The sequence below is a fragment of the Falco punctatus genome (assembly GCF_963210335.1).
Source record: "Falco punctatus genome assembly, chromosome: 4".
In the NCBI taxonomy this organism is placed as follows: domain Eukaryota; kingdom Metazoa; phylum Chordata; class Aves; order Falconiformes; family Falconidae; genus Falco; species Falco punctatus.
The window spans coordinates 6,180,794-6,392,758 of NC_137583.1; the positions used below are offsets into that span (position 1 = coordinate 6,180,794).

At 41.2% G+C, this 211,965-nt stretch overlaps 4 protein-coding genes and 1 long non-coding RNA gene across 16 annotated transcripts; 2 read left to right on the plus strand and 3 right to left on the minus strand.

Annotated features, from left to right (window-relative positions):
• Positions 1-4,313: 4,313 nt before the first annotated feature.
• Positions 4,314-16,820, minus strand: LOC308063372 (T-cell surface glycoprotein CD1b-3-like). 4 transcript variants are annotated; one of them, XM_080386266.1, is made up of 6 exons: positions 16,668-16,820; positions 15,146-15,406; positions 14,305-14,583; positions 13,914-14,198; positions 13,696-13,792; positions 13,379-13,562 (listed from the first exon to the last, which is right to left on the minus strand). In XM_080386266.1, exons 1-6 carry the CDS (start codon positions 16,738-16,740, stop codon positions 13,517-13,519), a joined length of 1,041 nt encoding a protein of 346 aa, XP_080242392.1. In that variant the 5' UTR covers positions 16,741-16,820; the 3' UTR covers positions 13,379-13,516. The 4 variants fall into 4 exon arrangements, with proteins under 4 accessions (XP_080242390.1, XP_080242391.1, XP_080242393.1 ...); XM_080386264.1 differs by lacking the exon at positions 13,696-13,792 and having other exon boundaries at positions 4,314-13,562; XM_080386265.1 differs by lacking the exons at positions 13,696-13,792; positions 13,914-14,198 and having other exon boundaries at positions 4,314-13,562.
• Positions 16,821-16,915: 95 nt separating this feature from the next.
• LOC308063380 lies at positions 16,916-30,809 on the plus strand. 3 transcript variants are annotated; one of them, XR_013927948.1, is made up of 6 exons: positions 16,916-21,236; positions 21,756-21,878; positions 23,184-23,318; positions 29,485-29,615; positions 30,102-30,444; positions 30,548-30,809. It is a non-coding gene; the product is annotated as an uncharacterized lncRNA (long non-coding RNA). The 3 variants fall into 3 exon arrangements; XR_013927947.1 differs by having other exon boundaries at positions 29,485-30,444; XR_013927949.1 differs by lacking the exons at positions 16,916-21,236; positions 21,756-21,878; positions 23,184-23,318 and adding an exon at positions 27,765-28,883 and having other exon boundaries at positions 29,485-30,444.
• Positions 21,515-23,186, minus strand: LOC308063376 (antigen-presenting glycoprotein CD1d-like). 2 transcript variants are annotated; one of them, XM_080386279.1, is made up of 3 exons: positions 22,763-23,186; positions 22,196-22,453; positions 21,515-22,024 (listed from the first exon to the last, which is right to left on the minus strand). In XM_080386279.1, exons 1-3 carry the CDS (start codon positions 22,833-22,835, stop codon positions 21,651-21,653), a joined length of 705 nt encoding a protein of 234 aa, XP_080242405.1. In that variant the 5' UTR covers positions 22,836-23,186; the 3' UTR covers positions 21,515-21,650. The 2 variants fall into 2 exon arrangements, with proteins under 2 accessions (XP_080242405.1, XP_080242404.1); XM_080386278.1 differs by having other exon boundaries at positions 22,196-22,854.
• Positions 30,810-34,592: 3,783 nt separating the features above from the next.
• PRKCD (protein kinase C delta) lies at positions 34,593-102,475 on the minus strand. Of its 3 annotated transcripts, XM_080386258.1 has the most exons (19): positions 102,342-102,475; positions 71,179-71,259; positions 65,826-65,960; positions 61,839-62,038; positions 58,749-58,809; positions 49,682-49,838; positions 48,924-48,955; positions 48,153-48,238; positions 47,659-47,788; positions 46,953-47,053; positions 45,687-45,783; positions 44,084-44,217; positions 42,707-42,880; positions 42,051-42,142; positions 40,450-40,512; positions 37,787-37,925; positions 36,763-36,951; positions 36,357-36,485; positions 34,593-35,140 (listed from the first exon to the last, which is right to left on the minus strand). In XM_080386258.1, the coding sequence occupies exons 3-19, from the start codon at positions 65,938-65,940 to the stop codon at positions 34,982-34,984; spliced, it is 2,058 nt and encodes a 685-aa protein (XP_080242384.1). In that variant the 5' UTR covers positions 65,941-65,960; positions 71,179-71,259; positions 102,342-102,475; the 3' UTR covers positions 34,593-34,981. The 3 variants fall into 3 exon arrangements, with proteins under 3 accessions (XP_080242384.1, XP_080242385.1, XP_080242383.1); XM_080386259.1 differs by lacking the exon at positions 71,179-71,259 and having other exon boundaries at positions 44,084-44,214; positions 102,342-102,470; XM_080386257.1 differs by lacking the exon at positions 71,179-71,259 and having other exon boundaries at positions 102,342-102,470.
• Positions 102,331-184,948, plus strand: RFT1 (RFT1 glycolipid translocator homolog). Of its 4 annotated transcripts, none has more exons than XM_080386263.1 (15): positions 102,331-102,455; positions 160,778-160,940; positions 164,015-168,923; positions 169,042-169,127; positions 169,726-169,842; positions 171,691-171,880; positions 172,466-172,567; positions 173,923-174,057; positions 174,973-175,051; positions 175,298-175,348; positions 176,696-176,826; positions 178,030-178,174; positions 179,930-180,035; positions 180,901-181,150; positions 182,028-184,948. In XM_080386263.1, the coding sequence occupies exons 3-15, from the start codon at positions 168,861-168,863 to the stop codon at positions 182,190-182,192; spliced, it is 1,620 nt and encodes a 539-aa protein (XP_080242389.1). In that variant the 5' UTR covers positions 102,331-102,455; positions 160,778-160,940; positions 164,015-168,860; the 3' UTR covers positions 182,193-184,948. The 4 variants fall into 4 exon arrangements, with proteins under 4 accessions (XP_080242389.1, XP_080242388.1, XP_080242386.1 ...); XM_080386262.1 differs by lacking the exon at positions 102,331-102,455 and having other exon boundaries at positions 164,015-167,096; positions 167,924-168,923; XM_080386260.1 differs by lacking the exon at positions 102,331-102,455 and having other exon boundaries at positions 164,015-164,090; positions 164,456-168,923.
• Positions 184,949-211,965: the final 27,017 nt, after the last annotated feature.

Below are 211,965 nucleotides of genomic sequence, written 5' to 3' on the forward strand. Positions count from 1 at the left end.
CAGCAGTGAGTGGGTAGCAAAGGTGAAACTGAAATAAGCTGTAAATGCAGACTTGCTTCTGAGCAAGCCGTATGGACCATGTTTATTGGTGAGCAGGCAGAAGGCAATGTAGTGCATGGGGCTGAGCAGTTCCAGCTGCCAGATTGCTACAAGCTAAAATAAACATACCAGTGTTTCAGACAGGTGGGCTGGTACCATCTAGGGATTAAACCAAAAAAGGTCTAATCTTGAGGTAAATAGCAATGGCAAAGGATTAATAGGCACTGCGTGGATTCCTGATCCTTCTTTCTCTGGTAAGTATCAGGATTGCCCTGAAAGTTGCTGTGTCCTTGAACACAGAGTTTTAGGAGCATCTTGTTCTACCCTCAACACAAGCCAAGAAAGCCCAAGGGGATCATGCTGGCTGGAATAACTTGCTGGGTGTTTTGAGCATGTTTACCCCCGTTTCTATGCTGGTGGGAGAAATAGGAATAGTGTGTATTTATCTTTAACAGAGAAACTCTCTCATCAAATTTTGAGTTGATTATTAAAATTTGAATGCTGTTTAGAAAAGCAAAAGTCTATAACAAGTCATTTTAAAGCATGATTGAAACAGTCTTTGCATCCCTTTCCAGCACTTCAGCTCCTGGACCGTGCTTCAGACAGCCCATGCAAGCAAGGAGTGTCAGCTCAGCAGCTCTCAGAGATTTCAAGAAGACCAGAAAGTAATGAAATAGAGAAGGCAATAAAAAAAAATAATGTGATTTGGCCAGCATGGATAAGCTTCCAAAATCCAGGCCAGAATTAACCACATTTAGCTCATTTGTAGGAGTCAAATGACACAAAGATAGCTCTCCTCCTTCTCTATGTACATTTGCTCCAGACAGTAAGTAGCTCAGAGAGATGCAATTTATGCATCTCTGTCATTAATTGTGGAGGCAAACAGCACTTCCCACTCTGATGAGCGACTGTGGTAAGCGTAGGAAGGAGGCTGATTACTTGTTTTTGCAGACCAGGAATAAGCCAGGCACTGCAGAAGAGATGTTGCAGAAATTGCCTAAGACAGAAAAGTTTAATGAAGGTCTGCAGAAGCTGGCACCAGGTGAAAAGCTTAAGACCCTGCTCACAGAGGTGCATGGGGCATCCCCCCCTATATGAGGAGCAATGGGAGGGTCACCTACATCCCACTACATGTTCTGAAAAGTCTGCTCAGAGATTGTTTGACCTGGGCACCCAAAGTGAGGAAGGATTAAAATCTCCCTCTTTGCTTTAGCTCCTTCTCTCTAAAATGGGTGTCAAAAGACCCCTTCCTTCCACAGGGATGAAAATAAGCTGTTGAGAAACACCAGTGCATTTACTGCGTGCCTTAGCCAGAAGGATTTGGTAGTTGTCCACAGTCACAATGGATGCAGGTATCACTCGAGTCACCCACTGCTCCTGCAGAGAAAAAAAAATACTAACTGCTTAGTCAGGGTTGTTCATTGCTGCTCTGGTTGGTTCAGTGATAGCCACCATTCTCACAAATCCTGTAAAGTCATATGATGCACAACAGCTGAAGGAAGTCCTGGGAAAATGTATATGGCAAGAAAAGTTACAATCTGGAATGCATACACAGTCCTGGGATCAGCCGGTTATTAACAGCTAATGCATTTCCTGCAGCTGCACAACATGTCATCTGAGATATCCATATTTCACAGGGATTTTTTCCCTGTTAATTGCAGTGTCATTGAAAGGCTACAGTCTGCTGTGCCTCTTGAAAAGCATATACGTTGATTGAGAAGTATCAGGGTCTTCTATACATTTCAGGGGGAACAGGAAACCTGTAGCTATTGCATGGGGTGTTGCCATTATGGGGTTAATTGGGCATTAACAACTGAGGCACAGCAGCATTTTCTGGGGATTAATGACCATCTGGGAGAAACTGATGGCCTAGAAAACCTACGTTTAGGACTTGTTCTTTCTCAAGGTCATTAATATGGCTGCAAGGTAGAGCTGGATCAGAGCCCAAATGCCCCTTCAAAAGCCTCCTCTGACCCCCAAGGAGTCAGTGCTTGGCTCTGTGGCTTGTGGTTTGCAGCCATCTGCTGATAAACTGATACTGGTGAGAAAGTTCCAAAACCATTCAGAAGCCATTGTTTGACTAAGGGGTAAAGGGTTCATGCATCAGGTACATTTTAATCTTTTCAATTTATTACATCCATCAGTTAATTTGTTTTACAATAAAGGTTTTTCCCTTGAGGTCATAGGCAGCTATGTTGCTGGTGTCAGTCCTCAAATGTGCCGGTACCATGGTGTCTCAGAGTTCTGTCTGCTGTACCTGCCAGCAAGAGATGCTTCACAAAAAAAGTGGAAGTTGCAGGATAACTTACCCAAACAGAAATATTTTCTTGCTTTGGTATGAAATTAGAAGGTTTATGTTTTCAATATTTTTATACACATGCTTTATATACACACATACATATATGCATACAGAAAGAAAGAGGAAGAAAGAAATGATGCAATGATGATGAGGTCCACAGATGTCTGATCATTCTGTACCTTACAAAGTGTTTAGATTACGTTATCATGTCTCTACAGCTTCCCAAGACAGGTGATGCAGCATGGCTCTGTTTTCAAATAGGCTTGACAGTTACAAACACCTTCTTGCTTCCTTGGCTTATCTTGAAACAAAATTCCACCACTTCCTTTCTGAAGTTACTTCTGTCATGCATGTATTTCTAAGCTTACCTATAAATCATTTTGCCTCTCCATCTCTGGAGGTCTTCTACACATTTGGCTGTAGGAAGCAAAGGGTTTCATGGGGGTATGGAAGCGAAGGCCCATGCCTTTTCCTATGGGCCTGTTGGCACAGAAACTCAACAGGCACATCAGTATTGTCCTCCTAACCTACACTAAGAACTATTCATCAGATGGAAGCACTCTGCCACCAAGTGCCCGGTTAACATAGCTCTGTCTCTCTTCCATTCTTATCTCAGCTTTACATCATTTTGCGTCTCCATCCTCAGCTCTTGTCTGATCCATGTGAGAGGACCTCTGCTCAGCACACAGACACATGGTGCAAAGCTGCTGATGCTTTCCTTCTGGTCCTGAGTGCCTCTGCTACATTAGGCTGCCCCAAAAAAGTTCTGGAGGTGTTTATAGGGGCAGAGGAGTTCCCCTAGCTGCCCTCCCTGTCCTGCTGGAGATTAGGCCTCTTGTTCACCTTTCTGTAATAGTATTAGCTGAAATGAATACACTTTAGCTTTTCAGCTGCCTCTGTTCATCGCCTGCTGCATTAACCGAGACAGTGAATTAGTTTATCCCAGCAGGACTCTCCAGAGATTACCTGAAATTGCTTTTTACTTGACTACTTTATGACTCTCAGTTGCTTCCAGTCAGGCAATTTTCCAAGCTCTTTTTTTTTAAAATCAGAACACACTTTATTATTCCTTTGCCCTTTATCTCCTATTTTGTCATTCAGAATTTTATTTCTGAAGTGTTTCACCTTGTTCTCCTGACAGGCAGGGCTGCTGTTGGACACTGCCATCCATGCTGCACAGTGGAGTCCTAAACCAGTAAGAAGTCCTGAACTGGGGGTAAGAAACTTGATAGTTGCCACGATGGTTATCAGCATTTAAACACTATTAATTCCTGTCTGCTAGTAGCCTGACAAAAACTGCATGTGTAGATTGAACAAATCCACTTCCCAAACCAGTGAAGAAAGCACAGTTGAGCAAAGTGAATAATAAGGCTTCCCAAAATTTTAAACTTAGTTTTGTTCAAGTTATAAGCAGCTGGGTAGTATGACACATTTAGAGCCCATTTCTGCTTGATCAGAAGCAGCAGTTGTTTGGAAGATAATAATGGATCACATCAAAAGCAATCCCCCTAAACCAATTTTTTTCCCCAGAAGTGATCAGTTGGGTTTGAATAGCTCCAGACTTTAGAAAAGTGTGTATTTGTCCATTATTTGGCTTTAGCCTCTAGGTACAGGCAAGTCTGGCCTTAAGCCCAAGTGATGTGTTCAGCTAGCACCCTGCTCCATCATTATTCACTCTAGCTTCTCCCTTGCTCACCAGCATTCGCCCAGACATCGAAAAATTCTATGATTACTGAGCAAAAATACATGACTTCAATCATTTTAAACCTGGGACCTTTTAGTATATTCCAGCTACTGACAATACTGTTGAACACAACTATCTTCTGCACGGTAACTCCCAGTGTGGGCAAGCTGTGCTTTGAGAGTGAGGACCAGCATCTTTTGCTGATAACAAGTTTTGTTATCAAATAATCTGAGTGTTTGCCATACACTATACATTACAGGAGACAATACTTAAATTGCCCTATGGGTGTATGTCCTAAGACCCTTATAGGCTTAACCAAAACCCTACGTGCTCATGCTCTGTTCCTCTGAAGCTGAACAGAGATAGCATTGTTATTAATTACAAATCTGTTAAACCAAGTAAACCAGTATTTTCAGTATTATATTAAATCTTTTCTTACATTTATTTTGATTGTTTGCTAAAAATCTTTAGAAGTAAAAACAGGAGGAGAAAGTGGAAACAGCAATGCAAATAACCAAAACATCTCCCCATCCCTCCAACCCAGGGAAGCATCCTGGCCCCCGTGAAACACACATCAAAAATTCTCATTTTTCAAGTGGATGCTTTTCCAGCCTTAGACTTAATGGGCTGAATTCAATTTTAACTATTCAACTAAGCAGAGAATATTACAGCATGTTCTGACTATTTTTGAATGTCTGATACTAAATTTTGTTGTCTCTTTTTAAAAGAAAAATCAAAAAATAGATTTAAGAACATAAGCTAACACATATTTCTTAGATACTGGGAAAATAAAAATTTTATACCTTGTCTCTTTATACCTTGTCTACTATGTCAAGGTCTTGGTCATCCCTGCCAGCCTACATGTTTTCTAGAGAGCCCTGTTTTCCTATAATGTCCTAAATTGCATTGACAATCTGTTTAGAGCAACCAAATTAATTTGTGACAAATGCAATTCCTCCAAGTGAAAAAAACAACTTAATGTTCTGGAGCTTATTTATGTTATTTCTTTATACTGAGCACATTCAAATAATAGCAAAAGTCTTTGTGTTATCATAACATAACTAAGAATAGTAAACAATCTCTCTTTTTCTACCCATTTAGTCCTCGCTGTCCATTTGTGGTCAAAGCATCTACCTGTAGGCATAGCTGTCAAAACATACAGCAACTTGCCTTTGCTCAGATGGATGGCTGGAGTAAAGGGGGGGAGGACTGGATTAATCCTAAACAGCACTAGTTACAGAGCAGATGTGCTGCTGTGCCAGGGCACAGGATGGAGCAGCTCGAGCCCCCGATTTTAGCTTTGTGCTGTTAGCTATTCTCAAGTTGGGCAGGCATAACTAAGCAAGAATATTCAAGATGACAGTTACAGATGACCCATCATGATTAACTCGATGGCTTTTAACCATCACTTGAATTAACATGATTAGCCACAAAAGCTTGAATAGAAGTAGTCTAAACCACTCCTTTAGGATATGCAAAGCTGATATTTAAGCCTTGCTGTTGCTTTGCAAGGTTATTTGCAAGTTTTATAGAGACTGTGACTCACAAAGGGCAACAGCACTTTATAATAAGCACGTGCCCTTTGACAAGCTTATTCTGTGGCTGTTGTGTTGTTCTAATTAGATTTTGTTGAGGTTAGTAGTCCAGGAACTGTGGTCAAAGGGGAGCATCAGTGATTTAACTACACAGTGCAGAAGATTCTCTTTGTAATCATCATGTGGCACGCACCTTTCTTTAGCTAGCTGGCCACCAGTTCTGTTCAAAGCCATGCATGCATAAACACGAGTAACAAAATAGTTACCCCTTTTACCAGTTGCAAAACTGCCTATCCATTAAATTTGCTGGGTTTATATTAAGGATTTGGTATTTTGAGAGAGAGCATCTTATCAAGGACAGGTAAGCAAGGAACTGAAACATCTAGCAGATATGCCTAGTTACATCTGCCTGACAGAGCCACAGTCCTGTCAAATTGACTAGTGCCTGCTGAATAGCACACTATCTGTGGCCCTTCACTCAGTTTTCATGTAACACGTGTGTTACTGTTTCCCCTTGGGTATTTCAGGCCTCTCTCCTGAAGCATAAGGAGGTGACGAACAAGCCACTTCCCTGCTGCAGATCTCCACTTCAGGATCTGTGCTGCGTTTGCTTGCATGTACACTTTTAATAGCAGATGAGGGGAACCCCTGCATATGCTGATTTATGTTTCTGTCTTTGGTAAGACATTATTGCAGAGGAGATCGGAACCCAGCTCTAGCCCCATCAGTGTGTCGCTTATGCCCTCTTAAAGCTCATGTTTCTCTCAACTCAGTTGCAATTTGATCGTTTTGACCTTTTCCAACCCTAAAATGCAGCGCTCCACAAAAAAACCAGAAGTTACAGACATTGAGAAAAACAGAACAAGGGACAGATTATTTGGGCTCCTGTTTCAGCCACACTGATTTGCCTTATAGTAGTTGAAAAAATTGAAGTCTGTGTTGAAGCAAAAATAGCTTTTTATAGTTCCTATTATCATCCCATTTTTAATAAATGGTCTGAACAAGGATTCACAGCTGCACCCAGTGCTTTGACACAGCAGCAGCCTGCAGCTCTTTTCTCAGGTCTCCACTAGCCCTGCTGGCATCAGTGCTTTGCCTGGGGGAAGGTTACAGCCTCACCCCAGGGCTGTGTGAAAAGACAGGCAGAAACGCACAGAATTATCCAATAATTTTGTTTGGAAGGGACCTTTAACGGTCATCTGGTCCAACTCTTCCTAGGAGCATACCACCATACCACCTCTCTGGGCAACCTGTTCCAACATTTCACCACCCTCAGCATAAAAAGTTTTGTCCTTGTATCTAGTCAAAATCTACTGTCTTTTAGTTTAAAGCCATCACCCCTTGTCCTATCACTACAGGCCCCACTAAAAAAAAAAAGTATCTCCCCATCTTTCTATAAGCCCCCTTTAAGTACTGAAAGGCCACAATAAGGTCTCCCTAGAGTCTGCTCTTCTCCAGGCTGAACAGCCCCAACCTTCTAAGCCTGTACTCATAGGAGAGTGTTCCATCCCTCTGATCATTTTTGTGGCCTTCTTTTGGACCTGCTTTAGCAGGTCCATGTCTTTCCTGTACTGGGGGCTCCAGAGCTGGATGCAGAACTGGTGGGGCTCACCAGAGCCGAGTAGAGGGAATCACCTCTCTTGACCTGCCAAGCACACCACTTTTGATGCAGCCCAGGACATGGTTGGCTTTCTGGGCTGCGAGCGCACATTGCTGGTTCATGCCCAGCTGTTCATCCACCAGTACCCCCAAGTCCTTCCTGGCAGGGCGGCTCTTTATGCCTTCCTCCCCCAGCCTGTATTGATACTGGGCATTGCCCTGACCCTGATGCAGGACCTTGCACTTGGCCTTCTCAAACCTCATGAGGTTCACATGGGCTGCTTCTCCAGCTTGACCAGGTCCCTCTGGATAGCACTCAGTCCCTCAGGCACATCAGCTGCACCACTCAGTTTAATGTTGTCTGCAAACCTGCTGAGAGTGCACTCGATTCCACTGTCTTAGGTTATTGATGAAGCTATTAAGCAGTACTGCTCCCAAGAGGGGCCCCTGAGGGACACCACTTGTCACTGATCTCCATCCAAACAGAGCTGTTGACCACTGCCCTCTGGATACAGCCATCTGACCAATTCCCTGTCTAACAGTCCACCCATCAGATCCATATCTGTCTAATGTAGAGAGAAGGATGTTGTGTCAAAGGCCTTACAGAAGGCCAGATATGTAACATCTGTAGCTCTTCCCTTGTCTACTGACGTAGTCACTCTGCTATAGAAGGCCACTAGGTTGGTCATGCAAGACTTGCCCTTGGTGAAGCCATGCTGGCAGTCTTGAGTCACCTCCCTGTCCCCACATGCCTTAGAATCGCTTCTAGGAGCTTTCCAGGCACAGAGGAAAGGCTAAAAGATCAGTAGCTCCCAAGATCCTCCTACCTACACCTTTTAAAAATTTAGTGACCTCCACACCTAAAAAGGTGTGACAGATTGATTCATTACAACTGCAGCTGCAGAGACTCTGTATCTTAAGGACCTATTACTGATTAGGTGATAAGGAGCATAATAGGTTACAACATCTCTAAACAAGGACATGTAACACTGTAATACTTTCAAAATTACAAAGTTGAATGATATTAGAGCATCTTACCGAGTGATGTGATCCATGTTGAACAACCAAGTTATACTGGTCCCATTGTGTCACAGCCCTCTCAAAACCAGCCGGCTGCAACAAGGCTTTTACCATCAGCTTACCAGGTTAACTTCAGTAAGTAGCTGTCACACTTTGCTCCACCACAGCCATCAATTCCCCACAAGGTTTCAACAGTTTGTCTACTGTTTGTGCTGTTTCTTCATACTCTTCAGGCCAGTCCCTCTGTTTATTGCCTCTGTTGCATCTTCCTCCTTGTCTCCTACATCCAGGGCACACACTCTCTCTCCTCCCTCTACTTTTTCCAGGTCTCTCTTCCTTGAGGGCTTTTCTTCCATCCCCCTTAGAGCTATTTAACTACTTAGCAGGAACCAGCCACAGCTGCACATTATCCACATCAGCCAGCCCACCGCCCCTGAAGCCAGGTCACAGCTGTGTAATATCAATGTTAATTAACCCAGCTTCATTTCTCTGCAATTCCCCCCCTCCCTTTTTTTTTTTAACATTTCATACCTTATGTTTTTAACAATCATCACAACGTTTTCACAAATAAACTTTTCATACAGTTCGGACAACTTGTTCCTGAACTCTTTTTTTTCTTCTTAACATTTCATGCCTTATGTATTTAACAATCGGCACAACCTTTTCACAAATAAACTTCTCATACAGTCCAGACAATTTGTCCCTGAACTCATACACATATTTCTTCTTCACTTTTATCTTGGGCTTTTCAGCTTCTGTGGGCTGATCACCTTTCTTCTCATCTGCTTTCTTGACATCTGAGATTTTGTTTTCTTCAGAGGGAAGTTCTAATGAGCTTATAGTATGTCGTCCTTTCACCTCCTGGGTCACACCGGACAGTAACCTGGATGAGCTTTCAACAGCAGCAGATCTAGAATACAACACTAATACATTATTCTGTGTCCTGAAGAACTTTTCAACATCCTTGTGGTCACCCATTTCTTCTACAAGTGGAGACACCTTCAACAAGCACATAAACGCCGGCAAGAGTACCACCAGGCCAAGGAGCAGCAGCAGCAATGGCAGGAGCCGCCCGCGGCACCGTGCTGCTTCCACGCCTTCCCCCAGCACAGCCACCACCGCTGTCTGGCCGGACCCGCCTCTGGACTCACTGCTGCTGTGGGCCGCTGCCATGTCTGGCCGTGTACCCTGCCGCTATCGCCCGTTACCCTCAGTCTCCTAACTCCACGGCAGTCAGGCTTCCTTCTCCTTGATCCCAACGGCTCGCCTTTACCGGCGTCTGATCCAGATCCCCAGGCTCTTCCCGCCTATCTCAACGTGATCTGGATCGCAGGCTATCCCCGCCTGTCTCCGCTACGTTGGGCACCGCCGTCACGGTTCAAAACTTCAGATGTCCCCCGGCACAGCCGTCACCACTGTCATCGCTCGTTACACTCAGTCTCATAATCTGATGGTCCCGAGGTCGATCCTCACACGGGGCACCAATTGTTGCAGCGCTCTCAAAACCAGCTGGCTGCAACAAGGCTTTTACCATCCCATCCCAGGTTAACTGCAGTAAGTAGCTGTCACGCCTTGCCCCGGCACAGCCATCATCATTGTATAAGCTGGTAAAAGCAAATGCAGGAAGCATTTTTAAAAAGCCAAACCCCTGAATGTTACTTGGCAGCTGTCACGGACTAATCTCACCAGCATGTTTTAATGGACACAGCGACTGACAAACCACTGCGTGCAGTTGGATGGATCCCAGCACAAACATCCCCGATGTATAACCCCGTGCAAGAGGGGTCATAAGAACTGAGGAAGGATTCTCCCCAAAGCTGGTTTAATCTTGATGATTTGTATACGTGGTTGATAGTGGCACAGCATTGAGGGAAGGGGGGGGAGAAAAAACAACAGATAACAGGGCTCACGCTTGCTTTCCTCATAGAATTAGAAGGCTTGCTGTGATTTACCATGGTATTGGCAGATCCAAGCGACAGGACCCCTGAGCTGACTCGGTGGATGGTATACAAGAGCAGTGTCGCGAGGCAGAGGAGATACAGTCTGGCAACTCCTCTGCTCCTTTGTAATTTCTATTAACTGAAACAGCTCTCGTCAGCAGGCCATTACCAATAGGGCCAAAATAGAAAAGTCTAGCTCTAACGGGACAAAACTTAGATACATGGTCTAAGCACACGCAGGGTGAAATAGACAACACTAGAAAGTATTTAGGGGCCATAATACTTTGTTGTTTTACTGTGCTGCACTAGGTACCACAAAGTTAAGAGGTGTCTGAGGTAAGCCTTGGCAAATCACAATTTGATTAATGTGTACAGAGAAAGGAAGAGCCCACCAAAGATATTCCCTGTGACAGTTTCTTATAAAAGGTTTATGTCTCTTGCAGAAGATTTCCTGAGAGAGGGAAAATTGCCTGCAGAAAGTAGAGCTTTATCAGATCTTTCTTTTCAGTACACCCAACTTACACAGGGCTTCCAATCAAGGCTTGATTAATGCAGCACATCCCACTTTCTACTTAAGGACACAAAAAGATAAGAGGCTTATTTTTATTTTTAGTCAATAACTCATTCTTACCTTGCATCTATTTAGAAATATAGAAAGAGAAACAAACTGCTCAGATGTCTTTTTGGAGTTTTCAAAACCAGAAATAAATTATATTGAACCATCATACTGATTCACACTTGGTCTTACTTTGGTTCCCTTTGATGGGTCTGATGAACTGCATTTCACATACCCTGAGAGCATCTGTGCTTTTTTTCCATTTGATTTGATTTGTTTATCTGGAAATAAACACTTTAGTGCTTTGTGTGTTTGCTAACTGGGGTTTGTGCTGCTTCTTCTCCGCCCTAGAACTTGGTGCGCTGGAGGGGAGGCTCCAACTCTACAACATTGCAGTAAATCCATGTTAGGGAACAAGATACAGTCAGCCGAGAGCAAAAATGGACTCCTAAAATCCTCCCACGGAGAAAACAAAACAGCACACATTTTGCCACTTCAAGAACATCCCGTTCTTGGGTTAGATTAGCACTGCTAGCTCTGTTTTCACTGCACTATTCCTAAAATGCCTCTTGGCTCATTGCAGAATCAGTGCAAACAGGGGAGCAAGGAGGGGCAGGGGCAATTGCCCACACCAAAAGCCCCCAAAGTGTTGGTAATTGCAGATTCCTTGCTGAGGGGCACTGAAGCACCCTTTGGCTGTCTAGAAAGTTTTTGCAGAGAAATTTGCTGCCCACCAGCTCTCATTGGCAATGCCAAGCCTGGTGAACCCTACGGATTATCCTACTATTCCATGTAAGGTTTAATGACACTGCAACAAGGCAACTTAGAACCATCAAAAGAAACTTTATGTCCATGTAGTGGTGCTCTCCCCCACCCTGCTATCCCGACCTAACCATCAATGACTGTGTTCAGCTCTAAGTGGAGTCAGGAGTTTGTCTTGAGCAGCACGTCTGTCTCACAAAACAGATAATAGATGCAGTGTAACAAGCAAACCAACTGAGTGATGCCCAGGGTGAAGTGGGAGTCTCGTAGCCTGGTGTTGCTTCAGCGGAGGCAGGAAGACTCCCGCACATCTGTGCCCCTAAATCTGTATCTGTACCGAATCCTCCCCACTCTGTGCTGAACAGTCGGGCCCAACTGATCTTCCTGAATGGACACCTTGTTAAGTGCCGATTGACACACAATAATTGACTTAGTTCCACCTCACCGCATGTGTAAAATCAGAGGAGGCACAGGTGGGGCTAGGGAAGGGGAGCAGGGAATGGGGCCAGCAGCAGGGCTGGGGATGTGCGAGGAGAGGGAGGGACATTGAAGGTGGGGGAAGGGGCCGGGGATGGGACAGGGACACAGTGGGAAGGGGGATGAAGAAGGGTGTGAGGGCACACACCTGGGTGGGCAGGTAAAGGAGAGCCCCTTGCCTGTGGGGTCACACAGGAGGACAGGAAGGTTGTGCTGCGGCACCATGGCTTGTGGCCTCAAGTGCTGGGAGAGTTTGGGCAGGAGCAAGGCCATACCCTGGCTGCAGGTGGGGTTGCCCATGGTCACGATGGCACCTTGACACCTGGGGCGGTGCCACCCCTCTTTTCTACCCCTGATGCAGGGGGGAGTGCTGCCTGGCTGTGGGCTGCACCCGCTATCCCTGATGGGAATATCCTTTGCTGTCACTTGTGCCCATTCCTGAAGGACTGCGCTCCATGGGAAGGACCCACACTGGAGAAGTTAATGAAGGACTGTCTCCCATGGGTGGGCCCCCATGTCAGAGCAGGGTGAGGAGGAAGGAGTGACAGAGAAAATGTGTAATAAACTGATGGCAATCCCCATTCCGCATCCTACTGTGCTACTTGGGAGGAGAAGGTATAGAAGTCAAAATGAAGTTAAGCTTGGGAAGAAGGGAGGGGTGGGGGGAAGGTGTTTTTAATATTTGTTCTTATTTCTTATTATCCTATTTTGATTTTGATTGGCGATAGATGATTTCCCCAAGCTGGGTGACCTCCCTGTCCTTACCCCAACCCACGAGTCTTTTGTTGTATTTTCTCCCCCTTGTCCATTTGAGGAGGGGGAGAGATGGAGTGGCTTGGTGGGCACTTGGTAGCTAGCCAAGGTCAACCCACCACACCACCCTTCCTGGGAGCATGTTTCTCAAAGACACAGTCCTCCCAGAACCTCAGTGTAGCTCTTCTATGGCTGCCAGATATATTGGGAGGGTGACTGTCCCCAACCCCTCCAGCTTTTGCAGGGTCAGGAGTCAGGAGTGGAGGAGATCCTGACCCAAAACAATCCCAAGAGTGAGGTCAGCACTGGAGCCAGAGTGACTTCACACCCACTTGAAACACCTCCCCATGTCAGGGGATCAGAGGTGTCACTTGGGTCCTTCCTTTCCCTTCTCTCCCTAGCAAAACAGCTCAGATCCCTCCATTTCTCCCTGGTTTGTGGCGTGCTCCATCCTTCATCCCACTCAGCAGCCCCATGCTGGTCTGTCCCAGGCTGTCACTGCCCTTCTGCCAGGGACAGACCCTGGCCACAGACATGCTGACACGTGGGAGAGGTTGGTGAAGGAATTGCTTCTCCTGACACGCCAGGAGAGATTGGCCAGTGCCCAGGAAAAGGGATAGTCTTCTTGGACACAATGTGGGGTCTTTGCAGTGCATTGGGGTGTCTCCTGGGAGGACCTCGTGATGAGGAAGGAAGGTGAGAGCCACATGCAGCTGGGAAAGTTTGTAGCTATTTAATGTAGTGGTTTTCCAGAGTAAACCCTTGTTGGTGCTGATAGGTCCAGGATGGGACATGAGATGAGCAGGGAGACTTGGCAGCGATGGATCTTGTTGCTGTGTGGGCAGCCAGGCCTCAAATGATGAATTCCTGGGTCTCCCATGTGGCTTCGTTACCTTTCCTGTAACGGGGGGCTGCCATGAGCCACACTAGGGGCTGGGGAGTTCATCTTTGCAGAGCTGCTGCTGCTGCGACCCCTGGGCTGACCCATCTGCCCATAAAGCTCAGAACTGTTGGTGGGAGGGAGACCTCACCTGCGCTTCCACCACCAAAACCCCACAGCAGAGGCTGTGGCCACAAGAACCAGCACTACGATGGCAATGCCGACAGTTGGAGCTGCGCTGTGATTCTCTGGGACAGGGAGAGAACAGGGCAGCTGTGTGAGTGCGGCAGCACCAGGCAGGAGCTATCCCTTGCAGGGCCAGTGGCTGTTACCTGCACCCTGTGCCCTGTCCCCATGGGTGGCACCTACCCCATGGGATAAGGAGGCTGCGGCTGCCCAGGCTGCGGTGGCGCACGCGGCAGGCATAGCTGTGCCCGTCATGGGGGGTCACAGCCAGGATGCTGCGGAGCTGGTAGGTGAGGTCAGCGTTGGGCAGGATGGCGCTGGTGTTGAGTGCTGGGCCTGGTGGCACCTCCTGGCCATCCCGCAGCCAGGCCACACTGATGGGCCGTGGATAAAAGCCGGTGACGCGGCAAACCAGAAGGAGCTGGGCTGGGCTGGGCGTGCGGGCGAAGACCACGGCCACGGGTTGCACTGGTGGGTGAGAGTCAAATGATGGGGGGAGCCCCAGTGGGGCACCACTTGTCCCCAGTGTGCAGGGGGCTTTGGGGTGGCCATGCCAGGGTCAGGGGTGTCTCACCTTGTCTCTCCAGATCAGCTCTCCCATACCTGCACAAGCTGAGGATATGGCTCTGGCAGGAAATGGAGAGGAGGTGCTCCAGGAGCCCTATGATGGCCTTGTTGGTGAGGGACTTGCTGACCAGCTCTGCTAGCAGGGATGACTGCTGGGGCTTCCAGCGCTGCCTCTCCATCTCGAAAGTTATAAGGTCTCTGCCGCTCTCCCCGACATCCATGAAGCTCCAGCTTGTCCTATTGGGGTACAGCACACAGCCCACACGGACCTGGACCACAAATGGATCTGCCAAGAGTAGAGCCAGTGGAGAGGTCCCATGAATGTGTGGAACATGCGTGGCATGAGGTCGGGTGTGGCTGGAGACACATGCAGGAGTGCAATGGGCAGCAAGGTGCAGCGGGAAGCAGGACATGGGGCCATGCTTCAGGAAGCCCTGGGACACCCTGCAAGCCCTTAGTCCCCCTGAAAGGCTGGAGTGAATATGGGGCCAGTTAGCACAGGCTGGCTCAAACAGAATGTTGTCCCCCAAAATATTTGCCCCAGACTTTCTCTTCCCTAGATTTGTGCTATGTGGGTCCCGCAGTCCCAGTAAATGTAGTGGCAGGTCCCCAGTGTGCAGAGGGGGTGTCCTGTGGCAAATGTCAGGAGTCTTGAGGGGTGTTTTTAGTGTGTTACCCCCGCCCCCCTGCTCGCCGTGTGCCCTGGCAGCTGCAGCGTTTCCCAACACCCATTCAGGAGCTGTTGCACCCTCTGAGACCCTGCAAAGGCCCCCCCAGTGGGGAGGAGGGCACAACCAGAATCCTGGGAAAAGGGCTGAAGCTCTGGCTGGGGTCATCCCTGTACTTACAGTCCAGTTGCGCCTGCTGGGCTGTTTCATGCACGAATCGGACCATACTGCGCAGAAAGAGTTTGGAGTGGGATTTGATCTTCCCTATGTCACCTTCAGCTGCAGCCTGGCTGGCCCAGGGCCGGTGGAAATGGATGCTCCAGTTGGCAGGATCCAGTGTATAGATGGGCACGTCCCCCAGGAAGGCCACCCCGGACACCTCAGCAGAGCTGATGTTGGTGAAGGAGCTGGTCTGGAGCAGCTGGAAAACTTGTGTCTGCGCTGGGAAAGAGGATTGAGGTGGGAAAGGCTGCAGGAAAGATGATATGGGGGTGGGAGGGTACTGGAGGGGAAATGGGATTCAAACTACATATAAGGCAGTAATTTTTTACAGTGTGGGTGGTGAAACACTGGCACAGGTTGCCCAAAGATGTGGTAGATGCCCCATCCTTGGAAACATTCAAGGTCAGGTTGGATGGGGCTCTGAGCAACCTGATCTAGTTGAAGATGTCCCTGCCCATTGCAAGGGTATTGGACTAGGTGACCTTTAAAGGTCCCTTCCAACTCAAACCGTTCTCTGATTCTGTGCCCTTCAGCCCGCTCAGGGTTGCTTTGCTGTTTGAATTTCCTCTCCCTCTGCTGCTCTTTTTCCTTCTCTTTTACTTTCAAGATGTTTATCTCCCTTACAGTAGTTCAGGCACCTCATCCCCTCACTGCCTCCTTCCTGCCCAGCACCTGCTGTCTGGCCGTGCAGAGCAGCTGGGGGGGCACCTCAGTGCTCGTTTGGGGTGATGCTTCCCCCAGAAGAAGCACCCACGCCAGGACCTGAATCTGCTAGAGACCTGCACGTGGGCACAGAGGATGTGGAGGCTGGAGGAGGGGAAAGGGCATTTCATCCAGGTTTGAGGGCTCCTGGGCATCAGGAGCTCAAGGAGACTGGACCTGGCCAGAGGCAGCAGAGTAGCGCAGCCCAGAGATCAGTCCTGTGTTCCTATGTTATCTGCTTCTGCCCAACCCTGCCCCTCTACTCCCCCCCCCCGGAAATGTGAGGTCTTATGGGGTTGTGGTGAAATGTTCTGTGTGACAGCAGCACCCGAAACACACTCTCACAGGTGCAGCTCCTCAACGAACAAGGAGCTGCTGGAAGGGGCCTACAGTACCACGTGGGGCTCAGACACCCCTGGCACCCATGGGCTCCCTGCAGCAGGAAGGAACCTTTGGGGTTCCCCCAACACCCCAGGCCTGGCTGGGGACCCCTGGCCTCACTTATGCTTGGGTACGCGAGCCCCTGTGCTGGAGCTGGTGGGGCATGAAGCCCCAAGCTGGAGGCAGGAACAGAGAGGGTGAGCAGGGCAGGACACCTTTGGGTGCTGTGTGGCGAGGGGTGACCCTTTGATGCTAGGGATCACACATCACCCGCCCCTCCCCCTCCCCCCGCCCGGCTCCCAGCAGGTGACAGTGGCCTGGCTGTTTCTCCCCTGAGGAACCTGTGGGGTCCTCTAATGGGGGGGAGAGGTTGGGGTGCATCAGGGCTCCCACTTACCCTCTGGGTCTCCCCGCATCCCAGGGAGGAGGAGAGGGAGAAAGAGGAAGAGGAGGAGATGAGGGGGCTGCATGGTGCATGTGGCAAGGCTGAAGCAGAAGCAGCAGTGACTGTGGGGGAGGAGGAACCTCAAGCGTCCCACGCTTCAGCCCAGCCCAGCAGTCGTGACGGTGGCTCTCCACCAATGGGACTGGTGCAGATGTGTTGGGGAGGGACCCAGAGGTCCTGAGCTGGGGGCACGTGGGATGGAGGAAAGCTGAAATAAGGTCTTGAGCATGAAGTGCCATGACAGGCTAGGGCTGGAGAGAGCCTGGCCAGGAGGAGAGGCAGGTAAAGGGAGGCCCAGGAGATTAAACTAGGAGAAAATGGGTGCTCAAGGACCCGAGCTGGGTCCACCTGCTCCCTCTCCCCACTGATGGTACCTTGCCCCTATCCCTTTTCTTGTGGCATGCATCAGCTCTGATTGACGTGATGATGGCTTTTGAGTTTCAGCCCTGACTGGAGAAAGATGGCTGATGTCCTTACAGACCTTGCACAGGGAGAAAGGCTACTTTGGATCCTCCACAGCACCTCCAGCTCAGGTTCCTCCTGCACCACCTGCCTAACCCTGGGGACGGGGCTTCCCAGGGAGGGGGTGATAAGCAGGTCCCATCGGGCCATGGCTGCAGGAACAGTGCTGGAGAGTTCCAGCTCACCCATAAATGCCCCCAGGAGAGGGCCTGGGGCTGGGCTGTAGCCTGGCACGTCCCTTTTCTTCCCACCATCTTTGATAGGGAGCCATGTCCCCCTCCCCAAGTGCCCCGTGGGTGTGGGAACAGGAACGGTGAGGGCCACCCCCCTGCTCTGTCCCCATTGTCACCAGTGCCCGGTGCTGCTGGAGGGACCATGGGGTGACCAGAGCCAGCCTGACACCCACAATATCTCCTACCCACTGCTCGTGCCCGGCTGTCCCCTGGGGCCTCCCCTCACCCTGCAGTTTCTCTTCTCCTTTCCAGGGGATGTCCATGTTGGGGGTGAAGGCAGAACTGAAACAACAGCTGAGGGGAAGTTTGAGGGGATGTGATCTGGTACCTTCCAAACACTGAACCCCTTCCCTTCCATGGAGCCGTCTCATGGAGAAGTAGGGATGCTGTGGTGTCCTGGCAGGCCCAGAAATAGCACCAACGGTCCCAGTTCCCTGGCAGCTCTACTCAGCGTCACCCAGGGGATGCCCAGCCGTGCCGTTACAATACCCACACTCCTGCCGGCAGGACCACCAACGCTGGGGTCAGAGGAGAGTGGCTGGTGGGATGGCAAAGTGCAGCCATGGGGTGGCCAGTGAGGGAAGGGGCAGGGGCGCTTTTGTCCACACAGTCCTAGGAGGTGACCATTTGTCCTCTTGGGCCCCTCTGAGGTGACTGTTGGCCACTTCTTGCTGAGGAGCTGGTAGGCCATTAGCAGGCCTTTGGCTTGTGCAGGTGCATGTGAGGTCACCGGTGGCTGAGTAGCTGGTGGGACTGGTGCAGGAACCTGGCTGTGTGGGTGCCATGATGTGTTAAGCCCTCTCTGAGTTTTCTCCAGATGTCTCCCACTCTTGCAGTGGACCAGAAGTTCTGCTTTAGCTCTTCCTCATTGTCTTGGTTTCATCTGGGATAGATTTAGTTTTCTTCTTAGAGCTAGTACCGTGCGGTGGTTTGGCGCTGATGTGAGAACTATGTTGATAGGACACTGATGTTTTTAGTTGTTGCTGGGTCATGTTTATACTAAGTCAAGGACTTTTTGGTTTCTTGGGCCCTGCTAGAGAGAAGGCTGGAGGGGCATGGGTAAACGGGGAGGGGACGCAGCCAGGACAGCTGACCCAAACTAGCCAAAGGGATATGCCATACCATATGATGTCATGCTGAGTACATAAACTGGGGGAAGGAGAAAGAAGTGGGGGACATTCAGCATTACGACTTTTGCCTTCCCGAGTAACCGTTACACATGATGGAGCCCTGCTGTCCTGGGGATGGCTGAGCAGCTGCCTGCCGATGGGAAGTAGTGAATGAATTCCTTGTTTTGCTTTGCTTGCATATGCAGCTTTTGCTTTACCTATTAAATTGTTCTTATCTCAATCCCTGAGTTTTACATTCCTTTCTGATTCTTCTCCCCATCCCTCTGGGTGAGGGGGAGTGAGCAAGTGGCTGCGTGGGGCTGGGTTGTCAGCCAGGGTTAAACCGCGACACTCAACTCTATTAAATGTACTTGTCCTCATGTTTTTCTTGTTTTATTTTCATTTTCTTAGTTGCTGTAGAAGTCATAACGTCTTCCTCCTCAATATTGTTACTTCCTTTGGTCAGCAAGAGACCAAAGAGGTCTGGGGGCTGTTTGTCCATACAGACCATTGGTCTCTACAGTCCCCTCATGTGCCTCTTGGTCCTCAGAGTCTGCCCCCAGGTCACCATTGGGCCCCACAGTTCCCTCAGGTGACATTGGTTCTTACAGTCCTCCCAGGTGACCACTGATTCTCACTGTCCACCCCCCAGGTGACTGTATGACTTTGCAGTTCTACTACATGTGATCATTGGTCCTCCCAGACCATGCAGGTAATACTGGTCCTTGCAGTCCCCCCTCAGGTGAGGGCTGTAACCCCCTTGAGCCCAGAGCTGCACCTGGGTGGGTTGGAGTGGTATGGGCAGGGCTGCAGTGCCTCTGGGTGCTGCGCTGGGTGTGTGGGCATCAGCACCCACTGGGCTGGGCTGAAATGCCTGAAAAGACCTCTTGAAATGTCTGTTTGTGTGTGTGTTATTGTAGGGTCTCAGGGGCTGTGAACAAACACTTGCAGACACCTCCCTGGTACTGGGTGTTTGGGTGTGTGCAATTTTAGTGTCTCTTAGGAGGTCATGCACTTGACCACCTTTTCTTACCAAATTTGCCCACCAGTGGCATCTGTTCTCCAGATTTAGTGGATGAGCTTCATCCTGCCATATCCTATGAATGCTGCAGGGTGTTTCACTCCGTTTGGGAGATGAATTGCCCCCTGTGCCCCGTTGGTGCTGAGGCTGTGGGCTCCCAGCCCTGCCCACAGCTGAGTTTCATCTGTCTGTCCTAGCTCAGCCAAGGGCTGGGAGAGACTCAGCATCACTCCTCCTGCAGCAAGATCCTTGAGCCCCACAGAGGTGGCTGGTGACTGGCTGTCAGGGAAATTCAGTTCTGCCCACAGCGCTGTGGTTCACAGGGTTTGGCCAGCGGAGAGCAAACCCTGGTGGAGTTATAGTGGATGTGGCCACAGGCCAAGTGGGTTTCCTTCTGACTCATCTGATAGTTGGCTCGCACATGGCTGCCACAGACTAAGCTGATGAAACTTTGCCAGGAAGTTGTTCTGAGAAACCAAATCTTTTGAAGCCGTGGGTTCAAGTGTGGGGTTGGTTGGGAGCACAAACTAAATCCCTTCCTGTGCCGGTCTGAACTCCACTGTCTCCAAAGGGAGCTGGCTTTCTTCTCCTTAATCAGGAGGCTTGGGGCCACTTTGCCCCTTTGTGCACAGTTGCTTATTTCTACAAAATATGTAAGAACATGTTTGCACATACGCAAACTCACTTTTACTTTTTTTTTTCTTGCTTTGGTGTTTCATGCAATTAGCACCAATATTTCAGTGGTGCTCCAGATTCATTTGCAGCTGGTAAAAACCTCCCCAAGCCCATGCAAATCCCAAGAAAAGACGTGTGTTCTTAGTGAAAACATGAACATTTTAATTTCATTTTATACACATCTTCAGCTCCCATAGATTACATCAGCGTTTCAGTGTTACTCAGCACTTTGTAAAATGGTTTGTGGCCAGGTGCTGTTAGTCTGGGTGGAACAGTCTATCTATGCACACGTTTCTGGAATATGGTTAATAAAGGCAGCTTTTAGGAAAAATTACTAGAAAGCGACAATAGAAGGGCACAGCTTACCGCTTACTGATAAATGTGTTATTGTACCAGAACTGGAAGAAACTGCCACTGGACATTGGGGTGCCCTAAAGATCCTCAGCGGGTGCGTGAGGCAGTGCCATGAGGTAAAAAGAGGTGATCGTGTGTAACGAGCGAGGAGGTCTCAGACTTGCATCCTCGTCTGCTTAGCAAATTGAAGTGGATCAGAAGCGCCCCCAGGTTTCCCTGCTGCATCTCCATGTTGAGTTGATCTCACTCTCGTCTTTGCCCAGAATTTTGTCAAAGCAAAAAAAGGCAGAGTTTTTGTCGCCGTGGAGGTGGTGGAAGGAACCGGGGACTGTCGGCTCCCTACCGAGCTAAGCTTCCTTGTTCAGGATGGAGTTCCTGGACTCTGATTCTGCCATCTGCCGGTGCTTTCTGAAACGAGATGGGGACGGCTCACGGGTATTCCATGGGAAAGACTTTGTAGGGATGCAGACAGCAGCCGGCAGGGCCGGAGGAGGAGCTTTGCTGCTAAAGTGCATCAATACCCTGGGGCATCTCCTTCCCCCCTCTCCCAGTGTTGCTTTGGAGAAGAAGAGGTCTCACCTGCATCTCCTCACCCAAAGCACCGTGATGACAGCCACAGCCAGGGCTGCCAGCAACCCGGCTCCAAGCCCTGCAATCAGCACCACCTGTGAGTTACCTGAGAAACAAGAGCAGAGGCTGCCGTGAGCTTTCCTGGCTTTGTTCCATCCTGTGAGGCAGAGTGGCTCAGGACCCCCATCCCTGTCCCCATGGGTGGCACCTACCCCATGGGATAAGGAGGCTGCGGCTGCCCAGGCTGCGGTGGCGCACGCGGCAGGCATAGCTGTGCCCGTCATGGGGGGTCACAGCCAGGATGCTGCGGAGCTGGTAGGTGAGGTCAGCGTTGGGCAGGATGGCGCTGGTGTTGAGTGCTGGGCCTGGTGGCACCTCCTGGCCATCCCGCAGCCAGGCCACACTGATGGGCCGTGGATAAAAGCCGGTGACGCGGCAAACCAGAAGGAGCTGGGCTGGGCTGGGCGTGCGGGCGAAGACCACGGCCACAGGTTGCACTGGTGGGTGAGAGTCAAACGATGGGGGGAGCCCCAGTGGGGCACCACTTGTCCCCAGTGTGCAGGGGGCTTTGGCGTGGCCATGCCAGGGTCAGGGTTGTCTCACCTTGTCTCTCCAGAGCTGCCTTCCCATACTGCACTAACATCTCCATGTCGTCGACACAAGTATCGTTGAAGAGGACTTCCAGCAGCTCACTGAAGGCGGTGTAGTTCTGGAGAATGGCCAGGACGTATCGTGACAGGTCAGTGTCTTGGGAGAGGACCCAGGTGCCATTGTCTGTGTCGAAGCTGAGGAAGTCCTGGCCGTTGTAACCCACATAGGTGAAGGCCTGGGAGGTCCTGTTTGGGTAGAGCTTGCAGCCCGCCATGCATTGGGCCACAAACGGGTCTGGAGGGGCAGAGGAGAGAAAGGTTGCATGAACCGAAAGGGCTAGAACTGCTGCCCTGTGGATGTGGTCAGCGTATCCTATGCAGCACCAGCACTCCTGGGTCCTTCCCCACTTCCCAGATGCTGCTGGGGCGGGGGGGGCGGGGAGCACAGAGAAAGCCGGCTACTCACAGGGCACGTCCTTCTGCATAGCACCTTCATTGATCAGGTGGCTGAACCGCTGCAAATAGATCTTGATCATGTTCTGAATGGTGTCCCAGTCACTGCGGCGCAGGGCTGGGCGCACCCAGGGCTGGTAGAAGCGGATGGCCCAAGTGTGCTTATCCAGAGAACCAAGCTCGATGTCTTCCAGGAAGCCCAGCCCCTCTGTGTCCACAAAGGAGGTATTTTGGAAGGTGGAGGTCTGGAGCAGCCGGACAGTGAAAGTCCCTAAATAAGACAGGGGAGATGGGAGTGGGAGGAGAGGACTGGGGAAAACGGAGGGGCTGAGGGATGGGCCCTCAGGGCTGCAGTGACCTGTAAGCCCCCCATAAGCACCCTGCATCCTTAGAAGCTGCAGCTCCCACCCCCTGCACTCACCTGGGGTGGCTGCATCCCTGCCAGGGAGATGTGGAGCCAAGGGACAAGGAGGGGTGAGGAGTCAAGTGCCCAAGGCGAGTGGGTGGCAGGAAGCTCCTCAGCCATGGGGTCCCCTGGGGGCTTGGGAGCAGGTGTGGATGAGTCAGGGCTCCCACTTACCCTCCAGGTCTGCCCATGTCCCAGAGAGGAGAAGGAGGTATAGGAGAAGGATGCCGTGGTGAAGGGGCTGCATGGTGCCAGCAGCGAAGTCCTGAGTGTGCAGTAGTGGGTGCAGTGGCAGGACGAAGGTGCTGTGGCAGACGTGGCTGCACACTTTTCAGGGTGGCTCTGGCTGGGCAGTTCTGCTCGTGCCCCTTGCAGCCAATGGGGCTGGCACTGAGGTTTTGGGCAGGGCCCTGAGGTTCCCACTCGGAGTGGGCTGCTCTGGAGCATCCTGAATATGGCTGTGAGTGCTGGGGGAATTTGGGTGTGAGTGAGGCCATCCCGCTGGCGGCAGGAGGGGTCCCTCGTGGCTGCAGCAGCACCTTGACGATCACGGCACTGCAGGTGACCCAACCCCTCTTTTCTATCCCCATTACAGGTGGAGGTGCCACCTGGCAGTGGGCTGCATCCACTGTCCCTGACAGGAATGTCCCTCACTGCCACTTTTGCCCAGCATGTCAGACCCTGCGTAGCACAGACATCTCCATCTGCTCTGTGCTGCCTACTTAAGTGGGTAGGTTTGCCCAGCATGGCTGTCTTCCCTGCCTTCCTTGCAACAAGCCAAACCCTGTTACCACAGCCCAGCCTGGCCGCATGCCTGAGTTCCCCATGCCACCAGGCTGTGCACTGGCCCCATGCTTCTCTATCACCTGGTCATCCCAGCCAGGCCATGCTGATGGGCCACAAGTAGTAGCCCGTGATGTGGCAAACCAACAGGAGCAGAGCTGGGCCAGGCATGCCGGTGAAGACCACGACAACGGACAGCTCTAGAGGCCAAGAGTGAGGAGAGCTGGTGATATCTGGCCCCTCAGGACTGATGTCCTGATCCTGGGGAAGGGGATTCCTAGGGAGGAGGTGATGAGCAGTTCCAGTGTGGCCCACAGCTGTGGGGTCAGGGATGGGTGCAGGCAGGGCTGGAGGAAGCAGCTCCTCCAGGAGCTCCTTTCAGGGTGCAGGAAGCGGGTGGTTTGGAGCAGCTGTAGTGTGATGGTCCCCACGGGGAGACATGGGCTGTGGGGCCTCGAAGGGATGGTTTCCCACAGACGTCATCAGACACTTGGAACTGTGGCATTTGGCCAGGCAGGATTCTCAAGCTGGAATAGGGATGAGACGATGGCCCCCACCCCAAGGCTCATTCCAGCAGGGTGTAGTGGATGAATAGCTTCTCTATTTCCATGGAACTCCATCCATACCATGTGTCCTGGGATCTGCTCCTCTGCTTCCCTGCACCCCACAGTGCTGGAGAGTTCCTCCCCCAGGAGAGGGCCTGGGGCTGGGCTGTAGCCTGGCACGTCCCTTTTCTTCCCACCATCTTTGATGGGGAACCATGTCCCCCTCCCCAAGTGCCCCGTGGGTGTGGGAACAGGAACGGTGAGGGCCACCCCCCTGCTCTGTCCCCATTGTCACCAGTGCCCGGTGCCGCAGGAGGGACCATGGGGTGACCAGAGCCAGCCTGACACCCACAATATCTCCTACCCACTGCTCGTGCCTGGCTGTCCCCTGGGGCCTCCCCTCACCCTGCAGTTTCTCTTCTCCTTTCCAGGGGATGTCCATGTTGGGGGTGAAGGCAGAACTGAAACAACAGCTGAGAGGAAATCTGAGCTGGGGTGCCCTGATAACCTCCAAACATAACCAGGGTGGCCGTGTCCCCTCTGCAATGCGACAGGGTGCCATGTGAGCCCTCCAAGCATAAATGGAACCAGGTGTCCCCGCTCCATGTCTCCATATTGGCTGTCCTGATCTCTGGTGGGGACATGGCCCATATGGAGCTGCTATGGGCTGAGCTCCAATACCCCATGACACTGGGTTAAGTATGGGGAGACAAGGACACTGAACCCCTTCCCTTCCATGGAGCCGTCTCATGGAGAAGTAGGGATGCTGTGGTGTCCTGGCAGGCCCAGAAATAGCACCAACGGTCCCAGTTCCCTGGCAGCTCTACTCAGCGTCACCCAGGGGATGCCCAGCCGTGCCGTTACAATACCCACACTCCTGCTGGCAGGACCACCAACGCTGGGGTCAGAGGAGAGTGGCTGGTGGGATGGCAAAGTGCAGCCATGGGGTAGCCAGTGAGGGAAGGGGCAGGGGCGCTTTTGTCCACACAGTCCTAGGAGGTGACCATTTGTCCTCTTGGGCCCCTCTGAGGTGACTGTTGGCCACTTCTTGCTGAGCAGCTGGTAGGCCATTAGCAGGCCTTTGGCTTGTGCAGGTGCATGTGAGGTCACCGGTGGCTGAGTAGCTGGTGGCACTGGTGCAGGAACCTGGCTGTGTGGGTACCTGTGGTGTCACTGGTACCTCTCCTCCCACTTTCCAGTCTTCACTCCTCAGGTTACGGTTGTTTCCTTTGATGCAGCGGCATCAGCATGAGAGGTTGTGCTCAGAGCACAGTTGTTTCTTTTGGCCTCTCCTGATTCCTTAAGCTTTTCTTCTGCTGATTCTTCCTTCTTGCTTGTTTTTTTTGCTTCAGGATGGGTCCCCTTACCATTCACAGTCCCTTTGGGGAAGTACCTTTTCTGGCATGGTCTTACGGGCCACAGTTCCTTTGGGGTGTACCTGCTGTCCCATGGAGTACCTCCTGCTGCTCTGACCTGGCTGTTGCTTATTCTGGGTGTTTACTTCCTATTCCTAAATATGTTGCCACAGAACTCCTACAACCTCCTCTTCTTTAATGGAGGTGAACCGACCGGAATCAGCCATCATCAGCACTGGGCCCTTAATGATCTCCTTCCTCAGAGGTCACCCTGGTAGCCCTCCCCCTACCCGCAAAGCCTTGCCAATTAACACCAAATAAAATTCCTTACAGCAGTACAGCTATAATGGCTTGAACTGGATGACTATTTGGCTGAAATTTTATTGGGGTTATTACATATTCACCATAGTAGGATAAAAGTTACATTTTTTGAGGAACTGCACTGCATTTCTGCCTTTCTAATTTAGCTGAAAGATAGCTTGGTGATAACAGCTGTCACTAATAAACGTCATCATAACCTCACCTCCTCTTGGGAATTGCTTTTAACTGAGACTCTTGGCCTTAGCTCCCATTTGTGCTACACAGGAGCTATGTCACAGCTCTGTCTGTGGCCAGGCTTGTACTTTTTAATTTCTGAAGCCGGTCCTGTTACATCAGCTTGACTGGATCCGAATTGTCACCTCAGATTGGCTGGGCTGTCGCTGTACTCCTGGCTGATGCTGATTAATCTCCAGTGCTGATTCTTACTCTGAATTTGCTGATTTGACTTCCTGGCTTGTTCTTGGTGATGTAGCAACGTTCCTTCCTTGCCGTGATCCTCAGTTCCTCGCTCACCTCCCTTTGTTAAGCAGTCTGTCCTTGACACCAAAACTGTCAATGTAATACCTGGGTTTACTCTAGGACTGCTTAAAGAGCTTTTGTACCTCAACAGTGATTTATTCATAGATCTTGGCCATTTGGTTGGTGCTGGAGCTACATCAGTTTAACAACAGATGGAAACCTGATTCTTTGTCCTCAGTGATGCTAAGCTATTTTGTCCTTTTTGTGAAATGAGACATTTCTCCCAGGGGTTTAAGTGATCCAAACTATAAACTGGTTTTATATCACGTTAAGTACGCTGTCCAACTAGTCAAATTGGCTTTAAATCACTGATATGTTTTAGGTTGAGAAGTCTTGCACTTTCAAAATTATTTTTCCCAAGAATGGGATGAATCATACTGAAGAGCTGCCTGCCTCTCTCCACTAAGCATTGATGGAGCCTAGGTGATCAGACCCATACAAAATATGAATGTGCCTACTGGTACAGAAGATGAACCTCTTCATTTCCACCCCTTCCTGGTTTTGCTTCTTAACAATGCCTTTCTTCTGTTCATATATAGAGACCTAAAACTATCTAGATACCAAAATGAGGTGCCTCAGGGTGGGGGCAACTTACCGTGGGTGACTTCACAGATACAACTTGCTGTGTTTCTCTTATTAGCACATACAAAACTTTGAATGGGTTTGGTAGTACAGAACACTTAATTGCTTCCCTCATATTTCTTGGTTAAAGTTTGCTGAAGAAACACAGAAACTTAATTATTCTAAGTTGGATGTTTCACAGTTGTTTAAGACACCTCAAGGGGGAAACTAGCATCAAAGAGCAGTGTAGACTATTTGCCTCCTCTGTACTCATAGAATCATAGAATTGTTTAGTTTGGAAAAGACCTTTAAGATCATTTGAGTCCAACCATTAACCCAGCACTGCCAAGTCCATCACTAAACCATGTCCCTAAGTTGTACATCTACATGTCCTTTAAATAACCCTTTCAGTGAAGATTTTTTTTTCCTAACATCCAATCTAAACCTCCCCCAGCACAACTTAAGGCCATTTCCTCTCATTCTATCACTTGAGACTTGGGACAAGACGCCAACCCCCCCCTAACTGCAACATCCTTTCAGGTAGTTGTAGAGAATGAGAAGGTCTCCCCCAGCCTCCTTTTCTCCAGACTAAACAACCCCAGTTCCCTCAGGCACTCCTCACAGGACTTGTTCTTTAGACCCTTCACCAGCTTTTGTTGCCCTTCTCTGGACATGCTCCAGCACCTTTACTTCCCTCTTGTAGTGAAGCTCTCCAAACTGAACACAGTATTTGAGGTACAGCCTCACCAGTACTGAGTATAGGGGGGAAAATCACTTCCCTAGTCCTGCTAGCCATGTTATTTGTGACACAAGCCAGGATGCTGTTGGCCTTCTTGGCTGTCTGCACACACTGTTGGCTCATATTCAGCCAACACTCCCAGGTCCTTTTCCACTGGGCAGCTTTTTAGCCACTCTGTAGAGGAATGGAGGCGGTGGGTTGGTTAGCATTGATAACACGCAGCTGTGGCCTTGCTTCAAAGGCAGTGGGTTGATTGACATGGATGATGTGCAGCTGTAGCTCGTTCTGCAAAGCGGTTAAATAGCTCTGAGGAGTGTGGGAGGGGTTGTATGGGGGAGGAGTCTAGAGAAGGGAGCATGCCAATGTAGCAGAGAAGGACTAGCGTGGTCTGGCCTCTGGAGGATGGAGAAACAGCATGGATAGCAGAATCTGACCAATGGTATAAGCCTTGTTGCAGCTTGCTAGTTTGTTTGTGCTGCAACAACTGGTGCTGGGTGTGAGGCAAACTGATTTGGACTCAGACAGCAATGCCGCTCTTCCCCAAGCCTGTAGTGCTGCGTGGGGTCGTTGTGATCCAAGTGCAGGACCTGGCACTTCTCCTTACTGAACTCCATACAGATAGCCTTGGCTCATTGGTCCAGGCTGCCCAGACCCCTCTGCAGAGCCTTTCTACCCTCAAGCAGATCTACACTCCCCTCCAGCTTGGTGTCATCTCCACAGTTACTGAGGGTGCACTTGATCCCCTTATCCATGTGATTGATAAAGATATTAAACCGGACTGTTGCTGATACTGAGCCCTGGGGAATGCCATGTGTGCCCAGCTGCCAACCAAATTTAATTCCATTCACCACCACTCCCTGGGTCCAGCTATCCAGCCAGTTTTTAACCTAGTGAAGTTTATGTCCATCCATAAGCCATGATCAGCCAGTTTCTCTAGGGGAATGCTGTGGGAAATGGTGTCAAAGGCTTTAAAGTCCAGGTGAACAAGATCCACAGCCTTTCCCTCATCCACTAGGCAGCTCATTGTGTCATAGAAGGAGGTCAGGTTAGTCAAGCAGGACCTGCTTGACTTATGTTTTGTTTCATTGACTTTATGTTTTGACTTATTGTAGAGGAATTGTAGAGGAATGAAGGCAGGTTAATTAACATTGATATTACACAGCTGTGACCTGGCTTCAGGGGCGGTGGGCTGGCTGATGTGGATAATGTGCAGCTGTGGCTGGTTCCTGCTAAGTAGTTAAATAGCTCTAAGGGGGATGAAGAGGAGCATTAGAGGAAGAGGGACCTGGAAGAAGTAGAGGGAGGAGAGAGTGTGCCCTGGATACAGGAAGGATAAGGAGAGCCCCCAGGAGAAGCGGGGGGCCCAGATGAGGAGAGGCTGGTTGGGAGAGGAGCCAGAGAAGGAAGAATCCAGATGCAGCAGAGACAAGAAGCAGGGTGGGCTGACCTGAAGAGAACTGAGAAACAGCACGGCAAGTAGATGAACTTTTGAAACCTTGTGGGGGGTTGGTGGCTGTGCTGGGGCAAGGTGTGGGAGTTACTTATTGAAGTTAGCCTGGGATGGGGTGGTAAAAGCCTTGTTGCAGCCAGCTAGTTTTGAGAGTGCTGTGATAACTTCTGACTTGTGTTTCATAAACTCATGCTTACTGGGCCTGATCACCTGATTGTCCTGTACCTGCTGTGTGACGGTGCTCAGGATGATCTGCTCCATCACCTTCCCTGGCACCCAGGTCAGACAAACAAGCCTGTAGTTCCCCAGATCCTCCTTCCAGCCCTTCTTGTAGATGAGCATCACATTTGCTAACCTCCAATCAACCAGGACCTCCCTGGTTAGCCAGGACAGTTGATAAATATTTGATGAGTGCTCGAGCACTGGTTGCTGTAGAAATGGAAGCTCAGTGCAGAAGTCAGGGGCAAACAAATGCCAGTCATGAAGCCTTCAAAGTGAGAAAAGCAAGATGTATAATTAGCAGATTATTCAGATAATTCAAATCCCCACAAAAGCTTCAGTGCTGAAGCATCCAGTTTAGATGTGCATGTCATCCGTTTTGTACTTCATTGATCTGGTTTTAGGCAAGGCAGAAGTGTAGAATGAAGGGAGGTGGAGTGACTGTCACCGCTGTCGGGAGCTGCTGGGCTCTGTGCGTGCCCCAGGAGCAGCCCAAAGCCTTGGCCACAGATGGAACTGGGACTTGAGATTCAGGGTATGTGCATATAGATACACATTATCTATACGTACACACGCATATGCATGCAGTTTGCATCACGGGTGATGCATTGTGGAAGCTGCGCTGCTGCAGCGGCTGTGCTGGCATTGCATGTCGGCTGCGCCCTGCGGTAAAGATACAGATAGAGATGCTGCTTTTGTTATGCTGTTTCCTCAGACAGCTCAACTCAGCTGGTAAAAGCATATCTGTACCTACTCTATGGGTTCCCCTGGCAGAGCTAAGCTGGCTTTGAGATACAATTTGTATGTATTTATTTATTTATTTAACATTCACGATGAACATAGCTGCTCCAGCAAAGCTTTACAGGGTAGCCTTGACCTTGATAACAATATGACCACTGTACCGCTAACCTTTGCGCAGTGCCATATTTTAGGTAGGGCTCACCCCATTTTTAATGGAACGTATTCAATGTAATGTAGTATTGCAATCTGTCAGTCAATAAAAATGCTATTTTCTCCACAGGCTATACGGGTGCTCACCTGTTATGACAATATTGAAATGATGCCAGTTGCATTATGTTTGTAAACAGTGCCAGATTGGGACTGCATGCCCCTTTCTGTAGGATCATGTCTGTTGAGGGATGTGAGCATCATTCAATTAACCAGCTCCCTTTGTTTTCCCTAAATTTCTCCTTGGCATTTACTCCTGGGGAAGCAGATCCTGCAGGCAGCTTTATTTGTAGCTCAGGAAAAAGACACACTTTAATACGCTTATGGAGTATTTATCATCAACTTGCCTGCCTCTAGAAGGAAGCTGCAGACGTTGTGATGGGTGGAGGATGACCGCCAGATTTGCTGCGGTTTCTGTAAGTGGCATTCTCCATCTTTGGACAGAGAGACATGGTGTAATTTCTTGTGGCTGTGCCATGCAGCGGAGCTCTGATCTCTTGCTCCTTACTCTCTCTGCAGATAACCGTTGCCTTTTAAAGGAGGTTTTGCATGATCACGTACTGGAGTTGCTGTACTGTGGTACTTAGCAATGGTTCAGATGAGACCCAGGTCCGCAGCCTCCCGCGCCTGGTTCTCTGGGGGTAAAAGCACTGCAGCATCAGGTCAGGGCTGTGTCTAGCAAAAAGCCCCCAAATAATTTAGTTGCAAATTATGTATACACATCCAGGGATGAGGATACTAATGAATTCACATTAATAGAGAGCTTTGACATTTAAACTGACCTCTGGTAACAGCTACCCCTTATATTAATATGGTTTTGAATTGATTCCAGTGTATTATCACTAAAGGGACATATTGTTAGATAAGAATATTAACCTGCTCCCTGGAGAACAGAGTTCAGCATTGTCGTCTTGTTTGTTAACCTAGTTCACTTCTCACCGTGGACTTACACTGTCCCCATCTGCCTCGTGTTCCTCTTAAACAAAGCTCCAGATAAATGACTCCAGATAGACGTAAATTTCCTCCGGCTTGTCGGTGCTGATGTCTCCTCGGTGCCCGTGGCGAGGAGGGCTTCCTCAGCCCCTGGCTGCCTCCTGGCTCTGCGGGAGCAGCGCTGGCTGTGGGGCCAGGGGAGCTGGCAGGGGCTGGGGGTGGTGGCACCACGATGGCTGGGGTGCAGCGGTGGGGCCATGCCATCACCTTGCTGCTTGGAGGACTGCGGGGAGACTGATGGGGGGCGGGTGAGGGCCTGATGGCTGAGACCCTGCTAATCTGGCTAATCCCCCGCTGGATGTGTGGCAATAGGAAATGACTTTTTCTCCATAATCAGATGAATGAACACAAAATGTGACTGTTCCCTACTGGCTATGTTGTATTAAGTGCTGAAAAAACCCCAGCAATCAAATAACAGCTCCAGAAATCAATGTCAGTAGCTACTTATTGGGCTTCCCCCCAATATACAGTGAACATATAGAAGCTTAAAGCTGCAGTAAAATAAGTCAGAGGATGAATATTCTGCTTTCAGACATTGAATTCTATTATGTTTTTTAGGAGAAGGAGGAAATTTCTGTATGTAATTTAGAACATTGTGTATTATAAAATGACAAGTAACTTTGGCAGTAGAAAAATAACTGGTGTGTGTTTAATTTGTTCTTTAATATGTCTGGCTAAGGAATGAATCTTCTCTTTGCACCATGAGGCTCAGCTATAGGTTTTAACAAACATAATTTGGGATCAGCTCAGAAAAAGCAATGTCTGCTTGCAGTAAGGAACGATCTCCTAATCAAGAGACAGAGCCGTGGAGGAAATCCTGCTCTTTCCGAGCTAGCAGCTTTATGAAACTTGCCGTTCAAGATGCTTGATAGAATTGATAGGTCTACGGAATTAGCTAAAGATTATGGATTTTGGGTTAGGATAGCTTCCAAGATTGGTCCAACCTGAACCTGCACCAGAACTGGGCACAGCCACTTTCTTCCCCAGAGTGGGCTGCATGGCCAGGCCTTTGTGTCTCTGTGCCCTGGTGCGCCAGGTGGATCAGGGGTGGTGGGGAAATGGAAGCCAAGCTTTCTGCCACCCCTAGTGAAAGGTTACTGCCCACCCCCACCCCCCACCACTAAACATGTTGCCAGATGTAACTGGTGGTTGTCAATTCAGAGTTACTTATACCTCCCACTCCCTCAAAAAAAAAAGTAAACCTCCAGGCTTATCAGAAGAAAAGCAGAAAAACGTCAGTTTTACTGTGCTGAGTGATGGTGGAGAGATGCACTGCTCGGTCGATGTGTCCCACTACGGACAGCCAGGCTTATGGCTGCGTGTAGGCACTGGCCTCATCTGGGCAGGGATCAGTCAGGTTCAGCTGCTCCGTGCAGACACAAACACGAGTGGTCTCAACAGAGGCTTTGCGGAATGGTGGGACTTTATTAATTTAATCTGGTAATTGGTATTTTAAGATGTGGTCCACACTCTCAAAGCTCCGCTGCTCTTACACTGTCTTCCAAATGCTGCTGCTTTCTTGAAAAAACTGGAAACAAACAGCAAAATGCTGCCCTCTAGTACAAATCCGCACGTATAGGTCAGGTAGGGGACAGTACATTTGCAGGTGTACTTGCCGTTCTGAAGAATAAGGACACAATTAATTACTACTTTGTGGTTTAGAACTGTGTACTCACATTTTCATGTCTTGCTGATCACTGTGTACCCTCAGGTGGTAACCATTTGTATCTGCTGGGTGGAAGGAGGGGGGGTTTGTTTTCAGCTCTACTGTGTGTTCGTGGGAGAGGTGATCTGTTTTAGAGCTTTTAGACTGCTTTCTGGAGAAAAGTCTGCCAGGCTGCCATCTCCCAGTCGTATGAGGATGGCTCAGACTGCAATGCTTGAGCGAGCCTGTCCGCTCTCTGCCAGTGCGGTGGGAGGGCCACAGAGCTGTACGACCCACGGAGCTTTTGCTGCTGGTTGCTCTAACGAGGTAATATCCCTGGCAGGGCAGTTCCCCGTCCAGGTGGTGCAGTTAATGTAACGCCCATGGCCAAAGAGACCGGTGCCGCTGAGGAGGAGCGATCCCCTATCTCTGCGCCGGTGCCGAGCACAGCGGGCCTGTTGGGAGGTGTGCTTGTGGCAGCAGGAGATGCTCCAGGTAGGTCAGTCACGTGCCAGCTGAAAGAGTGGCTGTGTGAAGCCCGAGGTCTCTCTTGAGCAAGTTTGGCACCTGTTACTCTGCAGCAAAACAGCCACGTGCAGTGAGCAAATACTCCTGCAAGCAACAATTACTACTTTCTGTAATTATAACAGCTTCTTGCTGTCCAAATACCCAGTGCTGCTGGCAACCACGCTTATAACTTCTTCCATAGAACAGCATTTCTGCTTGGGTAGGAGCATCCCACGCTGGCCTTTGAGAGCAGTATAACCTTCTGGTGAGAAACGGCAAACCAGGAATGACTTGGCAGGTTACCTGAAGGGGAGAACAGCCACGTTTGCTGCTCTCCCTGGCAGCAGCTGGCAGGACACTGTCTGTTCCCCCTCTGCTGGGGGCTTGTCTAAGAGTGTGTGGTGGTAACTAAGCAAACCCCATCTGTGTTCTGACTGTTCCAGCCTCAAGATGCTGCGTGCTTAGATGGCATTACTTGAGCTGTAAGTTACAATAATACAATAAGCTAGAGCTGTTCTCTAGAAGAATTACAGAGGCAGCATTTTTTTTTTGTCTCTATGACATCTCACTGGGGGTAGGTGGCTGGTGTGTGACAGCTTTCTCCTGCTCTTTCAGCAGGATTAAGTCTGAAACTACCCAGAAGCTATAGGGGGCTGAGAGTTCTGTAACTGTTGGACAAACTGACACTCACCAATACATTTTTTTTTGATTGCTCAGTGATTGAGAAAATCAAATACTTTGCAATAGTGTTACAAGATGCAGAAAGCTTTTGAAGAAGCAGTTACTATTATAGGAGCCTTGCAGTAATTACATTGGGTTTTCTTTCTCAGTAATGGTTAAAAATCAAAATTCAGAAGTATGTATTGCAACAAAGCAGGATCTAGTTTTGAGCCCTTTTTACAGCAAGTAAAGCTGTCACAGGTGCTGCATTAAAAACAAATGAAACCAGAAGAAAGATTTTGTGTGGGGCAGCTAAGCATGCTTCCTCTGGGGTGGACCAGGCAAGTGGCACTAGTGCTCCCTGGGGTTGTTACCTGATGGTTTTCTCCTGGTAAGCTGCTGTGATCATGCTGCATATTTCTATCACCAACATCCCCAGGCAGTGCGCTGCGGCTGCTGCAGGTCACTCAGCCTCTACCTTATGCTTATACTACTTCAGGATGAAGGTGTAGCGTGACCAGTGAAGCCTGACTGCTGAGAAAGACGGGCTTTATAAAAGGAAAGCAGTAAGAACAGCACTGAGTGGTTCCCCACAACAGCTACTGTTACACTATGAATCTGCTTTTGCCTAACTCTTCATTTTGTTTAATCCTCCTAAACTATTTGCGTTATTTTTGTAAGTGATCAAGGCTTACAGGATTTTTTTTACTGTAGTGCTTAATTGTATGTTACCAGAAAAAAAAATCATAAAGCCACGAATGAAAGTTTAACGTAACTTTCTTTTAATTGAAGACAAATAAAAGAACCAAGGGCTCAAACGCTGTTTTAAAAAGACATCATCTGTTCCCCAATGTCTTCTCTCAAGCAAAATATACAGCATATATATATATAAACATAACTACAATTCAAGTACCAGACAGAATTTACATTTTCCCAAATAGAGAAAATAATGCACAGGATTCACATACCTTAAACCCAACCATGCAGAAAGGAACACTGCCAATCAGTCAGCAGTTGGACATAATTAATCACACTACTGTGTAGTATTCTGAAGTATCGACGTAGTTGCAATGCAGAACACATAGCACTTGTGAGTTTTCAGTTTATAACATTTAACCCTGCTTTGAAGTCCAACTCTGTTCAGAGGCTTATTTGTCTAAGATCTGTTCAAATTTAGGGTTAATAAAAGAAAATCCATCAAATGCAGACTGATCCATGGACTCGATCAGGTTTTTGTCACTGTAAGACAATTTTGGCTTCTCACTCAGGAATTCTCTGTCAAAGTTGTTGTAGTCACTTGCTGACTTCTGTTAAACAGAGGGAAGATAGAGAAAAACTTTGTAATTTCTTCTAGAACAAATTGCTAGACACAAAAGCTGAGGAAGTTACTTCTTGAGCTCCCGCTGTCCCTCCCCCTTACAGAATGATACAGGTTTTGCCTATTTTAACACCACTCTAAGATGAGAACTGGAGAATTGCTTATTGTTAGTTGAAAACAAATAGCACCAGGTCAGGTTTCACAGAATTACCCAAAGACTGGCTACTGACAGAAGCAATGCAGCAGTTACATGTAAGCCCAACGTTCCTTGCTGTTAACCAAGGATTTCTAATTCCTGAAAGCATTTTCTGGTCTGTACTTGTTCAGAGAAGGAAGCGATGCTCTATTGCAGCTGCTTTGTGTCTGGATAAAATATTTGTGCGTGTTTCATAAAAATTCATGTTACTAAAGACCATATTTTACACTCTGAACCTCCAGAGGTTACTGTCTGTAGGATCATTATGTTTCTGGAGTTCCCATTTCTATGGGAACATGAAGCCTTCTTGTCTTGAAAGGGACAGCTCTCCTCCATCAAGTACATAAGTACCTTGGTAAAGAGGCTGTGTTGCCTCCTGATCATTTTACTTGTACCAGTAACAGGGTGGAGGAAAACTGGTTTGGGTTTTTAACCAGGTGAGGCAAAGCAGCAGCAGTCGCCCACGATGATACAGACCGTGAGTAAACACACAGTCTGTTCTTCAGGTGTTTTTTTCAGGTAACATTAGGCATGAACATTATAAGTAGTTGTAAGGTCAGTAGTGTAGAGAATGTATCTCTTTGCCTACTTGGAGACTCTCAGATGAGTTTGAAACCGCACAGATTTAATGCTTGTACAGAAAGCCTGCAGGCGTGGCATTACAGAAGAGAAAAAACGCAAGAAACTATCAACGTTTGTAACGCTGAGGAGAATGAGTATCAGAACTGATTTTCCTGAAGATTGTATTAGTAAAGAAGCTCCTTGAGAGACTACAGGAACACAGTCTTAATAGGAAGACTTCAGGGCAGCTGGAGGAACACAGTGCCCCTTTTTATAACTGAACCATGAACCATCCAAGAACAATGGGGTTTGAGATGGTTATGTTTCACATTTATAAAACGTGAGGAGAAAATTACAGTAGGGTAGTTTGAGCAAGTTAGAGAAATCGCCCCTTGCCCCTAGGCTGACATCTGCGATACTGCCTCAGAACAAGGAATAACCCACGTACCACTTTCGGCCTGAAAGGAGGGTCCACCTCCCTCTTCTCTAGCGCCGTCCAGTTGATGGTTTTGAAGAAGGGGTGGTCTCTGATATTCCCAGTGACCCCAAGTCGTCTTGTTGGATCCCTTTCAAATAGCTGCAAGAGAAGATACTGGTAAGGCCTTACGCCTGCTCAGAAGGTAGGTGGCAGTGGAAGAATGAGGGGTGTACTGCTGAAAGTACAGCTACAAGTTCTTACCAGTAACAACTTGAATAAAGTTGCTAACGGTAAACGGACCATTAGTAATTCATCTGATCTGGCTTTCCCTTTGGAAAAACAATTTTCTTGCTAAAAACCAGCTCCTTTTAAAAGCCCAGATTCCTCCCTTCCTGGACAAACACAGTGCCATGACCCACTGGTTGATCAGTCCTACCTTTTCTAATACATCTTTTGATTCCTTGGTAATCCAGCGTGGGTAGTGAGGGGTGTCCACTCGGATTGACTCAAACAATTCATCTTCATCATCCCCATGGAAAGGGGATTGTCCAATAAGCATCTCGTACAGCAGGACCCCAAATGACCACCAGTCCACAGAGAACGTGTACCGCAAACCTTGCAGGATCTTGTTCCACAGAAGGAAGAAATACAAGTAATTAGGAAAAGGCAGCAATGTATACCAAAAAACAGAAGAGGGATTTTAAGAGAGAAGAGAATCTTTAATAACTAGGGTATGGGGTGGTGGTGGAGGGATGTGGAAATCCAGTTATTTGAAAAGTTGTTGGCACCGATGCACATCTGTAGTGTTATCCTTGGCTGCTGTTTGTGGAAATGGGGACAGGTCTTCACTTTCACGCAGACATTTTCTCCATTAACTTTAAATAACCATATACTTGCAAAACATCTTTTCTAGTCACTTTACAAGATGCAGGGAGAAACGAGTAGCAATGAAAAGCAGAGTACTACCAAACAGACTTTGACATTGTTTATAGCTTTAGAAACTAACTACGTTAGCTGGACTGTTTTGCAAACCAGATTAAAAAACCCAACTATATAACACTGGGACTTTAACTTAGTGAGATTCTCCTTAGAAGCTGCTTTTGCTTGGAATTTTGGTGGTTTGCATGGGCACAAGTCTGTTCACCATCTGCACATAGATCTGTTTTGCAGGAGCCCCACGTGTCTGTGAGCTGTAAAGGCATAAGGGACAAATAGCTGTTCAAAACCCAAACGTTTTAACATTTGAAAAAAGTGGATTTTTTAAACTTGCAGTTATGGAATAGTTACAGATCTCAAGTACCTTCTATGGAGAACTCTGATTTAATGGATATTTTTTCTGCGCTACTTAAGACTTTTAAATTTCTGAGCTGTTAGTCTACTAAGGGTGATTAATCACAACAGCCGTTCCAACATCAGTGTATTCAATCCATCGCAGCGGTAGGTGGCAGTGGCATACTGACCTCGGGAGCGATGTAGTCTGGGGTCCCACAGAAAGTGCTTGCCTTGTTCTCACCGACAACGTTTTCTTTGCACATTCCAAAATCAGCTATTTTGATGTGGCCTTCTTTATCAAGCATCACATTGTCCAGTTTTAGGTCTCTGCAAAGTGTTTAAAAAACAAAAGTTATGTTTTGAGGACAAGTGAGTCATTTTCGCATTCACATGCATACTGACAAACACCTACCCTAATCATACAAAGAGGCTTTTCAAGAAAATAATTATCCATCAAAACGATATGTACAAAAGAGTACTTTTGTGCTTTGAAGGTGGTAGGGAGAACGGAAAAATTCTCCGTTGTCAGAGTAAATGAGAGGCTGAGGTATATATATAGCGTGTGACCTTATAATCCTCAACATTTGCTTTCAGATCCAAAAGCACGCCCAGTGCTTCTGTTGCTTCTGGAAGGAGGTGTGAGCTAATGCCCCACCAGCTGACACAGCACTGGTGCACCAGCTCCGTAGCTCAAAGGAAGGATTGTTGGATTCTTGGAGCCTTTCGCAGGAGCGTGAGTGTTTGAAGCCTGCCTGACTTCCACGCTACCTGTTCCTAGTTACAGCGCAAGGGGGTTCATGTGCTGTGGCCACGGTCTGTGAGGTGTTCTGTTACATCTTTTTTTCAGAGCAACACTATTCAATTGAGTAGGAACTTTTTAACAGCAGTTTCCAAAAGCTACATTCCCTCCCTTTGACTGTTACGCAGTTTTTGTCCATCTGGCTGCAAAAGCACATACCAGGGAGGGCAGGCTGAAGAGAAACTAAAAAGCCCTTCTGCTTACCAATAACAACTTGAATAGAGCAGATAATTTTATGTGAGAACAGGGCAGTCTTCTCCCCGGTAACTTAAGTCCCCAGTATTGGCTTCTTACTTACTCAAGGGTGAGCTGAAGTTCAAACCACGAGTCCCTGATCTAACGGAGCACACCCGGAGAGAGAAAGAAACTCGAGGGGGACACACACCTTATTGTGCTCTACAGCTGCCTGACAGGGGCTGTAGGCAGGTGGGGGTGGGTCTCTTCTCCCCAGTAACAAGCAACAGGACAAAAGGAAACAGCCTCAGGTTAAGCCAGGTGAGGTTTAGATTGGATATTAGGAGAAAAATTTTCATGGAAAGGGTGGTCAAGCACTGGCACAGGCTGCCCAGGGAGGTGGTGGAGTCACCATCCCTGGAGGTGTTGAAAAAAAACCACATAGACACAGTGCTTAGGGACACGGTTCAGTGGTGGGCTTGGCAGTGCTGGGGTTAACGGCTGGACTTGATCTCAAAGGTCCTTTCTAACCTAAATGATTCTGTAGTAAATCCTTCTGTGTTTGCACATCAGGTGCTGTTCACCTGAGTAAACTGAGTATATTTGAGATGGGAAATACTCATGGTAATGGCGCACTGCACTTACCTAGCTACAACAAGTTCTAAAATCTGTTGTAGGGATGTGCACTTACATACAATGCCTACCTAAAACTGCTCCAGGTGAGGTTCTGTGGGTATACTGGTAATTATCCTGTGTGAGATGGGGGGGGAAAAAAAGTACCTTTGGTTTTGCTGGTGTCTTGTTGGAAAACGGTAACTGTTTCTCTGAAAGTATTTCATACTGTGAAATCTCCCTCCAGGAACATTTTAATTTAATGTAGGGAAACTTAACAGCAAGCCTAAAAATGTTGTAGAAACTCTGGGATGGAAGGGTTTTGTGCTGATGGCAACATATCCTGAAGTTTGATCCTTTCCTGTACAAAAACTGGCAGGAGGCAGTGGGAATACGGTTGGGCTCACAGAGTACCTTCCTGGCGTATGGCTGTCTGCTCCGAGAGGCAGCCAGGCTTGTAAGAATCAGCTTTCTTCACCAAGGAGGATTCCTGTAACGTTCTTTCTCTTTACAGACACTATTTTACTCATCTTTTAACTTCAGAAAATTGCTTTAAAGGACAGATGCCCCAACCGGTGTTTCCTGTTTCTTTCTATGAAGGGAGATGGACAATACCAGATATTTTGGGGCACGTTTACCTAAGGCCCTGCGTGACTCGTGCTGAAGCACACAGCCGTCATTCTTTGTACCTGTTTGTTACAGAGGTAAGAGCTACCTGAGCAAGTAGTTACACTAAATGGTGCTGTGAAGCTGAGGGTGGGGTGAAAAGGCTGGAGAAAGGAAACAGAGTACTACTGCATTACAATAAACTTCTCATCTCTTGCAGTGTGGGTATTTACAGCAAGAACCACTTGATCAGGATCTGGCCACTGATGTTTCAACCTGGTGAGGCAGAAGCATCAATGCTGTGGTTTCAACAGACGGCAAAAGCAGACAACTGTTACCTCAGTGGTTTTTACACGGCCAGTAGGAACAGAGAGCCTCAAGGACCCTCTCCCTTGCTTCCAAACTAAATAGACCCACGATTTGAAGGCAGTGTTTAAAAATAACTGAAACAAAACTGCTTTTGTGTAACATAAATAACATTTCACCATTCTAGTTGCCAAGGAAAAGACACTGATATAGATTTCTCTCAGGCATGTTAATGCCCTTGGAATTACATCACATCTCTGACAGCTTGCACTTGTTACATCAATCAGTAATTCAGAGATGCACAAAGGGCTGAGAGAACTCACAGGTCCCACACTGGAGCTAGTTGGTACTCACCTATAAATAATGCCTTTGCTGTGAAGAAACTGTAGACCACATAAAATTTCAGCTCCGTAAAACCTGAAAAGACCCAAACATTTTTTTAAGCTGTCTTGCTCAGTTAAAACATAGTCAATGCAGCTGGCCAAAAGAGCTGCTGTAAGCATCTCTTCATGGAGTGAGAAGCACTGTATGCTTCCTTAAATATATTGGTATTTATATAGCTGGACGCTGCGATCTACAAGTTGATCCCCTCACCAAGCATCTGTAGTATCTAATACCAAACAGCAGAGGGGACAGACAGCAACTTGCCTTAATGCTTCATTCCACTTCCACGAGGAATGCTGTCTGTCCCTTTTCTTGTCTTTGCACATTTCTAGTGATATACACAAGCTTTTTGCAAGGCAGCTATTGGGAGCTCGGTGCTCACAGGACTGCTTTAGGAGGGACTGGGCACACACCTTGCCTATCTCTCTCTGCATCTGCCCAGCTGCAGCAGACAGACTGCAAATTTAGCATCTCTTCGAAGGGCATTCTCCTCAAAAAAGGGAGGTGATAATCCAGAGGATAGGAAGGAAAATGCTGTAAGAATGTTTCTCCCCACCTGTGAAATGTATTAAAAGCTTTTTTTTAATTGAGCAAATACAAAACTATTTCCACTTCTGTATAGCAAAATGAATGTTGACCCAAAACTTCAGAAATAGGTACAGAGGCTGCCAGATGCACAGATTTTTGGTAGAATGCAGGTAAGCTGGAGGGGCTTTGTCCAGATTTTTGCTGGGGAGAGTGGGAAGGGAACTTGCCCTCACCTAGGACCCTGGCTGCTACCTAGCCATTATTTATGCCAGACCCCTTGATCCAATCCCACCCAGTGCTCCCTAGTGCGCAGGAACAGCAGTAGTTTTCCAGCCCGGTTATACAATAGCGCTGGTGCTTACAGGTAGGTCCGCTACCCTGCACTGTTACTTTTATGGTCTTGCATGCATCCATTCAATGATACAATTAAAACCCTTGTGCTTTTTGGTTAAAGAGGTAGAAACTGACCTAAACCTAAAAATACTATGATAGGTAAAGTAACAATAATACAGTATTTTTGCATCTTTTAAGTCTTCAGCTCCAGTGATCTTTAAGCTGTAGGTAACTGACACAATCGCACTTGCTAAACAAAGTGCTGACCCGCTTTATTAGTCTCTTGGGGAACGTACAGGTTATCCTTCCATACTATCATGTCAACTTAGCAATACTAGTAAATAATGTGTTGGGTTTTTTTTCCCCCCCTCATGCTGTTTTCCAATTTTGCCACAAAAATACTGTCCCAAAGGGCACGGAAGATGTACTACTTGCTTTTCATTGCTGACTCATGTTGCAGTTTACTTGGCATCTCTAGGTACAAGCATCCCATAAAGTAAAACACCACACTGCTACGTAAGTTAAGAAAACCTAACTCCACACATCATTAAGTGAGCTTCTTCATTGTATTCAACCAGTGCCTAGAAACACCTTCTCAATCATCAGCCACTGAAACTTGAGTGCGGGTAAGTGGTGCAGAACTAGAAGTAGTAAAACCACAGAGACCGAAATAATTAATGGAGATAAGGAATGAAGCGTTGTGGACTTACGTTGCTCTGTAGAGATCAAAACGCCCCTTGTCTTGTATGTGGAACATCAGGTCTCCCCCATTCAGGAACTCCATAACAAAGAACAAATGATCCTGTTTGCAAGTAACCAGAGAATGGAAAAGTTACGGATGTTATTGCAGCCACGTATGAAGTAGCGACGTGCCTGCTGGGGACCGAGCAGCTATTTTGCTCTGCTCCTGAAGTATTTATCTATTTCATGCACCCCTAGGAGTGCATGAGGCTCCCACAGAGTCAAGTAGCCTGGTCTTGTATTGTAAAGCTAAATAGCTGGTCTTGCACTCTATGGGTTTCTAGACTTTATAAAAATACACGTTTAAATAGACTTACTGACTTCTACCTGTGAGTCACCCTTTTTCCCCCTCACCGAGGGTAAAGCACAGATCAAGGATTTAAATTAAACTGCCTTTTATTCCAGATGGCATAGATGTTTTTCTGATCTTATTCTGTTCTCATCAACGTATGTGGGGGTCATGCTCATATTTACTTTCCACAAGGCCTGTGAACTATTGCACAGAGCACAAGAAAAGGAAATTTAATTCTTGCACCACTATGTTACTTTCACTTGACTGCTGTTAACAGCATCCATTAGAGGAGTAAATCTGTTGTGTTGCTTACACCAATGGGCTTTTTCTTACCTTTGTCTGAAACGTGCAGTAAAGATGTGTGAGAAATGGATTTTCCCACGCAAGTGCGAGTACCCGCTTTTCCACCATGGTACATTCCACATCGTCATCAATTAGCACCACATCTTTTTTCAGAGCTTTGATAGCAAAGAATTCATTCTTCCCTTTCAGCTCAGCAAGCAGAACCTACAGAAAAACAGAAGATGAGATTACACCACACATAGGGAAGAGTGTTGCTGATGGCATCAGTAAAGGATAGCCAAAGGTGTTTATTGCAGGTGCAATGACAATTAGGAAAAACATTTAAATGGGAAAGATGAGTGAGATTTGGGAAGGTGAAGTTGTTAGGCACAGAGGTGAGGAGACAGGGCTCAAGGACCACAGAACACAGGCACAGTAGCTTCCAGGGCAGTTTTTCTGTCAATGTTTTGTGAGCATATAAACAGAAGGCACGTAAAGCCTGTTCCTTCACTAGAGCTGTAGTTTCACAGACAGTCGTGGACAGGCTCTGTGGAGGTCATGCTGCTCCCCCACATCTCCCCCTGCCGCTGTGCTGGAGCACTGAGGTGCTCTCTACACAGAGCATGCAAGAAACCCCAACCCTTTGCACTGTGGTGCCTGAAGGGCCACTCCTCTGCCTCGACACTAAATCCTGAAAAATTGTTCTGCATTATGAATCACTTGAGTTTAGATAAGATTCAGGCAATGAATTTCTAGTTTCTTTGACAAAGAAGGCTGTATTTGATTCTGTTAAAAGATTATAGAATCATGGAATCATTTAGGTTGGAAAAGACCTTTAAGATCACAAGGGCAACCGTTCACCCAGCACTGCTGAGCCCACCACTGAACCGTGTCCCTGAGCACCGCATCTATGCATTTCTTCAATACCTCCAGGGATGGTGACTCCACCACCTCCCTGGGCAGCCTGTGCCAGTGCTTGACCACCCTTTCCATGAACATTTTTCTCCTAATATCCAATCTAAACCTCACCTGGCGTAACCTGAGGCTGTTTCCTCTTGTCCTGTTGCTTGTTACTGGGGAGAAGAGACCCACCCCCACCTGCCTACAGCCCCTGTCAGGCAGCTGTAGAGCACAATAAGGTTCCCCCTGAGCCTCCTTTTCTCCAGGCTGAAAAACCCCAGTGCCCTCGGCTGCTCCTCAAAGGTTTGTGCATCAGACCCTTCACCAGCCCCGTTGCCCTTCTCTGGGCACACTCCAGCACCTACATGTCCCTCTTGAAGTGAGTGGCCCGAAACTGAACACAGGATCGAGATGCAGCAGCCTCTACCCAAGCCACTGTAAGACCTTTACGGTTAATCGAAATAGCCCATCACATTGCAAAGATCAAGCAAGGCAGTCACCTTAAGGTCTATTAAGTTTGTTACATACCTTTCCAAAACTTCCTTTCCCTAGTACTTTATGGAAGACAAAGCTGTCTATGTTGAATTTCCTCCTGCTTGCAATTCGCGATGCTGTCTTGGCTGTGCTTCCCTCCCAGAGTTTATCGTACTCACTGTTATCTGCTAATCGAAACAGGGAGTTTAAAGTTCAATATATACAGAAATACTGCATGACTCAGATCCCCCGCTGAGAATTAAGTACTGACATGCTATTTCAATGCATCCGCTGCTGGAACACTGGTGAATCTAAACATAAGGGTCAACTCCTGTAGTTTATAATACAGTTTAAATTACTCAAGCATACTTGGTAGTGTTGGATTTGAATTTAATCTGATTTTTATAATGCCTAAGTATTGCTTAAACCCAGTATCAGAAACAATCAAAGGACCTTACTTTCCCCTATGACTAAGATATAGGGCATAATTTGGAGAGGAAGATACTTGACAAGGATTGCTTGTAAACAAATTATTTATCTTCCTTTAGCAGAAGAGGATAGTCCCTCAGCCTAAGCAGAGAGGCCATAATAAAAACATGATTTATGCCCAATGCTGCCTCAGCAGCGTGATCATACAGGTTAATCCCAATTATATCCTAAAATTATTAACTGTACTTTTTTTTGACCTCCACTGCATAGATCTGTTGGGTCACTAACAAGACACTGATGATAATCATGAGACGATACCGTGCATGCCCCATAAGCTGCCCAGCATCTGTGATGACCCAGGGAGGAATCACAGCAGCTGCTCCCTGACTTAGTACTAACCCAAACCACCTCTGCAAGAGTAGTTTGATTTTTTCCCCCCTCTGTCTAGCAAACTGGATCAAGTATGATAAATAATACAAAAATAATTTTCTTACTGGGCATTTGAACAGAATTAGTTCAACGTATGGATGAATATAGAAAATCCTGTACCACTCCAAACCCACCCATCATCTCTTACTGAGCCTGGTGATTTCCATCCGGTAAAAAGTTACTTGTACTGTTGCATTTATTTTTGCATAAATTATCACAGGTTAGCCGTTACAAAAATAAGGCTTATACGATGCCAGAATTCTTTAGCAATAGTAAAAAACAAATACAAAACCTTAGTCTGAACCTGTGGAGATAGGATTCCAGGCACTACTTAAACTATCTCAGCCATTTAATCTCAAGTAGTATTTTGGCTACTTACATCCTCAAATAGATAGCACTTGTCATTGGTTTCTAATGGTTTGTGAACAAATTGATGGAATTAACAGCGCGCACGGCATTTCAGTTACAGGAGGGAGGGAAGCGTGTAGCGCACGTCTGGTTAGCGAGGCATGCCCCAGTCCCATTGTGGGGAGCTGCACTGCGGTGAGCAAGGCAAGCATTTTGCAGAAAGGTGAGCAGGCTCACGGACTACAAACAACAGGTATTTGTAACGTAAGCATTTTGTGTGGCTGGGAGAAGGTAAAAAGAAATACATGCTTTTTTTTTTTTTTTTTTTTAAACAGTGCTTATTACAAAAAAAATTGCCTAACACAAGGCAAGAGCGAATAAATACTTCGATTGTTAGCTTGTGTAGTCCCATGGGTAGATGGCCAAATTAAAACATTGGAGTTTTTCTCACCTGTTGTGTCTCCTCCTGGAGCCCTAGGTTTCTTATCAAAATCTTGATAAATACCAACACTTTCTACAGATCCAGAATCAGACCTTCGTGTAGATTTCTGAGGAGGAGAGGAACAGCAGAAATTATATTTGCGTTATTACTTCAGAAATACTGGTAACAATAGCTGTTAAATGTAACATGATGACAGGACATACTTTTCTATTTGACTATTAACCCCTAGTACATATCTTTTCTCAAGAAGTCTGGTTCATAGACTATTTAGCCATATTCTTTACAGCTTCAGATCAGCCCATTGCTCTTCCTTCACTGCAAGAAAATAAGTCGTTGAAATTCCTGAACAGTCTATGCTGTATTTGTTTGTTGCAAAACTATTAAAGGTATAATGGTTTGAATCCACAGCGGGAAGAACTTGAACTGTGGGAAATGTACCCTTGGACACGTGTTCATTTGAAAGAGGAGATAGAAATCACTGTCATGTTAGACACGCTGAAGTCATATCTGTGTGTGACATCCGCCTTGAGCACAAGGAAACAAATTATATGTATGGAAGACCCCTGAGATCAAATTTTAGTAATGAAAAGATCCAAGCTTTTCTGTGTTATAAGAGCTGGCGCAACAGCTCCCACTGTTTTCAAAGTAAATAGCCTGTGAAAGCTTAGGAACACCCAGCTCAGAGGAAGTACTGTTGGCTTTTGTGATACATTTTCCTATTTTATTTCAGAGCTTGTGTCTGAATCTTTATTTGCAAGTCAGAAGTCGACCACAACAGACAGCCAGGCTGCAGCAGGAGACAAACAATGTAAAACTATGGGGCCAGTGTCAATTCCAGGGGTGTTTTCTGTGTGTATATCCCAGATTAACAAAAATTGAGGATATCTGGTATATTGCTTGTTTATTTAATTTTAGCATTCAAGTGGAATTCTAAAGTTGAAGCATGGAAAAACAGACTTCAGTGTTATGATACCACAGTTTAAACAAACAGAAAGGGAAAGAATAACCTTGGCACCACAGAACAAAGCTGGATTTCAGGAAACCACACACACCTTTTTTTTAAAAAAATCTCTGTTAGGTGGGATTTCCACCACACCCCTGCACTCCCTCATTTCAACTTTAGGCTACTGACTTGTTAGTCTCTTTATGGGTCACATTAAAAAGAGAAAACCTTTTCAAATTCAGTTTCCCATGAAAGTGATACGGAAAAGACGAAGTAAAAGCCCCCAAAGCCTGGAAACAACTAATTACCTGACAAACGGCAACAAAGCATACCTGGCTAACTTGATTTAAAGCTTCAGCTAGCAACTTCTGGTTTATTCCACATAAGTTTGCCACCTTCTTCTGGCATTTATGATGCACATTCATGCCACATTCTAAAAGAAACGTAAAGATGATTATACAACCATCAGGAAAATACTGTCCGACTTTAAGACAAAAAGGGCTGTTTCTCTGGGCAGCTCAGAAACCTTGTTAAAAGCCCAGACTGGACGTGGATCTGTCATTGCTAATAAAACTGCAACTTTAATCTTCAACTCAATGGAATCTACAAAAATTGTTCGAAAGGAAAAAACCTGAAAACATTACTTTATTCTCAAAATCTGTTACAATAATTTTGTCTTTTTGTGGGATAATTAGAAAAGCAGTATTTAGAGTAAACACTTTAAATACACTTTAGGTGCTACCTTGACTCAGAATCACCAAATTTCAGCTATGCCCAAAGTAGTGATTCTGATTATACTCAGGATTACACCTCCGCAGCATGTTTTCTGACTCCATTAGAAGCTCGTCACCTTGGCTGAGCTGTCACACAAGCCAGGTGCTTATTTGACTCTCTCTAGTACAAAAGCTTTTTCAACCACGCACAGATGAGATGAATCCCATTCTATACAGCACATCCAGAAACGCACAGTGTGTAGCAGGGGGTGGAACACTGGAAAAGCACGGAGAGGTCCCAGGTGCCCTCCCTGCTCCTCCATACCTTCACATTTGAGTCCTTGTTTGACCAGCCCCCAGAGCAGGCTGCCGCAGTGGTCACAGAAGGTAGGGCTCATGTAGTTGTAAACTTTGAAGCGATGAGGCATGTCTATGTTGAAACGTTCCTTCTGAAACTGAGGACAGGGAGAGGGGTTGAGGCACTCTACCCAAACCACAAGCAGCTTCTTACAGAAAACTGCTTGGGTGTTACAAAGCTACAACAATTTTATCTTGCACACCCCAGTCTTAACATCCCTCATCCAGCAGGGAAGGAATCTGCCCATCAAAAACGCCCCCCTTGCAGGGCTTTGAACTGCTACTCCTACTTGAAAGTTTCATCCACCACAGGTTACATGTAGTCTTCAAGAGAAGACAGTACCTTGGGTTGCATAGCCAAGCACCTCCCAAATGGACTTGGCTATTCCTGTACAAGGTTTTGTTAGTTCAGGAGTGTTTCATTACATAATTACACTCTAAAGATATCATGCCAGCTCTTACCATTGTGTCTCTGCTGTTGGCTGCAGTACCAGTACACCTCCCAATGATTTTATCAATACATTTCTTATGAATAGCAGCATTGCATTCTTCAAGACAAGCACAAAAAAAGAAAAAAGAAAATATTTCTTCAGATAATAAATACACAGGATGAGGTGTTCATAGCATGAGGCTTTTCATAGCATAATGTGAAAGCCACGCTCGTTTCTATCATACTATATATACCAAAATGTTTCTTTTCTATCGAGATGATTATCTTTTTTAAGCTGATTGCCTCCATTTTCTTTTATAATAAACTCTGTTTCTAAACTAAATCTGCCCCTATTAGGTAAGGCCACCAGCTTTTGATAACAGAGGGACAATATTATGCTTTTCAGTTTTACCCTTTGATATCTCCCCTACTGTTAGGAGTAATGCAGACACCTGTGCTAAGTCAAAAGTGACTTTCAATTCAGCTGAAACCCCTCAACAGTTGTAATACATTTTAGAAAAGGTTTCACAAAAAAACTGCTGTCATAAATAAGTGCCAGTTTTCAACAGCGTTACACACTTAAGAGAATAGCAAAGTCTAGATCTTGATACTGAAAACTCAGCTAGGAATCATAATCAGATGGCCTCAGGTTATCATGCAAAACTGATGTTTGACATCTACTACTACCTGTGGTGACGGTGCACTGTGCCATGCATATTTACAGAAGATTTTTTCAACAGTAACTATTAGACCTACAGTTTCACATGAAACGTAGTACAAGAAAAAGGTAAGAATCAACTTACGTCTACATTTGTATCCCTGCTTGTTGAGTCCCCTGAAAAACAAATTATAAAGAAGGAGATTAAAAATGTATGTTTGCTGGAATAAAAGGTGTGTGTGGTTTTTTCATTTTTTTATTTTTACAATGTAAACCAATCAATCCTTTGTCTATGGGAATATTTGTTCCAATTAATCAATTGGTCTAAATTCTGCTATTCAGAATCCTCTGTCTTAGGAAAGCAAGGTTTAAAAGATAAGGTAGTGTGTTTTGATAGACCAGCATATTAGGAGGGAAACGCAGAAAAAACAAGGTTTCAATCACATGGGAAATCCTCCTGATCCGACTTACTATGAAAATGGCCTTACCATGAGAGGGATCCAGCTTCTTGCTTTCTATGGGTCTCTACTCTGCTGTCAGCTGCTTCACATCTCAAAGTTTGAGCATTATTTTCTCAGATCCACCCATCTCATTCTCTTGTGAAAAGAGCTGCTGTTGATTACGGGTCAGCTCTCACTTGATGCTAGTGAATTTTTGCCCATAATTTCAGGGGCAAAAATGTTCAAGTTCTATTTTTAACGTGAAAGAGACAACACAATTGAAATTATGCATTTACTAAGAGTATTTTAGTAAATATTTATTTAGTAAATAAAAAGAGTAAATATATTACTCTTAGTAAATACATAATTTCAATTTCCCAACACAGATGAATTTACAGGAAGCGAATTTTGCAATTATTTGGCTCCTGGCAGAACAAGGGGAAGCTTAACGTTTCCTTCTTACCACACAAAGTCTTTGCAGACAGAGCAAAAGGTAGGTTGTCCAAAGAAGGTAGCAATAAACTCATGATTTTTGATGTAGTGGATTTTGGCTTGCTTGATAGCTCCTCTCCTGTTGATAGTTACTGTCCCCTCCTCTTCCCTCATTGACTGTTTGCAGTCTAGGGGGGAGACAAGATGACACACTTTAATATTTGCTTCTCCAAAAAGTTCAGTTTGTTTTCCGATTTCAGACTTGTCTTGCTCTTTATTTTACATTTGCACTCTGCAGACTTTCAGTCCAGCCAGGGTGGAAGACAGGCACGCACTGCTCCGAAGGTGGTCCCTGTCCCGGTCTGCAAGCGCCACCCTCTCCTGCTCCTTCAGCAGAAGCCTTCAGCAAGTGAGCTGGGAGGCAGAAGCAGGAATGGAGTACAGTCTTGCTAAAGAAATGACAACCACAGTTGTTTCTGGAAAAAATATAAGCTCCTCTACATCATGTGATTTATGTGCAAGAGAAATAAACATTTTTATCAGAAGCAGGAGGGTCTGCTTCAGCAGGAGCCTTTTCATGATGCTACCTCATGTGCCCTCCTGAACCAGGGCTACAGCAGAGAGGCAGGTGAAGCGCTGCAGGGACCTCCTGCGTTACCACAGGACCACACCACTGTAAGATGCGTCTCTTCAAGCCTCCAGGATCATTAAGCATAGAGAACAAATGAGATTTTCAACTTTTCCATTAAGCTATCTTAAAATGTTGATGCTTTATCTCAGACATGTCTCAGTCTCATTCCTCTCCCCTCCTAGCCCCCATGGGGTTACAGTATATAGTACTATATAATACTACAGTAATAGTAGTACATACTATAGTATACACTGTAGCATCTAATACTATGTTACATAGAAATTACATATAGTATTAGCCAAGAAATAACAAAAAAATTCTCAAGCTCTGAGTCCAGCTGGCTCAATACAGGTCCTTCATTAGAGGTTACAGTTATTTCCACTCATTTCCAAGGAAGCTTCAGAGTTTCTCTTACAAAAATTAGTATTTTGTGTCTCCATCTTTCAGCCACAACTCGAACTGCATAGTCTTTTACATTTTGAAAATAATAGGAGTATGTAACAGAGGTAGCTCCCTGAAGGTATATCAAGAGAGACTGGGTAACTGGGAATTAAACCCAAGGAAACATTTCTTGTCAATAGAGAGGAGCTGCTGAGGGACAATCCCATCCAGCAGGAAAGATAAAACATTTGAATCAGCAACAAGGAGCTGATCAACTGCTGAGTGTATCAGCTCTGGCCAGCAGCTTGTCAGTCCCAGTCTGGAATGATGACATGGAAGAAACACGGACATGGTTGAGAGGTTGAAAGTGCTGCGAAGTTTAGGGTAGCAGGAGATTGCTGTTTGCAGGGGGGAGTTTCCACAACAACGGAGTAAGGAAAAATGCAGAAGGGCACTTTTCCCACTGTCAGTACAATCGGGTTTTAGTTGCTGTATTGCATTGCTGCCTTTTGTCAATGTCAGTGGGAGCTTTGCTTTTTGTACTGATAGAAACAGATTTATTTCCTTTGCCAAGTCACACTAACCTCAATGCCTGAGCTTACTACAAAGCTACCCGGGAGCTCTGTTTTTCTTGTTGCTAGCTGCGCTTGGGTTTTGTCATTTTATTAGCTGGCTGCCGTCACTGCTATTCCAACAGACTGCTGAACCTGGAACACAATCTATCGTTAGATAACATTTTGAGTATCCTGGACTGATTTATCAGTCACAGCCAACAGCAGCCAGACTGCAGCAGCATGTACTGTCTTCGAAAAGAAAGGACAACATTAGCTCAGATATTAAGGAAAGATTAAGCATATTAGTGAAAAGAAAGATCAAAAAAGGTCCCCGGGTTTTACCACTAGGTATTAATGCACTTTTCTGAGAAACTGGCCATCTGGTTCAGAGAAAAACCCATCCTGCCTCCCCCTGAAAAGAGCTTGCAACGTGCACTATGACACCCTGGCACTACGTATGCCGCTGAGTTACCTTTTCCCCTCCAGGAACAGGATTCATTTCTGCTGGCCAAACAAGCTACTGAGTTCACCCAACAAAAACTCCCATCAGCTGCTGCACCTCAGCCCCTCAGTCTGCAAATAGTACTATCTCTTTGTTTAATCCTGCTGAGCAAATACACAGACCTCACCCACTGGTTCTTAAATGCTTCAGGGAAACCGCACACTGAAATGTGCGTGCAAGGAAAACAAGGTTGTTGAGAGTCAGTAATACTTCATATTGTTTGCTGATGAAAAGGACATGTTCATAAGGGTGATTTAATCAGTAACAACAACAAAGCAGAGAAGGTGTGTTGCTTTATAGCATGTATACTGAGGACATAACCTGTGATGGAGCAGATTAAGGGACGAAAGCCTACCCAAAGTCTGCAACACAAGCAAAGTGAGTGTTCAGTGAGGAACTAACAGGATTCACCAGGTGAACAAGACGTGGCTTCTCCTCATGCTGAAATACTTGTAGCAAGTTAGTGTCACTGATATTGTGTGCAAAACTTGATCAGGATATGGGAACCTGTGGGGTTTCCTCCCTGTCTGGAACACCGATATCAAAATAGATATATGTGAGACTGGCTTCTATTTTTTTTGAGAGGATAGTTAATAAACTAATCAACCAGTTTGCACAAAGAAAAAGGAAAAACCCCACTCTCCTTAAACATACCTTAACTGTGAAGAATCCTTGAGCACGGCAAAACTTAAAAATCTGCCTGTGAGAACACAGTGTCTTCACAGCCAGCTGCCTTATTTAATACCTTTGCCAAAAACAACCAATACATCAAAGTTTAGCTAAAAATATTTTTGTATGCTTCAGAAGAAGCTGAGAGGTTTGGACAGCAGCTGTAAGTCAAGTGCACCTGAAGCAGAGATGGCTCTGAAACGATAGTATAGTTCCTTTCAATTTACTATGGGCATGTTTAACAAGTTCTCTTTAACGTGTAAATTACCTTTACATGTGTATTGCTCCAGAAAAGTTTTAAGAAGTTCAGCCAACCATGGACTCAACTGGGGAATAAAGGCTTTACTTCCAAGATGCAGAGAGAATTAACAGTTGTCCCAACAACTGTATGGATGCAGCGTGGAGATGGGGCGGGAAGGAAGAAACACAAAGGGAAAGCCTTTGCTTCCCCTTCCGAGCAAGCCAGGATTTCCACAGATGAAACGCTTGTTCTGGGCCAGCACACGATCAGGAAGAGTCATGTACAAAACAGCTGAATTAGCAACTAGAATCCAGGCAACCTCTGCAGCCCGGACCTGAAAGCAACCATTTTGGACCCAGCACACACCACTAAACATAATTTATTTCCTCTGTTGAGAACTGTGGTTAATATTTATCACTGACACTGTTCACGTATTTCAAGGACCCCAAACTTGCAGCTGGCCTGACAAAAGCACCCAGAACTCCTCAGTGCCATATATTCATTAAGAAACCGTTAAGCATGCCTGTGAATTGGCAGGGCAGTTCTCCAGAAGTGCTGTAAACACACCGCCGTAGACACTATTTAATTGCAGCACCAGGCCCTCAGAATATTTCACAGTCCTTATAGCCACTTAACATAACATGCAATCCATAGCCTGGAAAACATTTGCTAAAACAATATTGCTAGGACTGTGCTGAAGTGTAATAAACCCCAAGGTGAGATTCAAATTGTCTCAACCGAACCTCCAAAGTTCAAGGACAAAAGGAAACAGGCTCCAGAATAACCCCACTAGATTTTTTTAAAAGGAAGAACAGAAAAACTATTTACCATCTTCAGAGTTCATTTTTCATTTTAACTTGCTCATTTCACAGTTCTGTTTGTGAACAGAGGAAAGATAACAGTACTACTGTCAGAAACTGAGAACCGGGACAGGCAAAGTATTTTCTGAGCTAACTGGCTGCTCAAGTTGCGATTTGCCTGAAACTTTATAATAAATTACAAAACCCACTAACATTTCTATTCAGTGTCCCCTTCTGCCATTCTACAGCCTTGCACTTGGCTTTGTTTGAAAGTTAAGCACACCTTCAGGTCAAGAAAAATATTAATCTCATTGAGCAATCATTAAAAAGGAAAGCTTATTTCTCACAAAGGACGCTTTCCTGGTATGAACTGTCTCAAGGGAAAATTGCTCTTTAACCTGGTCCTGGAGGGGATTGCTTACAGATCATCTGTACAAAAAAAACCCACCAAAACAAACAAAAACCCCTCCAACCAAAACCCCACCAACAAACAATTTACCGAAAGACAATTTTCCTGAAAATCTAGGTTTTTGTGTCATGAACTTGCCATGTTAAATAATTTTTGTTTTTGTGATCATCACGATGTTTCATCTACAGGCAGAGTACCAATATTGCTATGTACTTCTCACTCTTTTTTTTTTTCTTTAAACCATTCCCTCCATTCTCAATACTTGCGGATTTTACACTGCTGGTGTTTAAGTAGCAATACCAATAATTTGCTGTTGTAGAAGCCAATACCACTTGCTCTCAAAGCTGGCACAGTCTAAAATTACCTACCTTGGCCCCAAGCAGTTATACTACAGGCTTTAGCACCAGTGATCAGAAACAGCGCTACAAACTTAGCAACATCTTTACAAAAAGGTCTGTACGCTACCTGCGATAGCGTACGCATTCCTACTGTATGAAAAACTAGGAGTACGTTACGCTCTGTCCTGCACAGAGACTGGGACACCCACGGGATACAGGCTCCTCGCCTGATCCTCCAAATGAATGAATGAATGAAGCTGTGCCTTGGCCACCGAGCCGGCATCTACTACTGTTTTGACCGACACGTAGCAGAGCGCTGAGGTGGACTGCTCTGCAGCTACTTTTAGCACGACTCTACTGAACTAGTCTTTCACAGGCATTAACGAGATCAATGGTCTTTTAGAAAAGTGCTAAAACAAAACACCAGTTTTAACAAGCCTTGCCTTTCAATCCAGGAGAGAAAAAACGCGTGTTCACACTGCAGTCTTTGTAGCACTTCCACCATCTGCAAAGCTGCTGTGCCAGCACAGGCTGTGCTCAGCCATACAGAGCGTCTTTTATATTAAATTTCAGTGTTCTGGTTAACGCTTCTGCGATACCTGGTATCTCATTTGTTGTGGTAAAACAGAGAATAAACCAGAAAACAGAGTTTCTCTTTTTTAAATCACAAAGACAGTAAAACCAACCTTTAGGAATAAAGCATCTAAGTCAAATTGCTCGTGAGCGTATAAACTAAATCAAACTCTCTCCGTTCTACACAACACGTTAACTACCTTACCAACCAAATACACTGCCAACTTTGTGTTTATGAAATTAGAACATCTGCAAATCTTTGATTTGGTTTTAAGAAAATTAAGCTGGAAAATGTTTTTATTAAAGTCATGCAATCACACTTCTAGATGCAGATTAAAGCAGATGCTAGGTGTCACTGATTAACTATCTCATCTGCCAAATTTCTAGAAATGGTATTTTCTCAGTTAAATGATTAAATCACACCAACTTCTCCATTTATAATTAAAAGGCCCACTTGGGGCTTTTCAGCCCTCATCATTATTATTTACTAATAATGTGACAACCCTTCCGCAACACACCTCATCCATAGAAAAACTTTCTTCAAATCTTAATTTAGACCCATACACTATGCACACCGTGATAGCAAATCTGTTATTTACCTTATTATTTTTCACAGATGCCTCAGAAAAAAATGTAAAGTCCCATGCTTCCCCAACACTAATCTCAACACGCACAGAGAAAAACATCCTCAAAATAGACGCAGCGCTCTGGTTAGCGTTCCTTTCCCAGAAGTCAGAGACTTGAGCTATCAGAAGTTTACGTGCAAATTACTCACCTCCTGATACGTCTAATAGCATTTTAAGGAAAGTGTTCACTAACCCTTTTGCCGGGAAGCTGAAGCCAGCAAAACAGCAATTCCAAATTCAAACCCAAGACACAAACGTACTTCCAAAAGCCTCCAAAGCTGCTAACCCTGCACAGGACACCCAGCAGTACAGCAAGCCACCCCTGTGATCATGGGTTTTCTTACTCGCTAAGGTCATTAAGGACATTTGAATAAACAATGATCAAGCAAAGCATTAAAGGTATTGCAACTCCCACCTATTAAAACTAAAGCTGCTTTACAGAATTATAACCTAGTTTCGATACTGCAATAAGAGAAGGAGGGGCAGAAAGAAAAGATTCTGAAATGAAAATGGAGGTCGATACCCTGTTCTCATGTTTCACACGTCAAATAAAAAACTTTTAAATTTCCAGCACAAACTTATTTTCTAATCACAGGACAGAAGACAAAAAAGTTCTTTGACAGCTCTAAGTCAGGGCTCTGTGGTCCCTGTTTTACAGGGTCTAGAAATGAAAAGAACAACCTCTAAGACTGGGAAGAATTTTCACATATAGCCCTAAATTAACTGCCCAGGCCCCAATAAAACAAACAAACAAACAAAAAAGGTCTCAGTGTAGCCTATCATGGAGCAAATTTTAATACCAATTTATTCTGTGAAAATATTTCTCTAATAATAAACCAGATAGTGGAGCAATAACACATTCACTTCTCCATACTGCTGCCTACCATTGAAGCAGAGCAGAGGAAAGCAGTTTCCTCTGAAGAGGGCAAAAGGTTTGCTACTTGGAAGGTTTGAAAAACAACAGCTTTAGTTTGCAAAACAGGCCAAAGAAAGAATTAGTCACCTCTGCAAAGTGCTTGGAGGTTTTCAAACAAAAGGTAGCACCTATAACTCAAAGATACTAACAGTGTTAGCAATACCTTCAAATAAACTAGGGAACGACTGAAATACCAGTTTCAGAACAAGCCTTTTTTAGTATTTTAGAAACGCAGCTACCATACAGCTCTGTAATGGAAAGACGTGTCGGACAGAAAACAAAATGGCACGTGCATAGGAAGGAATGTGAACTGTCTCTGAGCTTTCAACTATTAATTAAGGGTTTTAGCAATGTGAAGAATGGAAGCTAATACAAGCATCCTTGTAACTCACTAACAAAATTCGCTTAGCAATGTGAAGAATGGTAGTTAATACAAGCATCCTTGTAACTCACTAACAAAATTCTCTGCTCTACGACTGGTAACTCCTAATTTAACTAAAGAAAACATTTACAGCAGTGCAATGATGAGCCAAAAATCCTGCCATGTTTGCCTATTTAGCAGTATAACAGATAGGGACGTGAGGGAGGCCTATAATTTTGAGGAGGGTATGACAGAATGTATTGATGTTTGATGCGAATACTGCAAATATCAGATTGAATTACTTTCCTTTACAAAATGTAGATGTATAAATGTCTTGAAAGGGACTTTCCACTGCTTCTGTGGTTCAGTTACCAGCGACTGTTTTTCTGTACAGTAGAAGGTAAATAAGAAGCTGTTGCAAAGAAGGTCTAACAAGTGCATTAACATGCCAATCTTAACTCACCAATTAAGGTATGATTGCAAGACTTAACGATCTGTTTGGTATTTAGGATTCATTCACTACCATCTGCATTCCCTAATAAAGGCAATGAAAAGAATTTCAAGAACATTGTAGCTATCTTTTGATCAATAACTAGGTACAGTTATTTCAGGACTTCCAACACACAAGTATATTATTCTTCTATTAACAGCTAATAGAAAATTATGGAAGTTTTTCACTTACACCATCTCTACTGTTCCTCATGTCTGTGTGGAGAGGAGAAAATATGCTTCAGTCTCATCAAATAATAACAGGGAATATTGAAATTGGGTTTATACGGTTTTGGATGAGAAACTTCTACATTTCCTGGACAAATGGACTGATGTATGTCTCATTAAACAGGTAAGATTGTCACAGTACCACTGCCCCAGGAAACTGCCTTGCACAGGAAAACCACGACAAAGTCCAAGACAAAGGTTTTCTAATATAATGGCTCACAGCAGTTTGAATGCCAACCAGAGGATTACTGGTACATAAACAGTGAGCAGTTAATCTTTGGAGAAATGCTCTTACTTACACGCTCTTCAGAGTCACACAATCTTTTGAGATTTTGCTTTAAAAAGTTAACTTTTCTAAAGGAGACCAAAATAATAAGCATATAGGCTGGGTTTTTCTGCCATTGCAAAGATAAAATGTCAACTCTGAAATGTCACCTACTGCCTATCACACCCTATCTTTAGTAGCTTTTCTAGTAACTGCTACACAGACTGCACATATGGTACAAAAATGTACGGTACCTTCACAATTAATTTATTCTATGAGAGCAGAACTATGTTCCCTCTATATACCTGTGGGGAAAAACATCCCAGCAATGCTTTAAAATTCACTGCTTATGCTTTCCACTTACTGTTTACAAACACACAGTATTAAACCATGTAAGACCACCAGGCTAATACAGCAGACCAGTTCAATTCCCAAGAAATAATGGTTTTATGACTTCTAGTACAGGAAAGTTTTAACCACTAGCTAAGCAAGTCATGAGGTTTACATAATTTCTTTAGGAAAGGATTCCCCAGATACACAAATCCCAGCCAAAATATTTGTTTTTATTACTGTACTTAAAGCTTTCCCCCTCATAATTAATTATCTTCTCTTACCTCCTAGTTTCTTTTGCAGATAGTGTATGTAGATTTCTGACATACAGGTTGTTCACTTTTTAAACTGATATGGCAGAACATTAACTATCCACTCATTGCTACTATCAGTTTCCATGATTAGTGAGTATGGCATCTGAATCCCAGGAAACTCAGACCCAGTTCTCCAATCCACAACAAGTTTTCCACATAAGCTAGAAGAAGAGGTTTTACTCCTTTGCACCTAAAAAGGAACTCAGTATCTTTTCTATCACATCAAAACACGAGGACAGACACATCACAAACCCCGAAGTGGCTAAATGCAACAGCAATACAAGGCACAAAGGCATTTAGAAATAAGCAAATCCAGCCACAACTCCACATAACAAAAAGTACCTACAAAACAAGCTAATAAAATTAGAAAATTTCACTCAGTACATCAGGTGATTTTTTGTGAGCTATATCCTGTGTTCTACAAAAGTAATGTGAAAAGAAGTTTTATTTTCATATAACAGTTGGTATTACCTGCGTCTTCCAAAAAATACTGCACAGCCATCAGCACCTTCCCCTGAGGCTGCAGGTCAAGCTATGGAAAGAAAGATACAAACAGTGAAGTATGCATTTGACTGAAACTCTCAGGAATTTAAATAGCTCCTTCTAGGGAATCAAAGTATAACATTCAATAACTATTTGATTACAAACCGCTTCCATATCTCACTGCTGCAGCTGACTCGGGGGCTTTTTTTCTATTGTTTTTACTAATGTGCTGGCTGCATTGCTTTGATACCTACCCAGAAGTTCAGTGCAGTCAAAGTTCATACTGGTTTTGCATGTCCCTTTCCCATTTCTGCAAAGATGTTTGTTGGCTTCTGTTTTTACTATTAGTAAACTCAACTTGCACAGGAACCCAGTTTTAAAAGAAAACGTCTATACAATCCTTTATATGTTGAGAGTACAAACCATACAGATATCAAATACTGTTGCCTGTAATCACAAAACCGGTAGTAATCATCAATGTTTATTTTCCTTTCCCCCTCGAACCATTACATATGGTTTCTGTGGCAAGTTCTACAGACCAGCAAAACCAAATGCCTTTTAAGCCAACAGCTGAGGTCAGTCCCTGTGCTCAGAAAGTAGTCGCTAATTCTTAAAATGCTGCCTTAATAAAAAGCAAGAAGCTATTAAGCATGAAGGAGTCTGATTCAGTCTTCACTTCAGCACAGAGCAAAGTATCCCTGGGTTAACAGTAAATACAACTTGGGAGAAAAAGAAACCCAAACCAAATCACAATTACATTAGAACACCCGTGCACGTATCCCCACAAATCCCATTATCCTACTGGGTTTATGACTAAGTTTTCATTTTTAAGGCAAGGTCTGACACTCAAAACATTTGTCTGACAATGCTTACAGAAGGCAAAGACCCCAGTTACAGCTACTACTGATGGGCTGTTTCCCCACACACAAAATTAACCTTATGGGCTGTAGTAAGCAAACTAACGTCTCTTTGCTGGGCATGATGGTCTGACTGTCCAAGTCATGACTGAGGTCGTACAGAGGAAGTTTAACGCTGATGGATGTCTACGTGGTTCCTGTTCTACAGATAATAAGCAGAGGAATTCAGACCACTGAACTGGCTAAATTTGATCACTAAAACTAGAACTGATCAGTATTAGTTTTAACTACTCTTCTGAACTATTGCTCTTGTCTCAGAATTCAAGTTAAGGTGTGGAATAAAAAGCGCATGACTTCAGAATGTAACAGGTGAATACCAACCACTGAGATCCTACTGACCTAACAAAATCTGTAAGCCTCTTCAATATCAAGCACCCCTTTAAGAAAGGTGTTTTCCGAGATCTGCTCGGTGAGATAGATTTGCACATACTCTGAGCAAAATCCTGCCATTTCCAGCAAAAAAATGGACTTAAGAGAGAATAGGAGTTTTTTTTTTACAAAGTATTTCCATACTAAGCTAAGCAACAACTGGGCACCCCCTGCTACTCTCCTGTTCATATCCAGCATTCAATAAAAGCATTCATAGATCCCAAAGAGAGTTCATGTATGCATCCCCCACCAAGGAAGAACCACCACTGCCAGCCATGTGAGAAACAAGATGCTCATCAAACTGGACGTAACCAGGAACTCTGTTAGTACCTGCTCACCTTGCTTTAGCCCTCCCAGTGACAATGTTTTCTCCTGTAAGGTTCATGTTCTGGGCATGTTCAACAACACTCCGGTCCAGAAGGCTTTGAATACAAGACTATGTGTGAGATCTTAAGGAAATCTGCTCACATGTAGCAAATACTTCCTTAAGAAGCACTAACTATACTCCAAAAACAGTGACGGGCAGTTCCTGTATTAGCAAATACATGCCGTTTCTGGATAAGCGATCTGGAGTACAGCTTTACACACAACTGAATGATGGGCAAGATGATATTTATAGCACCTCTGCACCTAGCTAGACAGCTCTTACCCAAATTATAGGATATCCTGATATTTTTCCCTGAATCTTATTTACGCATATGCAGAAATGTTGAATATCAGGACACTAGAGTTGCTTCAGGATTTTATAGAGCTCTGAGACAATAATGCCTCATCACATTCTCACAACCCTTTTCGTTGGGTCAGGACCTCAGCAACTTCAGTTGGGTCTGAAAGTTGAAAGCTAGAGAATAGGATTTTGTAAAGATGACATCATTAAACCCTTAATTCATTAAAAGCTCTTCACAACACATCACTAAATGAATGAAACAGCATTTGGCATTTCAGATTGCTGGGCTCAGGGTTTTGATCCTCCCTGTTTCTGTACTTTCCCCTCTCTCGAGACGTACAAAATAAAAAATATTCTATATTTTAAATTTTCTATTTATTTGAGGTTTATAGTGCTAATTGAAATTCACTGATACATGATTATTTAAAAGCTGTTGTGTGGGTTTATGTAGTTCGACAACTAATAATAACTATTGGCATTTAGACTAAACGTATATTTCTAAATTTAAAGCTACCTTAAGCCCTAACTTTACCTCCCCTGCTACATTTCTGAGATTGTCATTTGCTCCTGAGTACGATTCACACTGAGTACGATTGTGAGTATCACTCTGCAAGATGCCATACACCTTGACTTTGTGTATGAACAATTGTTTGAGACCCAGAAGCAAGAAAAGATACCAGGATAACAAAAATGGGTATTAAAGGATCCCCATTATAGAAGAATAAGCCAACTAAAATTTATTGTAAAAATAAATAAAATAAAATTCCAAGTTTATATGCCTTAGAATAAGGTTCACCTTTCTTTTTCTCTGGATGAATTGCAATGATCAGATCCAGATTAAACATCTGCTATTTGCCATGACAACTGCTAAGCTTTATAAAATAGGCACTCAATGTGATATATGCCATTCTTTCAACACTAATGCATGGATTTTATTGTCAATTTCCTGAACTTTGATTGTACATTATCTGCTTTAAAAATCCTGCTAAAATAATTGTCTTACAAGTGCTGCCACACATGCTGAAGGGATCGAACACTCATAGTCTAAAAGGCACAAGGCACCCATTCAGCTTGAAAGAAACGTAACTAGGTCAGCAAGTTCAAGGACTTAACCTTCTTCCTTACCCAGAATTCTGCTTTGCCATTGCCTTTCTTGCACCGCTCTGCCAGGACGGACACACCTACAGTCACTTCAGATAATGGCTCTTCTGCTGCTTTCATGAGAACGATCTGAATCACCCGTCCTTCGTAGATGTGGGCGTCAAAAGTTGATTTCCATTCTGGATACATGGTAGGTTTCTTCTGAACTAGAGTTTTTCCTCTCTCTGAAAGCCATAAAAACAGGACAGAAGCTGTAAAATCAAATAATGTAGATCTAGAATTTAAACGTAACAAAATGTAACAAAAGAGAGATTCCCTCTACTGAAACCAAAAGCAGACTTACTACTTCCTGCACTGTGGTCAGGACAAAGTTTAAATATTCAGTTCAAACATTCATGACTTGGAAGACAAAGCTCACCCTGACAAACAGGGTATGCAAAGGCAGTGAAAATGTTAAAATGCAGCCAAGAGAGACCTGAAGGAACAAATCCCACTCTGGAATTCAGAAGCTGGTTTAGTCAGTCACAATTTGACAGGGAATATATATATGCATGGCTCCTTTCTGGTGTAAATCTCCATGATGTGCTGTCTGATCAGAGTGAATACTACTACTATAAGATAAATTAAGGTAAGTCTTACACTGACCGATTTTAAATTGAAACCAGTAGCTGGGAGATTAAAGGCTCCACATTTCATTAATCTGCTTCCAAGTTATTCCAACATATCACTTCTATTCATAAGTCACTCTCCTTGGCATTGTACTCTGTCTCTGCCATGAGTGCTATTTTTGAAAAGATATTACAAGGCCTTATCTGTCCTCTCTAGCACATGCAGACCTTGTGTAGTTAAAGAATAAGGAAAAGGCTGACAGGACCTGAAAAACATTTTTTTTTTTTTTGTAACGTTTACCCAGCCTCCCATAAAAGCATCTCTTCAGACTGCTTTCTTAGGAGTTTTACAGTACTTCAAAATTCTTATTTGATGTTTTTTTTTTCCTTCTTGCCAAGAAAGGTTGGGCCAGATGATCCTCAAGGTCCCTTGCAACCTGGTAGTCTATGATTCTAACACACAGCTTCAGTCTTCGTTGTTACCAGTTAAGCTAATTTCTTCCTGCCCTTACCTGAGGCACAGAAAACAGCCGCTGATTGCACAATCTATAACAAGCACTAGCGTATTTCCAGATCTGGGACTCTTAGTAGTCTCATCAACACATCCAGAATGATACTGCCTCCTAAGCAATCACATCCAGCTCTTCAGAGTGACTCTGGCACACTGTGCCTCCTCCCCACGTTTTCCTCTGTGATTTGCTGCTAAGCCAATTATTTCCTATTTGTGCTCAGGCAGCTGAACATAATTTTCTATATTCTGCAAAATTTCTGCTATTTTTCAAGATCACGTGCTGCAAGAAAAGTGCTTTATAAGTGCCTCTCCAGCTCCGAATGATCCATTTTTCCCCTAAGTGTGTAGTATGTTCTTATAATATCAAAGCAGTAGCAAAGCAGATTAAATATTTGGACCCTTCCCCAAGAAGCTGCAGTGTGGCCTGTCTCCAAAAATTAGCACCGGAATTGACATTCACTTCAACAAAGGAAGAAATAAATACTTAGTATTTAAAAATCTTCCTGGAAACTCAAGGCAAAGTTTACGTTCATTCATTAATAAGTAACTTGATGCACTCCACTGAGTTGTGCTGAGCTATCCAAACAGGAGTAGCGAGCAGAGTCCTTGCACTTCTTTATTAGGGAATGCCTGCCAGCAGCAGCATTACAAATCACAACTTTGACAAGCCAACCTAAGCCTGCTTGCCAAAAGGCATCTTGAAATGCTCAGAAACAGCCACCTGAGGACCTCCTCCATTTCAAAGCAAACATGCACATTCCTCCTCTACTCGATCAAAAGCTTTTATCTTGAATTTGGGAAATTCTGCAGACAGGAAAACACAAGTTCTTAGTGCAAACCTACTCCCAGAGCCCTGTACTTGATATACTTAACTATGAAAAAAATTGGAAATATCGTGGTGAAAATACATAGGGAAAGCTCAAAGGAAACAGAATTTAGAGATTATTAGGACAGGCAAAGGCGCAGGGGGATTAAAAGTAGGCTGTCTGCACAGCAAGGCTTTTACACTAGCCTATTTTTTGGGTTGCTAAAGCCAGATCCTTTCATCAAAAAGACACGCTGCAGGAGGCATCCTTGGGACTATGAGAAATTGCCCCTATCTGCAGAACTTTTGACAATAATTCAGGGTTTGCAGAAACAGCAGCAGTTTATAGAAGACTTGGTAATACCCTTTGTAAGATTCTTAGAGGGGGAGAGAACTATTTCAGTCTGTTTGCCTGACTCTCCCTATTCTGATGTCCCAATTAACATATTCTTTGATCAGTTACTATACACATTTTTAGCCCATGTAAAATATAAAGAAGTCTGGCAACAACTTCCAGCTTGCCATGCTGCTTTTGTAATTAAAACCACGCTAATCAAGATTTGTCATGGATCACACTGCCTGCCTGCACATGAATACTCAAGAGTCAGCAAAGAACAGACTTTAGGCAGGAGCACTGTTCTTACCCCTCCTGGATTGGGGCCTCCTTTGTTTCTCCACTAATGCTACTGCCTTCAAAACATTTGATGTTTGCAAATTGGCTTAATGCCTTATCATTAAGCAAACGGCTCCCTATACAATAAGCTTCTCCTTGACGATGTTTCAGCATGCAAATCTAACAAAAAGTTATTCCAGATCTTGTCAACCTGATAACAGAAGCATCAATTTGTTTTCCTGATTACCCCAATCCGTCACTGCTCCAAGGTTCACTGCACGCTCCTCCCCCATTTTTTAGTACTTCAAAGACACACGCAAACAAAGAGGAGAAATGTTGGTACAATGTACAATTCTAGTTTTCAAAAGCAGACAACTGAGGAAAAAAAAAAAAAAGTGGGTTTATTTAGACCACTTCCACCTCTCCACATATTCTGGCAGTTGCAACACTCTCAACACCATTTCTTCAGAGGTTCTCCCAACAGACCAGGAAACTGCTTCTTTGGAGCTTAACCCATCTGCTTAATGACAACATTTTCTGGAAGGAGCACTGCAACCCGGTGTTTAAAGTCTAAATGCAGCTTTTAGTTCAGTGATAAGGGGAAAGCCCAATCATGTTGTGAGGAAGAAGAAAATTCACCCTTTCTTGCATTCTTCGATGTTTTGTGAAGTATTGAGCCATGATGCAGGACTAGAGGGCGGCAGTCTAACCCAGCACAGCAACTCCCTCTCATCCTGTTCGGCTGCAGTGGTGTATTCCAGCTCAATGTCACAAATTGTTATAAACCTTCGGGCCATTTTCTGTAAAGCAGTGGTCTTTGACGGCTGAGGGCCTGCTGAACAGGGAGGTGTTAACAAGACCTTGGGTGCAGTCATTCCAAGCAAATAATTCTGCCAAAACACCTCAGTTACTACAACAACAACTACACTTCTTATTATTACCTGTTCTCATAAAGTTCACTAATTACTCTGTGCTTGAGGATGGTTCCCTCAAACCTGCTGCGGTTCAGATTGCTCTCAGGGCACCCCGCTGCACCACCCTCTCCCCTGCAGAGCCTCTGCAAGCAGTTCTGTCGCTCGTGGGACCAGAGAACAATGCTCTAACACCGACCTTTGTCATGCAGAATTCACAACTGGCCTTCACCCATGAAAAAGTGACATTTCAGCTGTTTCACCCCCTATTTCATGAATAGCTTTGTGATGGTGGTGAAGTGAGAAACCATAAGCTTAGACTTCACCCTATCAAGTGCTGAGCGCTCTGGCCACAAGACAAGAAAGCGCTGATAAAGAAGTTGTATTTTAAGGTGGGGGTAGAGACAGTCACCATTATTTCTCCTGTTCTAAAAGAAAAGCTCCCACTGAAGTGCTTGGCATGACAGGAGCAGCAGGACCCGCTACCATTTGCAGACTAAGGACTGCAGTACTTCTCAAAAGCTTACTCATACTCAGAAAAGCATCACCATTTGTAACCTCACCTGTAGTCAACGCTTCCTTCATCTTGATAGCACAGAAAGGCTGCAGTTGTTCCCCTTGATTCTGCATAGGTCCCAGCTCAAACGAGTTGAAAGATATCCGTAAGAAGGGGGCCATTGCTCCCAATGATACACGACCTAAGTGGAAAGAAGTAAATAAAAATCACACAATAAAAGACCTGGTCTGGGACTTGTAAGAAAGCGAAACACATCTCAGCAGCCATCACAGCTGACAGAACCCAGGCTCTAAAGTTTGCAAGTCTTGAATGTGGCTTTGAGACCACAAGCCTGATGTAAAACTGGCACGTATTGAAACAAAAAAGGTGACACGTACAATCAAAGACTGAATCTAAGACACCCTTTTAACCATATCCTCTTAAAAGTAAGTAGCAGTGATGCTTTTAACTTCCATCTTGCTCAATTTTGAAACACAGAGGCCCTAGTCATTAACACAGAAGTATACAGGCATTCTTATCAAATAAGTAGTTCACAAACTAAGAGAGAGATTTTTTTTCAGTTTTTCCCCCTCACACCTTAAATGAAGGGTGAGTCGGGGAAAAAAAGGGAGGAAGAAAAGTGTTGTCTGTTCCACATGTTCCTTTCCCAGTATTTCTTGCAATGCAAGGAGGGAGAACTGGAATCAAAATTCATCATTTTAAGTTCACAGTATTCTGTTGCTCTTTGGGTATACATTATTTTCCTCTTTAATTGCTTCTCAGCCTCAAAAAATCCCTGACAGAATTCTAGGTGTCTTAATAAGTAATCAAATGATAAAAGGAACAATTTTGGTTAGTTTTATTTTTAAATATTATCTGAGAAACTACTGAACCAACATACCATTTCTGGACACTGCAGCAAAACCCACTACTAGATGTACAGTAAGAGTAACCAACCCTTAAGCATGTTCAAGTAATTGCACTGCATATGAGCACTTGGATCAACATTAACAACCGGAGTAATTGGTCCACACACAAGTTTACACTTAGTTCCTCACTTAGATAAATGCACACTTAGAGAAATTTCTGAAACCTAGAGAATTCACTGGATAAGCGTGCATTTTATTTTTCATACTTAACACGGAAAACAATGTGCGTTCCAAATCCCACCACCAAACTGAAACAAGTATGATAACACATGCTACTCGAGCACTGCTTTCAGGTGGCAGTGTACTAATCCTAGAAGCATCGCAGAGCTCGTGGTTCAAACTGTGAGCCTCCACACCTGCACGTACCAGGCAAAGGGAAGAGGGAGAGGTAGAAAAAACTCCAGCGCTACTGTGTCACCTGGTCTAAACCATCAGGAATTGCAAGAATCCAACACACCTGTAATTTCTAAGTCAGCAAAGTGATGTTTCACTACAGTCTTCCCTCATTCTTAAGAGCTCCTGAACTTAGAGCAGATTTCTGTTTACAGTTCGCAGCACCTTCAGCAATGGAGCTAGTCAGTCCCGTAGCTTTTATGTCAATATTGTTTCGCGATGCAAAAATTACTTATTCGAAGGGTAAGAGAAAACAAGGGAATGCTAGTGCAATCAGAGAATGAGGGATGCAGGGAAGGAGGGAGCAGGAGAAAAGAGTTAACAAAGTAACAGGAAGAGATGATGAAAAACAATAAAGAATTGAAACGGGGCTGAGCTGGCATTTTGACTGTGGATTGTTAACCAGCTCAGTCAAGCAGCACTAGGAAGAACACTTCAAGCAAACCTGCATATGCTTGCATTTTTTTTAATGTAAAGACATCGACCTGAGAAGCAATTAACATTCCTGTTACATCTCTTAAGGCCCAGAGCAGCCATTTGGATAAAAGTCTGTGAAATCAGTCTTTGCAGCAAGACAGCATATAGCTCCTGACACCATTATTTGCACATCACGCAATCTCCCTGCGTGGAGACCATTCTCCATAAATAGAAAAATTTTACGACTCTAACATTTATTGAGCTAGTTTTTATTAACTGACTGTTCCCCTACCTTCTTTTCTGTACGGTAAGACAAAGTTAGAAAGCAGGTTTAGGATTACTTGGCACCACTGCCTGTCCCAGTGAAGAACTGAAAGCCACGACTATAATTCACATTCGCACAGATGGTCACCCAGGCTCACGATAAAGTAACAGCCCTCCCCCATTAATCCACTGGGTATTGCAGCTTGGAGCACTGTTTGATGAGGCTGGAAATTAGGATGACCTCCCAAAGACAGAAAAAGAGACAGCTTTTGTAAAAATTAACAAATACCATCAGATACCTCACTTTCACAAATGCAATGTAAATGCAACGTTCATCAAGAGTTTTAATAAGGAATGTATTTTAGCTGCCAAAGAGACCTTTTGCTCACTACATTCAGAACTACCGCCAAGTGACCAGCTACATGAATTGCCAACACCAGATCACATATCATTTGTACTCAATACGGATGTAAAAGAAAGCAGATTGCATCATCAGTCACCCCTGGGGAAACAGCTTTAAGACCCAATTAGGCCATAGGTGGAAACAAGCTGGGTCACTCAGCATGCAGCTCCCACTGGAAAGTTTATTTGACAGAATCACAGGACTGCAGGATGATTCTGGCTGGAAGGAACAGCCCCAGCTAGGAGTCACAATTTCCAGTAAGTCTGGGACTACGCTAACAGAAAATTGGAAAGCACAAAGCTAAACTAACAATTGCACTGATTTCACTCACAGCATCTGACTCAAGCCAACGTTAGTCCTGAAACAGAACACAAGGCTTTGGCGTTTACTACTTTAACTCCAAATTAACAGATGTAATAGACACAGGTACACTGCATATGCATTTTGAATAATTCCACAATCTTCCTCATTTCTGATGGCCAAATACATTTGAAGGCCCCGTTTTCAACTCTGCTTCTTAGTTTTAAATATGGTTATTTGTTTTAGTTTCATTGTACTTGGCTTCAGTGCAATCACAAACACTCACTCAGAAATGCTACACAGAAGCAATTAAACAGTTGGGAGAAAACACCAGTATCCCAGAATTTCTGATGGTGTTCAAATATGCTTAGTCCAAGGTCACTGTGAAAACCAGAAGATACCTTTTTGCCTTTCCATTTAATAGCTTAAAAAAAGCCCACAACAAACTCAACAGCTTACTTTCACAGAACAAACTACCTGTTCTCGCCAAGTTTCTCTACCCTTATACATTATGGTTTTTTCACAGAAGTAGAGATTTTAAATGGCTTCATGCAAAATCTCACTATACATTGTAGACTATTCTGTCATGCAGGGAGGTTAATTGAGAAAGGAGGGTGTGGATTTGCTCCTCAGATACATTTTCCAGTCCTTGTCTATGCTATGAGGTACAGTGAGGTAGCTGACGAGAATCAGCTGTACTATTGTAAATAAAACCGTACCCCACTAAAACTGGTTTTGGCAGGGAAACTTGATGAAAGTGATTAATTTAATTCAACAAAGTGCCTCAAAATCCCTGCTTAATACATCCATCCAAAATTTTGTCACATTTGAAAAGTAAAAACGCTGAAAGCAACACATACGTTTTACTTGTTGCATTTCAGACGAGTCCCTCTCTGGTGTCCACGACTATTTCAGCAGCGATGGAACCAAGTGCCGTCTCTAGTTTTAAAAGCAGTATCTGTCAAGAACTAAAAATGCTATAAAACACCAGCTAAGAATTGCAGGAGATTTTACAATCTACTCACACAATCTGTATTGCTGCTATGAAGTATTAAAGCCAAACTGCTTTCCCTAAAGGGTGTGATTTTATCCAAACCAAATGGTGGAAAAACTGAGAAACGAACTCCAAAAATCCTGCAAGTCTAAATTACAGGTTCAGCATTTCAAACAGTTTCAAAGTTACGTGTTATCTAAAAAAAAAGCTAGGGGAAAAAAATCTTCTAGTAACATTATTCTATACGAAGTACGTGGTGATAGCCACACTGATTCAGAGTTGGCCATCAGATGCTGTCCAGCACAACATTTCTTTTGTCAAGGATCCCCGATCTGCCCTGTTGCAAGATAAAACCACAATCTATGCTACCTGGGATAGATTCTACAAAATCCACAGTAATTTCCATGAAGCTTTAAAATTTAGAGTTTTTGACTACTTAATACGGAAAGAAAATAAACAGTGTTACTATCAACTATAATACACATGGAGCGAGAGGCAGGGGAAAATTGAAACATCTTCATTCACATCATCGCTGTCAACATCTGCTGGATGAACAAATATCAGATGTCACATGGACGTGTTTGTAACATGCAGTTTGAAAGAAATCTTCAAAATAAATTAGAATCTTAAATATTCCTGAGGGCTTTATCAAGATTTGCTAGCACAAAATTCAACTAGATTAAAAATCTTCACACAGATACGAGGGACAAAGAGTAAATCCCGTCATTTCTCTCCTTCCAACAGCGCACAGCAGCTGTCGGGGGCTCACGCTGCAACCAAGGTGTTCCTTGTCTGGGTTCCTTTGTAGCTGCAATTCTGCCTTGTTACAAACAGCGAGGGCAAGTCACCCTAACACCATCCAGAAACAAAGACACAGTTGTGACTTTTACACAAAGCGGGAAGTAACATCAAAGCAGTGGATCATCTGGAGGAAACACTGACGCTGGCCAACAACAGAGCTCTGAAGAGACTGAAAAACGAACGGGCCCAAACAGAGCACAGACTGTTCCATCGCTGATACAGGATGATATAGCCAAGAGAAATACAAACGAGAAAACTCCCCTGCTGATTTGAGCCTCTGATTTCCTTGTAGTAGCCTGTAAAACATTTTGCAAAGGGACATAAAGCTGCACACGCAGCTCACAGCTCTTCGGCGCCGTCTCACAGAAATGCCCTGGTTGGCACGCAGCGCCTGCTTTCTGCTTAGCTCCTTGCTGCAGCTGCTCCCAGGGCCACACAAATGCTTTGGGGAGCACCAGCGCTGGTAGCCAGCACCACATGCAGCTGACCAATCGGTGTTCTTGCCTAAAAGATGCAGCCGTAAATTTTTTTCAAGATGCAAAAATATAGATGATTTCCAACTTGCAGGTCTCTTTTTTGACACGAGGGTTTCCTGTCCTCCATTCTGGCAATGGACAAGGCATTCGAGAAAGACAGCAACAAACTATTGCCCAACTTATTGCCCCCAGAGCACTTTCACAGGCATGAACAGGGACTTCCTTCCTCTTTGGAAGGAAGGAACAATCACCTACAAAGGTGATTATGCTACTTTCATGGCGATAATACAAGAAATCCTGCAAGTAGAAATACTGGAAGTGTGATTAGCATCCTTCTGTGCACATTGTTCTAATCTAAACACAATCTAAATTGCTCATGTGCATGTTGTGTTTTTATTGTTCCCAAGTATGCTGCTTCATGCTTATGTTACAGAAAAACTCACACGAAGTGGACAGGTTGGCTATGGTTCTTGAAGAACCCCCTTTACAGGTATTCTTTCAGCTGATGATCAAAATAATCCCATCTGCAAGAAAGAAGAAACAATACCTACGCTGCAGGACATTTTACTGGACCGCAGTAATAATGATGCTAATTACTGTCTAACACTGCACACCGACAATTCTACAGAGAATTCTAGCAGGTTCTGTTGCAATCCCTGGCCTCTATTTGATGTTCTGTGGGAAGAAGTCAGTCTAAAAATGAAGTCAAGTTCAGAAGAGGCTTATGATAATTTTCTGTTATCAACCTTATCAAGAACATACACCACAGCATTTTTTATCAGCTGGACTTCCCTAGGCACTACTGACTATTGCACTATGGCTACCCAGCTAAAGCCTGAAAAATGTACTTAAAACCAACAGCACGTCGCTACACATCACGATGCTCAATGCTCACAGCTGCCAGAGATGGCAAGAAACGTTATCTGCAGGTGCTGCCTGGAAAGCTTAAAATCCACAGAGGGTTTGAAAGTGTTGTCAAAAAAAAAAAATAATTAAAAAAAAAAAAATATGGGCTAGACTCATGCATTGCATGTAGGTCCCTGCAGGAAAAGGAGAATTCTCCAAAAGTACTGCTCCTGCATCAGCGTCACTCTCACTTTTATTTAGGTTTAGCCATTTGTCATTTAGGTTTAGCCATTAATGTACAACTATTTCCTATGAATAATTTAATTTAATCCAGTTATTAATTTGATTCATCTCTGTATAGAATCCAAGAATGGTAATATGAAACATGAAGCTTCTCAGCAACATACGCTATTTTATGGAGAAGATTTCACAAACAAAGTAAAAATAAACCTTAATATTACAACTGCAGGACTATATGCTTATGAAAGAAAAATATATTCATTAGGTAATACTTAACAAAACAGTTATTTTCAGGAAGTCAAGCGTGAAAAGAGCATCTTTAAAATAGTCCAACAGCCCAATCAGCTGCAACTTCTGCGGTAAATTTTCTAAACCAGTGTTATCTTCATAAATTGATTTTAAATAATTACACAACAGGACTATGAAAAGTGAGAAAAGATGACAAGAAATTTAGCACCCCAATTCAACTTACTTGCTGTTAAAATTTATTGTCAAATGGATTTTTTTTCCAGTTCATGATTTCAAAATGACAATTCTATACATTAAATTCTAGTATAAATGATTGTGAGTTTAGGGGTTTACTTTGTCTTTTTTTAAATAGTACATGTAGAGTCGTTCACAGAGCCCTACAAACCTAACTTGGAAAAAATGTAGTTACCATTTCCTTCTTTCCCTACCCAGTATTTTCTTTCAGATACTTCTGCTTTTGTTGGGTTAGGACAAGGCTAGAAACAGAAACAATGACATAATAAGATCTGTTGCTGTTTGTGTTGCAATAGTCTGGAGAAAATCCATCTAGATAAGCCATGTAGCAAGAGATGTTCCTTGGTTTCATCCCACTCGGCCAGAAACACAGATAATTCCGAGTTTCCACGCCTTTTTTGCACGCTCAGCAGTCTCAAAACTGCCTGAATTTATGGCTGCTGTATAAATTGTTGACATTTCCCCATCACTCTCAATCAAAATTACTGATGCTTTCCCTATCATTATGATGAGAAACTTTTCAAAATACAAGCATCAGAAACCTTTTCCTGAACAGGCCATCTCTTTCCATCTTGGCAGCGCAACCTCCTGAGAAGCTTGAGGGAATGCAGATAGCAGGCAAGCCAGAGCTCAAGCTGACCTGATTTTATGGGTTTTTCAGAAGACATGCAGCCCACTTTATTTGAGGATATGATAACATATGATTAGCTCAATAACAACAGCTGACTGTTCTTAAAGTTGTTTCAAGAGCATTGTGGAAGACAAATCTGGGTTTTACGCTAAAAGATCAGTAAGTTGAGGAAATTTTGGACTCTGAAATAGACAGGCTGTTACGCAGCATATGCTGCATGATAAAAAAAAAATTACACTGAATGTCCTTTTTTTGGAAAGGGAAAAAGAACATTTGGAGCAACAAAGTTAGCTTTTTTGATATTCCACAGCTACTACTTGGGGAGGGAAGGGGGGAAGTACTGTCAGCTGCTTTTTCTTTAGAAGTGCATAAGAAATAGCCATTTAAATACTTTTTTTTTTTTTTTTAAGCTCTTGAGTTCTCCTTCCTCTTTGAATGCACAGGACTAAAGAGTAGATAAAAGCACTGTAGGCACACTGTTCTTCACCATTACCAAAATCAAGTTTGAAACAAAAGCACAGATGAATCCTCTTCATTAATGTCAAACTCAAACATCAGACTTTAAAAACATACAAGAGAAGAAACACTGCCTGAAGCCCAGAGGCTTTGTTCATTATTTCTAATAGCATAAGCTGATATAATTTGCTAAGTAGCAACTGCAACAACATGGAAGGATTAATAAATAGGGCTGGCTAGCCAGATCCTTATGAAGCTCTAGGTGAGTAAACAATTCATTAAATATCAAATCACATTATGAAATGGAAGCATGTCCAAAATAATAGATAGGAGGCAAACCATGTTTTTACTCTACGCATGCATGCTTTAAGACTAATTAGGAAGCTTTTTTGTTGTTGTTGACACAGGGGAGTAAGTAGGGGTTCCTGCCCCCCCTCCGCAATTTAATAACACAATCCCCTCTATGTGAGAGGAAAAAAAAAAAATTAGGTGAAAGGGATGAAACTACACCTCTTCTTGCCTGGGGTAATACACCCTGGAGCCAAGCCATACACCAGTCCTGGCTCTGTGTCACTAGACAGAGCACTGGATGCCTTCTGCACGTCTGAGCCCCCGACTAGCCCTCAGCTCCCACTTCCTCAACAACGTTCAAGGAATTTGCCAGTATTTAGTCAGCATGACTAAATTGCAAAACTGTACTTCAAGTTTATCATGTGAATACAAGTTCTCCAAAGGAAGCACAAGATTCTGCAAGGGAGTTCACAGACATTTTTGGAACGACCAGTACACTAGGAAAGCTGAGCTACTCACACAGCTTTCAGGATTACCAAACCAGAGAAAAACTGCCAAAGAAAATCCAGTATTTTGTACATTATCTGTTTAGGTATGACCATAATCAAGTGGGCAGGGATCCACATTCAGGCATACTCCATTAGCATCCTTTACCAAGGAGTTCGATACCAAGCAAGCCCACACTTCCCCTCACTCCTGCTGGGCACTTTCCTCTAGGATTCTGTATAACATTTGAGATTTTCTTTCTGATATATGATCACACACACAAAGCTGCTTATTCTCTGTGTGATTATATGTTTCCTGGAAATTGAGATGTATTTCCCAAAGAGAACAGCACAAAATGCCAACAACATATTTTCCAACCAAACAGAAAACAACATAATACTTCAGCTAAACTTTTACAACACAATATATATCCTTTCTCCTCAAAAGACTGAGTTTTTGGTTTTGTTTTTACTTTCCACTGAAGAGGGAAAGTTCTTTCCCTTTAATGCTGTTAACAGCCAAATGCCATAAAGACAGTATGTTAATTACAGTTTAATAAAAAAAGGAAATTGGAAATTTGTCTTATTTCAAATGTACTGTGTTAACGTCTCTATATGAACAATGAAGAAGCAAAAAAGGAAATGGAGAAACTTGGCATTCAACAGAAATACAAAAAATGCCTCCTAAAACATTCCCCATTAGAGAATAATTTTACATTGCACTTTTGAACACATCAGCAGATTATGCAAGCTAAGTGCCTCTCAAAGAGCACAAGCCTCCAAGCCAGAAATTTATACTACTGCCAGCACTATGACTTAATCCTCCAAGTATCTGGAAAGCTAGAATATTCATTAGCTGAGAGAACTGTATCATCATTCATATATGCTGGAAATCTGCTGCTCAGATAACCTCCTCAGAGGAAACACAGTTCAGTTCATGGATGCATGATTTTGATCAAGGCTTTTAAAGTAAAAGGACACAAGAGTTGCAAATCAAAAGTTTTGCTCATTAACTGTGTATTGAGTTGTAGGAATAGATCCAGTCCTCCCTCCTGACTGCATCTGACGTTACTGGGGTTGTTCTGTGTGAGTTATTTGTGAAGCCGTTTTTACCCTCCCTGAGGGCCACAAACATACTTAGTCACTTCAGTCAGACATTAGACAGCAAAACGGGCTGAATCTACCTTGCTGAGCATGATGCTCCCCCTCCTTGCTATTTCCTGGTACTCAGATGCTGCTCAGGATAGGCAGGAATCATCCTTTTATCCTGGTTTTGGTTTTTTGTTTGTTTGTTTTTTGTTTTTTGTTTTTCGGTTTTTTTTTAAATACCTAAAATGTGAAGGCCAAAAACCACAGAAGAAATACAAATAACCAATAAAAGTCAAATTAATCAAGATTTTTTTCTGTGATTTAATAACTGAAACAGACACGGCTCATTAACAGCAACTTGAATTAAAGAATACAGGGATCTTAAGAGAGATTTGGGTTATTTAAAGGTAGCACATTCTACAGTATGAGTTGTACTGTAAACGCAGCATGAGATGTACTATTTAATACGAGTTTTAATTCCTTCCTTTTAAATCCTCCAGATAAGAAATTAACAGCAAACCTTGATTTTTTCACCTCGTCCTGAATTCTGTGATTTAAACATATAAACTCCACACACTGTGATGACATGGCTGCCGTCTTTATCTAAACACTCAGATATGTGTCTGCTAATAGCCACTTAAAGTAATTTTCCCACTAAATTAATAAAACCGTACCATTTTAGTACATTTAATAGGGAAGAAAACCTTTAAGCATTGAGCTTTAGATGAGCCAGAATCTTGTTTGTAGACATAATCACAGCAGGACATGCTCAACTATTTTAGGTTTTGAGAGAGTAAGAAGTCCTGTGGACTGGGTGCTGTCAAGAACACCCTCTGGTCACCTTCCAGAAATGCTCTTCCTACTACCTGAAAGGCTCAGGTTTCAGGAGGAGGAGTGCAGATCAAATTATTAGATGCGCACTGTCTGTCATGGCTTTTTCCAGCTTCCACTTCAGTGGTTGTCCTACTAAAAACTGGAGAATCATTTAAAAATGAGATGTTTGGTTTGCATATATACCCACGAACTTTGCTTAACAACACTGCCGGTCAGCATCTGTTCTGTTTCTTCACTGGGTCATTGCACTAATAAATAAAAGTGCAAGATAAAGAAGACTCAAAGTTTATCACTTATCTAAAAAAATACATTCAGGAAGAGAAAACGTATGCAACTGACTTGAAAGAGTACCTGTAGATTACCCCAAAAAGTAACTGCACACAAACTCTTTGATTACAGTGGTACCCTCACGTCCCAGCAGTTAGCCCACAGAAGCAATGGAGTATTCAGTGATTTTCCTACGGAGAAGCTCTCCTGGCTCATTACAGCCTGTTATTTCCTCCATCACTAAATGGGTAAATGGTCGGTAAATGGTCTTGGTTACTTCCCTGCACCTTCCAATTATTTCTGACTTTTTGCTGTACATTTCTTTGCCCATAAAAATGCTTCTTTACGATAATTTTTATAGCAATCTTTTGACAGAAAAATCACAAACTTCTGTCACTGAATAGTACCTGCAGTATCATGTCATGGTTGGGAAGCACACCATTAGGACATGTTATTGCTGTTCTATCATTAAGTGGTGCTATATCATTAAGATGGTGTACGGCTGCTAACTGGCACAGAAAAACTCAAGAGAAAAACCAACCAGCTGTAAACCCACCACTCCTACGGCAACAGCATACACCGTGTGTACAATATTCTTCCCAATCTTCACAGCACAGTCGTACTTTTAAAAGGGACAGGCAGGTAACGGACTTAAGTACAGCAGTGAAGCACACGGGGACCAAAATGCTCCTAGTAGTTCCAAATGCAAACGTTCCCACTTGCAAGCAGAGAAGATCCCTTTCTTAACTCTCGGCATGGAAAGACTGCGTGTCCCCAGGCAGCCGAGTGGGAAATTCTCTTTCCACATGGTGTAATTTGTTTGAGTAGATCTACCCTTAATGTTCTGCCCAGTGCTGCCTCCGAATCTTTCCTCTGTGTATTAGCTCCATCCACGCTGCCTTGATTCTTTCCCTCCTTGAATGCCAAGTAGCTCTTTCATACTATTTACTATGCAGCTTGCTTAATCGCGGCTTACTTGATTACCCCAGCGTTTTGTGTATCTGAAATACCTTGCACTTCCACGCAGCAGCGGCCGTATCCTGCGTCTCACACAAACACAGCTCCAACGAGCGAGCAAGTGGGTGCTGGCAAGGAGCTCTCCTGTTAAGCCACATCCCTAGCACAAGTTTAGCCCCAAAGGTTTCTGCCTGACAGTTTACAGTGCTCCGCACTCCACAGGAGGTTGGCTTTTCCCCACAGGTCTGCATATTTGCTCCCACCACAGCACTTTAAGTGCAAAAATCCTCTTCTAATACTGCTTTTTCCACGTTACCAATTACTGCTGAACCCACAGACATGTTATATGACCAGGACTGAGAGGCTGAAGAATTGCTAAAAGACCTAAAAAGAGGTAAGCAGATGCCCACAACCCACTTCTTATGAAAAGTTAGTCCACATCATGGATAATTTGAGAGTCCCCTGTACTGAGTAAACAAAAGTTAAATCAGCTTTGGCCCAATTAATTTTAACTCTGTGGGAAAGCTGCAGACAGCTACATTTTCACCCTTTAACAGACAAACCCATTCTGCCTCCGTGGGACTATTAAAAAAAATAATATTTACTAATACACAACTGTACTGAAAAATGTATTTGCTTGTATTGTGAAAAACCTTAATTAAAAAGCAGTTTTGCAAATACAATTTTTATGCCTCTGTAATATATCTCCTTGTCCAAGATGCAGTTCTCCAATTAGAGCATTAGGGGTTTCTTAACTGTTCTAAAACTAATCCATCTCTAAAATATCTCTAAAAATCATGTCTAAAAATAAAGCTATGAAACCTATTTCTGACAGAAAATGTCAGAATTATAAAAACCATCACTTAAAATTCATCTGAGGAAATGTGAAGGGAGAAAAGAACCTCACGTTATTCTCTTGCAGCTGTCAGTGCCCTCTGCTCACCTAAGATGTGTGCTGAGAAACAATGGTTATTGGTGAGATATGCAAATACGTATCATATGAATAAAGATCAGGTATCCCAAGGAAGAACAATTATTTTCATAATTATCTCCCCTCACTAGCATTTTGTTCCACTGAAGGTCCAAGGGTTTTTCAGCTTTAAAGATAAGAGAAAAAATATTTGCAGAAAGCAATCATGATATTCAGCATATATTCATTGAATATATTAAAAATGTGATACAATCTTGACTAACAAACATATATAAATAAGTATAGCAGCTCCTTGGACAAAAGGCAAAGCTGACCTTCTGTATGAACTTGTGTGTAAGTGAAACTGAGGAAAATGTCTCCAATATTACTGATGAAACATGCAGTAATTGCTCAGTGGTTTTATAGAAATATTTCCCTTATTTTGTTAGAATTATGGATTATACTGGGCATTAAAAAAAATACACGTAGTAACAACTTACACATCTCAAGCAAATGATACAGACTCTTTAAGCTGCTTTCATTTCCTCTTCCCAAGGAACAGTGAAAAAGGAAAATGGAGAATAAACACTGTGTTGCTGACTTCAGGCATTACCCACAAAAACTACGCCTAAACTTCTAGAACAACGTCTGCATCTGCCTTACCATTCTTTATAGGTCAAAAGGGTACTTACAAAATAAAAAAACCCAAGTGCTTCTCAAGGAAGAAACAGGAAAAATTGGTTAATACTGATTCTTTCCTGCCACCACAAATCATCTTAACACATTTTTTCTAGCAATAGCATTCATTTACAATGGCAGATAGACAGTGCAAGACACCCAACTAGCATAAGCAAATTAAGAGAACGTGAAATAGTTCCTTTAAAGAAAACGGTGCTAATTCTTATCAACCTGCATTAATGCACACAGTAAACTGGATTTATATACTGACCTTTCTTAAAATGCTTAACGTTAACCAAAAGGCTCAGTGTAGTGTAGATAAACATTAGTAGACTTGTATAAATTGGGGTATTAGGAGTTAGATAAGTTTACATCCCTAGCTATTCCAGACTCTTAAAATTTCCCAAGGTTGTTACTTCGGAAAGAGTCAGATACAAGTAAAAAATACCCCAAGTATTTAGTACTGCTCTGGAGCAACGATGCATAGTGTCAGTACTGCCTAAGAAACAGATTCTTCACCCACCTTGAATCAAGTCTTTGAACAAGAAATGAAAGTAGAAACATTCTAAGCATTGATCTGTAATGTTGCAGAAAACAAACGCTGTTTAGGAGACCTGACCAGTGCTAGGGTAGAGTAGTTCCCACAGTCACTGCTTATAACTTCCAACTCCAGGCTGAAATTTAGGACAAGCAAGTAAAATAAACTCTGCCTACAGAAGAGAACACACTCTTTGTTTTGTTTTTTTTCCTTCTGTTTTTGGGCTCTTGCATAATATTAAATAAACCTTCAGTAGCTATGCAATGGAAACATTTTATTTCTGCTCTCCCAACAGAAAATTGTGAGATTCTCTAACCAATTTGCAGTAGCAAGTTTAAAAGATAAAGTTAAAATTCTTCCAGCATCACCTAGTGAAGTTACAACAGCTACACAAAGAAACAGTTATTCCAGACACTTACGCAGACTCAGAGCTCAGTGGAACACAGTATTAACATTGATGATCTTGGCATCAGAGTCAAAAGAACAAGGTTCAGACTTATAAACCATTTACTGCTATCCTCCACGCCTCCATTCCTGTTTACTATCGCCATACACCTACCCGAAATGAAGCTGACCAAATGGATAGCAAAAGGCTTGTCTAGTAGCAGCAAGATAACATCATATCCAAGTCTTACCAGTCAGACTTTTACAATTTCCTTCAAAATCAATCAACAGGAATAGTCAATATTACACTTTAAGCAAGGTGTCAGGGTGGCCAGTTAGAGGTTCCCAACAGCAATCCTACTTGCTTTTTGAGGCAACGCATCACTGAACTTACACTCAGTAGTAACTCATCCTGTCTCCTACAGCAAGCGGAACCAATTCTTGCTGTAATCTTGGGAAGATGCATTACGCATGCAGGTTAATTCCACGATCCACAATCAGATGGGGGAAAAGCGTATTAGGAGTCCTCCTCGATATGAGTCATTTGTGCAGAAACTCCCAACTTCCTCACTTACTCATAAACCAAGGACCAAGAGTGCTGAGTAAGTATATAGCTCAGAATTGCAGGGACAGGTAATCTGCCATTACAAATACTTATTAAAAGTTCCAAAGTTCTCTTTCAAAGCACTTTTTTCAAATCTGAAACAAAAGAAGCAAACAATTTCCAAGGGGCATCTCAAGCAGCTTGTAGACTGTCTACTCACCTTGGAAATAGTTATTTCTAAAATTATTAGCAAGAATAATATACATGAGGTTTTTTTTCAAAAAGCTGTTCCTCTCCAGGGCCTTGCAATAAGTTTGTTCCAAATGGCCTAAAACCAAAAAGTGATTTTATGATTACGGCACAAGTTAAAAAATCCTCCTTACCAAGCCAAGAGCTGTTCAAGCTATTTAGGGCTCGGTATGTTTCATACTGTAAGGATTATCTAAAACTTTATAGCAGCCAGCAAAATATAGCACAAATTACTGTAAGATGATTTTTAATATGGTATCATACCAAATGCACATACTAGGTCCGCTTCAATTTCTTTCACAGATTTTAAATGCAATTACAAGCACATTGTAATAATGCTGTTGGGAACTACTGTGGCTCCAAACGCTTCCTACAAAAGATCACGAACAATGTCCTGAAGGTCAGGAGCTGCACGAGGGCTCATGGGGTGCTGGATGTTGGAACAAACCAAAAGGACAACCTGTTGAAGAACTGAAGGGCAGATGAATGTAACTACATGTTAGTTTTGCATGCAAAGACTGTAGGCCAAGCTTGATGAGATGTTAATAGCGCTTCAATTGACAAGTTCTCCATTTATATCTTACACAGTGTTAAGTAAAACCTATTTATCCTACAAAACTGCCACCCCACAAAACCCCAAGCTTCCCCTCCCAGTACCTTCGCAATAAATAATACTAAGTAAAACCACCTAAATATAAAGGAATGATAGTGTGGAAATACCCAGGGAAGTGGAAAAAGAGAACTTAAAATACAAATTTATTTTATTCTATTTTCTTCCTGGTGTATTACCAGCATTAGGCAAAGTACATTTTAGCAGAGTTTCTTATGTTATCTACTCAACTACCTGGCTAGTAGGTATCCGAAGACAGTCATAATTCAGAACAGACAAATGGCAAGACCAGGCTTAAAACATGCTCATTCTTTTATCCATTTCCTTACATACAAGAGAGGAATTCTTTTGATAGAAGTTTCACAACACCTCATCCAGATCCTTTACCTTGAGGGACAGTACAACTAAGGTTCTTTGCTTTCCATCCTGGTACGAATGCCTAGCTTGCCTTAGGTTCAGCAGGCATCTCTCAGTAGGAAACAAGAGCAGCATTCTTTCAGGTTTCAACATTCCTTGGACTTGTTACAAACAATGACTGAAACCTCATTTTCATGTCCAAACATAAACAAGAACAGGGAGAGATTAGATTACAGAGGAGCAATCAGTGACTTCTGCTACTACAGAGCAGCGGGTTAGTATACATAAAGTAGACAAGGTCCCAAGTGAAATTGTACTGCTTTCCTTTGAGTTTGACCTTGAATGCACCATGACCTTGAGAAATCCTTTAATATCTCTGTTTCTTAGTTTGCTCTAATAAAACAATATACATATATACACATATTTGTAGAGTGCTTTAATTATAAAGACTAGCAAAACTGTAATATTAAATTAAAACTGTAATATTAAAACCAGAATTTGTTAACACCAACTCTCAGCTCAGTTTGGAATGAGGAGATGAATTCATGGCTCATACTTAGAGATGAAAGCAAAATTACTGGGGTTGATTCAATCCCACAAATAACAGCTACATGGAAGAGCCTGTATTTTAAAAATCCAGCTTGTCAGTCACAGCCATGTCTGCAGAACATCACAAGTCATCTAACTGGTGAAGGAACCGCAGCTAGAGAGCAGTAGCCATGGTGTGTGTGTGTGTGTGTGTGGGGGGGGGTCGTTGCAGCATTAACCAGCTGTCAAAATACAGTTCAGCTCTATGGGAACCCACCAAACGTTCCCAGACATTCCGCCTGTAAGTTTACAAACATTCCATAAATTATGTTTAAGCATCTAACAGGAGAGAGATGCTCAGACACCACATTGAGGGCCAACAGTATATGCAACACAAAACATGACTTAAGATCACCTAACAGAGATAACCAGCTTCCTAAGAGCTCTATTGTTTCTTTATTGCCATCTACTAGGTGAAGTAAATGTTTTGGACCACGTGTTCAGTGCGAAGTCAGTAACAGCCAACCCACAGAGCAAAGAGGGGAGATGTAGATGCACAACAAATGACACAAACACGTTCGGAAGCCAAAAGCATTGAGAGAGTTCAGAAAAATGCATGACAATGGCATCTAGCAAGGGACTGGGGGGGGAAGGCAACAGGTGGGATAGAAAGATGGAGAGGAACTTCAAAATTACTCCTTTTGCTGCTAGCTTTCACCTATGTATTAATCATCCAGGGGACAAACCTTGATGGCCTGGATTTCAGGATACAGACAGCACATATAAGAGTTTTCCATCTCCAGCAAACTAGCAGATAGTAGATACGGAGTTCTGAATTATCAGAGATTTTGGTCTTGCTTATCTTTTTCAAGTAACAAGCCATCATTAAATATATTTAGAAGAATTACTTTCAGCACAGCTCAGTTAGCTCCTATCACTTCTGGGGTGGTTTAACCACTCCTTTTGGCACTGGACATAAATATTCCTGCTCAAGCAAGCTGTGGGAGTTCATGGGAACACACAGTTTATTAAAAAAACAGTAAAGAACAAGGAGCAACAACACCATGAGTGGACTAAAATGATACCGAAATTTTTTATCAGACAATTCCTAGTTTCAAAACCTAGGAATTAAGTAGTTTGGAACAAGACCTCAGTTGTGCTACAACTTGGGAATCAAGCACTCCAGAACTGACGGGAATAAATAGCTCATGTGTAAGTGTTTGGACCACAAGACATCACCAACTTCATTTTTCGTGCTCCCTTGAGGTTGCAGCATCCCTGTCAGGATGCATTCCAGGGACCATGACTAGCCGCTTCAGTTGAGCTCCTAAATAAGTACATGTCTTCTTAGGAGGAGGTATATGCCAAAAAACATGCCAAGAATGGATATGATGGGTACAACAGCTCTGACTAGAATCCCAGCTCCTCAGCAGGTTCAGCAAAACCAAACTGTAACCTGCAAGCTTGGAGGAGTAACGGGCCATTCCTGCTGCACTAAGGGAGATGAAGGGAAGGATTGGTCCTGGGCTGCAAAGACAGGGAGAGCCCCCAAGAGTTGGGCTGTTATGACACCAGTACGACCTTCTGGGTACCAGCCAGGCTAACCTTACAGTGCTGACATGCACAGTACGCCAAACCATGCCTGTATCAATACCCCCAGCAGTCTGCTGCTCCAGGCAGCTACTAACTTCACCAAGGACAATGTCTTGCAGCCTTCGAGCCCTATGTAAATCCCAATCCCAGCAGCTGCAGAAACAGAGGAGGTGCTTTGGGTTTGTTTTCTTCCTCTTTGTTCAAAGGAATGAGCGGAGAAGTTTATCTTCAGGTTTCATCACTCATCTTCCTGGCTGCAAAAGGCTATTATTCATGGGACTTCGCCCTGTCCAGCCTCACTGTCTGAGCTCTTTCCCAAGCTCCAAAATCCAAGCTGTGGCTTCTAGAAGCATTTTTAAGTAGAAGAAAATAAACTAAGATTTAAAAAGATAAATTGAAATAATAATAATAAAAAAATCATCAAGCCAGCAGATCACTTTTGCTGCGGCCCAAAGATTTCTACAACAACTTAACACTTCTGGAGCCTGAAGCTAATTTGAGTAACTTAGTTGACCCTGTCTTTCTGCTGAACATATTTTATATGCAACCCGTAGGACCAGATTTTTAGAAGAAAAGCTTAAATTCAAAGGTCCGCTGCACACCCATGGAGGAGCGTGCCACTCGCTGAGGCAAGGTCAAGTTTAGATTTTTCAGAGCCCAGCATTTTCACGTCTCATAATGCTTTGCCAATGGGAACACATTTCTAGGGGGAAAAATGGTGACAATAAAACTCAGTAACATTGAGGGGTTTGTGGCAGATGTCTGGAATATCATGAACAACACTATGGTCGTTCTCAGTCTGTTGCTCATGCAAGAATTCTGAATGGACAAGCGAACTTCAGCAGGAGGTCTTTCAGCTGATCTTTTTCTTCCACAAGTGCTCCATTTCAAGACCACTTAAAAAAAAGCTCCATTAGTCAGGGCCATTTTCCCCACTCTCCTCCTCCATCTTTTTCCCAACTCTCCTCCTCCATCTTTTTGTGAGGGCAGCTGGGGGCTTTCTTCCAGAAGTAACAAAAAAACTAAAAGCAGCAACCCGGATATTTACAGTATTTTTAAATCTTCCACCAGGTGCCCATCATTATTTGAGTTATGGAATTTCATTAGATGAATCACTGGCTCATTTCCAAACAATAGTTCCTCTTTTGCCAGGAAGCTGAAGGACGGTGCCTTTTGAGAAAACACTGAGCAACTTTTCAGAAAGCTGACTGACACTTGATTGTGTTTATTCCACAGGCATTATCTGAATATCACACAAATATTGCAGTGCGGCATCAAAAAGATAAAGATCTGGATACTTGTAGTTTAACCTCTATAAGCACATACTTCTTTCAGATTGCTCCTCTTCCTTTGCAAATACATTTCTGAACGATGACACAGTAAAAAGATATTATAATGCAGAAGTAGTCAATAGGTGGTTCCCATGTTCTGTGTACTTATGTATAGGATTACAAATTAAGTCATGACATCTGTTACCCAAATGATTCATTCAAAATGGCAGTAATAGCCTCTGACATGCATTACAGGCGCGACTGCTAGCAAACTCCACTGAGGTTGCTTAACGTCTCTGATTAGTAGATGTGTTTTCAGTTACTTACAACTATGCCCAATTTTAATTACCACACCAAAGTTCCACTGACTTTGCAGGTTTTCTGCCTTGGAGGGACAAATGAGTTTTTAAGTTTCATCCAAAAAAATTTTAGCTCTTCCTTAGGACATGGCTAGAAATCACCTGGAATGTACTCCGGAGACATGGGTATAGTTAAAAACAAAATGTGAGACTAGCATCTTAAACAGATTAGAATCTTCTACTTTTCCTGTAACAATTTCTCTTCTTTAAAATTAGGATAATTCCATCTCTCAATGACACTGTGAAAATTACCTGGAAAAAAAATGGAGTTACTCTAATCACAAACACAATACAAAGGACAAGAAAATTACTGACACTATCTTCAGAGCGCTTTAAGCAAACAAAGACAGTTCCCACAGAATTAAAGGACAGTAACAACAAAACCCCCCACCTTCCTCCAGCCTTTACATATTTAAGGAAGCTACCACGTAACTATAGGCTGGCCCAGTTGTAGTTCAAATATTAATCTTCATTTGGGCATTTTCCAACATTTCATAAACTCACTTATTTGGCAGGCAATGGGATACATGATATACACACCGTGTCTGGGACTAGCATAATTCTGGCTCAGTGGGTCCTTGCAGCATGTCATGAAATAAAAGGACCTGTTCTACCAAAGGACAGAAGGACATCATTTCTATCCCACTGTACTCCTTGTTCCCAGTGACCTTGTTAAGCCATTATCTTCCTTTCTAAGTGGAAATCTGGAAGTTTGCCACTTCAAATAGCTGCATAATAAATGAAATTGTCTGCCAAGAGTACTCACCTGTCATACCCATTTTCATACTTGGCAAGGATTTCATTCTATCTTCTAAAACGCTTGGATATGGGCCACATTAACTACGCTTAGGCAAGACAGAAACAGTCACACCATCAGAAGAGTATCTGGAATTTTTCCTTGAAGACACAAAGTAGTAGATGAGTAATGTGCTAACCCAACAAGTCACCAGGTTTGTCTTTCTCAGGAAGCCCAGCACAACAATCTATGCCTCCTACCTGTTTCTAGTATGGCCTAACCACAAAAATTTAACTCTAATGAGTTAAACTCTAGCAACTCTATTTTACAGACTCACCGTTTACCTCTTTTTCTGATTTTTCTTCAGTAGTATCTGCCCAGACATACAAGTTTTCCTTTAGATAGCCTACAACTTTTAAGAACCAGGCTATGGCAAATCTAAGTCACGGTGACAGAATCCTTCAGGGGGTAGACGCAGCGCTTGCACCTGCCAGGACATCACAGCTGACAACCGAGCGAAACTCAGAACAATCCATCTAAATGAGCCTTGTAGCTTGAAAACTTTTCCTGCTTTTCCAGAGAAACTGGGCAAAGCCACAGGAGACAATCTTTCCACATTCTAAATTGAACAGCAATCAAACTGAACTGCATGATCCTCATTCTCTCGATCATTCACACTGAAGTCAAGAATAATTATTTGAAACAGTACATGTGGCTCTTGACAAAGAGGCACAAGCTTCTTGCAATTGCTGTAATTTTACTGCACCTAAATAAGTCGAACTCTGACAATAACAAGAATATGAACAACAGAAAACAAGTCAGAGGGCAGACAAAAGAGCAAGCTTTATGTTTCATACCAAGCAGCACCAGGAACCTATTCCTTGCTCACAAAGAGCCAGCTCAGAGGCTGAAAGCAAAATTATTAATGTTGTGCTTTCATAGAGAAGAGTCAGGATTTAGCAATAAATATAACCTTGCAAAATGAAGTAAAGCACGTGTTTGCTTGCACTAATCTAAGAGAAGTTTTTTCAATTTGAATCTATGAAAAGTTGTATTAGCCCCTGAGAATAATCAGGACATTGAATGTTTCCACAGGCGCTGGGGGGTGTGTGTGCGTGGAAAGAAAAAAAAAAACCCAACAAAAACCTCACCCCAAAAAAGTAGATCAAAGCATATAGTAAAGCCTCAGCTATCAAACTCTGGAGCCATAACAAAGGCTTTATAATCTAAAAAAGATTAAATGGTTGCCATTTTAGAGTGTTTGTGTGAGTGAGAGATAAATGAGAACATGGTAAAGGTCCAAAATATACCGGCTGAATAAAACCCAATCTGTTACATTTTCCAAGACAACACTCTGCTCTACGAACTGTATTGGAAAAACCATGGTGAGTCTAGCCAATTTTTCCCTGAACAGGAAAACCTCAGCCCTGTATCTCAATGACAAGAAGAGCCAAAGAGTGTAACAAAGACCCTTTCAAACACGGGAAAATCTAAGAAGGACAAAACAGCTCTGTGAAAGAACCAACATTTCTACACCCTAAGACATTTCCAAAGGTGGGGTTTTATAGGAATACGTGACTTTAGTTGTATACCCTTACACTTGACAGTAGTGTCAGATCAGTCCTTTTAAAGTATTTCACTAAATAAAACAAGCGTTAACTGTGACAGACTCAAAATAAAGAACTGTACACACTTGCAGAACCATTTGATCGCAGTACGATTGCTCTGAATTTTACACTGAATATCCACAGCTCTGTTGACTTTACAAAGCAATTTTGAAAGGGGGGGAAAACCTCCAGCTATACACAATTTCTGAATGTCAGCTCACTGTACTACCTCCTATATTGCAAGCTACTGAACAAACACCTATTGAGAAGGTTAATACAAAACTTCAGCAATTAAAAGAAAAATCTTTTAAGTTGCTTCTTGGAAGAGACTCGGGCAAGCAAACTAATTATTGTGACAGATCCTGGAGACATCTGATCGCAAACTGCAGAGGACCTGACCATAGCACAATTTTGTTCAGAAGAAGTGGGGGGGAAAGCACACATTCCCACTCCCTCTGAATGACCGAGACTCCATTTTGGACAAAATACACTTTACCTCATTACATTTTTTCTCTGGATTTTTTACCATCCATTTCTAAATAAACCAGATACTAAAGTAGTACGCATTTTCAGAGACTATCAGTTTGTTTTTTCTCCAAAACTGGGACACCTGTAAACCCAGTAGTTTTTCATATAACAAATTACGGGTACAGAAATATGACTTAATGACTGATCTCAGAAATCCATTAAATTGCTGAACAGTGCTTCCTGCTAGTATTACTATTGGAATTGATTATTTATTTTAATAATGGACTCTCTGTGGAAACATTCTTTCCCAGGAACACAAGCGAATTCCTATCAGTCCCTGGAAGGAATAAAGAGAATCAAAGTAACCCGGTAAAGTTTCTTAAAATCAATTTTTGACTGTTTGCTACTGATACATCCTGACATGACAGAAACCAAGTGTGAAGGAAGAGTGAGCTGGGCAACAGAAAAACAAAGCTTTTTTGAGTATTGTCATTTAAAAGGTTTCACAGCAGACCTTTTTTTGCATAAAATGCCTTTGAAAGACAAAAGTTTTGAACTGCAGCTGGCTTCTCAGCAAAGCACAGAAATAAAAGGCACAGGACAAGAAAGCAGAGCACAGGAATACAAAGTAGAAAAAAGAAAGATCACTTCGAAACAATTCTGCAAAATATGCTCGATTAAGACTGATGTCACCAGAATATGCCATGTGAAAATGTGTTTTAAAATACAGAATTTAAAGTGTCAAATTAATTTCTCTCTTGCTTAAAGCAATATCAAAATTATGTTTTGCTATTTTCAGCCCTTAACAACAAAGGGTTTGGTTGGGTTTTTTTTCCAGAGTTTTGGCAGGGTGGGTGGGCATGACACACATCCCTTACCAGGGTCAATGGTACTGGTTAAAACAATTGTAGCAGAAGGAAAAAGTTGTTGCCTTCATTAACATTTAAATCAAATGGGCTGTTCTGCTAAAGTCAGGGTAATCCCATTCTTGAAACAAAGCCTGCAGCATGAAGTATCAATGTGAGAGTTTACTTATTTCTATGTCAGTGATGGTGCTACTACGCCACCTAAATTATAGCCATACGGAGATCTTCATAAGTACGTCTACAGCAACAGAAAAACTGTTTTAACTGCTCTTAATCTTTTTTTACTCAAATATTGTTTGAAGTCTAGTGAGCCCAAGTAACTCAAGTCACCAATTCCTTCCTGGTATGATGCGCTGTAGAGTATTCCGAGTATGTGTGGGCAAACCAAAGTCTAACAGCAACAGATAAACCTTGATTGTCTTTGCACCAGGAAAAGGCTCTAGGCACGGTGACGTACAGAGGTTTCTGGCTTTTGGTTGGGCTATGAAGTGAAACAGCATTTTGCTTTGCCTGCTGGGTGACTTCTAGCACTGTTAGCACTGGATGTTCTAACAGGATAAAGTTCATCTGCAATCCCTTCTCAGGCCCCCTGACTTCTCTCATAAGTGCAGCTGCAAGCCCCTTATGCTGCTTTAAGACGCTTTAAGTAACATGCCAGCCACATCACTGCTACCAGTTCAACCCTTTCTACTGACCTATAAAGAATGCAATGTTTTGATTTGCACAGTTGAAACACACAACCAAACGTCTTAAAAACAGTTTCAAAGTCAAAGCCTACATTTTTTTTTTTTTTTTTTTTTTTTTTAGTATTATGTATATAGCAACACACGAAAACTCAGAGCCTGGCCAGAGCATTAGTGTTGTGCTTCAAAAGGCCAAGCTTCAACACATAAATGATGCGGGAATCAGCTTAGAAATACATTTATCAAATGCATAGTCAGAGACAACCAGCCTCTGGATTCCTTGATCCGCATTAAAGGAACAGAAGCAATCAGTCTACTCCCTCTTAATACATTGCTCACTAGGAACATTTTTACTTACTTGCAGCTCTTATTATCGCTTAGCTGTAAGAACAAACATTTTCACCACAGGTTATTTATGAATGTCATATGCACCTGATGTCTTGTGGCACTATACATTTGCAAATAAAAAAGCAATTGTACTGTTTGAGTTTGTGGGGAGATGCAACTAACGGACACATGGTGCAAAGGTTCTTTAGTCAACCCGCTCCACCTCCAGCTATCCAACTCAAGTTGAACAAAAATGACAAGTGTTAATTCTATACAGCATGGGAATATTGAGACAAGTTTACGAAAAAATGCTGCAACAGCTGCAGTCACTGCATTGCACATACAGACATAGAGGCCGAGAGGACAGGCTTGTATCTCCCATTCTTTGATCTACAACTTGTGACTCCACCAAACACGCAACAAGGGCTTCCCATAGCTTCTGCCTTCCCTGCTACTGTGTTCCTTCTCCAACGGGAAAGGGTGTTGCTCACTGAGAACCAGAATATGCCTTTCTTACAGTTTATCAGATCAAGCTTTCAGAAGATCCAAAAAGAGAATTTCTGTTTAGCCGAGTGTGAAGATTTGCAAGCTCAGCCAACTATAATCTCAAATAAACACGAGGATGACAAAATGTTGCTATTCTGGTTTTCTGCAATTGCTTCCACAGAGAAGCAGCCAGTATCACAACATGGCTCCAAGTGACACCAAGCAAGAGTCTAACTGGAATCTGTGGAAAGATAAAATGAACCAAAAAGAAATTTTCCAGCTTCTTTTCCAAGATGACAAAACCCTCTCTGTTACTCTGTTCATTTTCTCCCCATCTTATTAACACACCTGTGTGGGCACAAAAGACATGAATTCTTCATGCAGAACCTAACTTCAATGAACAGAAACAGAAAACTTAGAAAGTCTCAAGACTATTTGCTTTTCCCTGAGATGTTGGCAGGAACGCTTACCTCATCTTTGTTCCAGCCTTGATGCAATATTGTACACTGTCAATTACATGGAAATTTCTCCAGTTTCCAACCGAGAAGGGTTCAGGCTGTGTACTGCTAGAAGTGGCTGTTGCTTTGCAGCACATGGCTGAGCTCAGCACGGTCAGATCCTACTGTCGGTCTCCCAGAGGAGAGCTATGGGATGTAAGCCCACCAGATGGCTCAGCACTTGCCCCGCAGGAGATGGGGCTGGCAGCAAGCCATGTAAGATGACAGCCCACAGTGGGGTCCCCCAACCACGCATCCACACATAGGCTATTGCAATAGGAAAAAAAAGGAAAACACTGAAGAAAACGTGATCCAAACGACACAACACATTAGGAGTCAAGCAGAAGCAGAACAATTCTGCTATCCAGTACTGAAGCACTTTTGCTGTCATATCTCTCCGGAGTCCCACATCCAGCTCCAACCATTCCCCCCTCCACTTCCCTCCATTGCTTCATGCATTGAGCACAGATGGTCGACAGAGCTATGCTATGGTATTTCCACACAGGCTTTAAAAGACTTACGAAGTATAGAAACTGATGTACTGCAAAGTGTATCTTTTTAGTAGCTTTGCAGATGTTCTAACAAATTCCTTTGGGAGATTTAATGGTTAAGCAATTCAGTAGGAGTATTAAGCGGACTTTGGAAAGTCAGACCCTGATCAGAAGATCATAAGTCTTCATTTACTTATTGCAGCTTCATCCCCTAGAATTTCAAATAAGAGCTAAAAGACCACAGGAATAACACCAAAAGCACAGAGACACAAACAAGCATGTTTTCAAGTTGCCTTTCACTCTCACTTACTAGGTAGGAGGGTGCTCGTAGTAACTAAAGTAAAACTAAATCCAGCAGAACAAGGATATACATTCTTCCATCTTGGTCTGCCTGCGACACCTTGCCTACAGCAAACGTTTTCAATTACATGAGTCTGGCATGCTTTTTTGTGCTTTTAAGATAAAACACTAGATATGGCTGTCTTTGCTTTGAAGTATTTGAATGCTCACACTACTGCCTTAGCACAGTGGTGGAGAAGCATTAAGTGTTCATCCTAGCTTGGAGAGCTGCTAATTCAAAACAGAGCTGTATGACTCTCCCGGTTTGTCTAAAGCAAACAAAGAAAACATCCCTCTGTTGAGAATCACTCAAAAATTTTTTTAGTACGAGGATCAGCTTACTCACTGGAAACCTGCATGAAGTATTAGCAAAAAAAAAAAAAATCAGATTTCAGAGAGGGGGGTGGCGGGCAGGCCAGGCTGACATATGGACCAAAAGCATAATACAAGTAGATAATTTTTTATCTAGACTAGAAATAACGCTGAAATCCCCCCAAAGCCCCCAATATAAGACTTGTTTGTCAATGGGATGAAGTCTTCATGAATTTAAAAAAACCTCAAGAATTCAAGCATACTATCATTATGCGTGTGTGTGTATAAAAATACTTTTAAATAATTTAGAGCCTTTTCCTCACCACCTATAGAAGTGTACAGCATTTTTCCAGCAAATGTCAATCCAGTAATTGACAGTTAATTTTTTTTTTCCTACTGACTGACTTACATTACAGTCATCACATATGTTATTATAAAGTCTTGTAACAAAAAAAAAAAAAAAAAAAAAAGAGAGAGAAGAAAAAAAGAGTAATTTTCTGTTTGACTGCGTCCCTTTGACAAAACCGAATACATGCTATGTCATGGCTTTCAGCGTATTTTTAGCTTAAGAAAAGATTTCCATTTTAGGTCATTACAGCCAAAGAGTACTGCTGATCAGTAAAATCAGTTTTGTTATCAACCAGATAAAGCTCAGCTCCTTGCTGCTCTGGTAATTAATTTCTCATTTTATTTCATGTGGCCGGAAGGGGTAGAAAGCTTTCTTCCTGGGTATCTTTCCATTTAAGAGTCCTAAATCATTTCACAAGTTTCACCTATCAATCAAGTTGAAATTTGCTCTAACAGCAGCAGCAGAACTTGTATCCACACAAGTGGCAAATCAGTTTATAAGTGTTTCAAATGACTGTGTTTGCAGAAGCTTCTGTATTTAACTACATCAGTGTGAGAACAGACTTAAAGTGGAATGCTACAAATGCTTAGACAAGGCTTAGCTATGATAAGCTGACTCAATTTGGACAAAGCAAAACTGGTGAACTGCATTTATAATAACGTTACCCAATTTAACTAAACATATTTTGGCCTAGCTACATTAAATGCTCATATAAGACCTCATTTTCTTCAGGGAGAAGATGGTGATTGATTGGTGAGTTAGCTATAATCACACGTTATAGAAGATGAACTGCTAGCTCATCCGTATGAAAAGAAATATCATTAAAATAAAGAGTTCTCCAGCTTTTTATGCAGCATTAAATATTTACCCGCAGCAAAAAGCATTGGAAAGTGCTGGGAAAGCCCTATCACTGTTTTAACAGCCTGGAAAGACCACAAAAAAAGAGAAAAATATAGTTCTTCTGAAAGTACATCAAATTATGCTCCATGATCCAAGAACAAGTCTCAACCTGACTTTATGTTTCAGCACTGATGTTCATACTTCTTACAAGTTTTAAAAATAGATTTAACCTAATCTCTAGTACATTTAGAAATGCAGTAATTTATACATTAAAAATGCCTTTATGTTCTCATAAATACATATTTCATTTATGTTTTACTTATATATTCACCAAATGCACTAATGTGCACTTCAGTTAAGCAGTACTTGGAATCTAGTATGCTATTTTAATATACGCTTGAAACTCAACTGTGAATAAGATATATGCTAACTCCATACAAGAAATGTGAGAGTGCTTTTCAGTCAAAATTTGGCCCTTCAAGGAAACAGATATTAGGGTTAGAATATATATTAAATTTCTAAGACTTCTTGTCAAGATTTTCCTTTTAAAAGGAGGAAGAAATGCTACCTGTCGCATTCAAAATCAAAATAGAGATCTGAGAAGTTGAACACATTGCTGCAAGGAGTTAGCAGCTCCCTGCCTCAGAGTTTTGAAATTAGGCTCACACAATGCAAAGCTCTAACGATGGAAAGATTGGGCTCAGTTATTAACTGGTAAGAGAACAAGGAAACAAGCAACAGAACAACACACAAAAAGCAGGAGATTGAAACTTAAAGTGGATTTTGGTCACAACAGGTCCTTTGATTTGTCCTTTCCTCCAACTAGGAGATAAAATCTAAAAGAACTCAACATAAGGAGAGACAATAAAAGCCTGGCCTGTTTTGGCATCTCTTCCCATTCCTTAAATATATATCTATATAAACTTCCAAGCAAATACACATTTCTCTTTGCTTCAACTGCCACCCACTGGAAAAGGAAAGCAACATTAATTCCAAATTGCAATACCCTAAATAGGTCAGAAAACCAATCTGACGGATACTAGTACAGACTGCAATAAAACTCTGGGATTGCCTTGAAAATCTTAGTGGCACTGCTAGAAATAGGCAAGCTAGCAAATTAAACTGAAACAGAAAAGAGAATACAGCAACAGTCCAGAGCTCTGCTTCTCTCCCTGCCCCAGCCTCCAGCCGGCAGGCATGTGGGTTGTGTTGCAGAAGGTTTGGAGAGGAGCTGGAGCTCACGAGGACGAAGCGAGAGTAACGGGGCTGGCAGCACCCCTCCGACAAACGTGCTGCAACAAGGATGAGCAGCATCACGTAGCCTGGCAGTTCTCGTTGCTGCGCACTGCTCCTACTGCACTCCAGGTCTATCTCCATACACGGATTGCTGCTCTTTCTCCCACCTGCTCTTGGCCTTACAGCAGCAATCCATCAGCTTCCTCGCCTAAATGGCAGCTTCAGCATTCCAGCTTTTGCTCATGGGCAATCCCCCATATTCCCTTCAACGGACACATGAAGTGTCTGTGGTGCAAGACGTTGGTGGTGCAGATCCACTAACTTATTAAGCAACAGAGCAACGTGGAAAGGCTCGCTGAAAAAACAGCATAGGCTGCAACAGAGCATTATCATCCACTTTTGATGAAATTCATTCTACCTTTAGATAAAATAAACATAGACTTTGCCCCAAAGTGCTTACCTAGGATAGCAATATGAGATATTTGCATTCAAAAGCATGCATGTCAGATGCAATGACAGCAGTAAAAACAGCATGTGGCACAAATGCATTGAAACTCACCCTTCACTGAAACTGACTGTCCCCCAGATATGCAATTCTGGTGAACCTGTGCTGAGGCTGCGATGGCTCAGCCAGGGAAGTCAGCAATCACAGCTGAGATCATTGGGCAAGCAAACCTGAATGATATGGACACACCCTGGCGCCCTGGAGAAAAAGTCCAACCTCTATTAAAATGAGACCAAATAAACGGGCAGACTTAAGATTCCAGAGATCTTTCCATATTTAAGATATTCTCAAGTGTATATGCAATAAAGCAAGTTTTGCCAACAGAATAGCTACTCTGCAATTATGGATGAGCTGAGAGCTATACATTGATTGCAGATTCCCTCACTGTAAGGCTCTAAGGAAACCAGAGGAAGGAAAAAAACTCCAAGCACCTAATGCAAGCACTGTGGGGATTAACAGACAGACCTATAAATCCTTTGATCCAAATCACACGTTTCTTCAAAAGGGCCTGTAGAAAAAAAAAAAAAAATCTACCAGGAAAAAATACCTGGCAATGTCCCTTCATGAAATTTCTCTTTGGCTGTTGCAAAGGTGAGGAGTCCCATAGCGGAACAGCTTCACTAGACTTGCACAACAGGGGATGCTTCTTTCACCGGGCAGCCAAGGCCAAGATACCTGCCAAAGTTGTAATATTGCTTCCAGTTGTATCTTCTGCAGTTCCCCAATGCCCTTTTTTCCAGGCAGGACACGAGTGCTGTCTACTGACCCCTGGTTTCACCTATCCTTCCCTAACCCCTGTGCTAGGTTTGAAGGAACTAGGTAACTGGGAATGCTGGAGTCTCCTTTTCAGCCGAGAGAATGGGAAATGACGTGTTCAAGTGCTGATGGCTCACTGCATTCAGATCAAAGCAGAAGTGGATGCATTTTAGCTCTTAACCTGAAAGAGTTTAGGTCTGTATTAAGAAGCTCTTGCCCCTGGGATGCTGCTTCTTAGATAAACTTGTCAAACAGAAATCCTAAGTGTCAGCTCCTGTCTGATATTGAGGAACACAAGTAAATGTAATGAGAGAGCTCACATGATTTCCTGACAGACAAATCTACTCAGGATATTTGGCAGTCGGCACCCTCAAGTCATCAGTAAGACTATTGGAGTTCAGTGAAGGCCACAGTCATCGGCCAACAGGCTCACAAGGAAACAGCTAAACTCTTGTTGAGCAATTCACAGCTCAGCATGAACACAGCATTAACGGACCAGCACACGGGATGTGAAGAAACGTAATCATCATTGCTCAGCAAATGCAAGAACCAGACTATTAAAAAAAAAAAAAAACAAAATATAAAAAAAAACCCAAACCAGGTATCTACCAACACTGAAAGCATCTATAATCAAACCTACTCCTTCATGAGCAAAGACACACTAGTGTGACTAAGGGTTTCAGATCCATGTTTTTTTTTTTATTTTATCTATATAAGGAACAGGATTTGTTAGCAAAATGAAAGATCCTGGCAGCACCTACTTGATGCAAGACAGCCATCTGTGCCCTCTTTTGCAGGAATATACATTAAATACATTTTTTGAAATAAGAAAGAATAAATCTTACTTTCACAGGAGTTTTCCAGTAAAATACTCTGACACACATAGTAAGTGAAGCATTTTCTTCAGTTCAGCAAGTGCTAACAAAATCAGTAAGGTACAAAATACTCATTTTGGTTACATAGTCCTGCCAGCAAAATTCAGTCACCCAGAGGCATTATGAAACATATAAAAATCTTGAGACAAAATGTACAGGGCAGTCAGTGTCATATCTTAAACACAACAGTCTTCCAAAGTTACTGCACTGTGTAATTTTATCTTAATTTTCCTTAATTTATTTATCTTAATTTTCCTTGAGAATACAAGTTCAGAGTATATAATGGGCCCTACTTGCTACTGGCTGGACCGTATCTTCCTACCAATTTTTCACACAGAGGGCTTTTTGAAACAGAGGGACTGTTCCTTTTAAGAAAGAAACACAAGATTCCTCTTTTGTTCAAACAAGAATCGAAAACAGTCTCCTAGAAAAGCATAGTTCAGTCATCAAACAATGTGTTAGCAATAGCTTAGCTACACTGCCTAGCTACTCACTGGGGAATTTCCCAAAAAAAGGCAGACTGCAGAAGCCAAGCATAACCTTCAGTTTGGCTGCTAGACATTTTTGATCATCTTTTCAAGGATCTATCTACTAGTTCGAGCATCTAAATCTTAACAAAATCTGCCTATACATTAAAAAAATAAAAAAAGGTTTTACTATCAGAAAGACAGATCTGGTATCACAACCCAAAAATCCTTCTTCCCTTAAGCTGTTCCTCATATTGATTACTGATACATTCAGTGCACTGAAGTAATTAGGTATCATTGGTATGATGAGGAAACAAACACTTAGATTTCAGGAGTCCCTTAGGTAGAAAAAACATGGCAAAGCTTAAACTGCACTTTCTCAAGAAACCAGAGAATATGATAAAGAATTAAATATTACAAACAAGAATTTTATTAGATCTTTAATAAGTAGGTGTTGATTGGGGGCAGAAGGGCAAGATTTGCAAACACTCAGAAAGTAACTTGGCACTTGGGTGCTAAAAAACCACGCCATTTTTGCTGTCATCTCATCATTACAAATTTGTCACACAACAATTAGGCTAAACCAACACAGGTCTGGGCTTTCAGCTCCAAGTCACTAGCATGCACAACTTCATAGCTCAGGGGTGGAGAAAAAAGCTGAGGTGGAAGTTTAGATTTATTGCATATGTTTCAAGATATGCTATGTTTATAGCACGTAGCCAGGATTAAACCAAGTCTATAAATACTTACAATTCATTTATGAGACTGCAAAGGACTAAACATAATGCAAATCAAAGCCATTCATGCAGAAACACGCATCCCATTTTAGAGGTTTTCAGCCACCCAGGAGATGAGAGACAAGATACTAATTCAGACAACTCCTCTGAGCCCAGTGAGGTGGAATGGACTTCAGCCCACATGCACCTCTTCAGAAACGAGAAGCATCCTTACTGTTTGGGAAGAGCTTGCTTTAGCAGGGTCTCTTTACCACAGACACATACAATGCCTAGTGCAACAATACCTTAACCTATTCATTAATCAGTCTCCTAGGAGCTATCCCAGCTCTACTCTCACTACCAATGGGTAAAAGTGAAACCACTCAATTACATCTCAACCAAACAAGACCATAGTTGGCTCACACCTCTAAAGAAAAGCATTAGGAATAGCAGAATAGGAATGTATGTTGCGTATCTGTTTTGTTCTCAAAAGTTGGTAGCACCTTGGAACTCAAAAAAATCTGGTTCTGGGGCATACAGAGAGGTGCTGCTTTTTTTCTCCCCCCCCACCCCCCCCTTTTCTTTCTCTCGAGGTTTGATGGCTGGCTGATCAAATGGGAAGAGATGGCAAGCACACACCCTCTTCCCTTAGCAATCAGGCAAGCACCACAGAAGGCTTACAAGCTTAACATGTAGTTTCATTAAGTTATCTGTAATGGTCACTCTCAGACTTTATGTATTGTGATTATTATCATATGAACACCAACTATGCTTAAATATGCTTAAATAAAGTTTTCCAGATAGAGCATTACACTCAATGGCAAAGAAATTACCAGGAAACACCTTTTCAGTAAGATAATACTGTAAAAAGTATTCTGTGGTTTTATACACTTTCTTAGCTTAAGAAATATTTTTAAAGAATTGATTTTATGGCCTGCCTCTTTGAATTGCAGCTACTGATACACGTCTGTGCTGCAACACGTTCATCTTTTAGACAGAAACTGTCAAATCTATAACCAATCAGAAAAGACCAACCACTAATTTAATAGGTTCAAAACATAACTTACTTCATGGATGTCAGGGCACCCTTCCGTCACTGAAAGGTAGACATAATGTTCCACTTGCATACATTTTAAGGGGAAAAAAAACCCACCCGCCAACAGAAAATAATATGAAGCTCACAGATAAACACATCAGATTTCTGTTCTCTGCATCAGCATTACTTGTAATAACAGACTCTGGTCTAGATCAGACCAGAAATAAATCTTGCACCACTCTTGCCAAGTACAGCTCTGTGAGCTCCCCAGTATTCCTGTGCCAGTTCTCTCATTTCTCTACCCTTCCTGGTGTCTCTGGTAACAGGAGCAGCACACTGGTGCAGCTTCCAGTCATAAAGGCAGTATGTATAATCTAGGTGGCCCTATAGAACTAAAGGCAGTACCCTATGTCCTACAGAGCAGATTCTTGCAAAATTAAATCTCACAAAAGCTAATGAGGTGGCTCTGGCTGACAGAGGTAATGCTCCTTAGGAAAGTGTAAAAACTCCTACAGGTAGAAAGAGTTTAAAATTTATGAATGAAAATGAAAGGCAAAAATTTTAAATGAGAACATAACATAAGTCATTTCAGCACTATTTTGCCAAGGACCATGCTATGGTCCCACCTCCTACAGCAGTGCAGCTGCAGAGCAAGAGGTGATGAAGGGGCTCCTCTTTTTGAGAGCAGCAGCCAGAGCTGAGCTCCAGCTACGGACAGGCAAAGCATCCACAGGGCAGAGGATCTGTGCCTCTGCACAGAAGCACGATGGCAGTGAAATCCTTCAAATGGAAACAAGGGTGGATGGTTAATTTAAACTGTTAGGCTCTGAAGTACTCAATATGACATGAACTTTAATTCTAATGGCTGTGTCTTTTAGACAGCAAAATAGACTGAGAGGCCTGAAAGCTTCTATGCTTTTCCCAAGAAATCAGTTATTTTAATAACATGTGATCTTTCCAGGTTTTATTATTTCCTTGATCTATACAGCGCTAAATAGCCAAGTTCTCCTTGAGACAATCTTCTAAAGATTTCTCTTTAACAAAAGTAGCTACAAGGTTTCCTAAGTTTTCTAGCTTAGAAATAGTTCCTAGCTTAAAATAATTCCTTTTTTACAGAGTATCTTTTCAACTATGCTGTGTGATCAAAAAGTCAAAATTATTATGCTATTTCACTGTTCCATTCAATCAAAAAATTATGATCCTACTGTATAATTATGCCTAATGAAAAGTTAGGTTATAATTCATGAAAATCAAAATGGAAAAAAAGTCTGAGAATGAGCTCTCGTCTGGTGAGAACAATACATCTTCCTGATCAATTATCTCACACACAGTCACTGAGCAGAATTACCTTATGACACATTCATTAACCACACACACACCATATCTGTGTTAACAGAATATAGTTTTCTATATGTTTGTATCAGCCACTGAGTGGCAGCAATTCCTTCATATCTAAATCTGAATGACAAGATGTAGGATGAAAATTTCAAAGCACTGCTAACTCTTAATTCTTTTATGCTACCTCTAAATTCTTTTATGTTTCACATTACATACAACCATACAAATAATAGCTAGTGAAATGCCTTGCTATGTTTCAACTGTTAAACTGTCAAAGTTTCAAAAGTTAGGTACTTCATTCTGATAATCATACTTCCTTAGAATTTTACTATGTTCAATTTTACACAAAGATAACTTTGAGTAAAACTATGTGGATCAAAGAAATTGAAAATGCCAGCATTTAATGATTTCTTATCTAAAGCACAGACCTGCATTTTATTACGAAACCCAACGTGGGGGTGAGAAACTTTAAAAATCATGAAAAATCCAAGTCTGTGTTTTGCAGCCTCATGTTTGCTTCTTTCACCAGTATTTGCAGGTTCCCATAGTAGTGTCACCATGGGGTGACTGAAATGTGTCAGTCCGAAGACAATTATCTAATTTTTTTAATACATCCATTTTCAGGAACTAAAATAAACAGGAAATGCTGCATGTACACTTTTTTAAAAAGATGTTTATGAATTATTGCTTAACCACTTAAGAGGCACTTCATAGTACCTTGTTCAGAAAGCTTTATCGGTTCTACTCGGTTGTAGCTTCCTATTTGATCGGTACAATGCCACCCCGCATTATTTGCTAGGCAGAACACTGAAGAGGTTATTTGCTGGCTTATTACATTGTTAATAGACTAATGACTGTACCAGGCCAAGGCCCAAATAAGATCTAAAAGAAACTAAACACAGAAGTGCATCCAGGATTTTGACACAGAGTATCTGCACAGATGTTAAGCTGTCATTCAGGCTTGAAACCTGTCTCTAAAATTAGGAAAAGATCCCGTGCAGGAATTGATTACCCCCACTGTCTTCCCTGCAGATTCAGCTCTGTTCTGGGAAGCATCCAGCTGCCAAGAGATGGGGCACGGGGCAGTACCATCCTTGCAAATAAATCTGCTGGGCCAGATACACACTCTGCCCTGCGCTACTTGAACAATCTAGAAGCGAAGCAGCACACCAGACAGAGCCCACGAGTAAGCAGATGTCAGACGTAACCACCGAACGCCGCCATTCAATCGTTTTAGTATCTCCTACGCTAACGCAAACAGCAAATCTAGCCATGAAAAGCCGAAAACTGCTTTTTAAGAGATGCACGCCTGGCATGTACACAAAAGCAACAGGCATTCCTGCTCCTTCATTTCTCATTGTCTGTCGCCATTCGGCTGGAAACGCGGCCGTCTGAAAGATCGCGTGTTTTATCTGCTTCGAGCTCACTGTGGTGCGGGAGGCAGAAACAAGAGTATCAACGCGGCTGGGTGGAGGGAGAAAAAAGAAATAAATAGTTGGCGTTATCAAACTTGGCGTTTCTACTACGGGGAAACTCGGTGTTTCTGTGCAGGACCACTCGGTCCCGTCACCTCCTCACCGGGGGCGCAGCCCTCGCCCCCACCCCGCTCATCCCGCCGGGGCCGGACGGGCTGTCCCCGCGCGAGGGGCGAGGGGGCCGGCACCAGCCCCGGCACCGCCAAGCCCGCCGCCGGGCAGGTCTCGGCGGACAAAGCCGGCGGGCGGGCCGGCCCCGAGCTCCCACCGCAGCCCCCCGCCGCGGGGCGCGCAGCCCAACATGGAGGCGCGCCCGAGGAGGAAGCCCCGCAGCGGCCGGCGCCCCGCGGCTGGAGGCTGCCCCGCCGGGAGGCGCTGCCCGGCCCGCCCGCCCCTCACGCCCGCCCCGCCGGGACACACGCCGCAGCGGCGGGTTGAGCCCGGCGGCGGCCGGGCCAGGCGCCCGTCTCCCCGCCGGGAGCCCCACGGAAGCCGGAGGGAGCCCGAGCCCGTATCGCTTCCTCATTCACCCCGCGCCAGGCGGGGCAGGAACTGCCGAGCGGAGGGAGCCCCCGCGCCGGGGGCAGGTACCGGCACTCACCCGCTTCCAGGCGAGCCGTCGGGGGCCGCGGCCGCCGCTGAGTTTCGGGCGCTGTCCCGCGACCGAGCGAGAGCCGGAGGGGAGGGAGCGCGCCGGGGAGCGACTGACTGAGCGGTGAGTGAGCAGCGGGTGCCCCCCGCCGCCGCCACGGCCGGGCCCGGCGCTCCCCGCCCCGCGCTCCCCGCCCCGCGCTCCGCCCACGGGGCGCCACCGCGGGCCCCGCGCTCACCTGCTGCTGCCGCCGCGGCCGCCCCCGCGCCGCCGGCCCCGCCCCGGAGGTGTTGAGGGAGGCGGTGGCGGGCGCAGCCCCGTCCTTTCGCCGCGGCCCCGGCGCCTCCCGCCGCTTCGCTCCCTTGTTCGCGTCGAGAGGCGGTGGCGTGTGGGAGCGCCCGGGCCCTGCGGCAGCGCGGGGAGCCCCGGGCCAGCCGGTCGCCAGCGCAGCGTGCCTCGGCGGGTGGCGGCCGAAGGGCGCCTGGCGCGGCGCCGAGGTGGGGAGGCTGTGGCCGGAGCGGTGTTGGTGCTGCGGGCGCCGGGCCCCGTTTGAGGCGGGGAAATGATTTTTTTAATTTTTCCCCAGAATTGTGGGGTTTGGGGTTTTTTTGGTTTGCTGGTCACCAAGATGTGAAGAGCATCTGGGTATGAGGAGCTGGGCCGGTGAACGCTCAAGCCGGCCCAGGAGCAGCGCATCAGTTTCCTCAGGTGCTTGCTGCACTTTCTGGCATTTATTTTAAATATTTTTTCAGTAGCTTAAAAGTCACGGATGTCATTTTAGCAACGGGGCCAAAGCTGTGTAGCGTAGGCTGCTAGCTGGCAAGTACTGGTGTCGCCTCAGTGCCTTTACTGCAGAGGTGGCCTCTGCTGAAGTGCCCGGAGTTAGTAGCCCTTGTGGGGCCTGTGGGTCGCGGCCAGGGCTCTCTCCCAGCCTGCTCTGCTCCGGCTAATGGGGCTTGTTTTTTCTCGAAGCCTTTGGAGCTACAATCGTCAGTGTTAAAATGAGATGTTTTGGGGATAGGTTGCAGCATGGCAATGCGTGAGGTGTAAGAACCAGCAAAACCACTGCCATGGTCCTGTAGCAATCCAAAGCAGACCTTTGTCATCATTTTTTCGCTCATACAGGTCAGGTGTAATTACTGTCATGTTTTCATCTTCAGTGATCTCATTCTGCCTTAGCTGAAAACGGTGAAGAAACTCCCAGGGGCTTTTTGTGCCTCCGTGGGGCTGTGGTAACCGGGTGTTTCTCCAGGCAGGTGCCAGGCCCTGGCGTGCGGCTGAGGGTGTCAGAGCGTTGCTGGAGGCTGTGACCCAGCTGTTAGATGGCTGCAAAGTCATCTCTAAAAAGCCAGGTTCCACCTGTTGGAGTCTGGCTTCTTTCCAGAGCATTTTTACTTGATATTCATAAGATAACATGGAAGTTCCTCGCCTGTTCTGTCTGACATCCAATCTGAAAGGTTGTAATGTGTATATAAATCAGCCTCGTCAATAGTTCAGTTATATACGGACAGTTCAATTTGAACTTGCCATTACCTGAGAGCTCTGGTGGATATAACGATAATCATAGTTTGGGTGAAAGCAATGGAGCAGCGTTGTCTTGGGTAGTTTCCTTTTTACTTCTGCTGCAAATTATGTAGCATTTTGTACAGATATAGGCTCTTATCACGTCTAAAGAAGTGTGGGCTTTTTTGATTGGAAAATAGAAATATTTTCATGCTTTGGAACAGAACGTAATCTGATTAACTGTAACGCTATAATAAATTGTATGAAGACCCTCATTTAATACTATGTAGATTGCCGTTATGCTGAAACCTGAGGAACTTTATATGCTTGAGCAATTAATGAATGTAGTGTTATAAAAGCAAAACTAAAACTAGTTTGAATAAGAGGCGGGGAAAAAGCAGAAGCTAACTGTGGCCAAGCAGTTTTCCTCATTTCAATACTTCCAGCGAAGTTTGTCAAAACAGAAAGTGCTTTAAAATGCACTTCATTTAATGTCATATTCTTTGGGTATTTAATGGAGTGTAAGTGGTCAGAGAGAGTCCATTTTGGTTTGTGATCTTACCATATAATGTTGCAGTAAGCCATTTGTTAACTACTGATGCGTTTCAATTATTTAGAACATCACTTTAGTCCAGATCTTTCTGAAACAAGTAGTCTTTTCTTGTTTGGACTGTGAAATTTTTGCAAGGCCTAGTGAGATTTGTCTTTGTTCAGTCAGTCAATGGGTTCAAGTTGAGTAAGGATTGAGCAAAGATGTAAAAACTTGATCCACAAGACATAAATGAAGGATCTTCTCAACTAATACACAAATGTGGCTTTAAAAATCTGAGATGTTTCCTGCTACTGAGGCTTCCTTGCTGACTGATTGTTTTCTGTAATTCTACTTTTAAAACTCAGCAGTGCAAAATGTGTGGTAATGCTCTTACACTTGGAGATTGTCTTTCATTAGAATAGATTCTAATGCAGCTCAGAAGGCTTAATTAACATAATTTACAGGCACTGGAGTTGAGAAGGGGGTGAAAATTGGTTCTTACTGAACAGCCTTTAGCAGTGCTTTGTGTCAGCTTCTAGGTAAATAGTAAGGCATGCTGGATTTCATTGAGGTGACAGGCTAACTATTGGAAAATAGAAGGCCGATCACAAAAACTGGGATGTGAAGACGGATGGGGCATTGGGACGTGGGTGTAACTGTCTGTGATCCATTTTTCTGAAATGTGCCTTTAGATATTTTGTTTTAAACCAATTTAACACTGTGGTCTTTCTAAGTTTCGTCTCGAGTAGCTGGATCAACAGCCCAATACCTCACTAACCTATGGTAAAGCTTTGCTTTGGTACAGGAAAAATTTGCAGGGGTAAGAGATGAACTACCAGGGCCTCCTGCAGCTGGATTTCATCTTGAAATTTCCCATCCAGAAAACCTGCTTTGCCTGGGGCTGCTTAATTCTCATCATATGACATGATTATGGTAAGGGGTGATGTGAATTTGAGCCCTTTCAAGTGCATAGATTAAAAAAAAAAAAAAAAAGTGAGAAGAAACTCTCTGCAGCAAATACAAGTGAAATATTTGTAGTGGAAGTTAAGAAGTTGTTCCCTGAAGATTTCAGAGCTAGACTGGTACAGAATTTTCTAAACGTGTGTAATCACCTTTTGTGAGCTGAACCACTGTATCTACAGTACCTGTTACCTCGAGCAAGCAAACCTGATTTTAATTCTGATGGCGGATACATGATTTATGCAAAGATGATTACTTATGCAGAAGTGTCATTTCAGAACAGAAAACAATCATGACTGTTATTGCCAAGTTCTTTTTCACGGCCCTGCTTTGTAACAGGACTTCATTGGTCTTTCTTTCCCAAGCCTAACCACCCAATGCCTGCTCTCGTTTCCTCTTTTCTGATAGTAGTGGGGGTGTGAAAAGGAGAGTCTGGTGGTGATGGGAGTTTCCACCCATTACCTTCTACATGGGTCTGTGGCCTACTGTGTAGATTCACTTTTTGAAGTGTTTTGAACATTACGTGTTGTCATTTATTCAGCTTTTGCTTAAGGTTTGGGTCAAAGTCTTGCATTCTGTGTAATGCTTTTCCTCCAGCTTTTCATACTGTTCTCCTCGAAGGACATGAGCTCTTTATGGATTAGCAATGACACAGATGCCGAGTTTGGTCATATGAAAGTCTGGCTGCCATATATATTTGGACCGATGTCCAACTGAAAGAGAAATTAGCCTTACTTTGCAGAAGTCTTGCAACATTAGAGATCCTTTCAATAATGATATAAATTAATTTCTACTGCTCATAGTTGCAGTTTTTATGTTGACTAAGGAAGGGTTTCTTCTTTGTATTGACATGCCATTTATTGTGACTTGCAGCTGAGTTGGTCTTTCCTAATTTTTCAGAGTTTGCTTCTGTGCATGTTGCACATGACAAGCTGCTGTGCCTGTGTAGAGCTGTAACTGGGTCAGGAAGACTGTCTGCAGGTGAGACACTGGGGTTAGGCACTACATCTAGGAGGAGCTATCATTTCTTTATTTAAATTTATTGTGCTTCAGAACTTGCAATTGCATAATGTTCTGTGCTTAGAGTTTAAATAAAATGATGGATTTATTTTGTTTTTCCTCAAGGATTTGATCAGATGTATAAGTTAGTCAATGCTTCTGTGGAAGATTCTGATGTTAGATGCAAGCATGCAAATTTCTACATATTTGTACAGCAACTTATTGCAGAGTGGTTTTTGTTATCAGATGTGAGTGTTAAGAATTTGAGATTAAAAATGAGATACTCTTTATGTCCCAACCACTCTGCAGTTTTACTCATTTGAAGGAGCTTTTATATGATTCACTTATAAACCAGGCAAGAAAATAGCTTCCTGACAGTTTTGCTGAAATGCCTGCCTAGAGCATTGCCAGTTCTTGTGATGTTTGATGGTTTTAAAGCCCTACTGCCTTGAGAAAGTAATTACATTAAAATCTTGGGCAGTTATTCCTCTTTCTTAAATAAAATCTATTTTATATGTTTGTATAGCAGATTTGCAAATGTAATCTCAGAGTTCCTAAAAGATTGAAAAATCTGGGATACATATAAAAGGAACCAAAAAGTATCTCAAGGCCTTAAAATACCCCCCTGCTGCCTTTTGTTGAGGGTAGGAGACAGATTCTTGCATTTTGAACGTTTGAGACTGTAGTAGTAGATTTTGTTTCATTAATGCTTTTCAGAAGAATTTAAATTAAAGAAAATATTTCATGGTGTTTACTGCACATACACCCTTACACTGGGTTTCAACATGCCAGCTGCCAGCGTTGATTTTGAGCAATGTAAGTGTTCTACTTCCCCTTATGATAGCTTTACTTTGGAAAGTTAGTATGATGGTAGAACAAGGAAGTGTATGTATTGATGCAATTTTCCTGCTCAGCACAGTCCTATTAATAGTTGGGTTTACATTCCTGGGAGTATTGAAGAAAACAGCTCTGTGAAAGAGCTTTAAAAACACCTTTTTTTTTTTTTTTTGAAACAATTCCATTTAATTTTTGGTGTTCATGTAAGCTTTAGGAGATAAAGATTCTGTTTGTGCACAGAGCAGAGGCACCACAGAGGGAGACAACTCAGAGTTCTGTGCATTGGCTTGGGCAAGGGGGAGTGATGGTTTAGGGTTTTGCCCCAAATTCCTTTTAATTTGCAGTTGAAGTTGTCTCATCAATCAATGAGAACAAGCTGGAGACAATCAAGTCAATGAATTTAGGCCATTGCATGATTTCAGCTGGTAGTACCTCATGTTTTTGTGTCTCACCTGAGTGAAGTCTCAGCAACTACCATGCAATCACCTGAGGCATACAGATTTGCTGAATATGGCTTTTGCTTTAAAGGTGATGTTTCAAGAGTGTTGGGTATCAAGAGCTGACATCCAGGACATTCTGTCAAATGTTAGTATCTGATGGAGTGGTAAGGTATCAAGAAAATGCACGTGGGTTTTGTTTTGCTTTTAACCCTATGTTATTTATGAATATTTCTAGGGACTACAGTTTGTTGTGTTCCTTGTGAATCTTGGAGGGTTAGAATAGGAGGTGAAGGCCTGCTGGGCAGGCTGCTGGTCTGTCGCTCAGAGTGGCAGGGAGGTATGGCTGTTAGGGGAGAGCATGTGAGCATGGTTGCTCTCTGCTATCCGCTCCTGCCCTGCTTTACCCCCAACTCCCCTACAGCTGGCAGTGGGCAGGAGGGAGGGGAAGGACTGCTTGCTCTGTCCTCTCTCCTCTGTGAATGAGCAGGGTATGCAAGGCACAGTAGTAAGAGCTGTAGTATCTGGACCACCCTACCTCTGGGACAAAGGGCTAGTGTTATTTTTCAGATTATTGTCAGAAGTTATTAGCCAAAGTTTTTTTTTTTCTTTTAATCAGTGTAAATGGTTATAAAAAAAAATGCAAACTGCAGTGGCATTAGTGTGGGGGGATTTTTTTTTTTGTCTGCTTAAAAAGCTTCAGCTATACTATCAAACTGTGCAAACAATAACACGGATCAGTTCCACGTTGTGACTGGAACAAGGCTTTGTTTGCAGAAAGAAAAATATGCCCTATTGTGACCTGGTGTGAGGATATGGGAGCAAATGAATCCTAATTTTATTTGTCAGTTGTGTAATTTTAAAGCATAGTTTGACCACTGCAAATGAACAGCTTACTTTTGACAGCTAGTCCTACTAACTAACTTCTAATTCTCAAGTATTAATTCTTTCCTACTTGGGCTATAGTCTTGGGTATTTTTCCTTGTTAAAGTTATGATTAATAATGTTGGGTTTGTGTGTTCCAGGCTGTCCACCTTAATCAATCTACTTGCCTGTACTTGGGCATATTTTATTGAGAACATTATTGTGTTATGATAGTTATTTAGTATGATTTATTTTTATTGGTACAGCAAGTGCTCCTATCAAAAGCTGAGCATAGTATCGGTGAAACAAGCTAGTATGCAAAATAAATCCTAGTGAACCTTTAAAATGAAAGCAAACATCAATAATGAAACTACAGACTGTGTGTGTTTGCCCAGGAGGAGGGTGGAAGATTGAAGTCAGCAGCCCTAGGCATGTCACAGTTTTGTTGAACCACATAAGGAGAATTTGGTTTACTTGATATCTGGCACAGATGTTGAGTCATGCAGCTTCAGACAGAGATGTCAACATGCTTCTCTTCCCCACATTGCATGGTGGGTAGAGGGAGGGTGTTTGGTGGAAATAGTAGCTCTGCATTGGGCTTGCCAATTAATGGGTGAACCAAACTCCTATTACTTGTGCTTGTTTACTGCTGTTGGTAGCAGGGTGAGGGGCAGGATTTGACGCAGCTGTTTAAAATCTGGTAAAATAATAAAGATACTGAGAATATGTACTCTAGTTTTCAGTAATGGGCTAAAAATAGTTTATTTCCCTGAGGACTTAACTGTGTAAAAGTAAACTGAGGCTGCTAGCAGCAGAATCGAAGAGGAAAAGCCCATCTACAGCAAAGCTACTTCACAAATGTGTCAGAAGATAGGTTATATTGTTAGAGGACCAGAGCCAGTATTCCAGACATATTTCCTGAATAAATTCTACTGTGTCTCTGACCTATTTGTAAGTGGGGCATTGGTGTAACTCGGCAGTCTGTTAGGTCTCTTGTCAAAGAAAGTTAATTTGGGGGACATTAGAATTCTTCTGTTGGAAAGAGGCTGTAAAGTTGCTGCTTTTTGATGCAAGTATGGTGTCTTGTGTCTGCTGAATACTAATGTATGGCCTGGCTGTTCTGCACTTCGAAAGTGTTTCTGGGGTCACACCCATATTTCCAGTTGGTGTTGATCTGACCCTGTATGTGTTTGAAGGTAATGCCCCTTGGGAAACATTTTTAAGTCTATGTGACTTAAATCAGTTGGTCTGTGATCCCTTTTATTTTTGTAAACTAATCATTTTACGCATAATTAATTTTTAAAGAGAAATATTAAGATTTATGTACTATTACATATAATTACATATTTTAAGATTTACATATTTTATGTTCTACAGTGTACCTGAATATGCATGATCAGTCATGCCTGGATCACCTACAATTCACCTGAATGTTTCAGATCTTTTAGTAGGCTTAGTGTCCTAGACAGCCACAGGACTGTGAGGTTCCCATTTTAGTTGACCTTCTGAGGAAAATCAGGTAAATGTGACATTTGGAAATACTTCCCTGAATTTGATCTACCCTCAAAACTGTTGCATTTGGTTTTCTACTGAGAAAAAAAAATAGTTTCAATGTAAGCAGAAATAAAAGGAAAATGCTTTTTTTGAATTGTCACAGTTGAGTTGTTCTGGATAAAATCTATATTCTCTATGGGTTTTCATTTCTTCTATTATTTAGGAAGTAGGAAGGTAAATACGCACACAGGTATTATAACATCTTTTTCTGTAATGTGTTTGTATCTTGCAGGGTTTTTTATAATGAATTGTAGGCTTTTTTGTTTTTTAGAAAAGCAAGAGAGAAATACTTGTATTTCAGTAATTCTAAACCCATTCAAAAAGGTAAAAGTACTTCACCTGTTTGTGAGACTTAAAGTACACAAGTGTGTTGCTAAAAAGTGATTACTTTGTATAGAGGTATAATAGCGCTTCTAGACTACGCTTCATTTATGCTTTAAGAAGTACGATGTTGTTAATGTGGGTTTAGGCACCCTGAGGAATTATGATGATTAATAGCACTGACATTCTGTTGGATCTCTGGAAAAAAAATATTAAAATTCTTTGTGTTTGTTTTAGATAATTATGCTGTATACATATATGTGGTATTCTGTGGGGTTTTTTTTTCTTTTCATCTTAGGAATGGATAAGAATGACTGAATTTTTAGTGTTTAAGTAACTTCCATGTTGGAAAATGGGTTGTAGGGATATATTAAATTTCAGATTCCTTTTTTAAAATAGTTCTTTCCTAGGCTTCTTCAGAAAGCAGGGTTCTTTCAACATCAATTCAGAGCACCTGACCCAAATTCCTGTTCTGGGTTACCCTATGGAGGACTGTTACTTTGCATTTAGAGGGAAAGTATGGTGCTTAAATCAAATGGTCAGAATGCCTTCTTATATCTCCTCTGGAAAAAAAAAATATCTGTTTCTTTAACTACAACATTGACTTGAATTGTTTGATAATCAATATGTATAAAACCAGTTTCATTCAACTTATTTGAGAATAGCCAGAAAGTCTGAGCAGAGCTATTTCTGTGTACATAATGTACTTCACACACAAACTTACGAAGGTGAAGGTAGGTGATCCTTAACCTGTGGAGGTGCTGTTTGCTGTTGTGAGTATTTAAGCATCTTGAGTGTGACTTAACTGGTTGGGTGCTTTCATGAAGTAAAAAAGAAACTGCTAAATATCTGCTTACTGTGTCTACATGGTTCTTAACACAGGGTGAACTGACTTAACAGCTTACTGCTGCTGAAATGGGGAGTCTTGTCATCCTCCATCTTCTTGTTCCTGTTTTCCTGCCTACTTGTCCTCACAAAGTACTTTGTGCCAGCTTTGATGCTTGCTGGAATATGCCATGCTTTGATTTAACTCATTAAAATGTCATCACACTGTTCCAGAAAAAAACCCCAACATCAAAACCAAACAAACGTGGTCAATTTTATGCCTCTTTATTGAATGATATAGGGTTAATGAAGGGTTTCTGTGCTTGAGAAAAATGTAGGACAAGTGGAGAACACAATAGGAGGAAGGCAGCAAAATTCTCCCTTTTGGGCAGCTGGAGCTGTTACGATGATTGTGGCATATATGAAAGAGCCGAAAATACAATGTTTTCATTAAATTAGGTTTCAGTTACATGTGGAGTTCAAGTAGTTAAATTGCATTTGGTCCATGTGTTTTTGGGCACGTGCAAACAAGCATGAATTCTAAGTATGATGTATGTAAGTGTACACTAAAGTAGAAAAGTGCGTGTAGTCACATACACTGCAATGGCTTCTTTGAAGTTAAGAGCGTTTGTGTGTCCCTAGGTGTGAGTCTTCAAGCTGATCAGAGAGCTGACTGCTGCATTTGACTGATCCAGCTGTAAACACCAAATAATCTATTTTCAGGATTCAGGTTGCTTTTCTCATGAGTTGAGTTCTGACTCCTGATATGTGGAGATAGGAGGAAGAAAGGATTTTGAAGTGCTATTCCCATTCAGAAACATTTAAGTCTTGAGTTTAAAAATATTAATGCAGAAAATGGTCACAGCCATCTTATATCCCATATTGAAAAGATTTAATTCCTTGAATCCAGGAGAATGCTGTGGGAAACGGTGTCAAAGGCTTTACTGAAGTCTAGGTAGGCAACATCCACAGCCTTTCCCTCATCCTCTAAGCAGATCACCTTGTCACAGAAGGAGATCAGGTTCATCAAGCAGGACCTGCCTTTCATAACCCCATGCTGGCTGGGCCTGATCCCCTGGTTGTACTGCAAGTGCTGTGTGTTGGCACTCAGGATGATCTGAAATATAATAGCATAGCAGAAAGCTTTAATGGCATCCTAATCTGAACTCAAAACTATTTTATTTCCAGGTAGTAATCAAACAGAGACTCAAGCACTGAGGTCTGCTCCCAGGCAGAGCCACATGCTTTCAACTAGCTTTGCATGTAGGTTCAAATGTTCCAGCTTTGGTGTGCCTATTCTTTACCTTGTTGTTTTATTCTCTGAGACTTTCCCTGCTGGTTTTGTCCTCTTGAAAATATTCTCAGTTGCTTATTCCTTATGTTGTTGTTGTTTGTATGCTTCTATATTCCATTGCCCTTTCTTCCTTGTCTTTTCCTTTTACTCTGTTCCTCTTTGCTCTTTCTTTTTCACAGGTATTTCTTAATATACAGTATACCTTTAGCTTTAGTCCAGGGTCTGGTGGACAAATAGTCATGAGACAGAAATCTGCAGACGGCTTAAAAAGATGTTCCTGTCAGAGTCAAAATATTTAACTCTTTAATTACTTCTAGACGTAGTGCCTCTAGAGCTGATGAATATTGCCAGAATGGTGGTGTGGCAGTGGGCTGTGTGGCTTCTTTTTACAAAGCATTACTTTAACCTCAACCTGACAACTTTCAGGAGAAATGAAGTCTGCTGAGAACAGCTTTTATTGTTTTCATTGCTGTGTTAATCTGTAAGCCACATTTAGTAAAGATCTGTGCTTGTGCCAGAACAGGGAGGCTGTTTTGAACTAGTTGAAGGAATCCTTCCTGAGTGCTCTCTAGCCAGGTCTGGATGAATTTATTGCAATAAATGCAAATTGTCACTTGGTTTTTTTGCCTCCATACCAAACATGAAGATGAAATGTCAAGATATTCAGAGAAGAAATTGTGTGTGCTCTGGGGCACATTATTTGAAAGTAAATATATTGTTTATGCAAGTTGTTCTTCAAATGTTTTAATACTGTGATGCTTAAATCATAATATTTTTCAAGAGGTTATGATTTTAATTATCAATCCTTTATGTAGTCAGGGAAGGAATACAAATAATTAGTAACTTACAAAATATCCTAATAAAAAGAAGTGCATAAGTACAGTTATCACAAACTAAAAATGCAAAAATATAACTGATTCTTCTGAATTGAATTCGTTGTAGGTGCTTATCAAATTTTAGAAAATGTTCAGTTTGAGAGTTCAAATGCTTTAGTGAGAAATAAGTTAAATACTTGTAGTGAACTGATCTGTAGGCACAACAGGAACTTGATAGTATAGTAGGTGGTAAGATTCATTTATGATAAGTTATAATGGAATTCCCCTGGAACTATGTATTCCACCTACTTGAGTGCACAGTATTTCAAAAGAGTAACAGTATGCAGCAAATGCCAAGACACAAAAAAGTTGGCAGGTTATTGTAAAACATGGGACTAAGTATATGACTAAGCCACTGTTTCTAACTATCTCTGTCGTTCTGGTGTACATTGTGGTCTATACATGTTGAATTTCTGTGGTTCACCTCTTGTGTAATAGCTGTTCATTTAAACATTTTTATTTGTCCAGAATATAGAGCCTGTGTATATTTTAATTTCAAGTATGGGATCTGCACAAAACAGGAAGTGCTACATCTCCTTCTTGAGATGAAGTCACATTTATTGTATGTGGTAATTGTGGTGATATGTTTGAATGTTATTTTCAAAATTACTTTTTTTCTCCCTATTTTAAAATTATAGGTAGACAGTGATTCTGAGCCATTCCAAAGGATTGGGATGTTGGAGGGGAAGGGAGAGAGTAATGGTTGGTTTGAGCCACTTGGAACAAATTTCTTGTCGGTACTGGAATTTTAATACAGTATTCAACATGCATACAGGGAATATTTGGTATGCTTTTTACCTATGCTTACCTGATGAAAACTACGTAGTGAAAAGACACATAGAATGTGATTGCAGGTTTCTAAAGCAATAGTGTGGTGGTTTTGAGGGCCTTCTCTCTTCAGGATATTACATCTAACTGAAATGGTTTTAGCTGATAGCAGTTTTCTGGTCAGTGTGACACAATTTGTTAATTTACTAAGTTGTTAGCAATGAACTTAGTATTTCAGCACATTTGTCAACAGAAATAAATTGTGCACTCTGAAACTCATATTTCTGAATTACATGCAAAGGATTTCTCTGTGGAGGTAGTAATGCATTATCTGCAATGACATAAGAAAGTGTCATAGAAGAAGTAGTCTTTGTTTTGCTGAGCAATAACAAAATTGAAAGGAAGAGTGATAAGAGTGTCTGCTAGGATGACCTATTCACTGCATTATATATGAAAACCCCAAATTGTTTACGTTAGTGGTGAAGAGAGAACTTTTTCACAGCTTAAATTCTTTTGACAAATCTTCCCCCCCCCCCCCCCCCCCCCCCCCCATATGCAAGATTTGCTTAAGGAGTTCTAAGGGAGCTCATAAAACTGGCCCATTTGTAGTAATATCAGAAACAGGAGGGGGAAATCTGATGCTGATCTCTTTTTCTTGAGAAGAGTGAACTACTGATAACTATGACAAGGTTGACTGGAATGTTGTCCCATTCAGGACAATCTGATTGATTGCTCTCTCATCTCTTAACTGTCTATGTAGATTGAGGGGCACTTCTTTGGGCATTTGGAATAATTATAATTTTAAATGAAGCCCCTTTTTAATACTCGTAATATTCTGGTTTTGGCAAAATGCATAATGTACATTTTAGTTACAGCAATTGGAAAAACCTCAGTAAACAGTCCTGCGAGGCAGTGATTTGTTGCCAGGAAATGTACTTTTTTTTTTTCGTTATAGCTTCATTAAAAGAAAGTTACAAAAATACTTGATTGAAGATACTGCAGCAACATAAAAACATAAAAAAACCTGCCAAAACCAAACAAAACCAAAAACCCCTAAAGAAACCCTTGGCTAAACACTTGACAGTGTGCGATTATAATTTTACATCTGGAATTGTGCAGAGATAGACAAAGAGTCATTCCAGATCATTTTGCTTTTCTTGTTTTGATGTGAGTACAAAGCTGTTCTGATCTTGGAAATACTACATGGGATACAAGTCTTGGCTCAAATTTCAGTAGCAGGTAGTACCTTTTTCTGAGAAGCTTGATAAATCAGTGTACTGAAATGTGGTGTACATGTTAATACAACTAATTAGACTTGTATTGACACCTTCAATATAGTGTTACTATCAAGGAAAACTAATGTAGACTGATATATCTACTTCATAGAGAGGCTTCAAACTGTTATTTTTAGGAACTTACACCACAGCCCAGAGGCATCCCCATCTTATTATAAAGATTTCTATTGAAAATCTGCCTTATTTCCAGATATATGTGTGTGTACACTAATCATGGTTATTACTTTCAGATGTGTGTGTATAAAATTGTACATTTCCTCAGATTTACTCTGCAAGCTGCTGAAAGTTTTGCTGTGATCCAGAGAGGCATGTAAGCTCTCTACCTGAGGTCGGAGTGCAGCTCTGAACTGAGCACCACATTGTTTTGCTTTACAATACTGATTAATGTGTGCAGGTGGTGTAGTAGGTAATTTTATTGTCATATTTCTGGCGTAAGCTGGTGGAAAGAAGCTTTAGTTTCACATGGAGTAGACTGAAAAGATTGGGCTCATCTTTAACTCTCCAGCTACATATGTTATTACAGAAATGAGGAAGTGGTGCAGTTTGGTAAAGGTGGTAAGTGTTTTTATCTAAGCATATATTAATGTACTTGGATATATTGAGTGGGTGGGAGGGTTTGTAGGGGTGATAGGAGAGTGTAATATCGGTGTGAGAATAATGGTGCGGTTGAACTGTTGAGAGGAATGGCTTGTACTGTTCTCTCTGGGGACTGGTTGTGGCTGGCTAATACACCCATATCAAGCCCCAAACCTCTATATAAAAGAATATTTTTATCAGATTATTTAACAGAATATTTTTCTCTTGAGTCTGACCAATGGATCTAGATTTGTGTGTTTCTAACTGTGCTGACTTGAAGGGTTAGAAAATGTGAAGAAACTGACTTCGGTAGGATATTTAAGACTATTAACTAACTTGACCAAAGTGGCAGTTTAATTTATGTTCTCGTGCTAGTTTCTAATGTCTTCATATCATGCTTCTACCCTGTTTTGTAGAAATTTTTGGTATTTCAGAACATATTTAAGAGAAGAAGCATGCTTTTCTTTGAGGTTCTTATTCATGTTTTATTTAACACTGCAGATGATATGCTGGTTGCACCAATGTTGTGACCGATTTAGGAGAAATCCTCTTCTGTGAGTCCAATAAAATGGAATGTGGTTTAGAGGATAAAGGTATCTGGAGACTAGGAGGGCTGTTATGTGATCGCTTGCTTTCTCTGTAAGATGAAAATAATACTAGTTAGCTATTGTTTTAAGCGCATTGCTGTCTCCAGAAGATTTCTTCTGGATATATTATCCTTACTGTTATATATTAATAGATTAAGTTCATCTGCAGGGCAAGTAAAATGAACTGCAAAGATAAAGAAACCACGCCTGGGTCTGCAATGGCTGAAATTGCTTAAGTTTTGAACTGCTGCTGTTCTGCAGTGCTCATCTATAGAGCTTGCAGAACATGCTATGTCTTGTTGCTGATAAACTTGCATTTCAGAATAGCTTGCTACATATAGAGGATTGTTGCATATATAGCATAAAATAATTTGATGTTTGCTGATTAAATATTCATTATATATCATCTATTGTATATTGTATATATCATATATATTGTAAGGATTATAATTTTTTTTTTTTTTCAGAAAACCTGTTAAGTGTTGTAGAGAGTGCAAAAATGGAGTGGATGCTCAGCTGTCTGCCTTTTTGTGACTTTGTCCTCTGCTTATTACTAGTATACGATCTGGCACTTATAACCTTGGTAATTTCAAACTTTGTTCTGGACCATTTACTGTCCCAATACAAGTTCTGATGAAATTCAGCCACTCTTAAGTGAGGTCCTAAAATAGCAGGGTTTCCAGGCTTTGAATCCAGGAGCTAGAAGATAGAGAAGAGGGTCTGAAAAGCATGCCTCTAAGGAAGGGGGTCTTACTATTATGTCAATATCTAGGTCCCATTTTGGACAACACTGCAGATTAGTCAGGTGAAACACTTAAAGTATGTGATCCAGCTTAGTCTTCAGGGTCATTGTTCTTCATTGAGGAACAAAAATTTACTTCACTGAGGAAAACCATAATAAAGAGCAGTTAAAATGGAGATCAGTGGGCTGTATCCATGTCCAATTCTGCTGAAAACTTCATTTCAAAGTGTTGAAATCCAGTGTAACTTAGTAAGCTACAGTGTTTTGTTAGCTCAAGCATATGTGAAATACAGGTAAGGAACTTCAGATGCAAAATCATTCGTGTAAATAGTCCCCAGGGGATATGAAGGAATGCAGTCCTTGGTGAAGGCAAACAACATATTTAGACAAAAGGTCATGTGCTAATGACCTTTTCTTGTTGTTTATTTGCATTATAAGTGAAACATCTGAAATCAGATGCTCTGTAGAAAATTACCTAAGACAGTGGTTCTCAGGCACGTATTAAAATACATTTTGTACCACAAGGAAGTTTGAAGTCAAAAGGAAATAAAGCATAGAGTTCACTTCCATAGCTGCTAAAGCTGCTTTTCTCTGTCAGGTAGAATCACTGTTCCTGGAAGTGTCTTAAAAACCTGTAGATGTGGCACTGAGGGACATGGTTTAGTGGTGGACTTGGCAGCGCTGGGTTAACAGTTGGACTTGATGATCTTTAAGGTCTTTTCCAACCTAAATCATTCTGTGATTCATCACTTGGCATGTAACACTTTACAAATAATCAATTGCAAAATCAGAATTATTTCCATCATGAAGCAGAAGCTGCTTATCTTTCACAGAAGGACTTCGGCTTGCAATTCTGTTGTTTTCCCTGAAGGGAAAGCTGTCTTGTATAGTCGTTGCAAATGTAGCTGCAGGGCAGGGGAAAAAAAAAATCAAATTTGTCTTTGACAGCACAACAGTAACAGAAGGAACTGTATTTGTCCCACTTAAAGGATATTAAAATAATTAGTTGTCTTGAGATAAGTTGTCCTTGTGAGATGGATATCTTGATGAATCAAGAGGTTGAATCGCATTTAAATGTGAAAATTCTTTTGCATCCATATTATTGTGCTTCCTTTCATTGTCCTGTGTTCTTTCCAGGCATTCTTTGATTCTGTCTGTTACTGTATTTTTGGGTTGGTTTTTTTTTTTTTTTTTCTTAGTTGTTGAATAAGGTTTTGGAGAACGGGATGACATATTTTCCTTTACCGAGTCCACAATAATAGTTTAAACATTACTCTCTTCTTTCAGTAGTGCACAGAAGAGGTCAAGGGAGTTCACTGGCCCTTCTTGCAGCTAGGGCATGTTTTGCATGTCCTTGTGTTCCATGCCTTCTACTTGTGATCAGCTGCTGTGCTGTAAGACTCTTTCCTCAAGAGTTCAAATAAACCCCAAGCCTCATAAATAGGGAGCAAGGTGACTGTTTAACAAGAAATACTACTGTTTTCCTAATCCTATTATGTTCTTTGCAAAGTACATTTGATTTCCTAACCACTCATGTGGACCCCTTTATTTTCTGTTTGTGCTGTACTGTAAGCAGAAGAAATACATTTGAAAGAGTAAAGGAAAAATAAAATCAGAATGTTACATGGTGTTACATTCAAACCTTGTGAGCCTTTACAGACATGTAGAAGAACATATTTTTATTATGTCATTCCCCCCTATGGTGTTTGCTTTCACAGTTGTTGCCAAATGACTGCCAAATTTCAGCTTGAAAAAGGCACAACATCACAGCTGATATTTTCACTGTTCAAGTTATTAGAAACTAAGACTAAAAAACCAAAAATATAAAAAATATGAAAAGTGTGGATTTCTTTATTTTTATAAACCTTTGGAATTTGTTTGGGTCAGCTTTATACTTTTATCCTGCAGGTGTTGTAGCTAGAAGCTTATTTTCAATGACAACTGACATGCTTATGTTATCATTTAAACTTGACACCTAAGTTTTTGGGAGGAAAAAATCTTCCGTTTTTCATGTTGTTTACTGTAGTTGTGCCTGAAGGAGTCCTTTTCATCCAACCCTGTGTAAAATTCATTATTTGAAAGGACGTGACAACTGTAAGCGGGGAGGAAAGAGTAGAATGTATGGCTGACTGACCAAGACAATGAATGGCATGGAGTGGACATGTTAATATTATAGCTTCTTCAATCTGAGACGTAAATTTATTTAGGAGAGGCTAACATAATTAAAGAAGGATGGATATCCTTTGGTAAGGGAACAGGTGAATGGCCATAACTGGTGAGGGGAGGCAAGTGAAGAGTAAAGTTTATATCAATATCTTGATAATGATGTAGGGAGAGATTTGGGATAAATCTACAGTTTAGGACAGAGAAAATCTAGCTCAAGCTAGAACAACCTGAGACTGTCTTTATGGCCCTTCTGTAAAGGATTTTGCTGGCTGGAGATTTGAAATATTTTCCTCCAGGCAAGGTATTAGTTTCAGGGGAAAAATTTATAAACCCCAGAATATCTTGCAGCAAAATCACAGACCTGGATACTACTGATGCAGATTGTTAGGTCTTTTGCATGGAAAGGCTTTTAAAAGGAACTGGGCACTAACTTTTTTCTTTACATTACTTGTGATCTATTTGCTTACTTTAGGCTCATTAGTACTGAAAGTGCCAGCTCTAGGATTCTTCAAGAATAAATTGAATATGCATTATTGTTATTTCTCTATACTTGCATTTAAAGGACAAAGGTTTGGCTTAACAAAATCTTTCTTCTAAGTATTGCCTAGACAAAATTTGTTACACAAATATCAAGAGTCATTAAAAATCTCATTTCTTCTCACTCATACACTTTTCAAAGAACACTAAAATATTCTTTTTGTAGTCCTTCACTTACTACAGAGTCTTCCAGAAATGTTTGATTAGGCCAGTGATTATTAAAAAACATTGTTTTCGTCCGGTTTCTATATCCTATTGAAGCAGAAGTCAGTAGGGAATTTGGTTGTTCTTTCTCTTGAGTGTTTAGGGTTGACAGGAATGCTTTATGAACTTAGATCAGATTAATAACTATTTCCTTTATCCTGTCTGTCCAAATTGTCATGAAAGCTTTATATTGTCTTCTGTTCCTGTGCATGAACGCACTTTTTCAAAAGGGATAAATGGGTTTGATTCGGATTTCTTTATGAAACTAACTCAGTAAGATTGAAAATTACTTTTAATTATTGCCATTAAAACCTAGTAGCAAATGTCATGACCAAGTGGAGGTTTCCTAATGTGTAGAACTAGAGCCCTGTACAGTGCTGTGGAATGGGTTACCAGAGACTAAACTGTAGATCTAAGGAGCTGAAGGTGACAGAGGAGTTTCCGTGCTGTTAGTGACAATTCCATCATTTGATTTCAATGATGCAGAGTAATTTCCTTTAAAAACCACTAAGCCTATAAAGAGGTCAGGTGCTGAGCTGAGTGGATGATCTGCTGAGATGAAAAGTGAAGAATATCCCTGAGTTTGGTAACTGTTTTATTTGTCTAACCTGTAGAGGATAATAAAGCGAAGACTGATGTATTCAGCCATAATTATGGCAATTGGGATTAGAATCTTCTGATGCTTTCATGGTAAAGAATAGAATAAACTATAATGCAAGTTATATGGCCAAAATATTTCACAGCTAACTGTGCAGTGTTACTGTCCTGATTTTCCTTTCTTGTGGTTTCACCGTGGTGGATCATTCTGTCTCCAGCTTCAGTACTTGTGCAACTCTATTTTGTCTGCTAAATGGGCCATGTACTGTCCTCCACACTAGCAGTGGAACAGTCACCCACATCTTTCTCAGTGTGCATTGGACACCTTTTAAGGTGCAAATCAATATACTGTGAGCAGTTAAATTTATACTATTTGCATTTAAGTTTTTCTTTATGAGGAAATAAAGTTTTTCTTACTTTGAAAAAACTTGAGTGCTTTATTGTGAGCAAGCAAATAATGTGATAACATGCATACTGGGCAAACTGTCCTAGCCATATATGTTCATAAATGCATTGTTATATATCAACTCAACAAGTATGAAAGTGTTTCTATCACTATATATATCAATAGCTGAGACTGGATTTGGAGGACATTGTAATTTACTGCTACTAATATCATACATAACTTTGAAGAATATTTAATTTTCCATCAGTGTTCCTTTAATCAGTTTCTGCAACAAAAACTGTTTTAAAGTGTCAGAAGTTATATGAAAGAGTAAATTCCCGATCAAAATACCTGTCATAGAGGGTTTTCTAACTTCCTTGTTTGTCTAACAGCAATTCAGTGTGGTTGATGATGCTGACTGAAGTGTGATTCCTGGTTTTCTTTCCTTTTCTTTTTTTCCTTCCCCTCCCCCCCCCCCCCCTCTTTTTTTGATGTTCCTGGTTTCATGTGGGTACTCCTATTGATGGACTGATTCTTCTGGTAAGGGATTTCCATACTGTGACTCAGATGCAGTGCAAGCAATGTGACAATTACAGGAAAATACCTGTTAGAATCAGGTAAACTGGTATTTACATTGTTTATACCTTCAGCTGAGAAGCCTTGCAAGTCTTAAAGCCTCCTTTAACCTGAGATTAGTTGGAGCACATACTTAAATGAGCAGTGTTCAGAGATCCTAATCTGGGTTGAGGAACAAAATGTATAAGCTAATGCTCATACTGCGTGGGCAGCAGTTGTGGCTGCACCTGAAAGCAGTTTCATACCTGCAGCACTTCTCCTCCCACTGCCTGTTCAGCTGCTTTTTTTGTCTAGAATGGTCTGGCCATGGAGATTGAGGACATACATGTCCTCGGACTTGAAAACAGCTGCCCAGAGCCCCAACGTCTTTGTGATCCAAATTTCTTAGGTCTTTGTGAGACTTCTCCTTTATGCCCATGCTTCTGTTTCACCACACAATAAAATGTGTCGCTGCTGCTGCTTGATTCAAGCTGTTGTTGACCCCTCAAAGTGTGCTGCAGTGACTCTGCTGGCCAGCAAAGTGGCACCAGTGCCATCATCCAGCTAGAAGAGGTTTTTCCCACATCAGGTTAGAAGTCCTATGTAGTCATCAAGGAATTTCTGCCCAGCTCTGCTGTGTACCTTGTTTTCTGTTCAAATCTTGGTTTTCTTGAAGTTTTACGTGAAATGAATTGCACTGCTTAAAACAATGTCAGGAAAGCACTAGAGTAGAACCACAGAGTCCTGGTCCTGTACTGCATGTTCTTGTCATTTGCATCAGCCTCAGTTTGTAAAACTGACTGCATGCTTGTGAATTGTCTGGGATTTGTTTTGGTGGAAGGCAGCATAGTTTTTTGCTCCAGTTTTGTTGATTCCTGCAGTGTAGTTCACAGACAGTCTGAAGGTCTTTAAGTTAAAAGTAATAAAGAAAGGTAAGGTTGGTTTGTATTCAGATGCCTGGAAAACCCCTTCTATTACTTGCAGACCTCTTTAAGTAGTTAGTTTCCAGATTAATCTTGATGTAGGCCAAATGTTAACATGCACAACTGACAAATAAGTACCCAAGCAAGTCAGAGTATTTTTTGGCCTTACTTGATTTTAACTCATCAGCTATTTCTTTATTATTGATGAGCCAGGCACCGGAGGGAGTCCTTATTTCTGCACAAAACTAATTCCTTCTGTTTTCATTTGTTTTGTTCGCTTATTTTCACTTGTACCCCAAACAGAGACAAAGCTTCGTGCCTCTAGGTTACATCTTTCTGCTTTTCTTTCTGTTCTGAATCGCTGTTGGAGAGAAGTTGTGGACTGTGTCCTGGCAGATTCTGGTGACTGTTGCCGTTCTGCTGCACAGGGAAGCCTGCATGACATTGCTGTCCTGGAGCTGTGTCAAACACACCATGGATACTTTGTAATTTGAATGCTAAAACTGAGATCTGCCCAAGTATTTCCTAGGAAGAGCCAAGAGGTAGAAATACAGAAAACAAAACCAAACCAGCCTTTCAAGCAGTGTCAAGAAGTTTTTGTAAAATTTGCCACAGGCAAAATCTGTCGTCTTCATTTTATAACATGTTTGGCTTTTCTGTGAAGTCAGATATTGGAGCTCTCTGATTTTTTTTTTTCTTGGAAACAGAGGGGGAGACTTTATATATGATGGCTTCAGAAGGTTAAGAAGCAAGCATTTCACTGTCCTGGATAAACCTGGCATTGAAAATATGTTTGTACAGCTGTCACCTTTGTCCCTTAAGCTATTCTCTTCTGTGGTCAGTGGGTGTTTCTCATGTGTCTGTTGGATGACAGCTCGGGAAGGGACACACCTTGTGGGAAAAGATTCTTTATGTCTGTGCCCTTTTGACACTGTTCTGAGAAGAGCGATGTCCAGAAAACCTTTCTGAGAGAGTTCTTTGCTGAATAAAAATTATTTTTTTTATCAGACAGCATCTAAAATGCAAATGTGTAGATCAAAACTAAGTAACAGGAAGACATTTGGTTAAAACATGGTAGAATCGCTTTTTTTATAAAGTGCATTTAAGTTTGTGTATGCTGAAAAAGGTTTCAAAATTACATTTATATTGTCTAGACCTTTCTGTGCTGTTGCAAATTCAGTGCAACCACCTTCCAGCTAGATAGTTTATGAAAATAAATGCCTGAAAGTGGATTCTCAAGCCTTCCTTGTAAGTGATGTCAACTTCATCTGTCAGCACTAAAAATACAAATTGGCAGAGTTAAGCAGTTTGGCATTAAGGAGTAAAATCAGAACTAATCCCTAGAATGAAAGCATTTTTGCCCATTTATATTCTTATTCTGTTTCTGTTTGAAGTGACTGGTCAGAAAATTTTAGTATGCTAATTATGTATCTTTCTAGTTTTCTGTGACCCTGTCCTACTTTCTTCTTGTACAACAGAAGTTAAACACAGACCTATATATCTTGGGGATTTCTGCAAAGATACTCTTTACAGAAAGCAATGCCTAGGAAAATAATTGAAATGTTTTGGATCAATCTTTAGTGAAATTATCTACTTTTTCTTTCCCACTGTCCTGGTTTAAAACTGTTATACAGTACAGCTGTGTGGAAGTAGTGGTTTGGTAAATAGAGATGCTTAGAAATAGCTAATTTTTCTCTAATACTACTACTGCAAATTGCATGCTGCTTTTTTTAGTTCTACTTTCATATTTTGCTAGAGCATGACAAGCAAAAGAAAAATATGAGCATTCCAGAGAAATAGGTGTTGAGTCTGTTCTCTTTTTTGTAGTTGTTGTAGTTTGAGGTTTTTCTTGCTTCTCCTCATGCTGCTCTCAAATGCTTTTTATCCATTGGCACTTAAACAGAAGGAGAGGCAATCATAACAGGATGCAGAACACATTCTCAAGATTTTGGACAGTTGAAATTGCAGTTAATTGCAGCTAAGCAGTGGAACTTTTGATGCCTTCAGGTGTTCTGGGCATGGTGCATGAATTTATACAAAAGCTGAGATCTGTGTTTTCCAATAATGAATGTATATTATGCGGGGGATTAAATGGGATCATTCTCTTCATATGTGTTTTGTCTGTTCATTTGCAAATGCACCAGCTGTGATTTATTGGAAATCTCATCTTGGTGTACCCTTTCAAAGAACAGTGGAAAGCCCAGGTTAATGCAGTCTGTGCTGTCAACAGGCTGAGAAGTTCCATGAACTTTTATGAAGTTTTATGAAAAATCTTAAGAGCAGTGGTTGAGGGTTTCACCAGGTGGGCTTTTTGGTTTGTGATGATTTGATTGTTTTGGTGGTTTGTGTTTTGTTTTGTTTTGTTTGGTTGGGTTTTTTCTAAGCCCTTTCATTCTGCTATAACCTGGCTTGCTAAATTATTCCATGTAAAACTCAGGATTCATTACCATTTGAAGTTAAATTTTGGAACACTTTACCAGGTGTGTAACCTGCTGTCATTAATTTGAAACGAGTCAAATTTCACTTTCTTTTTAAAGATAGCAATGACATTTTCTGCTGTTCTGGCTGGATGAATATCTATACTTGGAATAAAGTGATACAAAGGGCTCAGATAACCTTGCAATGTCTTCTGAGAGTTTGTATTGTGTGAGTTGCTGTGTGTTGGAGGTGCTAGGAAAGCAGGTTTGTTAACTGCTCTTGTCAACAAGAGTTGTTTAGAGTCAAGGGTTATACAGATTAATCATGTAATTATTAGCTACGCTCAAGGCAAGTAGTTAAGGACAACTCTGATACCACTGCGTAAATAACTAGAGGGAAACCTAGAGCTAATAAAATGTCTCTGCTGATGGTGAATAGTACTACATCACTGACCAAATCTGATCGAGGAATTCCTAACGGCTTTCTATTTTTAGCCCTTGAAAGAGGGGTGTGTCCATAGACACACACTGATGACTAAACCTTTTGGAGTGCTTTGTGGGGCTATAAATACGCAGTGCACTATTTCGGTTGCAGTACCTGTGAAATGGATCTGAGAGAGAGTGAGAGAGAAGTTCTCTGCTAGTAAGACCAATATTCCTGTCTGACACCTGTTTTGAGGTTGCCAATGTGTCGTGGTGCTGTGCTGCTGAGCTGCATTTATGTGCAGTTCAATCCAGCAGATGCAACCAAGGCTCTTTTGATTTTTAAATAGTTACTTCTAAGGGAAATGTTAACCAGTGAGAGTTTCTAAAGGATTTTGGCACAAACAGGTGGCAGAGTGTTTCCAAACATTTCAAACAGACCAGACCTGCAATGAAGAACATTACTGTTCTTTACAGTATATATTGTGTATGGTCTTAAAATTAAATTTGCTGCAAAATACCAATGACTTTTTACAAGCTTGTAGAGTGTAGGTCAGCACAGCAATCAAGTCTTTTTTTTTTTTTTTTTTTTTTTTTTTTGTGTTGGAGTGTCACTAGAGATTTAAAAGTGTTAGGCAAGCATTATAGATCATGGTAAACCTAGTTAATGTGAAGTGCAGGGGTAGCACTCCAAAATTATTGCAGGTATTTATTTTTTCATTATCCTTTGATATTTTTTAAATTCAGTTGGGGTGGGTGGGGGTGGGGGGAGGGGAATAGAGGTAGACATGTCACTTCCTTGCTCTTATCCTGTAATGTTCTTCTACCACTCTCACCACCCCCTACTACCCTGCCTACAGTTTAGCCTATATGTATTCATATTCTTAACCTTTTACTAGATTGACTGCTTCTGTGGGCAGAGTCAAGCAAAAGGCACAGTAAAGATAATTGACCTACAGAGCTGTTTTGTCTTACTGCTCTCTTTAATGAGGTGCAATCTTGCTGTGGGGTGAATAATGCAAGGCTGTTCTGTGAGTGCTGACAGGATAAACACGCTTAGTGTTGCCAATAAGAACAAAGGAAAATGTTCTCTTTGTAGATGTTGAGCCTTGTTCTGATGCTCTCAGCTTTGTAAAGGATCTTCTGAAAGCTCCCAACATAGATCCAGGCGAGCAGCTTCTAAATTCAAGGCACGTGTAACCATCTGTGCTGCTTTGAGCAGATTGTGTATACCTTTGACAGCTTCTGGATCCTGAAATAGCAAAAGAAACAGACAAAAGTTCAGATATTTGACTTGGTCACTGTGCTGTGTTGGGTTCTTTTTGGCAGCATTGTACAGCAGGAGCTAAACCAACTGCAGGATGGGAGAATCTTTTGAAGTCTTTGAAGACAGAGGTTATGTCTCCATGTTCTGGAGATTAATATGAGGTTTTGACAGTCATCCTTAAAGGAATATGAGCTATGGGACATTTGAGGAAAGAGCCAAGGGACTGGTGGGAACAGTGTTCTGGGCAAGTGCAGCTGCAAAAACATGAAGCTGATTCTCCCTAATGATTTGGAAGAAAATATTGGTGGTTTCCTTTTGCAGCAAATCTTGCGATGTGTAAATGGAAAAGAGAAAGACAAGGGAGCCTTTAACCTGCCCAGCAGTATTTCTGAAGGCAGTTTGTTAAAACTTGAGTCATATGATGTTAGCACGGATTTTTTTTTTCTTTGATTTTTTTTCTCTTAATTTCTATTCTGACAGCTTAAATCTGGGTGGGAGAATTTCTCTCTCTGGCTCCCACCTTTTCTTGTTCTGCAGTAGCTGAAACAAAACACTTGAAACAATTTTCTTAATAGATGAAAGGAAGACTTCCTCTGTCATCTCTGCTGAAGGCCTGTACTTCAGGATTCCAATAAGAGTTATTTCTTTGCTATCATTAAGATTCATGATGCCCTCTTCTCTTTGTAGAGGTCCCCTTTGTGATAAAGGTATGATACCCTAACAAAAAAATCAAGTCCCACAGCATTCTCCTGGAGGATCTGGCTGCTCATGGCTTGCATGGGTATACTTACACCAGGTAAAAAGCTGGCTGGATGGCCAAGCCCAAAGAGTAGTAGTAAATGGAGTGACATCCCGCTGGCAGCTGGTCACAAGTGGCGTTCCCTGGGGCTCAGTATGGGGGCCAGCACTGCTTTGAATCTTTATCACCATTCTGGATGAGGGGATCGAGTGCCACCCCTCTGTAAGTTTGCTGATGACACCAAGTTGGGGAAGGGGGGGAATGTGGATGTGCTGGAGGGCAGGAGGCTCTGCAGAGGGGTCTGGACAGGTTGGACTGATGGGCCAAGGTCAACTGTATGAGGTTCAGCAAGGCTGAGCGCTGGGTCCTGCACTGGGGGCACAACAACCCCCTGCAGCGCTACAGGCTGGGGGCAGCGTGGTGGGGAAGCTGCCTGGTGGGAAAGGGTCTGGGGGCGCTGGTTGATGGCTGGCTGAACATGAGCCAGCAGTGTGCCCAGGTGGCCAACAAGGCCAACAGCGTCCTGGCTTGTATCCAAAACAGCATGGCCAGCAGGACAAGGGCAGCGATTGTCCCCCTGTGCTCAGCACCAGTGAGGTTGCACCTAGAATCCTGTGTTCTGTTGAGGGCCTCTTGCTTCAAAGGGGACATCGAGGTGCTGGAGCATGTCCAGAGATGGGCAATGGGGCTGGGGAAGGGTCTGGAGCAAAAGTGTGATGGGGGATAGCTGAGGGCAGTGGAGGTGTTCAGCCTGGAGAAAAGGAGGCTCTGGGGGAACCTTATTGTGCTCTACAGCTGCCTGACAGGGGCTGTTAGGTGGGGGTGGGTGGGTCTCTTCTCCCAGACAATAAGCAACAGGACAAGAGGAGACAGCTTCAAGTTACACCAGGGGAGATTTAGATAGGATATTAAGGAAAAATTTCTCTGTTGTAGGGTAGTCAAGCATTGGCACGGGCTGCCCGGGGAGGGGGTAGAACCATCGTCCCTAGAGGTGTTTTTCACACACGTAGACATGGTGCTTAGGGACATGGTTTAGTGGTGGACTTGGCACTGCTGGGTTAACAGTTGGCCTTGATGATCTAAAAGGACCTTTCCAACTAAATGGTTCTGTGATTCTCTAATGCTGCTGCTTTCAGTCTTGCCCTCTTTATATTTTTATAGCAAGATACAGTAACAGGTAGGTACATTAAAGAAGGAATGGAAATTAGCCCTACCTGAAGGTGGTGGATGGGGAGGTTGGGACCAACCCCAAACTTTTAGAGGAATTAATGGCTTTACTCAAGTGCTGTAAGTTCTCCTTTTTGTCACTTTGGCCCTAAATCTTTCTGAGTAACAAAATGAAAGCAGTTTTTAGTTCTGCTCTACACAGAATCCATTCCTAGAGAAGGGAAGAAAATGAAAAACACAAGTGCATTTTAAAATTACAGTTCTCTGAGGTAAAGTGCCAGTGTCCCTAACCACATTCAACAACATTATTAGCTGGAGCAAAGGAGGTAAAAGCAACATAAAAGGGAAGCCTTTTGCCCCTCAGACCACACAATTATTGAAATGGTTAGTTTGAGGCATTTTAAAGCTAGGAATTAAGAAATTATTGGAATGTCAGTACCTTTCCATAATACCAAAGTCACAGGGGCTGGTTTGTGTGTGAGCAAGATGGAGCCTGTCATTTTCAGAGGTCTAGTCATAGTGTGGAATGAACTGGTGGATTTTATCCCATTCTCTGCTGATCATATTATCTTTCACAAGACCAATCATGATCTAGCAAGTTTAGTGCTTTCTGATCAGGTGAGACTGTGGATTTGGGTTGCAGAGATCACAAAGTTTGTTATAAAATGAAGTACTTTGTGTGCTGTGCCTATACTCCTTAGTACCTTGAATGAGGTTTCCACCATTTAGTATTGCAAACCATGTGCAGCTAAGATCAGATCTTAGCTGGAAAGGGGATTTTTTTGCTGCCGGTTGGAAATAGACAGTAAAAACCCCTTTCTCTCTTGCATGATCTAGGACTTCATACCTCTAGAATCTATTCCAGTTCCTAGAGTCTTCTCTGAATTGAATTAATGAATTATCCTCCCTGTTGCAGTGGAGCTGTAGGGTGAGGCAACATCTAATGCCTGTCACTGAGGACAATAATATTAGCTAGTTTATGCCTTTGATGTAATAATGTCAACTTTTGCTAAGGTGGCTAGGCTTGTTATTTCATGAGCTACTGACTTGGTTAGCAGACCTGCCCTAAGAGTTAGCTTTCCTCAGTTCAGCAGCTATTCTCATGTGTTGCAGGGAGTGTTGCTCTATACCAGACTGTTGAAACCACCACTAAAAAAATGTGTGTAAAGTATGTGTATGTGGAGGCCTTTTGTTTTGATTAAAAAAAAAGCTCAGATCCTTTCACTGATCCCATTTACAGCACAGTACTATGAATAGTTGTTCTCATAAATGCCACAAATTCTGTCCATTGACACACTTGGGCACAACAGCTGACCCAGCTCTAGCTGCTTTAACTGACTTTGCTGCTAATGTGTCATGAAACTCTGCGAGGCCTTTACTGAAGGTTCATGATATTGTTTCAGTTTTCATTTTTCTTGGAAGATTCTCATTGTATCTTTGTTGAGTCATTGGAAAACTATCTCCAGAGCTGCAGGAAAACGCCTGGAAATCATGGTAATCATGTCCATCACAACCTCCTACTGTACTGGACTGCATTTGAAGAGTCCTTTCTGAATTTAGAATGCAGAGCTTTGAGCCCTACTGTTTGAAGAAGGATATGGTGTCAGAATAATACATGTTAAAATATTTTAGAAGGAAAACATGTGACACCTTAGATAAGGTATAAATTAAGAATTATCCCAATTATTGGAAATCTGACATTACAGAAAACAATATATATGAACATTTTTCATATTGAGGTAAGTGGGGCCAATGTATTGGCTAAAATGATACATTAGTGTACAAAGTGTGCTCATGGCAAACTGCAGTCTTTGAGTGTTTTTCTGTCAGTTTCCAAATTGTTGTGTAAATATTTAAGGGAATTAAGTCACCCATCAGAGTGAATGTTGGGAAGGGCTCAACTGTTTGTAGTGAATACTTTTTAATTTCCCGTATCATTCAATGCTTTGCAGCTGTATTACATTATAAGAGAGGGACAGCTCCAGTTGTGGCTAGCAAGGTCGTTTATTATAACAGTATGAGAACAAATGGACAGAGGTTGGATTAACCTTTGTTCTGAAGCGCCCTCTAAAAGGCCACCTTAGAAATGCTAACAAAGATGTAACTCCTCGTTCTCTACAAACTAATCTTTCTAAGATACTTCTATAGGAAAGGAAGTTGTTTGGGGATTTCAGATTAACTCAATTGTTGCATGCCACAATTTATTTTGCCATGGCGTTTTTCATACACATATATTTTCTACTTGCTGCACTTCCCTGCTAATTTATCTATGCTGGCCTGGCAGAGTGCAGATCCATAAAATATGAGTCATCTTAGCAGGAGAAATTGTAATTTGAAAATGTGGATTAAGTTGTACTTTTCCAAAGGTATGAATTAGGATTATGTGGCTAAAGTTGTTACTGTTGCAGTGTTGAGCCAGACACAGTGAGAGCAAAGCCTGGGCTACAGTTTCCACTTAATATTTCGTTTTCTGTTGAGCCTGAATGATAAATACTCTTATCTCTACTATGATCCTATTGTTATCTCAGCATTTCTGTAGACAGTCTTCCTTGAGTAAAAGGTGGGGAGGCAGAATATAAAAAAGCCCTAGATGCACAAGCAAAATACCTTTTGTTTTCACAGTATGCAAAAGCCATGGCATTTCTTCTTTCTGAGTTTTCTATTTGAGGAGTGCTATGAAGAGGTTTAATGGCTTTCTGTTTGTTCTCTTTTGTACAGTCATATAGTCCTTCCTATCTTTTCCCTTGGCATTAGAGAACAGCTTCTTGCTGTTTGTGGAGGTGCTAATCGGTGGGTTACATTAGCACAATGTTTCTTAATATATAGTGAGAACATTTTGCGATGTGTATTCTATTTCACCATGCAGAGTACATCACAGAGTGTCTTTAAAATGCAATTAAGGACTGCAAAGCCTGATACATCAGCTGCCTGGGGAAGCAAAGTTTACTTTGTTAGGAAGCAAAGAAAGAACATTGTGAGTGGTGTGTTCAAAGTGAGGATTTTTAAAAAATTTTTTTAGAAGTAGAAGCAAGTAAACTTCAAGTACAGTTGAACACCTGCCTGGCAGAACTGTTCTTCACCATTTGGAATGTTATTAGCCACTGTTGGAGTATTGTCTTAGATCTCCAGCACTTCAGTAGTGTTTAGCATCTGATTTAGGCCATAAACATATGCAAATTTATACTGGTACTTTACAAATTGTACTCTAACTTTTCAAAGAATCACTGTTCCCTGCTAGATTGACCAGAATTACCCATCCTTCATTTTGTGATATCTTTACGTTTTCATTAGAATAAGCTTTAACATTCTCATCTGCTCTGTCTTTCTCTTCCTCCCTCCCTCCCTGCCCTGCCCTGCAAGAAATTGCTTGTGTATCCTTTATGGTACTAACACCCTCTTCCTTCTGCAAGAAATGGTTTGGTTTTTTGCTTTAACAGACTTTCTATACTTAATTATGATAATAAGAAATAATGTAGCAAAAACACTTGGCTTGTGACTCTGAGACTACCAGCTGTTTCCTGTGAAGGTTAGAGGAATGTAAAATCCATTTCTGTTTTCTCAAGTCTGCCCTGTGTTAATGCTGACAATTCTACTACAAGTAATTCATTTGTTTCTTAAAAAATAAAAATTGTCTTTGAGAGATGGTGATAACTGGCACAAAATTGATTCTTGGCAATACTTGAGGAGCACTTCTTGCAAGGGTTGGATTAAATGCTTAGAGAAGAAAAAAGGTATTAATGCTAAACCTTTAATATACAAAAAAATCTAGATCTTTTCGATGAAACATTGTCTTGTAGCTCAGTAATCTTGATTAGAACATGATAGGAAGCAGATATGAGATACTGAATTTATTAGAAACTAAATCAGCTTTGAACACTTCTGGTCACGCTATAGGTGTTTCTAAGAAGAGTGATAGTTGGGACAAAACTTGTAACTTAATTTTCTGAATGAAGTTTAATGATCTCTGTACACACACAAAATGAAATTTATGAAACTTTTTTCCAGCCTTTTCACAAAGTACTTGTTCCAGCAGACATTTTTTGGATGCCTTTTAACTTCCTTCATAAGTTACCTTTCTGCCTGACTGATCTCCTCAGTTAAGGTAGCCATGTATTTTGTGAGGTGTATTGTGTTTTCCTTGTTAGAATCACACACCTAACCATGCTATTTTTATTTGTTTAGGGCAGTCACACAGTAGAGAAAGATGAATAATACTAAAAATGAAAGAATTCTGGGGAGACTTTAATGCAGTTAATTCAAAGCTAACTTACCTTTATCAGTCTTCTATATTTGATGGGTTGGTGTGGATTTTTTATGCAGTCTGAAATTTTAGCTGCCAACATCCTCAACTGATTTTACAAAGTTTGAAGAAAAATGATAGCATAGAAAGAGGCAAATGAAAAGTTATAATCATGTATGAATAAAAGGATGTATGATTAGATGGTCATTAATTTGTTATTTGGAATGGGAATGTCCCTAGGTACATTTAAATTGCCCTTCATTACTTACTTCTGTTGCTTCGTTACTGGTCTTATTTACCTCATTACTTTTTTCTGTTAACTTTAAAAAGCATCTTGAATTAGTTATGAAACCTGTTCTTTAAGAAAAGTTTTTGTATTTAGCTTTCAGCACGCTCTATTTCTAGCAATTATGCTAATGGTTTTGCTGAATAAAATGTCTTGAATGTCTTAGAACTATACTTCCCTTAAAGGAGCTAAGCCTCAGTCGTGCTGAACAGTCCCAGGTACTATATTGGATAGCAGGACACGGACAAGGCCATATTTAAATGCAGAATAACTGCAGAGAAAACATGTCTTTACTGCAGAGATGAAAGCACGTGATTAATGAGCTGGAAGATTTGCCACAGCTGGGTTCTGCAGCAATGCTTCTCATACCCACTGTAGGTTAAAATTCTCATTCGCTCCACTTCACTGGCACACATGAAAACACCTAAGCCTGGTGCCATCACACCCCTCCTACTATACTAGGATTGTTTCTACCACAAATTACAGGGTCGTGACTGACCAAGAAGGGCAGGGCTTGGTCTCTTGTACCTTTTTATGGCATTGCAAATAGCTATGCAATCATCCTGGAGTAACAGTGCAAGAATACAAATTACAGACTAACCCAGTCTGCTGGTGTCTCAGTGCAAGCGCTTGTTTATATCTGCTTCACTCTGCTAGTTGTTTCACAAAAGGCGTACGGACATAAAGGCAATGGCAAAGGGTCAAAGAGGTCTTGTGTAGGTGTAAGGTGCATTTAGTAGGTATTGTTGAAGTTACTAGTGAAATAAGCTACCTGGGAATTAACCATTGGTATTGCATCAGTGTACAGCAGTTCAAAAACAGTACAAAGCTCCTTCTCCAATTTGAACTGCAGATGAGTATGGGGAAGCAGACCGTAATTAATGGAAGTGAAATTTAGTCAGAAGAATCATCAGTTTCCAGAAAATGCCAGCAAAGCTGTGTCTCTGCTTTCTGATCTGGTGCAGATGCAAAGGCGTCGCTTATGTTCAGGTCTGTAAGTAGTTATTACAGAGGTGGGAAGGAGAGGATCAAAGATCCATGGGTGAAAGTTCATGTAAGTGTTGAGGCCTGCTTGATAAGGTTAAGAGGTTTAAAAAAAAAAAGTCTGACTCACAAAATAGATACAGTACCAATCTTAAAAGCATCTGCTTTCTCAGATGGTATTAGTAGTCTTGGTCTTCTGATACTTCGTGTAAATAATGACTGTATAATCTCTGTATAATCATTAACTGCATACACTGTATAGGAAGATCACGTTTCCACTCTCTTGCCCTAAGGTTAGTTGGAATGAGAACGTGCTGTTTTCTGCCCACCAAGGTAAAAACAAAAGGCCTGATTTTTCTTCAAGCCCCTGGGAAAATCAGAAGCCTGTGCATAAAGGTCAGCTAGAATAACTAGCACTAGTTTGAAGCCCCTGAGAATGGTGGAAGACTCCAACTCAAAGATACTGTGTTGTGGTGCTGGTGGAGATGACAGTCATTTTGAAGCCTGGAGCATCACAACCCAAACAATCGCTCAAGAAGAAAAAGTGTTGGCTTGGAACAAACCAGAAGTATTGCAAATGACTGCTTTGAATCTCCTGGTAAGTTCCATCTTCTGTCATAAGACTGCAAGCTGTTACAATATGTGCTTTTATTTTTAGGTTTAATACAGTAGGAAGGTTTAAAGCATTAAAACTTTCTTACATGGATTTAAGTTCTGTGGAGAAAAAATTCTGTCCTCTAGTTTGTGACTAAAGCTTTGTTTTCAAGAACAGGCAGCAAATAGCCATATTTGGAGAGTGGGCATCGAGTGTGGGGTTACTTCTGGTTTCATTTAGCTATATGTTAGAGATGCACATGATCTTTTCAGTTGTGTATTCGGATCTTTCTGTACTATAATGGACTTGAACACACAGAACAGTGGCATTTTGCCCATTTCCCGTGTATACTGGTGCCCGGAAAGCACATCTTTTATTCTGTAAAGTATCAGTGTATGAAACATTATCCGAAACAATTTATAAAGGAATTGGCATTAACTGGATTTTGCAGTTACAAGCTACTAAATCGACCCAATATTTAAAATCTCTTAAGAATTGGAGAGGGAGGGAAAATGATTGACAGTTTAAACACAATAGAGGAAAATAAGACCGTTTACTACTAGCATTTTGCAAAAATGTTTAAATCTTCCATCTGTCTGTCTTTTTCTCAAACATGTATGAATAGGTCTACTAACTTTTAAACTGTGCATGCAAAAATCATCTAGATCAGAAGCTTTCCTGAAGCTTATATTTTCTTTTGTCGATGTAGAGCTTCTGGCAGGAGATGTGAGGGGTGTGTGTGCATGGGGAAAGTTGTTGGTGTTGCTTAGGACACTAATTCTGATGTGCTCTATGCTGTTCTTTCCTGCTTATGTATCAACTTTTTAAAAAAACTTCATTTTAATTATCCTTGTTGTAAGGAGCCAGCTTTACTTTCTCCAAACTTGTGAATGGATTGGCATTCTGCTTTGAGCCTGTAACTTGGTTACAGTCACACCTAATTCTGAGATTTTCTGCTGTGGTGCTTTAGGAGTGTTACAGTTTCTTGAATTTACACAAAGATATTCATTTCTAATTCTGATAACTCCAACAGTAAAGGCTTCATTTGTTTGGTTGGGGGGATAGGGAACAAAAATTCCCTTCAGAAATATAGCCAAGCTGAAAAAAGGTTGAAAGATGCAGTGATTTATAGCCTTACTAGAACAAAATTATGTGAGGCTACGTGGCCTTTAATATCATGTATATTGCCTCAACTGTGACATTATGTTTCAGATCTCTCAGTCCCTAATTTCTCTAAAATATACGGGTGTATTGTCAACAGTTCTTAGTCTATTCTGGTTACAATGGAACATTTTAGCAAGATTTCACCAATCACTACCATGGGAAGTGGTCTATTTTAGCTCTTAGCCAAGTTATTTCTGAGAACAATCATACTTCTTTAAAACACAGGTTTTACATCTTGTTACTATTCTCAGATACCAGTTTTCATAGAAATCTTTGTGGAGCTATACAAATGCTAGTCAAACTCTAAGTAACTTCTCTATTTATTCAGAACTGAAGATTTGTAGCAAGACTATTTTTCTTTTTTTAGGAGCAAGTGTACATCTTTCCTTAAAATCAAGTTTTTGGCTGCTGTGTGAGAGTTGAGCTGGCCCAGACTGATCAGGGTGAGGTGTGGCCTCTGCACATGTCCTGTGTTTGATGACTTCTGTCCAAGTTCTTTGCATGTTTACAGCTATTGCAGGATTTTAATACCTAGTTGTGTTTCTGTTGGCGGCATGTGCCTTCATAATAGCATGTGTCTGCATATGACTTTCCAGGACTGTAAGTGGTCCACTCTGACCTTAAGTGCATCACATAGAGGTGAAAATCTGAGTGAAACAGCTGTCTCGTGAAGTATCTGGTCCTCTTCTGATACAGTTATGATCTTGCCATCAGTTGTTTCACTATTTACTTCCAGTTTTGCCTATGTGAAGGAAGCTTTCTTGTGATATGCTGAGATTTTGCAAAGAAAAATGTAACAGCTAATCAAGAAGTTTATCTCAGAAATATTTCTAATTTCAATAATAAAAAAGCATGTTTGTGAAGAGCTTACTTATGTAAAAGTCTACTGTAAATAACTGTAAAGGAAGAAACACAATGACTTGTCGGTTTCATTACCTTTAATTTATCACTGTATGTTAAATTGCTAATATATAACTGCTTCAGAGGCTTGAGTAATATTAGTGATATACCATCAGGGAAGAATGCTGCCATCCTTGTCAAGCAAGCATGTGAGCTTTTTGTGAGTGACTGTTATGCCAGAAGATACTGCTTTCCAACTGAAAGCTATGAATAACTGCAGTCATTAGTAGTGCTGAGGAACTTCTTGAAAAATTTTAAGTGTTTAAATCAAGACATCTTGAAGAGCTATTAATATGGACCATTATCTTCTCACTTCTTTTGTATTTTCTGATTAAATAATAGCGGGTGACAAAAGTCATTACCAGTAAAATGACGGCGTAGCTGCAGAGCAATGTTTGACAACTGCTGTTTCTTTCGACTGTTCAAGTTCTTGACTAGCTGTGTGAAGACTGGATTCTGCCAGTACTGGGTTTCTACTGTTTATGTAGGAAATTTATTTTTTTGAGTCAAAATATCCATGAGATGTAGCTCTACAAAGAAGTGCACAAAAAACTGAGAAGATGAAGGAAACTGATAGTGTTCTTTTAGTTGAGGTCATTGATCTCTGCAGTTTCAGTTCTAGGGCAGCAAGGCAAAGGACCCACATATGAGAAGATGTCTGCATTCCAGAGACAGCTTCTGTACACTGTCAGGCTTGGGAAGTTTGGGTCCAAATGACTAAATAGGCTCAAGTAAGCAGTTAGATGAGGGATTGCACTCAGAACCCAGATAGTTACCAAATTAGCCTGGTTTCCTTTGGAAAAAAAAAAAAAAAAAGAGGAAGAAGAAAGATCTAGTATTACATTTTGTGACTGATGTCTGATGTTCTCAAGCCCCACAGATGGAATATGACTGTAAATGCAAATTCACAACCCAATCCCCAGAGAGAAACGGGAAAGCATTGTGGATCGTTTATACTCCATCCATCACTGATGCCATAGCTGTCACTTCCTATTTGTTTTATAAAGAGATCTGCTTAAGGGATAAAGCTGGAAAAGGAATTCAAGGCAATGATTAGCAGCAAACTTTACAAAAGGAGGTCTACTTGTCCCTCTCTCTGAGTCCTTACTTCAAAACCAACAAGCTTTGTGCTACTTCTAGGCTGCAAAATGTGATGTATCCTGTGCTGAGCTTACCGTGACACACAGGATGACTTTTTATTGTTATTCTCGTAACAGCCATGCTTTAAGAAACCTCAGAAAGAAATGTTTTCTTATCTATCATAAAATCCAACCCTTTATAATAGCTATCAAAACTCTTAATCCTTCCATGAAGCAGTCAGACAAGAACTGTGGTTTCCATTTAAGAAAAAAAAAAACAACGCAGTTTGCCCCAAAGTAATGGAGAGAAGCAGCAGATTCAGTAATAGAATACACCCGCCACCAAGAGTGCTTTCTTGCTAGGCCCTATAAACTTTGTTTTAAAACAAATGTTTCTGCATCTTTTTAAGTCAGTAAAATATAAAGCAGTACCAAATTTACTTGGCATGCTTGTACTTTTTATGTAAGTCAGATTTTTTGCCTTGCTAACTTGAAGGCTATGGGATTGTTTCCAAACAGTCTGATGCTTTAAGGGTCAGGAGCCTTATAAAGAACAAACAAGAGACTAAATTTTGCTTTTGCTTACACTGGGTTCATGCCAGAATAACTCAACTGCTGTTACCGGAGTTACTTACCCTTGTGCAAATCCAGAGTAATAGAATAAATCTTATCTTGCTGCAAGGAGGACAAAAAGTAAGAAATGTATTTGTCAGGTGTTTTCTTTTGTTAAGCCAGGCAACAATGAAACTGCTCTTACCTGCTGGTTTTGCTCTATCTTTACCTGTAGTTGTCCTTCTGAATTTGTCTTGATGTTCCTTGGAATACCAAGACCTCAGAGTTTAAGAAAACCCTCTAGAAAAGGGGTTTGGCATGTAGAAGAGTCTTCTATATTGTGGGGAAACATTCTTAATGAACAAAAGGGATAAATCCACTTAATCATGTAATCTTTGACAATCACTTGCCTCATGTTTGCTCACATCTGTTTTCTTTGACAGCATGATCCTGAACAGAGGAGGCTATTTCTCAGCAGGTGTATCTTCATTCTGGTGCTTCATCTAGGATTTTAAGCAGCAGATTGTCTCACGGTGTAAGTACTTGCAGCTTGTGACTGGTTCAGAGGCTAACATTCCCTATTTTATAACGACCCCTTGAAGCAGGGTTCCAGTTGACTGCCTGCTGTAGTTGCTATGCCACAATGCCTAAGTGTGGCTTCTGCTGTCACCCCGTTTCTATAGTAGAATCTGGGTGTGAACAAAATTAAATTGTAGAGTCACGAAGCAAATAAACTTCTTACTTAAGAAAGGTACTTTAATCATATGAATCCTTTCTTATCCTGCTGTTTCTAGACATTTTGAAGTGTCTTGCTAAAGAGATTAGAATCAGAATAATTAGATTGGCAGAGAGATCAAGTCCAGCCTCCCACTTGAAGCAGGACCAGCCTCAAGTATCTAGGATGTGGGGGAAAATCCATTGCTTTTTCCATTTCTGAGTTGTGGGGAAGAAAAGCATAGATAAACTTGTATGTTTTGTTAGAACAATGACATCTGCTTTTACCCTGTTTTCCCCATTGCATTTAAACTTGCTTTCAAACTCTTACTTTTCCTGACAAAGAACATCAAAGAAGATGTTTAATTACAACTGTCCAGATGGCTGTAACTTTTTTGTTTCAGCAGTAATAGAAACTGTTAGTGAGAGGGGCTATTGGAAGACTTTTATATTGTTTTCCCATGTTCTCAAAACCAGTGCCTTGAGAAAGCATCAGTTTTAATTATTATGTAAATAATAAAAGTACCCAAATGAAAGTTCATTTTTCATTACGTAAATAGCAGAAGTTGTAGAAAACTTTAGAAATTACACTGTGATGTCTTGTACACTTTAACAACACCCCTTGGCATTTTTCCAGTTCACAAGTGACAAATTCAGTCAACAAGGTTTAGAAAATACATACTACATATTTAACAGCCATAAGGAATCCAAGCTGACAACCTATAAATTTTCATAGGTTAATAGGTCTTAAAAACAATTTCAGTACAGTGGTTCTGGAATTAACTTTTAAATAATTGTACAACTGTCTCGGCAACTGGAAAATTTGACTGGTACGTTTAGGCTGACAGTGGAATACGTCTAAGAAGCAGAGCTACAGAAACAGAAATTTGTCATTTCAAAGTTTTAGTTGGATCATGGACAGATTTTAAAGTTCAGACCTGTTTAATGTGAGAGTTACCCTAGCACATAAATTGTCCAGCCCTCTCAAAGACCATCAGGAAGAAACAGCAAACCCAATATTTTTGCTGAAGATGTTGTATGGTCTTGGAAGAGTCATAAAACTCACATGATAGTTCTCTTCTGCAATAATGAACTTGTCTGCTACCACAGGCTGAGCTTCTTTATTAAAACTGGATGTAAGTATACATGCCAAGAGATCTTGCCATTTTGCAAAGACAGGTTGTAGCTTTGGCCGTATTCAACCTGAAAAATAAAAGCTAGCTGTCATTAACCTTACTGGCCCTCCTCCCTAAAATGGTTTCTATCTAAAGCTGAAACACTCACATGAGTAGGCAGTGGTATCAAGACAGGGGCAAGGTTGTGGGTGTTGAAAACAGATGCAGCCTGCAAAAATACTTTAATAATATGTTTTTAATTCTGCTTAGGAGCTGGCTACATATTTGGACCTTATCTTGGGAGTGAAGAGGAGGAGCCCCCAGGCTCTCACCCACACTTGTTTATCACACAACCCTTTGACATTCTCCTCATAACAGGTGTGTGTGTGTAAGAATACTTTCTGAGGTGGAACTCTAAGCAACATCTCAAAACACTGGTGCAGGTGAGGGACCTGCTAAGCCTCAAAGAGTATTTTTTGCCTGATCTTCAGTGTGGCTGTATCTGTGCAGATTATCAAACAGTAAAGAGGGAGAGCAAGGGAAGGCTTTTTCAGAGTCTTCAAGAACTTACTTAAACAGTAAATACAAGATTTTAATACATTTTCATGGACACCGAAATAACTCCAGAAGAAGCTGAAGAGGAGAAGGCTGATGAGATTCTGAAGGGATTTCTCACTGCTCAGACCTCAGGTCAAACCTAGCAGCATCCCTGGGGCCAGGCAAGCAGAGATGTAGTTCTGTGTACAATTTCCTTACTTTCAAGGCTCATGATGGTGTAGAATATGTAAAAGGATTTTTTTAATACTATTGACACGGCTAAGATTATGTAAACCTCGATAATTTTACTGAGAATAGATTCTAATCCAGAGTTCTTAGCATCTTTTAGTTTCTGATATGCTAATTTAATGCACCGTTGGTTTTGATGGGTTGCCATCAAGTAAGGGACGCCAAAAAGACATTTAAAAATACATAGTGCTCAGGCAAGCTGTTTATAGCACCTAAGAGATCTTCAATCCTGCCCTGAATTAGAAAGCGTATATTTCATTTGTATCTAAAAATGGTCAAGTGTGTATCTCCTGTTCCTGGTTTTGTTGCTTGCTTGTTTTTTTTATTTAAAAATCTGAACAGAAAGAAAGGGTGGTTTTCTCCCAGGAGCTGTCTTGGAAAAATTAATAACAAATGTTTAGCTGGAAGCATAAGCTTTGTGGGTTAGGATGAGTAACTCTAGAAAAGTGTAATGTAATCAGCTATGCTGAGCATTTAGATTTTCTCCATGTGGATCACATGCAGTCTTACACCTTTTAGTTCAGTGGCCTGTGTACAGACTGCCAATCAAGACTGAAAATATGGTACGTGTTTATTCCTATGCAGGAATAAAATCAAACTCACAGGCTTGATGGATCTATGTATGATACTAGGAAAATACTTTAATAGAGAGTGCCCCACAAATGGTACTGTGTACTGGTACCCTTATTTATAAGTGTGTTGTTTTGCCTATGAAAATGTACTGTAAGTGAAACTATTACCTTTTGATTTCAACTGTTTGCTCTGTGAACGGGGCAATTTCGGTCTGCCATTTGAGAAATTTTAGAATAATGTAGCCTGCTGTATGCCTGGAGTTAATTCAGTGGATTGTGCTCTTTGATCATGAGGTAAGCTTTCAAGTGCCATATTGATTGTCCATGTTGGCAAGCCAAAGAAGCTTCCAGTGTTAGGTGCTTTTTATAATATGAGCACATCTCCTTATGTTTTACATTCTGTCACTAGGATAAAAGAAGTCACGCTCTTAACTGACTTAGAGCTATACAGCCTTTAAAAGTAGGCCAGTCCCCAGAGTTTTGAGATACCACAAAAACGATGAAAAACTTTAGGAGCCTTGTTACAGTCTTTTAACAGCCAGCAGCAGAAGTGGGTGGGGTAGGATTGCAACTGGAAAACGTTGTGTCTTTGGTTGTTTGGTTTTGGGTTTTTTTTTGCCACTGTGTAATTATTTATTGGAAAACCATTCATTCTCCTGAACTGCTGGGGTATAAACTCTTCCCGCCTCAACTGGGTACAGCAGTCAATTCCCCCAGGTGTTTGCAGTGGCTGGAACTAGTGTGTGTCAGGGTATCAGCTGAAGATAATAGAGGTTTTGGGTGATAAAGGAGCTTTGTGGATCACAATACTGGGTTGAAAGATTAAAGGTATTTAAAGTCTTCCAACCAGGATGCCTAAATCCATGAAAACTGTACACTGGAATGTTTTAAAGTGTTAATGAATTACAAGTAAGAAACCTCATTTTAAGTGCCTGCTCACTCATGGATGCAGATACTGAAGCTAATGCTACAAAACCAGTGCTAACAAATGTGTGGTAAAACTATGAATGTCACTCATGCCATTTCTGATGGGGGGAGAGGTGGGAAAGGTAAAATTTCCTAACAGTGGTGTGAGTTTAAAAGTTGGGAAACTATGATCAAGTTAACAAAAATAAATAGCTGCTCTGGAGTTGAGCTGTGTTCTCAGAGCCGTGATCAGCCGTGTTCTGAGAGTTCAGACACTGGCAGTGAATCAAATATTTCTTCTTTCTCCAGCACCAGTAGTCCTAACATGCCTCTTTGGGGAAGAAGTGTTTTTTCACTTTGAACATATGCCATTATCTTAAGCTAACTGAATGCTTTATGAACATTTCCAAAAAGGACACGTCTTATGTTGAAGAAGGCCAAGAATGCAACTTCATTTCCTCTTCCAAAGTTTAATCTAAAAAATGTATTTGCTTTTTTGTACAGATTTAATTTGGAGCACATATGTATGACATATGTGACATCATCAAATAGTTACCTGATGCTCGTCAAAACAGTGGGAACAAAACAATAACTTCAAGGTACGTATGGGTAACTGTGCTGAGTGTATGAGTTTGCATCCAGAGCTGGCAGTTCAATTTTGCAACAGTAATGTCCGTTAAGAGAAATGGCCGCGGTAGTGGCTTTACAGTGGAGGCCTAGATTTTATGAATATTCATATCACCTTTGTGTATAGTGTATAATATAAGCATTTGAAGCATTAAAAGATAGTCACTCATGTGTATTTCAAACATCGTTATAAATTATCGTATCTTCCTGTGCCAGTGGGTAGGCATCAGTGTCATACATCACATTCCCAAGGAGCACAATGTGTTTCTCTGCAAACCATTGCTATTTTCTCTTCTGGCAAGTGGTAACCGCTGAGTTCTGGTGAAGTGATCTTTGTGCTATTGTGGGGATGCCATAAAAATGTCACTTACCAAAAAAACAATGACACCTTAAGTGGCTTGGCATTTGTATGCTACAAATTACATATGGTAAGTAGGTGGATTTGTGAGTTCAGCATTTAATGTAGAAAGTAATGTGTAAACAGTTAGTCGTCTGTGATTCTCTAGTTGGTGTGCTCCATAATGTTAGTGGAAGAAGAGACTTACAATAGGACAGCTCTGCAAGTAAGATTTCTATTCCTGAGTACCATTTTTAGGTCATCTATTGATCTGTTTGTCGCAAAACAAAGTGCTCAACTGTGCACATCTTGTGAACTTTAAATAGTTTGGGACTGATTTTCCTTGAAAATAAGGAGTTACTTTATTGATTTCTATGGATTTAGCAGTGTAAACAAAATGGTTTCTGATCCTGTAATTTTTTACTTTGTTTTTTTCTCTAAGGTGGTTAAATACAAATAACGAATTACTTGCTAAGAGCAAAACCAGGTGGTTGTGGACCGGCTGCTCATTACATAAGTGCTCAGATTAGACCAAAGGCTCAGACAGCAAAGCTCTAGTAGATGCACTTGTTTAAAATTTTGTAACTGAGTTCTGATCTCATCATATCTTTGCTAACCCATTCAAAGCTTTAGGTGATAACACTCATTTCTGTTTGTGTACTTGGCTTTGCACAGCAATAGCTGTATGTCTGTTTTTGCTACTCTGTTTATAACCTCTGGCAAAGGGCTAATGTGAAGATCTTGGGACAGTTCTTCTTTCGGTCGCTTTTACAGTCCACCTATAAAAGGTGACATAGGAAAGAAACTTTCTGGACTGTTCCTGTCAAAGAGAATCTAGTGCCTTTTTAGTTTAATTTTCATAGCAAGGGACTCGCTGCATCCAATACTTCTATAAAATTCACTGTATTTACTTGGTATCTTTAATTTCATTTAAAATTACATGAAGAAAGTAAAAATGATCCTTTCCTTTTGCAATGCATCTTTTTAGGAGCAGACAAAAAACTTTTTTGGCAGTGTTCTGAGTGCTTTATTTTTAATGTAATGATAAGTCAAAGTAAAGTTTAGAATTGCAGGCCTAGATATCTGAAATACAATCATCCATCAAAAGCCCTCAGTGGGACAATTACAGCCCCCACATCCTCCCACAGCAAGCCATGATTATAGGAGAAGAATTCTTGAGGGCTGCAGCTGAGATTAGACAATGTGGAGTACTCTTACTTCAGCCTTCACAAAATCACCTGGTACAAGTCTCACTAATGAGATAGGTGAGATTAACTGAACGTGTGTGTTCTACATTAGTACTGACTTCACATATTTTTTCAATTTATTTCAGCATCTGTCTTAATGATGTTTGTTTAAATTGGGTAGATCTAGTTCTTATGTGGTTTTCATGGTTTTTACAGAGCAAAACCAGCTTTAAATACTCCTGTATCAAATACAGTGCATGTCCAATACCTGCTCCTTCCTGTCAGGTGCTGTCAGCATTGCTTTTCTACCTGACTCTTGTTTTTGTTCCATCTTTATGTTCTCCTTGCTTCTTGAAAGCTAAGACCCCTAGTGTCATCATTCCTTCCCAATGTTTTTAAGCAGTTTTTCCTTCCTACCTCTATTTCCACAATTCACTCTAGGATCTGATATCTGATTTTTCAGGCAATACACACCTTAGTGTGACTGACATGTATGTAAAGCAAGGGTAAATTAGGCCTAAGATGTTACTCTGGTTTAAACCAAGAGCATTGCGATTTGTTAATGCTCTGCACAGACTGCAGAGCCTTAAGGTGCCGGAAAAGATCCTCAGCAATAAATGATCAAGTCCAGAATCTTGCTGTGCTGTATCAGACCAGTCAAACTAGTGATGCTTCTGTGAGTTTCCTTTACAGGAAATGCTTCATGGGGAGCCTGAGCTCTGAATCAGATTTTTCTTTGTTGTTTTAGAAATTAATTGCAAAGGTGTGTATAAGAAGGTAGAATTACTAATAATGATAGAATCCTTCAGACACATGAATGAGAAGATGCAAGTACTTATTCCTTTGTGTCTTAAAGTGCATCAGGTCAAAATTTAAGCTATAGATGTATTGCATGGGAAACCATATGGCCACATCCATGCTTGGAAAGACATTTGACTGAGCTAAACTGATTTCTCAGCAAGCTAGTCCTTGCTGACTGCAGGATTTTGGGGATTATAACAGCAATGTAGACAAGGCTGTCATGTCCTTCAGCATTTTTAGCATGATGTAGGTATGAGCACAGGTGGGCAATTAAACACTTCATGCTTCATTTCCCACTGGGTGTCAGTTATCATTTCACTCCTGTGATAGGAAATAAGTATCAACGACAATGGAGTACCCTCCTCTGTGTTTCATAGTCAAAGGGAAGCATAGCAACATCTGAAAATGAGGCTTGTTTTCTTTGCATCAGGGGTGCTTTGACACCTTTTTCCTAGCCCAAAGGTAAAGTACATCTAATCCTTGCTTATTGTCAAGGATTTTTCCTCAGAGCTGCGCTCTCACATCTCTGGTGATGTGGATAATACTTTTGTTGCTGCTGCTGTTCTGGAGAAACTAAGGGATAGAGAACAACATGTTGTCCTCTTTTGGAAGTGGATGCCTGAATGAACAGAGAAGTCTCTTCAGAGAGTAGTGAAAGGCAGCAAATGGTGCTGAGTAATATTGCCTTTGTTCACAGAAAAAGTACAGTAAGGAAAAAAAATGTAGAACTGTAAATGCATTCTAGTACAATATGGAACAATCCTGATTTAAAAAAGAAGCAACGGGAGCAACTCCAGAAAAGATGTGAGATTTTGGGTGATTCTGCAGATTTTTTTTTATTATTTTTTTTAACAGATAGTATGGGAGCAGTTGTAGGGAGTTGGTTATAATATAAAGTACTGCTTGTAGAGAATCATAGATCTTGTGTGTTCTGAGTCTAAGTTTTCATTTTTAAAGCACAATTATATGCAATAGCAGAGAGACTAATTTAACATGTACAGCACAGATAATTTCCATGCTGTGCTATAAAACAAAGGATAGTGAAATCCTGGTTTGCTGTGACATGGGTGCAGAGCCTCCAGACTGACAATTTGGCTGCAAGAAGCTGAATTTTTTTTTTTGTTTAAATCATCAGCTCATTTTCATAAAGGTAGCCTGACATGGTTCAGGAATGTAAGAGCAAAGATGTTCTCCCCTGAAAAACGCATTCTCCTAGCTTGGTGTTACCAAATATGACTTGGCTCTTGTCTGGCAAAGTTCGGTGAGTAGAAGAAGGGAATAGGTCTTATTCTGAGATTTTTGAAAGGAGCTGATTTTTGTATTAGCTTTAGAGTTTATTTGTTTTTATTCCTGTCCCATAAAAGCTGCTTTTACATGGGAACCTGAGGAGAGCTCGCTCCAGATGAAAGGAAGTGATGGAATGTATCTGAGAGAGCAGCCAATTTTGATGTCTTTTTCTTGCTGATGGTATGAGCAGTTAAATCTTTTAAAAAAGTGGTGCTGCTTTCTTCTTAGCCCTATCGGCTGTACAACGTGTCTCCATCCTTTGTGAATGTATCATACTTAATCATCTGCCAGAACCTGTTTCATTAAATTCTTTTAAGAACAAATCACTCTACTATGAAGTTTGGAGGATCATGTGCAGCTTGGGTTTCCCCTGGTACTTTCAGGTTGCTTTTGATCATCATCTTAGTATACTGGATTAGATTGCCTTTATGTGCTGCTTAGTGACACGAGGGCAGCCTCACGTGGCTGTTAGAATATTCATGTTTCATTACATATAGAAACATTTATTGCTGTTGAATAACCGGAGGGACCCACGGTGGTGGTTTTCCCCTTAAAATAAACACTGGGCTCTACGTGCTCGAGGTATGTGGTCTTGTGTTTGGTTTAGTGATCTAAAATAGGAAACTTGGGGAGGAACATGTGCAAGTCAGTTTGTGAGGCATTAGCAAAATCCAGCTCATGCTGATGGGAATTATAAAACTGATAGTGTTGTGATTCCTAAGTATATTTCTAATGAATGTGGCATGCTATCTGTTCACATTAGTAATATTTCTTACCCATCAAAACCTGTTGGCCCATGCTGAGTTCTGGACTGACACAGCTGACTGGTTCTGGTGCCTGATCTTGGTGGCTGGCACTAAAAAGCTCCTCTCAGTGAAACACTGGAATTTGTAGTCTGAATGCCTTCACTGGGTGACAGGCTGTGGGAAAGGAACATGCAGTTGAACGTTAACTTGAAATCGTTACCCTTTAGAGTATCTCAGTCTGCCTCCAGAAGACAATGCCACATTGTAAATGAAGCATGTTAGTTGCCATTCAGACCTTGTAAGGTGTAAGCAGAATGAATATTTTTCATCTTTTTGCCAGTTTAATTTGAAGCACTTTTTGAGTGAGGGCTGTGGGGGAAGAGTATGCACTTTGTGTGGAGTAAGGGTATCATTTGTTCAGTAATTTGATCATTTTATTAATCTAGGCATGTGCTTAGATGCACTTACCATTCCAGTATTCAGATGCAGAAACCTTACAGCAGCAGGGGAGGTATTAATATTGTTTAATATCTTTTCTTCCTTAAATTCATAGGCTTACACACTTTTCATAGTTGAACTTCTCTGTTTTACAGTTGTCCACCTTGACTTGTCTTGAATAAGAAAGCAATGTAGTTGCAAAGAGATGTTATTAACTATCTTTAAATGGACCAAAAAGCCAAATCATCCAGACAGCAGTTACACTCCATGTTTGATAACGCTTCACGCCACCAAGGGCTCCTTAGCTGTTTCTGGCATCTGAAGCTCCAAGAGCCTGAAGTGTTACTTCATAAAGGATTTTGACAAACTGTCTTGGATAGGGAACCAACAGGGTACACCTGAATATCTGTGGTGTTACCTTTATTGGCTAGAGTTGCACAGGTGTTGCTCATGATCAAACAATTGAAGCTTCTTGAAGTTATTGGCAGGTACCCACACAGAAGGATCTGCACTGACTTAGGCTATCTACTGTTGCAGTCAATTGCTGTGTCTGCAGCGATCACCCTGCTTCCCAGCCAGCTGAGGCTGAGGAAAGCTACAGTGAATGAATAACCCCCTGCCTTGGCTCTTGGTTGTTACCATTTGCCATTTCTTGTGAATGTACAATCTGTATTACTAGTACAATGACTTGACAAAGCATTCCCTGCTTTGTACTGTAGGTGATCAACAAAATCAAGGGCACCATGCATCAGTTAGCAGGGAGCTCAATGAGAAGGGTGGGAAAAGCAACAAACAGCTCTTTATTTTTTTTTTTTACTTCTTGCCCTTCTTTCTCATCTTTGTTTTAACTGTTTTTTTCTTGTTCTGTTTTCCAGGAATGTATTTTCTTTTGCATTTTGCAGATATAATTTCTTGGTAATAGTTTTTCCTGCTTTAACTCCATTCACAGTAATTTCAGCACAGTAAAACAACAGAATGTGTATTTTATTAAAACCGGAAACTTTGTTTACAGAGGTGATAATTTCTGGTAGTTAACACACAACATTGAGTGGGAGTTTGCCTCAGTACCATGGCCAATTATCACTTCTGATAAGCTTACTCTGTTTTGCTTCATATCTCCACCACCTGTAATTTCAAAGAATATTTCATGATATATATTATCAGAACATTCTTCTGGGAGGAGAAAGAGCTAAACAGTTTCAACAGTGTTGGACAACAGGTTTGAATTTTTAAGTAGAAAATGTATTACATCTGCTTAGTTTGTTTCCTGGTTTTCTCAGCATCAAAAAGTGTTTATCACTTAGCTCTTTCAGGGAGCTCGTTGCTATTTATTATTCACATTTGTAATTCTTCAGAGGTTGCAGACTTAAGGGACAAGATCGTTCTCGCTTTTTTTTTAATGGTCATTTGTTCCAATTTCATTCTCTTATAGTCATCTCCCGCCCCCCCCCCCCGTCCCCAATAATTTTTGTTATGCAATCAAAACTCTATCTCATCCATGTGCTAACATTCAGACTGGCTGATCTGAGACAAACAGTCTACTAGTTGTTTTTTATCAGCAGCTGCATTTGTAACATGATCCCAGTTGCCCTTTTAATAAGAAGATTAGGTGTAAATAGCTTTTCACATCTTCTTAGCTAATTTTCATACTTTTCACTTTGTATCAAGGGATATGACTTTGCTGTTGTAGTACTGTCTGCCTTTTAGCTATGTATCTAAATTCTTTCAGACTATGCTGTCACTTCATGTTTACAACCGTCATCTATTGCCTGCAAGCCTTAGTCTCTTTGCTTTCTTTCCTTTTCACATTTCAAGTATGTAATGATTTATTTTATTTTGCTTGATATTATTTGTGAGAAATAATCTCATATCTTGTGATATGAGATTATCTTGCAGGATCTCAGCTTGCTTTTCACACAAATGGATTTCAATAGTTCTTCCCATTTCGTATTATCAACTGTAATTCTTAATATTTAAATGTCTCCTTCAAACGTAACACTCTACATAATTATACTTTATATTTCTCTTTATTTTTGCAACGGATTGAGCAAGTGTATGAACACTTATTTAGGTTTTCATTACTTTGGTCTTATGGTAGTAACAAATTGTCTCTATCAGAAGTCATCATCGTGAAGAGGTTGCAAAGGTAAAACCAGAATGAATTTCTGTACATGTAATTACATGTTGAAGAGCATTCATGCACAATTCGAAGAGTGTATATACAGAAAAGTCTGTAATTGTTAGTGGGTTTTCAGCTTTATGGTGGATTTATTTTGGTGATTTCACTCTCTCTGCCAAAGATAAAGTATACTTCATTTGTGTTGGAGAAAGGGTTTATTATCTTCAGTGCTGTAGCTGTGATCAATAGTGGTCATTTAAAATCTGTATGGCAAAGGAATCTTAATTAGGCCCCATGTAATAAGGTCAAGTTGACTGTCAGGGTGCTGTGTAACTGAAGAAATTATTCTCTCCGACGCTTCAATTTGTCATTCATTACAGCTATGTAATTCCAAGTTGCAAAGATGAGAAGTCATGCAGAAAATCTGTGACAGAATTTTTAGACTGCTTCTAAAGCCTTGCACACTGAAGTTCTATAAATCTTACTAAATTAATGAGTAAAGGGAATTTCATGGAGTATTAATGATAACAAAATGACATTATCATTCTTTTATGTTTTTATGCGAGGCACTTACACAGAGTGAATGAGAATATGTAATAGGAAGACTTAATTGATTAAAACCTCTGTGCAGTAAGCTTCGGTTTGAGCTGCATGCCATTAAATACTGAACTCTTGATTGCTGTTCAACAAAATCAATACAGAAGTCTGTAGTGAATCTTGTGCCTGCAGCAGTAATACAGTTTGACAGTAAAAGTCAATGCCCAATCCCAAAGCCTAGCATTTAATAGTATCCGTGGTTTATGTCTTGATTCTTATAGTCCTTAAGGATATCTTAAGGTTAATTTTCTACCTCTGTCTGGATCCAGGGAGGTCAGTGACTTAGAGAAACATGTTTTTTTCTGCTTGTTCTGTATTGTGTATGGGTCACTGCAACTAGAATTCATAACTGTTGCTTGTAAAAATGCTGCTTGAGGCATTAACCCAAACACATCTCAAGACAAAAGTACCACTACCCAGGTAGTGAATGGGCAGAAGTGGTCCTTTCACAGAATCAAGCACGGTATTCCATGGTTTAATTTTTTAAAAATCAGTCTTCTGACAGTAACAACCACAAGGTGTTTGTTGTTTTTTTTTTTAAAGTCTGTAATAACTTTATTGATTTTTTAAATATTTTATTTATATTTGTATATAATATATTTTCATATAACTGACTTATTTTGGTCAGCTTTCATATATCTTGTAGAAATACCAGGACTGGAGGTTGGTTACAAGTATATCCTGTGTTGTCTTAAACTATTTAACACCAATGTACAAAGTATGTGAGAATTTTACTAATTCATAATTTAGTAAATGGGCATTTTATAATTTGCTTAAAATAAAATTGGATCTTATATTCATCAATCAGGGAAGTTATAAGAGCTATGTGCCCTTTCATTTCAGCAACTATTATTTCCTTTTGCAAAACAATCCCATGCATATTTATGAATGTTTTATAGGTTAGAAGCGTAACTCAGTTCTCAGTATTTCACAGCGAGTCTCCAAAGTTTTTGCTGTTAAATAGTTTATTTTTACATATGTATACAGTGCACTTTTCCATTTATAATGGAAAATAAGGCACTTAAAATGCAGATGAGTGCTTGAATTCACAGGTCTTGAACTCCACTGGGAATCAAGCCTGGTGCCTTGACTCACAGCTATCTTTCTAACCAGTAAGTAGTATTTCCTCCTGAATGGTGAACTACTAAACCCAAAGTGAAATGACATTTACAAACCTAAAAAACAGTCCATTTTCAAGTTGCAGCAGAAATCTTATACTCATTTGGTAAGTCGCAGAGCATGCTGAGAAAAAATAAGAGGAGGCGGGGGGAGAAATTTCTATGTCCATACACGGTAAAGAATTTCTGAGAATTGTTTTGGAATTACTGCTGAATCACTCTCAAAATGCTTGGGAGAGACCTCTGAAAAATGCACAGTGATGTGAAGCAAATTAGCTGCAAATATCTGTCCTGCCACCAAAAGGTATGTCTTTAAAAAAGACAATAATAAGTGCGTATAATTTTCTCACTCTAAATTTTACAGAGCAGTTGCAATTTTTATTGAGAGATAGAAAGGTAAGGTTAGAGAAGCAGTCTAGATGTTTACCTAGGGTTTATTTAATTGTAAAACCCGCAAATGCTATGTCTGGTAGTGTGCATGGGTAATACCATGCAAAATTACATCCTTGTGCTGCTTTTGTTTTGATGCACTCTTAAGCCATGACAGTATAGCTATGGCTGGTGAAAGTATACCCCACACATGCACAGCTTATTTTGTATATTTACAGTAGAAAAAGAAATATTTCTGATGATGTGACTTATTTTGGTTGTTCCAGTGATGATAAAGTGGGACACAATTTTGAAAGTGAGACTTGTGTTTTTATTAAGCCAGCTTGTTTCTCTTTGTTAATCCAAGAGAATATAATACCTCTCCCATAAACTCCTGCTTTGCTTATTCACAGATTAACCTAAACAGCAAAGGAATGCTCTTGCCTGAATCATCGGTCTCTTCAGAATCTGTCTGCATCGTCTGTTACAGCAAACCCCATGACACACACACAAGCCTACAATGATGTAACTGTGGCAAGTGGTACCTACTTCTGTGTTCATGTCTTAATCCAATCAACTGGTACACAGTAATTCCCAGACATAACTGGATTATCAACACAGTCAACCTTCTATCCAGTCACAGTTTAAAATTAATCACATTACAAGACCATAGTAAAGGCACTTAGATGTTGTAGTAGAGGCACTTAAAACACTCTTAGTTAAACAGTTTGATTAATTGGAACATCTTTGAAAAGACACTGATGGCTGTGGACTGAGATTCTGTTTAATCGTGTGCAAATATTACTGCTTCTTCCTGTGTCAAGGTAGGCCTGTTTGTTTCATGGAAGGAGTTTTTTGGGGTTTTTATCTCCATCAATAGAGTGCCAGTCATGCTGAAGGACTCGTATTGTTGCCACCCACCAGCTTCTGTTTAGAAAAGAACTATAAATTTTACAATTTTCAGCAGATCCATGGTAGTGGCATTATGATAAAAATGCAGTTTCTGAAGAAAAGAAATTTTCTGAACCTAGAGCTGCACTTTCATCTGGGATTCTTGCAACTAGAAATGAGAGGTCATCCGAGAGGAAAGCGAGTTTAACTGGTACCTACTTACATTTTCAGGCTGCTGGCTTGGCTACCATCTAATATGTCAAGTTCAGACAAGAGTTACCTCGTCTTTAAGAATTGCCCCAGAACAGTACCTTTATATATGCTACCATACGGTGTTGAATGTCAGCAGAGGTCAATACAGTCTCCAGATTGGCTTTGCAGCGATATTGCAAATACTGAGAACACAATGCATGTGTTCCTGTACAAGCAAAATATAATCTAGTAACCTTACAATAGTCAAATTGATAGTTCAGGTTTACCAAATTTTCCATGTATTTGAAGCCTCTGCAGGTACTGAAAAAACAGCTCAATAACCGCGTAACTGAAAAGTTATGATGCCTACAGATTTAACACTGTTAATGAAAGGCCTTCCTGAAGCTTTTCCAGGAATTGCGTCCCAGTAATGGATGCCTTCAGCTCTTAAGACCTGCTGTATCCACAACACTTAACTCTTACAGAGTAATGGGTATTTTTTGCTTTGTCAATGTGACAATAGTGACATTAAAGCAAACTTAGAGGGTTTTTGGTGAAGACTTCAAATAGCAGGAGCCTAACTGTTCTCTCAACAAATTCAACATAGTATGTCACTTGATTAGTATCAGTTTAATGTTTTTAAAGTTGAAGTTCACAACTATTATCAGGGTGAACATGATTGCTTGGGTGGCTGGGCAAAGTTTGAGACAGTATATGGGGCTGCAGTTTTAACTTTTTAAAGAACTTTGTATTTTTGTTAATTGCATAAGTTACTAGAACATGCTTCAGTCCATATATACTACAACTTCTGGGTACTTTAGCTTAAAAAACCTACAGACATGCTAATTTTAAACTCCCATTTTGGAAGTGTAGATTTAATTGTGAATTGACTTCTTTACTAAGTAGTGAGCCTTTATTAACTTGGATTCACTAATTCTAGATCCTGGCCAAGCTGCAAGTGATGAGATGCAGATCCTTGCAGAGTGCCTGATGGCTGATAAAATATTTGTGGGAGGTTTGTTTTTCTAGACATGGGTAAGTTTGTGTCTGTACCAGCAACATTACTGGTATCGGTATCTGCTCAGAAGCCTGCCTGAAGTAATTTGCCCTTAGAAAGGCTAGAATAGCTTTTATTCCATTGTGAGCAGTTACAGCGGGCTTTTCTGCAGCTCTCAGGTCTGAGAACACCTCAGGGAAGGGGCCACTAGTTCTGATAACTAAATGTAAAATTAAAACCTTGTGGATTCCACCTCTGAAATATGTGGTGGCTCATGAAAATACTCTGTGTACAAGGAATGGATCTGAGCATACTGACGACTGTCTCTTTGGTTTGCCTCACCAGATGTGGACATCTTCTGTGTGGAACAGCCAGCCTGTGTGGTTAGCTGTAGGAGTGAACAGCACTGAACAGCAGTGCGCACCTGAATGTGACTCGGCTTGTGGCAGTAGCTACTGATGCCCCATCACTAATGAAAACATATCGCTATTAACAGAGATGTGATAGAAGTGCAGGAAGGAGTGCTAGAAAAGTACTGTCGGCATGCAAAAAAAGCTTTTTAATCTACTGTCATCACACCTGAAGAATTTGATGAAAACAGAGGCAGAAAGCCAGCAAGATAAAAATCAGCACTTCCTGCGCATTGTTCATTCTGTTACAGTTGTCTTTTACCACACATTATTATCAAATACTTAATAAGTGTTAAATTAATTTTGGGGTAACTTCTGAGAAATTATTTTACAGAATTAGCAGCTGGAAGAATGTGCTGCCTGTTAATTATTTACATTATCTATCCCAGAATAACAGCTCGCAAGCAACAGAGTCTAGAACAAAGTCCAGTACTCAGATAAATGCCATGGTTATATAGGTATAGAAGCATAGTATGTAATCTCTTAAAGCCAGTGCCTTCAGAAGTGATTAAATAATACATGATGTAGGGATGATTTAGAGTACATCCTGTATTGCTAAGTCTTAAGTAAATGGGAAGTACTTCTCTCCGTGCAGGTGTACACAAGATCTCTAATGCTTACAGTTTTGTAATGTGACAGAAAGGAGCTAAAGAGTCACTGCATGGGTAGTGAGTCAAAAAATCAGTCAGTCAAGACAGCTGTCATCCTGGAAATGTGACTGTCCTGGCTGATTTTGAGAAGAATAATATAAAAATACTAATTGTGAAATCTCCGTTGGTGTGCTGATACGTGCAGATTTGTCCCCCATTTCTTCAACAGTGTATGAACATGAATTGCTAAGTAACAGCATCCTCATTCCGGGTAGTGGGAGTATGACTTACTACCAGAACTGCTTTTAGTTCTGGACTTGTGATTGCTGTTTTGCTGAGAAGGCAAAACAGTCAACTAAAATTATATATTTTTTGTCCTTTCAGTGTCTAACCCTTTTCAGTCTGTTTCCCAGGGTGCCAGGTTTCAGTCTTCCCAATTTCCTCTTGATGCCTTCAGAACGTGTGTTCCCATGGGAGTATTGTGAGAAGTTCTACATGTGCTCACCCTTTGCTTGGGGACGCAGCATTAGCGGGTCCTGTGAGGTCTTGATCCATAATGCGTCATTTGACCCCTCTCATATTTTGCCTAAGAGAATGGAAGCATCACACAGACATCCTTTTAAGGAGCCAGCATGCTCCTTCAGTGACAACAAGGAAGACAGCTGACAAGCTGTGGCTCTTAAAACCTCTATGCCATGTTTTTTTAAAAGGAAGCCATTCACTCTTAGGCTCTCTACACTATTTCCGTATCTAAATGCAACTTACAGTTTCACTTAGTTAAATATGCTTTATTTCCTCTTCTGCCCTGCCAAGATGTAGTGTTTGACCAGTGGAAATACTGTGTTTTCCCCAGGGGCAAATACATTCTTGTGAAGGACAAAGTATCTGGGAAACATTGGGATGAAAAGAAAGTTTAGGAATTTTTAATGGCATAGTTTTCACAAAAAATCCCAAGATGTTTCTTAATCTTACAAAGAAATGGTCTGCTTCATTCCCCCCCACCCCCCATGATTCATCATTTTGCAACTTGTACTTGGTTATGCAGAGATATACTGCATTATATGCTTACTGAGAAAAAGCAGCTTAAGTTACAGGCTGAAAATACTAGGGAAAAGCAATCATAAGATAACAGTAAGATGACCTGATTGAATACAGTGCTGTTTGTAGCATTTGACTGTCATGCTTCTATTTGCTTGTCTTGCTTGAGCATTCTGACATTTAATCAATATTGATGTGATGCCCTGAATGTGCAGAGGATTGGATAAAGTGCCAACATGACCATATGCCTTTTGGCAGAACTGAATGGGCTCAAAAAAGAACATTTGGCTTTCTTAAGTTGTACAGATTTTCACTAGGTATAATCTTTTCTCAAAAAGGGAGGAACTAATAATGAAGTAATATTTTGAGAGCTATGAGCAAGATTTTGCTATTTTTGGTACGCACGCAGAAGAAAGTGCTAACAGTGCACATTAAGGCCATTCGTTGTTATCTATGTTGACAATATAGTCACAAATTTTCTACTGTTTGCAGTAAAATTCTGGCTAACATGCACTGCTTACTGACTGTAAAAATCCTCTCCTGCACTTCCAAGGGAAGATTGGGAAGTCTTGCTGTTTCATCTATTGTCTATTCATCTCACAAAGTGCACTGGAGTAATTAGACTGAAATTTCCTATTTACTCACAAACCAGCAGAGATTGGGCAGTAACACTGGGAACTGTCCCAAAAGTGCCCAACTAGTTCTGGTGCTGTCAGCATAATTCAGTCTCTGTAGCAGTCCAGTGCTGCCAGTTTTTGCATATTGCTAGGCAAATTTACTGCAGCAATAGTTGTAGAGGAGAGTTGTGTGAAACTTCCCTGGCCCCCACCGGTGTTACTGGTGGGTTTAAAAAAATAGCAGTTCTTGGCCCCATACTGCCTTGGCAATCCCATCTAGTTTTCCCTTTAATGTTTTCCACATATGGTTGTGAAATCCAGTGTCTGACTTCTTTTCTAAATATAGAATCGTCATTCTTTTAAAAATGATTGATGCAATAAGTCTCACTTGCTTTCAAAATCTTCCTCCTTTTGCAATATGATGAAGTATTAAACATTCTTCTGTTGTCCATTTCCACAGTCACTTCTGAAGTAACTTTATTCTCTTTTTTTGTTTGTTTTACTGTATATTGAGAAGTATCTCCTTTACAGTTTTGAAACAAAAAGTGTAAGAGTAACGAGCACTTTCCTTTACCAGTGGAAGAGTAGCCATGCATGAGTAGCCTGTGCCCCACTATTAGGGTAGGGCTTGTTTTTGCCACAGCTGTGCTTGTTACTTTGTTTGTATTTGAACAAAAGCAGTGATGATGGTATTAGCAAAGAGCAAGCTTACTGTTTCCTTAGCTACATTTTGAGCCTTTCTGTCTTCTACTGCACTACCCAGCTGTAACCCTCTTTACATGTTTCTACGTTATTAAGGTGATCAAATTTGATTTACCTTTAAATGAATGATTTAGTGTTCTCTCTCTTTAATGATGCAAGGATTTTGTGAAAAGTGGCTGAACCTAAGTCTGGATTATGAAAAAGCAAGTAAAATGAATGAGTTTGACACCCACCCCACGCACCCCCCACCCCAAATCTTCATGTGTGTGTCGGCTACAAAAAAAAAAAACAGGAAACAGCCTGTGATTTTAGAAATATACTTAGAACAAAATTTCGGGTTTTGAACAGCTTCCGCCGCTTTGGCAGTGTTCTCCATTGTCAAATTTACAATTCTTATTACATAACTATTCAGAAACAATTCCACCGGTGTAGATTTCAGTTTTCACAGCCTGTAACTTCTGCAAACTGCTCCACTTCTTTTGGTACAGGAAAGACTATGTAACGTCCACTAGGGAAGCAAACCAGTAAATGGCACTTCAAAGCAAACAGGTTCATTCATAAAGAGAAGGAATTTTACAAGTCTGCAACTAGCAGTCACAACTGATGATGGTCTTTAAGAAGCAGACCGTTCTTCTTGAGCAGTCCAGGGGAGATAGAAAAATATAAAAATATTTTTAAATTGCCCATTTATTTAAGTCATACTCAACAGATTTCATCCTGCTAATGTAAATGTTCTTTTGAATAAATAAAAGCAAGTTTGAAAAAACAGTATGCAAGGACAAAAGCAATTTTGAATAGACTGGTGAAAAATCAAGAATTAAGTAACAAAAAGGATTGTTTACTTTCTGTCATGATGGATTACCAAGGCGCCTCAGATTTTGGGCCTATATTGTTGCAAATTTTGTATTCTGTATCTGTGTAACAGAATTAGTTATACTGTTTAGTATCATGGCTAAAAGAGCTCACTTTGACGATAATCACATGCAATTAGTGATATAACTGTGTGGAAAACTGCCAGAATGGCAGTAACAAAATAAGGCTAATTTCTTACATAATTTCCTGACTAGCACCTTCCCAGGCTGCAGTAAACCTGTGTATAGCATTTGAAAACATTAGCAACAACATTACAGAACAAAGCCTAGTATGATTTGGTATCTGAGAGGGGATGAAGTGATTAAAGTCAAAGTCTGAGGATACAGTGTCAGTGGAACAGTCAGAAGGGACATCTATTCCTAAATGTTTCCATAGGAATGTGGCAAGGTTCTCTGTGTGTCTGTGGTGGAAAGGATTTCAAGAGTCAGTTTGCCACGAACAATTTCCTGCTTTTCCTATGGAACTCTTAGCAAGACTGATAACATAATAGTAATTTTGCATGCAGATGGAAAGGATCTTGTTTCATAACAGACATTAAATGTTAGGAGTATGGTGTGGGTAGGTGATGATATGCATTGCTGGTTTAGTCTCACACATGTGGTCAGCTCCTTTTGTTTGAACCTCTCCACATTCTTCAGGATGTGAGTGGGAGTATCCTACCATAAATGAAAACCTTGGACGACTCTTGTGACATCTCTTACAATAAGCCTCTGATATTATTGGTTTCTAAGAAAAGAATTTTAAATTTATGTTTAGGTAGGGTAGACATGGGGATCTAAAAATGCATGGTGAAGTACACAGTGCTCTTTTGACATCTCCTTATGAAAAACTGTGGTACCATGACCTGCAAGCTGCAGAATAGTGAGTAAAGGTAATAGTAACAGATTATGGTTCCAGATCTCTAGTGTGTTCTATGCTGTGCCTTTAGTTTTCTAACATAATGTTTATGAAGTCAGGAAGATGAAATTTCTTGCATTTTGTGGTATTTATCTGATGCAAGTAACAGTAAAAGATGCAGTGGCAGACTGTGAGAGCCAGGGTATGGCTTTCCTTACCAGGCATGTATGTTGCTGTGTGTGAACCCCAGTGTTTGAGAGAGGGATATCCAGCACCTTTGATCACCACGGTATAGCAGTTCTGTCCACTGCTCATTCAGAGTTTCTCCCTTTTAGCAAGGACAATAAATTTACTCAAGGATTTTGAGCTTAGCTAAACCTGAGGAGGCCTGCTTTTGTTTTGATTGGGTTACTTTTGCTTTCTTATAGGTTTTTATATTCTTATGGCTTATAGAGTTGACTGTGTTCAGTTTCAACTTCTCTTCCACTGGGTAAGAAGTCAAACTATGACTTTTGGTAGGGATGCAGACTTTCTGGTAAAATGGAATATCTGATAGGATACATAGGTCTTTTCATAGCATAAATTCTTAGGGACGTAAGAAGTATAAAGAATATAAAGATACCAGCATCAAGATGCCCATGCGGTTCTCATATGATTATCAGGGGAAATAAACACAGCCAATTAAATATGTCTGGAGTGCCTTCCTCATCATGTTGAAGATATACCTCCCATATGAGTAAACTGCCTAATAATTTATGTCTGAGTGTCTTGGTACTAAACCCAATCTTTTCACCAGGATGTAGGCATGTTCTGGACTGCATTAATAGACAGCAGCATCTTCTGTTCTAACAGGCAAATTTTTATCCTCTGCAACAAACCATGAACCTGCAAAGGGAGAGAGGAACAAAAATGCATAGCCCAGCTGAGGCAACAGTTGATTGCTGCTGTTATCTTTAGAGGTTTATTCCAATTGTGAATATAGCCCAATATACTTGTTGCTTAAAAAAAACCCCAATCAATCAGCCCTTTCCAACTAAATCTTAGTAGTGAGAGTAGATGTGTTAATCTCTCTTTTTTTGTTTTTCTCCAAATTAAGACAAAGTGTTGACACATTGTGGTTCAATTGTAATACAGTTACAACTTGGCTGAACAGAGGGAAGTATTTCTTTCTATTTGACTGCTTAGCACACAAACTTAGAATGATTGGCAAGGCTGAGAAGGATTATGTCTTTAAGAGGAAATATAACACAACAGCTTATTTAGTAGAGAGGCAAGAGGGAAGTTCTACTTTACAATCTTCTTAAGGGACAAGGTTGGGGAAATCCCCTAACATTGTTAGCACGACGCAGGATCTTGTGTCTGAAGACTTGCAGAAAGGTGTCTCATGTGACGACTAATTTCACTTGTCTTTTTTATTTGTCCTCCACCAGAACAGTGATGTTTGGGGACAGCTGGTGTCCTTAGACCTAAGCCATCCTGTGTGTGTTTGATCCATGCAAGTCTGCAGACCGAGCCAGCTAGGATGGCAGTGAAGCTGAATTTGGGGAGCAGAGTCTTATTCCTAATGAACTGAGGACAGCAGGACTTGTCAAGGTGAGATCTCTTATGCCCTTGGGCCTCCTTGAGCTAGGAGGGAGTAATTGTACTTTTGTCTGAAAAGCAAAATGTGCACCAAAGTCATGTATTCAATTCAAATGAAGGCAGTGAAGTTCAGTAACCTGACTATATGGACATCTGGATTAGAGGCAGAGATTATTTTGACTTTCAGTATTGTTCCCATATATTGAAAAGTTGTTTTTAGGTGACCTCCCACTAAAAGGCAAATAGGCCTTTTTGGGAGCTCTCCTTTTCCCTTATAGTTGAGAGGTGTCTGTGGGGCACAGTGTTAAGTTGTGCTTCTTGTATTGCTAGTGAGGTTTTTTTTTCTGATTGGATTTCAGTTTTTTGTATTGAAAGTGAAGTTTAACTGTTGCAGGATAATGTGGGAATTTCTGAAACTGGATACATAAACATGTGCTGGGATTCTTTTATTTAAAAGATTCCTTGCTTACCACTGAAGAATAAGAGGAGTCAAAAAAACCATACTTCATTTAGCTTTAACTGTCATGAATGCCAGAGGAGGTCCCATAAAGGGGGATGGAGATATTTTTATTCTGTCAATTTGTCAGACTAATTGCTGCCTTGCTCAGAGGGGTTATTTCTGTGAAGAATGGAAGTCAGCTCTCAAGAGAGATGGAAATGAATGACATGAGAGATATCTGACTCATTCTGTTCTACAGGTGATCACGCCCAATATTACATAATATCGTTCAGACGTAATTTGAAGTGTATAGTGACTCACAAATTCTTCATTCTCAGTCTTTATGAGGCATTCCATTAAGTTATTCTTCTCCTATTAGATGCTGAATTACTGAAAGGAGGAAAAATACTCCATTTTGTGTCAGGAGTAAGTATAACTCCTGCATGTCTCCATTGACTTGAAAAGTAAGTCTCCAGGTGGCTCAAAGAAGAAAATGGAAAGAGAAACTGGAATATTTTACAGGAATATCTTGTATTCGGTTCATTTTCAGAATCTGTACTCCTCTAATGCGTGTTTCAGAAGCACTTGCCAGTTGAGTCCTTCCATTCTGTGTATTTTACAGCATTCATTGAGTTATTGTCACTGTTGATTTTAAAAGGCTTAAGGCCATTCAGTGTGCAAACAAGTCATGCTGAGGTCAAAGCAAGTTTAGTAACACTTCTTAATTCTAAAAGATAGGAGGATCATTCTTTAGAGTACTCATCAGCTGTGAACTGTTTTAATGAACAGAGCTTTATTACTATAAGACTATTAAAGCAAATACTGTTTGTGAACATATGTGTTTCTATAGCAAGTAGAAGTCTCTTTTGCAGGCTTTCAGTACCTCTGTGTCTTTCAAATAAATTTTTTCACCAAGGGAAGTAGCTTGGAGCTTGTAGAGTGATTCTTTAGTGCAAAGATACCAAGTACTAGCTAGTTGAGATTTTTCAAGTGCAACTGCTCACAGGTCCAAAATCTGTTTCTTTAACTTTACTATGGCTCTGATGCTCTAAAAACCACTTCTGTATGTTCACTAGTAATGTGTTAGTCAACATCAAACCTGCAGCAGCAAGTATAACTGTAAGGTTAATTTTACAGAATGCACAGGAAGGAGGAAAAATGTGTGTGTTGCTTCAGCACCTACTCATCGCCACCTTTATAATTCAGTTTTGTAGGTTAGGATTTGAGATGTACTACCATCCAGAAACAGTACTCATCGTAGTGATAGTTGAAATTGCATGTGTCTGACATGAACAATAAATGAAGGCAGTTAATATTTTACAAGGTAAACAATCCGCAAGAGAACTTCTTATTTGTGATTATTGCTGACACCATAAATTTTCCACAGAGACAGAGAGATCTTCTGTTATAGTTTCCTCATTTTATATATTGATAGGCTTCCAAAGCACACAGTGATTAGATAAATTGTTTATTCAGTTCTCAAAGTGAGGGGCTGGTACAAAGTTTCCTGAGAAGTTGAGAGAGGTAGGGCAGGGACTGTTAAGCAATTCATAGTGAAAAGGGTGGAAATTTCTAACCTTGAGGAAGGCATGGCAGACACCATCTTCAGTTGAACATATATAAATACATGCAAAGGAAATACTTCAGTATTTAGAATACACAGGATAGTAAAGGTTATGCAGGATCGATTCTGTACATGTTTAAGGAATGTGCAAATTTCGCAAGAACTGCAAGCAAGGAGCTTGCCAGTTCCAGTGGGAAACCTACTGTAATTTATTAATTCTCCCAGATTAAATAACTTGGGGGCTTTAGCTCACAGATTTAAAAATTGCAAAGCAAACAAGGGAAGTGTAAAGCTTACTGGAAGCAGACAGCATTGTGCAGGACACTAGTTTTTGCTCTTCTAATCAATATACGCTGTTTCTTAATATACCGCAAATTATGCAGTGTAGTAATTTGACACTTTTTTGAAAACTTAGCACTACTCCATCCTTAATACTTTACTATTTGACTTGTATATTTGCTGCATTTTTTTTTGCTTTTCCTTTGAATGCTTATTTACATTATGTTTTACATTTAAGGAAGTTTCAGTCTTCCATATACTTAATACATAAGATCTTTCAATAAATAAAAGTTTAATTTGAAAGTCAGATTGATAAGGCAGCAAAACCAGCTGATCGAATTACATATAAACAGTGCATTAAAGGCCAGTGCACTGTGAAGATGTGTGAGGCAAAACTATTGCTAACACTACAAAGTCGAAGGCTACTCTGGAAAGGCAAGAGACTGTATTTTTCAAATATTGCGTATCACAGAAAAAACCACTCCTCTGCATTCTTCAGAAAGCCTCTTTATTCTTCCATCCCAAAGAAATTATGTAAATTAAATCCTTACTGGACTAATAATGCAGCCAGAAAAAAACTATGCAAATTTTTGCTTAACCATTTAACATGCACAGAGAGATTAACTCAGCCCACAAGGCCTGAGGAAACTAATCTAAAAAGCCCTCTGGGGTCACTTTGGTTGGAAGGAAGAGAAACTGGCACAGCGGTAAAATCCTTGTGTGTCCTTTGGTGGTAAATGGCCTGTTAATCCCTCCTTTTGCTTCCTGCAGTTCTGTACTGAATTGGAATTTTTACATCCTCAGGCCCAGATACGTCAGTGATCTGAGAGGGGTGCTCAGACGAGGGAAGAAAGCGTAACGAGATACAGTGCACAGTCTGGTAAGTCTCCATGTGACTCTTTGCTTTGACCCCAACCTAGTTATTTCTGTAAAGGAACAAGCTTTATATGATCAGGACCAGAGAGACAGATCTCTTCTATGCATAATTTTTGAAAAAGAAACAAAAAAAATTAAAACCAGACAACACAATTTGCCTTGCGCTGGCACAATTCTTCTAAGCAGTATAAAGAAAACAATCTTTTGTGACCCCAGGAATAGTTTGTCCTCGTTAATAAAACAGCAGAGTGTGGACTGTAGCAGAGGCTGAGCAGTTCTGTTAAGCATCATGCTCCCTAGAAAGCATGGGATATTGTGACAAGTGAGCTCTGCAAAACCCATGCTGTACCCACTCATCTCCTTTACTAGAAACCACATGTCCAGCCGTGGGACAGCATCATGCTGCAGGCCAGAGGGATGGGAAGAGGAATGCGTATCCATCTTTTAATGCAGTCCATGCTATTGGGCGGGCCTGCTGCCCTCAGAGCCTCTCCATCCAGCTGCAGAGGCACCGAGCAGAGCTGAGCGCATGAGCAGCAGCATTTGGCTGCTCCCCATGGGTGTCAGGGATCCTGCTTGGTCTCTGTGGACTGAATCAACTGGACAGGATGCCATCGAGGGGAAAGGTTGCTCAGCCAGCACCAGAGTTTTTGAGTATTTGTTTTCTTTGTTTCTTAAGTCAGTCCTGACTGACAAGCGAAAAGCTTTTTCAGCAGCTGCAGAAATCTACAGTCTTTAGCGCACAGCCTAGTCCGTCATTTTGTGTTACATCATGCACTATTCTAGGAGGTATCAGGCAGCGGCAGAGAACTTTGCGTATGATTTCATAGCACAGTTGGTTTTCAAACCCAGTTCCTCAAGGGACCTTTAAGGAAAAGGAAACCCACAAAAATAAAATGAAGATATTAAGATATATTACAAACTTTCAAGTGCAGTATTTATTCGGAGTAATAACATGCAAATTTGCTACTGATCCTTTATATGGATTTGAGTTTGGTTCTGCAATGAGATCTTTGTTTTAGAACATCTGAGAAGTCACAACTGATCAGGCTTGTTGCAAGGTCTCGCTGCTGATTTAATAGATTCCTGCTTCCCAGTCTCACTTTGTCATTAATTTGGGAATTTTTGTCCTGAAGGAAAGTAGCTGTAATGTTTTACCTGAAGCAGATTTCCCCTCTGAATGAGGTGATACTATGGAAGGTCTTTAATTGCCCTTAACAGGTTTTAAATTTTCTGACTATCAATTTATACAAAGGTTGTGATTTGAAGTAAATGTCCACCTTTCATCTTGAAGTACTTTGTTAATGGGGTAATGAAATACAGTTATCTCAAGTGGAACACAGCTACTGAGATACTGAAACATGAAGATTTTTTGTTTCGAAAGCCTGAAGGAACAGTCCCAACTCACTCAAAGGTCTGTATGTACAGCTGTCTGGTCTTTTTGGACTAGTTCCGCTTTGGAGTAGATTGAAGAGGTTCCTCTGCCATAGAAGTTTGTCCTGGTTTCAGCTGGGACAGCATTTTTTATTCTTCTCAGTAGCTGGTACGATGCCTTGGTTTGGATTTAGCAGGAGGACTATGTTGATAGGACACTGATGCTTTTAGTTGTTGCTGGGTCATGTTTATACTAAGTCAAGGACTTTTCAGTTTCTTGGGCCCTGCTAGAGAGAAGGCTGGAGGGGCACAAGAAACTAGGAGGGGACACAGCCAGGACAGCTGACCCAAACTAGCCGAAGGGATATGCCATACTATAGGATATCATGCTCAGTATATAAACTGGGGGAGGGTGGGGGGTTGGCAGTTGGCCAGAGCCTGCTGATCAGTACTTGGGGACCAGTTAGGCATCATTCAGCAGGTGGTGATCAACTGTGTTGTGCATCACTTGGGGTTTTTTTGTTGGTTTTATTTTTTTTCTCTTTTCCCTTTGGATTTTATTGCTCTCCCCTTCTGTCTCCTTTTCATTATTATTATTACTATTGTTATATGTTTAAATTTTATTTAAATTGTCAGATTGTTCTTATCTCAACCCTCGAGTTCCACAGTTTTTCCCAATTCTCTTCCCCATTCCATGGGGAGTGAGCAAGTGGCTATGTGGTACTTAGTTGCCAGCTGGTGTTAAACCACAACGAGGTTCCACATACCTCTAATAATAACAAGGATTTATCCCATTGTCCCAAGCCAAGGAGTGTGTCTTCTGTGCTGGAGGAACATCCAGCCCCTGGAAGACCTTTGTAGTAGTTAACCTTGCCTCCTTTGCTGTTAAGGAAAGTGAACTATTTTAGGGTATGGTGCCACAAGCAGGTGCCTCAGGACAACCAAAAGGGGTATATGTTGCAGTGAGAGGATGCAGGAATGCTCTAAGCGGGCATCACCTGCTGTGGGAATTGGAGAGCAATTGTTTTGACTGCATGTTCTCATGAAGCTTTCTTGACACTGTATGCCAGGCATTCAGTAACTTGGTCCTCCTTGGAGTTATACCTATTCTCAAAATACATTACTAAAAAATAAGCATTTTCTCTAACTCAGTTGTTAAGCCTGCTCACGCACAGTTGCGAATAAAATCATGTTAGCTGATAGGTCAATTTCTAAGTTTGAAATACTGCTCTTACTCTGATTTTGACTTGTCTTGGCCACGTTACTGTTATGAGTTGGCCTATTCTAACTATTGTTCTGACATAACCTGCAATAGAATGTGAAAGATGCTACTGGAGTGAAAATACTCACTTCCAGTCTAACCTCAGGCATGTGCCGAGGGGACTAGCCGGGGTGTCTGGCTGCCCCAAAGGCCGTTTGCCATCTAGTGGCTTAGGAGTATTAATGCCAAAAGTGTGTAAGTGCCAAAGATGGTTCTTATTAAAAATCACTGAAGTTACAGTTGTTCCTCTTCTTTTTCCACAGCCCCGTGCCTTGCAGCTGTTTCTGTTTCAGCTTTATGAGGTGACAAGCCAAACTGTCCAACAAAACATCACTAGTTGTCACTCAGCGATGCCCATGGCAGATGCCCGAAAAGGTTGGACTATTGCCTCCAGTTAGCACACTGATTTGTCCTGCGTTATTCCTTGGAAGTTCCCTACTTTTATCATGAAAATGTTTGTGTATATAGGGAGAGAACAACACGAATCCTTACTGGAGTGTTGGTAGATGCTGCATGCTATAAGCTCAGCTGCATTTTTGTTCCTCTGTGCAGCATATCTGGTAATTTGTCGTGGTTTTTGATCCCCACGCTTCCACTACCCCTACTGACATCAGCACAAGCTGTAACATACTACACGTCCTTCGATTTCTGCTGTCACCATTACTGCCACTAAGAAAAGCTCAGAGCCCGAGTTAGGACATTTTAAATTGCCTTTTCCATTTGAGAACTGAAAAACTGCTTAAAGGAGAGAGGAGGTGGTGATGTTGCTCTAGCTAGAATACACTTCTATAACCCAAAATCTCTGAGATCTCTTCCTGTCTCCACAATTAACAAAGACAGATTAGTTTCTTTTCTCTGTCCCCATCTCACTGTCTTTACAGTGGGGTAATTATCTCTTTTAGTTAGATTTTTACAGGTTGGGTGTTCCCAATATTAGCATCACACTTAAAAGGATTCATAGGATATACTCTGCTGCCACATACATTCACATCTATACATCATTTCCAGATTACTTAAATAATGTTAACAGGAAAAATGACCAAAGGAAAAAAAAATAATCTGAGAACTTCACTGTGAAGATGGAAAGAATAAAGCGGTGGGTTGTAATGCCTCAGGGGAGGGGTGTGTGTGTCACGCAGAAGACAGCATTGGTGGAGAGAAGGCTTCCTTGCATGAGCTTGAAGAATTTTTTGCTTATCTAGCTTCTCTTAATGTTTAAGCTGTTGCTGTTCAGGATGCTGTATAACGAAGCTGAAATCAGGAGGGGCTCGGGTACCTTCTCCCCTGCCCCCCGCCGCTCCGAACAGCTGCTGTTAGACAGAAGTTGTAGTTTCATCATAGCGTTACTAAGAAAAATGTGACTTCTAAGCTGGAAGTGCTGTGCTTTTGGAGGGAATGTTCTGTTAACACACCAAGGTACAATTTTTTTAATGTATTGCTGCTTAAATAATAATCTGAAATAGTCTGGAACTACAGTGCTGATTTATACGGAGTTTAAAGTCTTAACTGTTTGGAAGCCTTCAAGTCAGTTTAGTATTAAATTCAAGTCTGTTCCAATTAAATTGTGGCTTTTTTATTTGAAGGGTTCTTGTGTTTGATTGTTTGGGTTTTCTTTTTTAACACAGAATGAAGTAAGGTGTGTTCTTCTGGCAGTGAGGGTGTTTTACCTTAGCTGTGGGTGTCTTTCTCCGTCTGTCGGGGGACTGGTGGGTTTGCCCTCAGTTTAGAAAGGAATTGGTGAAACTTGCATGGGCATTTTTCAGAAATCTCTGGAAAATAGCGCTTGTCAGAAACTGCTGTTTAACATGGTATCTTGTCGTAACCCAGTGTGCAGTGTTGGGAGTTGTTTTAGTGGGATATCTGCTTGCGAAGCAGAAAGCTGACGCTGAACGGGAGTTTGAGCCGGCTGGCGCGCCCAGTTATTTTGAAAGTGAACAACTGCAGTCGCTAGCACGGCACAGCGGACAGGTCTACCCCGCTGCCCGGGGCGCGGCCGGACGGGCAGAGCGGCAGCTCCCGCTCCCCGCGGGCTGCCAGCTCCGTGCCCGCGTCCCGCCCCGCGCCCGTGTCCCGCCCCGCGCTGACGAGATCGCGGCGCGACGGCGCCATTTCCTGCCGGCGGGGCAGGGCGGGCAGGCGATGGCTTCGCAGGACGTGCTCAGCCAGACCGCCCGGCTGGCCTCCTCCAGCGCCGTGCTGCAGGTGCGGGGCCGCCCCGGGCCGCCTCCCTCCTCCTCCTCCTCCTCCTCCGCGGTGCCTGGCGGGAGCCGCCGCAGCCCCGCTGGGCCCGCAGGTGTTTCCCGTGCGGCTTCCTTCGCAGGTGCTGTTCCGGGGGGTCACCTTCGGGCTGAACGCCTTCACTCTGCGCTACCTCTCCAGGGAGCTCATCGGCGTAGTCAACGTGAGGTGAGGCGGCGGCTGGAGAGCAGCCGGGCCTGGGAGCCCCCGTCCCACATCCCCATCCCGAGCGCGGCTCGCCTGAGCCCGCCGCCCGCGGGGCTGCCCCGGGAGCGGGGCTGCGGCGTGAGGCGGCTTCTGGGGGAGCGTGTGTGCTGCGGGATGTCGGGGCTGGGGGCTGTGTCGGTAATAATGCTTTTATAGCGCTGGTTCATTTACTGCTGCGTACAGCGTGCAGTCGCTGAAAGTCTCCCGAGTTGTTCTTTGGCCTGAAACAGAGGGACTGCTGGCCTGTCCTACCTGTCGGCTTGCAGTGGAAAAGCTAGACACAACTGCTTATTATACGCTGTTGCTATATGATAAATTTTGCAACTGCGTTTTTTGTTTATAGCATGCATGAAGTATTTTTGCCATTTGAATAATCACTTTCTCCTCCTTTTATGGTGATAGTTTACCTCACATCACCGTGTTTTCTTTGTGTATCCATTAAGTTTTTCTGTCAGGTAGTCCTGTGTAAAAACTGTGAGCAATGCTTCTGTGCAAAAGTTTCCAGAACGAGTATGTAAAGAAATTGTTTTCTCTTCTTTTTTTCCTCCCCCCGTTTTAGGCTAACTCTGCTGTATTCAACAGTTGTCTTCCTTGCCAGGGAGGCATTTCGCAGAGCTTGCTTGAGTGGAAGTACAAAGCGAAACTGGACCAAAACAATTAATCTATTGTGGCTGACGTAAGATAACTTTAAAAACTTATTTCTGTGGAACTTATTTCTAATTCTTATCTGAAAGCTCACAAAATGAGAGCATGTATTTATTTACCGAGGTTATTATTTCAGCACTGAGCATTTAGTAGCCGCGTTCATGTTTCGGGACTGATGCAGGAAGCTGGTCAAGTCTGTTGCTTTAGCATTTATGGACTTGATCTTTTTTCGGAGCACGTGGGAAAGTGCATGGCCGAAGGCGTTAACAGGAGCCGTTTGCTCTGTCTGTTACCCTGGAGTTTTATTTATGTTGTAGCTGTTAAAGGAAAATCCTGTTGCACAAATACTTAGACTTTTATTTTTTCTTCCTGTGCCTGCTCAGTCTTGCTCTTTTATTACTTGATGTGCATTTATGACGCTGCTTTAGATATTTTTTTCCCCTTCAAACTAATTTTTTTCAAAGTCTTGAGCCCTTACATGGTTTAATGGCATGGCAACGTAAATGTTTGTGTTGGGTAGGAGAAATGTGAAAAGGTTGGATTGAAGCAACAGGGAGTAAGTGTGACTACTTGTTTCAACTGCAGTGCTGTTTCTAGCAAAAAGTGGATAGCTTTCCAGAGTGTAGTCGCACATTGCATGTTAGTGGGTTTTATGATGTGTTTTTCCCTTCTGGTTCCTGGATACATCTTTCTGCTACTACTGTGCAGCTGGAATTAGGTGGGCTGGGAGGTAAGTTTACCTGCCTGGTATGGTGGAAAACTACCCCTGCATGACAAAATAGCAGTCTTCCATTGGAACACCCTACTGATGTTACTTCAGACTGCACAGCATTAAGTAGATCTGGCCCGGGAATTGCAGGGTTATGCATGGTTGTCTGCTTCCAGGTATAAAGAAGAGGGACTGTCATTTTCAGGGATAGGTTTAACAGTAATATTGTAAATATATTAGATAGATCTGTTCTCTTAGCTGTATTATAGTCAGTTTTCTACTATTTGATAGCCATTAATAGGCATTAAATGGTAGAGTTAACAATGACGGTGTGCACCTTTTCTTTTTAAATTTTTCCTTGTAGAGAAGCATAATTTAAAATGAAGATTAACTTTCTTGAAGGATCTGAAACACATCATAGGAGCTTGGTGTCATATACCCTAGGGATCTGATAATGGGAGGGTCAAATAGATCCTGCTGCAATGATGTAAAACTTTCTGCACTCTGCTAGAAGTTTCATGTTCCTGAAGCAGTGTCAACAGAAGGTAATACACGTCTGCACTCCTGTGCCTAGTTTGACTTCTTAGCTAGTCACTAATCGAAGTGGCTCTGAGCTACAGTAGAGCATTGTCAACTGGCATACCTGAGGTGCAGGCATGCATTTTCTTCTGCTCGCTCTGCTGTCGCTCTCTGGAGAACCAGTGATTTCTGGAAGACTGAGATTAGCAGTTGAGTGGTGGTATCTTTATCTGTTAGAGCAAGATCCACCAAAGCTTGCTTGCCTAACCCCTGGTAACCACAGACAGTAAAAATAGTGGCCATGAGGGGTTTGCAGTATGACAGGGACCAGAATTGTTCAGTCTTAGGGAACAAGAAATGCAGATAGTTGACCTAACTTGATAACAAATATGTTATGTGCTTGAGTAGAAAATAGACAAGTCGGGGAAATGTTTTCTGTGTCTTGTAGAGAGTGCCTTAAAGATGTTCATTACAAAATAAAAAGAAATGTATTCTTGGTATAGTAAAAGTAGAAATTAAAGAAATTTATTCCTTGGGGGCTTTTTTTTTTTTTTTTTGAAAGTTATGTCTATGTGTGACATCTGAATCTACATTTCTTTTTTTATGCTAAAGTAACATTTCTATTGATTTGTTTTTACGTTAACTTTTCAGAGTCCCTTTTGGTGTGTTTTGGTCTATTTTCTTGGGCTTAGTCTGGCTACACTTTCTTGAAGTACCTGATCCTTCTGTGGTTCCTCATTATCAGGCTGGTGTGGTGGCATTTGGTCTTTCTGCAATTATCGAACTTCTGGGAGAACCATTCTGGGTTTTAGCACAAGCTCATTTGTTGGTGAGACTTAAGGTTAGTAAAGTACACGGGGTGTATGTGTGTGGAGAATTATCTTTATGGAGAAGAAATTACTGAACTAGATCTTTGTGTATTCAAGCATATTAAAAAAATGTGTGTATTGTTTAGTACTGTGTGACATAGTTGTAACATAGATATAAATTTGTACCTATTAAAGCTAGGAAGTTGGTTTATTTAGAAGTTATCACCTTACTGATCATTAAGTACTTTATCGTGAGTTTTAATCCGAGGGAGAGACACAGCTTCCACAGTTTTGCATTTCAGTTGACTGTTAGTGTGAAACTGTGAAATGCAACAATTGTAAACTTGATTGTGTGAAACAAAACTTCCCCTTTTGTCCTGTACAAAAGGACTGGCAAAGTGCAGTGGAGGGATTGTGAAACGCAAGAATGTAAAATTTACAGAGAAATCACAATCTGAGATGGCCGTCTCAGCAAAGAGACTCTGATAAAGTGTCAGTGACTTCAAAAGTCTTGTATTTCTGCATAAATTCTGTGTGTGAAACTAATGTATTTTGAAGTTGGGTGTGTGGTTAAATTTGTATTAAAATAAACATCTATGATTTTCCCTTTCTTAAAGGTAATTGCTGAAAGCCTTTCAGTAGTGTCAAAATGCATTTTGACAGTTATTTTAGTAGTCCTTTATCCTCAGTGGGGCCTCTACATTTTTTCCTTGGCTCAGGTAAGTTTCCTGTATTCTCTTTTCCTATGAATTTGTGATCCGTGTGAACTTTTATTTGCTTTTGGTATTTAGCCTGATAACTTGGGGGAGGTGAAAGAAAATGCCCCTGGGAGGTTTGACCTCGAGCAATTTGATGGAGGTACAAGAAAGCACGTTCTGTTTGCGAAGGCACATTTTGCAGTTAAGGTTATGTTATTCTGTATATGCTTTATGTTGACTCTTACGGTGAGTTACACATTCTAATGCTTGAAGACTGTTCACCACCTGGCTTCAGAATTAATGTTAGACTTTGGATTTTGCTGTGTAGAGAATATAGTCACATGTAACTTTATCAGCCTGTACCACCAACCTCGATCACCTTATCAGAAGGTGCTAATCATGTTTAATGTATTCAGGTTAAAGCTTTTTCTTTACTACAATAAAGAAGGGATATATTGGTGTCTGAGAAATAGGGTTGTGGCCTGTGCACTGTCAGTTCACCTAGAAATAAACACGTGACCCATTTCAAATGTGCACATAAGGTTATTTTTTTTTCCCCAGTTTTTGCAGCGGCTGTATATAGGTAGCTTTTATATATATACGCACCCCTATACATATATACACACCTTATATATATATATATATGTACACACATCTATATATAGGTAGCTTATAACAGCTCAAAGTTGGAGGAAAGGCAGATCAGGGGACACCTTATTGCTATCTATAACTACTTGAAAGGAGGTTGTAGCGAGGTGGGTGTTGGTCTCTTCTCCCACATAACAAGCAATAGGACAAGAGGAAACTGCCTCAAGTTGCGCCAGGGGAGGTTTAGATTGGATATTAAGAAAAATTTCTTTACCGAAAGGGTGGTCGAGCATTGGAATGGGCTGCCCAGGGGAGTGGTGGAGTTGTCATCGCTGGAGATATTTAAAAGACCTGTAGGTTTATGGTGCTGAAGGACATGGTTTAGTGGTGGACTTGGCAGTGCTGGGTTAGTGGTTGAACTTGCTGATCTTAAAAAATCTTTTCTAACATAAACGATTCCATGATTCTATGAATTAAGATATATAGACAGTGTTGACTGGGTGAATAATTGCTTTACAATTGGACTTCAAATAATCATTTTAGAAGTGCTGGGTAGAACATAAAAGTTAGCAAAGGATTGTGATAAGCTACAGATTAAAAAAAAAAGATTAATAACATTCTTGAGAGGTGTTGAAGTCTTTAGTTTAATATTTGACAGGAGTAAGGACTACTTACTAAATTTTCCCTAAATTTGGAACTCTAGTGTATAATTCTAGCAGTAATTCTACATTTGTGAGTTAATTTTATATCACTGTTAGCTTTTCTTCTTTCTTTCCCTATCTTTCCAGCTTTTGTATGCCAGTGTTCTGGTAATGTGCTATGTTATTTATTTTGGGATGTTTTTGGGATCTCCTGAAGCCACAAAGAAGTCATTTCCTGTTGCTAGATTGAAAGCTCTATTACCTAACTTGGTGGAAGATGAGGTAGGTTTTTCTTAATATTATTTCTTGATTATTTTTTTTTAAGTCTTTTTTGAGAGAGATTTGAAAATTAATTTGAGATAGTGAAGTTACTTGAGTGATTTTGGGGATATCTGCACTGTAGAAGATATGTGCAAATAAGGGGGAAATGACATACAAATTCTGTTTGTAGCTGACGTTAGTAAAGTCTTTGTCAGAAAAACGTTATGAAACTTGACCTCTTTGTGGTGATGGACTTGCTGCTGACCTACCTTTTAGTATCGTTGCACAAACCGTTAACTGGAGATAGAACATCTGCAGCGTGCAGCGGAATGACCAAGTATCACTGGATCCAAGGCAGGAAAGAAGCTAGAACCATTTTCCCTTGGATTTTGGTACTTGACTTTTCCACAAAATAAACCTGGTGGTGGTACACGGCATGCTACAGATACTCAAATATTTCTCAAAAGAAAATGAGGCAAATGAAGAAGACATTTTGGAAAAAGATGTACAGATTGAAATAAGGGCAGTTCTTGGTTGCAAGACTCCTGAGGACAGTTTGAAGAGCATTAGACGGTTGACACCCACAGTGTAGGTGGAAGTTACATTGGTGTGCTAAACAGGTAAAACAGGTAAAGAGGTTGCGGTTTTTTTCAGTCTCTAACTTTGATTAGTATTTTCTGTAGAAAGCTTTTTTGGGTACTTTATCTGCAACTACAGTAATTTTCAGCAAGGGAAGAAAGAAGGCTTTGCAGATTAGAGTGATATTGGTGCTTGAATTTAGCAATATTTTAGATTAGTTATTAGTAACTATGACATCGTGGGTTTTCTCATCAGTACAGTGAGAGCTAGTCTAGAGTATTGTACTGGTTTTGTATTTTCAGTATCTACTCTGTAGTTTCAATCATGTTTCTTACATTGCAGCACTTTTTTTTGCAGACCTTTGTTAACTGGAAGGAAGCACGGTTGACTTGGAGTTTCTTCAAACAATCCTTCTTGAAACAGATTTTGACAGAGGGTGAGGGCTAGTGAATACTATTTCCAAAATTGACTTAAAGCTTGAGAAATCACGTGTCTGTGTCTGTGTGTGACTTTCAGAGATTGTTGCCAGTAGACGTTACTAACCTGAATGAAGTTTTTGAGGGTATTCTGAACTAGGTGCTGTCCTGTTTGCCCCTCTGAGTATTTAAAATTGGAACTGTCTGAAAAAGAACAAATTCCTCAATCTTTCCCAATACTTAAGTTCTTTATTTTGAACTTACAGGTGAACGATACGTGATGACTTTTTTGAACGTATTAAATTTTGGAGATCAGGGTAAGTGTGATGGTATTGCGGAATGGTGACATAGTTTTCTTAGTCACTGCTCTTCAGGTAGTTCTGGAAATTACAAAGTATTTGATGATAACTTGAAAATCTGAGAAGATTTCAAAGCCTTTCTGACTTCGAGATACATTTCAGGGAATGATTGATGTAGATATAGAAAATAATGTAAGGTCCTGGATTTTTATTTTGGTTTTTCTTTGGATCAAAACTTACTAATCGGACATATGATACCATGTATGTGTTTTCATTTTTTAAAAAAACACTTCAGTAATATCTGATGTATTATAGTTGTCTGTATTCAGTTTTTGTAATTCTGTTTTCTGTCTTTCCTTTTGAATCTGTGTTAGAGGTTATGGCAAGAACATAATTTTTGAGATGCAATGCTATAAACACTGAATTGTTCTGTAAAAGAATTCAGTATGGTTAATGTATGGCAGTAGCCATTCAGATGCCTGAGCTGGCAGCACTTTATATGACTTGGTCTTTTATAGCTTGGGGAGCGAAAATAGGCTGTAATTACTGACACACTGATAGAAGTTTCTTGGCTGGTTTGAATTACTTTTAATTGCTGGCAGTAGTACGTTCCCCCATAAATACTGAGTGTATGCACTTGCCACCTGTAACTGCAGTCACTTCTGATTCTCCTCCCTTGCAGAACAATTGAGCTGCCTCTTACTTGAAGGCTTTTTAAAAGAGCAATGAGTACAAAAATGCCTGTATTCTCAAAATGTTAAGAAATACTGGTTCCAAGTCCTAGGAAATAAGCCAGTACCTTGTTCTGTTACTTCCCTGTGACTATGTAATGTGCTTATCCATATGCTTGACTTTGTGTACTCTCAGTGACTGCACACACACACACACACGCAGGTTTGGAGCAGTATCTTGCCAAGGATGGAAGTGCTGGTAAAATGTCATGTAGGATTGCTCTTCCACTGCAGTGAAAGTGAAAAGAATGAAGAACGTCTCACTGATATCTTCCGCTGTATCATTAAATCCTTACATTCCTGTTCTCATTCTGTGAAATTAATCAGGATCGTTTAACGTCCTCTGCAGTAAGAATTTTTAAATGTGGCTTGGTGCTGTTACGAGATTCACATCTCCGTAGTTGATGCTTTTGTCGTAGCTTTGCCATCTATGAGCGAGCTCTTTGCTGTGATTGTCAGAATTTTTAAGGAACGCTGGTTTAATGTTCCACTAAATTCTAAATTCCACTTGCTTTCCCTTTGTTTGGTGGAAATGTTAAATTAGAATTTATGTAATTGTTAAAGACTTGGAACTAAAATTAATCTAAAAAAATTACAGGTTGCTGCTATGTTGGTTTTTTTTTTCTTTTTAAAGGTGTATATGATATTGTGAGTAATCTTGGTTCACTGGTGGCCAGGTTTATCTTCTTGCCTATTGAGGAGAGTTTTTATGTCTTTTTCGCTAAAGTGTTGGAAAGAGGAAAGACTGTAAAGGATCAGAAGCAGGTATGTTTATTTTGGATTACTTATATGTTAAATGCTTGATTTTTGTTACAGAAGTTGTGTTACAGAAGTTTGTGTTTAAATTTGAGTATAAAGGCTGTTAAAATTGAAAAGTTGCAGTGGCGAACAAAAATGTCAAGTGACACTGGGCTAAAAGTAAAAGAAAATAGGTAAAATGCAAATGAAATAGAAATTAAGACGTGCAGTGGCATAGTACGGTCTTGTATATAAGTGAAGTTAACATAATCTGCTGCAAACAGTGTGATGTAAACCCTACTGTACCATGTATTTCCAGATATACTTAGGAAATTATTTAAATCATGGAAGCTTGCTGTTTCTGTTTAATAAGTATTGTCTAAAAATATTTGATTTACTTGAAAATATAAGTAGTTGTTAAGTATTAAACAACAATGTTTCCAAAGAGTGGAGTTTTGGCGAAGAAAAGAATTGTATTTTTCTGGAGCTTTTGAATTGTGTGTGGAGTATTAATGGTTAAATGAACAAGAGCTTTGTTCTGCATGAAGAGTATTCATTCGTGCTCTAGGCAAGAAATTAATGATCATGACAACTTTTTTCAGTAATCCTCCTACTTGCACGTCAGCACGCAGTTAAACAAATCCCATGTGTCAGGCCATTGGTGGGCTAAGGAAGTTGTAGGTCTATGTATGTTTTACATATAGTGTACCTGATACCTATAACTGGCAAAATGATTACAAGTTTTCACTCTACATGGTGAGATTACATTTTGTCACAAGAATTACAAGAATGCTTCTTGTAATGAGGTGGTAGAACTGACAAGTTACTTGTTCTGGTGTGGCAAATCTTGTGGTCCCATGCAGCAATAAAAATCTGAGCCACCTGTTGAGTCAAAACTGTGGCCTTGGGCTGGTGCCGTGCTCTTCTTTGCCATTTACAAACCATTAAAACGGGTGCAAATGATGTTTGTGCATTTCCTTGAACAGACATGTTCATGGCTAATATTTGTGTAGAATTTGTAGTATGTACAATGTAGAACAGAATAATAAATACATGAAAATTTTTTGAAGTTAAGATGACATGTATGGATAATTAAATAGCAAAGGGTAAGTTTCACACCCTTTTACAGTGTACAAACTGATGGGTTTTTTTCCTGCGGAGTAGCTTTTGAGTGTGAAAATAACCTTAGTATTGATTCAGATTCACATAACCGACTACATTTTTTTTCAGGATGATATTGCTATGGCTGCAAATGTATTAGAATTGCTGTTGAAACTTGTGCTTCTGATTGGCCTTACCATCACGGTGTTTGGCTATGCCTATTCTCAGCTGGCTCTGGATATTTATGGAGGCTCAATGCTGAGTTCTGGAACAGGTAAAGATTTATAGAGCTGGCAAAAAAGCCATTCTTTAAAAAGAGAAACTGCAGCTGTTATGAATTACTGGATAAATCAGCAGATTTTTTTTTTCCTTTGAAACTCCTATTGAAATCAGTGACTTCTGAAATATTCCTTCTGTAGCTGGACCCTGTGTAAATCTCAGTTCCTAGCTGATCTGTCTTGGGTTAAGATTTAGCAGCTTCTCAGAGGAGGTTTTTTTGTTGCATTTCTGCTTGGAGATCTTGCCTGTGTGCCATTGTGGGAGAGTTCTAGCTTCATTTTCCATTTCACATCTATTAAAATGAAGAGAAAGTTACAGGGAAGATAAAAGCATGTGACAGTTTATTGTGTTCAGGACAGTTGCACCTGTTAAGAGGTCTGTACCTTCAAGCCACAACCTTGGAATATTGCTTATTGGATATTAAAATTAATTGCGATTACCTCGTTCAGTGTTAAGATCATTTGATATATTCTAACTCCCAAGGACACACTTTTATTTTTAAGTATCAAGCATTTATATATTTTTGCTTTAGACCCTTATCTGTTATTTGGAAGCTGGTGCTTCATTTGTATAGTGATTTTTAGGAAAACCCTGTGTCTGCATAACCAGGAAAAGATGTTAATAACTTCTGCATGTTGTTTTGATTTGTCTTGTTGCTGGTTCTGTCAGATATGTTTTAATTTTGAAAGCAAATGTGGAAGTTAGTCATTCTGGACTCTGGCAGCCAACTCTTTTTTATGAAGATGATGTATTCTGTCCCTCTTTCTCTTCAAGAATGAGTGTCTGGGCCTAATCTTTTAGACATGTTTACTTGACTGGAAAGGACTGTGCTTGGGAATATGGATGCAAGTCAAGAGACTCATGAGTAATTTTTTTTTTTTTTAACCTAATGGTAATGTGTGAAAATGAAATGTTGGAGCGTGTGTACTGACTGACTTGACCAGGTATTAATGGTTATATTCATTTGGATATTTTTGTTCTTTCTGAGTGCTCTTTGGTCTAATGTTTTTATGCAAACTTGAAAAGAAGGTCTTCAGCTATGCCCCATGTCTGCAGTGTATTTACTGCTCACTGGGCAGTTCTTTAGAACTGAAACAGAAGGAGACTGGGTAATGTGAACTACATTGCAGCCATCAAAAAGGAGTATTTGTGGATGCACACTAACTTGTAAAAAAAGCATGGGTTTTTTTCCTAGTGTTGTAATTAATAGAGGACAAGAAAAAGATTTAAGGTCTGAATGGAGAATCTTGAAGTAACATAGAGATTATCTCTGACCCATAAAAATCTGAGTATCATTTTTCGTGTAGCAGTGTTGAATGTATTGTACAGCCTTTCTCTTTTTCTTGCTGTTGTGTTCAAAATATAAATTTTATTGCTTTTATTACCTCATAATGACTATTGGATTCATTTTCACAAATTTTGATACAATAGATGATTTGGGTTATGGTAAATAGTATTTTTTAATTAGAAAACCGCTTAAAATACTTTTTTTGATGGGTATCTTTTCTGTTACTATAACAACTACTACTCTTGGATATTTTCATGATTTTTTTTTTTTCTTACAAACTTTTCTTCTGCCTTATTTGTGTTCTTGTCAAGGTATCTAGACAGGAAAGTTGTTAAGTGAACTTAAGTTTTTGTTATTAGTGATAACATTGCAGCTTTTATCTCTTGGTATCAGTGAGTATAAAACCAATGTGGTTTTATGTAAGAAATAATTATCTACTTACCATTCTAATGTGTTTCTTAGGTCCAGATCTCCTCCGATGTTACTCATTATATGTCCTATTTCTTGCTATCAATGGAGTAACAGAGTGTTTTACTTTTGCTTCGATGTGCAAAGAAGAGGTGGACAGGTAGGAAATAGTGTCCCCAGAATATTCCTGTAATTAATTTGCATGTGGTTTGCTTGGAGTTCAGTATGAGAACAGAACAGTTGTTCTGTGTGGATATGCGCTTGGAAATCTTGCAACTGTTAAATTTTTTCATGTGCTGTTACTGGACATCAGGTACGCTTCTGAGTGTTCCAAGTTGTGGGTCTGAATTCTGTGGTTTATGTACTTTAAGTAGGAGGATGGGCTAGATGACCTGAGGTCCCTTCCAGCCTGCTTTATTTCTTGATTCTGTGTTCATCCTGGGTTATTGACTTTGAAGCCTGGTTGCCTTCCCAGTGCTACCATCAAGCTTTTCTCGTTTACGTAGCGGCTGTCACTAACAAGGCCTTTCCAAATTAATTTTGATGAGGTCTACTTTTTATAGTCAAAGTAGTATCGTCTTAAACTTAGCAAGGGCTGCTTTCATGACACCTTTAAAATGTACGGTTGTTTTCAAAGTTGCTGTTTAGAGCAGAAACTAAATAAAGCATCATCTTTTGCTGAGCATTATTTTTCTTTAATATATTCCTAAAATAAAATAGCAAAAAATCCACGTTTTTACATTACTGATCATGGTTACTAAATTTGACTTTCTGAAAAGAGTATACAGCTGATTAGTAAAACAGAATTTCCTTCACATAATGTAGTACTTGATTTTTTTGATGTATTTTTCATTCTTGCAATGATTTTTTTGTTACCATCTTGCTTCTCAAACTTGTTGTCTCCCATTAGAAAATGGTAAAAGAATTTCTGTTGCTTGTTTTAGAAAATAAATTGTGGTATTTCTTCAAAGTTAGTAAATAAACACTGTAACTGTGCATTTTGAAATTGTTTCTTTTTTTCCTAGGTACAATTTTGTTATGCTGGCCTTGTCTTTCACATTTCTGTGCATCTCTTATTTCTTGACCCACTGGCACGGCAGTGTAGGCTTTATCCTTGCCAACTGCTTTAACATGGGTATTCGAATAGCTCACAGCATCCACTATATCTATGATTACTTCAAAGAAAGCACTTACAGACCTTTGACAGGCTTGCTTCCATCGCCGGTTTTGGTGCTCGTTTATATCATAAGTGGAGTAATCACCGGTTTCTCAGAGGTAAGCATCTTTCTCAGATTTTGCTTTCACCGTGAAGGGTAGTGTCAAATGACTTTTGTGTCCTCAAGCAGAGAAATACTGTTAGCAAAAAAGGCTTACGAGGACAGGCTGGAAGACTTCCATTACAGGCAAGGCAACATATAATATTAAGAGATTTTATCTTTGATACACTTTCTGTAGGTGGCAGAGAACTTTGTATCTAATAAGTAAAACAAAATTTAACACATTCCTGCTGTCTGTAGATAAATCCATGTCCTTAGTTGTTAATAATAATTGAAATTTTGCAGTAGCACAAAGAAATTGTTACTAAAAATTCTGTAATAAAAAAGTGATAGAGGAAAAAGAACCAAAACTAGAACAGAAACAAAAATTGCTAAGAGCACGTTTATCACACTTATTCAGACTGCAAGATCATAATTGCACAGACTAATTATTACTTATACAGTAGCATTTCAATATACAAAAATTTTATAGATTGAAAATCCATTATGCCTTGGAAAGGAGAGCTTTATGTTTTGGGGTGGGAGATACCCAGTTTCATTAGAAAATAGCTTAATGCATTGCTGCAAAGTAGCAGGCTTGCATGATGGCATCAGCAGAGTTTTCCTAATATCTCAACATATTTCTGCATGCCAGATAACAGTAATTTCCACATTTACCAGCTACTACTCGATGCTCATTTTTTGTTGACAGAATTTTCTTAAAGCAAGTGGTGTGACTACTAGAGATGATTTATTGTAGGATCCGTGCATGTGGCAAAACCATGCTCAGCTTGATGGTGTTGTTAGCATGATCAGGAGAGGTGTTAGACCTTATTGAGACAGGAAATATACTTTGTGCTGACTATTTTTCCTTTAATTGCTTATTTCCTTTGCAGGTATTCTTCTGCTGCAGCAAGGGTTGGATGGCAAGGCTGATTCATGTTGGCATGGGCGCCCTGTGCTTTGCAGCAACCTTCATTACCATGTTCTGCACAGAGACCAAGCTGATCCACTTTGCCAGAAGCCAGTTCCTCTATCGGTATATGAAGAAAGGAACATGAAATAGTCATGTGCAGAACAGTTCTTGTACATGCTTGCAGTAAAGGATGCAAGATCTGTGTAGAAGAAGGTTTGCACATGTGTTGATTGGAAGCATTGATAGCGAAGTGGCAATGTAAAAGGTTGCCAACTGAATATTACTTTGTCTTCTAAACTGGTCAGTACAGTGAAAGAGAGCTGAGTAATTTTCTCCTTATTCAGCACTCTTTTCTAAAGTTTTCTTCAAACAGCCTCTTTGGTAAGAGATGTAAGATACACGCTTCTGACATAACCGGGTTGACAGATGTCATGGAGAGACCTCCTGTTCTTACCATTGGGAGAGCACATGTATGAAGACATCATACGGTTTACATCTTAAGATGTAATTAAGAATGTCCTTATTTGGCATGGTTGGCTGCTTAACTGGTTAGAAAATAAATAGTCTGACAAAAAAAAAACAACAAACCACAACAAAACCCATAAAACAAAAGCTGAAGAAAACGGTAGCGCAAGGACCAATAGCAATGTGACTGTTACTGAAGCAGAACATAATGCGGTGCAGAGAGATTGAGTTGTCGGTGTTTTGAATTGTAAAATGGAGAGGTTTACATGCAAATTAATGGAATATGTAGCACGTGTCTGTGCTAGGTATGTAAGATTATTTCATTCAGTATATCATTTGTTTATGAGGGTATTAATTTGTCAAAAATACTCTGAAGCCTTAGTTAAATGAAAAAAGAGGTTTTGAGCAGCATTTTATAGAAGGTGTTAAGTACAGTCACGCTGATGCTGAAGTTCCGGAAGGTTAATCATAAAGCTTCTTACTTTTGCTCCATTGTTCTTTGGTTTTCTCTGAGATTTTTATATGCCAGGATGAACAGATTTGTCTCAATAAAAATTATTTTGTCTTGTCGGTGAAATCAAATGTAAAAAGTTTAATAAGATTTCTTTCAAGGATTTATGCATATTGAAACTTTCATTATTGGATAGAAAAATGCTACTTTCTGTTGCAATCAGTTTTTCTCATGTCTTGTTTTTTTACTTGTTCAGTCTTAACCTTTGTATTGATCAGGTTTTTTTGAATTGTTGAAAACTTGGACATTCAGAAGTTGTAAGATTAGATGTTAGGTTTACGATTGGTCTATTTTATTGCTGTTCTAAGATCTGAATTTGGTGGTTCCAGAATGTACAAGTAGCAGGTTTGTAGTGATCAGTATTCGCTTTGCAGTGTTTTGGGTGGACCAAAAAACATCAAGCAATGAAAAATATATGCTCAGACATGTACAGTTGAAAGCTTTTAGTTTAATTATGTAACAACTCTGCAGATCCTTAGACCGCTTAAAAAAATACTTCACTGTAATGGCATTGTGGAGTTCATCCTGGTAACTATAGCTCAGTGGGAAATCCTATCCGGTATCTGGTTTTGGTTTGGTACTGTTGGAAACATTTTCTAAACTCTGGTAACTTCAACTTGAAGAATATTGCCAGAGATACTGTATATGAGAATTTGGTGACTGAAAAATTAGCACAGAGAAGCCAAAATGTGATAGTGGAAGGAGAAAGATGCACTTCCTCAGCTCATGGTGGTGTCTCCGTTGCCTGGCTGGAAGGTAGTCGATAGAGACTTGCTGGATCTTCTGAAGTTATGAAATCTATCAAAATACAACAAACTACATTGTTCTGTCCTGTTAAGTGAATTGGGTGGTTCTTTGCCTTTAAAATTTTTCTGTTCCGAGTTGTCTTGCAGCTTTTTTTCTCGTTTCTATCAGTTATGGAGTTCGTTTTGAAGTACAGCACCGTATATTACAGGGGGTTGAAACTTCTTTTTATTATAAATTGTCAATGCATACGGTTTCTTTTCCTTTATTTACTTGTTCATCATTTTTTAAAAAAACAAGAAGGTTGAACTTCCGGACTCTTTTTAGGGTCTGACTTTTTCTTCCTGACTTTGGGACCTTACTGTGGAAATACCTCTATCTGTACAGTGAATTTTAGTAACTACTTGGAAGGAGAAATTTTGTATAGCCCTGAACTTAAAGTGCTTAGGAGAACGAAGAATTTTCCATACCAATGAGCTTGTGTCATGCTGTCTTATCTAGTCTTTTGATCTGGGCTGTACAGTGATACTACTACTGCTGCTAGTATTGTCATAAATAGGGTGATGTGAGATCTCACTGTTCAGCTAGTGAGCTGTGTTGTCTCTCAGATCCTTTTTCACATGAATGCTGTGTATGCATTTAAAGAATTTTCGGTTTTGAACTGATTGGATTTCATATTGGAATGGCTTATAAATATATCTTGCATCTCAACAAGTGAATACGATTTCGTATGAATCAGGAAGACATTTAAGATGGCTTAATCATTGCTCATTTGCAAATTAAGGATACATTGCTCTTAAAGTTGATCTGTAAGCAGTTCAGTGCTGGTTGGTAGGGTTTTGTGGTTTTAAAAAAAATGTGGTTTATGTGGCAGGAAACTGCAAGGAGGGACAGGAAGTATAGGTCTATGAAGCTGGCTCCTGGTTTCTTATTTATCTGTGTGATTCTTCATGTAAAAGCTGTTAATTGCTTTCTTTCTAAAGAAGCAAACTGTCAAACTCGGAGACAAAATTGAGATTAAACTTGACCAAAGTTCCCTTTTGTTTACTGTTCTGCCAGTCTGTCAAAGGCGCAATGGGGTGCTTCTCTATAAATTTCATGAAGCTGTTTTGCACTGTTCTGAAATCCTTTAGTTCAAGCCAAAGGAGAATTAAAGTGTATTCTTAAAGAAAAAAATATTATTTCATACATAGTGCTGTGGGTTTTTTAACAGTTGTATGAATTACGTTCAGATGACTGTAAGAGATGATGATTATATAATAGGATAATACTGAATAAAATTTATTTCCCTTAAATTTTGTTTTTGTCTTCTAGTTGAGGCTTATTTGGAGTGTTGTTTGTATCTTTGGTACATATGATCCTTAAATTTGGTTAGATTTTCTAGGCTCTTTTATATTTAAATTCATGTATCAGCCTAGAAACTTATATACCATTTCCTAACACACACATTGATAAAATTTACTGTAGTATTTTTGTAAGAAGTGGCATCATTGTAGTCACTTTTTTTTCCTCTTTGTTTTTGTTGAAATGTATGTTTGTATGGATTGGAATGACCAAGTTTCTTTGTGTGCTTTTAAACAATGCATTGCTGTGATAAAAGCTATTTAAATGGCCGGAATGAACCTGATAGTTAATGAATTTTGTGAGTTGGATTATGCCGCAACTGCCAATACAGGTGGTGTTCGCTACTATCCAAGTAACCAAAGTTCAACGGCTTGTTCTTTTCTAGTATTGTAAATATTTTATTTGTAGGGAAGTAGGGAGGGGGGAGCATATGTGCAGCTTTTCTTAATTTTTATTAGGTTTTTTTTTGTTCGAGGGTGTTTTTTAGGAAAAAAAAAGGAGTTAAAGCTTTACCTTAATGGTTAATCTGCTTTAGTAGGCACAAAAGGCAATAGATGTAAGCTTGAATGCTTACCAGAGTTTACCAAACCTAAGAGGTGTTGACTTATTAGTTCATATGAAGGGTTGCCTGAGTAAGTACTTTGAGGTCAGCAAGGCCTAATTTGATGGCTTCTGGGTAAACTTTTAAATTATTTTTGTGGATTTTGTATTTCTTGCTGTTTGAACATCATAGTTTTTTGTGGCTTAATTACCCGTATTTTAAAGATAATACTGAAGAGAGAGGATCTGAGGCTTTTTGAACTGTATCAACGCATCAATACATCTGCTGAGATGTAATGATTTTGTTTGGCACAAAATACATAACTCATTTGCATTCTGATAGTGCTATGTAAATGTAGTTCATTTTCATTATAAGCTTAAAATGAAGTTTGAAGCTCTCCACATCTGATGTACAGCTGGGCCATGGAAACGAAGTGCAAGGCATGCTCCAAAAGCGTTAGCAGCTGGGGGATCTGAACAAAACAGTGATAGGAAGTGCCTGTCTATTGCATTTTGGATTACTTCCACAAAAAGATGTTTTGTTCTCTTGAGTTTGTGGACCAGAACTGTGGTTCATGCACTACCTTGTGATTTAGAAGGAGGAATGAACCCTTTTCAGTTGGGATGTCTGTAACTGCACACTGTGCAGTGAGCTTCATTGATGGGATTTGATGAGTGAACACTTGCATGTTCGGCCGAGGTAGGGTAGTTGCTTTTCTTCAATTGTGAGGAAAGGTAAAACAACTCTGTTTTGTGTCTTGTCAGGCTTGCTCATTAGTTCTGGTAGGCGAGCATCTAACAGAGCTCTGCGTGTTGATTTGCTAGCTAGGTTTTGTGATTCACGGATCCGTCTGTGTTCTGCGTGACTTATTTCCAAAGTTTTATGCCATCTCACTGAATTGAGAAAGCGGAAAGGACTGTAACACAGCTGTCCTCTTGGTTATATCTGTAACCCTTTAAGAAGACTGAAATAATTAAAGCTGTGTTGGGAAGAAAAAAAAGATTGAGTGATAGCAGTCCTTAACACAGATAAAGTATATGAGTAGTTCTAATCCAATAGAATAATATTTTGTTCTTTGGAGAGACAGCTTCAAAAAGGGTAGAAGATAACATAGCTTGGGAGAAGACTGCAGTTTTGCCCATAACTTTCTTGAATGCAGGAATATTTGAGATACTTGCTCCCTCACAACTCCTCCGTGAGAGGGAGGAGTGTGAGACAAGGCACTGATGGTGTTCCAGAGAGACTTGTGTCTCAGAGCAACTGAGCCATAGTTGTGCACTACCTGTGAGAGAGAGCATTGTGATCACTTGTGAATATCTTCAATTCATTCCTTTTTTTTGTTTGGCTTTTTTTTTTTTTTTCCCCTGACACTTTTGTTCATATATTGGTAAACCATTCATAACCAACTCCAGTGTGTAGATACTGCCTTTATTTGCTGGAAAGGTCAACCTAGTCAGTCTCAATGTAAAAATGTGGTAGGTCTGGTACCAGAGTCCTGTGCTGGGGTGGAATGAGGAACGTGTTGGTTGGCTAGCTGAAGGTTATGTTACCGCCTGCTTGCAAGCCCTGAGAGCAAGGAGTGAGCGAATTTAGGTTGCACAGAAAAATTTGTTTGTGGCTTCTTTTCGGTTTTGGATGCTTGACATGACAGTACTCATGTTTTCCTAATGGAAGGTGGTTTTGGGGGAATAATTTGACAAAACAAGTATCATACAGTGCACTCATGGTTTCTTTTATTTATGTAATGATTTTTAGCCATCTCTTGGCAGGGGTTGGGAGACGTTATGGTATGAGGAAAGGAAGAAGGGAAATGTGGCAGAGCACGGTACCACGTGCAAGGAACATAGTGTCCCTCTGAGGAAAGAAAGGTCTTTAGTCTGAGTTCCTCCCATCTGAATGCATTTCTGTCACTGCACATAAGGCTCTTGAGTGTGTATCTGCACAAGTGCTTCTCTAGGCAAGTAGGGCGCGCTTGGAAGAAGCAGCGCGTGCTCATGAAGTACAGTATACTTTGCTACAGACTGCTTGTCATTCTGCTTTGCTGGTCAAATAGGCTTTTTATTATTCGTTGAAAGTTCAGGCAGCAGTGTGTGATAATACTCTTTAGCTCTCTAACAGTACTCCCCTTTGAGGCTGACTGGACTGTATATTAGCCTATGGAAACTGTGGGGTTTCCTGTGGTTCCTTCAGAATTGTACTGACGGTTGTTGCGTTTTGGTTTCTGTTATCCCCCTCCCATGTCTGTCCCCCGTCCCCCCCATTCCCTTCCCTCAGATGACTTTATTAGACTGTAGCTTTACACAAGTTTATCCTGGAGCTCTGCTAAAGCACGGGGCTAGGGTCAGGGAAGTGCTAGGGCTTTACTCAAGTCTTGCTCAGTGCAGAAAGGTTGGGTGAAGGCTGGATGGAACCTCCTCTGCCCGACAGGGGGTAGATGTCATCACCCATGGCCTGAATCTCACACTGCACAGCTGCGAGCACTTTGGCTCAGATTTCTAAGGAAAAGTTGAGAGCTGTGGAAGAAGTCAGTAGTGAAGCCATGCAGGATAAGAAAGCTAGGATTGCTTTCTTGAAACAGTAGCTTAAAGATTCAGGAGTAAAACCACCTACAGGTGCACATCTCTGAATGTAAATGGCAGAAGGTGGCAGCTCAGGAGCCCTGAAGGTCCTTTTTAGGGAGCTGCAGAGTTTCTCTGCTGAACCATCTGCTAGTAGAGATGCTCGGAGTTTCACTTAGCGTCGTGAATATACTATGCTTGCTAGCTTAAGCTCCACTGGTTTTGTGCATTTAAAACTATATGATTTATCCTTTTAAAGCTGAATACATCTTGCTTGTGGAATCTGTTTGCAATTGACAAAAGTTGCCTGAGTGAAATGGCTCGGAGGGAGGATTGCAAATTTGTGGAAAGCGCAGGTGAACGAGGTCTTTTGGAGTGAAAGGCAGAGACTGAGAGCAGAAAAGCAGAATAACAGAAACTGAAAACAAATGCACAGTATGCAGGTATGGTAGCTGGGCGTTCAAGGTACTTAGTGTTCCACTGTGGCTGACTGCTCACCAGGTGGGGAGGAGAGGGAACGACTTTCTCCCCATCCAGAGGAGCATTTAGGGACTTAGATCATCTGAAAGATATTCTGGTGTGGGAACAGGAAGCTTTCATGGCTGAAGATCCATTGAGGAAGGCTGGAAAAGCATTTGCAATCTATCAAGAGCCTTACATCTAAGGCAACGTTAAGGTTGTTGCAGTATGGGCCTTGTGGAGAGCTGCAACCAATTTGACTAGTTGTTACAGTTCGGAAAAGGAAAATTAGTCTCCATAGGGTGAGAAAAGGTGGATTTGAATTCAGAGGTTGAATTATTGAACGAACAGGAATAGAATCAGAGTGGAAGAACAGAAGAAAGGTAGTGCAGAGTAGTGTGCTTGTGCTGCAAAAAGCCTGTCTTCAGCATTGGGTGATGAAGTGAGCCCAGATGGCATGTAATGAAGAACACACAAAAGGTTAGACAATAAAATCTCAAGCTGGGGAGTTAAATGGGCAGTTGAAAAACGCTTAAGTGGCTTCAGGGTGGTAGTTGGAAGCAGTGTTGTGGATAGGATCATTCAGCTTGCTAGAGGAGTCCATCGATCTTTGAAAAGTGCATTGCAGGAAGAGCAAGGTGTGGTTGGATTTGTCAGTGCAGAATTTAGCCGAGAAGACCTCAGCCAGTGAGACTGAAGTGGAGATGGTACAATCTAGACAACTTTGGTGCAGGTATACCAAGTTACCTGGAAAACATTCCTTTCTTCTCCCTATACTTTGCATCAAGATTTAGACCGGTCCTCTTCTACTAACCAGGCTCTGCTGCTACTGCGGTTCTAGCCCATATGGGCAGCCTTGATGCGAGAGAATGAGAGAAACTGTGGGTGGTGGCAGATAAATCAAAAACTCTGACATTCCCGGGAGAAGCTGTCACACCATATGGATGAAAACATTCATCTCTACTAAGGATCACAGGACACAGGGAGTACGTGGCAATGAAGGGTCAAGTTGTGGTGCAGACCATGCTTTCCTCGACGAGATACACACTTCCTGAAGGAACTCGGAGTAGACGTAGAGCAAGCAGTTAGCACAGTGTATCCTAGGATTAATGAATTGGGGAACAGAAGTGGAAACATCAAAGTTTTTTGCACCAATAATACACGGACTGCAAATAGAAGTGTATGAGTATGAATGCTCACTATTAAAATAGTAGAAAATTTGATATATTAAGTATGGACTCGAATGAGCAAAGAAAGGCAATTGGCAAATACTGCTTACTTGCAAATCCACTTTAAACAAGGGGGTGTTTATATGATTTACTGCAATTTTGGGAAATGAAGAAATAGAAATGAAAAAAAGGGGGTATCTCTTCTGCTTGAGGAAGTGAAACTGCAGCCATTGAAAGAGTAATAGAAGACCGGGAAAAATAATTGTTTTCAGATTTGGAATTGGCTTGACAAGCTGTTGCGAAGTGGGGACCAATATGGGGAAAGGCAGGCGTGTGCTGAGGGAATGACAAAACACGAACAACCTTTGGTGACACGTGGCTCAGCCCCCAAGGATTATACAGGACTAAATGCGTGTGAAAAGGCACAGTCCGGCTGTAATTGTAGAAAAAGCTGGTTGCGCAGTGTATCAGGAAGACATAATAGAATGAAGAATAGACCAAAATGCAAAGACAGACCGATCTGGGAAGAAGTGATTTAAATTTCAGTTAAAGCTTTGAAAGACTGAATCAGAAGCACAGTAACTTAATATCCATTGTAAGTTCTTATGGTTTATTTTACAGGATGATGGTGCCAGCGTTATCGGCTTGAAGAGGAGTAGGTCAGCACAGTGATGATGATGCTGACTTATTAATGTCCCTTAAAGCAAATGCAAGTGTAACTATAGAGGGACTCCAGGAGGCGTAAATAAAACAGAAGGGAAGGGGTAATGAAACTAGGGTAGAGGTAATGTTGAAGGAAGACAGTGGCTAAGTATTAGAGGAGGCTTGTATGTGTCTGGTAACCAAAGCTTGCTCCCTCCCTCCACTTTGTGTGTATCTAATATTTTCAATTTTAACTACGATTTGAGTCGATCAACATATTACTATTGGTAAAACTGACTGTGAAACTAGTACCTCTCCTTAGAATAAAGGGAAGAATGGTAGAGATACCTGTAGTCTAGTAACATATCAGACTTGTTAACTACAAATTTTTTTCTGTGCAAAAGAAGAGTAAGAGTACACACTTACTTTGTGTAAGAGTTCAGAGCAAAGACTTCTGCATTGAGACTGCCAAGAAAACACGATGATTCCTGGTAGTTGTTGTTCTTTGCCTGCTGTGTTAGAACTGCCTTAACAATTATTTGTACTAAATACAAAACCGATTTGCTTGTTGGAAAGGGAAAAGTGGAAGCAGTGGGTATCAAGCAAATGGAGAACAGACATGAGCAGGTCACAGTATAATTTGAGATTACTGGCTATAATATTGGCAAAAAAGGTTAAGAGTAACAAGTTTGCTGTCTGGATGCATCAATGCCTTACAAAGGTGGGAAGCTTGCTTGATGGATGGCTTCACCAAATTAAAAAATAATAGTGATAGTAATACTCTAATTTTTCTTCAATGATAACATAGTATTTCTCTGTCATTAGAGATTTCAAGCAACAGTGATGAACTGATAGTTAAAGAATGTCACTGCCATGAAATATTAGCTGAAGACATCCCTTAGCTACAAGCCAGCTTTATGAAGGGAAAAAAAAAGTGAAATGAGCTTTACAGTCCTAAAAAAACAAGCTGAAATGGAAGTTATAGCTGCTCATGCAGAACTTGAACAAGTATTACATGCAATTACACTTGATCTTTAGCACTGTAATTAATAATGTTTTGATGCCATATCTGTTATCAATAAATCACCTGGCCACTAACAAGAATAATTGTTTCCAAATGTCAAAATCTGTCGCTTTCTGTGCCTTTTGTTGCCATCACAAACTACTGATGTGTGTATAGGTTATGACAACATGCAGTGACTGCCAAATAAGTTTCACCCAGATGAATGTAAATGTGTATGTCAAACAAATAAAATATGTGTAGAACATCATAGACCAAAGGAAATGTTTCTGTTACTACACAGGAAACATTAAACATCAGTGGAATCTAGTTTGCACTGTTGTATTTATAAATATTTATTAAAGTAGCAGGTTAAGTACCTTCTGGAGACTATTTCTTATAGAAGGCCAGGAGTATCTGGCAAATTCACCTCTGAAATAATTTGTAAAACTGTATGGTTTATTTTTTTGTTTCCTGTTGTTTGTTCTCTGTGGCAAGGTACACAGGATCTATGTGACTGTGACAACTTTTACAAAGTTGGGACAGATGAAGGAATAGTGTTCTGCTGCTCCTGATGGGCCATGGCGTGCTGGTTATACGTAAAAATGTGCTGTTCTTTTAATACATGCCTGGACTAACTCAACTTTTTTCATACTTCTTTTTTAGAAGGGCACTCGAGAAAGGCTCTATATAGGGTGACTTTGGCAAATTGAGACTGATTTTTAAAATATGCTTCAGGTTTCTTAATTTCTGTATGAGTAAAATAATTTGTTGCATGTCCCTCCCTGCTGCTCCGACTGACTCCAGAGTAGTACCTACTAGTTCTTTGATACACTGGCTGCCAGCCATTGCCAACAGCATCACCTTGGCAACAACAACAAATTAGCCCCCCTGTATATTATGTCTCTTTGTTCCTACACTTTGCTCTCTTCTGATGCCATCCGTGTGTTCCTTCAAGTCCTTTTGCTGTATGGGCCATGGGACCCGAAGGAGATCTTTTTTGTGCTCTGAACCATGAAATGTTTAGGTGCATGTTCCAGTTTTATCATTCAGCTGAGCAGTGGTGTTTGAGCAAAGTCCTTGTATGGCAATTCAGAACAGGATTTAGATACCATCAGTTGTACTTTGCTGCCTAAGTCTGGACTTACATGTTTGTGTTCAAGGTAGGAAGGTGTTCATCCTGCTCACAGCAAAGAAAAAGAAAAGACTAATTATTTTAAAAATACCTCCCTTTTTTGGGTATGAATTTTAAGTTCATTTACAAGTGATCTGGTGCTGAAGTAAAGTCTGGAAAAGAAAGGATCAAAGCCAGGTTGTGTTAAGCAAATATACTTTTCCAGTAACAAATAGATTCTGTCACCTGAGTTGAAATATACCACCTAAAACTAGTTCCCTGGTAAGTCTGAACAATTTATGAAGGGTTCTGAGTGGTCATTTGGATATGTTTGTTCCCCAGCCCCCCCCCTCCCCCCGCAGCTGTGAATTAGGTGGAAAAATACTGCAGTTGAACATAACATTGTTTTTTCACTAGAAAATTCACTGCTGGCATTGCATTCAGCCTGGAAGAGTAAAGAGGTCATGACACAACATCTGTTTTGTGGAGAGCATAGTTATTACCACCAGTAACACTGCAAACACTGGAGTGGAAAACATAACTCCAGAGCAGGGTTGCTGTAATAATGTCTTTTTGACCGTTCTGTGGATTGTGTTGGCTGGATTTCCCCTAGATGTATGTTTGGAAGGTAAGTTTGAACAAAATACTCATGCTGCTCAAACATAAGGTGGAGCTGTTTCTTTGTGATAAAATTTCCACTTCATGATCTCCACAACTCTTTTCTTTTTTTCCTTACCACGTTTTCAGTGTTGCCAGTGATTTTACAGGCAGTATTCTGGAGGCGTGTGACTAAGGGTTCTTAAACTCCTGTAATGATTTACATTTGCCCTTAGATTTCATTTTTAGTTAATACGATCCATATGAGACATTAAGGGATTTCATCCTGTACTTAGCTTTGGTTAATCCCCCTCACCCTATTGCTAATCTGAACTGAGTTTGATTCCTGTACCGTGCTTCCTTGGGCTAGTTGTAACCGATAGCTTCTTGCCTCCTCCTTGGGAGCCTGGGTTTTTCAGTTTTTTAACTGTACCACAATATAAACTTGTTTCTGCACTGATGCGTCGTACAGGCAAATCATAGGAAAAGCTTGTATGTAACTGTATGTTTAACACATTGACACCATTGGACACCTGCTTTACCTGTTTGGATCCTGACCAACTTTTCGTATCTTTTTCTAAAGCCAAAGATAATTCCAGCCTCAAATAAAACCGTGATCTTGCAAAACAAGAAGTGCGGGTGACTACTTGGAGCTGCCCAGGGGTTTTCTTGTTTCTCTCAGTCTCAATATCCCGGTCAGAGTTCAAGGAGTGTCTGGATGACGTTTAGTCATACGTTTTAGTTTTAGGTAGCCCCGCGAGGAGCAGGGGGTCGAACTCGCTGACCGTTATGGGCTCTCTCCAGCCTGAGATACTCTGTGGTTCTATGAACCATGCGGCAATGACAGCATGGGGAATTCTGCACTGATGCTTGTGAGGGGGGCGGCCCGTTTTACGTGGGAATACACTTGGCCAGAAAAATCATGATTTGACTTGGCCTACTTGGTAGATCAGATCACTGATGGGCCATTATGGGTATCCAGACAGGAAAAAATCCAGAATTGTTGTTTTTCTTCCTGATCACACTACTTTTTGTAGCTGTGCCAGCTATTCAAAACACCACCACTTGCTAGGTTTTTCTAACGAAAATGTTAGTGCCCCAGTAACAATGAAACAATTTAACAAATATTTTTCCTAGAGGGACAATTATTCTCTGCCCATCCTGGTCTTCAGTGTCATTTCCAGGTAGGCTTCTTCAAGGAGTCTGGTCTGCCATGTACAATCTCATCTTTACTCTGGCTTCTTTGGAGTATAGTTCTGTGAGTAAACAGGGCAAAAGTTGTTTTGCCGCTGGAATTTGGAGACTATCATGCCTTCTGCAAAGTCAGAGTTAAATTCACTTCTTATATGACTAGTAACTTAGGCACATTTAGGAAAAAAGATCTTTATCTGTAGCCCTGGTACATTGGAAGACTTGTGAAAAGATGCTAAGGGTGTTTTCCTGTGGATAGTTTGCTATTTGTTTCATTTAAAAATATTAGAAATACTAATAAATCACACCTGGAGTGTAACGAGTTTGTTAATCAGCTCCAAGCACTACCAATTTCACACAAGCCACAGCTTCTGGCAGTCTGCAGGAAGGGTGGCTCCCCGTACATTACATTGTCAGGATTGTTATTAAAATTTTGAGACTGGCTACTCAAAATTAATCCACATTGAAAATGTTTTGAGAAGAAACATATAAAAAATACCCTCCCTTCAAAAATCTGTACATGATAAAGCAAATAGTTAAGTTCTAGTCCTGCAAACACAGTGGAGAGTTAATGGGGGAACAGACTATTCGTTTGTTTATGCCTGGTAGTGTCTCCTGAGATTCACAGTGATGCTGTTGTGTTTGATGTTAACAGAGATGATCTGTGTATCCCTCCCTAGAGAAAAAATCCAAATGATGCTCTGCATTTCCCTGTTTATTGCTAAAATAATATCAGAAGTGAGACTTGCTTTCCTTTTGTTGCTCTCCCTCATTTGTCCCTTTCCCCTCCATAGCACGCTGCTTCTCCTATTCCTTCTTTTCTTCCTGCTTTTTTAAATAAAGTCTAGTTATGCTTGCCAAAGAACATCTACTGTTGTATAGCTTAGAGCTTGTGACTAAGAGAGTAGCTGAAATAATAAATTCCCCAAGCCATCTAACAGTGGGGCAAGCTGTCAGGACTTGGAGCAGTTGCTGAGTCTCTCTGGTAGGGACAGGAGTAGAGATCAGCATTTTGTACGTTCTGGTTTTTCTGTTGTTCTTTATGAGTTAGCATGTGTGAGTTTCAGTCACGTAGGACTTGAGCAGATCCAATCCCTCCTAACACTGAAAAAGAGCTTGCTATTAAATAAGATCATTATCACAGAGCATCATCTATAAACAGAAATTCTTGAAATGTAAGAAATGTAAGTGTTAGGTATTTCTTTTCCATTTCATGATGTCTTTTTCTGTATTTTTAATAACAGTTTTAAATTGTAGTTTCCAGTGAACGTTTGTTGAGGGCAGGAAGTGTGCTGACATCCTTGGAGGAGAGGTTCAGAGCAAAGAGAAATGTTTTACGATGACTATATTGACACCTGTGGCTCTCTGGGCTACTGACCCTATTGCAAGTATCGCAGTGACACGTTTCTATACTTTGGAGTAATGGTTTGAAATACGGATGCATTGCTCCCAGGGGAGAGCTGGAGACTGCAGTTGCAGTCAGCCTCCAGAAATTAGGACCTTTCTCTTGTGCTAGTAAAAACCCCTCTTGTGCCTGGTTTGCTTTAACTTTGCAGTTCCTTTCCCCAGGTCCTGACTTGCAGAGCTTCAAACTCTTACCCTTCTTGCTAAAAGCAGACTCGTCTATCTTTCCATTAGCTGGCTCACTTGAAAGTCTCAATTGTTAATGTCAAAGCTGTCCTGTAAATTGAATGTGTTGTGTGATTTAACTGGGCCATAGCCAGCAGCTCAAAATGTAAAACTCACTTTCTGTGTGTAGCAGATAGTGCTAAATGATACTTAGTCCTGAGAAAAACTCATCACACACACACACAAACCAAACCAAACTCTGGCAACCCGCTGTTATAATGAAGATGTCTTTATCTTCAGGTTTTGCAAACGCTTAAGGTATTGATTAGTCATCTACTATCAATTCTTTTCAAAGTCACCCCCCCTCTAAGGTTGCCTGCAGCCAGTGAAACATAATCCTTTTTATGAAGTCATTCTTCTCATGTTCAATTCCGAAATGGTAAAATTAACTCACCAACCCCAACACTGTAGAGGCAGATAGGAAGTCTACAGTGTGATTTTACTTTTTCAGCCCTGTTATGCTGCGTATTAGTCAGAGTTCATTTATTTCATTAGTTTACTTTGTAAAGCAATTACATAACTGCTACCACAATAGGACTGGAATGGTGTGTTACATTGACTAAATTAACTTGGCAATTAATTTCAAATGATCTCTGTGCAGTAATCTCCTACATCTAATAGAATTATTCAAATGTCTATGAACGTTTTACATGCAGTACTGGAGTGAGTTTGATCAATCAAAAATTAATTGCATCCAAGGCATCAGTATAGCCTTCTGGGATCAGCTGAATACCAGTATGTCACAATAAAGTCATAATAATTGATGTAGCATTGAATCGTGCCTTTGCTTCTCACTTATAATGGCAATTTTATTAGCCGAGCAGGCTAGGTGGAAAAATAGAAAGAAAAGAGAAATGAAAGTAAGTTAAATATCAGCTAGTGGCCATTAACTTTGATTTAATTCTGTGCTTATGTGGTTTATCATCCTGACACTTTCTGCACGCTTAGAATAGCTTGCCCTTGTTTTGCACAATTGCACTTTCACTGTACTTTGTATTTATACATATAGAGAGGAAAGGACTATATGGCTCAGTATTCAAGTTGTCATCCCAAAATATTTCTTCTGAACTTTGGTTTGATGGCTTTGGTGTTCAACATGAAAAGTATCTCTCTGGTAAGTATTTGGTTTCTCTCAGGCTTTTTTTTCTTTCTGAAGGTGTGACTCTTGGGTGACTTATGTCATAGACGTAGGATGCAGACACCAAAATACTTAATAATTTCTCTTCCCTGGCAGCTTTCTTTTAACATTTAATTTTTTTTAAAGTCATAATGCAGGGACTATTGCTGCATCACAACCATAGAAAAGCAGTTGAACTGACTTAATAATTTACTTTTTTGTACATACATGCTAGGGAACAAAGAGGAATTACTTAGCTTCAAATTCAGCTGCAAACTTTGTTTTATTTTCATAGAATCTATGAACTAGACAAGAGTCTGTTTTCCTTAGGATATTTGTTATTTGAAGAGTCAAGCTGACAGCCACCAGCCATAAAAAGATAGTTATAAAAGGAGGATTTTGAACTTAGGTGAAAAACATTTTTTTTTCTTCTTTTTATGTGTTTGATACCCTTTTGTAACATACAACTGCTTCTGTCTTGGGGAAATTTGCTTTGTTTCCTGGTCTTGTTTCTTCTAAAAGTCAGTGTTCTTTACCACCCTTTTGGTTCTTTACCGCTGTTTGGCCATGTGTCCACCCCTTCATGTTGCTTCCCCAAGTGCAGGTCTGGCTTCCCAAAGGCATGGGTTTGGGCCTCGCATGCCGTGCGTCCTGGCTTCCCTAAAGGTGACCTTCACCTTCACCCTCCTGCCTATTAGGTAGCTAATACCTTTTTGACTGACATAAAACGGTTTGGTCCTTGGATGAAGAGATGTGTTTCTGCCATCCTAGACCAAGTCCAGGATCCCTCATGACAATCCCTGCTTTCCCCAAATGAAAGACAGAGTTCATGGCTGAAGTTCATGCCAGGAGGCTGTCATGATGCTGTTCTGTATTAATAGTGTCAGAAAAGCAAGTTGTCTTTCCCCAAAATGGACGAGAAGGGAGTAAGACTGGAAGAGAGCAGGTAGGAAGCCATCAAAGAAGAGTTTTATCAGCCAGCAGTTCTCAGGGTTTGTTTCCCTTTGCTCCTTCCAGGGTTCTGTGCTCTTACTCATCCCTTTTTGTACTCATGCTTATGTTTGAAACCTCGCAGCCTGATTGTGCTGCAGTTTGGACAGTTGTGTGTGCTCGTCTGAGCAAGCGGACCTGCACTGTATAGAAAGAGTTTCCTCTTCGGAAACACAGAGACGCAGTCCTTCTGCAGCCACCTTCTAAAGGGGGATGAGAAGGCGTGCAGGCATGGTAAGCTGCAAGAACGAGCAAGAAAGCGACAGTGTCGCATTGGATGAGAGGGGAGGTGGGTGGTAGCAGGTGTTTGTCTTGTTTCATGGCAGAGGGATCTGAAAACATGTTGAACATGAACACAATTAAACACACTCAGCTTGTAGAGCTGTAGCTAGATATTGAGGCGGGAAATGCAGTGTGGTTCAAACGCAAGATGGAAATCCAGATCTAGAAAAAAAATTCTGAATTGTCAGTGTTTATGAGAAATGGAAGAAAGTGATATAAGAGGTTAGAAGACATGTTGGTGCCTGAGAGTTAGCAAATGGAGTACTGGAGATTAATGTGCAGGACGTCTCTTTAAGTCTGCGTAATAGGCTTTTTCCCTCCTGGGTTTGCCTGTGTTGCAAAATGCTGTTTTATCTCACTCCCTTTTGTGTTTCATCTATCCGATCTTTCATTGTTTCATCTTACCACTAAATTCTTAAAAGCAGGAGCAGACTCAAATCTGCAAAGCTGTTGTGCTTATGGATAGTCATGAAACCAGAGTGTTCCCTCTGAGTGAGCCTCAAATGAGTTGATTGAACTTCTTAATGGTGGAAGATTTAAGACAAATGTAAAAGTCTTTGGAGAGTGCTTGAATTTTAGCGCTGATGCTTACTAACTCCTAAAGATACCAGCATTCCTGGAAGGCAAAAAGAAGGCGGTAAGTGAACAGGAGATTTAACTGTAAGAACTGTCTCCTGTTGGAGCATATGGGTGAATTTGCAACTAGAGCAATAGAACCTGACCTCTGATCAAGGCGTTTCATCACTTCAGAGTCGTCGAAATTACACTTATCAGAAAAGTGGGTAAAGCATGGAAAGAGGCTGGGGAGGAAAAAAAAAAAAAAAAAGGCTTTGAAAGTTTCAACTGTAGGGAAAAACAGGGCTGGAATTTTTCAGGCTGTATCTAAACAGCAAGACCCGAGTTTGATTTGTCAAAATAGGACCAAGCTAAATCGAGTGGCTAGCCCAGTACTGATAACAGCTCAGCTGTCAGCAGGGGGGTTCGTTCACGTTTGCAAGTACCTGACCTGCTTGGGCTGGCCTGGGACCTGTGTGGCTGCAGCTAACCTGCTGCTCGGCTTATTTTTCATACTGGCTCTGGAATCTCTTTCCTATGTATGTGCTTAGATTGCACTGTGCTTAGATTTGCCCTACAGCTGGTGACACAGCGACAGATGATTGTATAGACGGAGCTTTGCTAAATATGTGCAAGAATGGGAAGGGAATGTGACAGTTTACAAGAATCTGAAAGGCATGAAAAAGGAGGGAGAGGTGAGAGAGGTTAGCAGCGTACAGTTGGCATATGGTAAAAATGCAACAGTTGGCAAGAATTTTTCCTAAATTAAACTTTGTAATTTGTTCCTCATTTAAATTTATCTGGAATATATATCTCTGTGGAAGTGACAGCAAAGCCTTCATGTTTGAGAGGTAGTAAAATTAGCCTACATAAAGATGCAGAACATAATGTAGATTATATAGCTGGGACTCTATGATGGGAAAATCTGCTCCCCTTTCTATTTACCGATTAAGATTTTAACGTGCTATAGCTATTGTGCAATATTTTTCTGATGCTTAAACCCAATTTAAAAGGGACTGGGACAGTTCATTGGCTCCATAAGGATGTATTGTCTTGGTAGATGCTGCCAGTCAGGCTTTCTGATTAAACCTGCCCTTTGGAGCTCCTAATTTGAAATGAAATGCAAAGTTGAGGCATGACAGAAACATTTCTCACAGTGAACAGATGAACTGTCTGATTATAAACATAGTGGAATGGGGGAGCTTTCACTGATTTTCCTTTTAACCTAAGTAACTTGCAAAAAGGCTTTGTGGAGTACATGGCATCAAGAAGTGGTACCAGATACTGAAGAGCTAGCTCAGCCTTTTTAATAAAGATCGATGATTCTTAATAATAAAAACTAAACAGTTTGGGGGGTTGTGTGTGTGTGTGGCTTCCCCTTAGACATCTGCGTGTTTTGAAATTGAAGGTGTTTCACTTCCTGAATTGTGAATTTGAGAAGATCTCCTTGTTTGTTTGTAATCATGTAATATCTCTGTGCCATTTATCACAACTGCTGTATTTCAGCACAATTGTGGGTTTTTTTTATGGCTTAAAACAAATACACTTTTGCTCCTCTCCACACAGTGTATTGTTTTCTGTTCTCCCCCCCCCCCCCCCCCCCCCTTACCTTTCTCCCCCTCTCTTCTGCCCCTCTCCCCTCCTCTGCCTGTATATGCTGCCTTTTCAGTAGCTGGATTTGCTTAGCACTGGACTTTTTTGCCAGCTGTTAGATTCCTTTGTGCTCTGGATGTTTCTCCTGGGTTCTGGGTTCTCTTTTACTCCCATTGTACAAGATTTTATTGGCTCTATCCTCCAGCATAAAAAAAATGTGGAATTCATGAAGTTAATTCATGTTTGATTTCTTACAGTAATGAAGAATTTATTAACTTGCTTGTAGTTGTCGTTTACTTTTCAGCATGAAGAAACAATTTTTTTATTTGACTTAAATCATTCAACTATGATCAAAATTTAAAATTTAACTATGCTATTATTTGTGACCTCCATTTGTAGAAGTGTGCTTTGCTACTTACTGGCAATACCTGTGAGGCTGTGCCTATTTTTTTCCATTTACGTGATCTGATCTATAGCTGCGAATTACAAAGTGTTTCTTCTCCCCCAAGCCGGTTTTGTGTAAACAGTTTTTAGTCAATTAAGAATTTCTGTATGGACTTTTTGTTTCTAAAATTACACGTAAACCCTAGACAAATTTTGGGCTCCCCGAATTCTTCCTTCCTGCCCAGCGTGTGAGGTGCAGTCAAGGATCAAGCTGCATTGGAATTCAGTCGAGTGGTGTGGCTTCTGCTCTGGTCTTGGGTATTTCTGTCCCAGGTTTCTGTGTTGCAGAATTAGGGCTACTGTAATGGGGAGAATCCAGGAGAATCAATACATTTTGACAAAAATGTAGCTTCTTTCTGGAGCATTCAATTTTTATATTTCCATAAACGGATTTGTGAATAAGATTTTCCTAATGTTTCTGTCTTACAGTAACTGAAAAAAAAGAGTGGTATTCAAATGAAGAATACCAGGAAATAGCTCCATGTAAGACCATTTATCTGCTTTCTGTAATCATGGCTCATATTCCTGCACCTAATGCTAATATGGCCTGAAGCAATACAGTAATAGCAATGCCCTGTTAACAGTTGTATGAGTAGGTATTTCCCATAACAAAGAGAAGTGATACTTAGATGATTTTGTTTTCTTCTGTGGTGGTCCATGGCATAGCTTTTTGGATGTTTATGGAGCTGAGTATTGTCTTCGTTACTTAAAGTTCTTCATAAGCATGTGTTCAAAATGGTGTGTTAACTGTTTACTTGTTCCGTCAGCCTTCTAGTTATTTTTCTACAGCTTAAAAAGAAAAAGCACCATTACATGTTTAATTTCAATAATTCTGCTTTGTTCATTGTTTTGGTTTTGTGTGGCTGCTACTGAAGGGCAAGGTAGCAAAAGAGATGTTTCCCCCCCCCTCCAGAAAATCTTATTAGTGAATAATGAATAAGACTTCTCCCTTCATCTGTAATAATATTTTAATGTTTGTCGTAATATTACTTCATTTACTTTTCTTTTCAAGGCGCCTTTAAAGGTGCTCTGACTTTTTTATTTTTGGTATGGATCTTGTTATTCAAATGAACTAAGTCCACAGTAACTTTTGGCAACTTCAGTGAGACCTCTGCAGTCCTATTGGGCTGGAGCCTGGAAACTTGCAGCCTCTTCCACTTCGCTGTTGCATGAAGTTCTTAGTTGAGACGTGGTGGTCTTGAGCAGCATCACTTTATGCAAGGCATCGCTATCGGACATCTAATTTTATTTTCTAACCGTGAGATTTTTCAATGGTAACCTTTCAGCTTGTGGGATAAGCAATGCCCTAAGGACTTCTGTATCTGGCAGTCTGGGTTTCCAGCAGCTGGTGGAGTGGGGGAGGACGAGGCAGCCCAGCAGCGTTGCAGTCCTTTCCTCTGCCGAAAGATGGAGGAAATGATCTGCAGAACAGCCCGTGCTGCTAATTGATTTTCTGGGCAACTAGGAACTTTTCCGAAAGGAAGGTTTTCTGTTGCCTTACAGTATTAAAGCTTCATACTTATCATAATTGTGCTAAATGTAATGAGGCAATTCGTTTTAATGAATTGACCAAATTGGCTGGTAACAGATGGGTTGGTGACAAATGGGTTAATTAGCAGTCTTATATAATCAGGTTTTATTTCGATTATTTTGTCTACTTATGTGTGAAAGGGTTATTTTAAAACAGTCCTTTCACCTCTTGCAGAAAAAAGAAATGTCTGCATTATTGGTGAAAGCATTCCCTTCTACAAATACAGGGATCCTCCACAAATCAATCTAAAAATAGTATTGGCTGCCATAATTACAAATGAAAGAGCTAACATTTTCAGTAATGCAAGGAAACTATTTTAGACAGTTGCCATGAAACACTAAATTTCTTTGGCAAATAGAACTGCATGCTGTAAGGGTAACTGGGTATAGACTGTTGTCTTCTGCAGTTTTTCATTTCCATTGTCCATGCTCTAGAATGACCTGTTAGATTCTGGTGAGTGAGCTTCTCCCATCAATTACGCTAGCTTGAAAGCAGCAGACTATTTTTTTTTGTTTCCCATTTCTTTGTCACTGTGTTTGCTTCACTTCGTGTCTGCCTTTGTACCAAGGGACTCTGTCTAATTATTTCTCTCAGGTATGCACTAGGTGACTCGACACTATTACTAACCCCTTGAGTTAGGTGCTGCCAATCTGAACCATTAAATAAGAAGTGCTGGGAAAACTAATCAGGATTAGTTGGAGGAGACCGAGATCACAGGGGAGAGGCTGTGTAATTGAGATTCATCAGGTAAATGAACTACAGACAAGTAGTATGGGTAAAACTGGTCCCAGAGTGGCCTTTTTTTCTTGGTGACACTATGGTGACTTTCCAAAGGTACGGCATGGTGAGCTGCTATTTTTACAGCAGTCTTTAGGATAGGTATTGTATCTAATGTCTGGTGTCTTCCATTGCCTAGATTTCCCCCCCCCCCCCCCCCCCCCCAGCATTCCCATTTATTTGTAGAAATCTCGCCTGTAGAGGCAGTCTCGTTTGGCTGCTTCCAGAATATCCCTTTTACAGTCCAGACTTTGTAGCTCTTCAGAGAGTTGAAAGATAGAGGAGTACTTTGAACATTTCAAGTAATGCAGATTTTTCCCTTTAAATGTCAGTGACTTGCAGCATTAGAACAGAAGTGAAATGACTGGTAGGTGGCATAAATGGGGCAGAGAGGTTAAACGACTTCCCCAGATGCGTTTAGGAAGCCTGTGTCAGATTGCAGTCCAGAGCTGAGTAGAGTTTGGATTTTGGTACCTTTTTCAGGCTACAGATGACTCTCGTATCAACCTCCCTGCATTAAATTGTAAACATAGCCCCTTGATTCCCTCCTGTCATACAAAAAAACTTCAAACCAATGTAAGCACTTGAAAGATGATAGTGTGAAATGCAGTGTGGAAAGCTGAAGGAGTAGCAATAGCAAATGGGAAGGTTGTTTTGATGATTCAGTAAGTTTTGTATGTTTTGGGCACTATGAACACTGGCAGCTCTAATTGTGTTACAAGACTTGATTCAGCTTTCAGGTGCATTTATATAACTTTTTTTACCCATTAACTGTAAAAAATGCAAGATAATCTACCTAGATCACAAGTTCACATGAAGAATGCTCATACTGAGAGGATGAGGAGAAAAAAAGCTTTAGTTTGACACAGGGTGATGAGTTTTTACTTAAATGGAGTCCTTTGCAGTGTCGTATTTGCATATTACTTGCACTGTTCTCAAAATAAAAAAAAAAAGACTCTCAGGCTTGCAGCAATTCATATTTGAAATACTCTCACTTCATTGTTTATTCTATATAAGGCAAAACTATCTGGAAGAACGAACTTAAATGTTAATGAATTCAACTGTTTTATCCATTCTATGTGTATTCATTTGAGGAGAATTGGGAGGGGTGAGGTGAAGGAAAACGGGTGAAAGGGAGTTCAAGGAGGAAAAGGGATGCTTTGTGTAAAACCGAGTTGCTTCTAGATCTTTATCTTCAGGTCTAAGTACTATTTCAGAGGCAGTGCATATGTACAATTCACAGGTTTACTCACTTCTTCATTGCTTAAAAAGATGACAGATGCTTTGAAAATAAAATCTGATACTGTTGAGGTGGGGAAGGCAAGGTATGTTTAAATTTATAGGAAAAAAAGACCAAACATTCATGAACTGGAGCACGTTGTAGGGAGTGGTTGCAAACCTTGTGATGCTGTGAAGTTGCCTAGTGTTAGCTCAAACTGCCATTTGCTTACTTTTTTTGGATGTTGTGCTGCATGGGAAAGGTGTTCCAGTATGGAGATGGCTAATGTCGTACTTGCAGCTTAAAGGTCTCAATTACTGTAAACGCTGAAAATGTGCCTTTTCCCTGACATACCGAATGGCCTTTGGTTCCTGTGGGCCACAGAGAACGGTGTGCTGCTGTCCATTTGAACAGTAAGAAGCAGATTTTAATATATTGAGATAGACCAGAGTATGAGAAATGCTCTGTTAAAACCCCAGTGGTTTATTTCTGCTCTCTGCTTGTTTCAGCTGTGCCAGGAGCTCTGTACAAGCTCTACATGTAATTTTTACCCGTGGTGGGATGCGGGCATGCTAGTAGCTTGTGGTGGCTACTTGTGTGGACATGAAGACTTACTTTAAAAGTCAGCTGTGGCTGTCTTGCCGGTATAGACCAAATAGGAGTGGTCTCCTTCACTAGTTGTTTACAGTATGCCCCTATAGCGTACTTTTCTTCACACATGCTGACACAAGGCACTGTGCAAGGCTGTGACTGTGGGAGCTCTGTGTGTGTGTGTGTCAGTGTAAGTACCTCTTTCAAAGCATTTAATGCCCTTAAGTAAATTGACTTGAGACACTGGATTAGTCTGCAGTCAGAGGGCTCAAAAGTTAGGTGGATGCTCAAATGAAAGGCATTGTCTGATCTCTTTACAGAGGAGAGTGCAAACTGAAAATTTAGGCTCTTGGTTTGAGTTAAACTTCTTTACATCCTTTTCTTAGAGCTGCTGAGAACAGGCAGGGTCACGCTGTAGCTTTGGTTCTAGAGCACGTTAATGGGGATTGTTTCATCTGTCACTGTAACATAAAGCTACAGCTGTGAAGCAGCACTTAACGGTGTTATCACACGCAGCTTGATTATGTGCTGTTTTATCATCTGATCTTGCTTCTACTGAAGTAACGAAACTATCCGAATTAAAGTGGATTTGAATTTTGAAAAAAATTATCTTGTAAATATTCTGTGTATATATATCAATATATTTTAGAGATCAAAAAGTTATCCTGTTGGTGTTTTGTTTTATAAAAGGGATGTTGCAGTGTTCACAGTGTGGTTCAAATTGTGGTATTAATTTGTAGTAAGGTTGAGTGAGCTCCCACGTCTGTCTCTTAAACCTAAAATGTTGACAGTAATGTAATCAAAGTCCTTACTTTTTATAGGAAGTTTCCTGAGGTTTTCTGTCAGAAACCTATAAAATCTGAAAAATGAATGAAAATGTAGCCACGTAGGGCTGGCCTGAAGGACGCAGGAAAATCTAGTTCTCCACTGAATCTCTCTCCTTCTTGAAATGAAACGAGCGTGGGCTTTGTGAGCATTTCCTTGCTTCTTTCCATGTGCTTATTTCCCAGCATTTATGCCGGGCAATGTACTGGGAGACGCCAGAGCTGTTAGTGGCCTTATCTCTTTTCTGCCTTGGTGTTAGTGTTTAAAACCATCCACAGAACTCTTCCAGCCGAGGCCTCTTGTATTTAAAACTTCAGCATTCCTAATGTAAAGACCCACTTCCTCTAATGAACTGACTTGTCAAAAACACAGATACACATTTGAAAAAAAAAAAATTCAAAAGGAGCAATTAGAATTTTTTTAAAAAGAATTATCATATTTCATAGCTACGTGTACTTATTGGTGGGACTAGTGCTGTAAGGCCTTTGATGCAGCGTTTCTTCCAGTTAGCTGACTCCATGACCCTTCATGTGCTACTTCTATTCTAGCCTGGAATACATTCTAACCTCCAAGGTGCCAGATCCGTTCCTCACAGAAAACTGTCCTATTGGTTTGGATTTCTGTCAAAATTTTTAGGGAGAACACTCCATTTGCATGACTGTCTGTAAATAAATCATAAATGCTTGTAAACGTTACAACTGAGCAAACAGAAGACTATCTGCTTTGAAAAATCTTGCTAGTTGGAAGACATTTGAGAGTTTGTTGAAGTTAATTGTAGAAGAGTACTTTTTAAAATAAAAGATTAAAAATGCACCCAGTGGCATGGTTCCTACTTCATACAGTTTACTTTCTACTCATGACCTCTTCAAACACAGTAAAAGGAGTGTCCCTTATTCCATGGTCACAAGCAAAAGTTCTTAAAGGTGTCTTGTGTTTATTTCTGCTTAGGTTTGTGAAGATCGGTCTGGATGCTGACCTTTCCTAAATACTTCAAACTTTCCACTGTATTATTTTTATTAAAGTAAAAAAGTTAGGTGACCCATGAATATTGACAGCTCTGCTCCCCCTTCTTCCTACCTGTCCTGCAAATGCCCCGAGTCTGGGGAACAGGTGTGCTCGCTAGTCTTGTTTTATTCTATACTCTGGTCTGCCTTGAGAGCATCACATGTTCCACCGCAGAAGAGGGAAGCTGACTGGCTAGCGAATTACTGTTTTTCTTTCAGAAGCAGAGCTGTTTAGCCCAGGTGTTACAGGAGAGGGAGAGAATTGAAGGAGTGTTCAGTGACCTTCACACTCACCCTACCTACCACGTGGTTTAACGCTGGCAGAACAGTCTGTGCTTCCAGTGGGATCCGCAGGGTAACACTACAGTGCTTACACAACCATCCAGGTTTCCTTTATGAGGTATTTTTTTGGACACTCACTTTCTTGCAGGTGGAATACTTTTTCTGTGTCAGGAATATTCCACATGTGTAACTAAAGAGGATTTTTTTTTGTTTAACTTTAATCCCTGGCCCATTACCTTATTTTCCTCCCTCTGCACGCATTAAGGGATCCTCGTCATGTCCTATTTGTGCTGGATGTAGGCCAAAAAGCTTTCACCATTACCGAGACCCAGCTGTGCTAAGCGCAGTGGTGCTGCAGAGTGTAAAACCACAATCCTTGACCCAGAAGACCTTACAGCCGACTTAGGGCACTATTTAGAGGCAGAGGCTGGGACATGGAGCCGTGCTCAGCCAGGTGAGGTGGAGCTGAGTGCTCAGGGCAATGCAGCAGGGCAGTGGTGGAACCAGAAATAAATCACGAGTTGTCTGGATGGCAGGTTGTATTGCTCTGTGCCCTTGTCTTCTGCATAGGTAACCACAACTTGACCAACTTAAAGGCTCAAGTCCAGAAGAAAGAAGCCTGTGATGCATATTGCTGTAGGGTACGGTCATGGAGTTTTCCCTTGGTTGGGGAGTTATGTGTCTGCTGTGCAGAGAGTAAGGTTTGCTATTAAATACAGGAATGTATTTATCTATATTATTTGTTATATTATATATATATTATATGTTATATTACTCATTCTGCCACTCTTGTTTTGAGTCAATAAACAAATATTTGTCCTGTTGCCTTAGTTTCCCTTGCTACCCACTAGTCGCACTAGAACTGCCTGGCTCCGGAGAGTTTTGTTTTGCGAGCACATTGTTACCTTGAATTAATTTGATTTCATTGAAATACAAGTAACATGAACAAGCTGTTATGAGTTTATAACAATATCTCCTATACATAGCTGTGCTGTCAAAGCAGATGGTACTATCTCTGGCTCCAGAATTAAAGTAAGGCTGAGAACATGTTTGTTGCTTCAGTGTTAATCCTGGAAACAAAGTAGTAATCTAAGAATTCAACAGCAGCATTTTCCTATGCATTTTTTTTTTTAAAAAGCAATAAATAGCAATAAACCAAGGAATGTTCTCAGTACTCGGTAAGAGGAAAAATCTGGTATGGAAAATCACAAACCCTGGAGTTGGTATTATGATGTCTCCTGTTTTAGGTCTCTAATTTAGTTTCCAAACTGGGACAAAATTGTTTGATCTTACTTCTATTGTTCTCTTTTCATCATAGTTAATTTCTTAATCTACTTTCCTAAAACTGTGGAGAAATCCCTTACAGCCCCTACTTATGCAGTGGCTTTTCTGGCAGTTTGTGGCTGTGTAATTTATAGTTGGGCAGGGTTTCTTGAGTAATTTTCTTCTTACTGTTCTTCTGGTGCAAAGGATCAAAACAACATGCTGTTATGAAGAATGAAAATGTTTCCAACATAGTCTTGAAATCTGTGCCATCTAGGCTTACTTATTGATTGTTTGTAAACTGCTCAGAATATACTGTAATGCTTCATCTAAGTTAAACCCCTTACAGAATGCAATTCCCATATGTTGCGTAGTGGGTTGTAGTATACTTTTTTGGCCCAGTATAGCCTAATTCACACTGTTTTCCAAACCTAGATCCTGCTTGTAGCAATGCACAAGCAGATTCCTAGGAAAATACTTAAGAGCAGCATGAGCACGTAACAACATTTCCTTCACTATTCCAGTCATCCAATTAATTTCTGAACCTTTGCAAACTTTTATATCCTAAAGCCATGAGTTCTGCAGTGTAATTACATGTTGCAATTTCATTTGACATCCTGTAGCTCTTGTATTATGAGAGCTATTCAACACTTGCTTCCTATCTAACTTTTCCATGACTTAGAGTATCTTAAAGATCTTCTTGCTATTAATTGTCTCTTTTTCCAGACATGGTACTGGTGCATTTAGTTGTTCATCTGAATGGAAGCAGTTTCATTTCTTTGATTGTCTTTGCAGTCTACTATATTTTTTCTGGTATATGACAGCTTTGTTGTGATGGACAGAAAAGGGAGCATACTTATTCCTTTGTTAATAATTTCTAGCATTTGATTTGGTTTCGTTTTCATCTGCTAATGAAGATCAAGTTGATGTGTTTACAGAACTGCCAATTGTAACTTCAAAATCTCATTCCTGAGTGGTAATAGCAGTTTCAAAGTCATTCGCTGTGTGTAAAAAGTTAGGATCATCTTTCTATCAGACTCAGCACTGTAAGAACCCTCTGCAATTCTCTGCAGTCAAGTTATATTTTTTTTTATTATAGATGCTGTATTAACATAAGCAGACTTTGTGATTTTGGTATTCACCCCTTTTGCAGATGATTTATGAATACGTTGAACAGTTTAGCCTCTAGCAGAAATTTGTGCTATCTATGATCTCTAAGTGATTGCTGCTTGAGCAGCGGGACCACACTGGAGGCTTCCTGGATTAGGTGATGGGTTTATTTTTGTATCATTCGTTTCTGAACATTTAACCAATTCAACTTGTATATTTCTGTTCCCTGGCAGATTACTTTTATAAGAACTTTAACTGATGTATGTGATCAGAAGCCTTATGGAAATCCAACAAAACTCTATCAGGCATATATTTCTTGTCCATATGCTCTGTGACTCTTTCCAAGAACTGTAGTAGCTCATGAGTTGTGATTTTCTTCTGGAAACATGGTGTTAACTCTTCCTCCATATGTTCTGTTTATACATGTGTCCTTAAATTTTCCTTATCACTTCTGGCAGTTCTCCTGCAGCAGAAGCCTGAGGTTCTGGTCTGTATTTCTTTAAGTTATCCCCCAAGTGCTTTTAAAAATTGATGCTTCAGTTTGCTACCTTCAGTTTCTCTGGCATCAAGAGGAAGTTACATCCAAGCTATTTCATTTATTTCCTGTAGCACTCCGATGTTTAATTTCTGACACTACACTTCTTTATGCCTGCTTCTACAAGTACAAAAAGAAAATCTAACTCGGGATTTATATTTTTTTATTGTGAATTGGATCAAGACCACAAGCCATGGGGTCCTGGTTTCTGGTGGGAGCGCTGGGATAGTTTTCTAACCAGTAAAGCTCCACAAGACATAACTAATGGGTGCTGGTGGTTGGGAGGAAAAGGGAGAAGCCCCTTGCTGTTACTGGCAAACTACCCTTCCCGGCAGAGGTTGTCTTAAAATTGAAACTTTTATATTGTTTCTGTAATTCAACAAGGGTTTCAATGGGCTAAGTGAATTCAGTGTCTTGCCACAGGCAGTGGACCTTCTGCCTGGATTATTTAGTTGGCATGAGCTCTGTTCTGTGACAATACTTAATGTCATTAAAAGGGAGAAACAATGCAATATTTTAAATGGCTTGCTGTATAGGATCGAGGCGGGGGCGCGGGGTGCAGAGAGAGGCTACCTTCTCAGCTGTTTCTAGGACATTGATAGATTATGTTGAGTCACAGAGAACTTAATCCAGTTGGTTAATACATGACTTGACACTTCCGTGCAAGTGTGTTGTCAAGGTGCTTAGCAGCACATATTAGCTGTGTAGAATGGCTGGGGACCATGCTGACTTCTTCAGTGTAGTGTTTATGTTTGCAGTGGGTTATTCCTGATGAAATTTCTTAGCTGTCTGTGTCAATACTACTATAACAGAGCAAAGTTTTTCTCGACCAGCAGTTTGGCAGAGGAGAGTTAATTGTTTGCTATCTTTGCAGCTACCTGTGCCAGTAGAGAATTGGATTTGATGGAAGATAAATGAATGTTTCTTTGAAAGCCACTTCATAATAATTTTGACCTCGTTTTCCTTTGCATTGGTAACTTCTGAATGGGAGACAGCAGTGGCAATGAGCAAAACTGAGGCCTTCCTGTATATCTGTTCTCATAAAACAATTGCACCCATTATTGTTACTATTTATTCTGCTTGTGCTGCAGTTAAACTTGTAGGTTATCAGAGGTCTACATTAAAGTCACAAAGATGTAAAGAGAGTGTTATGTGTGACATGAGATACAGGCAATTGGTTCATATCATTTAGTATATGACTGGCTATTTTAGAGGCAGATTATGTATGTTTCTACTTGAGCTCTCTGTCTTTCAAAATACATATAATATATATGCACTTTATAGAGAAAAACTCTTCTGGTATTGTTTTGTCTATAGTATACCCTAGGGAATCACCCCCCGCCACCCCCCCGCCCCGGTATTCATTCTAAAAGGAGTTGGATATTTTTGAACACAGCTGAATTGCATTTTTTTATTCCTAAGCTTGGTAAATTTCTGAATTCTTTTAAAGCCTGTTTCCTTTTTGCTCTGTTCACCCTTACCTGGATTTTCTTCATCCAGCTGCTGAAATACAGTGTTAACATCTTTATAGGCTATTGATCCCATTTAAAAAAAACTCCTATTCGGTTACAGAAAAGGCCAGAATTATCACAGAAATAGTTGCCTGTATTTAAAAAACACACTACAGGAAAAAAACCACACCTGTGCTACTAACTAATTCTTTGTCTCAGCCTTCACTTTTTAGAACATGTTAGTCTGATTATGTATTGACAGAGTGATTTAGGGTCTGCTTGCCCTATCTGTATGCAATTGTTTATATTTCCTTTCATGTATCTTAAAATATTTCTATTTTATGCAGTTAGTTTGACAGTTTACAGTTTGCTCACAGCAAAATTC

Coding starts and splice junctions, on each gene's coding strand:
- PRKCD (XM_080386258.1), bottom strand. CDS start 65,940: ATGGCCCCCTTCTTACGGATATCTTTCAACTCGTTTGAGCTGGGACCT. Junction 48,239..48,923: donor GCAGGGATACAAATGTAGAC/GTAAGTTGATTC, acceptor CTTGTCTTGAAG/AATGCAATGCTGCTATTCAT. Junction 36,952..37,786: donor CAGACTACATCGCTCCCGAG/GTCAGTATGCCA, acceptor CTGTGGAACAAG/ATCCTGCAAGGTTTGCGGTA.
- LOC308063376 (XM_080386278.1), bottom strand. CDS start 22,568: ATGCAGGGTGCTTATGGGGGGCTTACAGGTCACTGCAGCCCTGAGGGC. Junction 22,025..22,195: donor TATGCAGAAGGACGTGCCCT/GTGAGTAGCCGG, acceptor CTGCCCCTCCAG/ACCCGTTTGTGGCCCAATGC.
- LOC308063372 (XM_080386264.1), bottom strand. CDS start 16,740: ATGCAGCCCCCTCATCTCCTCCTCTTCCTCTTTCTCCCTCTCCTCCTC. Junction 14,584..15,145: donor CCAGCAGGCGCAACTGGACT/GTAAGTACAGGG, acceptor TACTCTTGGCAG/ATCCATTTGTGGTCCAGGTC. Junction 14,199..14,304: donor AGCTGATCTGGAGAGACAAG/GTGAGACACCCC, acceptor CTCACCCACCAG/TGCAACCCGTGGCCGTGGTC.
- RFT1 (XM_080386263.1), top strand. CDS start 168,861: ATGGCTTCGCAGGACGTGCTCAGCCAGACCGCCCGGCTGGCCTCCTCC. Junction 175,052..175,297: donor GAAACAGATTTTGACAGAGG/GTGAGGGCTAGT, acceptor TTGAACTTACAG/GTGAACGATACGTGATGACT. Junction 178,175..179,929: donor AATGCTGAGTTCTGGAACAG/GTAAAGATTTAT, acceptor TGTGTTTCTTAG/GTCCAGATCTCCTCCGATGT.